Source organism: Aythya fuligula, chromosome 6 (genome assembly GCF_009819795.1).
Source record: "Aythya fuligula isolate bAytFul2 chromosome 6, bAytFul2.pri, whole genome shotgun sequence".
Lineage (NCBI taxonomy): Eukaryota > Metazoa > Chordata > Aves > Anseriformes > Anatidae > Aythya > Aythya fuligula.
This window is the reverse complement of record NC_045564.1, coordinates 19,897,817-20,186,174: the sequence shown is the minus strand read 5'-3', so window position 1 is coordinate 20,186,174 and position 288,358 is coordinate 19,897,817. Positions and strand designations below refer to the sequence as shown.

General features: G+C 37.0%; 1 protein-coding gene across 3 annotated transcripts; it reads left to right on the top strand.

Moving 5' to 3' along the window:
- The first annotated feature begins 70,009 nt into the window (after window positions 1–70,009).
- On the top strand, window positions 70,010–272,660 carry B3GALT1 (beta-1,3-galactosyltransferase 1). 3 transcript variants are annotated; one of them, XR_004253414.1, is made up of 2 exons: window positions 70,010–70,066; window positions 158,090–158,229. XR_004253414.1 is itself a non-coding variant. In XM_032190302.1 (2 exons), exon 2 carries the CDS (start codon window positions 267,880–267,882, stop codon window positions 268,858–268,860), a length of 981 nt encoding a protein of 326 aa, XP_032046193.1. In that variant the 5' UTR covers window positions 70,045–70,066; window positions 267,654–267,879; the 3' UTR covers window positions 268,861–272,660. The 3 variants fall into 3 exon arrangements, 2 of the variants coding, with proteins under 2 accessions (XP_032046193.1, XP_032046192.1); XM_032190302.1 differs by lacking the exon at window positions 158,090–158,229 and adding an exon at window positions 267,654–272,660 and having other exon boundaries at window positions 70,045–70,066; XM_032190301.1 differs by lacking the exons at window positions 70,010–70,066; window positions 158,090–158,229 and adding exons at window positions 266,844–267,028; window positions 267,654–272,660.
- The last annotated feature ends 15,698 nt before the right edge of the window (window positions 272,661–288,358 follow it).

The following is a 288,358-nucleotide window of genomic DNA, read 5'->3' as shown; positions in this document are numbered from 1 at the left end:
ATTTCAAAGGTAGGGGGAAAAAAGTATTTTGTAATTTTGAGTTATTTATTTTGTATATTTTATTGTCTGCATTTCTTTAAAATAAGGTTTTGTCTCATTTTTATGAGTTACAAAACACACAGCACAAGAGCTTCTCTTAATAAAAAATAATTTAAAAAAAAATAACACAACCAAATGCATGTAAATGAAAGTAAACCAAGCACGCCATGCCAGACCTGGTCAAAGACTTCTGCCTGTTAGCTCTATGAGAGAATTTGAAGTTAGTTCGGTAGCAGAGAATAAAAATGAAAAACCAGTGCTCTCTCTTTGAGGGCTTTTATTATCTACTGCAACAGTCCACCCAAGAACTTGTCCGGAAGGACACCACATTCTTTCTGGAAGAGGTAGTGCACCAGTCTTTTGGGGTAAGGAATGCTGGGATGCTGGCTTGGTTGTTTTGGTTTCCGTATGTCCACGGTTGTAGATGGTAACCTGGCAACTGCAGACTGAGCTCTGTGCCCATTATGCAGACAGTCAGGTCAGGCAATAGGTTTATACCACAGCAAATAAAAACAGAATGAAATGGAGAGGAGTATCTTTGAAAAATCTTCGTATGTTTTTTCCTGTATGGATTGTAATGTGTATTTTTGGTCCAGAATTAAACACTTGAAAAGCAATTATGTTGATTATTTAGACAACCAACTGCATTGACATACAATATCATAATTCAGTCTGACACTAAACATACATTATATATATATATTTATTTATTTTTATTTTTTATCTGTTTGACTCATGAGTTATCAGTTGAAATTTTTCTCCAAACATTTTCCAAGTACTTTAGAACAAATTATTTTTTGCCAGAGGGTGCTTTGTTTTCTGCTTAAGAGCACTGAAACAGAAGCTGTTACATCCAGCCTTTGCCACTGCTAAGCAGTGTAATGTGAGTACACACACTACAGCCACAGGTATGGCAGAAAGCACACTTTTCCTCCATGCCTCACTAAATAATACATTGGCAAAACAAACGCATAAGAGATTTGGTGTCTTGCAACTGCTATCAGGCATGTGTCAATCAGGCTTCATGTTTGTTAGTCAAATGAGACCAGTGAATAAGAGAACGTTTAAGTTTGCCTTCCTTTTAACAGGCACACAATGAGTGCAGCAGTGTCACGAGAGGAAAACTTGACTGAGAACAGCCCAGCGGTAAGACAAGCTCCTTACAAATACACAACTTCATGCGTTTTTTTTTTTTTGGAAATAGGTTGTTTGGTGCAAAGCCTGATACTGTTCATATGATAAATGTGCGGGAGGGCGCAAAAGAAAGAAAAAAGAGCATGTATTATTTCATAGAGTCCCACTACTGAATAATACTGTTTTTTTCTAATAAGAGATGACTAGAAACTATGCGGTTTTGTGGGTCAGATGTGCAGAAGGTTAACAGAGAATTAGTAGTCCAGTGTGATTTACCTCAAAATATCGGAACCTTGTAGTGTTTGCTAGAATAAGCATCTCTCCAAACTTACATTTGAGACAAAGTTTTATAATTTAGCTATGAGTATTTGTAGTATTTGTATCAGTATAAAGGTTCGCATGTTAAATGACATCCCAGACTAATTTATTTTCCTCTAAATACAACCAGGATTTTGGAAGTACTTGAAATTTTGTAGTAATTGAGAACTACTCTACCTCTTTTATGCTTGTCTGAGCTACTGTATTATGAAGCGTCTGAAATGTAACTGAAGAAATGCTATAGATACTTGCGGCTCTGCTTACCTGCAGAAGAAACTACAAGCTCTTCAAGTGACAGTGTCAGAAGTGTGCAGCTAGCTCTCACATGTACATTCAGGGAGTATTCAGAGGAGAAGAGATCTTCTAGTGTGGCCAGTAAATATTAGTCACCAGATAGAGGAAAGAACTGGAGCATCTTCTGTTCCTCTCTCTCACATTCCCTGCCTCCCTTCCCAGCATGGCCATAAACTAAGGGCTTGTCTGCTTTTTTTCTGGCCCTTCCGCTGGGTCCTGGTGGTTGGGCTGCAGTCATTTGGAAAACGCATCAGCTTGAATGAGCTACAGCCCCCATGGACAACATGTTGGTCCTTCTCTCATAATGTACATGCTTTGCTCTCCCCTTCATTTAAACAAGCTAGCTTTACAAGTGGCCAGTTTGTTAAGTACAGTCAGCAAAGACGGTAAGAAATACTAAAGGTCATTGAAGCCCAACTCCAAATCTCTTTGGTTTTTCTTATTCTCCCAATTTTATTCTTCACTTTTGTAAAGGTTAAGAAGGCTCTACAAAGCCCAGGAAACAATCCAAATTATTGACAGTTTCAGACGTGCAGTCGTCATCAAGTATTGATGAATGAATTCAAGTACTCATCAAGTATTGAGAATGAATTTCAATCAGCATTCCGTAGTGATTTAAGCAACCATGAACAGGTGGAGAAAGTGTCTTATAGTTAGGTTTAGGCCTAACTTAACAAATTAGTTGCTGACAAGTGCAGATGTCACAATGAAATTTCTCTTTTGCAGGGAGAAACAAAAATCTCCACGTAGTCTCAGTACAATCAACTCACAGTAGTTAATTAATCATGCATACAAAGCAAACATGCCCATTTTTTTCTGTTGTCCTACACCCAGGTCCCAACCTAGACAAGCAGAAAAGTTACCATTCTCAGTTAAATCTAGCCTGAGAGCTGAGGCAGAGCAAGACAAATTTTAGACTACTTTTGAATGACCCCATAACACCTACTCTGGAAACCACTGAAATCAACTAAAGGAGCCAACAGCACCAAAGCATTCTGAAGCATGCTTAAAGCAGAATATAGGAGAAGGGAATATTGCATAAATCTACTCACCTAAATTAAGGAAAGCTTGGTTCCTCATCTAAAGTCAGACACAAGTGCAGTTTAAACCAGGAGCATTTCTAATGTGCAGCTCTGAGTGAGGTTGAACAGTCTCACCTCTGGTGAATTTACCAGTGGTGCTTCATTTTGGGTTAAAATCCATTTAGGGTCTTTGGAACCAAACAGCCTAGACAAACAGACACATGTGGTGGAGTAAGGAAGGGTGTGACCTTCTTGTTTACAGAAAGAGGAGAGCACAGGTGACAGATTGCATCATTCCCAGGGATGGTACTGCCAAAAAGCTGAGGGAGAGATGAGTCTTAGGCAAATTTCTGGTTAGAAGGGAGGGGAAAGCTGTGAGTCAAGGAACTCCTTCCTACTGCGCTCAAAGAAAAGGGATCTTGAATTTCCTTTATAACTACCCTTACAGTGCAGATGTCTAGTGTTCCTCCTGTGTTTCTTCCTTCTAAGTGAAATACTGCAAAGCACTCAAATTCTGGTTAAATATTTATCTCAAAGCAAAGCAAACAAACAAACAAAAAAATAAAATAAATCCAAACAACCCAACAATGCAGACTGAAGCTGAATTAAATGTAAGCATGTTAAAGCACATAACAAAAAGGGAGGTGTTAATGAAGTGAGAGTTTGATGAGCAGTTGAGTTTTAGTACTTGTTAATCTTTATTTCTCCTTATGGTTTTAAATGCATGTTTTCTGTATTCAAACTCATTTTGAATGAGAGATGAAAAATTAGATTATTCACTACAGAGCACTTTATGCCAAAAACCTTGAAATCAAAACTCTTGCGAGCTGATTTCAGCAAACAGCAAACGGGTAGCAGATTTTAGCAGTTGGTGGAAAATGATAGAATGGCAATTTTCTTTTCCAAATGTGCTGCGAGAAAGATGGAATAAGTCTCGGTGAGAACACAGAAGGTCAACTGATCAGAAAGATTTGATATCAGCACTTAGTAATTTACCTGCTAGAAGAGTTACTTTGCAATTGGAGCACTGTACTGGGATGTGTTTTCAGACTGTAGAAGTGCTTAGGTTCTCACAGCTAGTACAGTAGCCCTTCTATCTCATTGCTGTGCATCAAAATGCTGTGCCTTGCTCTACAATACTGACAGCTGCATCAAATCTGAAAGAAACCAGCAGTCACCTGTCACAACACCTTTCAGTGCAGCACACACTGATTACTAGGCACTCATTCATTAGCCCCCACTTTGTTTGAAATTCTTCTTAATTGTGTGCTTGCTGCCTTTTCAATCTTGAAAGACAGCAATTCTGCTGGCAACCTTAAGGATAAAACAACATACTTAATTCACTCTTTAATTAACTTATTCATCCTTTATGAGCACAGTGCCCCTTTTCATTGACTCTTGCTGTAATATCCCTTCATTAATTAAATTTTAATGGATATGATTTTAAAAGTGCAGCTTTTAGACATGAGGGAAACCCAACGGTATTCTAAGATCTCTTTAAAAAAAAAAAAAAAAAAAAAAAAAAAAAAGAGTCATTCTAAAAAGTCATTCTTTTAGCCATTTTGCACAGCAAGTCATTCTTAATAGAATTATAATGGAATATCATAATGCTGAAATAAAGACGTGATATTTTTTTCCATGGAAAAAAAGAAACCAAAATATTGATTGTATCTGCAATAATAATAATGTTTTCTTATAACACCAAAGGCTGCAATAAGTGTGAGTTAAACTATGTTTTAATAAGATGGAAAACTGTTCTGTGTTTGGGAATGGTGGCTGACAAGTCCAAATATTCCACAGGGATGTAGGTATTGATACTGATCCGTACTGTGACTTCCATGTACTCTGATATTGGGCCCAATTTCCAAGACTTTTTAAACCTCTTATAAACATATTATAATAGCTATAGGCTAATTTTTACTATAACTGTATTTCAGAAATGGCCTTTCTGGATAATTTTCTCAGCTGTATGAAAGATCATGCTATATATTAGTTTCAACAGCAACAAAAACCAAGAATACATACTTTGCAGAAGTAAAAAGAGCTGCAATTCTGCATAAATACAAATAATTTCAACATCTTTTATAGGTATTGCTAATAACCAATAAATAAAAAAAATACCCACATACGATTGCCATGATGAAATCTGTTCAGAGACCTTATATTGCCTCAATGGAAGGATCCATATCTGCTGCTGCCAGCTTGGATGGATACAAGAGTAGATGGTATTTTTGCTTTGTCCAGGCCCACACTGTACCCAGAATTACAGCTTATGTCTTAGTCTCTGGGTGGTCCAGAATATACTTCAGACTTGCTGCCTGCCTCAAGATGAATTACAACATAGGAAAAAAAAAAAAAAAAAAGCATAAAACTTCCAGAGTCACGGTCTTCCAAAATAAAATATCAATCTCAGACGTTTTAGAATTTTCCCAAGCTACACACTAACTATGCAGTGGATTCAATCAAGCTTGCCCCACAAAAACAGGACACTGCTTGTCAAATTGATGAAGTTAAAATAAGAAACTCAGTTCATCTCCTTCATTCAGATATTGCTCTCATGACCTGCAATATGCATTTCTTATCCTACAACCCTCCAAATACAGTGCCCTAAATGAGATGCTAGTTCCTTTTCCTCTTAACATGTTTAAACTTATTTTTAACATTTTCTCTTTACTAATTGATAGTATATAGTAACTTTGGTAAAATACATATTCCTTGATTTTTCTTTTTAGCATTTCCAAATTTTGTAAAGTTCATTAAGTAGCTCAAGTTCATTTCATATCAAGTTTAATTCACATCAAGTTATTGCACCCTAGTCTAAAGTTCTAGTAACTGTTTATTAGTATGATATATTTAATTACTGATTATATTTAAGAGAAAAAAAGAATGATTAAACTTAAATAGTCAAACAACAGCAATAGAAATAACCTGTCAGAAATGCACACAGTCATTTCCCCATTTCCTATAAACCTGCAATGTAAACAATAATTGGAATTTATTTTCCAATAATTTTCTGTATCTGACATCTTTTGTCCTCCACTCGGTGCAGCTAAATTTGTAGTATTTGTCAAAATGCAAGGTCACAGTGGCCAGTGCCTCTAAAATTTCTAGCTGTACACAAAGTGGAGAATTAGAGTTTGCTAATATAAATAACTAACAACACATGAATATAGACACCTTCTCAACTGAATCTACTCCAGGTTGATTTACTAGTGCTAGATTATTTCAGCCTGAAATGTGCAGAAAGATGGATAAACAATTAATCAGTCTATGGCTTACTCATTAAAGTACTGAAGATCAGTTCTTTTGCATGAGCTAGCACCACATTACAAATGAATTCAGGCACAAATCTCATATTTTCTGCTCAGGATAAATCCAGATAGTGACAGTATACAGATGGACAAATATGATCATTCCAACAACTCATGTTCTTGTAAGTTGGCAATTCCTGCTATTCCAAGGAAATTTTTCTTCTTAAAAAGCAAACAAACCAACAAAACAGCAAAGAGGAGTTTGCAGTTTCTGCAAAATTCATTTGGCTGGGGAAGGACAATACAAGGGTCTTAAATGTATGTCACTGCACAAATCCTTAACATTGGTAGTTGGACATCCAGCTGTGTACCCAGCAGCTCTCACACCAAGACCATTCCAGCATCTTTCTTACATTTTTTCTTAAAAGTCACGTGCAAGTAAGTCAGCAAGTACATCTCATTTGATATCTGTTTGTCTGGGTGAGTGGAAGTAGGTGTAACGACATCCTGGCACTCATCCGCAGATCCATATTTAGGAATGGGATTCCAGTTAGTGAAAACACACCACAGTGACAAAATTCTGTGCTATTTTGAGCAGATGCTAAATTGTTCCAGAGCAGGAAATCTTGGATCTGCTCCAAACCATGAACCTGAGTAATAACTAGGTTTGGAGTAAAGGTTCCTAATGATGCTTGCTCCAGCTCTAAACCATGACGGGGCTAGTTTTCTTTTTGCTTCCTTCCTTTTTTTTAAAAAAAAAAAAAAATCTATAAAAGCTCTTGTGTGGGTTTGTTGTGCTTGTACAGAAACAGAGTGGAACTGGCATTTGCCTGCCTCTGTTTCCTGGTGGCAAAGATTTCTCTTTCCACTGGGAAGTGGCTTCTGTCCCAGTCTGTAGCTGCCCTGTTCTTTGGCTTGTGCTGTGACCCATGGGGGTCCTAAGCAGCCCTGTGATAGCCTCTACCAGTGCATGACTGCTGTCTCTGACCCCACGTACCTGTTGTACATATATTGGCAGGGTACACTGGAGCTGCCTGACCTGACCCTGCAGAAGGGTTCTGTGAAGCTCCTCAAGGAGAGATGGGAGTCTGCCAGTGCTCTGAGACCCAGCCTGGCGCTTCGACGCCTGCCAGCCCCACGGTCCACGGCACCAGAGAGAAGCAGCCATGGCAGCACCATCGAGAAAGTCCCAGCAGACAGCAGGAGGGTGGATGTGTTCAAGGAGGAGCCCCTGGGTGGCCCTCGCTGGATTGAGCCCTTCCCCATCACTGTGAAGGAACTGCAGAGCCGCTTTGAGACCCTGGGTGGCAGGAAGGTGAGTGCCTGGGCCAGGGCAGATAGCTCAAGGGAATGGAGATGGGCCCTGAGGGTGCAGGGAGGCTTCCTGAGCCTTACATGGCCCCTCTCCTCTGCCCCATTGGGAATGGGCAATGCTGGTGGTGGTGCTGATGGACTGTGGCCCCTGCCACCCTGGAGCAGGCAGTTCAATTTCCTGATGAATGAAAGGAATTGAAGGCTTGGATTTTCTACAACAAAACAAAGTTCTGCAGTTGAAAATGATTCCTGCAATATTACTGAGGATTTTATGATTCTATTGCTTTCAGAAACATGAGAAAAGCACTTGCAACTATGCCAAATAACCTTGTTTTGCAAGTAAAACGGAATGGTTAGTAAAGTTCCCTTCCCATGACGTTTTTGTTTTGTTTTAATATAATGCAGGCTTGTGGCTGCACTATTTTAATTACTTCAGTATTATTAAGAGACACGCCCATCAAAAACAGCCTCAGAAGCATCTTGCTTTTTTGCTGGTACATGTACATTTACTAATAATACATAGCACAGATGCTTGGGATTTGTGTCTGTGAGATAGGCCAGTGGTATCACTATGTTAAATTGTACATCTACCATCTTGTCATAAATAGAGTTCTAATAATTATTGAAGTCTGGATCTGAAGTGGAGTAGTAGCAAGCTTAGTGATAACACCTGAAGACTTTTCAATTTGACTTCCGTGCAACTTTTTCACCAATATGACTAAACTGGATTTGCTCATTACAAGAATTTCCTCTTTTGATACAAACTTTGTGTTTTACCACTTTTTAACTGCTGCAGGATAATGCTGGCAGTCCATATAGTCACTCATTCTGACTTACCCATTTAATTGTAATGCCTAGACTGATTTGAATATGGATTTCTGGTCCAGAAATTGGAGTTCAGAATAATGTATGCTGACCACAGTATAATTCATACTCAAAAATCTTCTATTAAAAAATATTAGAAAGCTTTTTATGTGAACAGTAAAACAGAAATTCATGTGATTCATGAAAAATCTTTTAACTGGCGGTGGTATACATAATACAGTAAGTAGCAGGTCCCAATAAAATACAATTTAAACCTTACTGGGATTATTGAACACCTGTAAAGCTTTAAACATGCGAAACAGTCATAGACTCATTTGAAGTTACATATACAAATGATTTTTAAGGTGGAGGCCATTTTGGTTGATCTGTGTCATTTTTTAATAGCAAAATAAACTTCTGTTTCCTATGAAGAAAGAAATTCAGTATGTAGACATTACCATTCTTGTGGGACCAAACTGTTGTTTTGTTTTGTTGTTTTTTTGTTTTTTTTTTTTTTAATCTTACTCTTTATAACTTCTTACTTAGAAAAGTAACAGAACTTATTCCCAGTCACAGAGCTTTTTGGGGACTGATTTGCTCTGTATTGCACCAATTAAGGATTTTTTTTTTTATTATTTTTGTTTTTGTTTTTGTTTTTTTCAAAATTAGCTGCTACTCCCCCTGTAAATGTTTTGAATTCAAATACAACTTAGAACCTTACCATTATTATTTCATTCATATACTTTATAAAAATTATTTCCAAGTATATAAGAATAAGAACACCTTTTTGGTAGGTGCTTCTTCAAGTGAAGATTTACCCTTTCTAATACAAAAGGGAAGCAAAGGTTCAGTACAAGGAAAATACAAAATACAGATGCTTAAATAATATTCTTACATTTCAATTTGTTTTGTAAAAAAGGAATATCACCTGGGTGTAATGTGTATTATTTCACGGGCTGTTAACAAGAAGTATCTTTTCCCCTAAGGTAAATAAATAAAATAAAATAAAGTTCCATTATATCAAGTTAAAGAACATTTATGTAAATTGTATTCATGCTAGTATGTCTTTAGTACAAAGGACAGCATTACTTCTTTCAACTTATTTTAATACTTCTTTACTTTACCCCATATGTCATTTGTTCTTAAAATAAACCTCTGATGCTGCTACGTAGTTATCTATTTACATTTCCTTTGGTACTTTAATGTGCATCAAGCTGCTTCAAATAGAAATGAGGACATGCAAAAAAACAACAAACAAACAAATGATGAAATGATAGTTAATAAAATACATATTGATATTGAAATAAAATTATTAGCAATCCCCCTAAGTTGTAATATTTTTTTCACACTGAATCAAATCGTTAAATTACAAATAGCCAATTTGTAATAGCCAATCCAGAAACTTTGGATTAAAATTTTTATGTATCTCCAGAGCAGTTTGAATTTTCAGTTATGTTTTTTGTGGTTTGAAAAATATTTACAAAATCACAAGTACATTTCAAAAAAAAAATTAGTTTGCACTAAAGTATCGAGAATTCCAATTAGTATATTTAATTGTGGTGAGATCTGGGGATAAGTCTTTGTCCTTTTATGTATAGTCAATGCAGGGAGAGTTATTAGTTCTGACAGCCCCAACTTACATATATTGATGGAGAGTAGACTGAAAGCTTGATAGGAAAGCAAAGCTATGAAAGCTGTAATTAGTGGAAGCATAATTACAGGCAACTATTAAATAATAAAACCTAACATTATTAATACACTTTAAAAAAAAATCATTTGCAGGTTTGAATATAAGTTTTATGCTATATATATATTTCCCTATATTACTTCTAGTAGTTTAAAATTAAAAATAGTGTTTGTCACATTAACCCAAGGGAATTATTTGCTATCATTTCCCTGCTGTTTGGTAGTATTTATTTTGGGATGTCAGAGATTTTCTTTACTACCTCAAGCAGCTAGAAAGAAGCAAAATAACATACACATAGATAGATACACATATATGTAGATGGTACGTACATGCAGAATGTTATATATGTATATACACAAATATATTTATTAATATTGTAAAGCATTTTTCTTTTATTTTGCCTAAGCTCATTTGAATATGCCAGTGTATGGGAAGAGTAGAGTAATCTTCTTAACACTTACTGTGCATACCATGTGAAGTAAATGAAATTTGTAGAGGCTACTGGTAAAGGCTTCAAAAGTTTAAACTCCAAAGTTGAAAAAATAAAGGGTTAATTAAAACTATTGTTTAACCTTTTTCACCAGTACAGTTGTACAGTCTTAGTGTTTCCCGTAGGGAGCAAAATATTAACATCTGAGTGTTAATAGTGTAGCTGTGAATCAGTTAACTGTGACTTGAAGTTGAAAGCCAAATCTTTTCTGCATCCATTGCCATAAGTCTCAGCAGAATAACATTTATATATTAAATGTTTATATGCTCCATGTGGAGCCTGATCTGCAGCGTGGGTCTGTACTCATAGTATCTGCTCCTGGGGTTATCTCCCATGGGCAAAGTAGATGTACTTTACTCAGCTGAGGCTTCTGGAAGTGTAAAAATGTGGCTCAAAATAAGTAAGTAAAGACCTTTTCATCTGATAATTTTAAAGAAACATGATAGGAAAGGCTTGGCAATCACAGATTCTTCTAAACACTTTTGAACAAGGGACTCTGATTGGCATGCCATGTCACTAATTAAGACTACTTTCTAAGACCAGTATCTATTCTCTGTAGAAAAGAACATACCTGAAAAATAGTTCTGCTAGAGAAGCCAGTAAGGAACATATCTAGTTTTTATACGACAAAGAAGAGTTGAGGACATGCAGCATTGCATTAAAAAGCAGCAAGCTAAAGAGTAAAATATCCACATGATAAGTTTGCACTATTTTATTTGTATCACTAATGGGGCCTATTACAAATAGAATGATCTTATCTAAGCTGATAAACATGAAGCTGCATAAGAAAATACCAGTAAACTGTGGAAAGAGTTTACTTGCATCTCCACCAAAAGTAGTGGAGATACATTTTGAGTATAGTTCTACCAAGTAATCAGTGATATAAGAAAAAACTGATATCATAAAAAGCCATGCACAGGTTGTAGCAAACTGATTGCTTAAGAGTTGATGTATCTAAGCCCTTTCCACGGGCAGAAGGAGTGAGGGACAGGGAATTAGCTGATGTTTTTTCCTTGTGTTTTTGTAGTGACTTCACCCAGAAGCAACAGGGAAGGTTAGAACAGAAAAATGGCTATATATAAAACAAAGTCAAGGCAATAGAAATCACAGTGGATTTTTTAAAATTTAAAGAAAATGTCTTTTAAGGCTCTGTGCCAGCTAAGTTTAATAAAGTTACCTTATGCATAAATGAATGTGCTCATTAGCCTTATGCTCAGAAAAAGACTGCCAACTGTCGTCACCATGTTTAAATTAGACTCTCTCTTAACTAATCAGACTTTCAAGACCGGGACCCATATTACTGCATTTTTCTGAGTTAAAATATATTTTTATTCTAAGAAGGCAAATCTCCCTCATTAAAAATTCTAAAATCTCTCATTCAGGTTTCATTTCCATAGCAGTGCTGTAACTTGTATATGTATAAAATCAATAGAGAAAAATCATGGCAATTAGATAATGTTAAATCATTGAGTGACTTCTACGGTATTAGATCAGCTATAGAAAAAAAAATCTCAGATGGTTCAAAAGAGAAAGATATTATAGGCCAGCTGCAAATGTACTTAGCCTTTTGGCAGATTTGTTCCTGATGGCTACATGTAAATCCTAATTATTTGAGTGGAATTAACACTTCATATTAACATAAGTGAATACATAAAAGAGTAAACAGAATGACAGACTAAGTTTAATAATTTCAAAGCTAAATCATTTGGTCAAGTCAAATTGAATATGATCAACCCTTAGTTTATCCAACTGGAACTTGGATTCGTTTCCTTCTTCTTAGGACTATTAATGAGTTAGTCTGTTACTGGAGCCTTTTAAAGAAAGCATATGGTATCAGGCCTGCCCACATCTTTCCATTATTTAGAAGTAAACTGATGTCCCATTCTGATCAAATGAAAATAATGTTCTCTTTTTCTGTAGAAAAAACCCTGTTTCTTATGAAGTGCTAATATATTAAAGCATCAGTTTACTGTACTGACTTAGCATTCCCATGCAACAACTACTTTACTTCATTAGCACTCAAAAGCATTGGAATGTTAATGCAATTAAGGCTTGTGTTTGCTGAAAAGTAATTATGTATTTTTCTTCTTGAACTATGCTAAGAAAAATCCAAACTAAGAAAGTAATTTCATGTTTACTTTTTAGAGAAACCTATGCAAAGAACTTATTAAAACCATTCATTTAAATAATCTGGTATATGTTCATTAAACTGTGTCCTTTGCAGAAAACATATGAGCTGCTGCCAGAAAGTAAATGAAGGGAACAGATGTCTAATGTAAAAGGTTAGACATTCATTAAAATTGTTTAAACAAGCAGCATCTTCTTTCTTCTATGAAATGTTTATATTAACTTAGCAAAGACATGTAACGTTGAAAATTATGGAAACCCCACTACAAGTGTAGGTCAGTTTTGTACCCTGCTAGCACTACAATAATTTTTATTTTTGTTATGGATGAGTAAAAATGAATAGTAAGGAATGCATGCAATGGCTAAATAATTGCCCTTGATTAAAACCTTGGTCTTGAGGTGAGTGCTGCATGGTCAACCTTATGAATTTGGGTTTAATGTATTTCTTAGCTCATTCTTTTTTATGACATAATGCACTCCTTCCCTTTGTTTTCATAACATTTCATCTACTGCCAAAAGATTCCCCGTCAAACAGAGGAAACACTGTCTAGGGGACTAGAATTGTAGATCATGAAGAATAGGTATTTTCTAAAACTTCACAGTATTTTGGAAATCTTTCTTTCTGTACTTTTACAATTAATGCATTGGCTCTTTACAGGTATCTTAGAGGTCATCTGAAGAAACAATCCTTCCAGCTCTTTGTTCATTCTCAGTTAACTCATCTTTGATCTGGTTTGCCTTTTTACAGTTTGGAAGATGCACTAAATTTTTGCCTTAGACATGTTGACAGAATTCTCACTGATCTCTACAATCTTGTACACCAGGGAAAGCAGCTGTTCTGATGCTGTGAATGAACTAATACAATATTATATGTATATATACTTATTTACTTATATATACACAAAATAAATATAATGTTCTTCTATAAAGTAGTATAAAGTAAAGTTTAATCAGTGAATTTGCAGTGATTAGTATTCCATTGCAATGTATCACCTGCAGTTCTTTAGTTCTGAGCTATTTTCTTCACTGATTTCACTGTTATACTTGTATAACTAATTGTATATACAGACAGAAGTGACTGTTTTCTGGAAAGTGTACCTGCCTTCCTCGAGGTGTTGAGGACTTGAAATCAGCATGAATGATTCACACATGTCACAACTCAACATTTGAGACCTTGTTCTTCATCATGCCCATCTAACTCCAGTATTCCTCATCACTGATTTTAGTTGTCTGAATATCACCTATGCTTAAGCCAGATATATCAATATTTTCCAAATAAAAAGCTTTAATATACTCTTTTAACACACAATAATACTCATTCTTCTGCCCTAAGTACAGCTTTACCATTTTATCTGCTTTAGTTGGAGATGTGTAACAATCTGTAATATGATCTCACCTTAAGAGGGTAGAATCATGTCATCTACTTGTCCTCACAGTGAGATGTTATTGTTTGAGTTACTGCAACATGAAGTTTGCTACCACAAAAAAAAAAAAAAAAAAAAAAAAAAAAAGTAGAAGAAGTAGGACCTATCAGTTGGAAAATTGAAAGTTTTATGTCTGCAGTTCTTTATAACAAATAAAATTTGTTTTTCATTTCATTTACATACAAAATACATTTTTACAAGGAAGAGAACAGGATGAAATATAGTCATATGACCTCAAGGAATATTTCCATTGGAAGTCACCTTTGTCCTATAGGTAATATTTTTTTGTTTTCAAATGTTCTTGTTGTTTACTGCTTATCAGAATCCACTAAGATTCATCAGTGTATCACGTGCATAGGATAGGGCTGGCTTATTTTTGGGATCACTTGTCCTCAACAAATTGCATTGATTCCAGGTATGGGTCTCATTTTTATCTGATTGTTGTGTGGCTGCATTCTATACATTCTTTATGTACTTATATTAGAAAGATATTTTGCCTGCTTATTTGTTAATTGTATTTCTAATTGAAAGAGGCACTTTTATTTTGTTATGATGAGTTGATTCTTTTGTGGAGTACAGTTAGCTAATAGAAAAAGCATTTTCTACAGAGTATCCAATGCTACTTCCTGGGAAGTCTGTTTAAATACCTAAAAGTCATTTTGAACAGGGAAAAATCACATACCAGTTTAAAAGGTATTGTAAAAGTCTAGAAAATGAGAAAAGTGCATAGCCAAAGAAATGTTTTGTAAGGCATGGCTTCTGACAGGTTTTGAAATATTTTCAGGCCTTCTACCTGTTTCATTGCAGCTATGACATTGTTTTGCATTTAGTTCTGTCAGTAAACAACAGTGAAATTCAAGAGAAATACTTTATTTTGTGCTAACTGAAGTTCTCCAGCTGAGTCTGTAATTTGATTATGGAGTAAATGTGGGAGAAACTTACTCACTTCAGGAAAACTGAAAGAACTAAAAGCTTCAGGTTGGGTTTTTCTTTCCAGGTGCTATAAGTGTAATATAAGGCTATTTCTAGTAGTAGAACAGAAATGACAGGATACATGGGATGTCTGTTTCTATAAACAATGTTGAAAATGCCACTTATTAGAATGCCAATGTGTAAGGATAGAATTACTATGTTGTCTCATTTTGCTTGCCTTCCAGTCCTTGTGTTTGGTTGATTGGTTTTAGTTTTCACAGTGCATTGTAGGCTGCAATGGTCACAGGAAAAATGAGATTTTGAAAGAAATTGGCTAACTTGATTTATAAAAAGCTGTTAATTTTACTCTGAACAGATATGACATTTGATGTTATTAATATTTATTTAAGTCTTGATTTAGCAGAATCTACCTTCTTTTAAGTTCAGGGTTACATCAGACTGACTAACCTTTGGGTCAAATCTCCAAAAAGGAAAGAAAATCAGAGAAACCTTGACTTCCATATACTGATACTATTTCTAACATGACTGTGTGCTATTAAGGAAGCACATTCACAGAATAGAAAAATGAGGAAAATGTTCCTTTGGGCTTCCTGGAGAAAATTAAGATAAATAAATAAATAAAATAAAATAAAATCATGAAAGGGCTTTTAACTTAGAAGTTGCATGTGATGTCCATGGAGTTTTGTACAGATTGATCTTGAGGGTAAAGAACTGTGTTTTCTGAGTCATCAGAAAAATCGCCTCTACTCTATGCAGACAAGTAAGCCCGTAAATACCTTGTTTTAGCAGAGGCAGTTTTTGTTGTATCATTTTTGACCCACTAGCCAGCACTGGAGCTTGATAACCTCTGTGGGAAACTGACCATAAAACACTTGGAAAGGCACACCTCCTTTCAAAGAGCAGTGGCTGGAAAATGATGTTTGAAAAAGTATTTTTCATTCATACCATGTTCTTTAACTTCATCTCCACGTTTAGCTTAATGTTAGTTTTCAATATTTTATAGACAACACTTATTATCCTGAGTATATTTTTCTAAAGTACTTGTCAGTTGTGGCAGAAAACAACAAATCTTAAAACATTTCACTGTCATTCTGTTTGCTGGTATTTGGAAAAAATCAGCAGTCTGTGGCACCTTAATCAATTCTTGAAGCATGAAAGTGAAGTGGAAAGATGGGAAGTAAATACATTCATTATTAGCACATCTTGGGAAACAGCACTGGGAGGGAAACATAATGTCTAGGTTAAGTTGATTAGGAAGGAAATAAGCTTGTGACATAAAGTCTAAGAAATCAACAGGTGATGGTATGCAGGGGAAAACAGAGCCATAAATTAAACAGGAATGAAAGACATTACTTGCTGTTGCAGAGTACAATGTCAAATGAACAATTTCAAAGTAACAGTCAAACAAACACCTGCACAAAAGTGTTCTTACACTTATTATTTCAAGAATCCACCAATTATGGAAAATAAAATCCCCAGTGTATCTATTCCTGTTATTTTTCCCTCCAATCTGTATATGAACAAACTGCTAACAATGGTATTATTCTCTGCCATTAACTAGTAGAAAATGAAATGGACTCACCGTGCTATCTGAAGTTGTTGTCAAGAGGTTGAAGTAACTTGGTTCAAAATAACTGCACTCAGGAGTTTCACGGTATTGTTCTAAATCCACATGAAAGTGCAAGACTTTCTGCATTTTCAATAAGAAATACAGAACAAAATAAGTTTGATCTCTGTTATCAAGGTACATGTAGTACCAGTATATGGGTAGATGTCATTGTGAACCATTAGAGTGCAGGAGTGCAGAAGGTACAAATAACCTGCTAAATACACCTTACTACATCAGCTGTCTTAATAGATCCTTTAAGGACTCTTTTCACAAACAAGACCTTTCATCTATGTTTCTTTTTATGCTTTGTTATCTCTGTGTCTGTCTTCTCCATTTTTTGACATTTTCTTTTGCTCTGTTGAGTCTCAAAAAAAAAAAAAAACTGTAAAAAAAAAAAGTTCTGATGGGGTCCTTTTTTTAGATGTTTTCTGTCTAGATTTAAGGTTACTTGGCATGTTACCCTTAAGCTGGGTGTAATCTCTAAGGCATTTAGCAAATGGGGGAGAAAAATGAAAAGAAAATACCACTGCATATTATAGTCCTTTTTCTTTTCTCTCTCTTCTATGTTATGGTATGTTTATTTCAACAGTACGACTCGATGAATAGGAATAGAACAGTACATGTTACTCAGGATTGGGCAGTTCCTGAACTTTGTATACCCAGGATTGTTCAAGGTATGCATTGTCTTTTGCTGAAACTGTATACATGAAGTCTTGTCATAGATAATAAATATAATTGCTGGACTACAGGTATGAAAATGGTCTGGTGATGCTAACTTAGAGAATCTCTCTAGTTATGCCCACTGTCTCAGAGTCTCTCCATCACTGACCATAATTTCTAGCTCATCTTGAATTCTGTGTAGCTACATCTCTTACATAATACCAGCTTTATGATCTCTGCATTAATCTTTTGTTGTAGAATGTTTCATTTTCTCTCTTAGTACTTGTTTTCAAACTTCAACCCAGAACAAAGAAAAGACTTTCTTAAAAATAAGGAATGTTGATAAGATAAAATTATATGTCTACATTTTTCTTTTTGATCTGGACTACAGCAGAGGGATCTGCCTCAGCTGCCTGAACATGTGAAGGAAAAGAAAGTGCTTCTTCTATCCAGCTTCTAAGAGTAGTGTCAGTGGACTTTGGGAAATAGCCTGCTCAGAGTTACAGGAAAATATATAATCTTAGAACCCACCCAGTATTTTGGAAGGAAACAAGATGGAGGGTAAGGGGAGAATATTGGCATATGTGAGACTGTGTAGCTAAAATCGAGTGCCTACTATAAAACAGAAATATTAGTAATCTTGTAAGTCATTTGCTTCCATACTCCCTGCTAGTGCTTTTGTTTCTGCTTTATTATTTTTGCTTTCTGATTCACACCACAGCATATTTTCAATAATTTCTAGCTATTTAAAATAATTACAAAAATCATGGAATAGCAAATGACTGTGGAAAATGACAGCAGAAGGAACGTATATGTCTGCAGGAACACTAGACACAAAATGATCATGTTAGAAAACATCACTGTCATAATCTGTATTTTGTTTTCTTAAAGGCAGAGGCACACAGATATTTTAAGAACTTTTAAAGGTCTAATGCAATATGTTTCTGAATCTAAGAAAATTTCAACAAGAGTGTGTGCACAGAAAAACATATATTCTAGATCTCTCTGTGAACTTAAAACAAACAAAAAAACAAAGCCCACACATGCTTTCATGAAACCCAAAATAAATAACATTTGTTTTGAATTCTGTACCTATAATTAACAGTAGTAGCACTGATATTTGCAGACGGCATAACCAGTAAAATAATGGATCTTCAATTTCCACTCTAAGGATAGAAAACACTGAGAATTATAAAACTACATCATTAAAATAAATATTGTAAAAGGAAAATTATAATAAAGAGCAAAAGTATAACCTTTGAGCTGGCCTGGGAATGTACTATGCAAAAGTGTTCCTTTTGCAATTATATGAAAAGAGATTAGTAAATTTCCTACGGAACACACATCTTTAGAACTTTCTTCTTTCTTGTGCTAAAACAGAGTGGGATTATTTACAATGGTGGGTTTTAAATGTTGTGGTAAAACTGCTTTCCAAATACTTTGGAATTATTATAAAAATAGGAAGTAGAAGTGATCATGTTTGATTGAACTGTTTGATATATATTATATAAACTATATATAGTATAGTATATATAATATACTATATAAATTATGTGTATTATACATAATATAATATATATAAATATATAAATTGTATAAAGTGAATAGAAATGTTAAAAAAAAAAAAAGGAGATGGAAGAGGAAGGCTACTGTGTTTAATTTTTGCTACATTTCAAATCTTATTTTTACTCTCCTGTGTAGTGAGATAGTGTTTTATGCATCTACAGAACAGTTCGGAAAGAATAACTCTGGAGTTATTCTTAGGTACTAATCACTTTCGTTTAGAAAACAGTTTCTACGACCTTTTTTCAAGTCTGAAAACTTTAGTCCATTAATTCTGGTTACAAAGCTACATTTACTGTACTGTCTCCCTTTCTTTGTTATTGCTCTTTCTAGTACATTTCACATTGAACACAGATGTCACAAACCTGGACTTCTCATTCTGCATATTTTGCTGCTAATGTGTTGCCAGTGACATAGGGACATAAAATACCGACTTAATATAAATTCTGTTTGAGTAGTTTGTGATTTTATTTCAGTTTGCCTTAAAAATCCTGTACTAAGACTTACCTCTAAAAAGTTTTTTATTTTATGGTGTCATATATTGTTTGATTGCTTGATTTAGCCCTTTGTAGATATTGGCCTACTTAAATGATTTTATTCAATGAATGTAATATCATGCTTGAAAAAAGCTAATTAAAACATGCTTGGTCACTGTCACATGGCTTAACTGTTGCTTCAGTTTCCTTATGTGCTTCTAAAACATACAACTATTTTGTCCTAAAAAAAAAAAAAAAGGCAAAGCAAAACAAAACAAAAATGAAACAAAACAAAATATAAAGTCAAAGTGGACCACTGCACATTATTCATTTAAGAAGGAAAGTTTCTGCTGCTACTGTATGCCCTAAACTTATTTAGTTAATCCATAGTCCAGATTTAGCACAAGTATTCATTATCATACTGTGAAAATTGCTGTAATGTTGCAAATTAACATTTTATGATGAGCTACATATAACTGATGCTTCTTCCATGGGATAGAATATGAACAGCTCAGCACTTAAATGTAAGCTAAACCCTTTTCTCATGGCATAAAACTGAAAAGAGAAATTAAAATTTCTCTTTTGAGTTCATAGAATTAGGCTGTTAAATCTTAAGGAGTAAGACCAGGGACCTTGTATCAATTTTGCTATGGTGGTAAACAGCAGATCAGTGGGAGTTTTGGTAATTAAGAGTGAAATCTATAAACTACAGAATGAGCCCTTCAATGTTTTGTCTTTGTGTAGAGCCCCATTCTGAGATGGCAATTCCACAATTAGATCTTAGTTTTTCTCAGGGTAACAAGCAGCTTTTTTCAGGGCATCTGTTCTTTGTATACAACAGAGTTATTTTATACCTTTCCTCCAAATGAAAATACCGTCTCATTTCAAAACTGTCTGTAACAGCTCAAACAGCTAAACATCTCTGGAGCTGGTCTAGGGATAAGATGAGTGAGTATGTTCCATGCAGCCATAGAGGTTTTTCTTTAAGCCTCTTGAGAAATTTTGTCTTAGTGAAGTGGTGCATTGCAGAGAATCAACTAAGAATCGTGGCTTTGTCTCAACAGTTTACTTACTGGCTTCATAGAGTTTATGTAGCAGGTGTTATTAGCACTCCTCTGTAATAGTCACTTTAGGGGGTTTGTCATCAATCTTAATAATGCCACCAGCATTTCAGCAGATGGTAGACATGATTCCATGCACTCACTGCTTCTAAATTGCACCAGAATGGATTTCCATCATATTTTTAATTACAAATGAGAAATATATCAGAAACAGACTTGTCTCATGCTGACATTTCCAAAGGCTTTCTTCCAGGCAGGCCATGGCTATGCTGCTTTCTGTTTCATTATTTTTTTTCTATATTTCACAAAGATTGAATGATTCACAGGAGATATTTTCAGCTCGTTCAGCAATAGAATTAACATCAAATTGGTCTTCTGTACTCTTCAGCTAAGTAGTCTCTTGTTTTGAATTGGAAGTTGAGATGCCTGCTTTAGTGGTAAAATTATTGTGGCAGAAAGCTCTCAAAACCACAGAATGTCTTACTCCAGTAAGATCACCTCTTCTCCAGTCCAAATTTGATTGGCCAAAAATATTATCAAGGGTTATGAGAAATAAGGCAGACAGGAAGATAAAAGGAAGTTTTATATTTCTCAGTAGTTGTGTAGGTAGCTTAAATGTGTAGTTACAAAGTCTTCTAACTAGAGTGAGCCCATGAAGAGTTATGTCTGAGAGTAATCACTAGCTTTGGGTATTTTTACACTGAAGAGTAAAAAACTACTTTTATAAATACAATAAATTCATAGAGTAAATACAGGAACTAAGTTCTGTTGATAACAGGACTTCATATTTAGGCACTGGTCTTGTAGGTAACGGCAAATTTTAGGGGCCAGTTCAACAAAGCACTTAGACAAGCACTTTAATTTCTACAGAAAACATTCTTTGAATAGCAACCCTCAAGTATTTAAAGTGACAATCACAATAAAATGCATTGATGGGTCAAGGTTTTATGTAACTATTTTTATAGCAACAGATGAAATTTCTAAATGCTTATCTAACTGCTTCATTTGTTTTCCATGACCCATTTATGGGTTTATTATTTTCCTTTGAACATATGCTTTTATCCTTTGTCCGTGGGCCCATTCCTTCTTAGCCCTGTTAATAATTTCTTAAATATGCATTCTTTTACTGGAGACCATAAATAACCAAAAGTTAGGTGGTAGCTAGCTTTCCTTTATGTAGTGCATGTAACAGAAGTAGTTAAAACATCATCATGTTTTGGATGGGGATGAGAAAGCATTGTACCAGAATTTGGGGTAATATGTATGCATTTTCCAAATACTTTTAAATATGTTTTCTTTTTTAAAAAGATGACATACTTTGTACATTAATAGTAGATTTTAGCAGTCTACTTAGTATACCAACAGCAAATTTCTCTTCCAATCCAAGGTAGTACAATGTATGCAAAACAGGTGGTAGTAATTTAGTAAATAGTTTTCCTCTATTTAAAACTTTATGTGTTCTGGTTTACTGACTTTTAGATTAGTGCAGCACTGGATAGCAAGTGGAAAATCCACTATCTAAATGAAGCATAGTCAATCAGTGGGCCATTGAAATTGGAATCTTTATCTTTGACATCTCTAAGTGTAATGACTGCATATTCTTTGAAATTTGTCACTCCGATGTGACAAATTTCTACTTTTCAGCACGTCTAGAGTATGATATCAGAACATAAAAATAGCTTCTTGTGTCACATTTTTCTGAGGAGCCCATTAATAAATTGAATATAATATCAGTCAGTAAGTAAACTGAAGGAGTTATATGGTAGAAAGTTACTTACATGTAGACACATTTCAGCAGCTTGTGTCCAACAAAAAAAAAAAAAGAGTAAACACTGTTAAACAGGGTGCTCCACAAAACAGTCTGTGCCCCAATTAAATATTTGCTGTCACCAAGACTAGACACATAAACAGTTAAAAAAAGGTTGATGTGACTTCAAGCCTGCAGTAATCAGGAAGAAAAAAATCCTTTAGTTTTCATATGGCAACTTTTGCAGAAGTTGCATATATTAGCCTCTAATTAAGCACCTCTTGGAACTACCTCAGTACTTTTTCAATAAGTGTCATTTTTGTTAATTCTATCCTTATTAAGCAGACATCTTTGCCATTCACTGTCAGTAGATTATCTGGGGAGATATCTCAATAAAGCAGTATGCAAATAAAATTTTTCCCAATTAATAGCATTTAATGGTAATCCTAACACCTTTCAATAATATTTTCACAGCAGGAAATACCATTTTCTTAGAATAAATCTGGGCCCTAGCACTTCAGTGGAAGCAACAGTGCCAGAAAACCATCCTTCAGAAGTCCAAGTAAGACAGGGATGATGTTTGGGAAATGGGACTAAGGCAGCCTGGAGACTGCCATGTGGGGGCCACTGTGGTAGCGAAAAGGAGGGACAAAAAAGAATGTACATTGAATTGGTTTGTTTAAAGCAAAAAGTTCTGTGAAGTGCTAAGCATGCAGTTCCTCTGCCCTAATAGTCATCAATGTATACCATAAAAACACCATCCTCACAAAGACTATTAAATGGATCATTCACCTATCAGGGATTTAAAGAGTATGGATAACTGTGGAACATTGTGATAAACGCTAAAACTACCTAGGAAAATGAGGAGAACTTAATTAGAGCATCTGAAAGAGAATAAGAGAATTAATGTATTTAAAGTGGTAGATCCACTGAAGTGTAATCATTTTTTGGACAAATATATTAAATGTGTCCCCCCCCCCCCCCAAATGTCTGTGTAATTATAGAGCAATAATCAGTTATTCTTTTTTTTTTTTTTCTTCATTACTACAGGCAGGAATACATAGAAATCAAAAGACAAATTAACAAAGTGATTTGGAACAATAAACACAATTTTGAACTACTTAGTATGAAGCTACAGTAAATTACATTCAGTTGCCTATAATAAAATGCTTCATGGAACTAGGATAACAAATTAATATCATGGCATAAAACTGAAAAGAGCTTTCCTAGAACTAGTAATTGAGTCTGTTTACTGAAACCTCTAAATTACAAAAACGCTGAATAAAAAACTCCACTGCCGTCTTGAAAAATGGGAATGAGGTGCACTAGAAATCAAAACCTGAGAGTCAGACAAGCTTGCAGATGGAAAAACTTAACACTAAACACAAGTAATATTTAATGTCTAAACAGCTTGCAGTAGTAGTATCCCAGATATTTCAGTTTTATTTGATAAATATGCTTTTCTAAACTTCCATGAATAGAATAAGCTTGAATGAAAATACCTTCTTGCATGGTGGCCACCATCTTAGAAATCTGTCCATAAAAGTATTTAGGTGGAAATCTCTTAAGACCAATTTGCCTGTAATTGATAATAAAATGGCCAAAAAATATAACAATATATATACATTACACTTCCTATTAAAATTAATGTGAAAAAAAAAAAAAAAAAAAAAAAAAAAAAAAAAAAAAACCTTATGTAAACTTCACAGGTAAAAGAATTTCTAATAAAGAGATGAAAATTTGAAAAAGTTATAGAAATATAATTGAAGTTACCAGAAAATTGCAAATGACATTTATACTGGTCCCCAGCTTGCAAGAATCAGAATGGTATATTCTGAAGGATATTTTAGCTGTTACCAGTAACTATGGACAAATATATTAGGAATACAAAAAGAAGAATTTTTTTTTTTTTTTGGTCTGAAAGATGCCAACTGCAGTTGAAGACACAGTACATTTGGAGCTTTCTATTTTGTTCTAATACTGCAGAAGTTAGAGCATCATTAAAGTGATTCTCTGGTATCCTAATGACTCTTGAAAGCACACACAATGCTGTGGCAATATGATCCTGAGGCTGTTCTCATTTATGCCAGGCACTGGCTGGTTGTGGAACTGGAGAAGCAGGAGACGGCTATGTTCAGGCTGATCTCGCAACATGCACAGCTGCATTTTTTTTTAATTTTTCCTCTGCATAACTATTGCTGCATCACAGATTGCCCACACCAGATTTTAGATGTAATGGTCAGCTCTTCAGCTATTTTAAACAAAAATATCATCATTAATACTGTATTGTAATTGTAACTGATAACCAGCTCTGAAAAAGGGTACATAATGATTAGCAGTTTGAACTGTAGCCCTTCCCACACAAAACACCCTATTCATTTCAACCACCTGCTGTCTCCTGATCCCTTGGCATTGAAGTATCTCATTCCTCTCGGCATACCTATGTGCTGGCCAAACCACCCTCCAGTGCTGAAACTGCCCACTAGCAATGTTGTGTCTGCACTGTAACCCAGCCTGGTCTCAGGGATTATTTTACTGGCAGTGTGCCACTGCATCATTTCTGAGTGGGCTGAACAACCCGTAAGTATGCGACAGACTGCTGAGGAAGGGGTACTAGGAAGTGTCATGCTGTGTAAGATGGCTACATTCTTCACTCCAGAAATCCTTCTCTTGCTGTTTCCCTCCAAAAATACTTTCCATAACAGCCAAGGGAAATACGCTTCTAACTGCAAAAGCAATTAGAGAATAATTTATTTTTAAACCAATTATCTCCTCCTGCAAACCTGCTTTAAAAAAAATAAAAATCTAGGCAGACTTAGGTTTTCCAGTGTGTTGATTATACCTCCTGGTCTATCTGCCAAAATACTCATCCACTGTATTCAAGATTTCCTTTTATGTCCATTTCCATAGTAGCAGCACTGCTCTTTTTGAGGAGAGATGGGGAGGGGAAGACACTGGTGTGACAAGATACGTAATGACTGATGCCCCAGCATTTGGGTTTATGACTATCATTTCATTTCTGAAATAGCCTAATGAGGCTTTCATATTTTCCCAAAAATTTGGCAAATTTAAAAAAAAACATTTTCATTTTGTAGATATGTTAATCTACAACAGAGGGTGTGAGGCTGCATTAACAGATAGCATGACTGATAAATAGGCTACTTTAGATTCTTGCCCCACTCACCATTAACTACCATTTCATTTGTTTCAATTATTTCCTGAGCAACTACATCCCTTGCTTTCTGTGGCCTCTATCAGATGAAGCAATAGCCTAAGGTACACATGCTCTCTTGATCCTCATAGCAAGCTAATTTTGGTTCCATGTTATGCCAGGAAGACAAACTCCTCCAGGACCATATCTTTATCTTCTAATTTTACTGGAATGTCAATTGCTAGCCAACAACTGTGCCCTTTAAGAAAAATGTTGCATCAGCCTAGTTTTCTTTAAACATTTTTAGTAGACTTCCTTTGATTTTCTGTGAAATTGCTTATGTGTATTCCTTCACTGGAGTTACCTGTAGCCTTCTACTCTGATCTTTGCAATTCCTTGTTTAAAACCAAACATTTTGTTCCAAACCCTGGAGGCTGTTTGAAGGCCAGAGGCAGTAGGGCAGAATACTTGGCCATGCTACAATGCTGTGGCATTTTCAGTGGTGTTCTGACTCAGTGACCTTATGAACACTTGTCCTTGACCCAAACTTGGCTCTGTTTCTGATAGTTTGAATCTTTGGCACCATAACCTCCAAGAATCTTAATTACTTCTGGAAACACAGTGAATTTACATGTGCTTCAGCACAGAGTCATGTACAGTTGATTGGCTGGAACATAGCACAAGAGTACTGTGAACTTGCTTCCATATATTGAAGGCATAAATTACAAGTCTTATGTTGTTTAGGTGTGAAACTGCCAAATATTTCCTTCTGAAATTCACAGTTCTTTGGCTGTGGGAATAGCTTCAGACAGCTAACACCCAACAGTATCTCCATAATAAATTACATCCCAGTCACCTGTAATACTGTGGATTTCAGATGGGAATATGAAGTACTTTTTGAGCATGATGGCAGCTGGAACTGCTGATTACAGAATCATACAGAGCACATTTAATGTTGATAAAAGGAAGTAATATTTAAAGAACCTAACTGACTTGTTGAGCTCAATAACTATGTGAGATGTATTTGAAAGACAGAATGGTAGAATGCAATAAAACATCTGATGAGTTTATGTATAATAAAATCAGTCACACTAAAGATTGAATAGAAAGCATACCAAACGAGCTGTTTCAGTTGCTTCTAAATCAGCAAGCACTTACTGAGGTTAGGAAGAAACTATCCCAATAGGAGACTCATTTTCCAACTTTCCACTTTTCTGTGTTGTATGTTGGTCATCTACCAGAGCAGAGCTCTTATGTAATTTAGCAATTTCAAAAAATTGCAGCTGCTTATTCCATCCTTTTCTCAATATGCTTCAAATAAATGATCACCTGTCTTTCAGATAGGGAGGAAAGAGAACTCTTTCTTATGTAATTCTAACACATCACCATTTTCTTATTGTTTCTTTGGAAACAGACATACCTATCCTCACATAAACAAAGGTATAGGACAAAATTATCATTTTAGTGAATTACTAAACTATTGCACACAGATGAATATACATTTTATTAATGTGTGTTGTTTTATTGAGGCCTCCCTCCCCCAGATTAATTCAGTGGTTCAGCTTTCTAACATCTCAACAGTATTTCATGACCGGACTGTTAAACTAGTTTTAGCTGTCATAAATGATCTTTAAAAGTTGTCTTGAACAACAGATACTCAGTGGCTCCATATAGAGGTCCTGAGAGTCATGTCTTCCTTCTAATACTCCTAAGGACTTGACTGTTACCTTATTAACAGGAAAAAATGTGTTTAGAGGAATTTACATCTGTACTCTAAAGAGACAGGCGTCTCTTTAGCCCAGACATGACACCTTTACATTCTGTTAAAGCTATGGCTTCTTAAGTAATACACAGTTTATGGCTGAGCTTTGAAGAGCTCTTTAATTAGTGGTGGCACAGTCATAGTTATTCCTCTCATGACTAATTAAAAATTAGAAGCTCCAACTTTGTCAACAAAACATATGTTTAAATCTCACTGACCAATAGCTAAGTTCTTCTGAAAGTCTTGTGTACAGCTCAATGCAGATGTGGAGGAAATTTTACAGTGAATGTGGAGGTCCATTTTCAAGTGCTTTACGTTGGTGGAGCAATATAAAATTGTGCTAATACAATTCAGTGAGTTCTGGCAGGAGACCAAATCTAACTTGCCAGAAAATCAATGCCAGAACTATAACTGCCATATAGGAGGGTCCCATAAACTGTGAGAAAAAAAATATCTCTTCAATAATTCGACTTCAAATCAGAAACGACCTTACTGGATGCTTCTCAAATTTTGGTTTGAGTAGTTTCTACTTCATTGATATCCAACTCTCTATAAGGATAGCTTGTACAGCTGTAATACTTAAAAAAAAAAAAAAAAAAAAAAAAAAAAAAAAAAAATCCCTATGACTGATTAACTCCATTTCCATCCCCAAAATCTCTTTTTCAAATACTTAAATATTTACACACAAAACACTCACATAGATATAACATTTGTATTTCATTCTGTCATTTTGTCAGTCAAAGTTTTGAAAATGCTTTAAGCCAATACACTATTCAACAAAGAACTTTTAATTAGACTTACTAGTCAAATTAAACACTATTTCATAAAATTGAAACTTCTAAGTAATTTTCTGATACTCTCAAGAAAATCTTTGTCTTGTTTAATATGACAACTATAAAAACAAAAATGTAATGAAGAAAACTTTCATACAGTGTTTGAAAAGCTGTAAACCATTAGATCCCATTCCCACACAGCTCTAGTTGCAGCAACTTTAAGAAAATGTTATGATTGACTTGGTACTCTCTCTCCCTGCAGTACTCTGGAAACATACTCTGTTTATGCGTAGGCTAGCAAAATGCACCCACAGTTTACAGGGGACCTTTCATCTTATTCCCTTGGAAAAAATACATAAATTATATATATATATACACACACACATATATATATACACACACATATAATTTTACTACTCCAGCTTTTTCAACTGTTTACGTAATGTAAGAGCTGGGATTGTGCAACTGTTGTGTCCAACACATTGAACTTCTCCATACTAACTAGTATATATTGCATGGGATGAAGGAGAACATGCCAAAACACCAAGTTTGACACGTAAACATTTTGCTTAGCAATAATTTACTCATTTAGCTTAAAAGGGCTGAGGCCACAATGTGATACTAATGATATTCTATAAACAAGCTGTATGGAACATTGACCTACTATAAACAAAATTCAGTTGATTTATCATAGCAGAATTGAAGATCAAATTTCTTAATACTGAACACGCATGTACATCTGGTCTCCAACCCATCATTTGTTGCTTTTATGTATTCTTGCATTCCAGGTAATGAAATTAACAGAATTCCATCTGGCAACTTTTCTATGTACTAATACTTTTTAAATAAGCAGATGTCATCTTTGACTGTGATCCTTACCACTACCCCTTTTCACTTCTGGAAGAAAGAACATGCAAGATATGGCAAATGAAAACTGCAAGATACTGCCAGGCATGATGGTGTGTTGAACTATAAGCTATGTAGCACACATGAATTTCCACCCTGCACTGCCACAGAAAATTATCCTAGAGCATTTTGGAGAATACTTCTTACAGAGCAGCACCCCTTTCCAATATGCTGCCTCTTCATACACTGACCTCCCCCCGCAAAAAAAAAAAAAACAACACATCTGTGTCCTATCAGTAACTTCTAACTCACATCCCCTCACTGTCTTCGAACAGGAAGGAGAAAGTGGGAGAAACTCACTGTCACCAACATCAGTGAGTCAGCCTGGGAGCCATTCAGACATTTCTCTGATGGAGTCCAGTGTGAAAAGAGGAAGAGCAATCTTTGAGAAGATGTCATCAGAAAATGGGCAGAACAGCAATGCTGAAGGTTAGCCTTACCACTTTGATCTGATTTCTCATTTCAGTTCTCTATGGCAGTGATCTCCAAACTTTTTTGATTACACACACTTTTCAATAAAATATTTTCAAGCATGTACTCCCAATATATGTATATTAATTTATGGATTATATACATCGTACCAATATATTATATATATGATGAAGCATACACAAATGTAAGTAATAAAAAGAGATGAAAGATGAAATAAACACTTTAAAAATGTATACTATTTATAATGGTACAAAAAACACATTCTGCCTACAAATCAATTGATTGTCTTGTGCAGACCCTAGGGTCTGCACCCCATTGGAGACCATTGCTCTAGAGTATCAAAGAATGTATGTACCTGTGTTTTGGTTTAATAGAGAAACAATATTGATGATACACTTTAGTTTTTTAGGCTTTATATAATGATATATAACATACTAATACATGAACATACTTGAAATTTCTTAATTGTATACTTCTGATGGTATTATAAAGTAAATTCATGGTACAGATCAGTGATGTTAGTGCAAAACCAGCTCACTGCATGACTATCTCCTTTTATATCTTCCCCTCCTGATTTTATCTCCTATTCTCTAGAATCTATGCTGGTAATGTCAGATAATACAGTGCATTTAATTCCTTCACACACAAATTAAACAATGCACTTGATCTCTGATGTGACAATGGGCAATCACACTCATATAACCAGTGCAGCCTTCAATAAGAGAATGTGGTGGGCTTATCAACTCAAAACCAGCTTTCCATCTTTCTTTTTGTTTTTTTTTTAGTAATTACATAATTTTTGAACAAAATATGACAGAATAGTGTAGTGTGAATAGTGTGATATGTTTTGAGGATGTATTTTATATGTTTCATTTATAAATGTTTTTAAATGTTATAAGTAGATCAATAATTTAAAACTTACTCTTGTCATAATTTTTGATGAAGACAACCCAAACCTACAAATACATTATCAAAAATATGAACAGCAGTCATCAGTAATGAAAAAACAATAATTTGACTTTATATTTTGGTGAAGATAGTTCAGATTTGGCAATGTGTTGTTTTTATAACAGTACGTTGATCAGCCTCCTGAGCATTATTTTTATTTCATGCCCTTAATATTTTCTTAGTTTGATCATAATGTTTTTTATACTAGCAATCCATAAACTTAACCTGATCCATCCACATGAAATTGGGAATAACTATAGTGAAACAAGTGAAATTGTATTGTTTAGGAACTAAGTAATAGTATCATCCACTCTGCTGTCTTCAAGAGTTTGTAACCCAGATGTAAATATGCCTTCTGGGCTGAAATATGTCAGTAGTTCTGAGACCAAAATTGTATTGTTTCATGTCTAATTTTACAAGTTGTTTGCAAACTTGACCTGCAATAAAATGTAAAGAAATTCAAGCATTCAGGAAGATACTGAAAAGATTATTACCTTAAAGTCCCGTATTTTCTTCCCTTTAGGTTTAAATCTTTCAGATCTATTCAGCAATTCTCTTCTGTAATCTGTGTTTAGGTGTTATCCAAATGTGCTCTATAGTACAGAAAAAAAAAAAAAAAAAAAAAAAAAAAAAAAGTATAAAAAGTATATATGGGCTTTCAAAACATATTCCAGCATCACCATTTTTTAAAATGAGTTGCAAGTTCACCTCTATGTCAAAGCAAGCCTCTTAAATGAATATGTCCAAAAGAAAAAATTACTGCAATACACAAACCAAATCTGAAGAGAACTGAATCTTCTCAGAACTACAAAGTGGGGGTTTATATAATAGTGGTTTTATTACTTCTCACATTATAGTTGCTGGCAGCACATGCTGGAAATTTTGAGTGAACTCTTAAGTTTTCTCTTTCAATGTTTTTTCAAATGTTTCAAATCCTGAAGCAAGGTTTATAGATGTATTGTTAGATTATATTACCCAGATCAATATCTTTTTGGCTAAGTATTTCAAAGCTCAGGGATAAGCAAGAAAAGTTACCTAGGTTAGGAGATAGAAATCCAAGGCTCTATGTATGCTATGACCTAAGAAGTGTAATGTTAGATCCAGTTAAGACAGAACTTAAAATGGCAAACAGATACAGGTATTCTGAAGCTTTCTTGCGTGCAGATTTTTAATTTTAAAATTAGACACTATTAGTGGAAAAGTTAATTATTATCTAACACTTTGCAATATAACCCTAATGTAGTCCTAATATTTCATGGCAGTATTTGTTGAGCTCAGTATCATGCCAGTGGATTGTGGAAAACTGGAAGATCAAATAGAGAGAAGTTAGGCCCATAATATATAGAAAACTGGTGAAAAAATATTTTAAGATTGCAATTTATATTGATGACATGATATAAAGTCAAGATCTGAATAGCTGACAAACTGCCAATATGTAGGTGAGTATGCAAGCTAAAAGTTAGAAGTCTCTGAGGACATAATGAGAAACTATAATAATCTGCTGTTTGTATCTCTATTGGTCCTAACCTCCAGAACCAAACAGTTCTTCAAGAGCTGCATAATCTGGAAACATGATGAAGACTATAAAAATTCAGATCACTCAGATTCTTCCCATGTTATTTTTAATTCCTGAATCAGAATGAAAAGGGATAAAGTCTGATTCAGAATGGCGGGTTGAAAATACTGCATGTTTCTAGTATGCTCCTTTCATCTGAATCTTTACAGTAAAACTAGTTTTTAGACTTTATGTAGGAACTTGTTGTTGGTGCCTTTTAATGAATGTTTGTTCATTTCAAGATGATTACATGAGAGCAGAAATACTTTTATAACATAGGTCTTTTTTAAAATGATATATGCTATTTTTAGAATTAGAACTGTGAACATTTTCAGGGCACGTATTCTTATAAATAGTAAAAAATAGTGCTCATAAAAGCTGTGCCCCTCAGCCATTATTGTTACCAGTTTACTGTTTGGAGAATGAGTTCGTATATTGAACATTAAAATAATTTTCGTTGTAAGGATTTTCTTCAACCCAGGAGAACAAGAGAGCCAATGGAAAAACCTGATGTAAATTAAGGTTGAATTCTGCCCAACTTTTTGTGCTTTTTTATTTCTTTGATAATCAACCACTGGGAAGCAAGCCCTTGCCTGATGTTGTCTATTTATAAATGTTGAAGCATTTCACTCAGTGTCACCTCAACTGCTGTCTTCATTATGGAAAACCAAACACCTTAAATGTCAATATAGATAAAGTTAATTTCAATGCTGTACTGAAGAAGGAAGCTAAAATGATTAAGTATGTTGAAGCTGCAGTAACACATTTCTTCTTTCTCACAGTCAATGCACAAGAAGCATAGACTGTCTGTTAGGTTGACAAAACCTACAGAATAGGCACATCCTGTCCCTCTAGTACAGCTTTTCTCACATCGTGGAAAGGAAAAAGAGATATTCACTGAGGTACAAAATAGAACCCTCTCTCCAAAACCTTTGGAGGAGGTGTTTGCAGCTTCAGGCAGAGATCAGGACATAAATAACAGAGTATCCTTTAAAGATGGGTCACAGGAAAAGTAGTTTCATAAACATGGCTCTGTTGTTTCAAGTAACTAGTGCTTTAATATATCATTATCATTTTCTTTCTTCTCTGGAGATTTCAGTGACTTATTTCAAACATCAATCTCCCTCTTGCCAAATTTTTCAGATTCTAATCCAGTAAAACAAGGATAATAAATCACACTGACATACGTAAGAGGTGGTTAGCTATGTGTTCTTCCAAATACTTGCACCCATTATTAGAGACTTGTAATGCTGTAGCTGAATGCAGTTTTTAAACAAGCAACCAGAATCAGATCAGGAATGAAGAACACTCATAACACAAACATTATATCATTAATACTGCAGGGAGAGAAGAATGGAGATGTCACATAGATTAACTGAAACTCATTGGGCTGGGGCTGTTTTTTCCACTTCAGTGGTAAGATCAATATTTTAGTCAACCTTCCTTAAGCCATACACTATATATATTTTATGACTTGAATAAAAGTTTCATCTTGGTGAAATGAAGTGACATGAGGAAAGGGAATCTGATATTTGTTTGAACCTAGCCCCGGACACACATCAACTTACTGTTACAGTCACTGAGAGGAGGTTCCATAATGGCCTTTGGAGACTGCCTGGAAGCTCAGGCTGGAGGAGATTTACTATTTTGAGAAATATACTGGAAAGGGCTACTCGTTATGTTTACAACAAGGCAAGTCATAAACCTGCATCTTGTAACACCATAAGAGGCTCCTTGGTGAGAGGTTAATATGCAGGCTAAACATTACCTGTTACTTACCCAGTTTGAGATATATTGCAATGTAGACTTTAAGTAAAATTAGAGCATCAGATAATATTAAAGATGAACAGAGAAAGAACACTATTTTTTTCTAATGTCTTAGACTGAGTGGAACATGTATCACATGGCTAACTATAAGTGAACGCTTGTTCATCTTCATTTCAGAAATGTGTCCAAGCATTCTGGTATACAGTACAAACAATTATTTCCTGTCCAAAGCACCACTCCCTGGGAAAAAAAGTAAAATAAAATAAAATAAAAATAAAAAATAAAAAACTAAAAAATAAAAAAGAGTGAGAGGATTCTTCTCAGTTTCCTAAATCACAAGAATCTTTTTTTTTTTTTTCTGGTTTTATTGTCTGTACTAAGTATGGTATTGTTGTTGTTTGTTTTTGTTTTTTTTTTTTAAAAAAAAAAAAACAACAAACAAACAAACAGTTCTCTGTCAACAAACCTTTATTTTTCTTTAATCCTGATCCTGCGACCCTGCATCTAGAACCATCTAGAAATTTTAAAACTACAATAGTATTCATTCTAAAGTCAAAGGATAAAAATGCAGGATAATTGTGGCTAATAGTAAATCTTCAAAGACTCTAGGATCTGACTTTGTGTAAAACATTAGATCACCCAAATAATGACATAAAAAGACTTGTCCACTGTCCAAATGAAATTAATAAACCGTCTATACAGTATCAACCTATTACTGCCTCCACTCCATTTTTGATCAGAAGATGCTTAGCCTGCATGTTTAGCAACTCCAGATTCAAGGAGATCAAAGGGGAAAGTAAATCTCAGCGAGCAAGACCTCTTATAGCTAATGCTGACACTACTTTATTTGTATATTAACTGTGACGCATTCAAATATCTCTGTTGTGATGTTTTAAAGGAGGATTGATAGCTTCTTTGGTAATCAGTATGGATTAGTTATCAGTTAAATCGTTACTGTAAACATGGAGCTATTTTGAAAAAAATATTCTCTACAGATGGTGTTTGAAATTCTCTGTTCATTGGCTTTCAGTGACATAATTTGTCTCCTTTTTTGATCTAGCTATTTTCTTCACATGCTAGGCTTCCAAAATCATCTTTGTTGACAGCCAAGATTATTTTCTGTTGTGGACAGTACTGCCTGTTTTACTAGCCCCTTTTTTTTTACCGCAATAACTTTATTTTATCCACAGAGGCGTAAGTGACAGGAAACCTGTCTAAGTTTTGGTTGATGACAACATAGAGAGAGAACCCAACTTTGTGGATTTAAAAAAACTGAAAAGTCTTTTGTAACAAAAGACAATAGTAGTAGATAAGGTTACATAGCAAAGAGGAAGAATATTCATAAGAAATTTCCTCATTTATAGTTTGTATTCTACAATCCAGACAGGAATTAGTTCGAGGCCAGAGCAAAAATTTACTCTAAGTAGGAAATTACTTTCTACACAGATTTGGCAATACTGGCTTAAATACTCTCTTTCTCTGTCTTTCTCTCTCTCTCTTTTTACCTTGGATCAGTTGTTCACTCAAACCCACTTTTTCAATTTGCAGTGCAGATTCTTAAACCATTGTACCAGCACAAGTGACAGGAACGGTGTACTGCAGCCCAAGGGCAAGAATGAAAATGAATAATGCTTAAGGTACCCCTGCTGTAGAAACCCTGGAGTTGTGAAACAGTCTCCCAATTACCAGAGACATTGAGTTGCAGCTGCAACAAAAGCTGTTAAAATAACACAACTTCGAAATGGCAAAGCTTTGCTAATGGTACTCAGGTCTGTATCTGAGAAGAAACACACACCCCAACAAAGGGACTCTCACCAAAGGACTGACACAACTGAGGAAAACTTAGGGCTGAAACTGTCCTAAATTGCACATGATTTCAATGCAATAGTTCTACCCCTCCATAAACTAAGGATGCTAGTGTTAACATCTTTTATTTATGCATGAATTTAACGCAGGCCTGATGCTGTAGCATGGAGTTTGTTCATAACTAAAATAAGTAATAAGTTTGGGAAGTATGCAAATAGCAGGCAAATAGAAGTATTACTGCAGGCAACCTAGTACTACTAGGTTCTATATGAGGTTTAATTGTTCTGAGTGTTCTCTGCAACAAAAGAGATACCTCTAAGTATGTACTATGAACTGGAAAAGTCTGTTGGGCTTAAGTCAGGTTCTGTCTCCAAAAAAAAAAACAGAAAATTACTGACAATAGCATGTTTTTAAATTGATTGTTTTCAATTGACTGTAAAAATGATTTACAGGAGAAAGTTACTGTAAATGGCAGAGTTTTTGCAGAAGAATTGGAACTGTAGTTTAATTAGATTTCTCATTCTTCTAATACCAGATTCGGTGGAAACATTGTTTTTAGTAAATAGTATGGTCGAGTTGAAACCATCAGCTGAATTAGTCTGTATGATGACAATACACATGCTGTTGTGCATACATATCAACTACCTACAAACTCTAGACAAATATTGGACATGACAAAATGACAGAAGAATCAGAGCTATAGTTGATTTATTTAAATTGCAGCTTGTTACTAAAGTTTTACAAAGCCAATACTAACAGTTTTTTAATAATGCTGTGCTCACAGCAACTATTTTGCACATTTAAATGAAGTATACAGTCTTGCACACCTATTTTGTCCACTGCCCTGTTTAAAAATCTGTCCCAGTACAGCTTATAAAAGAAGATCCTCACTAAAGTCATTTACAACTAGTCTACATTGGTCTCTAGGGCTGCACGGCTTTATAGAAAGTTATTTGCATTTCAAATGACTTGCAATGAACACTGATTCAGACAACTTAAATGATACTAGGAATAATTAATTACTTGAAATAAACCTGTTTAATCATTAACCAATGGGCTGAATCCTGAGTTGAAGAGGCCTGCTTTTACAAAAGAATAATAATGTGTAATAAGAAAGTCACAATCTTGCAAATAACATAAAACGACCCAAAAAAATATGTATGACATACTTTAAAAAAAGATAGGATCAGCTCAGTTCACTCTGTAATAAAAATGTTGTATGATATTCTTGTGAATTAATACAAGTTGATGAATGCAAAGACTTACAAACCTTTGCAGTTAATGGGCCTTACCTCCCATCTCTAAATTGACAATCTTGCAATTACATCAACTTCAGTGGAGTTATCCTTGATTTATGTGGTTGCAGATAAGGAAGATCCAGGTAGAATGTCTCAAGTGTTTTGTTTGTAATCTGGAACAGAGTTCTAAAAAGCATCTAGAGAAATGACACATCGTCATGTAGAGTCCACTTGTTTGTGAAGTAGTCCTTTCTGGCATTTATTTGTACTAGATGTATAACCCCTTTCTACACTAATTTTGTCTGGCCAAATCCGATATGTTTATCACTACAACTTCTGTCTGTCTGCCTCTGGTCTGGTTATTTACCCAGTGCTTCAGACTACTTCTTCAAGCCTTACACTATAAGTGTTTAGACCATGAGCTTCAGACTATTTCCCATCACAAATCTATAGCCATTCTTCATTCTTTTCTGCATCTCTTTCCCAAACTTCCACCTAACAAAGTCAGAAAGGTCCATTATAGCCTCCTTTCATTAAGGACAAATATAATTGCATGGGAATAGGTGACATGACATAAAATTATTTTTCTTTATGAACTGATCCTTATTTCACTTTAAACTAATTCACAGTGGTTCTCTAATATAAAGATAAATAAATTTACTAAATGTTGCCATTCTATGTGTGATAATATTTCTAAGAACTAACTTGTGCAGTATTTTACACTTATACATGAAAAATAGCCTTTCAAAGCAGTAACACTTGCAAATTCTGCAGTAAATGTTGTGAAGTTTCTTTGGAAAGATGGTAATTTTAATCTATAGTGAAATAATATTCAATTTGGATAAGCATCTTTGAGTAGTACTTTTCAGCCACTAGATAGATTCCTTTTGGTTTGTTTGTTGTTTTTTGTTTGTTTTGTTTTGTTTCTAGACAGTCAAAGAGACCTTTAACCTGCTCATTTCTTCTTGGAAGTATGTTTATACACTATGATCATATTACTCCATAACTTTCTTTTCCATCATCTAGACACAGTTGCATTTCTCCATGTGGGAATATTTTCTCTGTTTCTTCTCTACATTTTCTCAAGTTTTTCAGGTATCTGTAAGGAACCTTTTTTCCCCCTCCTTTTAAGTTCTTACAGTTTAAAGATGTTCTTTCTCTGCTCCATTCCATACCCTCTGTCTCTGACTGCAAATTGAGCAAAGTACATTTCAGAAGCATAGTTTGGTCCATCAGGAATAACAAAGCATAAGAACTACATAAAACTGCACACTCAACAATTCATGCCTCTTACAAATGAAGCTTTTTCTAAAAATGTGACAGACCCATAGGGGATAATGTTTTTTTCTGAGCTCCTGTGAGAGCCATAATATCCCATTTTGCATTCAGGCAGTCTTATGAGAAGCAAATTCCCTATAGACTCATTTGAGTATTTGAAAGCACCGGAGAAAACTCTTAAACTTCTAGTGGCACTGAACTTAGGCACTGACATCTGCAACTATGCACTTGAATAAATATTCAGGAACTGAATAATATAGGATAATGTTAATCCATAGATTATTTCTCTCATCACCATGAGTTTTGAGTTCTCAATACCAAATACTTCAATTTCTCAGCAAAAGCAAAACCCTCAAACCACTGAAGTGCTGTGGAACTTTTTATTAAATCTTTCGATTATGCCAAAGCCTTATTTTCCTAGAAGAGTTATCAAAACAACATTTACAGAAAGCTCTATAGCTAAGTACCAACGACTTCTATTGTCCCCGCTGAAAAACAATGAAGGCAATGCTCATACTGCTGTTTAACCTATCGTGAAAACACGAAGCCCATAAGGGATAGCTAATGTATCATTGGATTCAGATGGAGGAAAGCCAGAATTCTCCAGTCCTATTATGCATGGAAGACTTGTCAAGCTCTGTTCACTTAATATAGTTGATATGTTACCATTAATAAAATAATTATATCCTCTGAAGACCCACCTGACAAAGGAAAACAGTTTTCAGCTTTTTCTTGGCATACCTCAAATTGGTAAACATAAGACTCTTCTGACAAAATATTTCATCACAAGCACACATTTATCCTCAAAAGAATCAGAAGATATTACACTTAGGAGTTCTCTTGAATGAGCAAAAGCTTAGAGCAAAATGAATGTACTCAGATTGCTTAAACTCTCACAGCATCAGAAAGAGTTTTGCATTATGTTATAAAACAACTACCTTCTAAGGAGACTTCATTTCCTGTTTTAAAGGTAACAAGAGAATAGTTTCTATTACTTCACTCCCCAGGTGGCTATTAATACGTATCTATTAAAATGTTTTTTAAAACAGTCCATTAAATTCATTGGCCCTTATTCAGCAAGGAATTTAATCACATGTCTAACTTTAAGCATATGAGTATTCCCATCGCACTTGAGGAAACTATTCACATGCTTATGATTAGGCAGAATCTAAGAATCCCTTGCTGAATCAGAACAATACTAAGAAAGGTTTCAAACCTGTAAACATTCTTGAAAATTAAAGCAAAGGCTAATAAATATGCTGGTAGTAATCTTTGTTAACCAATACATTGCACCTTTAAAATGAAAGGATATTGATGGGTTATGGGGGAATATCCCTCTGTTTCTGAAGCATGTGTTGAAGATCTCCACTGTTTTGGTTAGATTTGGTTTAATGTACAGACTTCTCACTTGGAGGACCGCAATTTTCTGTCTATCCTGATTTCGACTTTCTCTGAAAACTATTTTTTTTTTCTTCCAGCTGGCTTTCATTGACTGTAACTGCTGCTATTCTTTCTTAAAGTGTAGCAATTCTTTCGCCTATTATTATTGCTCCCAACATACAAATGCATTGCATGTGATAAGGATAATTAAACAGAAGATTATCCTCATAGATGTTCTGAGTAGGGTCACGTGAAAATATTATGAAACTGAGTAAGTTTACACTGAAAGCCAGTCTTCAATGGGTGTCTACATCTACGTCTGTTTTTTACAGAAGATTTAGGTGACTTTTTTTATATTTGCTTGTGTTGTGGTTTAACCCAACCGGCAGCTAAACACCACACAGCCATTCACTCACCCTCTACCCTCCCTCTCTGGGATGTGGGAGAGAAACGGGAGAGTGAAGCCTAACTGAAACCAGGACAGCTTGCTGTAAGCGGACCTTGAACACTTATGCCAGCTAAACAGTTTTGTAGTAACACAGGCCAGCAGGCTAGATGAGGCCTGGCCTCTGTTTGGTGGGATACCTTTTCCTTGGCACTCTGCTCTATGCCAGGTGAAGGTGAACGGATAACATTTTGGAAAAGCTCTTGTTGCAGTATTTCATAATATTAAAGCTAAGCTGTGGGCACTTCAAAAGGAAAAGGGTTGATTTTTGATCTGTGTCTTTTCTTGTCAGCCACCGCCTTAGTAAAATAATACAATAATGAAAAGTCAGCCAATTTAGGTAAGAAGAAATGTGATTGACTGAACATGTGTTTTTGTCATGCATATGTATGACAATATGTCTTATAGTTGGGCTTCCAGAACAAGGAATTGACTCTGGCAAAAGCTGTGCAGGCTTCAGCCCCTAAAAACATCAGCCAAGTTCCACCTTATACATGTGGGGATAAAACAAAATCAGCTGTCCCCCTCTACTTACTCCAGAAAAGGAGAGGTGTGCACTTTTTTTTTTTTTTTTTTTTTTTAAGAAATTCAAAGAAATATTATCCTTTGATTTTGTAGGGTTTTTTGTTTGTTTGTTTTTGTGCGTGTGTTTTTTGTTTTTTGTTTTTTGTGTGTGTTTGTTTGTTTTGTTTTGTTTTGTTTTTTTCCAGACATTATTTCAGCTCAAACTTGTTTCATTAATCTCATAAAATGCAATTTTTTAAGAAGGAATGCAGGTTGCAACAAATTTATTCCCTCCTATTATGCAAAGGCAAGGATAAATGTAGATGGATTTAGAGAAGATTAGGACGCTCTGATTTGTGCAGTACTAGCACAAGGGCTAAAAAAATAGATACTGGTGGCTCTACTAAAAATACATGTTCTTGAAATCTTACAATTCCCTCTTCACCTAAAAAGGAAAGGAGAGTCCTGTTTACAGAAATTCAGTGTTATTCAACACAATTTTCCATGGATGGTAAAAAAAACCTTGGCAGGTCAAGAGGAATTTCCAGCCTGTGGGATTAGATTAAACCTCTTCTGCTTCTGATTACAGATCGTAGAGATGCTCACAGCATACACTTTTCCCCCTTGTCTGAAACAAGGAGGAAAAACACCTTGATACCAAATTTAAGGCACCTTTCTGGGCATGTGGAATTCTAACAACTACATATGTATGTTAAAACAACAACAAAAGACTAGTGCTATTAAGTCTGTACTGCTCTTTTAGGAGTACTCTGAACTGCTGTCTCCACATCCACTGTTTCTGAATTGCAGGTAGATAAATTGTTACTCCTTGTCACAATGGTAAGAACCTTTGCATGCTAACTTTTTAAAAGACAATTCAGTGTTAATTCTATTATATGGTCATGGCTAAGTATTCTCTTTTTGCACGGTCCTGCATGGTGAAAGCACAGAGAGCACAGAGATACCATCTGATCCTTGTGAAACAGCCAGGAACATCTGATGACCTATAAGATTCTTCCAATTGCAGTTGTAAAATCCCTCTAGAAAATGCTTTATTTCAAATGTTTACTTTAAAATGAAATTACATTTCTATAAATCAAACTCTCTGTAGCTGATATGTTCTAAATTGAAAGTACGACACAGTTGCTAAAAAGTTGGCAATACCGTTCATTTTGCCCACTGCTTTTCTTTCAAGATTTGAAACACATGCAACCCATCTCCCTCTCCCCAGCACTGATGTCTGTTTGTAGTTGCAGTAGGTGGTCGCAAGCCTGTAAGAGGACTACCAGAAGAGAGCCCTCCCAAGACTGGCAACATGCTGCTGGACTTCCAGGAGAATGTCTCCTTGAAGGAAAAAATGGCTCTGTATCAGGCTGCTGTGTCCAAGGCAGAGAGCAGAAACTGCTTTGCCAATGTAAGATATCAAAGTCTCATTACCTTCTTAATTCTGTGTTTGCTTTGTGCAGGGACAAATTACGACCATCTTTATTTCTACAAGCAAGCTATCAGATGGATCACAGGGTGGATCAAAATTTAAATCTGAAATTAGGAAACCTACATAGCAAACATAGTCATCCATAAGTCTCTGTCTCTACCAAATAAGATTTTTCATGCTACATGCCTTTGGTCTTTTTGGACCTTTTGGTCTTTTTGGACCCTTTAATTCATGGAAGTACTCTTCTTTTTAGTCCACTTTTGCCTGAACTTCACTTATGATGACAAAAAGAGGCAGTTTCTTTATCACAACAAATATTGTCTATTGCCAAATAATAAAATCATATTCAGGAGTACAGTGAGTTTAGAGCTCTTGCTGCTCAAACTGAAGAATTTGAAATTAACACATTATAAAATAGCAGCCATTCAAGATAACGTACATGAAGAGGTACATGAAAGAGTCTAACTCAGCTCTAAGCCTAACCAGCCAGCATCTGTCTATATGCAAGAACTGTAGAAGGATTCCAGTCTTACCTTGCACTTTGGTCTTCAGAGGAGTGGTCTGCAGCAGCTGAAGTGACCTGGGGGCTCAGGTAGCCCGGAAGCCACCTAGTGGAAGCAGACACCACCCATGCTCACCTTCTGAGTCCAGGTGTTTTCAAACCACACAATTCCTGCCCACTGGCTTCTAATTTCCTTTGTGTATTCCTAATTGCTTTTGTGTACTCACAGCAGATTCCTGCCATTCTGTGGGCCAAGAAGGTTCAAATTCCCTCCTCCCACAACTGCAAACAATGCTGCCATTAGCTCTCTCCCCAGAAGGAAGAACTATAGGAAGCCTGACCTGTGCTGAGAATATATGAACTGCTTCATTTGCGTTCTATGACACTTTGCCCTTTCTTATATTAAGCATATTAAGTTCCATTAAAGGAAATCAATATGTTTCTTTAAAGGACCATAATTGCATTTACCTACTTTAAATATCTTCAAGTGGCTCACGAGGTGTGCCTAAAATGTTCATTTACTACAGTAATTACTCTTTGCATATCCATATATATATATAGGATTGTGCCATCTTCATCAATTTTTTAGGATCTGTTTACTTATCAGATGTTATGTACTAAATTTACTTTTTTTTTTTTTAATAGCAATTTTTATTACAAGATAATGTTGAATGACTGGATATTTTATTTCCTGCATATTGTTTAACAAGTTCAAATCCTTAAAGCTTTTTTTCTCATACCATCTAAGAAGCAACACACAATGGACAGAACTGAGAGCCTGAGGGCAAGGACACTCTTCTGACCTTTGTCACTATTGTTAGGGAAGAAGGATCATCTCACAAAGGCCTGGTTTAAGCTCTCTCTTTTTAATTCAGCAATAGCTACTGAAAAAATACAAAGAGGGCCAGGTAGCAACAGCAAAGGCAACAGAACTCAGAACAGAAGATGGAAAAGCAGAGGATCACTCTGAAGTGATTGCTACTAGCAATCAAGTACATGGGAACTATTATGTTGGTGTTAAAGGTTTTGGTCAAACATGCTTATTTTTTCAAATGTAGTCCTTTAGTTCTCCAAATCACAACGTATGGCTCTTGTGCAGTAGTCTGTGAACTTGTCAGATATGCTATTTATAACTGTCTGCTGATAAATGTGTAATTCTTGCAAATAAAGAATATTACATGGCTGAAAATACGTGACTGACCCCTAAACTTCAGAGAAAACCACTGAGGCAGCAGTTTAGGCAGAGATGAATATGCAGCTATACCATCAGGATCTATTTCACACAGTAGCATTTACTAATTAGTATTAAATATATTATAGAGTGTAAAATTTCAAAAGGACTTGATAACTTTCAGGTCCTAATTTTGGAACAAAAAATAAAAAGTCCTAGAGTAGGCCAATAAGATTTAACAATTAATCTTAGCAGTATGTATATGATATGTATTTTGACGGTAACTGTAAAATAATTGTGTTACTCCTGTATCTATTTTGAATACTAATGTACATTCATTCATACTGTTGAAATAACTAGAGTTTACAGACTATATCAGTTCAAGTTGTATATAAGAGGGTACAGATAAAACTAAGTGCTTCCAAATTCTCCATTTAAAATTAATAAGAATTATAGTGTACTGCTCTTAAGTAATTAAAAAAAAAAAATCAACTTGTGGAAGTATGTTCTTATTGCAGATGCATAACAATTGGCCTTATTTTATCATTCCAGATTTCAGAGAAAAACAAGTCCTGCACTGTGCCTGGAGGCCTAGCTGCAGTGAGGAAACAGTTTGAGAAAGGGCAGATGACCTCTTCAAAGATCACCTTTGCTCGCTCCCAGCACCAGCACAAATCTGCACAGGTAACGATGGCATTTTTAGTACTAAAAGATATATGCCCTGCTAAAGAGTTGGTGGGAAAAATATGCTTCATTAAAGAATTTTCGTTATAATTAAGACAATGTTTCCATAGTGTTCATATTCTCAGAATTTTCTCTTCGAGGATGTACTACAGTACACATGCAGCAATCTGCATGTCTTAAAGCATATTTATGATATAACCAAACAAACAAAAAGCACAACCACCAGATATCAGAAATGATGCAGTATGCCACGTCTAGGATACACAACAGCATAGTAAAGCAGATTTTATCTGGAGGATGGATGTTGTGCCCCTGTTTCCTAAGCAAAGAATAAATTAACTCAGTCACTGCAAACAAGGACCTATGAAAAGTTTATTTCTCTCTATGACAGTGTTTTAAGCACTGTTTTATGGGTACTGTCTGGATCCTCATCAAGCTGTTTCTCTCCACTTCTCCCTGATTCTGGAGCTAGTGAGGGCAGTCTGGTCCACAGTACAACGGCACTATTTTGCAGTGATAACTTATAGCACACAGTAATGCTGATAGCAGTATTTTTATGGTGGGAAAGAAAATAAATATTACATGAGTCCACCTGAGTTTGTACAAACCCTTATCTATTGCTGGGTGATGTGAACTCCTTCATTACAGGGAACTCCATCATTATAGGGAACTCCATCATTACAGGGAACTCCGTCTTACATAGTAGTAATGTTTTACTGCTTTTCAATTGAAGAGATGAAGGAGTATGGATAAAGATGCACAAGTAAAAAGGAGGAATTTAAAAATACACTATAAGTGTAATTGATTTAAATGCTGAAACAAGACCACAAACTAATCATCACTATAGTGATTATTCTACAAGTAGTTTAGTCTAACAACTGTAAAATCCTTCTATTAAGGGCAAACAAGAAGGTAATGAAAGAAATGCTTGAGTAAGCTAAGAACAGAAGAGAGACAGGAAATTAAGAGACCCATGTTCAAGGTCACAATAAAAAAGAAGAAAGGCAAATTTCAGATTTCAGGAAATATCAATAAAAATTAGCACAAAAGCAAAGACTAACTTTCTTCAAAAAACAGCTCTTCTGACTACCTAGTTTTGGGTAGACACTAATTTATCTAGGTAGTCTTACTAATTACAGTAAAAATTAATCATAAAGAAACAACACAGTGCAAAAAATAATCCTAAATGACTTTTTTTTTTTTTTTTTTTTTTGCCTGGACTTCAGGTATTCTTTTATTAACATAGAGACTATTAACTTTTTTTTTCATTCATACCTTTCCCTCTAACTTTGACTTCTACTTCAAATACATAACTTGTTTGCATGTACTTTTCTGGTGAGGTGTTCCAACCTTTCTGCCATGGAGAAATGCAGAACTGTTACTGGGTGGAGAAATGCAGAACTGTTTACAAAAATGATGTGACTTTTTCTCTTACTTAGAACCAAAGAGTTTAATTCCTGTGATATGAAGATGAATCTTTCCTGGCCTAACAATTAAGTTTAGTTCTCTACGAAGCCACTACGATGGTTTCATTTCTTCAACAAAGCTGTGACCTCTAAGCACATTTAGTAATGTGTGTCTATTTGATAACTTTCTCTCAAATCATCAGCAGAAATGGTCATGTTCACAGGAAATAGAATAAGACTATATAGAATAGTTTTAAAATTTAGATTAAATAACTTACGGCAAGACCATAAAATCCCATTTATATCTAACATAACTGCACTCTCATAGAAAATGGGATTATACACTTAGGTAGCTGAAAGATTATTTGAGGTCACTGAGTCAATCCTAGGGCAAACTACAGAAAATGTGTTGTTTGAACACAGATTTCCAGAGCTGGATAAATCCAAACCAGTAAACAAAGCTTAAATAAGAAAACTTTTTTTTTTTTTTTTAACAGTAATCTAAATTGCTGAAAATTTTACCATACTCAAATATTGCATAACAAGTGCATGGGTTGTCATTCAAAATATGTACATCAAATATGCAAGTACTATTTAATTATTTATCTTTCTGTTTTTCTCAGACCAGTCATCACTCAAAGCTCTCTTCATTACAAGGGAGATTTGTTCCTTGTGAAAGGTGACCAATTATTGGTAGAAAGCACTAAAATCTTGTCCAATATTCTGAACAGTAATGAAAGCTGACCACAGAACTGTGATGTGCTCACAAACTCAACTTGATTGTTTAAAGACCTAGTATTTAACTTGACCACAGATCATGAACATCTTTTGTCCACAGCCACTGAGCTGAGAAGAGGTCATGATCTTCAGTATTACTGTTCTGAAAATGCCAGCCTGGAGTTGTTTGCTAGCTTGCAGTCTGGAGCACAAGATATGTTTGCATATGGTAGAGCTGCTCAACATGCAGCTGAATGACGAACAGGCTGAGATGTTGTGAGAGCAAAATAATTACAAAAAAATTGGCCACAATATTCCGCACATCAAACCCACAGGTTGCTGTTCTTCACTGCCAAAATAATTAGATGAACAGTATAAGCAGAACATTAAATCAGTGATTTAAAACAAAAACAAAAAATACACAACATTCCAAATCAGAAAAGAACTGTTACTAACCACTCTGGAAATGAAAGTAATTCCTTTATCTTGCCACAGAAGCTGTAAAATCACAGTTAGAACAGTTCTGAAGGGCACAACAGCTGCTCAGACAAAATCTCATTATCCAGTGTCAGACACAAGCACTTTCTGGCAAGTGAGCTTAACCTCCTACATAGACAGGATGAGTGAATTATATTGAAAGTATCTGATTTTCACTCAACATAGTACAGTAGTACAGTATGCCAGGAATGACACAGGTATAGCTAAACTGCCTTCATTGAGGGTCGTTCCAGACAAATTTTCTAAGATTTCTAGAGTAGCAATTGCCAATTTTCAGGTGATTGCTGAGGATAAGATTGAATAACATGACAATTTTAGTGAATGGCAAAAACCTAACTTTTTAATGAAAATATTCCATACAGTACCCAAAACAATATAAGTATTTACATAAAACTAAGCAAAGCTGACAAATCATAAAGATGAAGTGTAGAATTACTTATAAGAAATTTCTGTAGGATTCTTACAGCACTGACATGCAGATGATACCATAAGAACATAAATACGTAAAAGGACATAGCTTTGAGGAAGAAATGAAAATACACACCAAGTCACCACTGAGTCCCTCTATTAATAATTTTGCAGATGAAACTTAAGAGTCACAATCTACTTCTGCTGCATAAAGGAAACTGTAAGTTGGTACAAACTGAACATTTAGAACAGTAAGTTCTAAATACGCTAATACATAAATGATATTGTCTTAGCTAACTTCATACAGAGTTAATATATGATTATGCAGTTTAAAATAAACATGCTTCAGATAGGAGTGAGTAAAAGGCTTCCTGTACTTCTGCGAGGTTTTGGACCATTTGATCCCCTTGATCAGTTGTTTTTTCCGTACATACATAAACTTACATACCTGTTTTTATATACACATGTATATAACAGAGTATACATAATTTGATTCTCAAGACAATTTTATTTTTGAAAGGGAAAGTAATTTTTGTCTGTTGTCAGAACAGAGGAAAACTGCGAAAATGTCAATAAAATAAAGAAAACCTTGGTCTAAAAAACATGGTACAGTTAATGAAAAATCAAATCTTGGCATATTTTGCAGTAAGAATTCTATATGAATTATTACAGACACCAAAATTGATGTATGTGCCGCTAAAATATAAACTGCATGTAGTAAATACAGTTCTCTTCAGTAATATAATCTGAATACCTAGATAAAAATGCACCCTTGTAATATAATATATACAGACGTTAATAACATTTAATACTTTAAAAATATATTAAGAATTTTCTAAATCCTAACAGGTAAAAAAGTTTGAATTTTACTTTTACACAAATACATACCCTGTAATATTAAGGAAAAAAAAAAAAAAAAAAAAAAAAAAAAAAACAGAAATTTTGAGCGTTACCTTTTCATGGTAGCTTCCACAATTATAGTGAACTGTTAACTGAATGCACCTGTGTGAATTGTTTTCAACCACAAATTTGTTGCATGGTTTTGTAATGCTGTTCAGTTTAGCCTTGCAGTTAATAAACACTTTACTTGATTTAATAATGGACAAAATTGTATATTCCACAGAAAGAAATGAAGGGATCAAGTTACCATAAGCACAATTGTTAACAAGCATTAAATCTAGATCATGATTTTCAGCCACAGTCCTGTAGTGGAAGCTGGACTTGCGCAACTTAATAAGAGCAACTTTATCCCATGAATACCATCAAATAATTCTTAAGGACATTCTCCAAAATCTATGTGGTATACAAAACTTGCCACACGCTCTAATGCTGTAGACTAAATTAATCCTATCCATATCCTGCAGCTGGCCATTGCAGAAGGAGGGATAAAACCAAGGATCTTCCTACTCTCCACTTGTTTTGGATAAAGAAGCAGCATTTTACCCACTGTCAATGTAATTTCAATTAGCCATTGTGACAGACACAGAAAACATGAGGACCTCCAAGTCCCTCTTCCTCCTTTCATACTCAGAACCAGACCATGTAATTATATTGTCAAAATCTGGCCCATAATGTTTAGGCTGCAGTTTAGACAGCTATAGATATCACATTAAACTATTACAACATTTTGCAATATGGCAGCTACTCCATAAGCAGTACAAAAGTTATAGCAATAAGGCACTACTGATGTTCAGATTAGATCTGCTTCCTGACTGACTACATTAAGCCTCATTATATTCCTTTTTAATACCCCATACCATAGACACATAATGACTATCATGAACATTTCATATGTCTCATGAATGAGCTTTTCCAGTAATAAGAGCTTGACTTACATATCTAAAACATTCATTTTGGAATGGAAAAGTATATATTATGTGACAAAAACCATATATATGCATAAATATATTGAAAAGCATATCCATATAAAATGAAAAAGCATATTATACATATACCCAAACATCCTCATTAAGCTGAGAAGACATGGAAAAAATTGCACCCCGTTTTCTTTTAAACTTGCTAGGGTGTTAACTCTACACCTCCTCATGTTGTGTGGCTCTCTCAGTTGTTACACTGACACAGCTTGCACGTGTATATAATGCTTTGACTTGCCCTCATCAAGCTCCACCTAACTTTTACAGTTCAAACTTCTTGGTATATAGGGTTCCTTGTGGTGCTTGTAACCCGCTATATCATCACAGCACACTGCTGTAAATGAACCATTTGGGGTTACGCCTCTTAAAGTAGAATTGATTTGTGACAGCCCTTCACAGGCAGAAACAAAAATCCCAATTACTGTTAAAGACAAATACAAAGAATTGCATAATTAGGAGACCTCAAGAACCACTCAGCCCCCAGTATCAAGCAGTACCAGGGAAGCTGAATGCAATGGAATGACTTCCAAAGAAAGCCCAGTGGAAGCCTTTCAAACACAAGAGGTAACTTTGTCAATTAAGAATTATATCATTCAGCAGGTATACCGAGATGCTGATCCTTACCTGCTTTGCCTCTTACTCCAGCACTACTTGGTACAGCAAGATCTTCATGTTCTGCCAATAGCTGCCCTCATATGGCAGTGCATAACAATGTCTTTTGATTGGTGTCCTACACAGTGTTGTTTGAATGTGGTAATGAATGGGGTTTCCCATTCATACTTTTCTGTGATGTTTCAAAGACAGTGGCAGAAATGTGGAAAATTCTTACATGTTGCACTAAATCCTGCAGTAAAGTGAAGGTTTTATGCACAGGTTTCTCGCGAGGAGCAAGTTATTCCGGAGACAAATGGGGCTTCTACAGTGATGCAGCACACTGATGAAACAGGTAAGTGGCTTGACAGAAAAGGCTCACAAAGGAGCATACTGAACCAAGTTCTATCTTTACTTCCACAAAAGTGAGACTGCTCTTAGGATACAGATATGGGACATTGCTCCAAGTTGTTCAGTGCCTCCCTCCTCAGCTAAGCATATTCACTGATCTCAATGGGACTTAAGAAAAGGTTTACATTTTGGTACACGGAGAGGAGCTTGGCGTAAGGAGGTAGCTTCAAATATGTGTTGAGCTGCTGGAAAGAACTGGGCATTTTAAGAGTTGCCTGAAAACATATGTAAATGCTTGCCCCTGTATAGACAAAATTGTGGATGATAAAGGCTCAATTTATAGCCAAGTGGAAGAGGTCTGGAGACCATGAGCATGGTGTTGATGTGCAGCTTCTGCAGGTTAGTCCTGGTATTAGATTTCACACGTTAAGTTAATTCAATTGCAATTCAGTTAATTCAATTGCAATTCAGGTATGGCAAAACAGCAGGCAATAATGCGTCCCTCAACAATTCTTCTGTCCTTTTTTGTATGGATTTCTGTTCATGACCAAGCGACTTGCTAGAGTTCTGCAAGAGTAAGTATAATTAGTCTAATGTAATAATGTTTTACAATTCACTGATCAAGTTAATTTCACAAAAGGCAGGGCGAAATCACTTTTTTTTTTTTAATTATTCTTATTCTTTCTATTGCAGTAACCAATGCAGCTATGAATGAGGATGTCCCGAAGATTTCTATGCAGATTTTAAAACAGCAGTTTGAAAGGACAGCTGAGGAAAAGGTTGTTCCCTCTGAAAGAGAGGCTGCAACATCTGCACAAGTTGGACAGGTCTGTAAGAGGAATCTTGATGCTACTTAGAAGTGTGGAAGTTTACATGTTGGTCCATCCCAGTCTGAATTTCTATTTTCATTATGTAGTTGCAATTAAAAATGAAACCTATGAATGTTGTAGGAATGTGTGGAGTTTAGGAATCAAGGGCACATAAAGCAGTAATAAGTACATTTACTAATTCAGCAAATACTTCTACTATTTGACAAACACAACAGAAAGTAGAACTCGGTAAACACTTCTGCTTTTCCTATACTCCTCTGCTGAACATAGTCTCCCCTTTCCTTGTTTGCAGTCTGTAAATGTATATAATTTTTGTCACTAGTTTCTCAGAAACACAGAAAATGTCAGTTTGAAGAAAAGAAAACAAACGTAATCCACACTCTTCAGAATGTGCAGAAGCACTGCACCATACTCTTGAATTCTCTAGAGGACATGTCCGCACAGCCACATGGATGTTTCAAATGCAGTGACAGGAATCTTTCAATAAAACGTACCATGATGAGGAACAAGCATCAGCTGAAACTCACATCAGAGGAATTTCTGCTGGGGCTGTAAAAACCACTAGGCACATGTTAGAAACACAACAGCTGGATAGAGTTTGGCAGCTCTACTCAGTGGACAACGTTAACTTGTTGCAGCAGAAGTCAAAACTCAAAGAGATTAAAGGAAATGTGAAGAGAAGCATGTCTTGAAACTCAGACATCTTATATTGTCAGAGATAAAGACCGAAAAGTATAATTGTTCACAGAGAAGACACTGGAAAAGGGGATGTAAGAACTGCATGCTGGTTGTTGGTAACACAGCCTTTAGATGTGATTAACACAGCCCCAATGGAAATTCAAGTTGCATGTGAAACCTCTTTGGAGGAAAGCATCAAAGTTGTTTGCACACAAGGCAAAATGTTTCTTTTGAAACACAGCCTTTGGAGACTTGTATTGAAGAGGATTCAGAGGAAACAATCACTGCAAAGGAAACGTTCTAAAGGATGAACATTTCCAGAAAATGCTGGATTTTTGAAACTCAGGCTCTTGAAATTCTAGAAGATAACGACAACACACCTCTTCCCTTACCTGAAGAAATAATAGGAGGTGATGTAACAAATAGTAAACATTTATTTTAAAATATTCAAGGTCATGAAGGCAAGGAATTTAAACAAATAATGAAAATTGATATTCAGGCTGAGTATGTTTCAGCTATGAAGAATAAATCTGAAAACTAATCATTAGACTCGGTAAATTTCAGTTCAGTGGAACTTATAAAAAAATATTCAAAAAGAGGATATAAAAAAATAAAATGTTTTACATTGCCATTGGCTTGTAGAAAACCATTGAACTGATGCTATAAAAGAAAACAAAGCTGACAAACCCTCAATCAAACCTATTATAGACATAAAGGTGGGGAACATGAGGAAAAGCTGCTTCTGAGACTTTCTCTGGGCCAGTCTGAAGATGAATCTGAAAATATTAGCACCAAGAAAATCATTAGTGAAGAAGTAGTAATAGAAGTAAGTGGTGCAATGTAGAGAATAATGCTTGAAACCCAGTCACTTCATGCATGCAGTTGCTGGGAACAAATCCAGGCAATTAAAATAGGAGACCAAGGCAACTCAAGTCAGAAGTTTCCACTGTGACCCAATTCATCAGACAAATGAGAGCTTTAAGGATCCAACACTATATAAGCCTCAGGAGTCAAAGGTGAGGGAACCATTGTGGCAGCCAAAAAGTACAATAATTTCTGTTGCTTTCAGAATTAAAATCATAAACCCAATTGTAAAGAATGATACATATTCTTTAAGAATTCATGCAAGTGAGGACCTGGTCTTGCAGTTCAAAACTTCTTTGAACAACAAAATCAGAAGTGTCAAACAGGGGAAGTCTGTGTGGATCAGATGCTCCCTACACCTCAGGAGCCAAAGGTGTGGGAGCCATTATGCCAACACAAAAGTCAAATTGCTTCTGGTGCTTCCAGAATTAAAGTTATCAATGAAATCCACAAGAATCATAAAGATTTTGAAAGACATCTGATTCAGCAAGGAATTTATTTTCTGCCTGAAAATGTGCAATGGTTTGAAAACACTGGAATCAGAAGAAAAGAATAAAGATACAAGCCTTACCATTAAGAAAAAAAAAAAAAAAAAAGGAAAGGATTGCAATGGAGGATCACCAAGATCACAACAATGGGATATGCTAGTGGAAAACCACATCCAAAAGAGGAGGGACATGAGTCAGTATTACTCACAATCCACATGTTGTATAGTAACGCACAACAGGATACAATAAAAGGCTGAAATGATATAAAACTAACAGACTTCTCTTAATTTTTGCTGCCCATCTCTCCTCCTGTCTCACAAATCTTTTACCATCTTTCCTTTTCAAGGGTATCTGGCTTAAGTGATATGTCAAATGCATGCCTAACAAATACTAACAAGTGGAGGTTTCAGGCCCTTTTTGCTAATGTAATCACTATATTTCAAATAGAACCAAAGAATTACCTAAAATTCAAAAGAGCATTACTGTTGCATTTGACAAATAATAATATGCACGGAATGCACCTGATTTCTTATCCTTAGAAATAATGTAACATCCTCTTAACCGAGAATGGAGATCCATGCAGTTATATAAGCAATGAGTTGCTCAGCCCTCACTTGTCTGTTCATATGGCTTTCAAAGTAAGTCATAAATCAAGACAGAAGAGCTGTATGGATGTTCCCAAGCCCAAAAGATTGCCCATTATTTCTTTCTGCCCTTTTTGGTAATAAAATAAACCTTCTAACTGTGCTTTGCATTTTACAGAGAACTAGTTTCCTTTAGAACTAATTACGCTTAATGAAAGAAAGGATTTGATAGAGTTAGCTATGTTATTGTAGCTAACTCAGTCTTGAAAATTCACTCAAGTAAGTAACAGGTCTGAAAAGGAAAACCGTAGAAGTCAGAAATTGTAGGGTCCAAATATGCTACAGACCTCATAAGTGTCCAGATTGCAGCTTACCACAGCAGTGGAGCTCCCTGATGTGCTTTTGGCACAATGAAAGAAAACATCCTCATCAGAATACATATGTTCTACTCAATTCCACTTATGCTGGTAAACCTTTAATTACCCTATCCCAGTTCAAAAAACATTTATTAGACATACCAGGGAAACATCGTGCCTATGTAGTGGATTGAATAGTCTTTCTAAATGTATGGATTTCTGAAAAGGTACAAGGTGCATAGCTTTTCCACTTTCAAAGCATTACAGTTAGTTGAACAAAAATGAAACCCTCAAATTGATATCTATCAGCTCATGGTAAGAAAATGAACACAACTCTTAACAAAAAAAAATTTCCATGGACCTTGTACAGATAAAAATAAGTTGCAATATGTGGCTTAGACCAAACTGTAACTTTCTGATATTTGCATCTAGAAACTGCAGCTTTGGGAAAATGAAATATGCAAGCTCTGTCAACAGAAAGTTTACCCAATGGAACGCCTAGTGGCTGACAAGCAACATTTTCATAAATCATGTTTCCGATGTCACCACTGTAGCAGTCAATTAAGGTAAGAACTAACACTGCATGTTCATTCATAGAACATCTGCACTTGAATAAAAAACACACAACTGGTGAAATTATTTTCAATAGGTGGTGGTTCCCTGCACTAGCAAACTACTTTTGTAACCTCTATATGAAATGCAGTGGTTACTGCTCTAATAGACTGTAAAGGCTAGCAGTTCTGATTTAACACTTCTGAGATTAGCTATACACATTTAGTCTATTTCATCTGGGAGCCGAAACCAAATCTAAGTGAACACAAAAAGGCTAAAGAAAATTGTCGTGGCAATTTCTCCTGTTTTCTAGGAAAATTGAGGCTTTGGTCTTCAATATTATGTGGAAAAAACCCCCAACAACCCCTGAGTGCTACAGAACACCTTGTTTGAAAGCTCATGATGCAGTAACTGAATAAGTTTATGTTCTTTTTTAAAATCACAAGGCATGACTTCTCCTTTCAACAGATTAACTTAGAAATTTTATGGGAATTGGCAATCGAAGAATTTAGATACTAGCTTTTGGGCATTAGAATTGGCTGATCCATTGAATTTGCTCTCTTTTTGCTCATCCTTCCTTTATATTTACTGTCATGTAGGGGTACTTGAATTATCAAGTGAAGTGTAAAATTCATGGTAGATGTAGGCTATATGAAAGTGTAAAACAAATTTTCTTCCATTTGGCAGCTTGGGAAATTATGCATCTCTCCATGGACAAGTATATTGTAAACCTCATTTTAAGCAACTTTTCAAATCCAAAGGAAATTACGATGAAGGTTTTGGACACAAGCAACATAAAGAGTTATGGAATTCTAAAGATCAGTGTAGCTCAGCTGGCAATATTCATGATGAAGAAATAAATCCCATTCACTGTACACCTGTTGATCCTAAAATAATTACAGAAATTGATCAAGACTTGTACTCAGGTACTGAAGGTATCCATCCTGATATTTTGGATAACAATTTAATAATAAAATCTACAGAAAGAGGTAAATTAAAGATGACATGGCCTCCAGCAACAGATGATGCAGCACCTAAGAAAACATTTTCTATTGAAGAAGCAGCTAAAGTAAATAAGCCAAAGTGGCCCCCAGAAGGCTTTGTGCAAGAAAGCTCTAGCTTGCATGCCAATAAACCTCTGGGCAATAAAAAGAATCTGCAGAAAGGAAATGCTCTGAGAGAGCAAAAGGAGAATGATGCTACAAATGCACAACAAAATCAACACTCAGCCTTTAGCTCCCTGTCTGAAAAAGAAGCTAGGGGTACCTGTAAAAATAAGGACAGTAAGGGAAAAGGTGATGAAACTGAGAATGTGCAAGGTAAACTGAATAAAACAGAAGGATCACAGATTAGGGAGGAAAGTGGAAAGGGAAATAATGAGGGTGATAATGTGGTTGGGCATACTGTTGAGAAGGAGCGAGATAAAAAAATTAACGGAACTGGTGATTTCGGAGTTGTACAGGTTACTAACATTGATGAAGAAACAGTCCAAAAGAATCATAAAGAGTTCAACTTCAATAACAACAATAACAATTACACCACGTTTTCACATCCAAGCATTTGTAAGCAAGAAACAGTTTTCTCAGCTCCATCTAACCCAGTGACAGAATTAAGCCATGCAATTTGCACTGCATCGCAGCATGCCCCTGAAAAGCTGGAAAATCAGTCTGGAAATGAAGAAATATTTGAGATAGCTGAATCTTTTGAGAGCTATTCTAGCAATACTGTACCTGTTTCACTGGATGAACAGAATTCAGAAGATAAAGATGCTGTTACCTCTAATAGTGTTGCTCAATTTAATAAAGATGCCACTTGTCAGAAGCCTTGTACTAATAGCATATTAGTTCTAAAGGAGGCAAGGAATACATCAATCCCTGTTGACAGTGACTTGGTATGTATTGGGGAAGAATCAAGAAATGACATAACTGTAAATACTATTTTATCTGACACCATGAAAACATCTTTTCTTAAAGACTACCTCATTTTAGACTTCGGTCCAATAGACTCCATAGACAGAGCTAAAAACACATCCAGCCCATATTCAAAAGAAGACAGGAACTGTGATAGGGAACTGAATGGCTGTCAGGAAGATAAAATAGTCCTGAGTGCCCAAGAGTGACAGAAGCACAAGTTTAGATTTAGTAAGCTCAAGATGTACAGTTTTTCCAGCATCCCAAGAGAGAAAGTCAGGTCCAAGCAGCTCACTGTAGAAGAGCAAATTAAAAGAAATAAATTCTATCATAAAAATTAACAAAACAGCTAAGCAATCAGCTATGTCTATCACTTATTATCAAGTATGTGGTAAATTGAAAAGTCTTCACTTATTTTACAGTACTTCTTAAATAATTTAATATCCAGAGATTATATATGAAAATGTGTATTATATACCATTAATTGTTTAGACTTTATTTACTTAGTTTATATTTAAGGAAATGAAGAGGCAAAAAAAGAGGATTTTTTTCAGTCACCAATTAAAACAATACATATTTCTATGTTCCTGAACACTGCAAATCATGTTTTACTATATGACAGTTTTTCAGAAAGATAATAGATCAGTTTTACTCTTTATCATTTACAAAAATGTTAATAGGTGAAGCACCTGGTGTGCACAAAATAAGGAAAAATATATCCCTAACTATTTTTTGTATGTATTATTATTACTGTAACTGAGCTGTTGCTCCATGACGTATTAAGCACATTCATTGTGTTAACTTATACTACAAGATGTTTTTTTTTTTTTTTTGTAATATCAAACAGCACTTAGTTTGAAACAGACTCTGATTTTTGGCAAATGTACTGTTTTCCTATATTTCTAGAGTTGCTATGGCATTATATTGGATGACGGGAAAAAAAAAAAAAAAAAAAAAAAAAAAAAGTGTGTAAATTTTAAAGCAAATAGGATAAAAACAAACATCATAGGCAGAATTTGAACAGGGTTTGGGAGCACTGGGCAATGAAGATTTGTAATTGTTTCAGTAACGAATCCACAGTCATTTTTACTGAAGCAGCTCTCAATTTTCATATTTAATTCTGTACAAACTTAGGCAGATTTAGCTCTTTTTTTCCTTAAATGGTTTATGGATTAGTATTTACTCTCCTTACACTATTCTGGTTTGTATTAAACAGTAATATAATTTAACTGTTGACAATACGTAATAAAAAATCACTTTTAAAATAAATATTTTGTGAAGGGTTTTTATATATGAACATATGCAGGTGGTTTTCCTTAACATTTTTGAAATTCCTCATGTGATAATTATTTTAACCTAAGCTCTGTGCCAGAATGTGACTCTTCTATACCTGTATAGAAATATCTATAAAATATACACATACACAGAGAGAAAAACTATATACAGTACTTCATGAGAATACTTCAGGAGTGTGAAGCCTCCTCTTTATGCATCTTGATTTACTTCTGTGAAGTATTCTCATGAAATGCAGAAATATAGAAAAGACCCCTTAAAATTAATGTTTCCAGAAGTATGATTAGTCTTCACAGAAGGCACTCAGACACCACTGTATCTGTTAACTTTGTAAAGCAGCATCAGCCTACAGGCTATTGCAATGTGAACCTGCTGACAATGTATGAGCAACGGAACAAGGTAAATCCTTATCTAAAACCCTTTAAGTACAGAAATCGTATTGGCTTTCCACTTACCTTGCTTTGTTTTCATGCTAACTCTAGTAAATGTCAGTTGCTGAAGTCATTAAAAGTTTTTTGAGAAAAGTCTGAACAAACACATGAGAAGACATCCAGACGTTTTAAAATTGTTTTGGTAAGATTTTGTTTGATATCTCTCTCTCTTTCATTTCATTTACCTTAACCAACACAAACTACTTGCGGGGGGAGAGAGGGAAGAAAGGGGAGGGGGTAGAGTGTTTAAAATATAACCGACTTTTCTTCTTTGAGTCACTAATGCAACTAAAAATAAGATCAACAAAAAATTCCTGTTAAGGCAACAAAAATATTCTCAGAAATTAAAGCAGGAGTAATCCCAGACAAAATAAGGTTAGAACTCACTCACATGTGTTTGTCTTGCTCCCTTTTCCACAGAAAGTGAAAGTGATGGGAGATGGTAATATCCCTGAGTTTTCTGAATGTACATTATCACTACAGAAGTCACGCTCTGGAGAGAATACATATAGCAGCTGAAAGTGAGATTGGGATAAAAGTTGTAGTTAGAAAGCAGCAGCTGTACAGACTTAGTTTAAAATAAATGCTAAATGAATAGCAACTTGGCTGCCAAAAAGCCTCATGCATTTTGGGGAAACCATACAGATTTGCTGTAGCCAAGGAGTCGGTCTTTTATGGTTTTGAAGTAATGGCACCCATCAGAGCTGTACATTTTGTGATATAGTCATCACTCTAAGTTTAAAGATCTTGAAGTTAACCTTCAGGCTTTCTAAATTGTAGTATCTGAGTTTAAGTAACTTTGTAAAAGTCCCCACCTGACTCTGTGAGGAGGTGCTCGATGGTTCTTTAGAGGAATCCTGCTACTGAAACCCTCATTTTCTGATGAGCCCTGGGTTTCATCCCTAATCTCATCGACGGGATATTTAGCAGTGCCTAGGAATGGGACCTTACAGCCATGGAAGGCATAGCTGATGCAGGACAGGTGTAGCCAAGCACTACTTAATAGCAAAGGAGCACTGACAAGCAGCAGTGAAACATAATGTCACTGCATCGTTATTTAGTAGAGAAGTCTGGTAGTCTGAGAAGCCTAGGCATTCACTAGGTCTTATCAGCTAGTGAAGACATCCTACTGCTTTTAGAACACAGCAGGGTACATGTATTCTTCTGTACTCAAAAGCACCAATTAGAGAGATTAAAGAGCCTGATTTCATGTCTTATTATGGAGCTTCTGCATTGCTGGACCAGCACTGGACTTTATAGGACTTCTAAATTTGCAGTCCCTTTGCAGTCTCATTAACATAATTGGCACCAAGACTTCCTTTGAGCTACTGAAATTGTTTTTATAGATGCAGCATATCAACTGATCCTTTTGAAGACTTCATAGAGTCAGGGGCACCCTCAAAGCTATAGAGGGACCTAAATAACACTTTTACTACACTGCTGCAATACACTACTAGGTGAAGAACTTCCTGAAAGCAAATGCTTGATTAGTACAAAAGGTATACTTACCGTGTCTGTCTTCTCTTAAGCATTTATCTCCTTCATGCATATTAATAGGCACACCTACACTAGTATCTTAAAGACATAGTGCTCAGCTTGGACATTAAAGCCACACTAAGGATCTGCGTTATTCTAACAGAGAACATTTCTTGCAGTATCCCTCCCACAAATAATTATAGTTCAGGACTTATTTTAAAAGTGCAGGATAATTATCAGAATTATTTATATAAGATTTGGGTCACTTCAGTCAAGTACACCTCCAACTGTTAGGTATAATTGCAAAAACATTAACTACCCTCAGTACACTCGCAACAAACAGGAAAACATCAAGTCAGAAAGAGACAGATTAAAACCTTTGTCTATTTTCATGATTTAGCACATCCATTAAGAGGCATCTAAGTTAAATCATTTGGGTGAACTTTACTGACTTTCACAAGCAGCATTTCACCCTGTATGTGGGTTACATTTGATGATTTTGACATGAAAAGCATTTTTAAATGTTTTAAAGAGAGGAACTGTGTTAAAATGAGATTAGGAAAATAATCAGAGTGACCTTGCTTTGTGGTTTTCTAATACATTAAATGACAATTTAAACAAAAAACGTCCTGATTTTTCAGTATAATCCTCAAACAAAAAATAAGGGAGCTGTGTACTCTTTCAGGGAAACAGGTGAAAAATTCAAAAAGTTACCTCTCAATCGACCTATTTGCTATACTTTCTTCCTTTTCCCTCTCTTAGGATAGAATGTGGGAGAAAGACAGTAAGAAAGAATAAAACCTTCAAATGTGTTACGAATGTGGTTTTTATTAACTGGGTAATTACAATTTTATTAAGAACAGACATGAAAAATCTACTACACATTTGCAGCAGGTGATTTTCAAAATCTCATAATCTGTTTAAATAAAATAAATAAATAAATAAATAAATAATAATAATAATAAAGATTGTCCTAGAAAACCCTCCAAGGGACATCTACGTGATGACAGCTAATTTCAAACACCCTATACTTATTGGCTCTTTACACTATAACCATCACTATCAGTAGCCATCTAAAATTACTTTCAGACCAACATAAGGATGCACGTGACAGATGCTAACACAAAATAATATTCAGTCACTATAGCTACTTATGAATGAACCATTCCTGTCCCTCAGAAACCGCGTATTCCAAACTGAAAATAAAGCTGTTTTTCCAGTCACCCTTATTGCAGAAACATTGACCAAATAATTTATTTCATGATAAAGAAAGTCACCCCATAACAAAAAGAAGATGAGTGTTCACTACAAAAAGGTGAAGAAATAGTTAAAAAGTTATGGGTGAATGGAGGTGTGGATGTACCAATAGGGAAAGGAAACTGCATAGAAAGTAGTTCAACGTATGGTTTGGTAAATTAGATTATGTCCTTAGTTGTAATATGGTTGCACGTATAACAAAATGAATAACTAACCTCAGAAATGTTCTCTTAAAACTTAGAGTATGCTTCCAGTTTCTTTCTGTGATAACAGTTAAAAGATCTACATGATATTAGATAAAAATGAATAAATAGAAGGCTGCATATTCAGCATGTAAAGCTGGACACAGAATTTTTTTATTTTTTTATTTTTCATTTCCAATATCAAGAAGTTTTGTACAGCTTTTCAGAAAGCAATGTTAGGTGTGGAAATACATGTAGCATGTTCAAATTCTCACACACTGTTTGGAATCTTTTATCCTTTATTGCCCCCAGTAAGCTGTTCTAATTTACTGGGATGGTACTCTTGTATTGAAGGCTGCAGATTCAGTCCTGGTGGCTTTGAGAAAACTATTTTGCTGAAGTTTGCGGTGGCTTTTATGTGCCTGGAAAGAAGGTAGCTTTCACAAGCTCTGGCAGCTATCCATAAAACTATCCAGTATGCCATAAAGCAGAAGTAGCATAAATTTGGCTTCTTGGGCCAGAATATGAAACCTAAACCTTCTCCTTAAAAAAAAAAAAGTGTTTGTGTGTGTATATATATATTTATGTATGTGTATGTATATATATATGACATCAATCAAGAATACCCTCATATGCTCTTGGACACACCATGATATGAACATCTGGCAAATAATAGATGGCAAATAATAGATGGCAATATATTTTCAAATATATTTGAAAATACTGTAAAGTAACATAATACAGAGTGCTCCAATACCTTATTATTTTTTCTTCTTTTTGTTGTTAAAGAAGGTATATGCACACTATAGACAGTGGCAAGACAGCAAGATCAGACTAAAAATTAATAAGTATAATTCACTTTATTTGTGAAAACCTGTGTAAGAAAAAAAGCTCTATAAAATTCTGCAAAATGGCTTCCAACAGATATGGTGAGGATGCAATTAGGTCTCCAGACACTTACATTTTGTGATGATATTTCAACATTACTGCAGCACTCCAAGAAGCAAAACATTTTCTTTATCCAGACACAAAATTCGTCAACAACTCCAAGAGACAGAGACAACATAGCAATACAGAGCATTATGTTCCTGTGCTCTGGCTATTTCCATTTGAAAAAGTAGATTATTATGGTCAAGTGTTGTAGAGGGATGGTGAAAGGAGCCATCTGTACTTGCCAGCACTCCACCAGTCCTAGAACTGAAAAGAGACATACATTTCTTTATATTGTCATTCTCAAGTCCTGCACAATGGTTATCCAAAGTAAGGGACATAATCAACACCATCTCCAAAATACCTAAGATAAATATTATGTAAATCAAAACAATTGACTTGAGTATATATGGTAACCTTGATTAAAAGCTATTAATTTCTGTAATAACCACTGTAAAGGCTAAGTTCAGCTACTTTTTGTTTTGCACCTTCTTAAAGAAAATTTGCTTTGATAATATGTCTGTCTAGTAAACTTTCATCATACTAAGGAACAGCTGTTTTGTTGGGCATGTTTGGTCTCATCAACCCATTACTCTATCTTCAGAGGACATTCCGTAACATGGATCCTTGTATGCATTTGTTTGCAGCTGAAGTTCAGGTACTCACATGGTCCCTTTTAAGACACTAACCAGTGTCAGTCTGGAGCTTATTACATCCAGAAACTCAAAAACAGGAGGGCAGAAGATAGAATTAACCATAGGGAACTTCTTTGTTGCCACTGACTAAGAAAGAGTCTTGCACTTCTACTGTACCCTCTGTAGAGAACTGGAATGAAAAGGCTTTCTGAACTGATAAGCTGTATCTGAACAGAAGAAACCTTCACTCAGAAACAGAGGTGAATTAGTATGCTCCTCTTTCATAATTACAAACTACCATTCACTGAGAACTTGTTCGAAGTGTTTTTTTTTTTTTTTTTTTTTTTTCAAATAAACACTTGGCTACACTAGGAAAGTGGATAATGGCTGAAATTCTGCACCTCCTGCACCTTAACTGTGTTTGTTTCACTTTTATTAGTGCTTGTGTTGCTATATTTAGTAATATTTACTGTATTGCTGATTCATTATTATGTGACAATAATTTTTAAAATGAATCACAGTTTACAGCAAAATGAAATAAGGTCAAACGGACAACGTAAATTTTCACATTTGATAGTCTCTGAGTGCTTGATTTCAAAAAATTGATGTTATTTTAATATATTTGCTGAAGACATCCATACATATGTGCCAAATACTGTTACAGTGGTTGAATGCTTGGAAATTCAAAATCTGGATCCACTTGAAATTTCTGAAAACTTTAAAAGTTCAGAACCAAAATCTAATGCTTTATAGACTGCTAGATTTTTAAGTTTTATAAAATTAGGGGTAATTCCTCACAATAGATTTTAAATGTGACTCAAGCCTTGAACGGTCCCAAAATGCTAGAATTTTCAATAATATTCTGGAACGATTTTTCTTTAACACCCATGAAATGTTCTGGTAGGGCAAAAATATCACACCAATAGTTGTCTGGGGTGACTTCTGTAAATGACACACTCCAACTTCAGCAATATTATCCTGCTAAACCTAAATGCTAAAATCTAGGTTCTGTTCTATCTCACAGTCATGTCTTAATTGTAGTAAAAGGCAATACCATTCTAGTAATTCATTTCTATACTTCCCAATTAAAATTGTTGTTTTCATTCACTTAGAATTTTGTCTGATACTATCTATTTGCGTTGAAGCTTTCCACACATAGGAAATGAGAGACAAGCTGATTTCTTTTTATAGCTTTACCAAAAAGACTTCCTCCATATCCAGGAAGAATATCTGGTAAGAGTATAGCAGTTTGCCCATGCTAAAAAGTTTCTTTCAGCTGAATAAACTTAGATTAATCTAGTACCTTGGTTTCTATATGGTTCTATTTTGACTATATTCACAATCTTGTTTTCAATTTCACCATCTCACATTATTTTTTTTATGGTACAGATCATGCTTTGGTGATATATAGCCAGGAGAATGTTTTTATTAGGACTTCTTTCTGAATTGCTGCAGCAGCTGGAAGATGCATAGGAGCCTGTAATCAATAAGACCTGAGGCCATATTTTTAATAATTCAATAAAACAAAATATTGAAGAATTGTGCAAGTAGAAGGATTCATCCCTTCTATGCTATGAATAAGGTAAGCAAGTCCTAAGATCCATGCAATCACAAAATTAAAGACTGTATCAGACAGCTTCTGACTTCAGGCTTTCTGACTTTCAAACTTAATGCTCTTCCAGTGCAATATATGAATATCATATGTATGTATGCATATAAATAGATAGATACTCATGTATACATAAGTAGAACCACAAGCAATCAGCAAATTACTTTAACACCAGTTGTGTATATATAGAAATAGCAATCTCAGTACTGCTGAATTTCTGAATTTGATGGCTTCGTTGTTTTTCCCCTCACTCTTTCTATCCATATATTCTGTTTTTTCTCTTTTATCATTACTCCACTTGCAGCTCATCTCTTTGGAGGGCTGAGACTATGGGGAAATTTTTCTTACAGCTGATAAGCAAAATCAAGTGGTCAAACATTCTTAATATAGTTCTTCTATCCTTACTTTGAATAAATTTTGGCAACAATGTCCTCAGCACCTTGCCAAGCAGACATCCTTGCCTACATGGATGCCACTACAAAAAAAAAAAAAAAAAGTTTATTTTTTCTTAAGATGTTCTTCAATGTAAATGGGGGTGACAGAACCAGGCCTCCATGTCAGTCATAAAATAGTAACAGTGATGGCAATTCCAACCTTTGCAGTGCTTGTCCCTTGTGACAGGAATCCTGACTTCTGATAGATGTATTCTTTGAGCAAGTAGAATTTAATGTGAAGTCTCATCCCTCTACACTTGCTGGTAAGCAAATCAGATGATATCTTCATCAGATGACAAAGAACCAAGACCTCTGGTTTATGCATAGCAAGTGCCAGGTAATTTCACAAGATCTTTAAAAAGAAATACAAAATTATGAAATCAGTAAAAACTTTAATCGTGATTAAACAGAACCGCGCTGATTTTTTCAAGCTGGATTCAGCTGCTGACTATGCTGTGAAGGCTATTCTCTCTTGGTTAGTCTAGCTTTTGTGTTTTTGTTTTTTTGTTGTTGTTGTTGTTTTGTTTTATGATTAAATTCTTAGGTAATTACGTAAATGTTTGTCAAAACAAATAATCCACCTTAAAATAAAATATGGGGTGGGAGACAATAAAATCTCTAATAGATAAAAAAAACAAAGATAAAAATCCTTAAACTGACAGGGCCAGTGTTCATTCTATGTCCTGGTCACTCATGCAAAGAAGAATTGCTTGTATATGAAAGCACACTCCATGATAAATCCCTTCATTAATACAAAAGGACTATCTTATACCACTGTTCAAGGCAGTCACAAATACATATGTATTTATGTATTTATGGAGTCTTAAAATGCTTCTAAGTATATTCATTATGATCTTCATAATGACATTGCTATGAAGGACACTATATAAATGGAAGCTGTGCTTGCAACTGATCACTTATGATAAACAAACATCTTGAAGGACTCACCAAGCACACAGAAGTTGCCTTGCTTTGTTTACAGGGAGATTAGCTCTCTTCAGATAACTTAATATGTGGTAGATAAATCTTAAAAGAATAAAACAAAATTTCTTCAGGCAGTGTGAAATCAGATCACAATGCACTTCTGTCAGAGATCGCGTGAGCAAACTCCTTGGGTCAAGGACCTTGTTTCCTTACTTTTCTATATTGCACCTAGCACAGAGCTGTGAGTGGTATCTTACAACATACATTGACATAATATTAGCAAATGGGTTACCAACTGGGGCTGAATAACACTGGCAAATTATAATGCATTTTAAAATAAATAATCAAACATTCCTCCCACAGATATGTACAAGCAGCGTTCCATCTATATATCAGCCAAATATTCAACTGCTACCAAAAGGGAAGAGGGAAATAATGTTCATCTCTAGAAGGCTGCCTTATAGTTTTATGTCAAAGGTTTGCTCTTACACCATGCCTCTTAGAAGGGCTCACTTATGACAGAGTTTGCCTTCTAACACTGCCTGCCAATACTCAGAGGACAGGACACAGCAAGGCCGGACAAAGTAAAAGATAATTCTAATTTCAGTTGTAATAAGGTGCCAACCTATGAATAATACTATCAGCCTAACCAGGCTTCAGCAGAGGACTGATCTGTCACTCCTCAAAAGAAATAGAAGGTATTTCCTGCTGTGTGAATCACCGTGAAGCCAACTAAGCTGTGGTGGAGTCAGCCGTCCCCCTGGCAGCCCACACAGTGCTATGCTTTGCCTCTGAGGCTTGAGGGCCGGTGAGAGCACACCACCAGCCTTGCGGCCATCACAGCAGTGCTCCCACAGCACCAGGGCTGGCTCTCCAGCCCCCCTCCTCCCTGACCGCAGGTGGGCAGGAGGCTGGAGGGAACTGACCAAAGGACTATTTCACACCCCACAAAGTGGTGCTCAGGAGTAGAAGCTGGGGGAAAGGAGGAGGTGGGGGGACAGTTGTGGTTACAGCATTTATCTTCTGGATTAACCACTGCACATACTGAGGCCCTGCCTCTCAGGAAGTGGCCTGCTGATGGGAAGAAGTGAATAAATTCCCCCTATTTGCTTTGCTTCCATGCACAGCTTTGCTTTTCTCATTAAACTGTCTGTATCTCAACACACCTGAGAGCTTGCCCATCTGTTTTTCTCCCCCTGTTCTGCTGAGGAGGGCATGAGGGAGCGACTGGGTGAAATATCAACCCTCTGTAAAATGATTCCCCTAAAAACAATAAACATCTTCTGTATAAAAAGATAGCAGAGACAAAAAAGTAAAATGCCTGCATGAAATCACAAATGGAAAAAGTGGAAGCTTCTTAATGTTGGAAAGCCCTAACCATCTTCTTTAGCTGGGGAACCTCCAGGGGCCACAAAGAATTTCTAGATGAAGACTGAGTAATTTTTCAAAGCATACAGATTGTTAGTAAGGAGCATAACCTCTCCTAAAATCTGAGGATAAAAGGATAATACAGAAACTCTCCCTCTTTATTTATTTGCTTGCTTATTTTGGAGCTGAATCTCAGCATCATTCCCAGCATCTGCCGAAGTCCCAAATGCCAGAACTTAGGCCACAGCTTGCATCTACCTGTCAGTCCTACAGATAAAATGAAGATTTAACAGGTGTCATTCCTGACTTTCTCTGCACCCCTGGAGGTTCGTTGATCCAGGACAGAATGGACTTGTGTTGACAGAGCTGTATGGGTATATTTCTTACATTGTTTGTGCTGTGAATTAAAGTAGTTCAGCTTATGTACGTCCTGTTAGTACTTTTCAAGTATGTTGTATTTAGAAAGAACCATCAGACTCTCCTTCCTTAGACCTGCCCAACGTCTAAATTAAAGTTTTGTGGACTAAGCCAACCTAAAGAGTTTTAATTGGGATACAAAACAAAAACAAAAAACAAAAACAAAAACAAAAAAAAAACAGTTCAGCAGATATTATGAGCTCTGTTAAATTTTAGAAAATAGTAAGAGTACTATAAAGCACTTTAATGAACAGCCTTATATTTTCACTGTTCCACTTTCTCATTCTCACATCTTTTCTACTTTTAATTATTTGGTGCTTTTAAACCTGTAACAGCAAATCTCCCCCCTGAGAAGTTTTGTCTCACAAACGGGGTATTTAGCTGTTAGATGACATACTGGCTTTCTATTTGGAATAAATTATATTTAATGATCTCCAACACATTTGAAATACTGGTAGCTAAACTGCAAGCTTTTCCTGACAAGCAATGTTTTAGTTACCATACACACTGAGCTGTGTTTGTGTTTGGGAAAAACTGCTGTTGAATGTTAGAGGCTACTCTTTTAACAGGAAAATAGTACTATGACAGGATTTCTGAATTTCTGTTTACATTTTTAGATAAATTTTAAATATTACAAACAATGAAAGTTTATTCAGCTTATTTCATAGCACGTTATACTTGCTATGAAAGGGCTGTACTTGCAGAGATTATTTTCATATTTCCTCCTTCTTTGCAGGAGTAAGTTGTAAGTGTGAAACGCTTTAGTTCTGCAACATTTGTAAAACTGGGCAGTAAAATAAAGTATGGTGTTTTTTTTTTTTTTTCCAAGCTAAAAATATGCCTCTCTGACATCAAATATTAAAAACACCTCCTGCTTCAACAAAAATTAAAAAAAATCGTACTTTTTGATACATATAAAATACTATTTTTGACACATTATTTTCTCATGGCTTGGGGTAGCTCCTGAACTAATAAATAAAAATTGCCAGGAAGAACAACAACAACAACAACAAAAAAAAAAAAAAAAAAAAAAAAAGAGAGAGAGAGAGAGCCCTGAGCATCTAAACCCATAATCATTTAAAACAGTTCTCATTGTTTTCTTCCAAACAAAGGTGAGTGTGTTCACTGCTCACACTGGACACAAATCCAAATGTATCACTGTGACCAAACAAGAGAAAACAGTTGAAGAGTGGAAGGGAAAGAAACCTGCCGCTGTAGTGGATCAGTCTCAACAGAATAAAATTTGTATTAAAAGGTGGTTCTGAAAGGAGAGGGCATGACTTTCAGGTTGCCAAACAGTTGGAGCAGTTGTGAACTCAGCAGATGAAGGTACCAGCATCTGGTACAACTGAGCAAGGAATTCTGCCCATAAATAGTATCCAATACTAACATGAACAATAAATTTCTTCATTAAGTCACAATAAACCCTTGCTTATCAACAGATTAATTAAAGAGATTGTTTCATTTTGGAAACAGATCTGAAATGCACAAGATATGATGGTAAGCCATGAGGAATTGATGAACCTTCACACCTCTGGGTCAGGTTTTATGAATACACCAGCAGATAAACCACATAACTGGGTCAGGGGCTTTTCTTGACAAGCAAATGCTGAAACTGTGGGTAAAAACCAACAATACCAGAAAGAACACAGCAGTGAAACGCAGTCCGGAAATGTTTTCAAATATTTGTTTGAACTATTTCAAATATCACCTGGCTTTTTAGAGAGACCAGAGTAGAGGGAAGTGTTTGTCATTATGCTGAAATCTTTACACTCTAATCATTAATTACGGAAGACAAGTAAAACAGTGCAGTTAAGTTTGTTGCACGCGGTTCCTAGTTTGCAGCCCTGTCCTGGCATTACATTCACCCTTCTACTCATCCCCGGTGGGCAAATTCCTTCTAGGTTGGGGCTGGGTGAGAGGGTGACACCAGCACGTGGCGAGCATTTGGAGTCCTCGGCCAGGAGGAACATCACGTTCACGGTTATGATTTATTCTTCCTCCCCTAGCATCTTCTTCGCTCATTTTTGTTTGCTAACATGCTTTTACACTTTTTCTTCCAGCCCGCAGCTCCGATCGCAAGCCTGTCACAACGCCGCGCCACCCCTGAGATGTGTCGGGTGCTGTTCCTTTGTTACCCCCGAAGGCATTTTTTTTTTACCCAGCCCCAGGACAGCGCTTCCCGAGCCGTTTGCAGCCAGGAGCTCTCCGGGACGCTGCCCGCGGGCTCCTCTCCGCACCGCTCCGCTCGGCGCTGCCACCCGGGCACAGCCGGCACCGGGGGCACCCGCCCCGCCCGCGCCATCGCTGCTGCGGCTATAGCGGGCGGCACGAAGCTGCGGCCAACTTCGGAGGCGGCGAGCGGGGCAGAGCCTCGGCTCCGCGCCCTGCAGCGATGGCAGCGGCGGGCAGCGCGCCTACCGCGGGGGCTGCCCGAGCGCCCCTGCTGCGAGGGCGCCGAGGGAGCCGGGCGGGCTGCGGGGGGACCGGCAGGGTCCGGGGGGCGCTGCCTGCTGCGGGGCGGGGCGGCCGTTGGGGCCGTTACGGCCGTTGGGGAGCGGCCGCGCTGCCCGAGCCCCCAATGCTTGCGGGCGGACCCGGCTCCGGCCCGGATGGGGTCCGCCGGGAGAAATAATACTAAGAATGGGTGCGATGGGAACAACAAATCCAACAAATCCTCTCCCGTTTTTTTTTGTTTTTGTTGTTGTTTTCTTTTTTTCCCCCAACAAGGCGCCCTGCCGTGAGGCTCGGCGCCCCGCGGCCGCACGGGCAGCGAGAGGCGCGGCTCCCCCCGGCAGGGCATCCCCAGCCCCGCAGCCGGGGAAGGGCGAGACCGGCCCCGGCGCACGCGTTCCCGTGGCCAGCAGCCGCCGCCGGGGACAAAGCGCGCCCCAAGGGGGGCCGAGGCCAGGGCCGGGGCCAACCCCGCGGACCCCGTCCCGCACCGCCCGGCCCTGCGGGCTGCGCCCCGCGCTCACAGCCGCCGCGACCCCCGCCTCCCAGCCTCGGCTCCCCCCTCCCGGAAACGGCGCGGCCGGAGGGGCGGCCTCCCATTGGCCCGGCCCACCGCACCCTCCCGCCTCCTCGGCGCCGCGCGGGCGGCGATTGGCCGCCGCCCCTTGTCAGTCGGAGAGGGCGAGTCCCCCCGGCGCTCGGGCTGCGCTCTCCCGGGGCGGGCGCTGCTGCCGGGCGCCGCGGCGGCGGCTGGTGCGGCTGCGGGCGGAGCGGGGATGCCGGCGGCGGGGCGGCGGGCGGCAGCGGCACTCGCGGTCCGGCGCGGAGCGGCGTGCGGCCAGGCGGGCGAGCGCAGCCGGTAAGCTCCGGCCGCGGGGAGGGCGGATGGGTGGATGGATGGATGGAGGGATGGATGGAGGGATGGATGGAGGGATGGATGGAGGGATGGATGCCCGCCCGCCTCCGCTGCGCCCGGCGCCGGGGGGACCGGCGGCGGCACCGGCACGGGCGGGGGGGCTCGGGGCGGGAGGTGGCGGCGTGTCCCGCTGCGGCCCCCCCGCCGCCCTCTGCCGTGCCCTTCGGCGGCGGCGCCTCGTCCCGGTCCCCGGGCGGCAACTTGGGTACCGCGGCGAGGGGGCGATGCTCGCCCGGCAGGCGGCGGGGCGAGCCCCGGGGCGGGCGGAGCGCCCCGCGCAGCAGGGCCCGCACCGCCGGGAGGTGCCCGAGCCCCGCGAGGCGTGGCCGCGGCCGCCCGGTGCCGCGCCTGGAAGTTGCGGAGCGGGGAGCGCGGCGGAAAGTTGGGGAGAGGGCGGCGGGACGGCGGCGGGGGCCGGGGGGTGCCGGGGATGCGGTCCCGCCGAGCCCCGCACGCTCTCGTTCGCCGTGCTGCGACCTCCTCCGCTTCCAGCGGTTGGAGGTGGTACTGGGAGGCTGTGGAGCGTTGTCCAACCTCGCTGATTTGGGAAGGAAAATAGCTTTTTAGGTGCTCTTCGTGGTCGCTAGTGTAAGCGTTCGGAACCTCAGTTCGGTCGCGGCTCGAGGATCGCTAGGGCACTGACGGACTAAGCAGTGGACACGGTCCTTCGGTCAAGGAAGTGGAGTTGTGACATTGACTCGGTGGGAAGCAAGCAGCATCCGAAATTAACAGCTGAAGAGAGAGTGGTCTCTGTTGTGTCTTGGTTACTTTGCATATGGTGACATGGGCATTGCCATCATGAGGAAACTGCCTCATGTCTCTAGAAAACACCAGGAGCATTTCGTTCTAACTTTCAGGATCTTGCGTGGCTGCGAGCTTCCTTCCCTGCTTTCTAGGCGTGCATTGATTTGGTTCTCTCTCTCTCGATATGTAGCATTTCAATTCCTTAATTTAGTTATAAGGAGGCATTTAGCCATGTGATGCACGACATGAGTTCAGAATTGGTAAAAATCATGTGATAGACGACAAGCATGAACACCCAGCATGAACCCGTTGTTACAAACAGCCAGCTGAGTGGGAAGTACTAGTAAAAGGTTAGAGGTGTTGAATTTATAACTGAGACAGGCTAATACTGTTCCCTCCCTGCATACTTACCCAATAAATATCTGTACTGAGAGAACATAAATGGCTAATGACATTTCAGTTTCTTGTATATCACTTATTCTGGATGGATCCAGTAAAATGTCATATTGGCAAACCAGTTTTTCAGAAACATCATTCAGTTACTTGAATCGATGTCTTTGGAGTATGTTAGGTTAATTTAGATGCCTAGGGCAGAGAGTAATTCTGATCCAAGTAGCCATGACGCAATGTCTGAGATGTGCTCAGTTGTGCCAGTCTGCCTCGTACCTCACCTATGTTTTCCTTGCATGGCTTCTTAGGAAAGAAAAAGACAAATTTTATGGTGAGGATGAGTGGATTTTTTTTTTGCAAGACTACAGACTGAAAACACTAACTTTCCTTTCCTATTGTGGATGATATACAGAATCTAAAAATCCAGTTTATGAATGGGTAATCTGTAAAACCTTCAGCACATAAGTAGTCTTAATCTGTGATACGTGCTTCCCAGGTATTGCTTTCAGGAGGATTTACATGCAGGAGAATGTATGCCACCATATTTGCTCTGTAGCCTTTTTCTTAACTGTTTAGGCAAGTTATTTTGATGCAGCTAAGCAAAACAAGTGACGTGTTTTTAGAAATACATATTTACGTTTAGTTGAACTACTGAAGAGTTGCAGAAGATTGTAGAAAAGATGGATGATGCATCATCATCTTCTAGTTGCATTAGATCACACAAACAGTATACAGATCTTTTTCAAAAAGCTAATGTTTTTTCTGAGCTGCAGTTAAAATACTGACTTGTAGCTGTTCATAATGTCTCCAGCAAACATAGTGGCGGTAGACACTGCTGTATGGAAGCTTTGCAGAATTGGAGATAAGCAGAAGTGTAACATGCCTCTGCATCCAAGTGTTCCCTGTGCTGCTTGCTCACAGGCTTCAGATGTTTCCAAATGGTGATAGTATCTGCTGCTGCCTAGCACTGCCATAGGCATATGTGAATGCCCAAGACTGCTCTTCTTTGGTTTCCCTGTCGTCAGTGAGTGCTTCCCAATGAAGTTAACAAAGGAGGCTCTTAAACAAGACGTGGGAATTCAGCTGCTGAGGCTGAAGATGTAGATCTTCAACAGAGTATAACAGAGGGCGAGAGGTGAAGATGGGCAAGTTGTTCTTTGACTGGTGCTCAGTCAGGCAGGAGTGAATTTCAGCAGAGCTGTGCAGACTGCAGATGCGTTGGTGGCTGAGATCAGCTTTCTAGAGCTCATCCAGGAGAAACAAAAGATGTATGGACTCTCTCCAAGCTTTGGGCCTGCTTAGGGATGGTATTAATGCAGAGGTGTGTCAAGGTGTGATGATGAATAAGCCACATTTACAAGCACACCTCTCTTGTATCACTACCTAAAATGTAAAATTGCTAGATATTTTGCATGTATAGTGTGGGGTGGACACTTTTTTTTATTGCCTCTTCATTCAGATTTTTCTAGCTCTCAATTTATCCTACCAAACTATTGGGAACAACCTAAATATCTGCAATAGTTACTCATCAAAACTATACTTTATTATTCCCTTATGAATGAAAATGCGTAATTTAATGCATATATAAATGTATAATTTAATGTGTACCATATGTATTTCACAAATATACATAGTGATAGATTACATGTGTACTCTTTCCTTTTGAATAACAACAAATTACCAAATACTGGAGAGGGAGCTAATGGTAAGGGTGAAGAATACATTATACAACTGAACCCACGTGAGGATTCTGTTGAGCTCTGTTTATTTATTTCTATGGAGTACTGCCAGCATACCTTCTCCCTTTGCATATGGTGTTGTGTATTATCCATAGCCTCAAAATACTTCAGCTATAATGTGCCTCCAATTTCACATATACATACTTCCTGTAAAAGAGAAGAGGGTGGAAAATACCCTATAGATATTGGCTTTCAGCCTCAGTTTTTTAAGGCTGCTGAGTACCATTAAGTTGTAACTCTTACTACCTTCTGAGATTTGCCATAGTAAAAACGTGAACGACTTACGTGCCTAACCTTGCCTCCTTTTGAGCTATTCTGCAGTTCTGCTGTTTGAGGAACTGATGTTTGTTTCTTTTGTCCCTCAGCAGGTGGCTACATTTTCACTAAAATAGCTGGTCCTGCTGTGGAACAACATCTGTGGCTTTGTGGGGGTCACATTGGCTGGAATGATTCAAATATTTCCTCCTGGGTCTGACCCTTCTTTTTGCTTAAAGATATAGTGCTAATTTCATGCTTAGCATAGGATATGATATGTTAGAATGTATACTGAAGGTCTGCTGTTACTCAGGTGTGAGCCATATCCTTCACAGCAGATAAGAAGCAGGGGTGTAGCCTTTTGTGTGTGTGTATGTGCTCTGTAAGAGCTTAAAAGAAGATGCTTTAGAAAACTGAAGCTAAGAATATAAGGACAGAAAGAAAGCTGTATTGAGTCAGACCAGTGGGCTCTGAAACTTGGGGTTCTGTCTCCAGCAGTGGCATTAAGAGATGCTTTTTAGGGGCAATACATAGACCTGGCTACTTCATGTAGTCTGTTCCCTTACACTCTCAGCATATTTAGTTTTTGTATTAGGGATTGTGAGTGTATTGCTGCTTAGTGCTTTTAGAGCCCATTTACGAACTCGCAATCCAAGAATTGTCTAATTTTTCAAACTTGCTGATGCTCACTGCTTTTACAATGCTCTGTGAAGGCAAGTCCCTGCAGTTTACTACTAACTTTGTAAAGAAGCACTCCAATCTCTTTTAAACTAATCTCTTGCTAGTTTCATCAAATATCTCCTAGTTCTTGTATGGGAGGATTTGGCAAGCAGAAGTTTTACATTAGTTTATTCACTCCCCTTGTGGTTTGATCAAATCTTACTTCAGCCTTCTCTCCAACTGAAGAGCCTCTTCAGTCTCTCTTTCTAAGGCAGACACTCAGTCTTTATATAATTTATTTGCCCTTCTCTGACTCCAGTTTGTCCTTCTTAAGATTCAAAGACCAGAACTTCACCCAGTTTTTGAGATGTAGGTGCTGCACCAAGGTTATACAAATGTCCCATCTTGTTCCAAGTGCCTTTCCTGAGGATATCTTAGCCCAACATTTGTTGGGCATATGCTTTATGATTTTTTTTATGGTTACTGTTTAAAATAAAACGGATAATTCAAGGGATCTATAAATCATAATTCCTAGATTTCTTTTGAGTCAGCATGGTGCATGCACGATTTTGATTTTTCATTATATGTATTAGCTTAAATGTATCTACACCAAAACTAATGTATTTTTTTTTGTCTGCTCTTTGAGTTTTATGAGGTACTTCTGCATTAGTTCCAACACAACTTTTTGTCTTTGTCCTAATTTTACAAACAGTATCATTCCTTAAGAGATTTTTCACATGCACACCTGATGGCTAAGAGGGATAAAAGTGACGTGGTAGATCAGTCAAAGTATTTGAAGGTCTAAAACTAGTTTGTCCATAAGTGAAGCTTTGCCTTTTTTTTTTTTTTTTAATATCAAAAAACATGAGCTCAGAAGAGTAACAGGTTAAGACTGTGTCAAGAAACCCACACCAGGTAAAAAGAAAAACTCTGAAAGATGCCATTTGTAGCACTTAATCCAACTACACTGATTGGGGAAATGGGAATGGCGGTATATGGCATTTGATCCACATTGATTGCTGTTAAAATTATGCTTAATTAAAACCAAAGAAGCTTTTAAAAATATTAGAGTGCAAAGTGACGTTTACTCGAATAACTTTAATCCTTTCCAAGCCTCTCTACAGATTCACTACAGAACCGTCTTAACTCCACTATCATCTAATTAATCACCTCCCATTTGTGTGCTGCATTTCACAGTAACATGAAAATTATGAGCAAAGCTTCCCCCTGCCCCCCTTCCCAGTTTCATTAGAGGTCAGGCTGGAAGCCCACCATGTAGAAAGGATCTCTTCATGTTCCTTGTTCAAAAACAGGCTCCTCATTTGATATTCTGAGCATGTCACTTAGAAGAGCGGCTGCATTGCAAACAGCATTGAGAGTGAGGTTTAAAGAAACATTAGAAATGTATTATTAGTGTGCTGCATTATTGCTTGGTGTTACTTAGTAATAAATGTGGTTTCACAGCAGCATAAGTAACTCCAACTGCTGTCTGTGCTGATCGTGTCTTCCCTTTCTCCCATTCACGTGACCCCATCCTTCTGCTGTGCCAGCCCCAACCTTTTGCAGAACCACTTCAGCACATTAATCTGGCAGAAAGAAGACAGCTCCCCCCCACTGGCCCCATGGTTTAAAAAACAAAACAAAACAGCAAACCACTTTCTGCCAGCTTGAATCTGCTTCACAGCAGACCCTATGAGGGGTGATGAAGGGAGGGAATGGAATGATGAAGGTAAATGCAAGGGGAGAGCAAGATGGTTGACAGGCAGCAGTTAAATTGGCTTATGCACTTGTCAAACCACAGCCTGAAGTGCTGTTCTGTTCCTTGATTTATTGTTGTTAAAGTACTTGGCAGAAGCACAGGACTATTTTAGTAGTCTACCTATTGTTTTGTTAATTAAAATATTTAGTTTAAGGAATTATATTTTATGTCCTTTAAAGGCCCCAGCTGTTCTACTATCCAGTGAGGTCATTTGCTGAGTAAATCTGGCTGTCTAAAAGATCACACTACCAGCTGTAGTTATTTGCAGAAATTCTTCTTTCATTTTGTTTTCTACCATAGCGCAGTTCTCCAGACCAGGCTCTTCATATTAGCACGCATTCAAGTGTGTAACAAACATAATATTTCTACTATTGGAATTTAGTAATGTGTGGTCACAAGTCCTGATCTATTTAAAGGGTGCTGTTTGCTAGACTGTCTACCAACCAAGACAATGCTGTGGTTTGCCGCAGAAAAAGGTTTTGCTTGATCGCTTTTGCACAGTATGCTGAAAACTCAGCTCGTGCTACTTCAGGACAGATGGGGTGATCCTGGCCCTGTCTACGATAGCTGCACAGTTATGGTCAGCTTTGTATGAGTTGATACTGCTCAAGATTGGTTTAATGTGGAATAGTGAGTTCATGATAGTCTGCAAGGATGTCAGTGGTGGACATAAATGCTCGTTAGTGCATAGTCATGTGATTTTGAGAGCTTACAGGGTGCATAGTGTTAATTGATGAATCTGTGCTGAATGAGTTTAGAAGCATGCTGATAGAGTAGTGCCACTTAACTGCTTATCTGCTTTAAACAGACTATCAGCATAAAGTGGAGTTTGTCTTCCACTGTTTACTATGACAGTATCTTCTTGTTTTAAGATGTAAGCAGTTGTTCATCTAACATTTTTATAAGATACTTAGGCAAATTTTTGTATGTTCTTCCCTATGAAACATTACTTTCCTGTGGCTAGGGCACACGTGGCTTTCACGGGCATCAGAGTGGTTATGTTAATTGATAAAGTAACCACAAAGTCTAGGAAAGTCATGTATTGCTTAACTGAGGTCACCTGGAAATCATCTCTTTCAGAATTTGAAAACTCTAGGAAAGGATTACTTTTTTTTTTTTCTTTTTTTCTTTTTTTTTTTTTTACTAAAAGTAAGCAACATACAGTGCTAATTGAACCTGTCTTCCCTCGAGTATGTCCCTCTTTTCTATCTAGTCATTCAGCAGAGTTCCTATATGCTTTCATTTCACTATTAGGAGTTTGAGGGGATTATCCTGTAGCAAGACTTCTGATATCAGAAAATAGGTACATTATGTCTGAGGAAGTCCTATAGACTTTGTACGGTTGTCAGTGAAATGAGGACTCAGACCTATTATAACTTCTGTGTAAAAACTTCTGGGCTCAGGTGACTTAAATTTTGGCTACAAACTGCCCTGTATTTTTGATCAAATTTAGAGTATATACTATCCAGAATTATTGTGAATGCAGTTCTTTCTAGCAAGAAAGAGTTTTTCATGGTTTCTCACATTGTTGTAGATCTACCCAAACTTTCAAAAAGTGTCCTTTGCCCACCTTTCAAACTTGATTAATTGTGATATTATTGGACCAGCGTGAATGGGCCAGGTTACTTCTACACAGCAAGCACCTGCTTGAAAGTTATTTTCAGTGACACTTGTAGCAACATGGCTTTAAGCAGCTGTATTATGAATGGTACATGGGTTTAAAGGCGTTCTGTAATTCTCAAAGACATAGCATGTGTTTGTAAATAGAAAGAAGTGCTTATTATCCTGTATGTTGAAACATCATAGAATAGAATCATAGAATCATTTATGATGGAAAAACTTCTAAGATCATCTGGTCTGACCTTTAACCTAGCACTGCCACATCCACCATTAAACCTCATCACTAAGCACCACATCTACAGGATTTCTGAAGACCTTCCCCCCCTGTTCTAGTGCTTCACAACCCTGAATAAAAGATACAGCAATTAGTACCAGAATTAATTTTTTTATTAGTTGTATGACAAATTATTTTAGTAGTTCTTGTTTCTTTATAGTCTTTGAGACTGAGTTATCTGCAAAACAAGTTAAATTTCTGTGTAATGCAGCAGAGACACGCTGTCAGATTTGGCTCCCCGATTCTCTGCTGCTGTGAACATCGGAGCAGATTTGCTTAGGCCAGAGAAGAAAAAGAGCAGTGGCTGGATATAGTAGATCAGTTTCCAAATCACGTTCTGGCCACTGTGTGCTATAACTAATTGGTCCCAACAGCTTGAGAGCAGCCAGGAGAGCCAGCTGAGATCTGCTGGATCTGAAGGAGCTCTCAGACAGGCAGGCGTTGGGTGGTACTTGTACTTGCTTGGATGGGTGAAACTTAAGGGTGCTACAGTTTGGTCCTCTAAGAGCCTGTCAGAGAGCATCACCCGAACCTGCCTTGGTTCAGAAGCCACCACAGGGTCAAGTAGCTGTTAATGGCTTCATTTACAGAGTGGAAGCTTCACACACCTAGGGACCTGGCCTAGCATATCCACAGCGATGATAAAAATGCTGGTCAGAACTTCTGTTTCACATGTGTACTACCTGTGATTCTGTAACTGGTTTGGTTTTGTGCATGTTATGTGCCAGAATTTCATAACTAACTGGATGATTTGCCTGATTTGCCAAGAAGGGCACGGTATTAATTAAAGCGTTTGTTATCTGAAGGGCTGCTTCTGGCGAGGGGTGATTTGTTGGAAGACAGCAGTGTTAAACTTTCATAACTGATGGCTACATCTTTCCTGTGTAAAATGGTACCAATTGTTTTAGCCACTGTGATGGCTAGATAAGAACATACTTACAGTAATAGTTTATCTCATATTGCATATTAAAATTTGTGAGTATTCTTTCTGCCTAGAAAGACAAAAAATTCTAGTCTTTAAATAATTCTGAGGGGTGGTATTATGAAAAATGATTAGAATAACCATGGAAAAGTGCGGGGTTTAGAAAATCAGTAACAAACCCTTGACTGTTCAAATAGAAGACTTACAACTAGAAAAACACATTTTTACAAGTAAAACTTAGGCTAGACGTTTTTCAATGAGATTCAGTGACCCACTTAAAGACAAATAGATTTCCTAACTGTGTAAGTAATATAACAATGTGTTGTAATGAAAATTCAGGAGGTGTTCCCTATGAAGCATAGCACTAATATTTCAATATTCCATATTCCAATATGGAAGTGATTAAATTGCTTTACAAGGAAAAGTTGGTACCACAGTAGCAGAGAATATTACAAGCTAATGCTGCCTCTATCTGAAGATGTATTGTTTTGTGGTAATGAAATATTGTAATAAACTCAACTACCTCTAGAGAAGAACCTCAGCTATAGCTCTCTGGAGTTATTCTTCAAACACGATTATTATTCTGCATAAATAACTTTTATGCAATGAACAGTTACAATAAACAGAACTGTAAGAATGAAATGACCGTATTCAGAGTTAACAAATACATAAAAGGTGGGCTATCTGTCTACATATACAAGTATGTAGATAGAAATAAAGAGGGGGGGGGGGGGAAAAAAGGAAAAGAATAGGTTTAAAGATATTTGATATCCAGGTGAGTTTCACATTAAATCCTAATCCAGAGCCTACTGGACTAACTGAAACAACTGTTAAGACCTCAGTTAATTTCAGTTGGCCTTGAGTTCTCTACCCTCTTCCACAAGAGTGCAAAGCCAAGACTTCCCTGAATTTTAGTGAATTAGGATTTAAGTAGTTCATACATCTTCAGTGCATGTAACAGCTTTCTCTTGAACACAGCCTTGCAAGGACTTACAGTTTCCTTTTCCCCAAACACTCTGATCTGTAGGTTCATCAGGATTCTCTCTGTACTATTTAATATTTGTTTTATCAGGGCTTATGAAGATTTGCTTCTATAGTATTTGTTTACTGTCAGGAACATTTTATTCAGTGTTTGTACTACGTTCTGGAAAAGCTAAGAGAGAGCAATGAGGACTGTTTGAGTTTGGGCTAGAAATGCAAGTTGCCAGTGTGGTTAATACTAAAACTGACACACATTCCAACGTTTTAGAGGAGTTTAAAATTCTCAGAGGAAAAGGAATCTTGTGTTTGTTTTTTAGATCATTCAGTCATCAGGTTTCTCTTTAAATGGCGCCTTCCAAACAAAACAGTCTCTTCTCCATTTAGTGCTCAAGACATTCAGCTTTTTTTGGTATTAATGTGAGTTTTGAATGTGCATATGACACAAGGTGTAATTCAATATTCAAGAGAGTAAAGCAGAGAGATGATGGCAAATATCAGATGAATAATATTTTTCCCAACCTATGTTAATCTTTTTTTTTTTTTTTTTTTATAAGGAGTAAAGCTGTGACACTTAGTAATATCTTTAATTCTAAAACATTTCTTCTTCTCTTTTGCACAGCACCTTGTATACAGTACTTGGCATCTTCAACCAGTTGAACCTTCTTTCTTTACCTACACTCCTTTTCTTTCTTTTATTTAACAAAATGTGTACAAATTATCACTTAAAAAAAAAAAGGGGGGGGGGGTATGCTTGGTTCTAAAAAGGTTGTCTGAGGAGAAAGCATTCCTAGGAAGTGTGTGTGTGCATACATAACATATGATTAATAGCTTGTTGTCTGAGTGTGAAGTATGAAAAACTATTTTTTTCTCTTTTGTCTTCTGATCTAACTGGATTTTCATATGTAGAAAGGCATATTATATGAATATAGTGCTTTCTTCCCTTCAAATAAAAAGCTCTTTCATCATTTGTGGACTACATTTAACCCAGTTATTTCTTGTTAAGAGGAAACAATGAACTCTCCTATGGAGTGTGAAGACAACTGTACAAAAAGGTGTGACCAAGAATTTTGGTACCTGTTACTAGCTTAAAAGGGAAACAGCTTTCCCTCTCTTCTTGCTATGTCATACCTTGTGTATTGGCATGAGAATTGTTCTTTTGATTAGGTCATTAAAATATTTACAGAAGACCTGACCTTGTGTTATTTTTTTGGCTGGGAAAGTGTTAATTTCCTTTGCAGAGGCTCACACAGTGCAGTGTTTTGGATTTTTGATGAAAATGGCAGTGCAAACACACCAATGTTTAGCTGTTGCAGAGCAGTGCTCACACAGAGCCAAGGACTCTCAGCTGCTTGTGCTGCCCTGCCAGCAAAGGGGGCTGGGGGTGCCACAGGAGCTGGGAGGGGACACAGCCAGGACAGGTGGCCCAGACTGGCCAAAGGGATGTCCCACACCCTGTGGCATTGTGCTCAGCAATAACAGCTGGGGTAAGGAAGGAGGAAGGGGGGATGTTTGGAGCGATGGCGTTTGTCTCCCCAAGAAGCTGCTATGTATGAGTGTTGGGCCTGCTGCCCTGGGAGTGGCTGAACGCCTGCCTGCCGATGGGAGGCAGTGAAGTGATTCCCTGTTTTGCTTCGCTTGCTTGCACAGCTTTTTCTTTACCTGGTCAACTGTCTTTACCTCACCCTGTGAGTTCTTGCACTTCTACCTTTCTGATTCTTGCCCCCATCCCACTTGGGGTGAGTAAGCAGCTGGGTGGTGCTCAGCTCCCCACTGGGACTAGCCCACAACACCTTGCAGACCTAAAACACATAAGCTCACAGAAATTTCAGCAGAAACTTTGTTCATGAAAGGAGAATCTCACTGAAATAAAGACTGTGCTACTACTAACAACACTTTGCATCAAGCGTACATTATAATAGCAGGTACACCAGATTCAGCTCTCTCATGGAAGTGCAGTTTGAACTCTTAACACTACCCAATGCAGAAGTTATGAATTACCTGGCTCTAATGGAAATTAATGGAAATGCTTTTTTTTTTCTTCTGTGCTAGGCAGTTACCAAGTGACACTGAAGATGATTACTTTCCTTCAAGAATTTAGCTTGTCATATAGCTAAGACACATTTCAATGGCATTTTATTAAATATGCCAACTTCTGCATAGCTTTTGACTTCTGGTGGCAGCGACATATGTCTTAGAAAACACGTCTGCTTCACAAAGTCAAATGGTCTCCAGGATCATGTTTTAGAGTTAGGTTAAAACTTGGCATGAATTTGTATGTGAATTTTATTTGCATTTATTCAGGGTCAGTTTCCCTAAAGGGTTGCAAGGAGGATGCTTAAAGGGCAGTCGCATGTAACTGATCCTATACTTTTTATCAAAGAGGTTATCAGTCAGCAGAGGGGTTGTTTATTGTCTTTTCCTGATGTACTGAAAGGACAGATTGCACTCCCTCTAGAGTTCCCTAGCAGTTGCAAAGATGGATAGGATTTCCTAAAGGGAAAAGCTAAGTCTGCTCTTCATTTGCTGTTTGAATTGCTGTTGTCTGGGGCTAACAGGTGCTAGTTTCTCCTCTGTCCTGGAATGGTCTGTGACCATCTGCAAGGCTACGTGCCAGTGGAAGATGATGTAGGTCCTAAATTGTTAAGCCTTTATAGGATTTCTCTTCTGAATTGATAAAGCTGCATGCATGTGCTTATTTTTAGATCACTTGTAACTGAAACACACATGTTTCACAGCAGGATAGAAAGGGTACAGGAGAGCTGCTTAGGCACAACTAGCAGTTTTGAAACCACGAGTGTCCTGGGCTGTGCACCTTTTAGAAAGTAATGTTGCATAAGAGGTTTTTTTTGAAGGCTTTCAGTAGGGGCTTTTCAGTTGAATGTGGTAGTGGTGACAACTTTGACATCTGTAAAACATGAGCTCATCCTTTTCTCCACAAAACAAATGCAGCACATGGAGCAGCATCTTAAATAATCTCCTCTATGCCAATGTTTTATTTTTCTTATAACCTAGTGTCAATGCCTGGTACATGAACCTTATGCACATGCTTTATTTTTTGTGTAGTTACTTAGCAATCACATGATGTTTTTTGCACATTATTTTTTTTTTTTTTTAGGGTTGACTTAAAATTGCCAGCAAGAGCGACAGTTGCAGTGCTTTTTATTTTTGATGTGGACAAAATGTGCTGTAAACAACTTAAAATGAACACAACTGCACTGAAACTCTACTCTCTCCATGAGCAAAGATACTCAAATGACCCCTGTACCTGAAGCAACATAATCACAATCACGTGGAGCCCCTTGAATATTAATTGCCCAGCTCAGAAGATACGGCTGTGTAAGAACAGGGTAACAACCGAACTGACTCACTGGCCTCTTCACTGAACCCCGAGTCAGACATAAAAATGACAAGGTCCTTAAAGTCCTATGTTGAAGTAGAATACAACATTTCTGGTAACTTGGCTGCCTGTAAAATCTCAATTAATCAGTGTTTATAGCTTTCATGTGTTAGGTAGAGACAGCAAGAGAGAAAATGAATTAATGGATGTTATTTTGGACAAAACTGTTTCTCTAATGTTCCTTAAAATATTTGCTGTTCAAAAGAAAAAAAGAAAATGGAGCTGTAATTTAATAAAGACTATTTGCCAATATTAATTCTAGTTAGCTTTGGAATATGCTCTTTTGGGAAGAGCTGGAAATTCACCTTAAATATAATTAGAAGATATTAGATATTGTGATTTGGCTGGGTATCTTTCTCTAGAGTCCAGATTAAATTATTTGTTCTAATGTTCACTAATGTCATTCCAGCCCCATAAGTGTGCACACGAAAATCAGTGTTATAGGCACTTGCTTTTCTTTTATACTGTGAATCCACTACTGTGTTTAAAAATAAAAAAACTCATGACAATTAATAGTATACAGCCCTTTACATGTATATAGAATCTTTTAGCCAGTGATTTCTTCATTCTAGAAGAACCTCATATTTCAGAGTTGGAAACTAGTGCTGTAAAATAGTTTTTCAAAAGTTATTCCTTGAACATCTAAAATTTAATAGATTCTGTACTTACTGCTGTATCATGAGCTTGATATAATTCTGTTTGGCAGAAAAATATTTTTTTTTTAAGCTCAAGAGGGTGTCTCAGAAAGCTATTATGTATGTTGTATTTTTTATATCTAGGTATATATTTTACTGTGTTATTATTACACTGTTAAAAAAAGCTGAATTTTAGACCTTACTCAAAACAGACACCAAAACCTGCACATCACTGCAGATGTGCAAGTTTGGCCTAGTTATTATGGTGGGTAAGAGCACTGATGCTGGAAGGTCAGAGGGAAAAGGATGACTTTGCAAACTGTTGCGGAGAGCCTCTCTTCATCACAGGACCTTGGGCTTTGAGATGCTGAGGGACTCATCCACTAGGAAATATACTTTGCATAATGTACGATCAGTGCTTGCTACCGTTGTCTGCAGTTACTACCACTATGTAAAGTACATCAGTCTAATAAACAGAATCCAGGCATGATACCTATTCTAACCCACAGTATGAAATGCCTGAAGTCACTTTGACATTGTATGTTGTGAAGCACAATTAACAGTCTAGGTTCAAACCAACTGGTACCAGAGGACTTAAGAGATGCATCCCTCAGCACATCCCTCATCATTGTTTTGGTTCACCGCTAGGCCCCTGTCCGGCAGTACAATACTAAACTAGCTGTTCACTGAATGTGTTGGCCTCAGCAGCCCGGATAACATCCACCTTTCCATGGGGATGATGCCGTCTGCTGTCACACCTTCCCTCCTGGCAGAGGCCTGAAATTGCCTAGACTTTTGGTGCCATTTGGTGGAAGGTTCTGTTCATTTGTGAGGGGGTAATTAGCTGCTGCTGTTGAGTTATTTCCAGTAAAATACCTTCTGGTGTGTTAAATGACTACAAATTTCACATTGGCCACATCTTCCTATTGCTAAGTGTGATAAAAGTGTGAGGCTAGTGTTTTAAAGCAAGGAGTAGTAATTTCTGGCTTTCCCTGGAAGGTTCATTTAAATAGACTTTTGAGGTAACATAGGAAGCAATAGTCCACTCAAAAGTATGTAGTCCTTTGAAAATATGTGCAATCCCATTCAGTTTGTGAATGAAGTCCAACCAAAAGACAGCCTTCCTGATATTCCACAAAATAAATCATGTCACTCTTACCAGCATACTAGCAGTTTCATTTCCCATATAAAATGTATTCTATGTATTTCTAGTTTATAACAATGTTATAATTCTAGTATAAATGGTTAGTTTTTATTGAGAAGAAATTCCTCATGTTGGGAAAAAAAAAGAGTTCTTGATACTAAAATTATTGAGGTGGGAGTTTTGCAAGAGGCAAAACATCAGTATTGGAACCCAAACAAGGCAAAGGGCTAAAACTGCATCTTAAGGACCATTAGTCGGAATAATTTGAGCTGACAGTAGCCAAGATTATTTTATATATGAAGTTCATAAAATAGCAAGTTGGTTTCTTCAGATAGGAAAAATACCTAAAGGGGGAAATTTTTGCTGCAGTTGCTAGGGAGCAGCTTACGCTAGGTCTGTGGGATATAATGGGAGTCATCTGTGAAATGCGCTATGCTGATAATTTATCGCAAACTGGTTAGAGCTGCGTATTATATTCACAGAGCACATCTCCTTGTACAAAATAAGATGATGAGATGGATGATGTTAGTAATGTTAGGTGACAGAGCCACTATGGTATACAAGGTACAGTACACGTGTCAGTAGGCTGTCAAGAGCATGTCATTCCTTAATGATTCATAGATGGGGGCATGATTAGGTGAGTAGAAAATTAATACGTTGGATAGATGGGAGGAATGAACAGACAACATGAGCAGAAGAAGAACCTGTATTTTGGTCTGTTTGACAGATCTGGGAATGAACAAGGTCCTGTTGTGTATTCCTTTTTAAGACAAGTTCATTGACTGGATGTCTCTGTTGCAAGTAGGATGCTTAATAAAAATGAGGTTGGGAAATGCTGGGGGGACTTGATGCACCCTGCTTTACAGTGGTTACCAATGCCTCTGGGAAAACTGCTTAGTTATGAAATGTTGACATCTTTAGTAGAAAACTTTATAATTACTTGGCTATTGAACTTCATTATTTTCTTTCAAAAACTGTTAGATTTTAAGCTAGTCATACTATGTCATACACTAGTGATAGGACAAGCTGTAAAAGACAGGAGACTTAGATTAGATATTAGGAATAAATTCTTTACTCAAAAGGGTATGGGGCACTGGAACAGGTTGCCCAGAGAAGCTGTGGATGCCCCCTCCCTGGAGGTGTTCAAGGGCAGGTTAGATGGGGCTTTGAGCAACCTGGTCTAGTGCGAGGTGTCCCTGCCCATGGCAGGGGGATGGAACTAAGTGATCTTAAAGGTCCCTTCCCACCCAAACCATTCTGTTACTATATGTTATTTGGGAGATTATCGTGCTGTCATTTGACTTTATTTTTGTTGAAAATAGAGCCTTAACTGTTTGGTATTCTTAAAACTATAAATGAGATAACCATAATATATTTATTATTTTTTTTACAGTATTAAGCATTTTCAAAAAATATCCAAATACTATAAAAAGGTTTACATTTTAATATGTTTAAAATTTCAAAAATATTTTTTCCTTATTGAATCAAGACAGTGATACTGTCTTGAAGCTTAAATTAATTGCTTCACTCCTTTGAGCGGTCATGCACATTTTTCTCACATGCTGTACGTAGAGATCAAGTGTGTTTTCCTCAGCAATTACTGCATTTGTTCAAAGTGAATTAGAAAAATCAAAAATGTTAGGAACTCTCTTTAATGAGATGATTAAAGAACCAGGCAAGCAGTCTGATGTTCAAATGAAAATGAAAGGTATTTCTTAGCATTTTTTGGCCATGCAAGAATTCAGATAGGACACTAGTTGTGCTCTGTGGTTAAACTGCCATAAGGGTTTGCAGTCTCTAGGAATGGTGTTTAGCATACGTTTATAGTTACTCAATCAGTTTTACCTTCCTGGACTCAGCTGCCTTGTTCTGAAGGATACTTTCAATAAGCAACCTTGCTGAAAGCTGTCTGAAAACATGATATTCCTAACAGGAGTTTGAAACCCAGTAGACCTGGCCTTCACAAAACTTTGTGGGCAGATTATTGACTAATACATACTATCAAAACACAATTGAAATTAATGAAGTTGTGATGGTGTACACTAGCTAAAGATCTCCCCCCCCCCCCAAAAAAAAAAAAAAAATTATTTTTTGCAGATTATTAACTTCTCAATTTTTTTCCAAATGTTAGTTTTTTTCTTCTCTACTCAACCTTTAGTTAACTGATTCTTCTTTTAAGACCTCCTTCCAACGGGTCTAACTTCTGTAATTTTTCATCAAGTTTCTTTGTTTGTTTTTATGTTTTTTGTTTGTTTGATTCCCAAAGAGATCTTTGGGTATTGAAGTAAAATCTCTAACTGATTCCAAGGGCTCTGTCCACTGTTTAGACTTTGTGCATTGCCTTCTTTTGAATAGATTTGATCCAGACACATTGTACTGAGAAACATTTCCTTAATTAAAGAAATGCTCCTTATTTGATAAAATGCAGAAACTTTTTTTGGAAAAAAATATCTTTTTCTCTTATTCTATTTTTTCATAATTGATTTCTTTCTGGTTTGTATTATCGTGGTCATTAAGTATTGTCGTGTACATTTACATGAAATTCATTTAATTGTTCGGGTTTGCTCTTATGAATGAAACTTGTAAAATTAGTCACTCCAGAAGGAAAAAGGACTAGATATAGTTGCTGTTGTATATAGTCCTCTACTATCGCACCTTCTTCTGCTTTACTACTGAAATAGCATAATGACGTTTCCAGTATTAGTACATAGAAGAATGTTTCGTAAAGAAACAGTCAAACATCTGGAAATTCTTTTCTTGGTCTGTCTCTTGAAACATAACATATTACTTCTATTCCTCCTAACATCCAATTACATTTAACTCTTTGGACCTAAATAACAAGCATGGGAAAGATAAAGGCAGAGTTAAATGTTTTGCTTTCCTTGGTACAGTGAAAATCTGTCTTTTCCAAAATATTTACTGTTGTAAATCTTCCCAAAGTATATTCTTTCTGTTCAGTTGGCCAGCACTTACAATAAAATTGGGAAACAGTTTATATGAGTATTAGGTTCACTACCGGTAATAAAATAACAACGTTCTTGAGAAGTCTGTATAAAGGCTAGCTAGTACTAAGAGACTCTTTATTATGCATTCTTTCTAAAGTGTTAGAACTATCGGAGCAGTGAGAAAATGATTAATTATAGTTGATTTTGTGGTTTGGCTTTATTAAAGTCTTCTTTCCTGCCCAGAATAATGCCCATCTTATTTAAAAGGGTGGATCAGAAGAGACAAGTTTTGTGTGTCTGCTGTGACCTTTTTGTACTAGACGTAGAATGTGCTCTCCAGCCACTTTAGCTCTCTGCAAACGGCTAACATTTGTTTTATGAGCTTGAATCAGAAGGCTTGATCCAAATATCCAACATCTTGTGTTGCTTTAAACCAAAGCAGTAATAGTGGAATTTTTATTGGAGCGATATGGTTGGACTTTGGCTGTGATTTGCTGGAGCTTCTGTTTTGTCTGTCTCCTACAGATCTTTTTTTGCCCTTTCTCTTACAGCTTGCATAACCAATTCATACCTGTCCCAAACTTGGGTGGAAATGCTGTGGTAAACACTGCAATGAAAACCACCAAATTATGAAATAATCATACTTTTTATGTATTTAATTATGCCAATATTTCATATTATTATGAATATGTTGAAATCAAAAGTTATGAAACAGCTGTGGTATGCACTGTAGGAAAGATTAATATTAAGGGTGCAGTGGCAGCGTAAGGTGACTCACTGGTGTTGAGAATCTCTGGATCACTTCTGTGCTTTAAGGCCATACTTTCTAATGCATGCCCACGCACATACACTACCTGCACTGCAGCACAGGGGCACAGTGCCTTAGGCCACATTCTTGAGTAGCTCCAGAGCTGCCTGCCTGGAACAGCCGCCAGCCTCAGCCCATAGCTCCTCCAAAGAACAGAAGAATCCTCCTTGGGCAGCCACAGTTCAGCCTCTTGCAGACATGCAAAAGCAGCAGTTGCAGTGTTTTCCCTGTGCCACATCTCAAGTTCCTGAGCGTTTCCCTGGGAGGGCTAAGGATTTGCATATGAGTGCCTACACTTTGGGTGACTGCTGCTCTGGAAAGAGAGATTTCACAGATGTTCACTTTGCCTCCTGTAAATATCTGAGATTTCACAGCTCAGTGCCAAAGCCTACTTGATTTTGTTCCCAACAAAATCAACAAGAAGTACAGTGAATGATAAAATTAGATGCTCTACTACTACTATATGCTTTTTCCCTCTGTAAGGCGTGATAATCCCAATCTTGTGAAAAGCGTAATTCTCCACAAATGCTGTACAAATTTCCAGAAAATACAAATTCACTTTATTACTGCATACAGCCATCAGTTTGATAGTTATTGTATAAAACAGGTTACTGCTAATGTGCTTATTCATTGCATTCCTTTTCACTAGTAATGTTTTAGAATATTTTTTCTCAGTCAACCTTCTTGAAGGATATTTAGAAATTGAAAAATGTTGGAAATGCAAATACAGTTTGCAGTCTGTCTTTAAGACATTACTACTCATGTTGAGTTTACAAAGTTTGTAACTGTGATGAAACTGAATTCTCAGTTGACCTAAGATTTTTCAAGGTAGAGAGAAATCAGTGGATTGTGAACAAGCCCATCATATTTGAGGCTAAGGTCTGTGGAAGATACAGCTGACTAGAAAATGCTTTTCTTCCACTAAACATGCTTTTCCTTGACAGCAAAAATTACAAATTCTGAGGCACCCTGTAATTCATATATAATATGGATTGAATCAATAGCATCAAATAAAGTGCCTTGGAAAAGGAGCTGTTGGTTTTAGTTACGTTTACACTGCCTAATGCAAAGGGATCAAAACTACTTATGTGTAACTAAGAACACTAAAGTAATAATACCAAATAACGCTATTATATATAATACCACCAATAGTAATAGAATGCCACTAAAATGAAAAGTGATTCTGATGGATGTTCAATTTTAGTGTTATATGGATATCTCAGAAATTAAACTACATTGCTGTAACAGACTTCTCTGAATATAATCACCAGCAGAGTATCAGTTGACTACAGTCTAGTATACAAGCCCCTCAAGAAGATATATTTACCTAAAAATCCCATCTTTCTGCACAGGCATAAAAAAAAAAAATCATTATAAAAGATGAAGTATGATACCTGGGAACATCTGACAACTTACTTTACATTTGCAGATCGAAAGAGTTACTTTTAAACAAGATGCAAAAATTATTTTAAATAAAATTTCACATAAAAATGCCAAGAAATTAGAGCTGGACTTCAGGAAAAACCAACCAACCAAACAAACAAACAAAACAGATTTTGATTTAAATGGCTAAGAAATGAACTTGGAGGGATTTTAATCATTATAAATACCAATGCCATTTACACATTCAAATCCAGTTCTAGATTTGGTTTTGCTTTTTTTCTTTTCAATTTTTGCTTATTCCTCTCAGCCAACCCAAGATGTTGGATATTTGGATCCAGTATTTTGGCCAGTAAATATTAAATTCTAAAAATCCTTTTTGTCTCATTAAAATCCCTTGCCCCTGGAAGGAGAATTTAAGCTGGACTGTGTTAAAGCTGGATATTATCAGTCTACCCAGGGAGTAACCTCCTTTTGGAACTACAGAAATAAATAAATAAATACACTTCACTGACCATTTTAGTATGTCTAAACAGAGAATGACAAGTGACCATCCTCCTTCAGTTTGTATCGTGGCATCAAGTTTTAAACTGTGGTTGCTTCCAGTTGCTGGTGATAAGGACCATCACAATCAAGCATGAATTAAGAGATGTTGCTGAGTTGTCCCTTATACAGCTCTTTAGATGTAAATAAGTTTGTATTATAACCATTGAGCATGGGAATTGCAATGCAAGTAAGTTTTGTTACGATGGTCTCTTTTGTTAGATGTTCTATGTTCCTCTGGGAATGAAGCTGAGAGCTCTGTTTTTTCTTAACCAATGAAGGTACCTAAATCAGTAACCATTACTGATCTCTTAATTTAACAATTGCTTTTAAAAGAAAAGCAATAAGGCTAATTTGGCAAGCACATTATTGTTACTCCTGCAAATTCTGGAGATGCTGGACAGGTCTGAGCATCATGTCCTCCGTGTGAGCTATGCTTGTTTAGCATAGAGTTGGTTTTGTTGGTTTTTTTAGCTGCGAACTAATTTTAAGGATGCTTGCGATCAGCATATCCTTGATGATAAATGAAGCAGGTAAGCAGCCAAGACAGAGCTCTTTTTCTGCTCTGCTGAAGTATGGGACCAGTCAGATTGATAGCATCCAGAAAACACCACAGTCACTGCACTTTCCTTGTCTCCTGCTGCTGTTTGGTATCATAAGATAGGATGGAATGCCAAAATGAATTATTCCAAGACCTGGATGAAAAAGAGAGGGCTTTTTGTTTACCTGTTTTTTAAAAAATACTGTGATACAGTGCGGGGATCTTTCAGTAGCTTTGAACAGGTTGCATTAGAGAACTGGAAAGGTAAATGATAGAAAGTTCCTGTCTCCCCTTCCAGGACGGAAGATCGGCATGGTATATTGATTAAATGGTGAGAGCTTTTAGTCAAAATAGAGGCCTGTAGAGCCATAAGATTGTCATGTGCATGCAGTATTCTTTCTGTGCATGTGTCTGGCCGATGGACAGCCTGTGAACCACTGAAATAAATTAAGTGCCCTAATTTGTATTATTTTTTTTGCTATACCTGACAGGCAGATAGTAGCCGCTTTAGAATGTGATGTGTCTCAAATGCCACAAGGGATTTCTGTGGTCTAATCTGGTATATTCTGGACACAAAACATAAGAGGTATTTTTACTGAAGGGGAGTACTGTACCAAATACGATAGTCTTCAGGAATCTATTTGCATTCAGAGCCCTCTTCAAATCAATATATATATATAAAATAAAGATACCCTTCTCTGATAGCAGCAGTTTAATTTCACTTTTTTTTTTTTTTTTTCACCAAAACCAGTGATCCTTTAGAAAGTTAATTCTAATTTATGTACTGAATCGCTGTTAGTATCAGTGAAGATCATTGTTCTACCATTCAGTCTTTGTTATACCTAGTGACAGAAAAGACAAACTGTGATTTATGGGTACTGTACAGGATTCCTTGGCCGTGCTGCCAGCTCTTTATCATTTGAAGTGCAAAACTTTTTGCAGTTGGGCTTTTGACCCTTTGTAAAGGGCCTCTCCCTTTGATGGAGAGGTGTTGTGTGTCAATCAAAAGGTGTTTCAAACACAAGTTAAGAAATAGCAGTTGCCTGCAGACTATGGTCAATAAGAAATAAGCTAAGACAAGATGCAAACAAGTAGAAAGGCAAGAAGGAAAAAAATAAACAGATAAGGATGCAGCTGCTATTTGTTTACTAGTAATCTCACCTGGAATTACCTGTTTTGGAAAGAGAGTTGAAGGGATTAATAACTAGATTATTTTGGAAATGTCAAAATAAAAGGGAGGGGGAGGAAATGTGGGGGGGAGAAAAACTTGCAGAAGCCATTGCTTTCTACCTCTGCACTTAACTTGTGAATTATACTAATATAATTCCTTTCATTTATTCCTGAAAACTGTTTGTTTTGTGCACACACATTTCTACAGAGGAAATGAGATTGCAGTAGACACGCAGATAATATCTAAATTATGCTGTATGATTATAAGCATTCAGAGACCATACAGCATGTCCAAACCATTTATTCCTACAGAACGTGAAGAGCCTAGCGGACAGTAACCCTAATGGTGATTGGTACTATAAGAGGTAGAATAATGCAGATGATGAATAAAAATGATCCTGTTCCAGACCAAGAAATGCTTAGCCTGACTAATTCTAAAAAAAAAAAAAAAAAAAAAAAGTTTCTACCATTTTCATAATCTTCCTCATATGTATGAGGAAGCCTATCAATCAACTTTCTTTAACTGAAGCCAGCTGGCAGATAACACTACAGTTTGTCAACCACCAGTAAATAAAATGTTATGTTCCAAAAAAATTCAATTCTCAAAGCCCAGCCCTAAAGATTAATGAAGCTTTTCCTCCAGCTAAAGAATTTTGTACAAACAGTGAGTTTTTATAAACATTTTTCCTCACCTTTCTTAAAAACAGATTTGAACCAATTTTAAAGCTATGGAAGCTATAGGACTAGAAACTATAAATCTGGCTGTATTATAATTGATATATAGATATAGATGTATTATATAAAATCTTCAAAATACATCTAGATGATGTATTATATAAAATCTTCAAAAGGTAAAACCATAGTTCAATTTATTTTCTGTTTTGCATAGTTACAGTAAAACATAATATTCATTTTTCTGAATCTCCTGTTCTAAGGCAAGACATCACAAGACAAGATGCCTGGTTGTATGCTTTTTTCTTACTTCACCTACGGTGCACTAAGTTTCTTCTTTCAGTTAGTTGTGATTTAGTTTGAAATATCAAACTGTAAAGAACTTCCAAAATCCAAGTTAATCTTCATTACTATTTACATCTTTCCCTTTAAATACTTTGATGCAAATTCCTCAAGGAGGTGGCAGGGAAGGAATATGAGCAGTGCAGTCATGGAGGCAAAAGGGTCCATGTGTTTGAAGAATCTGAAGTCCACCTTAGTTGCCAGACAGTGCAAACACTTCTTCCAGTGCCTTCCAGCACATGCTCTTGTTCTTAAATATTTTCTCAGTAGGCTCAGTTTAGTTATCCAAATATTTATCTGGAGCAAATTGAAACCCAACTCTGCTATCTTGCAGCAGAGAAAAAATTAATTGGTCTCTGGACAACCTAAACTTTTGAAGACTTTTTAAATCTTTGTTGGGCTCTGTTTTAAATCATTACATTCTAGCTAACTCTTGTAATGAGCAGCACTTGTTTTTTCGTCCAAGATACTTAACACAAATCACTGTATCAAAGCTGAAGATGTTTTATCAGATTATATAAACCTTCCTGGTGTTGTAGGTTTTGTAAAATTAAGCTTTCTGGATTTTTGTGTGTCATCTTCTTTCTGGCTAATCTACATTGTTTGGAGTCTTGGTCTTAATGCAGCAGTCAGCTTTGTGTTAAATTTTAGGATATTAATCATTTGATGCATACCCCTTCTTTATCTTTTCCAGTGGCCTCTAGAGCTCTCTACCTCAAAGAGCTTTCTACAGCTTGCTGTTGGTGCAAACTGAAGCATTCAGCCATTCATGGGATCAATGGAGTCTGATAATTTTATTGTATAAATATCCTTAAAAAGATTCTGGGACCTTCAATCATGATCGACACTATACAATTATTTGTCCATTTGCTCTGTATCCAGTGTACAGAGTGAACTACGTTACTTTCTAATCCCATCCTCCTCTTCAGAGAAGCCTGTATAAATCTCTGAGGAAATACCTGTGCAGACCCAGATATTCCCACTTTCATTCCCACTTCTGGGTGGTGAACCACCACACTTAAGATGAACCTCAAATGTATTACAAAACTAGAAAAATATCTATATAGATTTCAAAAAAATTGGTATGTTAGAGAGCTTGTTCACTGACTCATGTTTTTGTTCAAAATATTTTGTGTAATATAGGAAGGAAAGATTGTATTTTGTTCATAGTTGTGCAAATAAAAATATACTTAAATTTGTTTTGGTGTTGGTTTGTTTTTTTTTAAACTGGAATTCTTGGGTACTTGTATGTTTCTGCATGGGATTAACACTAATATACCTAATACTTTAAAAGGTCATGGAGCATATTTTCAATAAGAAAGAGTATCACCCTCCTATTTTGAAAAATCACATAGATATGTATACTTTATCAAAAATAAAATATAAAAATATGTCCAAAAGATGAAACTCAAAGTCATCATCAGTTATGACTCAGAAGTAATCTCAGAAAAAAACGCAGTGTTAGAAGTGAACCACTTCACTAAATTTAAAAATTTAGACAAAATATTTGTGTATTTTTGGCACCTGATGTTCAGCTGTAATCTTAGAAAATAAAGGACATTATAGCCTGATATATTTGGTACATCTTATTTAATAACTAGAAATACATTGAAGCTGTATACTTTCTAAGTAGCATTAGCACGGTGATAAACACTCAAAATTCTGCCAACTGTGTAGAACAGGCTATTTGGGGGTTGGCTTTGTGTCAGCTCTCTGTTTATGATTTAGAGGAAAAATAATTTTCACTAAGGGAAATTTAGAAATATAATGAAGAACCTCAGAGTTGAGAGGTTTTTGTGTTTTTTTTTTTTTCCCAGTTGTTTTTGCTTGTTGGGCAATGGGATTTATGTTTCTATACTGAATGTACGCTACACATTATGTCCGGGTGGAAAAGGACAGTGCTTCCTGCCCACCCCACCAAAAGTCCTGCCGAGATTTAGAAATGGAAATGTAGAGCCCAGCATTCAGCTCCATTCCTGCAATGAGGTGTGTGTCTGACCAAAGCCAGCACAAGAAGCAGAAGCATAGTGGGAATTTGTAGTAATAATGATAGAGATGGTATTGACAGTCTGACATGGCAAATCCTTGCTTGCCGGGGGAATGACTTGCAGTTAGCAGATAAGGTCAGACAGAGGATGTTTCTTATCCAAGCATCATCAGCTGCACGAAGTGTTGCTAGTTCACCCCTAGGCAAGTGGCCTTGTCATCTACACCTGCTTCTGCCATTATACCCTGATACAGACCTGACCTTTTTTATCCTTGAAGCTTTTGTGTTACCTATACATGTGTATCTTGGGCTTTGGAGGTAAAGGATGGAAATACGAATTTCCATTATCTAAACAAATATCTACTTACGGAAACAAAGCAAACAGTTCCTTAGTTTGTTCTATAAGGTATTCTGGTGTGTAAATATGCTAAAATACCCTATTCTTAACTGTGTTCATACCCATTTTGCCAAGGAAAGATCTACATTAAGATCTAAAAGACATGCATCACCCTCCAGTATTTATACCTTTGTGGTATTCCTGGTATTACCTTTGTGCTATTCCTGAATCATCCCATCTGTGGTCTTCATGTATGCATGCAAAGATGTACTGAAGGTCTCTGATCCCCAGAGAAAATCAGGCTGCATTATAGTGAGTAGGGAAGATGACTGCTCCTCTTACCTGCTTCCCTAGGATAATCCCTCTGAAAGAAGCCATGTAGAGAAATTTCAAACAGACGTGAAGTTTTGATGCTCCTTTTCTGCTGTGAACTGGCTAGCCAAAGAATCAACGTGCTGTTTGAACTCTTCCTAAAAGTGAAATGATCTACTCCCGCTCTGTAGCTAAATGTTGTAACCTCTTTGGATATGTAGCAGCCAAACTCTGTATTCTATTTACATAAAAGTGGCACTTTTTTAACTTCACTGTTACCAAACCTATCTCCTTATATTCATGAGAAATAAACATTTTTATATCTTTTTATTCCAATTTAACTCTCAAGAGCAAAGCGTGGCAGAAGTTGAATTCAGTGCTTTTTTTTTTCTTCTCTCCCTAAAAACATCAATGAGCATGCAGAGGATACAGGGAGATGGTGCAGTTTCTTACTACACCTTAAATTCACTAAGATAATCTTTTTTTTTGATTAACTATAATATATGTGAAAGTGAGCTTCAATGGACTGATTGCTTCCAGGTGCTCTAACTATACAATGAGAACAATGAAATCAGAGTTTTCAGGGATATGAGTAAGAAAAGAAAGCATTTAACATGTTCTCTTAAAAATAACTTCATTCATCTTATGTGAACTAAACTAACCACGTGCTTCTAGTACATATTCAGTTCCTGCACTAATCTAGGATTTTGAGTTTTTTGTCAAAGCATCCTTGCTGCACCTTTGTCAAGCAGAGTTTGAATAAAATCTCAAGACAAAAAGTAGGAAACTGAGGAAAAAGTCAACTCCTAGTAAAAGAATTCATGTATCATACTATAAGAACTATATGACATATTGCAAAATGAAACAAAAGCAAAGCTCAGTGATCTTTCCACTGCTCTTCTCATCTATGATCATAGCTGTTAACCCTCATCTATGTCATAGCTGTTACAGTACTGAATTAAAGTGCATTCATTTTCTGTTTTCATTGTCTGTCTGCTTTGCTCTCTCTGTTTTTACTTATTTATTGTTATTGAGTTGACTTCCATGAGGCATTGATGCATTCTGGTGGAAAAGACAGCATATATTCAGGTTCTAATGTTTTAAAACAGAGAATAGACTGCTAGAAAGGATGGGGTAAATTGTTTTCAATATGAAATGATATAGCTGGAAATGGAATCTCTAAGCTTATTCTTAGTTATGTGTTATTATAAGTTGAATTTTGTATGACATAAAAACACATATACATAGAAGTACAAAAGGAAAATTAAATTCTTCCACTTTTCTGATTATCTTTAATATATTTTTTTCATTTTTAGCAAAGAACAAGAGCCTTCTCTTTATAGTTATAAATAAAAAGCAATAAAAATGACACTGAGATTGAATGAGGACCTTGGTAAAGGAGGTTGGAGCCAGGCATTGCCAACTCAAGAAAATTAATGTGTGTATACACACACGTGCTCTGAAGGGAGGACAGAGATGAAATAGGAGAGGGTGGCAAGAGATCATTAAAAGATTGATTGAAAACAAATGTCTAGAAAGTAGAATTAATAAGAATAACTCAGCATGGAGGTTGAGAACAAAACTTGGAGAGGCGAGACAGCACTGCTGGCAAGGGGAGGTGCTGGGACATCTTTCTGCAGCAGGCTGCTGCAACTCTGCAGACAAGAGCTGTGTGACTGCAATGAGAAGAAGGGAGCAAGACCGAAGAGGAAACAAAGAAGTGGGCAGTTAGCCTCTGCACACCTCCCAAGGCCTGAAACTAAGACTCCTAGGTCTCATGGCTCCTCTGCTATCAACAAATATGTACATCTGCTGGCATACAACCCATCTTTGTGCAATACCCTAACTTATTTACAAACTCTTTGGTGTTTGCTATCCATAGTTATTTTCAATAGGGTGGTGAGGTGTGGGGAGTGCGTGTGTCCGAGGATTATCATTAACTTTTTACAAATGTCATGCCCCTTCATTGTGCCAAAGTCAATTCTAAAAAGAACAAAAGTCAGATTTGCATGCTAAGTCAGCTTTGTTGCTTACCTAAATACTCCTAAAGCTCTCAGGAACCTGACCATAAGGTTTTACCTGTCTTGTTACGTCAGGACAGTAAGCAGTAACTCAGATTGAAATGTATAGCATGTTTGCCAGAGAAATGACTCCACTCTTTCAATATCTTTCTTTGCAACATAATATAAAAGGCACTTTGTCATTTCGTTGGGCAAACTAAATAACTGCAATTCAATACAAAAAAAGTATAAAATATATGAAGAGCTAAGTCCTGGTGTCTGCCATATCTGCATAGCTGATGGTTCAATATGTTTTTATTGTTATAATTTTCTAACTCTTAATATTTTTGAGAGAAGCCAAAAGGATTCCCATTTATTTATAGATTTTCCCTTTTGCAACAGTATGATGTAGCCTTATGGTTGTTTATGGAGTAATATCACCCTGTGCCTGATATTATCACATACAGATTCCATGTAGTTCTGTAAGTATCAGGAGAACTTGTAGATTGTAATTTATATAATCAGACATTGTGTGACATTTGTAGATGGCTTTTTGTAGGTATTCTCCAAATATAAACAATTTTCTGTGCTGATGATCCTGTTATGAAACTGTTGAGAGTAACTGTGGAAATAAAACTTTCCCCAGGAGTAATACACTTTTGGAATCAGATTTTGAATCCTTTTTGTTATAAAGACGAGAGCCTACTGTTTAAGGAGAGCTGTGCAGTTTCGCATGTTTGCATAATTCTTCCTTCATTTTGCTAGCTCACCCTGGAGAGCGTCATAATGGAAGATGAGAAAATGTGTTAAGAGTGATGGGCGTCTTTTTTCCTGAAAAATCATCGGTAGTCCTCTGCTATTGTTTTAAAATATGTGTTAGGACATACAGAGAAAGTGTTCTTGTAACTTGTCATTTTATTACAATCACGATAACACTTCTCTCATGTTCACATGCAGTTATTACCTTAAGGGAGCACTGAGGTTATGAAAGAAGGAAACACACCCACAGAAAACTTGGGTATCCTAGTAGTAGAGTTTTCCTCTGTTGTTCACTTTATTTTTGGTTCAAATGCAACGTCTGTTGAGAACCTGCATTCTCTGAACAGGAGTTCAGAAGCATTTCAAGTCTTGCTGATTGAAAATTGGTGTTTGGCAATGAAGGTTGTAAAACTGCCTGCTTATTGCAAGGCTACTAAAGCAGTAGAGATGGATGACTGGATCAGTAATAGGCTTTTCATATATTATTATTTTAGTGATGAAGCAGAGCAGTAGGGAAATCATAACTTCTCAGTGCCGACATATGACCAAGTTCTGCAGACATGTAATATTAATTAAAATGATGAACACTTGGCAAAAAAAGATTTGAGAAGTTTGTCTTCAAAAGATTTTAACAAGTTCACTTCTGAGAGCAACCTAACTCTTAAGGCAACCTATTCCCTACTAGGAACCTTATTTAAAGTCTGTTGAAATCATGTAAAAAGATTCCCTTTGACCTACATGATCATTCAATCATTCAGTTAAGTCTTCATCTGCCTTATGGCAGATCCCTCGCAATGTGATGCTGACCTTTGTGAGGCTCTCATTCTGGAGTCAGTGTGGTCTGGCTAGCAGGGAGAAAGACAACAGAAGAGATAACAACAACCAGAAGGTGATTCACAGTAAAGCTTTTGCCTTCGTTTACAATAGCCTACATTGTCTTTTACACTCAAAGCATCTCTTTATGCGCCTGAAAGAGGCTCTTGTTTAGGTAGCAATTCCCATTTTATTGGTGTGCTGGTTTTCCCACTTTCAGAGCTGGAAACAATATGTCCGCATTATTGCAGCACCACGCCTCAGCTAACTGGCAAGGGCTATGTGACCAGCAAAGTTTTAAGAACAGGAGGCAAAAGATCAGTTTTCATAACAATGCTTTCCTGGAATTCTGTTATGCTTTTGTGATGCAAATTGATCCCATAATTCACAGTTCACATGAAATGCTATACCATATAGCCAAGAGCAGCTGATCACTGATGAGTCCTTTTTCTATCAGTATTTTGACAGCAAAACAGTATCACGGAGTGTACTAACATCTTAAACCACAGTGGAAGGCAATCAAGTCAAACTGAGAACTCAAATTTTCCTCATCGGGAACAGCATACAGTACCTACTAGATTAAGATCCCCATTCAAGTAAAGGTCCAGTACCACCAAGAAAGGTGAAAAATCCACTGCATATATTGATGATATTTTACTTAAATTATAAAGAAAGCCCTTTGTCAAAAATGTTTCAGTATTCTATGAAAGGAACTTAAAAGTAATCTGTATTTAGATTATTTCATATATCATTTTAAAAAGCAAAATATTTTTTTTACTGAACTCACTTGGAGAGAATAAATTTGGTGTAAAGATAGTTATTTAAAGACAGATAATATTTTATCCTTGCCAGTAGTTGCAGTATATGTCAGAAAGCCAATCAATTCTGTCATGGACCACGATGGTGCTTAAGAAATGGAAAACATCTCTCCTGGCAGGTTCACTATTCATTTCTGACACCTGGCTGGTACAATATTGAGCACTTAAATTTATGAAAGATGTTAGTCTGAAAATAAAGCATAATGCTTTCATCCACTGAACCTCCTTCTGATTTTCTTCACAGCTGATTTGTACACATTTTTTATTTTTTTAGTAAAGGATTTATTTCAGAAGGTTTTCATATAAACGCTTGGTTATATGTGGACAGCCATTCTTTTGCATGCTTAAGAAAAAGATAATGAAATCTACCTAGAGGTTGGTTGCTGCTTCCTTTTTCCTTTGTGTTTCATGAAGCATTTTTTTTCCTCTTAGATGCTGATTAAGCTTACCATAACTCTGGATGGGTAATTCACTCTGCAAATGGAAACAGTATTTTGCTTGCATACTGTTTGCCACAAAGGCTGAAATTTTACTCACATTTTTGGGGTGTGAAACTTGCTAGTCTACTGGTGGCAAAAAACCCTCCTCCCACCTACTGAAAGAACAATAGAAACCTGTATTTTTGAAATGGCAGTCAACAGATGAAACAAGTAGTCTCCTTCTGCAACCCTACATTTTTCTATATGCAGTTGCCTTCAAAATGCTCCAAACAGGGTATAAAATTGATCACGCAGCCCCTGCTACAAACAAGTTTCCTTGTTTACTATTCCCTTTTTTACTCACTGTATAAACAAACACACACAGTTGCAGAAATCCCAGAACTGTTTATCTGCATGTTCTATAGCCTGTGCCCAGAAATTGTATTTGTTTCACTAGCTGTAGAGAAGACTAACCTGCATGTGTTTGTCTGTAGATTACCAAGCCTACACAGAAAATAAGACTGTTGTACATTAAATGCAGAAATCTGCAGTCACTTTGTGGTATTGGATTTGGTATGCTTTTTGCTTCAGTACAACACACAACACATGCATGAATTGTTGAAGAAAGGAAACTTTGCCCTATGGGTAGTCCTGAGAAGATTTAAATTACAGAGGGTCTAGAATATAATACCATCCTGTGCTGGGGAGGGGCGGGGGTGGAGATAATAAAAGTTATAAGGGTGAAGACATTCAGGGACACATTTTAAATACAAATTTTGAGTAACATTTGACCAGTCAGTTTAGCTTGACCAATGGATTGATTCCCTTTGATTGTATTTTTACTAAATTGAAAAGTTTGCTAAAAGTTTGAAATGCTTTTGTGTGGTAGAAGAGAGTTGTACTCAGTACAAAATGTTTTAATGTCTGGGCAAAATCTGCAGCAATAAAGATGTGATGGGAAGGTGGCCCATGTTTAAAATTGTTAAAGTTAGCAGTGAAGTCCGGATTTCATCCACTCTGTGTTTCAGGTTATTCTTAAAATACGTGCTATTGGAAATGTAACATTAAGTAATTTTAGACAGATATTCTGTTCTACCTGGACTGTGCTCAATTATGTAAAAGTAAAGTAATATATATTTTTATTTACATTTGAAGGCTATAAATTGGGTCTCATCAGTGATGGAGAAACATACTATGTGTATTTCTGTACAGCACTGATCAGCTTGGGAGAAAGTCTTTCAAAGAAACTTACAAGAACTTGTTTGTTGTTTTTTTTTTTTTTTTCGTTTGTTTCTTTGTTTCTTTGTTAATGCCATGCTAATTCTGTCCAATTTTATTTCAAGTAGAGGATAGGACCATTATCATTTAATACAGTGGTCTGGTCAAGACCTAAATTTTCCACCATGGCAGAGAAGAAGGCAAAGCATCTATGGTGAGACAATGGCTTAGCAACCCCTTACAGATGTCTGTAGATGTTTTAGGCTAATTTGTAACAGGGGTTTTGTCTGGATTCCTCTCCTCCTCAGCTTTGCATGCTGTTGCTGACCTAAAGACACAGATGAAATCAGTAAGTCTGGACTTGTCAGAATGATCAGGACAGCTTATAGACATTTCAAACCAGTACAATTCATTCTTCAGAAATACTGAATTCTCTTTGGTGAGAAAGTGTTGAGAAAACTTGTTTGTTCTATAAAAACCCTTGTGTCAGCAATGCACCACAGAGATTTACAATGGGTTTTTCTTCTAGAAGACTTGACATATTGATCTTTGGGCACTGCACAGTACAGTAGCCCATCATCAGTAAAATGCTAAACTGGCATTTCTCTTTTAGAACAAGTTAACAGTTAAATTCAAGCTCATTAGCGTGAGTTTTCCATTGATTTCTGTAGCACCTGGACGTATGATCGTACAAAAAAAGAATTTGCAAGCGAGAATAGCTACATGTTAATTACTTTGTGATTCTTACACATCTGTAAAAACAATGTGTAATTCATGTGATTTCTTTTTCGATAACTGATAACATTTTCTATAGAGGAAAATGAATCAGTAGATAAAAATCTGAATAAATTCAAATAAGTGTACAGGATAATAAATACATGACCGTCATGGTGAAGTTATAAAAGATTTTTTTAAAAACTAGTTGGAAGAATAAGGAAGAAGTTTAAAAAATTTCTTATGTCATCCATGCTGTAACATGTCAAGAGTAAATGATGAAGGAAAGATGAACAACTGAATTTGAATGTAAACTGTGCTTGTGGAATACTTTAAAAAAAAAAAAAAAAAAAGGACTGAATTTTTTTCATAGTACCCATACAGAGCTTTCTGTAACTTGGAATAAACCCCCCATTAAAGGTAAATTGGGTCTTCTCTCAAAATAAAACCAGTGCAATGTAGAAGAAGACTATGAGTCTTTGTCTTTATGTAATACAGATGAGGTAGCTGAATATTTTTTAGACCTAATGTAAGTGGGAATTATTTGTGAAGGAAAAGGAGATGTTAAAAGCTAAGAACATGAGTAACCACTATGCAGTTAAATGTAGTGCAAGCAAATCAGAAGGCTTTTCTAAGTTACACATCTGTCTTATAATAGCAAATGTTCCTGTAAAGCCATTGTCAATCTATAAAAAGAGTAGACCATTTGTCTAAAGTGCTTCTCAGTCACACGGAGACAGACCATAAGTAGTACTGCATCATTTGCACAGATAAACCTATTTACCAGAGATAGTCAAAAATGTCTGCGTTATGAAATTGCCTTTTATGGAAACTTTTGGAAAAGTTCTTAAACTTAATGTTCTCCTTGAATAAGCTTTCTTGTTTTGAAATTTACAAAGCTTGCTTATCCATGTTTGCTAAACATTGTACAATATACTATTATTTATGGAGTTTGCAGTGAGGGGAAAAAAAAGATTCATGAAGCTTTTAAGTCAAGTCAACTCTCCATCGTCTGGGATGAAAACAGACTGGAAGAAGCCATCTTGTGCAGACTGTGAAAGCGTATAATTCCACTGCTCCTGAAGCACAGTGACCAGCTCTCCTGGAACTGCTCAGTATGGATGCTGCACAAACACATGAAGCCTGCTCAGGTGCTACAGCTGGGTCTGCCCAACCCATCAGGATATTTTGGAACCAGAAATGCTGTCAGGGCACAGCGTACGTGCTAAAACTGCCTTCACAAGGAGCACTTCACAAGGAGCATGTAGGAGCTTCATGTTACCACCCAAAACATCTCATATTTGGTTCCTCCAGATGCCACGTTCTGGCTGCACCCCAGCACTGCTATTGCCTCTCCAGACCTGAGCTGGCCCTGTCTGTATCCATTTTTATTATGCCCATAGTATCTACAACCCAGGCACTTACATACCAAACGAGGCCACACGCAATGCACCCACAATTATCTCTTATTTACAGAAGTTTTTAGCGAGTGACTTCAGGGATACTGTCTAGAGTAGGTAGTAAATTCCTCTGAAATAGGGGAATACCTTAGTTCAGAGCTTGCAAAAAGTCCCATTCCACATAAATAGAAATATAAACTACGCCAGGAAGCAACACCTTAGAATAACCAATGGACAACCTTCCTGTGGCTGAGCAGCAGGAATCTTGTATCAAACAAGTCATTTGCTGGCATCACAAGGCACACATAGATAATAGTGTCTGTCTCTCATATGCTAGAATGCTTTTAATTGTGCTGTCACTAAAATTGTGGTAGGAGAAGGAGAATTTGTTTTCAGTTGACCTTGCCTTTTGACCCCTTCAATTTCAGGCAAACCTAGGTCCAGGAGGAGAGCGATGAGAAGCATGAGGGCCAGGTGGGTACAGATCTCACACTTGAGGGAAAGAAGCATTTTGGAAATGGAAAAATTGCAGTTAGGATGCACTGAGTGCAAAGCTGTGGTACAAATTTAACTGTACTGCCAAGGAGTCAACACAAGAGAAAGTGATTACAAATGAAAATCCAGAAAATGGTAGTGCTCTCATAAGTTCCGCAGTTTGCAGAAATGCATTTTTTCCTCTTGTCACTTAAATTCCTTTCAGAGAGCATGTTCTGAATTTACACTTTTTTGTCGGGCATGTCTGCTGCCTGCAGTCACGACAGTGATGGGGACCTAAACTGCTTGTAATGAATCAGCAAATACCCTGTATTAGAGAAAAGAAAGGCGAAGAAAAATCATTTGCCTCATGACAAGCCTGTTAGGTGGTTTTCAACTGGCTACAACATAGTCTAAATTAGCACTTTTTTATTATTTTCCTAAAAAAGATACTGCTTAAATTCATTGATTTTAATTTTGCTGTACTCAGAAACATTAAATGGTCATTTGCCTCAACTTCTGCTGGTATTCTTGGCTATCAGTAGTTTTCTCAGAAGCTCAGAACTGTCCTTGCAAGGCAGTTCAACTTTCTCCTGACTTGAGAAGTATTTTTCATCCAACATCATTATTTTTGGATTTTTTCTTGTAACCTTTTTTACTAGGTCACCATCTGTTACAGCAGCTGCATATTTTGTGTGAAGTAGATAGGACACTCGGTTTGTATTTAGGAGCACGCACCTGCGAGGGCCCTATGTCCCATGCAAGCAATGACCTTGGCAGAGCATGGAGCCAGTGAGAACAGCAGCACCTTCTGAACTGCTGCTGTCATCCCTGCCACACGCAAGGCATCTGCTTGTGCTTCAAACCAAGTGGCATCAATTGTAGGGAGGGCATTAGAAATGTGATAAGCAATAATGTTATGAAATACTTATATAATTTAGGGCTATTCAGCCCAATAGGCATGACAAAATGTTTTGGAAGAATTAAGGTTAACCAAATGAGAGGTTTGACTCTGCAGTTCTTATTGAATAATGACCATAGCCATTTTCTCTTAAAAGCGATCATGGGATTCATCTATAAATGCTTAGAAGAATATAGACACAGACTGATCTGAAAAAGTAAAAGAATGAAATAAATGGCTGATGCCAATATGCATCTTTTAGTAAAAAGCACAGATTTAACCATATCAGTAAACTACAGGTGCTGAAGGAACTTCCAACATTTAACATACTGTGGTAGAATAAATTTGTGCAAAGCCTGCTAGGAAGGTAGCAGTAATGCCGTTGATTTAGGATGTACTGGGCATATTTTTGGAGCAAGTTTCTACAAGGAAAGTTATAACTAATCCATTCTTTGTACAAATAAGGTGAAGGGAAGTGAATTGATTGCTATTTCTTCAGTATATAAAATTATGACTTGTTTGGAAAAATAGTAGTTGCAGGTTTGCTGTACCATTTAAACTATTTTTAACTGAGAAGTAAGAGCTTGTGATGGAGTTGGAAGGATTTTCTTCTTAGAAACATTACAAAATTAAAACCAGCCACAAAAACATCTCTTCCACTACCCCTTATTTTAACTTGAAAGAACAGAAATAAGAGGTGTTTAACAAACTTTACCAGTAGTTTATAGTCTTAACCATTTTCTCAGCTACCTAGATCAATGAGCAGATACAGTTATGGCTCTGTGTGCCAGCAGTACATGTTGAGTATGAGTTACCCTTATGCAGAAGTCTGTTTTGTCTATATATATAAACAATGTGTGTTTATATTTATATATATACACACATATGTATACACACACACATATATATATGAATATATATATTACATATATATATAATATATATATGAAAAATATATTTCCGACTATATATATAAGAAATGAAATATATATGCAATTATATATTTTGCATATACTAGTAGTAATTAATTTTTAAGTAATTTAGGAAATCAACTTGACTCTGGACCACTAAATCTGTTTTGAATAACAGCAAAAATTGCTGATTTCCACTCAAGTATACAAATTGAGAGAACTCCACGGCATCTTAAGGCATTCAAGTGACTGCTATAAGAACCAGTTGCAAGTGTGTCAAACAAATATAATGCAGCAAGTGAACTAGTTCTGCTTCAGGCACCTGTGGATCAAATTCACTGCCAAGTCTGGAACTTTTTGGTAGCTGCAGTTTTGTTATAGAAACTATGTATTCACCTTAATAATTAGTTTCCTTACTGATACTCCTTTTATTAGTAGGAACTCACCAGAAGAAAGCCCCTTTTTGTTTTAGCTGCTTTTTCCAATACTTTCAAATTAGTCCATGACTCCACACAGACTTACTTCCTCTGCAGATGACAAAAGCTTTCTTGATCACATGAATGTAATCTTCTGTTAATGAGAACTCTTGAGATTTCCAACACGAGCAGCAAATTTACAGAAAATTGTTTCTCTTTTTTTTAGGATTCATTTCATGAAATACTACTAAATTAGGTCATACATGAAAGTTTTATGCTCAGATCGCTAAAAAACCCATAACTGTTACCATTCACTAGTGATAAAATATTCTAATAACATTCTACTTAAATCTCCAAGCATCCATTTACTGCTATTTAAAAATACTATAGTATAAATGAAATACTGCTCCCAGGTTTCACACAAAGCAAAAAAGTGAGATGTGACTAAACTAGGCTGGATGTGATTCAAGAAAAGTTTCACTACATATTTTACAGAGCTATTAATAAAATTATAAAATAAATCAATAATGAGATTTATGTTTCTACTTAATATTACTGACTTTTTTTTTAGTGGAAAGACTATATATTTTCCAGTTTCATTACTGAAAATGGCCTTTTTTCTATTTTGGAGTAGCCAATGCTCCAAAAAGAGAAGGAAAATACGATATTTTCCCTTCCCATTTTTAATTTTTGAGTCCTGAAGATTTGATATGGTGCATCTAGTGGTAATTTCCCTCTCATTATTGCACATAACATGCAAAGCTTTTCAACAAACTTATTTTCCTATAAAAAGAAGTAATAAAGTCTCTTATTATCTGCCCATTATCCTATGAAGATTTCAGTGCAAATGAACTGTTTATCACAGCTTTATGATCATAATTAGTGTTCATTCTTAACACAAAAATTATGTTTAAAAAGCCAACCCTTATTTGTAATATGTGATCAGTGTTAGATTGATTTTCCTCTGCTAGGATAATATTTAAAATAGAGTTTACAAGATTTCGGTGACCACTTGGCATTTTCTTTGCAATCCTCAGGGGTTTTTCCTCTGTGTTCTAGTGTAACAGAAGCAATTTTAATTAGTATCTTTATGAGATAATTGTAGAATGGTTCTTAGGATGACTGATAAGAATTCACATGTAAAACTGGTACCATCAGAGCACTCTGCTGGAGTCTGAGCTATTGATTTTCTCCATGGAGAAATAGAGACTACTTAGAATATCAAGGTTTTTCAGCTGGAAAATTATAGGAAATAAAAGGTTTTAAGAGAGAGAGAGAGAAATGCCTTCCTTCAGTACTTTCTGTTTTATAGAAGTCTTTAAACTCTAAATGAATTTAAGCTTATTTCTGGAGGCAGAAGATTGATGATTGGGGAAGACACATGAAAGAGAAACTAAAAACAAAAGGCAAAGGTCAGGCAGAGGGAATCATTAGACTTACAAAGAAAGAATGCTGAGTTCCCTTATGCAGGATGTTCCTCTCAAATGTGTTCTTCATTCAGTTTGACTTTGTGGTGCTGCAGTACAGGTATTACGCTAGACCAGCTATATCAGGAAATCCAGTCCTAACTCTTGAAGGTTACAGAGCTACAGTAACTTACTTAGTAGTATATTGGAGAATATCCCTGTAATCTTTACTATCTAAAATCCTATGTATCAACTCTATTTCTCAGAGTGAAAGCTGCAGCATTATTCAAGGCTAGTATGTAGTACTGGATTTTGTAAAATCTAGCTGTAAAGCCTGAACGTTTAGTGCCAGAGATTCAGGTTCTTTAGGTCTGTCCTTGTACTTATCAAACAAAAAACAGTCTAGCAGGTGTTGATACAAACCAGAAAACCTCCTTCTACATCTTTCAACTCATTAAAGGTTTTCCTAGTTCACTCTGTCTGTTCAATCATCAGTGTAAAGACCCATCATTTGGAGTGGACACAAAATGATGGAGTAAAGACTATAGTGGGGAATCACAGAGGGAGTGATTCATAAGGTAGTTCAGGAGTTGCTACTGAGGCAGTATGGGAATAAAAGCTTTTAGAAATCTATCACGGGGGAAGAAGTACAAGGAGAAAATAGTTATACAAATTAATGAAGACTGTACGAAATTCATCAGTTCTAAAACAGTTGACCTGCAGAATAAACTCATTAAAAACAAACAAAACAAACAACAACAACAAAAAAAACTGTCTTCCAGCACATAGAAAGATCAGAATATAATATCAAACCTGTAAAAAAATATACTGCAATAATACAGATACGGAAATGCTTAAGAAATTTTAGCATACAGTATACTGTCAATCTTTACTCTCATTTTAAGATGCTAAAGTAAGTCTTTAATGAATTTCTTGAATGTTTGAGAGTTGGTTTTCTAAAGACATGAACATATTTCCATGAAATCTTGAGAAATGGAGATAGAGAAGACAGAAGCAGCAGTTTTCTAAAATTTGAAGCTGAACAATTTAGTGTTACCTGCCATTGCCATTCATTTGCACCATCTGGGGGTATTGTTCAGATACACTATGATTCTTACACAAAGCAGACAAGAACTGTGCATGTCAGAGACTGTTACTTCTCTAATAGTTTCCTACGAAGAAACTAGGGAATAGATGGCATAAGTAGTCTGTTAACTCTGTTATGCAAGGGATGTCAACAGAACAAACAGATGATTTTTCTGTGCTGAATCAGAACAGTGTTATTTCCACTAGGGTCTGCTGCTTACAAAAAGGCAGTAAGTGCTGACAAATTCTTGGAACTTTTAAAGTGTGATTTACAAGAAAATTACCTAGATTGTTCAACTGGGAAGTCTTAGACATGTTTGTTCCCCAATCTCCTGCATTCATTATTTGTATTTCTACTCATTCTTCCTTACTAGTTAACTGCAGTTTGTGGACTGTAACAAGCAGTAGCAAGAACATTTGTGATATTGGCTCCTTCTTTTTGTTTTAGTCTTTTTTGTTACTTTCATTCTATAAGGTCTTATCAGAAAATATTTTAAGTCTGTTCAGGTTAAGAACAGAAAAAGAATATCCTTCATTCTAATAGTTTTGGCTGAATGATGAGTAAGTGATGATATACCACGAAGAGATCTGAGGTGGTCTACATTCTATTTCATAATGATTAAAGTAGACATGAAGATTTGTGTTTATTAGTTTTAACTACCTGAATTAAAAGATATCAATTAAACATATTGTAATTTAACTTTAAGAAACTTCTAAGAATTGAAAAAAAAAATCAAAAAGAAATTACTGCAAAAATAGCTCCAGCCATGATTAATGCAAGATTGTGTTTGTGAATGGATAAATAATTCATGAAATAAGAGGTCTGACTAAATATTCATAGATATTCTGTTAAATACAAATTAAGTAAATATAGATTGATCCTTGGGGTAATGTTACCAATATTCCTATATTATATAGTGTCATCTATGTGAGAACATGAATTTGTGAGGAAAAGAGCAAAGTGAGCGAGGTGAAGCTATAGAAAAGGCAGTTAAAACCTGAGGGGGGTTGCCTGAGGGCAAGTGAAATAGAATTTGTCCATTCTCACATTCTAACAAGAAGGGACGTTTTTGTTTACCTTTTTGCTGGCCCTCCTTTAAAAGTCTCAGAGTTGCCTGAAAATTTGATTGGTAGTGGTAGCTAAATCTAACGGTGAGAGTAATGTTATCTTACATCAACACCCCGGCATTTTAGGGTAATATATGAAGAACTTGGATGCCTGGGAGCTGGTTGATTACTGAAATACTGCCTGTTAAAATGTCAGAAAGATGCCACATTATGTAAGTCAAAGAGGAACTTCCATATGTTAGATAACTTCATAGCCATTCTAGTCATTCTGTATAGAGAAACCAAATTTTTTTCTCTTTCATTCCCTAATGCAATTGTATGGATAGGAAGATTATATAGGTACACAGTTTTTAATGTTTGCTTTTCAAGGTCCTATTTTATTTATTTGTTTTTGGAGGGTCTATATACAATGGATAACAAATACCATAAGAGACATTACCAAGGAGGGAACCATTATTTTTGATTTGGTGGAACAATTTTTTCTGTCTTTGTTTGTTTGTTTTATGCTAATAATTTAATCTACAGTGCTCAGTATTTCTCAATTATACAATTTATAAAAACTGTGAAAATCCCAGCTCACTCCACTCCTGGATTACCCAAAGAGGACAGGACACACAAGACATCATATTCCAGATTTTTTTTAGATTAAAGCTTGAGCAGGTTTTAGAGTGAAATGAAGTGTGGCACCTTCTGTGAACTGCATTAAAGATAAAAGGGGTGAGTAAAGCCTCTTGCTTTCTTTAGTATCTACTTTTTATGACATATTTCTCTCTCTATAACAAGCATTTACATTTTGAGAAGCCAGAAGTCAAGTCAATTTTTAAAAAACATACATTGGTAGGGAGGTGTGAACTCCTTTGACATCATTCTGATACTGTTTGAATGTCAGTGGTTAAAAGTTCAGTGCTACCATCCTGAATTCTTTAAGGAAAAATGAAATCAAAGAGTAGAAGCAGAAAGAAAAGTTCAAAGGGGGGAGAATAAGCAAGGAGAATGAGGAAAAGCAATAGAGAACTCTCGAATAAAGCATGGTAAGTGGAAAGACTAAAAGGAATGGTGGTTGTGTGGCAGTGACTGACATTCTCAGTCCTCATGGATACCTTGCTATATAGGTTATCCTTCTATTCTCGTCCACTCATATAGGTCACCTCCTATGCTATATCTCTCCTGTAAATAGGAGAGTTTTTCTCTCTAGAAAGTAACAAAGTTTTCAATTAAAAAGAATCTTTAAATAGTGTATTTTGTATATATTTTCTATTATTGTACATTTGTTTGTATGTTAGAGTATATTATGTATATCTAATACATTTTATATACATGCATGTATACATTTGCATATATATGTATATATATATATACATACACATGCTTATATTCTTACTTTTATTAAAGTTTTAGAATTTAATATTTTTTGCCTGGGACTGTTGTCCTGTTTCAGGGACTATTTTTAAATATGATGTCTAAATAACAATAGGTAGTAACCTAAAATGTTTACATATTAACAGTTTTAGGGTAATGCAGTCAGAGAAAAGTTTGCACTTTGTAAACTTTCTTCTGAAAACAATGCAAATGCAAGTCTAAAACAAATTACTGTAATTCACATGCTAATTACATAATATATTAGGTTATAATTATAGCATATAATTATGAACATAATTATGTCATTATGCTCTTTTTATTTATTTAATGTGATCATTATTTATTTTCTTTGTGATTCATATGGCTTTATGATAGCAATTTCTAATACTATAGAGGTAATATTTTAAAAGCTTGCAATAGACAAGAATTTCTGAAAGCTAATAAAATGTTAATTTAAAAGAAGTAGGCTTATATATGTTATTTAATTTTATAACAAAGACTGGACTCTTATGGTGGGTAGATCACTTTTCTGCATACATTTCCAAGACAATACATAGCTCTGAGAATGCCCACCAAGTGTGATATTACCAGCTCCTGTTTTTCAGAATTCCTCCTTCAGGTAAACAACCAAAGAAGTGAAAAGAATGATTTGCACTGCTATGTATGTCCTTTGCTTTGCAGTAAGTTTAAGAATTCTGTTTACCATGGATTTTGTAACACCACCTAATCAGTAAAACTGAATTCTCAAACAGCTGAAAATCTGGCTGAGATCTTCCATAAAGTAGAGCTCCCTCTAGTCGTTGGATATACTCAACTGTGTTTTAACCTACACTAGAAGCTAACTGGCTAACTGGAAACACAAAAATACATACATCTCATGTGTCAAAAACTTTTAGGCCAAGAAATCATAATGCTCAATGGAGTGGTAAACAGGTGTCAGCATATTAAGATGATTTTATATTTTTGGTAATTCAAAGGGGAGTGTAGTTCTTTGCTTGACTGGAAAGACCAGGTTTCTCAGGCTGAAAAAGTGAGTCTCAGTAAAATAAAGTTGAGAACTTTGTGTGCTTTGAATTGATTGAACACGTGTCTTCTTTCATCTTGAGAAGTTATGGTTTAGAAAGACTAAATATTAACTTAAAATGCCCCCAGTATTATATGAAGGTTAAATCATGTTGAAAACAGCTGATTTACTACTTGAGTGAGTTACAGTAATATTTTTTTCAATGTTTCCCGTAAAGTATGTGAACTGAGCCAGGGCTCTTCTAATTTTGTAATTATTGTAGAGGCTGAGAATAGCATTTTAATTGCATCTCTCATTTACCTAATTTAGCTAATCAAATATTAAAATATTACTTTGAATGATACTACAACAATATGAAAGCACATAGCATCAACGACTGTGTCATTAAAAGCAAGGTTTAGTTTTCCATATTCCTTCTGTGTCTTGTAGTAAGTGGCAAAAATACTAGACAATCAATAATATCTATTGATGCAGGTTTCACATTTTCTTCTACTGTGTGGCAAATGCTACTATATTATCTAATACCAAAAGATGCGGCAAAACAAATATAGTTTCTTCATATTTAGGTTCACCAGTCTGAAATAAGTGAATTTTAGAAAAAGTTATTACAAACAAAAAAAAGTGGCTCAATACAGAAACCTCAAGGTGATATTAGCTAGACTCTATCGGAAGGAAAGGTAATTCTTGCTTTCTTTGCTCACTGTTGGAATTTTGCAGAGCCATTCAATGGCTGCATCTACTGTTACAGCTTATAACACTTTGCCAACTCCAAAATATGTCTTAGTAAACTTTATATCTACACTCAAGAATTTCTAAACCTAGTTGAGTTTGGCCTTGTGAGAAATTGGGCTCTGTAATTGTGTTGTTTTCATGTGAGAGTGATTGTTGTAATGCAAATATTCCCCTCCTGCCTAACATTGTACATGGTCTAAACTCTCTTCAGAGGCCTTTGTGTGGGTTGCTTTGGGGTCTGCCTTTACACTATTGACAATTATTTCTGGATCAGTTATTTACTCTAAAACAGAGCCTAAAAATGAAAGACGCCTGTCTATGTAGAGACTCATCAGGACTCTGATGGTGAAATGGAATGGAATGGAATGGAATGGAATGGAATGGAATGGCATGGCCCAGGGACCAGCAAAGATCACCAATAAACAGCAGTTACTTTCATTTTCCTTACACTAGTACATAAAGTTGACAACAGAAACTCAGAACTGACAGGAAGGTTGGTTACAGTAAGAAGAAACTTGTTTGTAAAATGTTGTTTAAAAAGTAGAGCAATGCATGTAACACTGACAATGAAATAATTATACAAATTCATAACATAATTAACATTTACTCAATTAATGTAGTGATTTGAAATGTCTGTAAAAACTGATGGGGTACAGTAGCTGTGAAGACTTTTTTCCTTCTTCTTAGTGGAGATAGAATGGGCTGGCTGGACATAATACAGTACCACATACATGTATACCAGCTAGGTACAAGATTGTTGCTAACTCTGGAAAATTACTTGTTCTGCAGCAAGAGAGCTATGTAGATAATAAGCTATGTAGAGAATTCTGTTGCTTGAAAAATGAAATCTGGCTTGAGAACCTTGATATACCCATTTGAAGATAACTATGAAGAAAAAAATGTGGTAGTTGCCCAGATGTGTTGACTGGGAATTGATATGGGGATAAAATGTTTTATCCCCCAATCCAGGAGTCATTCCTAACATACTCATTTATGATGTCTCATTGATGAAATTTTCAATTCCATGGAAGAGACCATGACCAGTTGCAGATATACATCCATGGATCCCACTCTGGCTGATTTGGCAGAACTGTTATAGGCATCAATGTGTCACTATTTCACTCAATAAATGTGTAACAGTGTTGTCGACGGAAGGAAGACACAGATGCTCAATATGAGTGAACAGTGAACTTCAACTTTAATGGATAGCTCAGTCGCCTTTTATCTAGTTCGAACATAATCAACTCATACATATTGCAAAAACTAAGCTCAGGATTGGCTAACATTTCCCGCTCTTTTCAGGTAGTTCCTCCTTCTTTTAGCCGCCGTCCCGCCTTAGGGACTTTCCCCATCACTCAAGGGCATCGTGTCCTTGAGCCTGATTGGCTCTCAGCCAGCTGCGTACGTGCCAGACTCATGTGAGTTGAGTACGGTACTTCACTAGCCCATTGCCTCCTAACTGCCCAACATCCACGTGTCCTATTTCACTTAACCATTCCTCCACATAACAGGAACATTACTAGAAAGTGAACTGGAATGCTTTGGAACAGAAAACTTCAATGATGCCATAGAGGGAAGACCTTAGATGGGAGCATTAATACTAGTTGCAAGTAACTTCTTACTGGCCAAACTAAAGTCTGAAATATTTGACCATCTGTCCTGTTCATCTCAGGAGAGATATAGGATATCAATTAATTGTTGTCATTTTGCTAATACTCAAGTATTAGGTAATGCACAGGAAGTTCTAAACAATAAATGCTATTTACTAGGCTGCGGGGGCAGAGGTTTTCTTCACAGAAATAATTCACAAAAATATACAAGGCAAAAATGGGATCAGTTTGAATTCATTTTTGACATTTAAAAAGAGGTTACTCATTTAAATTACATTTTCAAAAAAGCAATCCACAATAAACTGTTACTTAGAACAGTAACATGCCAGTTAAGTATAACTGATTACTGTAATTCTTTGTATTAACCTGGTGATTATGTGTTTTGTAATAAACCTAAGATTTAAAAGTAGTTAGAATGCCAAGAAAAAAAAAATCTTTGCCAGTAAAGTAAACTCATGCTCAGAATCAATAAAACTTTTCTTTAGTTAAGTGGTAATTTTCTGATAATATCCACATTTTCTAGCATGTATATGTCAGAGTGTCCTGATACATCTTAATTTTTCATGTAATTATACCTTATTTCATTTAATACAGGGATGCTTTGTCTGTGGAATGAAAAAGAATGAGCAAATGTCACTATAGAAAACCTGCAATCTCCAGATACACTTGCAGAAATAATGCTGGCAGCTTTGCTACTAGTCTACTTTCAACATCTCTCTCAAAAGAAAAAAAAAAAAAACAACACATGCACACACACAAAAAAAAACAAAAACAAACAAACAAAAACACTACAGTATATTTCCTGTACAGAAATACTTGATGGTGCTACCTGAAAAAACAAGACTAAGATCCTCAAATATCTGTTAAGCTCTGTCCTTGTAACTGCATGCCTTCCTCTTCATTTTTTACTAGTCATTTTTGTCTTTTTAGCTATTAAGAGAAATTATCCAGTCTTCAAATTCTTCCATCCTGAATTAACTGCTACTTTAACCATTGCAGCAGTCCCAAATCTAAACCTAAATTCTGATGATTTTTCAAAAAATCAGAGTTCAGCAGGTTTTTGTGTATAGAGACATTTTCCTGTAGACACCAAAAATGGTACCAATTTAGCCTACAATTTCATGACAGGGTCAGTGCTTGTAAATTGTGTGTCAGGTTTGTTTAAGTACCAGTCATCCAAAGTCACACACTGCTTGAATACACATCACCAGGGGAGTATGACACAAGGTGGCTTTTCAATGTCAGAAGAGGCTATTCAAGAGCAAAGGACAGTAATTTGTTCTGAATGGAGTTGAAGTCCAGTGCACCACATGTTGTGGGTACATATCAGAGCCTCAGCACTGGACTCAGAAAGGTGTTGGGATTCACTAGTATTTCTGCTAGGCTGGCATCTAAAAGGTTTCACTGCCAACTACCTACTAATCAATCCTTAAGTGCTTGAGTATTTTCAGAAGAAAGATGAGAATAATAAATATTCTGAAGCTTGCAGGATTACAGTGGAAACAACCAAATTCCAATTCTAGTTGATACTGAGATATTAAATACAAAGTCTACCATGTTCCACGGGTCCATTTCAGGACACTGACACAACAGTATGCTTGCAAGAATCTGATATTCTGGGAGATGCAAATTACACGTTCCAAGCCTTCTCAAGATTAGGTGGGGAGTTAAAACCTAAATGTGGAACTAGACTTTCTAATACCTACTTAATGGCCCTGATCATTGGATTAATTGATATGAAGCTTTTCAGGCTTTTTGAAAGAGTAAAATTGCTATCTGAGACCCATCTCTGTGAATGCTCACTGCTCTGAATCTTCCATGGAAATAGGTAGCTTTCTTCAGCCCAGAATTAAATATCAGTATGTCTCGGAAAGGTTGAATTTAGGCTTTCATTTCCATCCTGTGAACGTAAGTGGCTACCTACAGGCTGGTTACGGTAGCAATCATTTCTAAGCATCTTGCAGTCCCTGTTGATAACATAGAAAAAACGTGATAACCAGTGTCAGGACTGTGATTACTGCAAGGGATCAGGGGACAAATGAATATAAGCTCCCTGCAATTTAGTCTATGTTTTCTAATACCAGAAAAAATCTTCTATATTTCATTGCTCTGTATTTTTCATAGGTTATATTGCTTGCCAGATTCTCCTCTTGTCCATCACCTTCTAATTTCCATTATGTGAAATTGTAAAGTATAAACCTAGAAATATTACTTGTAGACATTTAGTAGGGCTGAGCAAACACTTCACAGAAGTGAATAATTTATTTAATAGCTTTTAATCTCTGCTCACAGTTGTCAGTGAAGATATTTCTTTTCTCAAAATACATTTTTTATTCATTTTTTCTGTGAAGATATGGCTATGCAGTGTAGTATAATACGTAACTAAATTTTATTGATTATCTATTTGACATTATTCAGTTTGAGTATAACAAAGTTATATTAAAGAAGGTAGTGTTAGGAAGAGTAAACTGGAAACAAATTAGTGGTTGGAGGCAGGAAAATGTTTTGTGATATTCATGATATTAAGAAAATAATGGCTGGTCAGGTAGAAGAAAAATATCAAGAAATGATAAGAAACATTAATTTCAGTGAACATCTACTTAAGGACTGACTGGCCAGAGTGCAGGTACTTGAACTGGCAGAGCGCAAAATAGGAGGTGAAATAGGTTCTCTTCACAAATAGGTGAAGAAAACTATCCAAGTGCTGCAGAGGTTGCATGGTAATGTGGGATTCACACAAATGGAGGGAAAACAAACGTCCTTGAACATCTTACAAGATTTGTTGCTTGAAAGAGCTAGGTAATACTGAAGATCCAGCTCAGGTACATAGGGTGGACAGTACAGTTTATCTTGGCATGTAACAGGAAGGTAAAAAATACTGCTGTGAAACTGGTAGGCAGTAAAAGGAGTTTGCAATAAGTCCCTGTTAGCACAACAGTACAGCAAGGATAGGGTGCTTGAAGAATGACAGATTTCAGCTGGATCACGGATTGTAGATTTTCCTGGAGAAGGAAACTTGAAAGTTAAACAGATCATGAGTGCAGCTTGTCTCAGAACCACAGAAGTTATGTTTAGAACTACAAATAAATCTGATTTTGCCTTTGAATATTGTTTAGGTGACACAGGTGATTAATGAATAGGGGCATGAAGGTGCATCCTCATCTAAGAATTTAATATTGATGGTTTTTAAATCTAGGAATATTTTTCTCTAGTATAAGCAAACAGACTGCCTGTGTCTACTGCCAGTTTACTACAGACAAATATAACTGAGAGGCAATAGACAGTGGGGTTTTAACTCCTACAGGTTGCACTATTTGTTAAACACAACAGGAATGTAAACAATTTTGCATCTAATAAATGCATACTGACTGCAACATTAGAAGAATTTATAGGTCTTGGGAGCTAGAGGAAGAATATGGAGCTTGTAATCACAGCATAATGAATGTAAAGTCATGACATTTTGAGAGTCATTATATATAGATGGGAGTTCAGTATAGATAAGAATACCTATGGATTTTGACCTGTCCTTGAAATATATAAATGGTGCTTAGATGCTAAATTCATTATGGCCTCTAGTGAGACTGAGCTATTCATTTTTAAACTGATTAATTTAAGTAAGTATTGATGAAAGACTTTATAGCAGTAAATATGTAAAGATCATGGGCAAGCACACTGTTTTATAAGCATATTATCGTGTCTGCAGCAAAAAGCAATTACAGGTAGCTATTTTGTCAATTTTTTCTATATACAAAATAACATTTAATTAGAAAATTTAAAAATTGAATTAATTGTGCTATTCCATACATGGAACATAGTTTTAAGTATTTGCAGTGAAATGTGCTGCAGACAGATATGATTAAAGAACCATAATCTTAAAGAACAAATGGACAGCAGCATTCAGGCTCTTCTTCAGGATATGAAAAATGACAAAGCCAATGGTACCTACAGGTTGGCCTACTAAATAATTTCCTGTAAACTATAAAAGATATGAAAATGTAACCATATGTTGGGCTGTCACTCAGTATTACCAGGATTTGCACAGGCAGGAACCCTCACTGGGAGTCTGGAAATTACAGGGAGTGGAACAACCTTTAATCCTAGACATAAGACATGGACATTAGGACATTCGGGGAAAACTGCTCTGCTGCGGGCTATTTTGTGCCTATTTTGTGAATAAATAGAGCAAAATAGTCATCAGAGATAGCAGGTATCATCACAAAGACTGAAAGTCCCTGAAAAAATTAAAGCATAAAGTGAAAATGCTATGTTAAGTCATTCTCTAGGTACCAAGTGTAAATCAAATTGGATGCAGCTCCAGTGAGAAGAGACCCAGTACACTTCTTGTGTTTGTTACATGCTGCTAAATTTGCTGATTAATGAAAAAACAGTCCTTTTCTACGCTAAGATTCAGCTGTAAATCTCAAAGGATTAATGTGCACATCTACTGGACATTATCGCCACCATAACTGACTGCTTATGGCTAATAATAGCTACAGTTCCTTAGTACTATTACCTTTATTAACTGCATTTACTGAACCTCCCTACCAGCTCCCCACCCCCTGCCCCAGTTTACAAATGCTATTCCCAAGAGAGCTTTTTTTTAAAACAAACAAACAAACAAAAAAAAATACCCAAAATAAAATGGCCTATTGGCAGTTCCAGCAGGATGTTTTAAAATGATTTAAAAACAAAATAAAAGGCAGTTTTCTGTGTGTTCTGTATACTGAAGTGATGTATGCAAAATATAATACACATTTTAGCTTATCATTGGTTTACTGTACAGACAAAATTGAAGACTAACAGATAATGTGTTCGTAGTACAAAGTTTAGGATTAACTTCCATGTTTAGAAAAATTATATAAATTATTAACTCTGTAAAATTATTGCTTCATTTACGCTATGTCTTTTGCAGCATCTTGAAGCCAAACAGATGTCTTGAATTAATTTGGGTAGACAGGAGTCATAAACTTTCAAAGCTCTGTTGACCTTCGGGTAACTATCAGAAATTACTGTACCTGAATATCTTATCCCTTCGCTTTTATGGATAATTCTATCTTTGGCTAAAGGTCAAAATTGGTCTGTTCAATAAGCAATTTAAAATTAAAAGCTGTAATAATGGTTCAGCAAAGATCTGTCATTCTGCTGTAAAGTGATTAGATATACATAGTTATTTGATTAAATTTTCCACTTAATGGTCTGCATGTATAAAAAAAAGTCTGAAACTACCTTAAACTGTTGTCAGAATACTGTATGTAAGTGCATTTATTTTACATAGATTTAGTGATGTTTGTAAGCTTTGGGATGTGTTTGTTTTTAAACATCTTTTTTTTTTTTTTTTTTTTTTTTTTTTTTTTTTTTCCCCCATGGGATTTACTTCAGAAGCCTTAACTGTGAAGTAATGCAATACTTGTGATGAAGTAATAAAATATTTTTTTTTAATACAGGTATCACTCTTTCCATGCCCATTAAACTCAGGTTTCTATGTACTTCCAGTAGAATAATCTACCCTACAGTATTTACTCATACTGGTTTATATCATATAACTGTTTAAACACTACTCTTATAAAGCACGGATACAATTGTATTAGCTGAAATAATACTACTAAAGACAAATTGACTCATAATGAAATAAACTACACTGAAATAGCTAAAACAAAATTTAAGAACAAGGAAATTTTGTGCAGTAAGAATTTTTTAGTATAAATAAGAAAATATATTTCATTGCTAGCAATGCTCTGCATATAAATCTTGAAAATAAAATCTAATTTTGGAATGAATAGAATGGAAAAAATCTGTCACATATGTTCAGGTTTACCTTTTGTCAAGGGGAAAGTCCGAAATAGAAGTCAGAAATTACAGCTAGAAATGAATCTACAAATTTGATCTGTCTGCTCAGACTTGTTAGAGGATTGTGTAAAGATTTTACTTGAGCTTTAACTTGCATTTATATAATTTTCAAACAAGTAAAGGTTTTAAATTAGCCCAGGTTTTCCAGGAGAAGTTTAGTTCTTACTGTGGGGGTATCCATGCAGGTAATGACCCATATGTTTACAATCAAACATTATATCTTGGTTACAACGTGCAAACTGCACTGGAGAGATAAGATCAAGAAGATGCCTTTAGCTTGGCAGTGCTTTTACATATTCTGCATTGTCAAGATTTGAATTAACGGAATGGTTCCATTTTCAGTCTGCAATGTGATTTCCTGGGAGAGTAAAACTGGAAGACAAAACTCTATGAACCTGGACAATGTAAATGATCTCTATAAAAAATATATTACTAGAAGCCAAGGGCCAGGAGGCAGAGGAGGGAGGAAGAAAGGCTGAGCTGTTTTACTAAAAAAATATTGCTCAAGGACCACAAATAATCATTATTATTTGAAAAGACCAGTTGAACTGTTTCCTAGAGACAGAGATTTAGAAAGAGTAAATGTCTCCAGAGATTCTTTATCATTACAACTGCTTTTCCTTACTTTTTTTTTTTTTGATACATACAAGAAAACAAACAAACAAAAACCTGAGTTCCCTTTCTTACATCTCATTTTGTGAAAAATAATTTTAAATATTCTACCCAAGAACAGGAATTACAACTCCTGCTGTGCACATAAGATTGCTTCAAGCCCAAAGTGCCTGAACCTCCAGATTTTCATTTTGTTATCCGCTAAATGAATTGCTCAGGTGCATCATCCCAGTACACACTAGTATCAGTTTAAGGTTATGTAAGCTTCAGTACAAGTTGACAAGGTGTTGGTGCTTCAACCTCAAAAGAAATGTTAATTTTGAGCTCACTGGGCCTTTCCACTGGACCTAAATCCCTTAATCTACTCTTACCTGAGGTGCTACAAAGAAGCACAGTAGTGAACTTACTAGAAGGGCTGAGGACACACTGTTTAGGGCATCTGCAGCCTTTGCTGGCCCCAAAATTTTAGGAACAAAACTCAGTGTTCCCTATAGCAGGCTGGAACATGAACAACAGGGACAGCACTACATAAAAGGACCTTTGTACCATTGACAATATACACAGTAAAAGCATTCAAATATGTGATACAGGTTAAAAGAAAGTATTGTACATTGGAAGCTGGGGCAAAGAAACAAACCTATCAGGCCTAAATGATGACTCCTGCCAACTTTTTTCTTGTGTTCATATAGTCACTTCTATTCAGGTTTCTTTATTTGCCTTTTACTGATGGTTGAGTACTTGGCATAAGCCTTGCCAGCACATTCAAACCCCTGAGGAAGCAACACTGAGCCTCTCTGTCAGAAATCCTGCTTCTTCAATGCCCTAGGCAGGTCATGAGCGAGGCCGATAGCTGCCCAAGCAGCGCAGGCAGAGATTAATGATTACCTCGTCTCATTCTGACCATTCTAGCACAGCCCTGGGCAGTTGTTGGATGCCATCCAGTCAGCAGTTTTGCAGTCCAGGAAGCTGAGGGTAGCTGGGAAGGAGCACAAATCATAGCTAGCTATCCTTGGCTTGTGCAATAACAGCCCATGGTCAAAAACCAGTCAAAGATAAAAGAAACCCAGGGATCTGGCAATGTTATTTGCACTGGTGTCTGACATCAGTGCTGTCTGTAAGGCCACTTGGCTAAACCTATGGTACATTTTGAGCATCATTGCATGGTCTCTTTTTCATATTAATGAGCCAAGATTATGCAGTGTGAAGATCTACTGTACCAAAAAATGTAAAACCATATTGTGATGTCTGTTAATTAGTATTATTCCAACTACTAATTTAGTGCCTGTTTCTTTGATATAATCTGCCCAAATTTTTAACTGATGATGTATAACTTTCAATCCATTTGTTAGGACTGATGACATCAGGGGCTTGTTAATAGTAACAAACACCAGCTCTTGGACTTGAACCCTTGTCCTTCTACTTGCATTGTGTGGGAGGTTGTTCAAACTCAAGGTTTCAGTGGCGAAAGGAAAAAAACCTCCCAAAGTAATATGAAGATAGATGCAACTGGTACAGTTCTGCACATTCATTTCTTTTAATCTTCTTTATCACCGTGCTGTCAGAATATATTTAATATCATGTAAATTCTGATCTACTAAGAGAATTTGATTAGTTCCACATCCATTGCATGACTACAGTGTTTTAGAATAGTGAAGCCTTTATAGCATAGAATTAAGTTGCTGGCCCAGCATACTATTAGCTTCAGATTATCAGTGCAAATTTTAGTATATTAGCACTGTGTTTAATATAATGGGGCCTAGCCTGCTACAAAATTCCTGGGACCCTGACAGAGAAAGCTGTCAAACAAAAAGAGCCTAGTAGTCACTGGTAATGGCATATATTTAAGTATATGTGCTCCTACACAGTAAATTAAAGGTTTTCACTTAGCCACTACTGGACTGGGCAAAACTGGCTTTAGAGAGAAGCAAAGTGAAGGTCTGCTGGCCCTACAATGTGTGGCATACATCACGAGCATAGACAAATGGCTTTGTTTAATGAGGCCAGTTGCCTCTGCACTCCCATTAAGTCAAGTGGCAGGACAAAGTCCATAGGTGTAAGGATTTTGTGGAGAAGAGGCTCAAGCTCTTCCATCCATTTTTCTGTTGCTTCTCAGCTGAGAGTCTTTCACTACACTGCTGTGACTCATCTGAAAAACCAGGAAAAGGGCAATCTTGCACAGTAAGTATCAGTAATGCCAACACAATGACAATGCAGCAGAGGACGGGAATAAAATGAGGGTCCATGTTTTAAGTTTTACAGTCTCCTGTATAGCAACCTCTCTCACCTTAATCCTCATTAATTTCTTGCCCACTAAATAGGATAGCTTCAGCTGTGGGTAAGAGATCTTCAGAAGTGGTATAAATGGTAGCTTTGATTTATGCCAAATGCAGCAGTATGGCATAACTTTGGCAGAGATTACTTCTAAATTTGAAAACTATTGGAGAGCTAAAACAATTAAATACAAGATGAAAAGGTTTATAGCTGCTGGATATCAGATTCAAATTTTATATCTGAAACAAGACAGTAAAATATTAGAATATCAGTTGCACAAAAGTGAGTTATCAAAGTATTGTAGCTCAAAACAGTATCATACATGACACACATATGGACATACATTTCTTGAAGCCAAAGTAATTTCTAGGATTGAGAAATATAATATAAACTAGTTATATGATATACCAAGGATCTACAGTTTCCAGAAGACTACTTTTCCTATATCTCTGCTAGCTGAGTTGCTAATTGAGATTAAAATCAGAGATTATCTTGGTTGATTGGCTAAAATCAGAACAGAGTTTAGCAATTACAAACATCAGAAATACAAAAGCTGAGACACATACACATTTTTGATATCCAGAGTACACCTGGATATCAAATAAAATTAACTCCAAAGTCATTCATCAGTCTGGAGATGAAGGTTTTCACGGTTTTCATGAATACAAGGTCAATATATCCTAAGGACATACTCTACCACCAAATGTAATTTGACAGACCCGATAATACATAATCCACAACTTCACTGAATGTTGTCAAATCTTGTTGACAATTAAAACTTTTCCAGTGCTACTCCTTACCAAATGAGCTAGATTAAAAGACAAAGCAAAATATGATAAAACAGTTAGTTTACTCTGACTACCGTAGGTAATGCTTAACAGCTTACATTTGATCCCTACCTATCTTGTAAACAAACAGCTATTTTTGGTACTTATTCAGACTGGGGAAGAGACTCATTTCATATAGATACTCAATTTGACATTATCTTTTCTCAAGTCTGTGTCCAGGTACAGTTACCTCAAATTGTACTTTGCAGTCATCTATATTATTACCTCTGAAGAAATTTTTCTCAGCCAAACATCCACAACCAGGACCCAACAGTGAAAAGAAGGCAGAAAAAGACAGCAGCAGCCTCACATTGTCCCCAGCACTGATAAGTTTGATCCTGGAGATCAATACTACCAGAATGAACCACGCAGAGCACAGACACGGCTCTAACATCATTCCAGCTAATCCTCAAAGGGAAGGACCAAAGACCAAGTCTCCAGAGAAGCAAGGGTCCTAACTTGCTTCAGGAGGCAGGGTGCAGGAACAGCAGAAGCTAGGAAGGAAGGAGCAGCCAGGTATCCCATACCAGGAAAGGAGACTGTTATGTTGCTTCAGGCATTCAACATTCCAAAAGAAGTAAAAAATTCCGTGAATACTGAATTCTTCAGCAACTGAAAAAATCTTCACTCCCCTAAGACTCTATGGTAATACTGCAGTCATTTAAACATGAGCTCTCTAAAACGTGTGATATCTATAGTATGCTCTGCTGAAAGAGGCCTCGTAAGCTTTGTGGTGACTTTGTGTACTCTCTTCCCCTGTGTGACACTGCAGTACTCAGTAAAAGCAGAAGGTTTGATCAGAATATGTGAGGAATCCAGCAGGGGAATATATATATTCTAAACAAATATCCCTGGACCTCAAAATCAGTTTTGATAACATTTTGGAGGGCAGTCCTATAATGAGAGCTTGACAGATGCAGCTAGAATGCACTGTCTGAAGAGGACATAAGCTCCTTGCTAATCAGTTACTTGCAGGAAGACTCAGTAGCACATGGGAAAAGAGGAGATAAAAGAATACTTACTCCATCTGTAATTGTTCTTTGAGCTGTTGTATTTAGAATGGATTCCAGAATCTGCTTCCCAGTTGCTAAGCATGTAAATTGTAAGGGAAACCTGGAGCATTATGAATATTGAGACCTTCATATTGTTACATGGGAGCAGAAACTGGCACAGGTACTTCTGTACGCCTAAGTTGTTGTTCAGGGGTCTCCAAACTTCCAGATGAGGGACCAAGTTCCTGTATGGTAGAAATCATGTTGGCAGTAAGACCTTCAACTACTGTTGCTTTCCTTGTGTAAATGATGATAAAAAAACGTGGAACATGCAGCAGTGCATTTTTAAGAGGAAAATTAGAAATAGAAGTCTTCTGCAACAGCTAAGGCAAACACAACATCTTTTCATTTACCATTAAGAGAAGGCAACGATGCACCTGCAAACTTCATTCTGTATTTGGTCAGTTACTACTGAAGGAACCCAACTATAGAGAAAAATTGTAAGTGGCTTTCAGATTGTATTTTCTTTGCCAGAGATATCCTGCACAGCAAACGCATGATGCAGCAAATATGTTCTGTCATGTGGTGCAAGGACAGATGTAATGATGTTCACATGATGACTTAATATTAAAATAATGGTAAAAACAAAGAACAGCCACATTTAAAACAAACAAACAACAACACACAAAAAAAGCCATGCCAACTGTGTCTAAGTCTGTATTTAGTGCTAAAACATCTAGTTTCTTATAGCTGTCTATGAATACATGAGTTACAAGTTTCAAGAAAAAATGAAAATGTTAAGCTCTCCTAAGGAAATAGCTACCTTCCTTGTATATTGAATTCTTTCTATTTTCTTTTTAAAAGTTAACTTCAAGTGAAAGGATGTGAAAATGACACTTGTAATATTTCTGTGACCAAAAGGACAGCGTGCAAGTATAAAGCAAATTTTATATGAAGTCTGAGCAAATCTGCAGCCAAGGCCACGCAAATCTGCAGCCAAACAGACCTAAAATGGAAAGCTGTAAGGATGTGCTGTGGACAGCAGTAATTCCAGATTATGACTGTCTGCTCAAAGATACAGGAAAGCCTACCAGCATAAGGCGTATGAAAAAAGATCTTGAAAACTCATTCGTGCCTCTGATATTTCAATATGATAAATTCTCTGCTTTCAGTTTCAATTAGGAGATTTTAGAGAAAGGAAGAAAAATGAAAAGGAGGATGATGAGCTCACAGGGGAATATTTTAAATAAACACATTCCAATATTTTTTGATAAGTGTTAAATTTTCACTTAACTACTTTCTTTCTGAATATCTACTGCCTAAGTTTATGCCAATTGCATATGTACTAAAGACTGAGAATGGCAGTATTACTTGCGAAACATTTACAGATGGAACAAGGTGCAGCAAGTTATTGCACTATGTTATGCAAAGGTTTTCATATCTAAATAAGAGTGCACAGACACAGAACACAGGAGGGTTTATAAAACCAAATTACGGTACTATAACAATATACCTTTTCTATTGAGGCTGGATATGTAAATCTCCTATGTTTAGGGTCAATGTAAAGGATTTATTGGGGCTTGGTTCTAGATTCACTGTCTTCCAGAGGTTTTCTTTCTCTTTCTGCTCTTTTTGCTAGACATCTCAAAACATTGGCAGCAGAAAACAGCTCAGTAAATCACCTTTACAGAGCCAATGCAGAAATACCAGATGATGTGAACTTAGGGATAAACTCTACTATTCCTGTTTTCCCAGATATTAGAGAAATGTGTTTTTGTGCCACTTAAAGACAATCTTGTTACTATGCAAGCTACTAGAAACGATTGTAATCATCTTGCCATTGTATAAACTTAGGGAATATTTTTCTCCTTGATGAGTAGGAAGCAACAAAGGTAAAATTGTTTTTTTCAAAGGATATTATTGACAAAGCTGAAGAAAGAACAAGTCTTAGGCAGTGAAAACTAATATTTTAGGTTTGAAAGATGAATGATAAGACAAGGAATCCCAAAGCCTTCACAAAGGAAGAGAGAATATTACCTGCTCTCAAAATATTTTTACACTGTGGATTTCACTGAAAGTTCCTCTTAAATCACTATTAAAATGACCAGAATGCAATACTTCTAGGAAAACTGTGAGAACAATCCTAGACGTGTTATCAAAATATTGAAAAAAGACAAGCAAAAATGAGCTGGATGCAATGTTTTATCCTAAACAACAGAGCAGACAAAAAGAAATGCAGTACTATTTTTTTAAATACAAATATGTGCATAAATGTATCAGCAAACAAGGGAGCTTTATAAACATTAACCGAAGTGTACTCATTTTCTATCACACTGAAATAGCTGTCTACATTTCTATAATCTTCCAGTCAGGTTGTTAAAAAATATCTAATGCTACATACTTGTAATTTGAAAATCTGATCATATCAAACTCTTTCAATAATGGAAGCTGTACCTGCATCAAACCACAGTTACTATCATAAATGGTGCTTAAACGTACTCTGAACAGAAATTTACACTTTGACTATGAAACCTGTGCATAAGCATGCAAGGCAAAAAAAAAAAAAAAAAAAAAAAAAAAAAAAAAAAAAAAAAGCAGTATAGGCCTATGGATGTGTTGGCTTTGGGTTACTTGTGTCCCCATTGATCTTATGGGTGTTTTTTGTTGTTTGTTTGTTTGTTTAAATGTCCATATTTTGGACACATCCTTCACTATTTTTAAATGATGCTGCATTCTGTGATTGTTTGTTGGTTTTGTTATTTGTTTGTTGTGTGTTTTTTTTTCAAATAGCTTAATTTCACTTCTGTGGCAAGTGGAGTTATTCACGTCTGTATGGAGAATCCTAGGTCTGATTCTCATATGATGTTATGTATTTTTCTGGGCAGCTGTAACTGAGCAGATTTTGTAGCCTCTTTTCAGGTTTGAAAAATTGTACCAACCTCAAGGCTGCAAAATTCACCTATGCCCTGGACAGCCATACTAAATAATTAAGATGTTGTGAATTATTACTTCCTTTTAAAGCATTTTCTTTTCACTGCCCTGACCTCTGGTTTGTTTGGGTTCAGCATTATCCTGTTTTCCTTCCTCCTCTATGTAGTTTAGATAGATTATGCAAATTAAGAGAAAGTCTGCCATCTGTGTGTAGCTGCCAGGTCTACACCTCCTTGTGTAGAAGCTTATCAGTACATAACAATTTAGAACATCAGTGCCAGTTTCTACTCTGTGAGGTTTTTTTTGTTCGTTTTTGTTTTTTTTTTTTTTGCATTTGCCTCTTCCTATTTTCAAGGTGGTAAGTTTTCTACTACAAAACTTACTACAATTTCCATACTATCAAGGCTGTTTTCCCCTGTGCCCCACAAAATGACATCACAAAATGACAACACCTGTTGACTTCCATCGCACCAAGAATTCCATGAAAAAGTCCTTGCAGGAATTGTAGGGCATCAAGGATTATGAATCTAGACAAACTGAAGATCATGCCATTTTGAAAAGAGCTACAATGATTAATTGTCTGCTTCAGAAGATTCTGATATTTGGGAGGGCATCAGCCTTCTAATAGATGCAAACTGCGCATACACCAAAGTTAAAGAATTATTTTTTTCTTTCTTTTTTTTTTTTTTTTAAATAATGTGCTAATATTATGTTTAATACGCTAGTATGGGAAATCCTTTAGACACCCCTCTGATCAATATATTGATCTTGTTAATGCATTGTTTCTGTAAATAATTTTGACAACGGGTGGTAAAAAGAATAGAATTACTAATTAATTTCAAAACATGTATGAGCAAATCCTGAACTTTCTTTAACAGTAGAATTTCTAGCATGATTATGGTTATGAATAGCTTATGGATGAATAATATATAAATAGGTAGGAAAAAAAGTTATTTATGGTAGGGTATGTTTATTTAATTTCATCCTTAATTAAAAATTTATGTGATTTTGAACATTTTTTTTTTTTTCCTTAGAACTTGAACTTGTGTAGAATCTTAATTTTTGTTATGTTGAAAAAGAATTTACACTCTATGCAATATCTGATTTATTTTTAAACTGAATATAGTAAGAAAGCAAAATGCAGCTCTGCTTTTATTGGCCCTGTTGCACATGGAATAACTCTATCAAGTAAACTGCATGATTTCAGCATGACAGATAGCAGAATCTGGCACTTATCTTTCTGTGAATGATAACATAAGGAAGCATTTCAATGGACTTGAGAATTTAAAGAATATTATTAAACAAAATATTATCAACAAAAGTTTTAAAGGTTCATGATATGGGGTTGACTTACACTTTTAACTAGAAAATAGTACTATAAAATACATATATTAACTAAAAAGCCCAATTATTTCACAAGGTTAGAAATTTGTCTGTTTCTGTTCCTGCTAATCAGATTGATTCCCAGAAGTATTCCTTAGGATCCTATTCTGAAATCCTTCCCCCAAGAGTAACATTGAGTTATCATTGCTTAAAATTCCTTACTTCTCCTCATCCTTTCCCCCGTTGACCTAGAAAAATAATCTTTTTTCTGACTGCTCACTATCTTTTTGTTGCAAAGAACAGAATTAGTCTGATACTGCTTTTCCAAAGTTGCGCTACTTTACTGGATTTAGTTTTATCTTTTTTTCTTTTTTTTTTTTTTCTTTTTTTTTTTTCCCTCTGAGGGAAGTGCGTAATAGACTGTGCAATCCATAGAAAAAATCTTGTACTATGGAAAATTTAGCATCAGTATTCCAAGAGAGCTAAGACAACATAGAATCTTTGTTGAAAAGTGCCTATATAATAATGTGTTCTACAAGCCAGCAAACATGGATGATGCCAAATATGCTGCATCTTTCAAGGTTTCCATTGACAAAAGGCCATTCTGAACTAGCCAAGTTCAAGTATGCTTCTTTTTACTTCTAAAAACAGAGTTGAAAAAGTTTTGTGCAGCTTTTTTTTGGAAAGCATAGAGATACAAATCATAAAATGTTTTATTTATGATTATTTGATTAAACTAATGCACTGGGTATTCTCATCACTTTCAAACACTCTGGAAAATTTGGACTCTATCAAGGATTATTTATTGTTGGAAAGAAAATAAGTAGACAGAAGCACTGGATATTCTACTCTTGCCTATTTTTTTTAATATGTGCACTTTAAAGACAGACTGTCTAATATCAAAAACAATGCACAGTGTGCTACTCACAGGGCTGGCATGACATATCAAGAGCTCCAGAAACCAATTCATTTAAACCTCCAGCAGTTCATTTCCCCTCCCACTGTTTCAAGAATTCGGAGCCAAATTCTTTCTCCCATATAGTTTTGCTGAAACTATTTGTGTTACTTCAAGCTAAGATGAACTTAGTGCTATGTTTCTCTACTTTCTCTTACATATTACATCCTTCTGGGCAGATTTTCTCTTGATCTTGCATGGTATTTCTCTGTTGACCTGAGCAAGGGGTGCTGATTCCTCTTCTCAAGTGAAGAACATTAGGGTCTTTGCAGTATTACATTGGAAATTGTTTCTTAATTGGTGTAATCCAAATAATTTATGCTTATCAGACATTTCTTGAAGGCATCTTGAGTTAACATGGAGACATCTCAACTTGTGAAAAGGAGAGCCCTTATCCTGTAGTTCAAACAGTCAGCAGGTTTTTTTTTTAACTACCCTTGTCTTCCAGACTGACACTACAACTCCATGGCTGCTTTAATGCAAGATACGTATGGGCACCTGCTGAAAAGGGTGATTGCACCTCCTCTTCCCAGATTTGCATGGCAGTGCAGTAAGTCACTGAGCCAACTGAAAACTAATCTTCTTTTTTGCTATATTAGTTTTCAGCCAGATCAGCCCATGATCTGATTCATTGCCTGGCTGTGCAAATGCTGGTGTGATGATGCAGAATTGGCCAAGGGTAGAAGGAGCGATGGGAATCACACCTTCAGTGACAGGCTGCGCTCAAAGCAGATTAAGGTGATTGTACAACCACAGCTGAATTACAGCTTCTTGTCTTGACAAACAAAAAGAAGGGAGGATGTGATATTATGATGTTAACTGACCATGAAGCTGTGCCACGTTTTCACAAAACATGGGAAATGCGTAATTATTCAACTTCCTACTGGCCTAGGTAGAACTGTACCACTGTACCTGTCCTGTTTCTGATGTGAGAGCAGCTGAATCCATTTGTCATCTGTTGTTCCCTTTTGCCAAAATGTGTGAAGTTTAATTAATGACATTTTTAAAATAAAGGAGCCAGAACAATATTGGATCAGAGTAATGGGATGTACAAAGATAGAAATGTTTACATTCAGAATGAAGAGACAGAGAGCAATTCTTATATTGATATATATATTTTCAGGGGTAGAAAAAGGAAACAGCACAGCATATCTATAAATAACTTCCAAATGAGTTTGCGGTATAGGGATCAGATGAAAACAATTTTACTCATGCAGAGCTCCTAACATATCCTCTAGGCAGTACAAGTACTCTGTTAACAGATACTCAGTATTTCAGGTCAGGATTTCTAGTAAACTGCAGATGATGGAATTCTTTCTTATAATCTGGCTTTCTATAAACTTTCAAGTGCTTGCACACACATACACACACACACAGCATCAAAAGGAGTACAAAAATCTGAAGGGATGATGGAAAAGAACAGCAAACCAAGAAAAAGAAGAATACAGTCAAATATGGGGGAAAAGAGCATAAAAGTAATCACTTGGGGAATAGTACCAAGGTAAATCCATAATACATCTTCTTGTCAGTTAATCTCTGTTGTAAATTACATGGGTAAATCATAGAAAGTAATGCCACTACTAAAAGATAAAAGAACAAATAGAGCACATTAAAAATACTACCGTGGCAGCCATTGAGAAAAAGATATTAACAACATTTGTCAATGTATTTTTTTTACTAATGACTTGGTACTTTCTGCACCCCCATTTATGTTTTAAACGCACCTGATGACTGCTTCATCAATTTCTGTTAAACCAGAGCCTACCTCAAAAAAAGCCTATAAATATTCAGTACATTTAAAAACACTAGAGTAAGTAAATTATAGTTTAGAAGTAAATAACGTAAATCTATTTTGTATATGTATTCTCAGCATTGTTGAAGAAAGAAATAAATGTAGTTACAGCAATTCAAATATTTTGTCTCCCAAGAAAATATATGTTAAATTCAAAATATATACATATATATAGTCCCAGCTGAATAAAGTTACTACCTTAAGCAATGGAATACTTAGATACTATGAAACAACCTTATTAGATTTTATATCTTTTCCAGCACTTATGCTTTAACTATGCTTCTTTCATATGAGATTTAATGCAGGTGTTTTAATGTAATTATGAGTAGCTGATTTCATACATATAGCATATATCCAATCTGATTTTCCAAAGTGCTGAGTTGTTGTCATTCCCTTTTGTACCATTTATCTTTTGTAAGGTAATGTTCCTCAGAACACAGCCCATGTAACTTGATAGAGTACTCCAGTAGAGATCAGCAAAAATGAGACACCAATAAGTCTCTTGGTTTTGTTCCTTTTTTTAAGCAACTCCTGACCCTGGGGCTCTTGTTCCTTGTGATCCAATGTGCTTCTGCAGAAGTCCTGCTGGTGGCCCTTCCCTCTATTGCAGAAAAACACTGGGGTGACTCTCTGCTAATGTAGTCAAACAACATGGGCAAGACTGGCAAGTGATTGAATAACTCAATAAAAACAAAGGAGAGCAATGCTATTAATATTCAGAAAAGTTGCACATTTGGGCTGTAACCAGTTTTCCCATAACCTGAACACTCAGAGATGACAGCCTAAATCTGACACAGTAGCAGAACCTGTTATTTATAGGAGACCATTTGCTGCTTGTGCAGAGCTTATGCCTATTAACTCTCCAATTTCAGTTCAACTTCCTTAAAAGCTTGAGTCTACCTTTTATTATGATGTTGTAGCAGCAAGGATAGGGCAGAAAACACTCTGAATTCCAACGTTACTGAAATGAGAGTTTTCTCAATAAATACCTGGAGGACTGGATGAAACAGAAAACTTGAAGACATGCTGTGCAGAGTTTAAAATACCATGAGCTTGTATTTGGAAAACAATTTTTATCATTTTTTATTATTCTACAATGGGAGGCTGTAGAGGATGCAGCCATTCCCTGAAGAATGGGTTCTCCCTTTCCCAGTAGTCCATATATGAAAATATTCCCACATTTTAAAGGAATAGTAAATTCTAATATGTGGCTCATTCTGTCTTCATATCAAAATAATTTCAAAGTCACTAGTCACAGTATTATGCTGTAATTATTTGGTTCAAAGCAGATCCAAACTATCACTATAAGGATGGAAAATGCCTGAGCAGTTTTACATATCCTTCTGCTGGCATCATTACCATGGAAGAGTTGCATCCCTCCTTAACTGAGCTAAACTCTGTTGAAGGGAATGTCAGCTTTTGAAGAGCTGGCTGAGAATACAGCACACGCTACTGCATTGGCTTGGTGAAGCCATGACCCAGATATATGTAAAGACATATACTCAATTCCTTTACAGAGTTCACAACACTCCTCAATAACTAAGAGTACCATAACATTAGGTTTACGGTGAGTTTTTTTTTCACGGTAAAGTGTTCTGACAAGTATAAATACAGTAGTGAAGTCCTTCTGCCATTTCACTACTTCAAATAAACATCAAAAGTGTACACAGCCCTCACACAATTTATAAGTTGTCCCCAAATTACTCAAACTCTGTCATTTACTCTCATAGTAAAGAGAGGTCTTGTTATTTACAGTGTAAAATTAAAGCAAACATCATAAAAGGACACTGCCAAGTAACAAATTTAAAACTATATATTTTTGTATACAATTCAGAAGCCTTCATTTTCTGTAAATATTATGGATTAAAATGAAAATGTTCTGATGTTTGTTTCCTGGAAAAAAAACAGGAGGAAAACCAACTTCTAACAGGTGATAACCTGACTGCCATCTCTTCTACAGTGTAATTCCAAAAATATTTCTGAAGTTTGTTTTGCAAAGATACCTGCATAGTTTGAATGCTAGAGAAGAGTACATGGGAATACTAAAGAAATTGTTCGTGTCTCAGTAAGGATGTTTTCTGTCCTCTCTATGTAGGCTATGACTGTGAATGCTGGTCTAGCTAAGCTTTGTGTTAAGTAATGTCTTAATTATTTGGCTTCTTAACAGAGCTGGGTAAAGCTTTTCTCAAAATGTTTTTTTGTTTTTGTTTTTGCTTCTGGAAGAAATGATATGCTCATCATCATTATCAGAATCTGACAAACAATGAACATTTGCAATTTATTGTTTATGAAAGCAAACTGATGCTTCTTGAATCTTCAAATTAGGATCTACCTTCTTCAGCTAAGAATATGTCCTAGTCTAGTTTGACATTTAAGAAGATAAAACAAAATACTATTTTTAAACATTTTTGTTTGTTTGTTTGTTTTGAATAAAATTTGTAAATAAAATAAGTAATAAGGAAATTCACAATTCTTTTGACTTTATTAATAGAAAATTAATATTAATATTAATATTAATAGAAAATGCTTTGATTAAACTCAACTGATTTTGGTAGGTGTAAGGATTCATTTCATGAAGAATTTCAGAATGCTTTTCCATTTTGGACCTGAAAAAATGAAATAGGAGAATTTCTAATGAAACAGAAAATCTGCTTCCTCTTTACCTAAAATTTAGCTGAGCATTAAATGTAGTTAAGTTCAAACTAGAATTAATTACTGGGTTTACAAGCTAAATATAATGCATTTGTATTGATACTTGAGACAAGAAGTTAACTGAATATGTATGAAACCCACTGTTTCTGCAATTTGGGGGGAATCAGTAGGAGGACTGAACAAAGAAAGATAGTACAGTCAGTCTTCACATGACAGAACAAAAAGAAATTCATATCTCTAGCAGAATAATGTGTGCAACATAAATCACAAGAGAGAGAATAAATATGAAAGACCAAAGAAAAGAGAGGCAGCACACAGAGATGCATGTACAACTGAAGAAATGAAAAAGAACAGAGAGCCAAGTATCACACCAGCATAATGGCAGAAATCAAATTATGCAGAGTCTGTAGGAATATTCAAAACACTGAAATGTACCAATAGGTTAGACGTTTTCACTACAGAAGCAAAACCTTGGAATTTGTTTATACTGTTTTAAGAAGGTTCAAGCATTCTATAGCACATATTCCGTAGCCAGTTGTAGAACACAGGAATTGCTGTATTTTCTAAACTTAAAAATCTCCCTTAAAAACACCAATGTGTTATTTTTCTCTCTAGTGAATTTCCTGTTCCTTAAAGGCACTAATCTGATAGCACTGTGCTGTTTATACACTGAATGTACCCTCTCATTCTACCAGCGGGCCTAAAAGCTGGAGGAATCAGTTCTAATCTAATGCAAATGAGGGCAGTTTGGTTTCCCTGAATACTGAAGTCCTTGTTGAATCTGCGAGACTGACAACATGGTTGCCATCTGTCCAGCCAGCAATGTGGTGAAGATAAGCATTACAGTCCAAAAAAAACTATTAGCTGCTAGCTGTTCTTCTCTTCTGAATGCATTCGAAGTCTAATTATTATGAGATGAAATACTCTGTAGTTCAGCCAGCAGTTATCTTTAAGAGCTACAATACTGCCTGCATTTTATTTCATATATCAGAATGTATATGAGGAAATTATTTCAGGTGACACTTCCAAAATGTTCAGTATTATGCATGCTCTGCTGCAAACAAAAGTAGCAAGAGGTTGACCACAGATGGTAATGACATCAAGCCAACAGTGCATGCGATACTCCTGCCCCAAACGCACAGTGAGGCATAATCCCTACTTGGGGATGTTGTTACCTTACAGAAAAGTAACAAAAATTCCCAGCTTTCTTCAATGCATTGGACTTCAACACTTGCTGTCACAGCAATGAATATGTCAGCTCTCATCACGTGTTGGATGCAGGCATTTGATTATGGGGTACAGGAATATCTGTGCATCTGCCCAGCCAAAAGAGGAAGAAGGGCTAGCTAGCATCATTAGGAGTGTGCCTTTTATCAGGGATATGTTTGGAGGAGTATCTGGCTGCACAGTTGCCACGGTCTCTTTCAGCCTGGAAGCTGATGTGGCTGATGGATAAAACTGCTAGCTCACTCGGCCATATGGGATCCAAGAGCAGGAGTCAAGCTGTGCTACAAATGCATGGTATTCATAACTTGCTGCAAAAGGTATGGCATGGGAATGGAAGGGAAGAGTCTCATGCTCAGTCTGTGAGGTTTCATGTATGTCTCAAGAAAAGAGCGATACCAGCTATTTTCCTATACTTGATTATCTTTATTCTCTCTCTCCTTTCCCCTCCCCCCCCCCCCCCCCCCCCCCCACCTTCAACCTTTTAATTTTATTTCCCTAGGATTTGTCCACTTCTCTGCTATTGAACTTGCCTACAAGTTACGAAAACAATAGGGGTGGTGAGTCAAAAGGGAAGGATGTAATTAACATCTAGTCATTCTCCTCACTGTCCAATAAAAATAGAATGCAACACAGTTGGAACTCAAAACAATAAAAAGTCTCTTAGCTAAAATGTTAGTATTTAGATTTATTTACTTTAGAGATGGTGGTTGATTATTTATTTATTTTTTTGTAACAGAAAAACATGCTGAGATGCAAGAGATCTTGGAAAAGATAATGCTCTTCCAAGGCCTGTGAAAATAGATTCAGTACATTATAGAAAATTATGTTTTGTTCCCAGAAATAGCTGATTTTCCTTGCTAGGTTTAAAAGATAATGCCTTTTACTTTCACCAGCAGGAAGACATTTAAGAGATTTTTTTTGCCAATTTTTCACTTTGGCAGTGGCTCAAGTTGGTATTCTTATATACCTGCAGCCCTTAAAGTAGTAGTATGAATTAAAATAAAATTTGGTTGAGACAACTAAAGGTCTTACATACTTTTAGGATAATGTAACCACAGAGCAGAGGAGCAAACAGGTAAGGGGAGCCCATAAAAAGAGAACCCCACATATACTGCTACAAATATGCCTGAAGTATAAATTTCAGTACAGGAAATGCAACCACATTACTGTTGATCAGCATAATTTCATCTTGAGAAGACAGTATTGAATTCATAAGAAAGTAAATCAAAACAAAACATAAACAAAAAAAAATGTATTTGCCCATCGGAAGTGTGACAAAAGACAACTTACCTAGCATGACTAAATAGGATTACCTTGCCATATGTTCTGAACCAAAGACATTGACTATTCCTAATATTGCAGGCAAACAGACAAAATCAAAATCTATGTGAAAAAGCACAGTAGGCGTCTAAATCAAATACTTAGGACTGAAGGACTGACAAGTAAAGAAGTAAGTGCCTATCTAACAGGATTACAGTGACCTGTTCATAACCTTTACCATTCTAATGTGATTCACTATAAAGCTAGGCTGCACAGCTACTTCCAGTTTGATTGCTAGTTGCAAGCATTTTGTTTATCTGAAAACAGAGAGTGAAAAAATAAAATAAAATAAAATAAAATAAAATAAAATAAAATAAAATAAAATAAAATAAAATAAAATAAAATAAAATAAAATAAAATAAAATAAAATAAAATAAAATGAGATGGGGATTATAAATACTGTCTATTCATGTTCGATGGAAGTTAAGCCACCACATATGCTGGGGGAGAAGTTGGGGTTAGGGGTTAGTGTCGTTCTTTTCTATGCTATATTATTAGTTTTGTGATCTCCTCTAATAGCTTCCTTATCAGTACTAACTGCATACTGTGCAGTATGTTCCCAAGAGAAAAAATACTGAGATAAGGCTTCAGAAGGGTATTAAACTGTGCTTCCACAGGAATCAGGAAGGCTATGGCGAGATGACTTAGTTACCTGAAATGACTACTGCAGACTCAAATTCCTGCCCAGTTTCATGGCAACCTCTCAGTAGAAAATGTCAGTTCACAGTTTCCCCTTATTTCCTATAGGAACAGCAAACATTATGGCCCTTCTTAAGTCTTGTACTTGATTCATATTAGCAAAACCCTGGTGTTTAGGCAACCCTATCATCCAAATGATTTAGATGGTAGGGTTGCCTAAACAAACCTAATTGTTTGTCCAAATCAGACACCTAAATTAGAAATCTATTTGATGGTGCATGTCATGATGGTGCATGGAATTTAAGTTGTAATTTTGACACACGGATGAAATTCAGGTTTGTAATGTGTTTTAATTGTGTAGCTGTATATCAGGGCCATACCTGTGTGCCTGCCCAGTGCAGTCATTAATGACTAATTGTTCCAGGAGCTCTCCAGGTGGGAATTTAAGATGGTCCTGGAGACTCTTAACATGCTTAACTATGTTGTTTACCTTTCTGGATAGAGAAGCTGCATAAGGTGTCCTCAAAACAATTTTGGCAGAAGAACAACCTAAACTTACATAGATAATTTTAAACATTCAGAAGAAACTCTCTCTGCAGATGCAGGAATGCAATATAAGACAGTCTTTTGTGTGTAACTAAGATATTAGGAGATGGTTTAGACACAGGTTAAGTTGACTGGTAGAAACACATCATGAGTAGGCTGGAATGATCACATAGGACCCTATTAAAAAAAAAATTAATAAATTAGGGGGATTTTGTTAACAATTACACTGTGATTGTGCAATGCTAATATATGTACTGATATGGACAACTCTTAGCCAGCTTTGCTGTTTTTCAGAGACTCTTATTCTTCAAGCTACTCCTTCAGCACATTGTTTTTAATGCTGGGATTCACTGTCAAATGACAAAGCTGAAGATATTCTAATCCAGAATTTATAATATTTGTGAAGTATCATTTTTGTACTATTTACATGGGAAAAAGAGATAAGGTTTTTCTTTTATTTTAAGAGGAAACTCAAAATAGATTTTGTGAGACAAAGAACAGATTAAAAAAGAATGGCTATCAAATTAATTGCCAAGTTTGAGATAGGAGATGAAGTGAATTACTGGAAATATTTTTCCAGCAGTATTGGTGTGCAGACTTCAAGTTCACATTTGGTTTTTGCTTCTCATTTCTCTAATTTCTTATTCCTTTAGCATTAACATGGAATTGATTTCAGTACTGTCCAGCAGCAAAGGAGGTAAAAGATCAGGTATTCCCCCCATTCCTAGCTAGATAAATACATGGTATCTATCATTTTGAGTATTATTTTGATTAATAAATTTAGATAACTTGTTAGCATCCCTAAGAATCAACGCCTAAAACTCAAGCTTTTTTAGTACTTGCCTATATCAGAATTATTACATAAATCACTTAGGCATCAAGCTTGAGAATATTTCAGAAGTCCCTCATATTTTTAATGTTAGAAGTTACCACAGCAATCAGCTACAGATATTCCATAGAGAAAAAATAGCCGGTGGCAGGATGACTTACAGAACAAACTGAAAATATGCTGTGGTTGGAAAATAAAATTGAATTTTAGAAACTGAAGATCTACAGTTTGTATTGTTTGTGCAGGTATTAATGGCATTGAATCATGAGTTCACTAGAACTTTATGATGATTTGTTTGATATATGGTAGATTGAAAAATACTGAAAGACCATATGAAAAAAACAAACAAACAAACAAACAAAAAAAAAAAACTTAAAGACCATAAATAAAATTACTTTCTTTAACAACTTAGCATGAATGATCAGTACAAGATCTTAAATAATATGACTGTCCTTCACAGCTTAATGGCATTGGATAATTTATACTTCAGTGAGTTTCAGGCAGCTGGACAACAACTTCTAATGAAAACACAGGTACAAAGAAGCAACTCTTTATGTATTCTCCTGTTTTCTTCAAGACTTTGGAGAAGTAGCTTGATTTTATTAGTTGCAATGGATCAATTCATGTTTTGGTTACCTTATCACTACAGTCTACTGATGTGGCCAGCAAATCCCAGAACTTAACGCTTCACAATCACTCTCCATGTGGACACCACAGATTTGTACTCTTTAAAAGAAGGGAACACGTAGCTGTTAGTGTAAAGCAGGCTGCCAGAAAAAACATTCTCTGTCTGCTTGGCATAAAACAGTATTGTAAGAGGAAATGACCTTGTAGGCCATGACACACTAAGGATTCAGTGAACAAAGGCAGATGCAGGGCAGAGGGTACAACTGGAACAACATATGGTATCGAAATAGACACTGTGTCCTAAGTATTACAAGCTAATGCTGTGAAACTTTTTAACTGCATTTCTTCCTCAGGTTCAGAAACCTTATTCAGACTTAGAGACAGAATAAACAGAGAAGAAATGCAGGTATACAGGAGGTAAGATATAGTTTAGGGTCTCTGCAAGAATATCCTTGTTTTGGTTCTTGTTCTCCAAAGAAAACCACACAACCTCTGTACCAGTATGTGAAGATGACACAGAGTATGTGTTAATTGACACAAGTGAAATGTCATAAAGTGTTCTTTCCTTTGCAAAATCTCCCCTTGCTGGAGAAACAAGATGATGGGGTCCCTTTTTTGATCTATGTTCCTCCAAGTCATTATGTTTATATTGTTTTAGGATTCTGAATTACGTGAAGATGTTATCTAAATATTAATTTCCTTTTACTGACATGATAAGATGTATTTTGAAACAACATGATCAAAGATAAGGGATGTCTTAAGACAAGCTAAAATACCTTTGAAGATCATACATAGAATTCTGGGAGATAAAACCTACACAGAAATTATGGAGTCAGATTAAGATGCAGAATTTTAGATGGCTCTAATCATTTCTGGTAGAAGGTTAACAAATATAAGGGCAGGGATGAGTAAGAGTTCAGGGATCTATGTTCTGCATAGCTCCTGGAATCAATTCCAATGCAGTGAAGCCAAATTTTTAAGCAACAGCTACTTCAGAATTAAAATGCCTTTATTTATTTTTTTGTTATTTTTTTTTTCCACTTGGACATGAATAGCTTGATAGAACTTGATCTTGAGCCTGACGTTTAGGTATACTGAGTACTCCCTCACTTCATCTTGGGAAAATCATTACACTCTGTTAAGGAATCTGAAGTCTAGTTCTAATGTCTTTTTTTGTATTTCACAGGTTTTTGCTTGCATTTGTCATGTTAAAGCATTTCATGTTATAAATATTTAAAGGATCATTTAAAGGTGATACAGCTACGGTAGATAATGACTGTTGAGATTAGACTCTGACTAAATTGTTAAGTGCGTGCTAAGAGAAAAACCAGGACGCCTCTTATTTCAGGTGAACTGCTGGCAACCTAAGGCAGATACGGAATCATAGACATCTATTTTAGGCATACTCCAATGCAGTTCATCATGGAAAGCAATTTTTATCTGCATGAAAGAAATTCTTTTGACATTGTTTCACCTGCATGTTTTCATCATCTTAATTTTCACAGGAATTTCTTAAAAACTCTTCAACTCTAAACAGAAGTTCCTGTCTTGTATCAGGGAGTTTCTTAGATGGCAACAGACATTACTACCATACACAGATATACTTTAGCTCATGAAATTTCAGTTATTAAGATAAAAAAATTTCAAAACCATTAAGGAAGTAGGTGTTATCAGATAAAATATTACAATTGACTTACCATTTTTAAAATTTTAACACAGCTGCTTATTTTTTGTCCTCTAAATGCTACATGTTTCAATGGAATTCATTTCACATCATGTAATGGAAAACTAATTATGCCTTTGCTCTTAATGTCTTGAAACATTTTAATTTCATTGAGGCTTAGGAGGCAGGAAAACCACTTTTACCTGCCACAGAGGAGAAATAGTTTGGAGAAACAGTTGGAACTGACAAAAGACATCAATGGATCAAAAGCTGGAATTGAGAATCTGAGACTTAACAATCAGTACCTTTTTAAAGGCATCTTCTGCCTGGGCTTTGTGGCTAAAGATAGGGCCTGGTGTCCTTTCCTGCCAACCCCTTACAATGATGCATGTCATTCTTGTGCAGGTTACACATGACTGTTGTCATCATCCACCTTGCTGCCCTGCACTGCAGAAAGGACTTTGCTGCTAGTTTACAATTTTCTAAAAACTCTATATAAACTTAAGCTTTATCACTAAACATCTTTGACAGTTACAAAGTGTACCCTTTAAATGAGTCACAGAGATAGAAACATTCAGCCTGCTTATGAAAGATTCTTGTAGAATCTTAAAACTAGAATTTGAACAGATTTTTTTAACTACAGATTTGGAACACAGTTCCAAATTCCTAGGCAAGAAATTTGCCTTATCATAGTAACTACAAAGTCACAAAAAGCAATTAATACTTTACAAAAAGTGTGGACAAAAGCAATTAATGCTTTACTCTAAATTACTTCATGTTGTAGAATGGAAACCACCTTTACTGTATTATGTGATATCATTTGAAAAAGACCTATATACTCTGCCAACAATTAAGAAACAGTTTTATGTCTGACCAGGAACATCATGAAAACTACAAAAGTAACCCAACTTCTGCTTTACTGTCCAAAATCCTGTCTGGCTTTCTCTAGCAGCAACACATCATGCACTACTACCCAAGTGTTGCCTCTCCAGATTATGCCGGGGAGGTATTTGCAGTGTTAAAGGAAGAATGCTTTAGGCGACAGGAGAAACACAAATCGTTCAAAGTTCCCCATGCACAACTGAAGGGAAAGAAGCTGGAGAAGGGCTAGGAGAATTGGGAGTTGGTGCAGCATTTTGGTTTCTTCCGTAGACACTGTTAAATCTTGCAGCTCACAATGGAAGCCTAAAGAACAATGCGTACCAGAAACAAGATGGCTAGAGACAGTGGATTTGCTTCAGTGAGCAAGCTGCAGCCTTTGTTAGTTGTAACTGCAGTCACAGAACTGTTCTGGTTTCCCTTTCTAAGATTTGTTTTGGTCATTCCACAGCACTCTGCTGTAAAATTTCTGGTTGTTGGCAGTGCACTGGTGCCAGGATTTGATAACTCATTTGGCTGCATACTAGTGGCAGGATTTGATAACTCATTTCAAAGTAGCATGAAATAGTACCATCTGGACATTAGCATTTCCAAGACAAGCCCAGGAAAGGCCACAGGTCACCAATGTGTTCCACTTTTGACAAATCTTCATGGACTGTTTTTCTGAGATTGAGTTTGTACTTTTATTTCCTCCTGTGGAAGCCTACTTATTTTTCATTGATTTCCATTAAAGTAAGAAGAGCGGTGATCCAGAAACAGTTCATGAATTGCATTATCCAGTTTAATTAGAGTGAATGGAAAGTTTTTCCACAGACAGGAGAGTCAGCATTCAGTTTAAAATGCAACTTTGGACAGTAATGGCTGAGGTTAGCAATGAACGTAAGGCACAGCCAGTGCCAATTACTCCTTCCACTCATTATGCATCACATTAAGAATGATTCAACATCATGTTTCCGTTGCTTTACAATTTAGTAGTATATAGTAAATATGTCAGTTTAAATTTCTCAATTCTAAACCACATCAGAATCAGCCCCAAAATGATTTTGTTTGTTCGAGTTGTTTATGGTTTTGCAGTGGTTTAAAAACCAATGGGCGGCTAAGGAACACCAATGCTGCTCTCTCACTTCTCCTTCTCAGAAGGACAGGGGAGAAAAATACAATGACAACAGAAAAGCTCATGTGTTCAGATAAGGAGGAGTTTAATGAAAGGAAAATAAATTAAAAAAAAAAAAAGCCACAGAGAAGCAAAAGGAGGAAAAATTATTTTCTACTTCCCATCAGCAGGTGTTATTAAGCTACTTCTTGTGAAGCAGGGCCTCAAGTCATGTGGTAGTTGCTTGGGAATACAAATGCTTTCATAATGAAAGTCCCCCTTTCTCCTTCTTCCCCCTAGCTTTTATGGCTGAGTGTGCCATCATAGGTACGGATTATCCCTTTGGTCAGCTCTGGTCGACTGCCCTGGCTGTGTCCCCTCCCCACCTCCTGCCCACCCCAGCCTGCTGGCCTTGGGGGGCTTGGAGAAAGCCTTGGTGCTGTGCCAGCGCTGCTCAGCAGCAAACAAAACGTTGGGGTGATGTCGGTGCTATTCTAGCTACGAGTGCAGAGCACAACACTAAGTGGGCTGCTGTGGGGAAAGTTAACTCCCAGCCAGACCCAGCACGATTTTACATCAAATTCTTGTCTTGACTTTTAAAATTCACCTTAAAAGTTCTTTATTATCAAGTCAATTAAATGTTTGCAGTAACAGTTGATAAGCTGTACACATGGTTGTTATCTCACTGCTGCAATACTGTTATGGACAGGATGTGATTTCTTAAAGTTCATTGGTGAACCTGCACTTGGGAGAACATAAGGATTTGCACTGGCTGAGAGCTGTGCCTGGGAGGTTAAGGGAAAAAGTGCTTCAAAATGCTGAAGTTGTGGATTAATATAATCTGAGATGTTTCTTTGAACATGCATTACTACAGTACTATAGAGTTGACTACTACTTTACCAGGGAATATACGTTTAATCCCTATATGATAACGTCATGGTAGCATCTGAGGCACAACAAATTACCATTCAGATTTTCAAATTTGGGGTTCTTTTCTTTTGAAATGTTGACTACTGAGGTCATGTTTGCACAACCATATCTAAGCACAGCATCACTTAGCCCAGGGAGAGGTAAGCAGTACTTTAGTCAAGGCCACACAGAGCACAGTGTGCTCTGTGAACTGACCACCTGTGTTATAGGTTCCCACATAGCTCCAGCATCCAACATTAAGTTCTTTTCTGCAGCAGATGTATAATCAGTGTTTGAGCTGGCAAACACAAAGCTACTCCAGCTGCAATCACAGTACACAGGAGGACAGGAGAGATCATGGGCAGGATAAAAACGGAGTAACTGGTGAGTAGAATGTCTTACATTATTCTGATCATTAAACAGGGAGCATGTAATTTTAAAATAATATTGGCAAAGCTTAAAAACCAAGACTCATATTCAACACAGTGATCTCCTTTGTTCCATAAATTTTACCAGTAAAGTTAGTGATTACAGAGGAATAGCATCCCTCTTCTCTACATAGAGAGAATCCATGGCTGGAAGGTACAAACCTCTCCACAGCTGGCAACACTTTTTCCCATTGAAATGCAATGCTGGTGCCTCTATCCTGTTCCCGCACAATACACTGCGGGCAAAACTAGTTGCCACTGATCTGATCCGCTGCCTCCAGCATGCATGGTTCAGGATCAGGAGAGGAGATGCTCAACAAATACATGATGTGCTAGCACCAGGGCCAAGGTTCATGAAACTGAGTGGGAGGTAGAAGACTGAGTCCATACTAAATGTTTGAGACCTAGCAGTCATGTGAAATCAGATCAAAGGAAGATGAAGTAGAATGGAAGGATTAAAAGAGGGGAAATAGAGGGGAAGTTTTCTTAATACCCAGTCTGTGCAGAAATTAAAAATAATAATAATAATATGATCATAAGATATTTATGTCACGCTGGAAGACTACTCTTAGTTCTTCAAGAATTCACAGCAACTCCTCAAAATTTCTCAACAAAAAAATAATCGTTTTACCTTTGAAATTGAGTTGCTTATATGCATAATATAGAGTATGTATTAACATAGGTTTTTTGATAGTGAGAATTTTTTCTATTACCTTGATAACATTTTCTTAATTTGGAAATAAAGCTAGCTTTAAATCTATTCAAAAAGAAAAACACAGATGATTTACATGATTGCTCTCCGTATGAATCATATAATATACACTGAATCATATAATATACACTGAGAATCTGCTGTGGGGGAAAACTATTCTGTCCTTTCCTTTGTGCACTATAATGTATCTGTTTCTACAGCAATAATTTAAAACTCCTAAATGTTGCTAATGAAATCTTCTATTATTACAGTTCTGGGAAAGAGATATTTAAATATAAAGTTTCTGAAATGTATGGCCTTGGGAAATGCTAAAAACATGGAACTGAATTTTTTTGAATTTGGGGAAGCAGTATTAAGAAAGAATACTATTTATGTATTCTCCATGTGGGAATTTCTTGTTACTAAATGCTCCCAAGACACAGTTCTTATATGTTTCTTGAGCAGAAATCTCCAAAATTAGCCAGCCTTTGCCATCAGAAATACATTCTTGTCTTTGTTATTCAGTTTACATTTCTACTACTTCTAACACTGTATTAACCCCCAAATTCTAGACATCTAAAGGCAGTGCAGATCTGTAAACAGAACAGGTGCCAGATCTACCCATCTGTAGCTTCTAATAAGAAGTTTATGGACTTCTTACTCATTTTAATATTTCTGCTCTTTTTGAATTATGACCAGATTGTCCAAAAGGGAAAGGCACATCCGGCTTCTCAGTAGTAATTTCTGAAGCAAGTTTTCAGTAAGATTTCACAGCTTGAGGAGATATCATTCTAGACTGTGTCAAGCTAGACTATTCTTGTGGATTTTAATAACTGAATATGATTACAATCATACATTCATGTGGTCATATTTTTATCCTAAGCAACAGAACATTTACTGAGTACAGTAAACAGGGCTTTTTGAAGGAGCAAACACAAGTCAGTTTGCAAAAGTCTGATCAGGAGCAAAAGGCACAGTAAAAGAATAAAATATATTTCAGTATATTTTAAATATACTGAATATTCTGTCACATCAGGAGCCAAAAATAATATCAGTGTAGGGTGAATCTCAACATACATTTATCTGGATGACTCTTTAGTGAGAAGTATTCCGTTGCCAAGGTGCACTATATATATTGGCTGAAATAGTGCTTGTAGTGATCTGAACTGTGCTTCACCTTTAGATGCATGGCAGAAATCTGTCTTTCAAGGAAAATAAAATAATAGTAGATCTGACTGTTTCATTCTGGACAGAATATTCAATGATGTCTTCTCCTTACTGGACTGGACTGCTCAATCAGCTGTCTAATGCTTCAGGGAAACATCAGCTGATAAAACAGCTTCTGAGTGGGAAAACGCCTGACTGAATTTTAACAACCTCTTTTCATTATCAGTGAGAAACCCATAGTGTCTCATTCAACAATAATGGACATTGGGCCTTGAGGAAGAGTAAAGATGGGAAAGAATTACTTCATCTGAATCTAGTCAAGGATAGAGATTGAAAGTGTGTTTTGTTTTGTTTTTGTTTTAAATTAATTCTACTGTACGTGTTCCATATGGCAAGTATAATGAAAAACAAAGGAAAAATAAGATTAGTTTGTTCAAGATTGTCTAAGTATGAAAAAAAAAAAAAAAAGGAAAAAAAAAAAAAGATAAAACGTTATTTTACCTAATTGTTAAAGGCACTGTTAAAAGATAATGACTAACCAATACAGTGTGGTGAGAGCAATATGAAGTAGGTTCATCATCTGAAGCTCATGCAAGCCATGTTAGCCTCTAGATAGTCTCTTACCTTAAGTATAAACAGAATTTGAATTTCAAAACAGAGCTTAACATAGTTCTTTCTTTTCTGTACTTGGACCATGAAGAAATCAAATCTACCTTTCTAAACTTTTGTGTAATCATCCAGTAAAAAAAAAAAAAAAAGAAAAAGTGGTATCTATAGACAAACTACTACTTGAACTTTTCTGAAGTCAGTTTAAATACACAATATAGGCAAAAGCTATATAATCCAATGCCATCTGCATAATACCTCGAGGCTGGATCAATGGAACTAAATTTTGTTGCAATCAAAGATGTTTAGTGAATACATTTATTCCTGTTTATGGTGTTTTGTTTTTTTTTCCTTTTATGCCTTTGTCTAGGAGAAGAGGACCCCAATTTATGAAATAGGAGTGGAGCTGATTATTCAGTGAGATAGCGTATTATCTTCCAAGGCTGGGTGTAGGTCAGACAAATGAACATAGCTAAAATTATATTACAGTTATTCAGACAATTGTATCAGTCATTCATTAAAGCATGTAAATAAACTTTCACATTTTAAAACGGATTCTTTAATGAGGGAAACATCCTTTGATAGGTTTCTCTAACCAAGGATAACTAAGGCAGAGCAGGAAAAGAGAAGTTTCTGAATCTGACTAAAGATACAAATGATTAAGATTTCATAATGTATGTAAAATGATTTCATAATGTATGTAAAATGTAAAATGACAGTAAAGCACTGTCATTTATGCTGCCATGGACCCCACATGGTGCTTTGTTATCTCTTGGGAACAGGACATTAAAGAGGGTCAATGCCTTTTAAGGCTGAACACTAAATGACCTAGATCTCCCATTGTTACTTTTATTTAATAGTGTACATGAAATTTATGAACATTGTCTAAAGATGCCCAAATGATTTTTGTTCAAATTCTGTTGCCACAAGAACTTTCGGTTACATTGAGCTTTATGCGTAATTCTTGCAAGCCTTTCCATACATGTTAACCAAAAAAGCCTGAACAATCTTTTGCAGAACACTTAAAGGTATTCTGGACAGGTTCCATGCTTGTATTTGCTGGAATTTGTTAGTGCCTTGAAGTTACAGATAAACATAATAATCATGTTTTCAATAGTCTATATTACTCTGTTAGACATTCATGGCTATTTGTTCCAGCCAAATAAGATGGCAACTGAGACTGTCTTGAGAAAATAATTTGAATCCAGATCTTTTCCTGCCTATCTACAGAATTCTTTTGGTTTCTAAAAGAGAAATGACAGACACTGAACTCCCGTCAATCTGAGCTAGTAGCTTAAAATTGGGTAATATGATTGCTCACCTTTAGCTCCAGAACAATGACAAAAGCCCCACTAAGTTACGAGACCCTTGGTCCAACATACAAAGTAATGTGAAAATCTTCAAAAGTGATTTGAAATTCTCATGCACACAGATAGCCTCTGCTAAATGAGAAAGCTTTTATGCTATGCCATGTTAACTGTATATGCTCCCCATTCCATGGGGATATAAATCTGTACTACATCAGTTAAGTCAATGTAGCTAATTTATATCATCTGGGCATGTGAAACACACACCAAAAAAAAAAAAAAAAAAAAAAAAAAAAAAACAGTTACAAAATGATACCCCAGTGTAATAATATTTATATAGATGAAAAGCCAACCAACAAGGAAAAAATAATAAAAAAATAATAATAATATTCATGATTATGTGTGAAGAAAAGCACCATTTGTCTTCAAAATTTGTCTTTATCACTTCTGGATTTTAAAATATCCATACCTCATTTTTCTTCTCACAATTGTTAGTAAACTGTATTACTTTACAACTGAAGAGCTGAAGTTTAGTGAGGACTAATAAACTACACAAATATCATTGATCTTAGGCAGCTATCTGGGAAATTCATAGCAATGAGAAGAGTGTCTCTTCTTTAAGTGACCTTAAAAAGACTGAGCTTTTATATTATATTTGTAGGATGGGTGAACATTCTCTCTACTTCCCATCCCGAGAACTTTTTTAAAAAAAAAAAAACTCATTTTTGCATTGCTGAGAATACTACATCCTTCATTTAGAAATGAAAAAGAGCCTGTTTATCCAAAGAAATGGTTCATTTCAGTTGTTTGTAAATCCAAGTTGGTTAATTCTGCTTCATTTTCAAGACTTCAAAAATTACTGTTTTAGTAAATTTTATGGATAAATAATATGGATAAATAAAGGTGCTGAACCCACATGAATGATTAGGCTGCTTAAGCCAAAATATTTGTCTTACAACTTCAATTCCTCCAAGTCAAAATTGACAAAAATGAAAAAAGAAAATTGATTAAATTTAATTAAAAGTCCTGCTGATGCTACTATTGAAACAAAATTGTAATATATATATATATATGCTTGCCTATTAGAATTTAATTCATGATAAATATAAACCTCCCCATTTAGAGCTAAATTATTCAAAATATTATCTTCTTTTTATCTTCTATTATATCGTCTTAAATATGTCTTGATTTTATACTTGTGTTTTGGGGAAAAAAAAGAAAGTTGGTGGGCAAGTTCAGAAATTTTTCTAGGTAGATTCACCAAATACTTTTTCTAATAAGTGTTCATATTGACCAACCTAAAATCTTAGCAAAAATTATGAAACCCATTTTCTATTGAGCTTTACTTCTAGTTTTGAAGGAAATTAATGTATAAAGCACTCAGGAGTTCAAAGCCAGTGAGTCAACCACATATTTATGACACACGTAACCTTGGAATTCACAGTATTCTCTATATTAGATTAATATTTGTCTCATTTTCTAGAATGATGCCCGGCTTGTACCGATGTTGCTACATTGATGATTAACCCTGCTTTTTTGTTGAAGCTGGCTTGTTCCATACATTATCTTTAGAAATCAAAAGCACTTATATTTATAAAGCTTATTTAAGACACACGCCTCCACAGCTGATTGTTTTCACACCTATAATTTAGAAAAGATTAATTCTTTTCCTTGTATAAAATAAAATATAACCGTCAAACATCCTCAAGAGCCCAGGCTGATTCTGTGCTTCCTTCAAATTGTATTTTCTTACACAGTGGATGGTGGAAAATTGAGCAAGCTAGTTTGGATTTTATGAATAACCCCCAATAACCCAGATTCTCAGCACACAAATGAAAATGAATTGCTTATACAATACTTCTAAAAGTAATATGGAAAGCTTGTATTTCTTTCTAGAAATGGAGTGACCTCGGAACTGACAAATATCTTCTAAGAATGACACGTTAAGCTAGATTCACCTTTATGTATTGTCACTGAAAATCTTTATAAAGATCACATTGCAAGATGCAAATTTTTGAGTTTTCTGGCTGTTGACCAGAAAATAGGCATGATTTATTTTCTATTTCTTGTTTAAGTACTTAAAAACATTGCAACATGCTCCCTGCAACAGCTGGGAATCACAGAGTCTGGAATGCATTCATGACCATCGCACAAAGAAAGTCTCATGGTGTCCCATTTTATAGATGAGGGAGTAGCCCAGAAGCCATGTGAGGAACCTGAATTTCCTTGAGACCTACTCACTGGCTGAACTCACTGCCTAATGCAGCAACCCCTGTCTGTGTCACTTCAAGACAGCCAACTCATTTTGAAGTACACATATACCTACTTATTCAGTGCTATTAGGTGATAAGAAAACATTATGTTTCTGCTTACTATTTTCACTGGTACTGGTTATTTTCCAAATAAAGTGGAACTTTTTTAATTAACTGTGAAGTGATCTGAATGTGTGTTTTTTTAAATAGTTCTACTAAAAAAAAAAAAAAGGAAAAGAAAAAAAAAAAAAGATATTGATTAGATTAATCTCACAAGTCAATTATGATCACAAGAGTTTCTGGAGACAACAGTCTCTTAATTAAATCAAGTGGATATGACATTAGTTTGAAATTAACTTCCTTGCAACCTTTTAGCCTTCCAGAAGAGAACAGGGTTTGGTGGTCTCTGAAGTGAGCCTGAAGGCTTGGTTTGAGATCTTAGCTCTTCTGCCCATTGCATCCATTTGCTCTTTCCTATAATGCATCGTTATAAAATAATTCTCATCTCACCACAATAAAGATCAGGAGCTTTTTATACATGTTTTACTGCCAGATAAGTGAGTGTTTCTGTCAGGAGGGCTGGATGCAGAAGAGTAGAAGGGAAAGGTTGTAAGACTATTCACACACTGTGGTTCTGATTCTAACAAACCACAGAGAGAAGGCCTTCTGTGCCCTTCTCCTTGTAAACATGGACAACAATCAACTTTCATGATCCTAATTAATTTGTTTTTGAACTTCCTCCTGTGAGTAGGACAGCCAGGCAGAGAGCAGTAACAAAGCACTGCTCTTTCCTTCCTTCACACTCTCCAGCCTCTCTCGGTGCATACTTTTTGTTCTTCTCCTGTAACTTTGACAGAGGCATTCCTCTGTTCTCTCTTTCTGTGGAACACACTTCAAAACATGAATTCCCTAGTGTAACAAGGGAGAGGGGAGATTTTGGATAAGCAGAAAACAGTCAGATAGAGAAACAGCTTGAAAATAAGTTTAGGACATAATGTGGTGTTTGGGAGATGCACCATCGTGTGGGAGATACCAGGACCAAAGGGACTAGGCAGAGAGGAAGATTAAGGTTCAAATTACCATTGCGAAGATCATCCAATTCAAAAAACATATACCACGATGGCAGCACACAGGTAATGCATGCTCAGTAAACTTCTTACAAGCTACTGACTCCTTTTAAATACTTGTTTATATAGCCCAATTGGCCTGCAGCAGCAGAAATTTCTGAAATTTCTAACATGAGGGCTCACAGATGTGTGAATATTTGAGCTATTTATTATTATATCCAAACATGTTCATTCTACTTTAATGACAATATAACTGGCTTTCAAGTTATGATATATGTCTTCAGAAAGCACAATAAGGGGGAAAACAGATAACAAATTAGGCTATATTAATTGAATGCAGAATTAAAAAAAAATAAAATCTCATATAGAACAGTATGTGAGGGAAGTCATAACTATACAGGAAAAACACACACACACACAATTATTTAAGGCATAGAAATTAACTATTTGGAATTCCTACCAGCAAGAAACTAAATAAGTAATAGACAGTGATATTTCTCAAATACACAGTAATAACTATTGCAAGATTTAAGAATCAAGAATTTCTAGAAATAGTATGAACCAAAATGCTGAGCCAAAAATTAAGAAATACACCCCTCCCTCTATCCCCACGTAATTCAACAGCACTTTATAATCTGTTTAAGAAGTGGCAGAAATATCAAACAATACAGAGATAGCTCTGCAACTAACAGTTGATCTGCTGTACATACGAACAATATTCAGCACAAAATAAAATTTAGCCTGTTGCACTACACAGTAATTAGCAGGTTAATTAAACACAGTGAGAACTGTATTAAAGACCAGGCCTGACAAATTTCCCATTTCAAGCTGCCAAATAGTATAATCAGTTTTCACATCAAACTACTGTATTTCTGGAGCACAGATTGGCGTCAGAATGGAGTCAATAATTCAACAATGGTATCAGAGTCAGTCTCCATTTTTATACAAAAGATTGTGAATAGAATTTTTAAAAAATGGTAAACATTTAATTTTTAATCGATTTAAAAGATGCTAAAAATAAAAAAAAAGATTATAAAAGCATTAAAAATAAGGAAGTTCAATTTTTTCAGTTGATAAAGCATCAGATGTTATTCTTTCATCTGGAAACTGGGGACCAGTTGGTCGGACATCAGTTATTGAAAAAATTACTGTGTGAAAGTTAAAATGCCCATTGGAAAAACATAGATCAATTAAGCCTAATCCACACGAATCAGTGAGAGAAGGTCATACTTTACTGACACGCAGGAGTACTGTGAAGATGCTACTGCCAAGACTGATGAGGGGAATGCAGTGGATTTATGATCCCCTGATTTGACAATGCCCTGTGCTCAGAAATTAATGTCTATAGGACAGTGTTAGGACATTGGGGGTAAATGAGCTGCTAGTTAAAAATGTCCTACAAAGAGGAGAAAAAAAATGCTTGTTTTTTTTCAAGTTGCTTTGCAAGGAGAGATGCAGGTCTAAATCTAGCTTCTAGAAGACCCAGATCATCTGGTTTAGATCAAGGATACTGACGTTTTCCTTTTAAATTGTAACTGAATTTCAGGGTGTTCATATTATCTAGATAAACCAGTAGATGACCATCAAGTCTATACAAATGTAAACTCCTATAAAGGATATAGTACACATATACCTTGCATAATAATGCTATTGAGAAATGAGAAAAAGACATGAGAGGGAAAAATCACTGAGTACTGCCCTTCTGTGTATGGCTAAGGGTAAGATCTCATACTAGCTAAACTATGAAACACAGTGCAAACTTGGACTTGTTTCTGATATTTAAAACACCTAATAGGCACCAGTTGCACAATTATTTATCACAAGAAAATAGTATCTCTTTGCCCCATTGCAAAACCTTTATCAGGTTTTAAAATCTGCAAAAATCTTTATCAGGTCTTTGTCTGGACAACCTCAGTTGTAAATTAATTGGTGTACACCTACATTCAGCAGCTTTTGGCATGTCTGCCTGGCAGATAGAGCAGTGAAAAATTATTTTTCATAAATTCTATTTGTGTCTCTTACAGAATAAAAATTTTCCCATACAAATAGTAAGGTACCTGACACAACTCAGAAGAGCAGACCTAGTATAGAATTTTAAGAGCTTTTGGTTCCACAGGGAAGGCGTCATCTTTTACAAAATGCAGCAAGTTTTCAGGGCAATTGCTGAAGAGCTCTATTGGATCCACCTTAGAAATTCTCTTAGGATTTCTCTGTAACTGTAATTTGTGTTATCTCTGAAGTGCTTATGTTACATTAAAAAAAAAAAAAAAAAAAAAGAAAGAAAAAAAAAGATTTTTCCTAGATCAGATTTAAGACAATATAAACCAGTAATCACAGTTATGAAAAATATTGTCACAGTCAAAGTCAAAGTGGGGCAGAGAATCAGAAATTACAAGTGCATAAGAAAAGATTGACAGTAGGATATAGGATAACAAAAAGTTGAATTAAATGCACATATTCACAGTGATAGAACAGTACCAAGAGATTCTTAGCATCAAATAAAATTTTAGTTTGCTTTTCTGAACTTTTATTTCCCCTTGATCTTCATGGAAGGGGATTTTTTTTTTTTTTCTTTGTGAAAAGTGTTTTCTTAGGTGGGGGCCCTTCTGCCTCTTCTGGTTCATTTTTTAATTTTTTTAACATTTTTTTAAAGAGCTTTTTTAAAGCTCTACCTGGAGCTTTCGGCCAGGTAGAATACTGGGTGTAGTATTGTTACTGCACCCAGAGGGACCACCCCCAGTGAACTCAAGAATCCAGCCCCTAACATACTTTACTCTGTACTTCACAGCATGCTGTGTGTCAGTACCCCAAACCCTGTGTGTCTCTGAAAAGTGAGATAGCCAGATGGTAAAGAATCTGATCTGATTTGGTTAGTGAGACGGTGGTGTAGGAGCTAAAGGAACTGGAGCAGACAAAGGGACACCCCAAATTGAATACTGTTGAGTAATGGAAAAGGTGTAGTTCAGGTATGGGCAAGCATTCCAGCATTATCATTTTAACCAAGCCATTTTTATGTAAAGGTTTAAAAACAGGACCAAGTTACCATGGAAACTGATTGAAGCAGAGACTTACTGTAAATTCTTTTCTAGACGAGGATAACAGGACTGACAGGTGGGCTGTAAAAGGAAAATGAATGCAATATAAAGTTAGGCATGATGGTCTGTTTTCTCTTCCTAAAGGTATTTTTTATAGCTCTGCTTTATCTCTACTATTTTCTACAGTGATATATTGACTGTATCTTAAAAGATGCTCACACCCAAATGAACCTTTTATTTTGTCATAATCCTATTTGCAAGGGGATGTACGCACCCTGGAGAAAAGAACTGAAGGGTAGGTCACTCCAGTTATTTTCCCAAATTACTATGTCTTGCCAGAATCATCAGGGAGGCAGAACCATCACTCAGAAAATGCATTTGCATAAAGTGCCCTTTGCTGCCAGTGTTTATGTTTTGCTCCTGAAATATGCTCTAGGTACATTCATACCATAGCAGAGTGCTCTCGTTGTGCAAATATGAGAGGAGGTAACAAGGGATGAATATGTTGATGGTGAAGAAATATCAATTTTCCCTTTCTCAAAAATTTTGGAGAGTATACTTATTTGCTGCAATTGAATTCAAAGCCAAGATGATTTAGCTCGTTAAATACTTTCTTAGTCCTATGGATAATGGTAAGAATAACATAGATTAGAGTACACAGACCCCAGAATTTGGTGCCAGAGTTTTAAGAAGGGAAATTGGCAGAGAATGAACAACAGCAGAGCATATACCCTTTCCACTTGGAATAGTTAGCTGTCAGCACTGGAAAACTGTTCAACATATGAATATGAAATATCTTTTTAAATCTGTGCCGGATATTTCTACCTGCTGTGCTTAATTTAAGAATCTTGTTTTATCATTAGAGAAAAATTGCTCTCTCTTCCAATATAATTTTCTACCAAAAGGAAGGAAGGAGAAGGGTAAAATTCATACTGAACTCATCCTGAAACTTTTTGAGCCTAAAGTTTCTGCTTCTTGGTTCCGGCTCCCACCTGGAAGTATATTTGCACATGCCCCCTGACTTGAACTATAAAGCAATTTTCCTCGGGAGTTTTAAGAGGTTTGCTGTCACAAGTAATCATAGTTGGTCCCACTGCTCTAGAGTCACAATAGATAGCCACCTTCTCCAGCATGTTTAATGTTTACCTTAACACTAGCTAAAAGTAATGGCAAGAGGTGGTTTTATTGTCAAAAGTAAATGTTCTGCTCACCTTCAGTATCTGTCTTCCTCAGTGCTGTGGGGGTGGGGACATGACAGATGGTTCCTGCAAACTAATCACAGAAAACATGGTATTTGGTATATTGCATGCATTTCCAGGCAAATAATGAACAATTTTTATTTAATATCTTCCCTGTGGACACCTTAATAAAATGTGTTGTGCTCTAAGAAAATGCATATTACGTGTTAAAGTTAAGATGTGATTAATCACAGAACTCTGAAATAAATGATGCACAGGCACATTACCTATCCTAAGTGAGTTCTGATGATGGTGTTTATTGCATGTAAAGCTTTTTGGCCATAAGACAAAGGGAATCATGGGGCCAAATTTTGCTCTCTTCAGCCTATGTAAGTTCATCTTTGATGCAGGGTTTTGTCCACCTCATTGTACCTGTGTGTCTCCAAGTCTCAGAAGGCCAGGCTTAGTGCAGGCAGGCTTATTTAGAGGCTTGTGCAGTCTTTCAGATGGAACGCTTAATACATAAAGGGTACAACCATTTTTGTCACTTAAAGGGAGTTATTTTAAGTATTTATATGCTTTTTGTCTTTGTACTTGGATAAACTTTACCTAAAAAGGGCCAACAAATACTTCTGTGGTTTTCAAGAAAACAAATTCACCATAAATATAGAAATTACTTCAAAGATATGATCCTCAATTTAGAAAAGATGTTCTCAATTTAGTTTAAAAGATGTTCTAAGTTTAATTCATGATGCTGCAGTTTAATTCAATTAAAATTCTGTGGCAACACTGTATATTCCCACATTTTACTTTTTATTAAACATCCCAGGAGAGTTAATTATTTCTCATACTTCTATGACAAAAATGTCATTTCAAATAATTGTGATCAAATTCCCCACACAGGTGTTTATAAGTATCTTGGATTTAATTAAGGAAGTCAGAGAATTAGAAATGAGAATAACAAAGTTCATAAAATAGAACAATACGATCTGAATTTACAAATGGAATGATTGTCCAAAAGCAAAGGTGGGGATTAGAGGTACAAAAAAATGGAATTATTGTTAGGAACTGGGGAAAACCTAGGAAATAACTTCTAGAGGGGAAAATAATAATAATAATAATAATAATAATAATAATAATAATAATAATAATAATAATAATAATAATAATAATAATAATAAAGGAAACAAACTACCTAAGGATAGTTCTTGCAAGCCTGAGCAGAATTATATGAAAATCAATGAACCCTGCAGAGGTGCCTTGGATAAGGTACCTTGTAATCTTCCAGACTAGCCCTGAAAGTAAACAGACAAATGCTATGAAGGTGTTGCTTGGACTTACAGAGAACAAACTGCTAGACATTTACAATATATTTATGTATTCTTGTTGCCACATTTTTTCCAAAAAATAAATGATATGAACAGATTCTGCGCATGGATTTAAGTTATTATCAATATAAAGAATACAGTAGTATTCATATGTAAAAACTTGTTATTACATCAGAACTTGTCACAGGTTTCTCATTGCTTTGTCTTTATTTTCGTGGAAGACAGGTGAGTAATAAAATCAAGTCTTTCATTTACCCATCGGTAACTCACGGATGTTTGTCAATGCAGGTTTACCAATATACAGTCTGCACGGGTTTAATACATGACAAAGAGACAAGCAATCTGTGGAGAATGGCAGTGGATGTGATGCAGATCAGCAAGAAAGAGAAATTAAGGATGAAAAGACAGAGAAGTTTCTGAAGAATCAGGTAAGGAACACAGGTGATTCCCTACAATGTGCAAGTTGTACAAAGAACCATTTGAAATAGATTTGCCTATTTTGTCCTTTCTAATATTTTTGAGAATAACTACTGTATGTGCCTATGGATATATGTATAAACATACACATATCCTTCTTACTCCCACCCAGACAATAAATTTTCTTTTTGAACAAAGTTGCCACAACCCACAATGCAAATACTTGCCATCGTAGTATTTTATTTATTTATTTGTTTGTTAAATAAAATCCATGAACTATAATCCATTTTGTTTTGTTAAAAAACAAAACAAAACAAAACACGTTACTATTTGATATAGAAAACCAAATGAGTAATATTTGTACAAAGAAATAAAAGAGAGTTGTGCTTTGTGTTCCTATTCTTTCTCAAGCAGTCAGTTCCAAGTTCTAAAACCTTAAATTACGCTATCCTAATACTGAGCTCTTTGGGCATTACATGTACACACACTGCAGATGAGCAGGTGTGTTATAACCTGCCTCTGCTTTCTGACACTGGTGACACATAAAGAGTTCATTTAGAGCTGGCACATGTTTTTAGTTCCTAAGCCTGAATAAAGGAGAGTAAAAAATATATTTACACAGCAGCAAAGCTGGACGAACAGCGAGCAACAATTCACCCTTTCCTCCTCTGCTCCCTTAATTTAGCAAAAAGTTGTTTTACCACTTGTAGTGACACAGTGGTAGAAGTAAATGTGACAGAGAAAGTACCTTCTCTACAGCCTGAAACAAGCTGGGGAACTAAGGTAACTGCAGGCTGCACAAGGCCTTTCCATTGTTTGTGACAGAAACACTCTCTTCAGTTTTTAGATATAGCTTATTTGGATGAAATTACATTTTCCACAAGTAGGAGTTAAGAAGAAATGCTCACAACTAAACACTACATATCCATCATTTGTCTGTCCATCTTATCTGCGCCTCACCCTTCCACTCGCAAAACTAAAGCTAATGAGAGGCCCGATACACCAACCCATCAGCTGTTAAGAATGGCTCTGTACAGGGCTTCACGTTCCTGAGTAGCACCATCAGCTTATCACGAGTTCAGTATATATGCTCAAAATAGAATTCCTTGTAGTTTGGCCTTGTAGGAGACAAGAAAGAAAGAAAGAAAGAAAAAGGAAGGAAGGAAGGAAGGAAGGAAGGAAGGAAGGAAGGAAGGAAGGAAGGCAGGCAGGCAGGCAGGGAGGGAGGAAGCCCAGTTCCCAGTTAAGCCTCTCAAACTGAAAAAAATATATATTAAAAAATCATTATTATTAGTTACATCATAGCACTTAAATGTAGCACAGTTCATGGTTTTGCAAATATTTTGTTCATGCTAACATGTTGCACTTTTTGCACTTTGGTAAGATTACCACGTATTCTGCCAGTTCCTCTGTATGTTGTTGATTTCTGCAAAATGACAGCTGCTGCATTAATAGAAAAAAAAAATAAAAAGGTTCAGAGTATCAGTAAGGATGCCTCTAATGGGAGAAGCAGCATAATACAGCTGGAGTTTCTAGGAGATGCAATATTCATCAGTTACAAACTTGGGAATGTCATATTGTAAAATGTACAAGATAAAAGACGCTGTGTGGTGTTTCAGCTGGTTCCATTTGCCATATGGCATATTATTATTTTGTATTACCTTGGGGAGTGCAATAAAAGGGAAAGGAGACTAGAGCACACTCGAGGTATATAGAATAATATGCAGAAATTCTATAGTTCTTAATTGTAGCAATAAGGTCTGTAACTGAAATGGAGGTGGAACTAAATACAAGAGCTAAATGTGTGTTATACTGCTCTCCAGCTACTGGAAAGTAATAAACTCTTATCAGGAATATTTACACAGGAAGAATTTGCCAGATACCATATGTAGAAGCCTACAGACAACCCCAAAGAAGGTTGACTCCAAAGTCAGCAAATGCTATGTGTAATGCTATACACATTACCATGATACAGTTTTACAACAGATTTTCTGGGGTAGGCTGAATAAAATACTAGATTGGTAGTCTTTAAGAATGAGATTCCACATGCACAACTATAATAAAATCATCAAATGAATTATTTGAATTATTAGAACACACATTTGCATTGTGTGGGCTGGAGGGTAGTGTTTGGTGAAAACAATTACAGTAAAGGATTCCTACATGAATTGTGGCAGTCTGATATCACGATAAGTGAGCTGTTCATAGGGCCTAAAAAATCCCCAAACAAAATCTCCAGACCCCAGACTTCGAAAGGCAGAACATATTTCAGAAGTTGGAAGCAAATTGTTCTCAACATATTCAGAACTCATGCAAAATTTCAGGCAAGTAGGCGCAATAAAACATTATATTTCAGATTCTGCCTGTAAATTCAATTCTTCCCATGCCAGTAAATAGAGCTTCACCCCTCCTGCCCTCCAGGGCCATCTTTGGAGGTATAGTCTGACTCTGAAGCAAATTCCAACCAAGGTCGTATCATTCACTGCAAGCTATTATTCAGTCATTACTTCAATTTTAAAAGACAAATTTTCTGATACCAAATCACAGAAATTCACAGGCTTGCAGTTTTTTGGAATAGTTTGTCTCCAAATACCATAGACCATTAGATGCAGCATTTCAAGATCTGTTACAGAAGCAGAATACTTTAAAATTATTTATGCTAATTGTGCAATACTTCAGATGGCATCTTCAAAGCTATCATCTATTCAAGTGTTCAGTTTGAGCAGCCAAAAAGTAGAAGAGAGTTCTTTTTAGCCAGATCTTTAACAGTAATAAATCAGAGAAATTCTAGTAACTCTTAATATTTCCTATTATGTATTATGTATTTAGATTTCCTGTTAGCTTTTACCAGCTTTTAGGAAGATAACTTTTTAAATAAGTCATCCAAGTGACTCAATGTCATTTAAAGATACCACAGCCTCCCAGTTCAATGAATAGATGAGGCTGGCAGGTGAGGCTGAGCTGCAATTGCCGTGCAAATTAGTGCATACATTTCCATTTCTCAGCTAATGCTAACACCAACTCAGGACACATTTTCCACTGTGTTACCGAAACCTATGAAGTTTTCACACTTTCAGCCTGAGTGCCACTCATACTTAATCTATACATAATCTTCTGTTTTGGTCAACAAAACAGGTTGATGTAAAAATGACTGACTGATGTCAGTAACTAAGGGCCATTATTAAGCGAGAGATAAGAACAGGAAGGGACAGAAGGAGGGAGGGAGCTAGTTCTCACTATTGGACTCCAAAGCATTCTTTGCTGCTAAGTCAGCAGGAATCCTGAATATGTGTTAACTGACAGTTCAAGTTGGAAGACTCTTATCTTGTAAACATAGTTACTGAATTACCAAACATATCTACCATTATATTCTTTACAGGAGAGCTATGCAGTGTTACAAGAGGAGAATAGTGTTTCTATATTTTTTCCTTATTAGAATGTATTCAATTCCATACTCAGGAAAGATAACTAGTGTTTGACAGAATTAGTGTTTACCTTATCCTAATAAACTGAGAATTTAAAATACTTTTATTTCTGTTATTCTGATAATCTCTGTTACCTTGACAACAAGCATAAATGAATGTGTTATTTCATGATAAATTTTCAGCGTAGGAGTTTTAAGATGGTAATGGAAAAATAACTTTTTTGAAATACTTTGTAATTTCTTCTGAAAAAAATAGAAATATTTAATTAAATATCAGAAATGGAAAGTAAATATGAGTTCTTCAACTTAAAATCTTACCATAAAAGAGCAATTACTACTGCTATTATTTTTTAATAAACCAACTCACTATTAAGTTCCACGTTGAAAACTCGGGAAAACATCAAAAATTAATAACTGGGAGAGTTTTCTTTTCCATTAATAAATGGAAGCATTCAACTCAATAAAAGAATTACATTCCAAAGTTTTCTCATAATATGCAATTTTTTTTTTCTGCTGGTTCAATTCATTTAACCAGTTAAATTTATTTATTTTTTGATTAATTGATCATGACAATGTTACAGTATAATGTTGATTATATTACATGTGTACACTTTCGAAGTCTTCAATTAGTTTAAGAAAATGCAGACAGGCCAAAAATTTGCTATGCTTCAGAGGAAGAATGTTGAATTACATTCAGCAGGGAAACCATACGTATTTTTATCTAACCACAGTTCTTAAAAAAACAAGGGATGAATGGTGAAAAAGTCTTAAGAGAATTTCAGAGAGGACAGAATCTTAAAGACATGACCTGTTTAAGTAGTATATTACACTTTATAAAACTGTGCTGTCAGCTATGCCCCCAGGTGTTGGTGACAATGCAGTATTTAAAAAAAAATGAACGCTGGTTATATAAACTGGAATAATACAATAGTTAGTGTAGTCAACCTCTAAATTTTACTTCCAGGGGCACTCATATAGTGAAATTCATAACTACGCCTTTACTTGAAAACTTGGAAAGACTGCATCTTGCATCTGCCTTGTTTTTAGGAGGTGCCCAAGATCTAGCTAAATACAATCTCTGTATCTATTTTAGGGTTACTTTTGATATGTATTCAACTGTCAAATCCTCATATGCTTCTTCCAAAAAGATGCTCTGCTGGATATTTGCAGTACATTATGAACAGATGTTGTTCCTGCTCTGCTGATTCATGTTAGAGGACTTGTATCTTTGATGGATTGTGAGAAGTGGATGAAACCATAAGTGAACAACACAGTATAATGGACAATTTGTTTAGGATTTCACTGCTCTTTCTAAATGAACTTATTCACAACAGATTCTAGACTGTTGTTTTCAAGCTATTCTAAACTTGAGTCTTTTTATGCCATCAATTGCTAGCTGATAGTCTCTTAAGGTAAATGACTGGCTACATCTCAAATCCTGATCACTCAACATGACCTGGATTTGCTGTGCTCCAGAAAAAAAAAACATAACATCATTTGAGAATAAGGATCATGATATGCCCCTGTGGTCCAACAATACAATTTGTACTATCAGGAATTTTCAGCAGTACAGTTAGCAGATTCCATTTTGCAAACATGGCTTTTTAAGTGTGATGTCTACACTGCACGTTTGGGCCATCAGATCACTATTGAAGGTACTGAAATGTTTTCTATCCTTTTGTTCTCAAAGATGTATATGTATGTTTTAATGTACTGTGGAGGTTCCTAAAAATAAATAATAATAATAAATATATATATTAATATATATATTAATATATATATATATAAATCTTGTCCTGTTGTTTGCTTCAAATAATATATATATATATTAATATATATATATTATAATAATAATATATATATATATTATTTGAAGCAAACAACAGGACAAGATTTAAGGTATAGAATGAGGTGTGCTTTCTGAGTTGAGTTCCTTCTATATGAATGCTCAGGTACCACCATTGAAGGTTCTACCAACCTTATGTACACCTCCATCTCCAAGAACACTTCATCTCCTGCTCAGTCTTGCTCGCTTAAAGTACCATTAAGTACTTTCCTGGAACAGGCTAGTGAACTACATGCTCAGATGATCTTTATAATTTCTAATTTTTAAAGCCATGTGTCTGCAATAACATCGTGCTAGTAACAAATGATATTATAAATTGTACTTAACTGTATAAACCTCCAAGGTATCTAAGGCTCCATCAAAACAGAATAAAGTAGGAGAACATTTTTAAATTGGAAAATATTACAAGACTGAACATTGTTCATAGAATGAAAATAGCACTTTTGTAATTCCTTGCTAGCCCATGAAAGGACCATCTGATTTACATGAAATGAGTTAAAACATGAGATATAAATTCCTTTTTGCTGTTTAGAATATTATTGATTTTTTTTGACATCACAGATGACAGTAAATGTGATTAATTACTGCTGATAATTGGAGCTTCATTCCAGTGGTTATTGCTTGTCAGTAACAATTAATAGCTCCACAAAATCCTCATTCATTTCACAATATTAAAGAATGATGGCTTCTGGGAATTATGCTAAACTAGCACTTTCAATTAGATTTCAAATTTTATAGTATATTGAATAACAGTTTATGGTCTTATAATAGTACCAGTGGTTTATTGTTGTATGGTAATCATTCTAATTACATGTGTGTTTATCTGGAGAATTCGAATTTTTATGGTCATAACAAAAATAGTCACTTGTGAGTTATAATTTCTTTAAAAGTATAGAGATTTTTGGTCTTTACTGGTAAAGACGATTTTGAATGCCAGTTGCATTGCTGTTCTCCCAATTTTTGATGGGCAAGATGCAACAGTTAAGGGATGAAAAGAAGGTTTAATTTCCTCCGTATCAAGCACCAAGCTGGTATGACAGGTAGCACAGACATCCAATTACAAGTCTCCTGCTTACAGCTGGACTGGGCTGCAGATATAACGCAGTAACTGTCTCATCTGAACATCTCCAGAGTTACAGGAAGAGAGGAGGGGAATTCATCAATAAAGAGGAATTAATCAAAATACTGACTTCAGAGAGTCACTGAGAAGTATGTACATCTTCGCCCACTTCCCCAGTAAATAACGTCCAGTAGACAGGAGGAAAATTGATACACATACACACCAACCAACCAACCACAAACAACCACAACAACAGAAAGGGAGAAGGAACCAAGGAGTGACATGGACAAGCAAACAGGGGAGGGAAAAGGGTGGTGTAAAATAAACGATGATAAAGTCTGTTGAAAACATATTATCTGAACAGAATTAGGACAAAATAGTGCATGCAGTTCAATGTTTGAGACTAGAAAGAGTATAGTGGTTTCTGTGACATTAAGCTTACCAGAGCAAATTTTAAGTTAACAGAGATGCCAGGAGGCTCTGAAGTTGACATGCGTATAAGATAAATATTTAAAATATAAATATACTAATAAAAATTCTGGCCCTGGGGAAGTCAGTGCACTTCTATCATTGACGTCTACATTGTCAGGATCTGAGTCATGGATCATATAACACAGTTCAACAAACAGTGGAAAAGGGAACAATGTGGAAGAAGAGCTTTAGAAAGTTAACTTCTCAATTAGCATAGGAGATGCTGATTTCACTTACATAAGTGCTTCTGCTTAGGACTCTCAGTTCAATTCTTTGATGCAAAGAACACAATTTCTATGAGGCTACTCCAAATAAACATTTGTTCTGTTTTGTCTTTTATTTGAATATGCTCTTGAAACTTACTGATAATTTTGAATATTTTTCTAATTTAATTTTACTTACACAAATTACTTGATGAATCTTTCAAATACAGAAAATTCTAGTGATTCGGTCTTGTAATATTCTTCCAGACAATTAAGTTACCCAAGCGTAGAACAAGGTAAGGTAAGAATCTATCCCATGAAGCACTGAATTGTTTTAGCAACTAGGTTAAGGAAAAAGTTAACAATAAAAATGACAGTGAAAATTCCAAGGAAATTTCAAGTCAAAACTGCAGCTGATTGTACAGTCTATTTAATGTATTCATTTTCCATTCAGTAATGATTCTTTCCAAGTCAATGCCAGACTCCAAATGAAGTCAATGAGAACAGGAGCAAGACCCTTCTTATTTCTATTTGATTAGTTCGTGCAAGTTTGCAAAAGCAGAAAATTACTGCTGGTGATAGAAGAACCTCAAAAGATGTGCTTGTTCATGTCACTGGAAAAATCAGATTTCAGAAGTTTGGATGATTATCTAGAAATATATAAACCTTCTTGAATTATTCTAATCAGGGCTTTCAGACCATCTGTTCAAAAATATTTCTTTTTACAGTTTCATAATACTATTATTAGTTATACGTTGTATACTAGCACCTAAAGGCCCTAATTAGCATTTATTCTACTGTGGCAGGTGTTGTATAGACCATGTTGAAACCAAGTGCAGAGTAAGCTGGGACTAAATATAAGAAATAACCAGCTTTGCAATTCCCAAGGTAAATTTGGGCTAAGTGTATATGAGGTGTTATTTTAGAATGATTGTTTTTCTTAAAATTTCTTTTCATTTAAAAATATGTATTTGGAAAATAAACTCAAAAAATGATATTTAATAAATTCACAATTATGACACTAAAAAACATTACTAAAGAGATCAAAGAATAGAGCATGAATGTCAGAAAACTGGTACAAAAGGACAACAGACTTCAACAAATGCAATTCCATTCTCATATTCTTTGATCTAATCTAATAAACCTTTAATCTTTCTATTGTAGGACAAAAATTCAGGCATTTCAATCCTCTAGATCCAATTCTAATCTCTTACTCAGACAAATCAGTTTCACTCCCCAGTAATTCATGGCAACAAAAAATCTTACAATATATTTCCTATCTTCAGAACTAAATTTATTGATCAAGGGCTTCTCATTTTATGATTAGAGAATTTCTTCTACGAGAAAAAAATGAAGATTTTTCTTCTTTATTTTGTGAATGCTTAAATATTGACCTTTTATTCCTTTTCCCCCAAATCCAACATTCTCATTCCTTTTATGATATTCTTGGTAATTTTTTATCAGCTATGGTAAAGTACACTGTGCTGCTCAATGTCTTGAAGCCACAATGGGTCCTGGCTGGGATAGAGTTAATTATCTTCCTAGTAGCTGGTATGGTGCTGTGTTTTGGATTTAGGATGAGAGTAATGTTGGTAACACGCTGATGTTTTAGTTGTTGCAGAACAATGCTCACTCACAGCCAAGGACTGACTCTCAGCTTCCTGTGCTGCCCTGCCAACAAGCAGGCTGGGGGTGCACCAGGAGCTGGGAGGGGACACAACCAGGACAGGTGGCCCAGACTGGCCAAAGGGACATCCCACACCATGTGATGTTGTGCTGAACAATAAAACTGGGGGAGTTGGCTGGGGAGGCTGCTGCTCAGGGTCTGGCTGGGCATCAGTCGGCAGGTGGTGAGCAATTGCATTGTGCTTCACTTGCTTTGTATATTCTTTTATCATTATTGTTATCATTACTACTATTATTATCCCTTCCTTTACTGTCCTATTAAACTGTCTTTATCTCAAGCCACAAGTTCTTACCCCTCCCCCCCCCCCCCTTTTTTTTTTTTCCAGTTGTCTCCCCTATGCCTCTGTGGTGGGGGGAGCGAGAGAACAGCTGTGTGGTGCTTAGCTGCCTGCCAGGATAAGTCACAACACAATGATATTCAGCCTTCCCTGGAAGAGACACCTTTTTACATGCACTCTGTACTCAATTCCATTCAGCTACAATACAGCAAAATTAAACAATAAACCACAAAGTCAATAATAGGTTTCTTTCTCTATGTGTACGTAAAGGTAATGTTACTGTAAGTCAGTAAAAGCAGTGGTTACTCAGCACCTGAGAAGACTAGATATTATTCACATTCAAAGGATCTCAAGCTGGCTTAAATTTAAGTTAAGATCCTAAGAAATGGCAGTATCCTCAGTTTCTGCAGCACAATATTACCATTATGTGTATGAAGCATTTAGATGCTTCTTAAATCAATTCAATTACTTCCACATGGTGACCCTCAGAAATGTATAGCAAGAAAGAGCAACCTCCATTTGCTTTCAGTGTGTGAGAGCACACTAATTGGTAGTCAGTGGTGTGGAAGATACCTTCTCTGTAATCGTGTGGCTTCAGTGGCATCTCTGAAGAGAGAGGAGTTATTACTACACCTTGCAATTTGAAAATTCAGGTTCTTGTGCTTGCTTAGCATCAGTACTTATGGACTGAAGTTCAGACTTCTTATTCTGCCTAGTCGTTAACTGTCGCAATGCTCTGTGTGTAGTATTGTGATGTGAAACTGGGATTATATGTAGTTCTCCATGTTAAATGCGGAGTTTTTCTTGTGACTGCAATAAAGGTATCTGGGGGATTGGACTGTGTGCATATGAGATAGTGGGGGGAATATTTAGGAAGCCTATATTACTGAGTCATCAAAGCCTTAAGTTATTTTTAAGTGATTCTATTGATGGTCAGCAGTCTTTTGATTAGGATTCATTAGACTCAACTCAAACCTGATGGTCTCACAGTTGTTGTGAGTAGAATTTACTTCTTCCTTGCCACCCTTTCCTCATACAGTCTCAAATGCTAGACAGAGACATTTCAAAGACTTAGATTATCTGAGCAAAGGTGCATAGGAACGCTTTCTTAATTAGCTCAGTTATTTTGGGTACAAGTCATCTTTAACAGAGAAGTGTGCCACAAAATCCATGTTGGGAATTCTTCAATTACTGTTTTCAGAATGTAGTATTTAACAAAACACCTAGCAAACTAGACATTTCCTCTAAGAAAACTCCAGGGAATGGGAAGCCATGAAGTCTGGGCAGAAGAGGGAACATCAGAGCCTCATTAGCTGTTGTTCTTTGGCTGTAGATTCCAGCTTCTGCATGCCTTTCTAGTTCACAAGAACACAGCAGTTTTACTATGCCTTGGGTCATAAGATAATTGAAATGTGCATACATTCAATAGTATAAGGTTTATCAGAACATACACATAAGAATTTAGAAGCTGAGACCCAGCTGTTGGCTGCTTTTAAGATTTTTTTTTCTTTATTCCTCTTTACTATGAGTAGCAACTCTTAACTATGGAGAACCAAGCAGAACCAAGCAGAACATAAACTATAAGATGAAAGGAGAAACAGACCGTGTAAACATGCTTTTGTTAGAATGCAACCAAGGTATGTTTTGTAAATTCAGACAAAACACCTGCTGGAACAGCTCTCACCAAAACATTAGATAGGCCATCTCTTCAGGGGATGTTGTGTATTGTGGTGTCTCTGTTCAGGAAACTACTTGTATTGTTACGGAGTGAAGCAGGAATAAATTTCCCCAACATGCTGTACTGTGCTCAAGAAGATTATATTTAATATCAGAGATGAAGATCATCTTTTAGCTTTCCTCACAGCTGACTTTTCAGAGTTTTGGAAAATTCTGCTTATTTAATAATTTTATGTGAATGTTATGTCTGTAGTGCTAGAGACTTTAATCTGATTAATGGAGGAGATAAAAAACTTTCTACTGCTGCTATGTATGCTATTGCACTTTATGATTCATTCCTGAATCTCAGGAGAAGTAGGGTTGTTTTTGGCTACACAGTTTTTGTTAAAAAATCACTCTCTTGTACACCTGCTTTACATACAAGAAAATAAACTCAAAGAAGAGTCTAGCAACAATTTTCCATAGAAGGCTCATCAGTCTTTGCTATTATTTCACAGCAGTAAAGACTTCACAGTTATGCTAAGAAGTTTCCTGGAGGGGTCTATACCAGAGCTTCTGTGTTCACATCATTGCTATGCTTATCAGGTACATGGATTTCAGGCAGTTGCCTTTTCTGCCTCATCCCTCTTACCTTCTATAACTTATGTTTAATAAGAAGGGAAAAGCTCCTCAGAGCTTTAATAGCAGGAGATAATTGTTCTATACTCTGTGCAGTTTCCTCTCCAGCACTATAACATACATCAGTTGGTAATGGTTAATTACTCTCTGCACTTGCAATTCAGTCTCCCGAGGAGTGAAATTAAATTTTGTGCTTTTAGCCTAGGAGAACACAGACTCAAAACACACACACACTTTAAGTTTTCCTGAGAGTTGGTCAGAGCATTTTCTTGACAAGCAGTTGCAGACCTGACTTTTATTGCAGTTGGCACTCTGACTTGATGTTATGGCTAGAACTATTTCTTTGCGCCTAACACTGATGGGTATGTCTCGCAATGAAAGACTACTTATCCATTACTCCATATATGCTTATGCATTACATATAACCAAATGACATAGTAATTCCAGAAATTGCTTATTCTGTTTGATCCTTCATTTTGCTTACATTTGTCTGAAACTAACAGTTTTGGCAAGAAAGGACTAACCAGTCTTGGAGCACTGTCAGTACCAGGAAAGTAAGACTTGAATTCATTCATCCTGGAAACTTAAGGACTGCTTTGTCATCCTTTGCCCAGACTTAACTGGATAGCTAGTATTCAAAAGTTTGGACTGAAGAGAACAGTTGTGTTTTGCCCATTTTTTTTGCCAGAAATATTGCTTATGCCTATGTGCATTATGTAAACTATGCCCAGATATCTTGGAAAACATTATGAACGGAGCTGTTTGGGAATATTCCAGTGCAAAGGTTTTCTCAAGAAGATCTGTTTTCATAAACCTGAAGAATTACCCTGCAGCATTATGGATTTCACTGAGTGCAAGTCAGATTCATAGGATCCCTTGTCTGGTTCTCCCACCAGAAATTCCCCAGACTTTGTAGTTTCTGTGAAATTTAAATAAGATTTTCAGAGATAAATTGATCTTAATTATTTCAAAATATTATTTGTATATTATTTGTATTGTGTATTATATATATTTTATATAAATACAAATATTAATTGTATTGTGTATTATTTTCTATTTTCATATCTCATTCCCAAAGTAACTTAGAGAAAAAGCCAGAGGTGGTACTTCAAATTTGAGAATCTGACGAAGACCACTTAAAACCTTTAAAATAATGCAGAATTTAGTATTAATTTAGCTTATTTCCCTTCCCGGGAAAAGTTCTCAGGCAACTGCAGTTATGTCAACATAAAATAAAACATAATAACAAAACAAAACTAAAGTCCCAAATGCAGAATTAGAGCAACTTTCAATAGGTATTTTTTGTCAGAGCTTTTTGTCTACTTCGGTAAGTCTACTTGATATGCCTAAGCTAGTTATAAATTGTTTCTATAAAGAGTAGACTTTATTAGTAAGACTACCAGTAGTGATAAAAAAAAAACAACAGAATAAAAAGTTTTGTTTTGTTTTGTTTTTCCATGCTAGATAGGGAGCTTTATTAACATTAATTTAATTCTGAGAGCAGCTCTCACTTGGTCTTCCTTATTTCATAAAACAGCTTCTGCTGAGACATTTTGCCACCTTTTCCCTGCCTATGCACAAATGCACCTTGACCTCCTCCCTCACCCTACTTCAGTACAAGCAATTTGTATGAAGTATTCATATTGTTCTGAGCTTAAAAAAATAATATCAACAACGACAAAAACCTTGTTTGTAATTCATTTGGATTTGACTTTGATGAGGGGTCTTCCTCTTGAATTCACAAGGAGACAAGCTGGCCCCAAACTGATTTCCTTTACAAAAGAAGCAAGCAAACAGCAACCCTCAAACAAATTACTAAAAAAAATAAAACAAAACAAAACAAAATAAAATAAAATAAAATAAAATAAAATATATATTTTTTTCAATTAAGGAGATATGTTTGAGAACAGACTAATTCTCAAAGTTTTAAAGAATGTTTTTGACCAACACTAATAGAAGAGCTGATTTTCAATATTTTTTAGTTTATTTGAAGCAAAGTTCTTTATCTTCTTTAAGGCCAGGTTGCAAATACCAGGAGGAGAACTGCACAGTAATTTATTAGTGCCTGGAAACACCCAAGTTTGCCATATGGCTCTGTTGTAGACAATCACAGTTCTGAATTTCAGCTATGCAAAATTTCAGAGTGAACTACTTGCATTACATACAGAGTGATCTACTTATATTACAATGCTATATCTGAGATTTCCCCTCAGCTAGTTTTAGTAGGACTAGGCATCCTAGACACAGAATGTGTAAGCTCTGGGTTACCCTCTGGCAACTCAGTAAGACAGAGTTCCTCTTAAATGTTGCATTTCTCAGGATCACCACCTTTAAATCAGCATAATTTAAGAATAAGTTTGGCAGCACTCAGTTACGTCAGCCTATGAACAACTGAGTTGAGCTTACTACACTGACAGATGGGGAGGCCACGCTGTAGTTCAACAGAATAACACATCACTTTTTGTTGTACAAGTCTCCTAACAATCTGTTCTGCCTAGCATCCCACGTCCTTGGGGGCCTGAACACATTTGAAGTGGTACTATATAAAGAAAAGGTTCAGAAGGAAGTGCTGCCAAACTGGCTGGTGGTCATTGATTGCTTCCTCTTGGAAGCACAAATTAGAAAGGAAGTCCTTTAATATTAACAGTTTATTTTGAAAGAAGAAGTTCTTCATGTGAAACGCATCTCCCACATACTACTAAAAACACCTATATTTTCATATTTTTCTACCATGACTAATTTAAACAGTGCACTATTCTGACATTCTCTGCAACCTATTTCAGCCATTCTGCACAACTGCGACATTGTGTAAACTCAAAGCTTGAATATAGATTAAGGTGATGTGATAAATTATGCAGAACACAATTGTTTGTTTACCATAAGGAAGGAGATAATTAAAAAGTGTTCTTGTAGAACTATATTGATTCTGTCTTAAGCAGACAACTAACCACCGATTCTGTGTAGTTGATTCACAGAATCACAGAAGGGTTGAGGCCGGAAGGGGCCTCTGGAGGCACCTGGTCCAATCCCTGCTCAAGCAAGGCCACCCAGAGCAGGTTGCCCTGATGGCTTCTGAAGATCTCCAAGGAGGAGACCCCACAGCCTTTCCAGGCTAGAGTTCCAGTACTCCATAACCAGCACAGTGTAAAAGCATTATGTTCAGTAGTCAAAGCTCATGACACAGTGTTATTAGGCTAAATGAGAAAGAAATGGCTAAAAAATATATATCTTGAGCAAAAATGCCTGGAAATTGCATAAATTTACACCAATTTCTAACCATTTTCACAACTTTTCCACTGTCCATTATTACTTTGATTTATTATTATAAGCATTCTTTATTTTGTTTATTTGAGAGAGAAGACAGAGCATATACTGCTTGCATGACATTATTTTATTTTATATTTAAAGTTAAAGTCAGTACTCTTAAATTTTAAGACTTCATTTTCCAGAACATTTATAAAGATTTAGCTTCTGAAGTACTTCAAGTTATGGGCTATATAAAATTTCATAAATTCATACCGATGAAGCAAACAATCACATCTCTGAACCTCATTTCATGCAGACTTTGTAGCCGTCTAAAGCACAGCAAAGTGGCACTCATCTTAATTTTTCTGTGAAGGTAGTCTTTTGTCTAGAGGATATAATTTCATTATATATATACATATATTTTTTTTATATTTATGGTTAGAAACATTTCTGACTTTTTAGTGTACAAATTGTAGCATTTCTGTTGGAAAATCACTCTTTGGTAAGAATGCTCCCTGAAAGAAATGACAGCTTCATTTTAAAATAGTGACAAATACAATAACTGTTTTCCATTTGGAAATAAGCTGACAGAAAGTACTAGAGAAACGTGCTATAACCGTTTCCCAACACTTTTCCAACTGAGAAACAGGAAAAAAGAGTAACAGGATTTTATTTTTTCAATTTTCTTTCTAGTTTCTTCTTGGTGGTAAAAACTGTAGAAAATTTGTGTAACAAAAACCAGAATGTCTTCACCTGAAAATGTAGAGGTGGAGCTCTACGCTTGCAGTATATCCTGTGTGTGTGTATTAATAGTCTCATTTACTCATTTTACATCTTCCAGATGGAAAGCAGCTGAAAATTATGTGGGACAAAAAAAAAATAAAAAAAAAAATTAGAATTTCAGTTTAGATACACAGGGATTACTCATTCAGACTTTTGGTCACCTTTCTCATGTGAATAACTTCCACACCAAAAATAGCATAAATATATAACCCTCACCACAACAAAAATTGTATTACTTTTCAAAAGGAAACCATCAGAAACTTAATAATGTCTGCAAAAGCTCTCTACTGCTGTTGTATTTTACTTAATGGAAAAATAACAAAATTTCAAGATACAATGGTGTGTTCAATGTCATATGTTGTTCTTTGAAGGGAGAAAGGCCTTCCTTAGCCACTTGGCTAGTTATATTAAACTAATAACTCTATATGAAATTATTATATCAGTATTTTTTTCTGCTAAATCAAGTCAAGTTACTTGAAGAAAATTCTCAAATGAGGGCTCAGCAATAGGATTTCAAACTAAAACCAGTTCTCACTGCCTGAACGTTATGGTGTTTGGGTGATGGCTGTAGGTTTTTGCTGTTAAAAAAAAAATGAAAAATCTTTAAAGCTATGTGTTTAATGAATACATGCCTAATTCCTTATTGTGCTCCATCCTGCTGTATACTTTAGTTACAAGTTAAATACTCTGTGAAGGAAATCCAAAATTGTTGTTCATGAGCTCTGCAATAAAAAGTAGATTTTTTTTTGTCTGAGCCAACAATTTTCAAGTGAATAGGGCCTTTATAAAACATATTTTAACACTCCTGCAGATTAATAACGTGTTAGCAGAAAAAGACGTGTTGAGCTTAGCTCAATTATCCTTCCATCCCAATTATACTGTGACATTAAATCTTGTGACATTTAATAAGAAAGGCCATTTCATCCATGGCTGCCTCAACTGCTGACAATTTATGCAACAGTGTTCCCTCCTAAGAAACTATTCTAAAAGAAGGCAGCTTTCTCACACACTGCTATGTCTAACTGTCCATGTAAATTAAATAAGGTGCAGCAAAATATATAAAATCTTTCATTTTACAATTACTTGATGCCTTTGACTATAGAAAGATGAATTAACCAGGCTGGTGTGAATACTTTTTATGATTGTAACAGTGCTAATGTACTAATGTAAAAAAGAACCAGACTTCAAAATAACAAGGCATTTGTATGTTGATATCTCTCACTTCTTTATAGTGTTTTACATTTCTGAATGCATATTCACAGGTTTATATTTGTTCTGTGTTATTGAAAAATTGCTGTTCAACAAAACTTTAAGTGATGCCACTGAATAAGCCACTGGAGTAAACTTAGTATTTTCTTCCTCAAGGCAGACCTGAGTGAAAACCTTTAGGATCAGCTCAAGATTCTTTTTGAGAACAACAAGCATATACATCGTTATTGTAGGTTACAAGCAGAGACATCTCAGCTAACTGCTCGTTTGGCTCCAAAACTAGAAGGTGTGTATAGCTTAGACTGTATCTGAAATAAGCAGCCTTGCTGATCGGCAGCTGGCTTCAGGTTTGAGCTAGTCTCCATGCAGCAGCAAAGGACAATATATAAATGCAGCAACCAACTTTATAGACATCTTGAGGATTTTTGCAGCAAGTTCTATTGTGTGGTAGTAAAAATGCTCTAATTGTTTCCATCAACTTCTGCCTCTGTAAGTTACAAGTATATTAAGTCAGGCATATTTAGCTGGTCAATGCCAGTACAGCTACCTACTTCCACTTTAAGACCAACATTGTCCTATTTTCAGATAAATATAAAGTAAATGACTTGGCTCCCCAAATAGCTCTGAGTTCTTACAGCAATTTATTTTACTCTAATATGAAATAGAAGTTTATAGTTGGTTGAAACATCTGGTCTCTTTAGGTAGGACAGGTGTTTCAAATCAAATATCCAAGCACCGAAGAGTGGACTGTGTGTCGTAGGTAAAAAGCTCTGTGAAAAAGTCACAGGATTGCATCCTGCCTGGTTAAGACTGGGTAAATTAACTCAGGTTCATGTTCTTGGTAGATATGCTAGTTTCCATGATTATATTCTGCCAACGATAGCTATTTTGCATTTTTTTCTGTGATTTTACATTAGATAGGGATATGAGGTAGCAGAAAGCAAAATTAAGAGCTTAATCTTGTCCATTTTTTTCAAAAAAAAAAAAAAAAAAAAGAGAAAAAAAAAAGAGAAAAAAACTGTTAGCTTATAACTCCATACTATGAAAATAAATAGGATTTGTGAGCAGAAAAAATAGTGTGTGCCTTCACATATACTGGCAAAAGTTAATCCAGCTGCTCCAAAATCAGGGCATTCCACAAACTGCTGTGCAGGATGGATAAATGAATGAATCATGGAGCCACGATCTTCATCCTTCTTTGACAATCATAGTTATTTTTGGCACCAAGTTATAGAATGTTATATTTATTTATTTATTTATTTATTTTAGAACATGCTTGTGCAGGAATGAGTAATATACATATTCCTGTAAAAATATTATAGAAAGTACAGTGCGTTGACTGAAGAAGCCACTGGCAAGGACTTTATGCTGATATCAAATTTTATGCACCTTTTCATGTAACACCTCTATAAAGCATTCATGTCTAGGACAGAAGACAAAGTGTTTACATTTATGGCAAGAGCAGATAAAATCTTAGGAAACTATAGCCAGCAAAACCCACTAATCGAATAATAAAAATATATATATAAGAATAATAATAAAACAAACAAAAAAAAAATCACTAAGCCAAGGTCTGCCTCTTAATTGCGGTAGTTCAAAGGACAAGAGAGGAATTAAAAATACTCCAAAGCCCAAGCCAGTTTCTGTGTTTTTGTTTCCATTTCTTGGGGATAGAACTATGTTTATATAAAGAGACAGGTTTTCTTGCACATACAGAACCTCAGCTAAATGCCACCAAATTTTTTTTGGCAGGGCTCTAATTTGTTTTAGAAATCAAATACATAGTTAACACTTGTGAGTATTTAAATTAATATATTTGCAAACTTTTCCAAGTGTAAAGAAGCCACAGGGACAGGGCTGTCAGGTTCTGTTGGTACAGGGCAGTCAGCTGCCTTTGTGTGTGCTGGGTGAGATGGACGCTGGCTTTGGACATTCACTCCCTACTTGCACAGAAGAATGGAGCCTGTAGGAAGAGGTCATTCGTGGTATCCTGTCTCCATCTGCTACAGCAGAAAGCTGACTACAGTTCACAGGCTTGTGCTGGATGCTGCCAGGTGAGATGCAGCAGAGAGGAAGGAAGAGGTTCTCAGGAACAGGACAGGCTGCAGCAGGCTGTGTACAGAGAAAGGGAGAAGGGGACACCCTGCCTGACACATACTGACCTCTCCAACCAATTTCCCAAATCTTCCCATTCCTTCCAAGTCTTTCCTTCTCTCCTCACTGCCCTGCTCCGCTAATGTTGCAAAAAGGACCTTTGCCATTCCCAAACAGCCAGTTTTCCTGCAGTGCTGAAGAGCACCAGGTTGGTTTTGGCTGTATTTCTTCATCATTTTCTAACCATATGTGCACATTAGAAAACTATTTTTAGAAATGCATCAGCTACGAATGAAAACCAGCTCACTTTTTTTTTTTTTTTCTTTTCCTCCCTGTGCACTGTTGCTCTTTCAGTAATTACACTAGAAGTCAGAGCAAGAGTAAACAAATCATGTAAACACCCCTTCACATCACAAACCTTTCTCCTACTACACAGAACAGGACAGAAGGATAGCTGCTTGTTGTTTATGTTACAAACAACCTTTGTCTAGTTAAGAGATGCAACAGAAGGTTCACCCCAAAAAGGTATGCTTTTTAACCTTTCCATTCAGAAAACAAGCCGTAGTTTGGAGCATTGGCACAATATACTTGAGTTTCTGCCAGAGAACAGCAACCTTTTTTTGAGAAATATCACCACTCACACTGAAGGGCTTCAGTTTGTGGGCTGTTGTTGCTATGGCCTTTGGTGGATTTTTGTTGTTGTAGTTATTTTATTTCCTCTCTTTTAGGGCAGAAGAATATTTTTATTTTTGAACACATGTTGAGCAAGTACTCAAGTACAGGGAGAATTCCAGATTTGATTCTACCTCTACATAAGCCCTGGGAACTTTCCCTACAATTTTTATGTTTTCAATTATAGCTCTAATTTCTATTTTGGCTTCTGTCTTCTGGTTGATTAATGACATTCTAGAATCACAACAAAACTCTCCAGATTCAACCTTTTGTTAAATTCCACTTTCTTTTCAAAAGTTATTCTTCCACTGTGATCATAAGTACTTTTGGCAGCAACATTCTATAACCATTTGCAAAATTGGAAAATAAAATCTATAATTTTTTTCTGTTCCACATGGAAATTAATGTAACATTTTATAATTCAAAAGAGTACATAAGCACACTGTTGATGAATTAATTCAACTACCAACAAGATTGGGAAACAGTAATAAAACTTTCTTGGTATTTAACTACCAACAGTGCAATTTTTGAAAGGGATAATGTTCACCTGTTGATTAAATAAATAAATAAATAAATAAATCTATCCCTACCATGCAACATGCAACAACCTGCAAATGTAAATTTTTTGTAATTTGTGCTGCAGCTAAAGAATGGTTCCTTCAAGGTGGGTGCTGTAAAAGCCACAATAAAATAAAATAAAATAAAATAAAATAAAATAAAATAAAATAAAATAAAATAAAATAAAATAAAATAAAATAAAATAAAATAAAATAAAATAAAATCACAGGTCTCAATAAGAAAGTACTTATAGTTACTTTGAGTGGCCTTTATTACTCTTCTGCTCAGTAAATCTAATTATTGATAAATAGCTTGAAGTCCATTTTCTCCTCATTGTAGTCAAACTATATTGATGGACATTAAAAGTTTGATTTTTTTTTCTTACAAAGTCTATGGCAGCTTGTCAGTTTCTATTTAAATTCTAATCCCTAGAAAACTTTCCTTCTGATATCTGGCACAGTGACTTTTAATATATCCTTATTATTATCAATCTAATAACATGACATAAGGCAGGCTCAGAGAGTCAAAACACTGCCCTTTGCTGCAAATTAACGTGCACTGCTGGGACTTCCCCTTATCAAACACTGAGTTGTGAGTGACATATGTGTTCCAAGTGAGGCAAAGTTTGTAGGCAGAGAGAATGTATTTTATTAGACCAGCTGACATAGCTGGAAAAGAATCAACAAACCTGGAAAAGTTTCTTTTCACCAAAGCACATCTATTTTGCCCAGCCATATCAGCAGGTGTTGGCAAAATACAGCCTCTGCCTACATCCTGCCTCCCTATATTGCCACAGACAAAACACAACCCGCAAACATCATCAAGTGATGATGAGGCCAGAGCAATGTGTATAAATACAGTATTTTGCATGTACTGAGGCAACATACATCTACTGGGGGGAAGGAGGGGAAATTAAGAAAGAATATTATGCAAGAAAAACAGTTCCTATACATGCACAAATTCCTCTACTAAATTTTACAATTTTGTATTTAAAAATTTTAATTTTAATAATCTCTCATTTAATGCAAAGAAAATAAGATTTTTTTTCACCATACAGGGAAACTGAAATGAAATACATCAAGCACTGCCAACTGCTTACAGAAAACAAACTTTTTCCCACTTTAACACCTCTGCTATAGATGTTGAACATAACATGAGACTTCATTGTGTGAATATGATGTGAAGAATACAAGGAAATGGACAGAAAATGGCTAGACCAGTATAGAGTACTTGCAGTAACAGAGAGGGCATACATCTTGGGCTGCCTTTTTTAATTGGTAGTTTCCTTTTTGTAGCTGTATTTATAGTAAAATAGACTTATTTTCCAAAACTATTGCAGTATAAACTTCCATCAGAATTTGCCAGAGGTTTACTGTTTCTCTAAACATTGATAAATGTTTTCTTGTCACACAAAAAGGAAGATGCAAGTGATTCCTATTCTGCGGCCTTCAGCTGTGCAAGCAAGCAGTTACTTGTCACATGCAGGTGGACCCGCTTGTGTGGAGCAGGCAGGCAGCTGCAAGTGTTTGGAGTCACACTGACTTCATCCTTTGAAAACCTATTTCTTACAGCTTCAAACGAAGTAGCAGTGATAACAGTATCAAATGCTTTGAGATAATGCTAAATGAAGTTTTGAGGCTATGACAATGCAGAAATAATTCACTCTAAACATATATCCCCAATCCTAATGCATGAAGTTGGAAAATATTTGTGGCAAAATATAGCCAGGGTCTGACTCCACTGCCATTAAAATTGATGGGAAATTTACCACTAGCTTCCATGGTAGCAATTCATAAAAATGTAGTTACTGGGGAAGATAGAAGTAATTCATATGTATGAGTGCATGGATGCATATACATATTCATATAGATAATATAGCTCAGTGCTTTCCCTTTTTTCAAAATCAAGGTTCTTTTAAAAGAAAACTCCATCTTTTGTCTAATTTTATGTGCCTAAACTCATATATTTTAGTATCATGTCTTCATGTTTCCCATAAGCTTCTTTTACGTCTAAAAACAAAAAATATACCAGTAATAAAGTCTTCAACTTCTTCTATTTCTGCTATGTGTTAAATTTATATATATATATATACATATTTACACACACATTATGGCCAAGTTTCTGAAGAAAGGAAAGGAAAGGAAAGGAAAGGAAAGGAAAGGAAAGGAAAGGAAAGGAAAGGAAAGGAAAGGAAAGGAAAGGAAAGGAAAGGAAAGGAAAGGAAAGGAAAGGAAAGGAAAGGAAAGGAAAGGAAAGGAAAGGAAAGGAAAGGAAAGGAAAGGAAAGGAAAGGAAAGGAAAGGAAAGGAAAGGAAAGGAAAGGAAAGGAAAGGAAAAGAAAAGAAAAGAAAAGAAAAGAAAAGAAAAGAAAAGAAAAGAAAAGAAAAGAAAAGAAAAGAAAAGAGAAAAAAAAAAAGAAAAGAAACTTATCTTTGAATAGGATTTGAATTTCCTTACTCTATTAAATGCCAGCAGTAATTACAATGCAGGACTTTCTTTCATGCAATTTCTTTGGCTTTTTAAATCCAAAAAGTAGAAGGTTGATAGCAAATTCAAGTGAACATATTACATGGTTTATCTGGAAATACAGAGTTAGATTCAATTAAACACAATTAACCTCAAAAACTGCCACCACTCCTGAGGATGAATCACATCCCTCCTGCAGTGGGACGAGAGATCCAACGAGAGTCTCTCGACAGGCACGTACATCCTTCAGCCCAGAAGGACTGAGGCTGCAGAGCTCCTAAAGGCCCATTCTGTCCTGTTCACATCACTACAGGTAATTTGTGCCAGTGAAACACAAGCACTCCTCCTCTTTACAAGAGTTTATTGTACATAATGGGTAGAGGAATCAAAGGACCAGTGCACAGTAAGTTGTATGGGACTGATAAGCTCTATCTAGGAATGAGGGAGGCAAGAGATGCACACCAGATACGTAGAAATCAGAGGGCAATTCAGTAACTTAGAAGAGGATTCATTTTTGGCCTCTACAAAAACAGTTAACAAAGCCAGTTCCTGAAAGTCCAACTGCTCTGCCAGATGGAAGATTCTGGCAGAATTAGAGGAGACCTAAACCAGTAAGACTCTACAGAAATGTAGCAATATTCCTATAGAAGCTTCATATATCATAAACAAGTCAGTAATTAATGACATCCAGGCCTTCTTTACATGCTTCAGCAGTGTAAGTGACACCTTATGCTGGCTAAGAACCTTAGGATTCCCGTGCATTCTGGGTCCTCCAGAGGAAAGTGTGACAGTGTGACCAGCAGGGCTAGGCAGGTGATCGTCCCCCTGTACTCAGCTCTGGTGAGGCCGCACCTCGAGTACTGTGTTCAGTTTTGGGCCCCTCGCTACAAGAAGGACATGGAGGTGCTTGAGCGGGTGCAGAGAAGGGCGACGAAGCTGGTGAGGGGCCTGGAGAACAAGTCCTACGAGGAGCGGCTGAGGGAGCTGGGCTTGTTCAGCCTGGAGAAGAGGAGGCTCAGGGGCGACCTTATCACTCTTTATAGGTACCTCAAGGGAGGCTGTAGCGAGGTGGGGGTTGGCCTGTTCTCCCAAGTGCCTGGTGACAGGACGAGGGGGAATGGGCTTAAGTTGAGCCAGGGGAGTTTTAGGTTAGATGTTAGGAAGAACTTCTTTACCGAAAGGGTTGTTAGACATGGGAACGAGCTGCCCAGGGAAGTGGTGGAGTCACCATCCCTGGAGGTCTTTAAAAGACGTTTAGATGTAGAGCTTAGGGAAATGGTTTAGTGGGGACTCTTAGCGTTAAGTCAGAGGTTGGACTCGATGACCTTGAGGTCTCTTCCAACCTAGAAAATTCTGTGATTCTGTGAAAGACTGAACAAAGCAGTCCTGCAAAATATCTCAGAAATAAACCTTTCCTAGGATGCAGTTGAAGTGGTATTTTGGCTTTTCTAACTGGACAGCTGGGAATTGGAAACTGGAGGCATAATTTGTCCCCACAGTCATCTCCATTTGCTCATTTCCTGGAATCCTTCATTAAGCTAGCGATGCTTTTAACTTTTTACATCTCACCCTAAATCAGCCTATAGCAGGCACACATTCTTGTTAAGTTACATTCCAAACTTCCAGAGCCAATGGTCCCACAAAGTCCACTCTGTCACTCGTCTGTCTATGCACTGAATAACGAGCCTAGCCTACCTCTGAGTGCCATGCTCAGTTTTCCAGCTTTTATTCTAAAATACATTTCTTCAGATACATAACACTTGCTTTTCTTTAAAATCTGTTTTCCTTTATCTGAAAACCAGTGAAAATATCTAGAAGGATATTTAGCAAAACAAATAAGAAATGGATTTTGGCTACTCCTGTGTTATCTGAAGGAGAAGACAGAGTTAAGAAGCCTTAAACCACCGAAAAATAAATAACAACAAGAAACTGCTTGTGAGCTGCAAGATGAAAAACTGGAATTTGCAGAGTAATATTTTACAGAAAGCATTTAAGTGCCTAAAATGAGATGATCTTTTAGCATGAAGCACCTTCTCAGTGGTAGCTATAGTGTCAGTCCCATGACTGTTTAATCAATAGCACAACATTTGCAGTTACTCTGCAAAGGATTTCTGAAAAGATATAACACACTTGAATCACCATCTAATGTCACTAATCTTCAGATTAATATTATGCTCTAATAAGATTTAATGCTAGTGCTCTTTCAACAAGCAGATTTAGCTAGACAACTGAGGCAGAAGCATATTATTAATATGGGGGGGGGGAATGTTTACATTCAGAAAGGAAAAACATTGCGTATATCTGATGGAGTAGTTGTCAAAAATGTCAAAACATCAGGTCAAGGTAAAGGGGAATATTTTGAAGGGAGCTATACAAACAAGCCGTGAAAAGCGCCAATGTGTTGCCTATTCAGAGATTCACATAGTTCAGTAGTTAGATGCCATCCAAAATGTAGGAAAGGAATATTCATTTCTCTCCATTAACTTACCGACCTCATCTTTCACCCCCAGACATCACCTTAGGCAGAGCACTACTGGCTGTTTTAATGCAGTGCCTCTCTTTTTGTCTGTTAATACTTAGTTCACTTTGAAGGAGCAATTTCATGCCCACTCAGTATTCCAGCTCCTAGATCTGACACTCATCCTCTGTCTCCTGCCCTCTGTGACTGCGCAAGTATTTCACACAAAGTAAAATGCTAAATGAGAGGCTGCAATGATCTCTCCTGCTCCCTCCTTTGCAAAATCTTCTTGTAAGTACTTTTCAATCTGTACTGTCATGTCTACACTTTTCTAATAAATACCCATCTTTATCAGATCAAAAGTTTTGTTTTTCTCTTTTCTTGAGAATAAAAGTATTTAATCTAAACCAGGTTGTTCTCTCCTTCAGAACCCCACTTGCAGCTGTGAAAAAAATAAATTTTCACATAGTCTCAGTTTTCAGATGCTTCACTGCGCACTATTTCATCCATTTGTCATCTGCATTTCAAATGCACTGAATGATGTATAAGTCAATCAGGTAAAGAACCAGAATCATTCTTTGTTTTATATTATCTTCTTTAGAGATGATCTTTCAGTGAAGCAATTGCCAGAGCATGGCATATCCAACATTGGGTGGCAAACACGACATTCTTGAAATCTGTTGCACTAAAAGTGACTGAAATTATGCACAACTTCACCTACAGTAAACATTAACATTTTCATTCCTCCCTTCAAAGGGTGTCAAGAATCACATTGTCACAAAATCTCCCTTTCCATTAACCATTTGAAAATATTAAAAAAAAAAAAAAAAAGAAAGAAAAATGATCAAATAGAAAAGTACTACTGTGAGGTGGCTGAGCCTGCTACTGTAAAAAGTGACTTGTGCTAGAATGACATGAAAATGTTCTTAAGTGGCATTTGAGGAAGGGCAGTGACATTACTGCTTCCACCACAGAGACTAATTTGCACTGTGAAGTGAAATTCTGTTCCAGCATGATAACCTACGATCCCTGCCAAGGTATTAAACAGATGTGGTCACTACCTTAAGCTGAAGGTGCGTAATACACTGAGTACCAAATTGGACTGATTGCTGCATGGAAAGCAGGTGTGTTTATATAGCATAGTGATGTTGCCGAAAGATGGAAGGTAATTCTGAATTAGCTGCCTCACAGATCAGAACATCACAGTTGTAGCAGTGTGGCAATGTATCCAGGACACCCATTAAGAAACTTCCATTTCCCTTTTCTCCCTTCTTCTTAGGCCAATCTGACCTGAATATAAATTTTAAGAGACTGAAAGGTCATTTGAACACATGGATTTATTTGCTGATTTTGTTTTGGTTTGGTTTGGTTTTTGGGGGGAGGTCCTATATTCAGGAACACTTTAAAGGTTGTAGCTGTCATGCGAGCACAGCCCTTATTGGAGTAAATGCAAGCATAACAGGACAAATTAGCCACACTAACACAAGACTTACCCAAGCTGTGCTGCATCACATTGTATAGGGCAGTGCAGGCAACTGGCTCCAGCATCTTTTTGTATTGTATTGGGTATTGCCGCACTGGACTGGGGTGCTATAATGTGTTGTTGTAGCTCATGAAAAACAGATTTTTCTATCCTGATTAATACACTTTATTTATTTCAGATGTCTGTGAGTTATGTTAGCACTTACCATAAAGTACTTTACAATGTATATACAAAGGGAGTGCAAACAGCATACAGCCATATCTAAATTTCCCTTTTGATATATAAAGAGGCATACATATATTGCCTTCTTTTGAGGTCATACTTTTAAAACATGATTTACTTCAGTTGAAAGGAAAATATTTTAATAATATTTAAAAGCATAGCATATAAATTTGAATTCTAAAATGCTGTGGGATAAACAAAGTCTAAAACATTTTATGTTAATAAAATCTTCCTTTTCTGGCAATATGAAGGGTTCCAAAATTGTACACTTAGTGAGGAAAAAGTATTATGCAGTGACTTTTTTGCAAGTGTTTTCTAAGTAAATATTTTAGTAACAAAAGTTGTTTGTAGATTCTGGTGTCATCTAACAAAGTTTAAAAAATGTGGAAGAGACACCCAATGACTAATTTCAGTCAAATGAAATAGAAAAAGAATGAGGCAAAAAAGACCAACATTTGAAAGGGGATAGAGAAAGAACTCACAGAATATTTTTAGGATAAATAGAAAATAAAAAGGAGACAGGAGACAGTGTCTTCAGTTAGGAGACAGGAAATTTAATTCTGACAAGATAGAAGCATTAATGAAGACATCAAAATGAAATAAAATAGGAAAATAGAGGACACAGGAAGGAGAGGATTGACAAGCAGTGAGAAGGGCAGCAGAGGAGAACTAAGGCAAACACTATTCGAGTTTTAAAGACAGATATGATATGGTGAGGGAAGAGGGTTAAGAAAAGGGTTTGGACTTCAAGAAGTCCAAATATGAAGTACAAGACAGAAAAAACAGCAAATAAGTTGCACATTTAAACCAGAGTTTGCTTGCTAACAGGTACAGAGAGGGTTCCCCATTACCAGATGTAATTTGGAAATCAGATTTCTTACAGTTTGTAGCTGCCAAGGACAAACAGACCTGCCTCTCTATTTGCTGCTTTGGACACCACCAGCATAATTGCATGGGGATGAACTGGGTAAACTACAACTACTTTAAAGATATCCCTCCCAGCTAGAAAGACCAAGACGTCCTTGGCCAAGAGGCTCCCTGATCTCCTTCTCGATGGTGCTTATATAGACTTTTCATTTATCAGTTGGTTTAGGAGGAGAAATTACTTTCTATGCTTGCAAAGGTTGCATGCAGGCTTCTGTGCTTCCATAGGAAGCACTAGTACCTCGGGCAAACTCAGCTCCCTGCAGTCCCAGTTGCACACCAGGAGGAGGTGATAGGGCACGAGGGAAAACTCACACCATTCTTAGTTTTCCAGTGGCCTGTCATCTCACCCATCCTCAGGTACTCACTACTGCCTTCTGCCTTGCAGTGTAGCTACAACATTCATCTAAGGAATGAAAAGGAACAGCCTTTCAAAAAGCACCCTAAAAACTTAGAAAGAAAATGCAACATTATCCAGGAAAGATTCAGATGTTGGGCCCCAGAGACACATGAGGCAGATACAGTATTGGCTAGGAAAAAGGAGCAAGAGCAAAGGTATTCTTAGTGATACACAAAATATTAACAAAAAAGAAAAAAAAATGACTTAAGCAAGCATTGAAATTTATTTGCCACTGTTCCTATGACATGCACACTGGATTTAATGTGTAATCAGTGCTAATCCATTCCAAGCCTTGCAATAGCAGAAACGTTTAAGTCAGATCACAACTGGAATTACACAAATAATGAGAACAGCTCAGAGAAAGACTTTAGAAAGTCCTCTAAATATCATTCAGGACAAGAGTGAGATTACAAGAAATTTTGTGACCCCAAAAAACTGCTGGTCTCACTTCATTTCTGTCTTGTTACCCTTCAGGCAGAATTGGGATCTCTGCAGCTGGTTATGGTACCTGTTCCCTTTAACATAATGTCAATATTGGGGAAATGCATGTCAGCACAACTGCTCTAATTCTTTAAATCTTAACCATAAAGATTCTTTAATCCTGCCTACAGTTCAGACCAGGATTTGCATGACTGCAGAAGCCTAAATCAATTGTTCTGCTGGAAAAGAAAACACATAGTTTTAAAGGACTTTTTGACATTTTTTTGGTCCTGTTGCTTCACCTGTTGTTTATAAACAGATATACCAGTATGCTTTTATATCTCTTAGCATTTATACATTATTTAATATGATTATTTGCTTATAATTTAATTGGTGCTTTTCCTCTGAGAAGGCAAAACCGAAGCATCTGCAATCATTCATAACTATCCAGCTTGAAATGACCTACAATTACTCACATGGGTTTATTTAAAAAAAATAAATCTTAAGGACTGTGCAGCACTGATTGAGTAACCAGTTAATAACTTTTAATAGTTTTAAAGAAAAAAAAAAAAAAAAAAAACTATTTCCAAAAGAACACGAAGCCTGAAACTAATTGAAAAATAAATCAAATGAGCTCAACTTGCGAGCATGAAAATTATAATTTCTCCCTTTTCTACATAAACGTATCAAGAAAGTCCAATGAATTTCAGATAAGTAGCAACTCCTGTTAAATTACATGGAAATCTGAATATACAAACTCCTTCATCATCTTTTCCCAAAGTATTATAAAATCCAAATGTATTTTAAAGTTGCACCAGTACAGACCTGCTTGCTTCTCTAAAAGGCCACAAAATGCCACTGAAGTTAAAATGGATGAGTTAACCTTTTGAGAAGTACTCACAGCACCAAAATTGTTCTGACCTTTGACTGTACAATCCTTTAACTTTGCTAGCTATTCATTTAATGCCCATTTGTATTTTTTAAAATTATTATTACATGATTGAAAACATTTATTTGCCAATACATCACTAAGGCAGTGTAGCAGTTTGCTGGAATGAAGTATTTTTCTGTAGGCAGCTTCAATTTTTTAACCAATAATAAGGCAAAGATCTGGAGGTAGGGGAGGCAAAAACAGTGGGAGGTGGAGAAGCCCAAAGAGAATTAGTATGAATTATTTCTAAAATCATATTAATACATAAAGCTGCTTTGATTGATAGATAGGTGTGAGATTTAAAAAAGAAAAGGAAAAAAAAAAAAAAAAAAAGCTGTTGCTGGTTACAGCTCATCCTTTGGCAAGGAGCAAGGAAGGAAAGGTGAAACGTGCATCTCCACAACCTTAGAGCCTTCACTGCAGCTCTGAAAGGAGGGGAATAGGCTGCAGCCTGCATAGTAAGGTAGGACAGGGATTTCCACCTTGTTTCTGGTCATAATAAAATGGTACTTTCCTTGCCTTTGCAGTAAATTCAACGGTCATGTAAAAACAGCTTATCCCCAAACTCTTTTGAGGTCTGGCAGCTGATAAGGTTTACATGTGACAAGTCTCCCCCACAGACAGCTATTAACCTGCTGAACTCAATCAGCAGCCTGCTAGGTGAAGCACCAGCAACAGTGCATTTTGGTCAGCAAAGCGACTCTCAGGCACTTGTGCATATCCAGAATGGTTTTGCTGTATGCCCTGAGTGTAGCTCTAAGTTTGTAACACTATTTCAGTGAGTAAATGGCCAGTCCAGAAGGCTGAGGAAGTCAGAACATAGCTCTGCCCAAATCTCATGTATACATAAACCTCAAACGTACAAGTAATAGGAGAGGAAATAGACTCTAATGCCTAAAGGAGATACAAAAATCAGATGTGAAATTATCATATGCAGCTAGTAGAACAGCAATAGCAAAACAAAACTAGTACTTATATTAAGATCTAAAAGCAATAGGATACCAACCAGAGTGTAACTACCATGCAGGTCTTAGAAGGCCCACCTGTGCATTGGTAACTATAAGGCCAGAATGCAAAAGCACCCAAAATTCAGCAGCTCAGTTGCCCACACTTCTTTGAACACTTCCTTGTCAACTAGAATGTTTTGTTGCCACTTATAATAGAGGTGTGAGTTTGAAAACAATGCGAAACTTAGACAATCTAAGCATAATAATACAAAAAAAAATGCATCATGAGCGAGCTCTTAGATATTGAATAACTCTCTGAAACTACAATGCACTAACAAAGCAAGAACAAACTCAGTTTTAAACCACAAACAGTGCATGTAACTCTGTTTAAGAAAACCCAGTATTCAAAACACACCTTTTGGACAATAATGTTACTTTAACTGTTTTACAGGACTCTTAGAATAGCTCACAATATTATGTTTTTTACAGCATGGTGAAGGATAATTTTGCAGGCTTTTAGTTATTTTGCAGTTACTGTATTATTTACTGCAACTCTCATTTCTCTAACATTCTCAAGATAGAAACCTGGGACTTGACAGGGACTGTTGTTCCAGTATTGATGATTCTCTCAGCACACAAGAACTGTGAAAAGTCAGTCTTGCACTTAAACTTTGAGGAGATTTTAATGAGTAAAGAAGTAGTGGAACTTCCAGGAAGATCACTAGAAACAGGCTAACTTACGCAGGAGGAAAAAAAAATCCTAGAAACAAGAATTTTAATGGGAGGTTAAAAGCCATCACTGAAGTTTCTAAAGAGGTGAGAAAAATGATGTTAGCAGGTTTAAATCACAGAGGAAAGAAATTAAATACCAAAAAAAAAAAAAATGTAGACTGCTTCATTCCCAGTGGAAACACTTTAAATTAAAGCAGAGATGCAACAGTGAAACCTTGCAATTCTAACCTTTTGAGATCACGTCTGCTTTGCAAACTATTCACAAGGAATAACTGAACTCTCATCCTTCTGTCTTGTCCTGTGTACAGGGCTGAGAATTAAAGGCTAGATAGGTATTGAGAGAACCCCTTTTCTGGTTGTTCTCCTAGTATGAAGAGCAGGAATCCGATGCAGCCATTCATGAACATGAAGAACTAGACTGGAAATTTTTTATCTTAGAATAAGATGTTCCATTAGATATGTTATTAAGCTATCAGATTATTTATATAAGGATGTAGATATAGCATTATATATCATATCCTATGAAGTCAAGTCACAGCATTTTCCTTTCAATGAAATCTTGAAAATGTGTTTATTATAAACCCATATCTTATTCATCCCATTGTCTCCTCGGCTAGCTGGCAATTTGATACTTTTTAGTGAGAAACTATAAAGCTGGAAATATCCATTCCCTGTTTCGAACAACTATTAAAAAAAAAAAAATCTTGTTGGGTGTACACTGATGAAAACAAGAACCACTGTGTATTTACTCCTGCATATAGCAGAACCAGTGGGATACAGGACTCCAGAATGCCACAACTGCACTGTCCTGTAAAGTGCATCAAATAAGGCACAAAAAGAGTATCAAAGATTATATCAATATTTATTTTTTCTTTTTACAAAAATTTGTCATTTTTTTTCAAAATCAAGTCATCATGTAGAAAACTTAATGATTTCACTGAAATTGTAGCAGAATTCAATAGTGTATCTCCAGTAGAGGCTAGAAGAACTGGTCTTGCAGAAGGAAGCCTGCCTAGTTTTCTATCAGCACACATATCCACTTACCTGGCAACTTGCTGAAGGCTAAAATGCACCGTCTGAAAGATGCAAGTGCTGCATTTTCAGTTCATCACACAGTTTATCAAGTGTAAACCTAAATAACTTAATTCTCAGAGTATTGTAATTAAAAGTGCCTTATGTATATATAATATTTCCAAAACAAAACATATTCTTTAGATTTCTCACATTGTCCATCAGGATAGATTTAAGCTGAGTTAGCCTCCTGGAAGCCCTTTTCTGAAACGAAAATTGTCATAAATCCTTGTGGTTTTATTGGGTGAATGTCAGTGCCAATCTTGGGAGCGAAATCACCATTTCACTTGGCAACTAACTGCTGCTTAGGTCGCTGGGCCTTATGTAAAGAGACAGTAATGGAAACAGATTATCACCTTTATTCAGAATAAAGAGATCATACAGTTGTCTAAAACTTTACAACCCTATATAACTTAACAATTCCACATAGTTTAGAAATACATAATATATATTATGTATTATAATTATAATTATAATTTATATATTTATATATATAATTATATTATAATTATAATTATATAATAAAATAATATAATACATAATATATATTATGTATTTCTAAATTCAACAATTAAACAATTCCACCTTCTAATTTATTGAGATGCAAGGATGACTTGTTCCAAAGCAAGAATGGAAACAGTTGCCTAACTGCCAACATCAGTGCCAGAAATCAAAGATGTTTTCTCAAGATTTTCTGAACACCACCAAAAGATGTGTATTTAACTTTACATCTAATGTTCTTTTGATGACTGAGGAAAAAAGATGCAAAGTTCAACCACTTTCTCTCTGTTCAGTGCAGGAATGTTATGGTTCCGCAATGAAAAGAAAAGGTCAGCATCCAGGAATTATCAGATAAGAAGTGAAAACTTGTCATGTATCCCAGACATCAGGTTCTGCTACCCAGAGCTGCAGAGCTTTTATCTCATTCTGTGCTGCTGTGAACAGAGGTGATTGCTTCTTCCCATCACTAACATTGCAATGGTTCCAGGAATCAGTTAAAAATACATTTAATTGTTGATTTTTTTTTTTTTCCTGGCCATACATATTTAAAAGAAGAGTTTACAGCTGCCTGTTCATCCATCCTATGCATATTGCAGAACCTGGTCCTGCAATAAGCTGTACATATACTGCATTTCATGCACGAGCTTTTCTATGAGAAGAAAGGAATTTTGATCAATTTCCAATACAACAGGTGAAAAATAATTGAATAGTTTTTCAGGGATAGAGGAATTCTAGCTTGCTAATAAAAACATGTCCTTCCAATTAAACACCAGAATCAACCATCCCTAATGTGGCGTAATAGCAGGAATCAACCACCCCTCAGTGGCATAATAGCAGGAAGAATGTACAATATGACCTCAAGTAATGACCTCAAGTAATGCTGCTGTTCCTTTCTGAAACAGCACAGAGACATGAAACCCTAAGCATTAGACACAGAACACATGCTTCTAGGAATCAAAAGTATTTGTATCTTAAAAGTGGTGAGGTGCACAAATAAAGAGCATAAGAAAAGAAACTTTTCAAAAAAGCCTTTGGAGGACTCGAATTGAATAAATGATCCTGTGAGTTGAGAAATAAATAGTTCTGAAGGATGTGGTAAACTATTGTTTATCACTCTTTCTAAACGTGATATAGATATCTGGTTAATAATGCTCACATTTTGTTCTCAGTAGTGTACAAACTGGCATCTGAAAGTAATTTAGTCATTTGTAAAAACAACATATGTTCTTGTGATATGTGGGAAGGAATATCCTTTGAAAACTGGGTTTTCACTTTATTGGATAAAAAACTGTGAGAAACCCCCAAAAATATGCCAGCTGTTGATGAGCATAGACAAATTTATAGACTCCTGCACAAACTAAGTATTCTGCAAGTTTCCATAGGAGTGCTATTTTACTATTTGTTCATTTTTGTAAAGCTCCAGTTCCTGGATGGTTCATTCCAGTAAGACATTTTGGAAATAATTTCTACTGATAAACAGTGTCATGGAAAAAATGGCATTTTTTTCAGTGGGTTTTCAGAGTGTCATTTATGATCTGGCACTCTGATCAGGGTGCTATGTAAGATGCTGGAAAAATTATAAGCAGGTAGATGGGATTTCTGCCTCAGTGAGTTTACATTCAGTATGTGCAACTCACAGAATGGTATTGTTTTACAGTTCTGCTAAAAAAAAAAAAAAAAAAAAAAAAAAAAAAAAAAAAAAAAAACTCAGAAGGCCTACATTTTCTTTATAACACAAAAGTTCTGATTCCCCTGCAGTGGTCTCCAACCATAAAATAGCACTATGTTTATTCTGTAGCATGCAAGTAGGCTACAGCCAGCATTTCAAGGATCGCTGTTACCAGAGTGGTAATTCAGCAGCAGCAGCATTTACTGGCATGAAAGGCCAACTGCATTTGAAATAAAATAGCATGAGCGGTATGACCATATTGTTAATTCACACCAAAGCAGCTACACACACTAGTATTACAAGACATTCATATATCATCCTACCTGAAAATTTTTACCTGAAAAATAAGCACTGGCCACGCTCTTCACATTCATTACCTGTTGCCAGCCAGACTGACCTCACTGCCTACCTAAGATCTGGCAAACACTTGGAGATGTGCTTACGTTTAGATACATGAATAATCCAGCACAGCCGACTGGGACATCTTATCTGCTTGAATGCAAGCAAGCACATTCATTTGTGTTAGAGAAATGCCTTTACATATGGTTGCATTTAGAAGAGCAATATGATGCTTAGGATTTCTGATTTACTGTGGTTTACTACTCTTGTGAGCAGTACCTGTATTTTGAATGCAGAACCTGTAATGCCAAATAACACGAAACCAGTGAGAAGAAATCACATACCTACCCTGAGCCATTTCAAAGTCAGCAAATGATCTCTCAACAGCATTTGTGGAAATGATTAATAATTTACTTGCCATTCATAATTTAGTTGACAATTTTTGTCTTTTTTACTTACTAATGAAATGCCTGTGAGTAGATCACAATTTTCTCATATTTATTATTCATTGCAACTATTTGCTGAATAATTTCTGCAAACAGTTCCTGTTTTGTAGCTCGCTCCCATTGTGAATGTTTATTATTCAAAATTTAGTCTCTGAAACTAATTACCTAAGTCACATATTAGATTTTGTTCAGTGTTTGCTTGAACATTGTTCCTATAATCAGTGTGTTCTCCTTCAGTATGAACTTACATTGTATTCTTCTGTGAACACTCGTCTGTAAAGTTTATTTGCTAGAATGTTCACAAAAAGCAAGCACCGTGGAGCAATTGAATTTTAAAATCTGTACAAATATTGGTGGATATATTTTCTTCAGAAACAACTAACTCTACCAATAAAAGAGAGCATAGTCTTATTTATTGAGCTGTGTTATGGAAATGACCAAAGCATCTTGGCATCCAGAGAAGAAGACCTCATTCTTCTCAGAGTGAAAACAAGGAACATTGTAGCATCAAAAGTCTTTTCATTTGCACATTTCTTGTAAACTAATTATTCCAGATACTCCACACATTGCTTGAAGCAATGTGGCAGTCATCTAAGTGCTATGTCATTGAACGCCAAAATTGATGGGGTTTTACTGGGAAGGAGAAGGGGGAAAGGCAATACACAAGTACACACTTCACACATCTCTCCTACAACTTTGCGAATTTCACATAACCAGCCCTTAAGTATTTGTAGCACAGATTGCCACCTCCTTATTGGTAGAGATTCCCCTCACGTGCCAAGAACTTAAAACCTTTTGGCTTTGTTTTTCTGGCTTTATTTTATTTCAGATTTTTTGAGGCTTGGCATCCATTTGCTCATGTTTTCAGCCTTCTTTCAGTAACCATCAGGACTCAGCAGTTTTTGGAGACTCAGATTTAGCAGCAGGGACTTCGAGGAAAAGACCAGCTATTGTGGGATATGTAATAAATCCAAGAGACCTGGCATTGTTGAAAGGCACATGCATTGCAGACAGCCTTTTCAAATCTGAGAGGTGAAATGTTTGCCCAGCTTCACACAGCTACCCAGCAACACACATCAAACTACTGCTCAACAGAGTCGCATTAAGATTTAGAACTGAAATAAGATTTAAATGACCCAAAAACTTACAAAGGCCTCCAGCAGAGGAATGGATTCTACTCATTGTTGAGGATTATTAATTTCATTTGAACTCAGACACACTATTAATACCAGCAAAAACTTGACTGAACATTTGATTGTTAGAATTAATAGTTCTACTGGATTCTAATGAATCTAGAATTTGACTCTTCGGGAAACAACTCTAAAAAATGATACAACTGCAAAACAAACTGTAAATAATTTGCTCCATTTCCAGTTGTACTAAGACAACTCAGACATATCTTTCTTTCCAAGAAAGATCTCACATTTTACTCATGAAATTGCTGCTCACATTCTATTACCAGTATACGTTTATCTTTGTGCTGGTGCAGCTTCTGTTTACAAAATGGAAATGGTGCAATGGGAAGAGTGCTTTAAAATGATAAAGCATTTGGAGAACAAGACTGATTCAGAATAGTAAAAAAATACAGTAAACAGGTTATATTTTGATCAAAAAGAAATATGTTGGAAGAAAGGTTGGAATTTATTTATTGACTTGTCAAAAGCTTTTTCTCTATTTGCTACTGAAAGTTTTAGGCCTAATAAGAGCACCGAGAGAAGGGACAATAGCAATATAAAAAGTTTTTGTCAGCTAAGCATTTTTAGCAATGCTTTATTACTGAAATGTTACTAAACACTGTCATCCACTTACAAATTTTTACATGTTCTCTCTCCAATTTATTGCCCCCAATAATATGGATAATTATTTTAGAATCAACACTCCTCACAACTCTACTAACGGTTAACGTTTCTTTCCAGCTGAAAATCTATTTGCTGGTTACACTTCAGATTACCTCATTAGAGGTGTATTGCATGTAGAGGAGAAATGCAGATATTTCTCCTTCCAGATCAGAAGATGAGATTTTCACTTGTATCACACAGTGTCTCAGTGCAGATGAGTCCACAGACAACACCAGATACAGCATTCCCATAGGGAATTGTAATACACTCCATGTCACAGGCTCAGCCACAGTTAAGAAACTGTATGCCGTCAGCTGCATAATAAACTAATCCAAACATTAGTTGTTGCATTTTCTGAAAATTCAACATTATTACTGTGCCATCAAGGATGCTTGCTTGTCTAACGTAGGTGTTTTTAGCTCTACTTTAATGCTAACTTCCAAATTGTAGCAAGGTACCAAAGCTAGAACTGACACAGCAAAGTAGCTCCAGATTCTGCCTTCATCATTTTTATTGTTCATACCACATTTTTTAAGACTGTGTGAATGCTAATAAGCCCTGTAACAAATTTCTGGGCAATATTTATTTAATATAGGTGTGTTACTGTTTCATAATTTAAGCACGAAAATGTTTAGTGGGTGCCTGCATAAGGTTAAGGAATGTTTTTTTTTATTATTATTTTTAAGTACTCTAATGTGATTAACCTTTAAACTAAAAGGAAAAGAAAAAATAATCTAGGACAATATAGATATTTGGTCAATAATAAATAAATAAACAAATCATAGCTTCCATCTTCCTTCCAAAGTAAATGATGTACCTGTACCTGATGGCCTACAAGGCTAGATTTCTTAAGTTGTGTTTGTTGCCTATGTCATATCAACAGGCAGTGGAGATGTTTTAACTAAATAGATACTCTGTGATTCTTCCTTTTCTTTCCCATTTACAGTTCCCTTCAGAAATATAGGCATTAGCTGTGAATACTGACACTAACATCTTTGAAAGAAATTCTACATATCCAGAGAATTGAACATGCTTGAAATGTATTTTTCTCTGTGTTGCCAGGATAGGTTCATCAGGTCAATCTAAACCTGTCAGTAGTCCTTGAAAAATCTTTTGCAAACCTGCAATAACACTGCCTTAGAGAAGTAGAGGAGTGACATTGACTATAGAAGGAGAATTTTACTGATGTTACTTCTAATTGCCAGCAAAGGATACGCTCAGTATGCATATGCATGCTTTGCTGGAAGAAGTAGGAATTACATTTTATTTATTAAGAATTTCAGAGACAATTTGGAATTTTAATCTTATAGGACAGAGCTATTTTTTCTTAGACTGTCAGAATACAGAAAGAAGTTTCCAACCAGTTTCCTCAACACTATAGCAAGCTTCCATGAATTTAACAAAATTTAATAATATCTAACTAGCTGACACTGCTGCAGGTCTATAATTGCGTGTCACCTTGCAGTGCTATGTTGTCTAAATGATTTCTTTTTCCTTTTGGCAATCTACTGAATAACAGTGCTGATGAAGGATTATTTCTACATAAATATTTCTTACTAAAATATCATAAAAAAGTGAAATATCTTATTCAGAGGTAGACATTTGCTGAAAGACACTTAATATTAATTTAGAACCTTCTTACTGACAGCTGCTCAGCAGGACAAAAACTCTTCATTTGATTAGAGTCTTGAGGCAGTCTCATGAAGGTTGCTACTGAGGAAAAAGTCATTAAGGTATTCCCTCTTTTTCACCTCCAGTTATGGGTAAATTTACATGTGCATCCAGGTTTCCTTCTATATATATATACACACATATATTTTTATTAAAAGTATGGTTATACTCATATAAAAGCTCAATAAGGATGAACACAAACAGCAAAGTAAAGTTTTATACAAATAAGAAGGTGCATAAAGTTGAAAAATAGTGGAAATTTTGAATGATGGACTGAAAGACAAAGTTAAATAAAACAGTTGCTTAAGGGTGCAGATTGGTATGATTTTCTGATATATTTCCTATACTCCTGTCTCCATTTAGATGTAATAAGCCATGAATTATAATTCTGTCATTTAAAAAAAAAAAAAAAAAAAAAAAAAAAAAAAAAAGGAGAAAACTGTTTATTCTGCCTAAAACTTTGGGTGTCTCTAATCATTGCTCTGTACTGTTATTTAATGTTTATAACATGCTTTGTATTTATAAAATGTACTTCCTCCCCCTGGTGACCTGAAGATGAATGAATCTGGCCTAGAAGATGGTAGAGGCCATATGAGGTACAAATGAACAAAGCAAATTAGTTGCTCAGACTCTCCAAGAGAATTAATTATTTTTTCCCTAAAATATGTAACTCTGAAGTCTTTCCATCCATCCTCTGTGTCCACACAATAATGAAATAATGTCAATAATGAAATGTCAGATTTTAAGGAGACATGGCTTGTTTTACTCACAGGGAATGGAACTTGCTGTTTCTGACTACGGGTCATGCTTTCTTGTGGTACTGTGGCTCATAATGAAGTAAGTGTAGGATACAGCATTATTCCTGACACATGGAACACTTTCAGGGATGAATTAGACATACATTATGTGAATTTCTGAAAAACAAACCAGTTTGCAAACTTATCTCATGGGTCAAATTTCTATTCAGTTGGATCATAACTGACCCACACATCCATATGTCCCAGTGACAGTGCATAAAGAATTCTTCATTCACAACTGGACACTGGAGTTTAATTTAGATTAATGTAGTATTTTGCGTGTATTGTTTTATGTCCCTAAATGTTCATCTCCTTAATCTAATATATTGTTCAGCTGAAAAAATAAAACCACATTCTGCCTGTATACTTATTCAATGCCTGATCTCCATCCTCTACTACTTTGTATATAGAAGCTGAGCAAGATAGCTTAGTTGTGCTGCCATAAACACAGATCCTGTCTAAATGGATTTGGATTAGACAAAATGTTAATTCTGACCTGAGCTGACAGCATTTATAACTAACCACACAGGTAGACAGGATTTAGGATGTTAATTAGGTGTCATAATGCAACGCTTAACGCATAATTCTGCAATCAATGGACTTCAGTGAAAAGCTGGCTTAAGAAGTTCATGGCTTCATTTCTACCACCACAACTGCTTGTGAAATTCTGCTTTAAACCATGCCACTGAGCTAATTCAGGTTAAAAATAAATTTCCAGAAAATATTATGCTAGCATACTCACCAAGTTAGCATGCCTACACCACAGTGATATGGCTCAAGCAATGTAGTTGGCAGTGCTATCTTCCATTGCATGCGGGTATGACCAGATGGTCAGGGGTGGTTAAACCAGCCACAGCACCAGACCTTTAGCCCCTAGAACAGGGATTTTTGTTTGTTTGTTTGTTTTGGTTTGTCTTTGTTTGTTTTGTTTTAAAAAATAACACCTGCTTGAACATGCATTTCACAGAAGCTCTTGGCTTTGCATTTACAAATTTTCAAAAATGGGCTTTACATTTTTTATTTTTAGTTTTTTTTTTTTTTTTACAGAACAGCTGTATTCACTGCTGCCCAAGCAGTCTATGGAGGTACTTATATCTAAAAACTTCAGATATGATGACATTAAAGAAGATGCCCATTTGAAAATCTAGCCTTAAAAGAATAGCACAAATGCAGTCAACTTATTCAGGAATTCCTAACTTTTTCTTAAAAAACACTTTCTAAGCAGAGATGTGTTTCTTAAAGACTGTAAGATGAAGACACAATCAGAGAAGAATTCTAAAAAGTGTCAGTAATTCAATCCAATGTACCTCACTGTGAACCTGCAATACAGACAAAATTTTAAAATGAACTAAAGGCCTGAACTGCAACTGGGTATATTCATGTAGGTCCCAATCATCAACATTTTGCAAGCATTAGAAGTAAAAATGTCAGCAGAGACTTTAAACTAATTTCTACAGCACAGATTGTGAGAGAGATCTAAATATTACTTTAATAAGGCTTTTTATTTTTCAGGAATAAAAGAGAATATGAAACATAATTCAACATATATCTTGCAAACTCCTACTCATCTGTGAAATATTAAGCATCATCTTTTTTTTTTTTAATAATAATACAAAAATCTTGTCACTTCAGTGCACAGGAAAGATGATGTTCTGAGGATGAAAACCAGCTGTGTATAGAATGACCTTGATGTTTGTAAAACCATTTCCCTTTGTTACAGATCTTGAAATAAAGCAGAGGTCTTATCCTAAAGAAAGCAGAGAAAAGAACTGAGTTTTCCTAGCTCTGACACTGATTCCTGCATGATCTCGGGCAAATTGCCTCAGTCAAAACTTTCACAAGCAGCCACTGTGCATTCTCAGCACTCAGCTTGAGAAACAAAGGATTAGATTTGCAGAAGTTTTAAGAATTCATAGCTTTCAATACAGTCAATTCACTTGGTAGTTTTAATAACTTCAGCTCTGGACAAGTATTCAAGACTGGGTACTTTGAGAAGTAAGGTTCTGATCATTTCATATTAGACACCCAAACTGGTCTGTGCTTTGAGGATATAGTACTGTGCCACAGCACCATGTTGTAAAATTGAGATAACAATATCCACTCGTTTCACAAGAGTATTATAAAATGGAGACATTAATGTTTGTGAACTCTGAGATATTATAGTTTCAATGGAGCCCATCACTCTTATGAGGAAATCAATAGCAACGTATTCAGAGAAAGATTTGAATGTTGCAGCAGGGAAGGGGCCACAAACTGAATGAATCACAATTTTAAATGACATATTGGAAAACTGCCCATTAAATGAGTACTATCCATCTTATGACCTGAATGAGGCAGGCAGGGAATGAGCTGTAGAAGAATAGTGTGCTCTAACATAATTAAAGGCTGTATCATAATGCAAACTCACATTTCAGTCCTTAACTTTAAAAGTTTGGCTAAGCTCTTAGCAACAGAATTAAAATTCTTATAATGAGAAGTTCTGGGAAGCTTAAGTTTAGTCTTGTTTCCTGTGTCACACCTCGCATGTTCTTATTTGCAAAGTCCGCATAAATCCAATGAAACACTTGGCAATCTAACACAGGAACAATTGAAATAGCATTCCAGTGCTGAAAGATCAGATCTTTCAAAAGGTTTTGTTTTATGTTGTAAGAACTTTAAGACAGAATTTCTTCTTCAAAAGAAGAGACTTTTTTTGGTTATTTTTATACAAGACAAGAATTAGTAGTGTGACAAAACCTTATTTGGGTAGGATCTGTTCAAGAATTGAGTCTAGTTATAATCACTCAGATTATGATCTCAGAGTTGGTGCCGTTTAATTAGTATTTAAGTACATGTACTGTAGCTACATTTAATTACAATCCCAGATTCCCATCTATTATCTGACAGATGATTGCTACTATTTGGCATTCAAACAGCTTCCAAAACCTAGGAAGTGAAAAATCTAATATGAATAACAATCAGCAATACAGCATGCTGCGACACAAAACAAGCTTCTAATAAATGCTATATCACATAAGGAAAAAAAAAAAAAAAGTCACCAAATCATTATCAAAATATTAAAGCATAAAAAAAAAAAAAAAAGGCTCAAAACTAAGGCTCTCTCTTCTCTCTCCAGAGGTGTCTTTTCTCTTTGTTTACATTCTGATCTGACATTTCAGACTTATACAGGTGACATGCTTGTGTGGTGGTGCCTATGAGACCCTGATATCACAGATAAACCTGAGGAATCAGAACCCTCGGATATTCATTTCTCAGGACAAACCTGAGCACAGCACATACTGCCATTGTATATTATATACTGCTGTGCACTATACTGCACACTGTCAGGTTTTGTGATACGATAACGTTGTGGGCTCTGCTGGCAATACTGAAGAATGTTGTGAATTTGTCTGGTATCAAAGAAAAGTACAATGATATTGAAAATTAAAAGTATCATTCCAGCTGTGTTATTCTGACCCCCAATTTAATATACATATATTATTTTTTCATATTTCAATGATCTCTCCCCAGTTCCTCCAAATACTGTTTTCTTCACACAGAGACCAGTGGGAAAAAAAATTAAATAATTATGAATAATGCACAGCCCAGCCTGCTAAATATTTTTCATATTTTTAATTGTGCTATATGTTGTTCACTAAATACCCTTAAGAGATATTTTCTTAAGTGAAATAATAACTTGAACCATATTGTAGTAAAGTTAACTAAAATGAAATATCAACATTCCCAGAGATAATGCTGATATATTAGGTAGTGCTCCTGCATCCTGCAGGAATATCATAGAAATATCCTCAAAAGCAACACCCTTAGCTGTCCCTCTGTCTCAAGAGACCCTTCCCATCTTTGCCACTGCAGCATTCAGTATGTGTATTAAAATTACCAGCTAGCTACTAGCAAAAAGAATGTATATACACTGAGTTGCTCTTTTCATTCTCTTAGCAGGAAAAGTGTTTTTGGTCTCTCTCCTAGACTATGCTGATGATTTTCACAAAGCACATGTGGGATCTTTAGGAAGTCCATCATTCTTTCAACTTTGGCTGAAATTACCAGCCAAAAAAATATGGTTAAATGTTTTTAAACAAACAATTTAAAGTTAAAAAGAGAGAATGTGACTACATACATAAGACTCATTTGTTTGCAAAGGTAGACAAAAATTGAAGGCAGAGTTCCGCTGTTGTGCATAAACATTGGGAATGAATTTGAGTAAAAACTCTGGGATCATCTCTGTAAGCACCAACAGTAATTAGGGTAGAGTGAGTGTGGTATGGTAGAGGTTGCCAAATGGGAAAATAACAGTTTGGTAGGGAAGGATGTTATATTTTCAAACTTATTGAAATGTATTATAAACAATCATAATGCACAGAAATAAACTCATTGGCAAGTGTCCTTCCATCAACCAGCACTTGCTAGTTTTTAAAATCACCAGCTGCTAAACCTGGGGTAGTTTCAAAAACCAGTTTAAAAGGTAAGTGCCAAATGCCCATTACTGTGAAAAGCTGTATATTGAAAGTATATATTCCAGACAGATTTCAGCTTTTAATGGGACCAAAGTTACTCCTGCATCTATTGAACAATGTGAAAAACATTTATAGTGGCAGAAGGTAGGAAGATTAAATAAAGGTAGACAAATTAGTTTAGCTCATGGATTTAAACAACCAAAAGCTAAGTTGTTAACATGCAACACTAGTGCTACAATCACTACACAGCTCAGTAATACAAAAACTTTGATTTAGCTTATGTACACAAAGGCCTTTTATTTTCACCTATCTAAACAAGTCCCTTTACTGACAGGATTACAATCCTGTGCATTAGAAGTGAATGCAGGATTAGACTGAGCTGGTTTTCATTTAGGGCATTTCCCTAATCAGTGCTGCACCAGAATTTTGTATTTTAACTTAGTCATCCATTGACTATTTTGCTATTTTACAACCTGAAAATCAGCAAGTACTGCAATTCAATTGCAAGCCTTGCTTCACTGCAGATTTCTTTGAACAGTTCATGACTACTACATACATCAGTGCTATAATAGCTGTAAGAAAAAAATCCACAGGATTCTACCTAACATTTTGGAAAATGAAATTAAAAAAAGAAAAAAAAAAAAAGGATTCAAGGATGAATATGCAAGAAGTGATCCAGTGCTCCTATAGATCTGACTGTTACCACTTGCAGGCATGTTGATTTACCTCACTGTTGGGGATTTGTCTGTTAACTTTTTCTCACACAACACCATCTATTTTTACTGTTGACATATTTACATTTTAAAACAATCGAGAGAGTCAGATTTACCTCTGTGTCTTGCTAAATGGGAATAAAATTCAAACTGAAACGTATCAGCTATTTCTGCTGACACCTAAGGTATCCATTCCCTTCCCTGATGTCTCCATAACTCTACTTGGATTTATAAATCCTGCAGCTTACTTGGTGTAACAGACTATTTTGTCAACAAACTTTGTGATTCTGTTAAAAATCACACAATATTTTATGAAGTGTTTGTCTTAAAATTTTGGGTCCCTCAATCAAAAGTGTTTACAAGGAAATCTTAATCTCTTCTGGTTTAAAATTAAAACTACACTTTTAGGTTTTACAGGGTATAAAGATTATTCTAAAAATAAGCTCCCAAACTATAAAAAATTGCAAAAATAATACACAGTGTGAGTAAAATCAGAAGTGACCTGCTGAGTGTCCTAGAGCAATGAGTGGGACTCGCTCACATGCCAGATGGATAGTCAAGGCTGAGAGACCAGTTACTGGTAGGCCAGCTACGGACACTTGGCTGGCTGCAATTGAGTCATAGGGGAAAAAAAAAATTAACACAAATATCTAGTTGAATTTTATGAACACAGGACAATTGACACACACAAACATAACATGATCATTTAAAATATATTAGCTACTACTAAAGACAGTATGAAATAAGCAAACTGATTAGATCACTGAAAGCTCTGCATTGCCAATGATCTCAGAGCCCACTGTTGGTTGCTTTCTATTTTTTAGCCTCGCCTTCATTTCAGAGCCAGATTTTAATCTGAGATCCATATATAGACACATTGCTTGAAATTAGCAGTACTTTATGTGTAAAAGCAAATGTACATGTCTGTAGATAATTTATTTTATATGCCATATCAGAAAAAGTGTCTGCTTGCAATGCCTGTGTCAAGCCATCAGCACAGAGGCAGATGTAGTGAAGAGAGTAATGGTGTGTTATGCCTCATCTGCAGCTGAGAACACTGTCAATTGCCAGAAAAGGTGAAGAGGGACATGGGAAATAGAGACAGGCAATAGAAATAAAGAGACAGAAGTTTAATAGCAAGTATAACAGAGAGAAGGGTATGAAATACATTTGATACAGGTGAAAGATGTCAGTTTATTGCTTTTTATTTATAGACCCACACAGATGTGTATAGTGCTTTGTCATATAAAAATTAAATTGATGCAGATAGCTCAAGGAGTGGAGACATGAAATCAGAATTGGTATAGAGAGAATACTAGAATGAGCAAAATTACTGTGGAAAGGGAACTGCTTTAATCTCTGGCCACTGCAATAAACACACAATGAATTCTTCTGAAGAAATATTAATTATCTTGCTAATGAGGCCTAAGGGGTCACTGTACACCTTTGGTGAAAAACATGTGAGAGACTACAGAATACATAAGAGAAGTCTCACCAGGCATAAGCATACCCAAAAAAAGATATCAGCTGGCACTACTTTCCCACATTCTGACCCCAAAGTGGAAGTACATTGTAATACTTATGATTACCCATCTGCAAGTGCCATTTGCAGTGCCACCACCTATCAATTTCTTTGTAGAAACAAAGTTCTGTGCATATAAATTAACAGAATCACCAGATTGAATTCCGTAAAGTTAATTATGACACCATTACTTTTTTACTTTTTTTTTTTTTCCCATTAAATACGCACAAGGCTTGTACAAAGATAAGGGATATATGAATTGTACCGTATGTGTAAATTTCCATTCACATAGGATATCTCGCCATAGCAAGGCTTTGAAGTTAATGAACCTTCTCAGTCCATTATAGATAAAAATACCATGTTTCCACCTTTAGTATAGAATAAATGAATCGTCAGTTTTGTAAACAACTTACAAATTTTGGTTTTGATCCTGGTTCTGCAGAAACAGCAACAGTGATTTCTTTTCACAAATTTCAGATGTATCATACTTGGCAATAAACTTTGACTCTTCAAAAACTCCCCAACCAATTTTTTATTACTTTTCTTGATTTTTAAGAATGAAAACATAAGTACTTCCTTTTTCATAACACACTGAAGAGTTTATTTTTATTTCCAGAATCGTGAAAGAGTAATGGTTTATTACTTAGTACTTGGTAGGATGATGAGTGTTGTTTACAACTCTAAATTATTTTGAATTGTGGAAGTCTTTGATTCAGTTCCACAAAGCAGCAAAATGGTTTTTTAGTTTGGACGCATGAGACAATATGAACTTTCTGGAAAAAAGACAACTCAAAAATATTTCTAATGTGAACTGTTTCAGTTGAGAAGAAGAATAAAATGCATTTTTTTAAAGGATAAGGAGTTATTTTAACCTGTCTTTTTTCTTATGTTTTGTGCATTTTCTTCTTCATCTTTTAATGAAAGTGCTACGGCAGAGAATTCGTGTTTTAGTTGAACACCGAACAAGAAGCAATCTAAATTATATACTCAATACAAATCTCATGCAATAATGATGAAATAAGTGTAAAATGACTGTAACCAAAGCAGATGCTTTATGAAGCAAAGTCTCCTCTAAATTCAGTATGTGTAGGCAATATCGAGAAAATGGAAATGCATTAAAAAAAGATGAAATTGTAGACTAGACTGGCCAAAAGTTTAAATAAGGCTGTAAAATATTATGATAAGCCTCTGTTTAAAATATAATTGGCTTTTGTCATTGCAGTAGGAAGCAGATAAAACCTTAGTGAAAGGTGGGGGAACATAACTAGAAGTGAATCTGGAATGGAATTATGGTGCTCAGCAAACAGGAGCCCAGTTCTGAGCCCCTCACCAGCAATGAGAAGTTCTGCTGACTTCAGCACTAGCAAAGAGTAACTCAAATAATTGTGGGCTGCAGGACCAGACCTTGGTCATTATTTAATCTAAACACAATAGAGCTCAGTTTAGTAAGGGTGGCATGAATTTTGCAATGAACTGCAATTTAACAAAGAGGTCAAACATCTGCTGCTGCTGCTACCTAAAGAAGCAACCACTTAATCTCAGGCAGTGTACAGATGCTCTACTGACAACATACAGTGGTCATTAAACAATAAATAGATATTTATAGTCAAGTTTATCCTTATGTTTTTCATACAGACACTCCAAGGAAGATTAGTTTCCTGTATGTCTCTCTTCCATTTAGAACAAAACATAATGTTTTGTTCTAAAAAATTGAAAGTTTTAAGCATACTCAGTGATTTCTGATTCTTAATCAACAGCTTACCAGTGTTTTAAGTACAGGGAGTATAGCAATGACAGGAATTGATTCTGTTTGGTTTGCTTAAAAATATTGGTAGTGAATCTTACTAACTACTCTGGCTTGATTAAATGTATGGCAGAATTTAAGCATTAGAATGCCTATCCTCAGATGCAAGGTCATGCAATGACGTGCGATCCTATACTTTTCCTTTTGGATGGAGTCAAGGGAATAAGGTAGAACAAATGCCTGTGAAAGAGCTGTCGTGAAATAAATCATACATCTTCCTCTGCAGCAATAAATTCTTTAGCAAGCTGAATGCCGGGGGGGAATAAAAGAGGACTGAAGAAAACAAACGTGTCTTAAACAAGGTCTTCACCGTTCTAATAAGTTATTTATTTACATGTGCTCCTCCAATTTCTAAATAGGAGTATATAGCATGATAGCCATTCTGCAGAATACTACCATAAAATCAGATTCCTTATAAAACTTAGCCCTTCTCATTTGTGTACAACTACGCAGTATTCTGTATTTGTATCTGTCCGAGGAAGTTTTCTATGCAAAAAAAAAAAAAAAAGCTTGATATTGCAAGTTTTACTGTAAGTTGCCTTATTAATCACAGCAATTTTTCATATATTAAAGGAGACCACCCCACCCCACCCCTACCAAAACAAACAAACAAACAAACAAAAACAGTAAACTAAAAAAATCAATATGATCAGTTCGAGGGAAAAAAAAAAATGCTTGCCCAGGGACTTTTTATTTATTTTCTTTTTTTAAAAAAAACAAAAACACCTTTGGAATAAGTGACAGAGTTAAGAATCTCAAACATAAGAGCAGAAGTCATGTTAACAAATGCTTTATATTTCTCTTTTTTAATCTACTAAGGCGCAAATCAACAAAGTGGAGTCCAAAGCAAAAATTTATTCAGAACAATTCAGCAGCAGCACTTTTCTGTAAGAACCAGAAAACATTTACAGACTACTCAGTTCATCTGGGGTGGAAAGGAAAGGAGAATAACTTTAAAACAAACAAAAAAAAAAAACACCACAATATCTAATATTCTGTAATTATTTTCTAACTATAAAAGTGTTAGGGCTTTCTGACTCATGGTTAGCATGGTTCTGAAGGGAAGGGTGGCTAAAACGCACACAGCATCCTCTGCGCAACCAGTCACAGCTGGGTGAAAGCAAACAAAGCTGAGGTGGGGATTCTGAACTCCCAGTGTTTGCCCCCCAAAAAAAAACTCTTCCTGGCACATTCTTTTACCAGTTATACAAATTATATTATTGCCTTCGTAATCTGCTCTATAATTTGAAGTAGTTTATAATGATGAGGTGAAAACAGACTGAGGTAACTATTTTTAAAACTTTTCCATTATCTGGAATAATAATAATACCTACAGCTGAAACTTAGTATTCTCTGTTCATATACAGAACAGAGGCTGCCATTTGGTAGATCTTAGCAGCTGAACTAATCCATTAGAATAATTCATACATATTGCATATATATGGAGAACAGAATATATTTTTTTCAACTTGCAGCTAAAATGATGGAGTTCAACTCATTTGCAAATGATCTGTTGGCTGACAAAAACAGAGAAAGAAACAATTTCTTGGCAAGAGTAATTTCCTAAATGGAAACCTTGCTGGATACTCAGCTCCTGACACATGGTCCAAAAGCAGTGAATATACTGGGCATTTATTCCCATTTGTACTTGTAGAGAAGATTGTGACCTTTCTTTTGACATGCATGTCCCACAGCTGTTTCACAATCATCCTATATTACGTTAATAAACTAATATGTATGGACTCAATCTCAGAGCAAAACAATGGAACCAAAAGCACAGGGAGGATAGCTCGAGGAAGCACTGAAACTAACGAGCCATTATTTGTATTGGGTAGAAAGAAGATCAAGCACTTTTGTTTTGACCATGTTAGAGGGATTTGCTATTTCCTGCAACTTGTATTAGCCCTAGAACTCGGGTAACAGTCTTCAGTGCATAATAGCTGAGGACTGGCAGGATATTTTTAACAAAGTCCTCTTCTCTGCTGTGGGTATATGTTCTTTCTCTCACCACATCAGAGCAAAAAGCCCCAAATTTAGTGCTTGTTGAGAGCCTTGTACAAGATTTCTCCCTTTTCTAAAAGCGTTTCTCTGGGGAATTAAAAGTGATCAAGCAGTTTGAGAAAGGGCAATCTCAATCTGGGCTGAATACAAATCAAATGTATAAACCAAGCTGCGTATCACTTAGATTTACTGCTGATACTGACAGCAGTGTGGCCTTTTCCCTTTCCTTGGTCGATCTTCTCATTGAGTCTATCTTATACATTTCAAAATAATAATAAAGATGCTCCTGACGCTATGCTCTACCAGGTTTCAATGGGCCGGAGGGCTTTATATTAGGGCAGTCTTATTAGTGGCCATTACTTACAACCAGGATTTAAAAGCATCTAGTTTGCATGTTGCAAGCTTGTTGTTTTCAAAAGAAATGCAGTAGTAGATACTAAACTGTCGAAGCTTAATTTCCAAAGTAGTTCTATGCTTTCAAAATGATAAATGATTAAAAGGAAAGAATTCCTCCCTTTCGACCTTAAGATTTAAAGCTTTTTCAGACAGATGGCTAAAGAAAACTGTATAGTTGTGTAGTTTATCTCCTACCTGGTTAAAGGAAATTCTATTTCATATTTTTTTATTCTGTACTCAGACTAGAAAAGGGCAAAGCAATTGGTGGGGGAGGAGACGAAGCTCAATGATTACAGAGATAAGACATTTCGTAAGATGTCTCAATAGAAAAAATAATAAGAATAGCAATTGTGTTGACACTTCTGCAACTCAAAAAAATTACCAACAAAGTGAAAACTAGTAAAAGTACTAATATTTGCATCTGCATAAGAAGAGCAGTTCTAAAAGCTGTTTTAGATCACAAATGTTTCCTAATTGAAGAAAACTCTAATGATTTCTCTTTTACTTCAGTTATGAAACCAAGCAAACCATCTTCCTTCCCATTTATTCCATTGTGTCCCCTCTGAACAATTTGCCTGATTTGTAGAAATTTCTTTAGAGGTGGAAGGAGATGCTGAGCTTTGAAAAGGTGTTGTTTATGAGTGAAGACTATAACCCAGCTACTGGCACTCACCTCAATGCTCATCCTGAATGAGATAACACAGGGAACACAATCTACAGTCAGCTAACAAGGTTTAAAAAAATAAATAAAATAAATCGGGTTTTGCCACATTAAGCTCTAAATTGCATTTAACAGATTGAGGGATAAATTCTAAACAATCTTTATTCATATGAAGACAACACACATGATTTATGTTTTATTAAAATAGTAGGGAGCCTAATGCCTAAAATGAATATTTAACTAGAAAATCATTTTGAATATTTTCATAACATTAATATAAAAACCAAAATGAACCAGAATAAAATCTCTGACAGAGAGTCAATTCTAAGACATGAGTTAGACTTCTTCAGACTTTTGCCTGTGCTGCACCAAAATACACTGGCTATTCTTAGACTGCCTTTATGCAAGAAAACATCCTGATATAAATTTAACAAGCATGAGAATAATTATGTATTCTGACCTATATTTCTTCATGTCTCAAATGTTTTGAATACAAGGGTGATTTCTTTTTGTGCTCTACAATTTTAAAAGTCTACTAATTGCAAGACATTCTAAAATAAATGTAAATTGCCTGTATGGGCACAATCCAATTTCTAATGGACAGGTGTTCATATAAAAATTCAACAGTATCAGCAACAAGCTGGCAGTTACTGGTGGGGTGGGTGCAGGGTGTTAAGAAATGATTTGGCTCGCAGCTGAACTTCCTATTTAACCGTGGGGATGATCAAATTAAGTCAAGGTCAAGTACAGGACAGAGCAGCTGTGCCATGCAGCAGATAAGGATTGCTGGTGTGTGTATATATATAGCAGATCTGTTTTGATTTTCTAATCATGTCTTGAAATCCCAGGCTGCTGCAGGAAGAAAAGTGGCCTCTTTGACTCTTAGCTTGTCCCTCCGGGCTCTCCAGGTTCAGCTTCCTTCCAGGCTGCCCAAAGCCCCAATGTTACAGCAGCCTCCTTGCCATTGCAACATCACTCCAGTAAACTGCCTCTACAAGAAAAGCTTTGTAGCTTTCCAATATGTCAGAATAACCAGTGAGTCTTCCCCCCATTGAATAAGAAAGATGTTACTATCTCCCTAACAGAATAAAATGAGTGGACTGAGGAGCGAGAGTCTTGCCTGCAGGAAATTTTACTCACTGATGTAGCCCATCTGGTACTCTTATTAACCACTACAAACATATTCTTTCAGAATTGAGTGGTTTGGGGCTCTATAATGTTTTGGCTTCATAGTCTATGATTCTGCTGTTTCGGTAAATGAAAATAAATTGATTTATTGCACTTAATATACAGGTACCAAAAATGGTGGCTGTAATTTTTTGGTACCCATCTGTCCTCCTCTTACTCCATCTGTTTCTTTCACTCAGCGCACTGGAATCCTGCTTCTCAAAATGGAATCTAAACTCTTTGTGCAGCACTGTGTAAGTTACTTAGTTACCCAGCTGAAAGACGTTTTCAAGATAAATCATTGTCCTTGTACTCTGTAGAAGGCAACAGCCATTGATTTTGTTGTTAATATGTCTGAGCAATCCTTCTTTCAACAAAATACATAACTGTCAGTAAATTTCCTCTAATTTCAGATTGTGCACTTCAAAATAATATCATAAAGACTCATCATTTTAATCAGTTATTGATTATACCTTGGGGACTTTCCACAGACTTCCACTTGATACTGCTTTTAAAATGGTAAATACCTATATAACTGTATGATATTATAAGCTCTTGCAGATTTTTATAGCTAATACAACAGTACGAATGCACAATATTAAATTATTTGATTGAATTTTATAGCTTTTTTTTAAACTGTTGATTGACTTTTAAATTCTTTGATTCAGTTTAAAAGTTCTTTGGCCTGATGATAAAGATTTTGATTTGTCTCTTTAAGCTAAATGTAAGTGTTTAAAAGAAAATGAAAGAAAGCCCCCTAACCCCTTTGCAAACCAACGTGGAAGTTACAATATTAAGGTTGAAATTAATCTTGGGGGAGGGAGGGGGAATTTTGCATAGTGTATTTCACCAATACAAAAGCCAATTTTTACTAAATACTAAATACTAAAACCATTTTTACTATTGGATATTATAAACAAAAGACACTTCCATTTTTATCTCATCATTAAGGTAGCATGGTAAATGAGGTTGTTCAAAGATCAGATCAAGAAAGGATTTTATATATATATATATATATATAAAGCTTGCACTTTAAACATAAGGCTCTTGGTATTCATGGTGTTTTTCTTTTCTTACCTCAGTGCCTTAAGTATTTTGTTTAACGAATTTATATTTTTATTATAATCATCATATTAAAAGGGCAGAGTTAAGTTATATTTGCAATGACAAAAGACTTTTGACTAACACTGAATTTATAGAGAGCACAAAAATACTAGCATACAGAATACAGTTCAAAGGAACATGCATATAAACACTACTTTGTGGCCAGGGTAATATTAATTCATCTCATCACTTTTTTTTTTTTTTTAATCCCATATGGTTTACCAAAATTTCAGTAGCTTAACTGCCTATAAGGATTTTATTGAATCAAAAGCAGTTAAGTCACCTAACCTCTTGAGGCACAGAAGAAGCCTTTTAAAAAATAAGGTAATTTAAAAATATGAAGTGAGAACTTAAGTTGGAAATTAAATGTTTTTCCAAGATGAAAAATGGAAACAAGTGCTGGTAATGGCATTTTGTAAAGTAGAAATTTCATGTTAGAGATCCATTATAGTGATGTAGGTGACTAAAAAAAAAGAGAGGATTGCAATTCTTCTAATCATTATGTGTACACTTAAATATATATAGCCCATTTCTCCTTTCTATGGAGAGAGTTTAAAGTACTTACAAATGAAAGCAGAAAAAATGAATGTCCGGTATTAATCATACAGAAAAAATCAAGCCTCTGTGCATCCTGTGGTCTTTTAAAAAGCATTAATAATATACTCTTTGTATAAAAAGTTAAAGCAAGAAAACATGAGAAATGTATGTGAGAAAACATGCATCTTTTTGACACCTGCAAGCTACTTCTCTTGTTCTGCTCTATAAATAGAAATTAATTACGGAGAGACTAAAAACGCAATAATACCCTAGAAAATAAGAGAGGCTGTCTTTTTCAAATATACTGAAAAGAGTGAGAGTAAATCTGCATTACACAGATACACGACCATTAAATGCATTTGAACAGCAATTCTTTTTGCGTCTAGTCTTCCTCCTCTTTTAAGCAGCGTTAAGCTTCCACTAACTTCACTGAAAGCAGAATCAGGCCCTGATGAATCCTTTCTCTAGTAGTATTTGCTGGCCCACAGAGCAAAAATATTAACTGCAAATGTCAAAAACTGTACTGGCTCTAGTGGAAAAAAAGAAAAAAAAAGAAAAAAAAAAAAGTATTCAGTCTTCTAAATAAATGCCTGAGCTCTGACTTTCAAATGAAAACAGAGATCAAGTCAGCTCTCATTCATGATGCTTTCTTACTCAATCAGAAACCAGTGACATGGGAAGTGCTTAGTAAAATAATCCATTCCTTCCTAGGAATTTGATGCAAGTTTTCTTTTAAAATAACTTTATTCTGTTCCCCTGGTTTCAAATATGGCTTCAGAAACAAGCATGATCCAAGGCTAAATTCCAAACCCCAAAGTTGACACAATATAGGGGTCAGCAGTGAGGTTGAAATTTTGAGTTCCTACGCTGAATCAGTCCTGTCAAGGTGGGTGTTACGGCTTCTTGGTATCACAAAGTATCTCAGCAGCCACGACCCAGTGGACAGCCTTTGGACAGCCTTTGTTCCCAGCCTCACCGCAGAAGTGCATATCATGTTGTTTCTCAGAGCAAAGAGCAGCCTGTTTATATGGTGGTGAAAAGAAGCTTGAAAATGCGAAACAGAAGGTAGTTTGGCCACTCGGAGCTGGAGAGTGCTATTAGAGGGACTGCAATGGAACCAAGAGTGGAAAGTTATCTTCCTGGGGAGCAAGGGAAGGAGGTAGCTGGATGGAGCCTCAGAGCTCAGAGGAGTTAAAAAGCTGCATCCTCGATTTCAGGGAACTGAATACAATTGTGGCCTTTACTTTCAGACATCTGCTCTAAGAGAAGAGAGATTAAGAAGCCAGAAATTATTACCCTTCACAGGCAGAGTCACCCAGGAATCCGATCTGTATGATTGCAACTACTTGCAAACATTGATCCACCAGGACACAGCACTGAGCTGCAATTCACATAGTTTTAGCACCACCACCACAACCCAGCAGTAGAAAATCTGTCCCACTAGAACAGTGTACAATCTGACAATCTGCTATGCTACTTTACAAAATCATCACGGGAGGAAATATCTTTACATTTGTCTTAACCTACCATCTGTTCACACAAAAAGTCAAAATGTATGAATTTACATACAATGTTTTGCAGCCCAACTGCAGCCATTAACATTATTCCTTTCCCCCGCCCTTTACCTTAAGAGAGACTATTCACTTCAGTAATAGCATATACATTTTCTGTGGGAAAATAAATAAATAAATAAATAAACCAAAGCAACTGAGTATGTATCAGCATTAAAAAAAAAAAAAAAAGAAAAAAAAAAGGAAAAAAGGAAAAAAAAACATACTCTGGGATGAAATATACAACCCAGTGCTTTCTATTTGCTATTTACTGGTACCTTGAAATAAGTGCAGAATATTTGCACAAATACAGGGAGCACTCAGTGGCAGCTGGAGGAAGCACTTGTAGTCTAGACTAGTCCAAGTCTGTGCCTTCACAAACATATTTCAGATCAAATAGACATCAGCCTAATTAGCATGTACACAAATTCAAATAAATTTCACGTTCTTAGTCCTAACTTCCTGCTTCAGTGCAACATTGTGATCTATCCTAAAGTGAGGACAGAATGAATCATGTAAGCCTAAGTGGATGCATTGGCAGGCTAAATAAGGAATAGGCATAATTGTTTACAGCAAATGTAATTAGATCACAAGTAATGTGTTTAAACACAGCAGCAATTGTTTAATTCCCAGCTACTTGAGACTATGAGACCATTACCTGAAAATTCAGTCAATGACTTTTGGTTTACACACAGCCAGACTGCAGGATTTTAGCTTTCCATGGTTAACTGATCAGGACATGTTTTTCTTTCGCTCTTGTTTTTAGATTTTATGGTTAATGCCAAAAATCTGCATAATACTGAAAGCTGAAAATGCAGTGTGAGATAAATGGGATTTAATAATGAAAAAACAGGGCCTATTGCACTTTTTGGTCATTTTTCATATTTAATTAACTGCAAACTTCCACTTCTGAATTTTAATTCACTGACAAATAACTTAGTTAACAAAAAATTATGATTGCCTGTGGTATTCCGTGTCCTTTCAGAAGGCCAACTTCAAAAACCTACAGACTTTGGGGGGAGAAGGTGGCAAGAGGCAAATGCACAAAGCAACTGTAGCTTGCTTCCCTCAAAGCAAAATTCACCATACAAATTCAAATTGAATGTGATCTTGGATGTGAGAAAGGAACAGGGATTACATGAAGCAAGTTGTGGGAACAATGGCTGGATGAAATACAGAGCAACCATCTACACAGATTTAAAGAAAAGAAGGAAAATATTGACAGCGTATTCATATATAGCCTTTTCAAAGAGATGGAAATATTTTGGAAGGATGAAATAGGATTTATCAATCAGCTGTAGGAATATACCTCTTTTCTTGCCTCTCCCCTTATGCATTATCAGTAGAACACTTTTATCCTTCTCAAATAAAGTTATGAGCAACAGTACTGATGCCATGATCATGGCAAAAGCTGCTCAGCTATGCGTGGTTCTCTCTGTTACTGAATAATCTACTGTATCAACGTAGTGGAAGATTTCACATTTTGGTGATGTAACTTAAGATCTACAACAAATTCTCTTTTAAATTTAGTTCAGTGTAATTCCTGTAACCTCAAAACTGGATGATGGCAAGAATAAACCCACTGACAATTGTGACAATAGAGCATTCATGATGGCTACGTGAGGAGCTATAGTAAAATTACGGTTACAGGACTGCTGATCACGCCAAAGGATATTCCATATCTTATGACTTCAGGCTCAGCAAAAGCTCAGGGAAAGGAGGATGGGAAGGACCTTTGGAGTCATGGTGTTTGTCTTTGCAAGTAAACAGTAAGCATTATGATAATCTTTCCTGGAAATGGCTAAACATCTGCCTGCAACCAATACTTAAAATACCCCATTATTTTGATTAGCTGCAAAAATAGTAACATATATATTTGTCCTCTTTGCACCTTTTATTTTTCCTTCAGTTATTATCAGAGAGCTGAATGCATTTACTAAGAGCTAGTATAAAAAGAACACAAATGTCAGGCTTTTACAAGGTCACAATGTACTTGTGTCTACCTCTGGCAATTCAGTACACAGAAAAAGTACCATGAATAGAAGGGGTCTGGACTGCATCAGCTGCCTAATTTTATTAATATTTCATTCACAATTCTGCTTCTATTTTATTCCTACAAACCACCTCATCTTTGTTTTTTGTTTTACAAGGTGATTGAAGTACAGTTATGTAGCCAGGAGTATTTATTTTATCTGTGACTAACAAAACAAAAGGTGTTCACAGGAGCAGATGACTCTTACTTTAAATCCCATGCTAAAAGACATAAGCTAATCCACTACATTGATAAAATAGTTTCATATATACAATAAAAATCCTCTAAAATAATGTTTTGTATGGAGACCAAAGACAAATAATAATAGTAATAATAATAATTCCTTTCATAGCTCAATACAGAAATACAATGGTTAAAATTGCATATGCCTAACTAAGTCAAAACTCCCACTGACTTCCATTTGAAAATATGCATCTGTATGAAATGAAATAGCATGAAAAACATTTATCTATTCCCTAACTCTATTTTGCTGTTTAAAAGACTGTTTTAGAATATCAGGAAAACGCCAGAAGAAAAAAAAAAAAAAAAAAAAAAAAGTATCTTCTGTTCTTGAACTTATTCCATTAACAATAACTGCCACATTAGTGAATAACTAACATTCAGGTAGTTTGAAAAACACTTTTCTGTTAGAAGTGCATTAAAGACATAAACTTGCATCTCGCTAATCATCAAAGGTAAGCTCAGGGAAAGTACAACATGTTATAGTTTGCAAAATAAATAAAAAATAGGTAACAGCCATTTATACTATTGGAATTTTCATTAAGCCAATGTAAGTTCTCTGGAATGTGCCTCTGTAAATCACCTAACTCTTTTCTATAATGGCCTAATTTTGCAGAGAAGAATCGTTTGACAAATGATTAAAATACTGAAGTGCAAAGAGGTTGAGAAAGAAGTAGCAGTTGTATACTTTTTTCAATTTATTGTTTCTCCAGAAGTAAAAATAAGTTCTTTGCAAAAAGAATTTCAAACTTTGAAGACTGAAATGTGCTACTAAAAATAATCTCCCTTATGTTCAATGTAAAATAATAATATTTAGAGGCAAAGCAGACAACCTGTCTAAAAAACACATCTTGCACAATATCAATATAGATATCAAGGAGAAAACAAGGGGTGGGGGGGAGGTGGGGGGCAAGAATAAAGGGAAGATACATTTTGAAATTATTTTACTGTCATGGGAAAAAAGATATAGATTTTCACCTGATACTACTGCCTCTCGAAGAACACTAATCCCATTTATCAACCAAAAATAACATTTTCCCCTTCTTCAGAAGCAATCTAGGAAATAAATCTATATGCTATTTACATATACACTATACTACACACAGCCTACACATAACTTTTTCTTAGTTAGTCTCCAAGTGGTCCTCTTTTAAAAGCTATATGGACATTCCTACCCAGATACCACTATGAACCAAATGACCATATTCTCACATTCCTCTTCCTCTGTTCTAGGAAACCCCAGGGCCCTGTCATCAGACATACGAAAACACAGTTTCTCTTTCAGCAGGCTCTTAAGTATTCTCCTGCACTGAAAGCACTAATGGGTTCTGTAACATGAATTAATTTAGTATTGACACTATGAAGCATGGCTGCACACTCAAAGTGCCACTTTCCCTAATCACATGGTAACAGCTAGAAGATTTGTAAACATCAGAACAAATATGAGTATTTTTAATGCAGGGATGTATCATACCAGTGATCTTTCTCTCGCTACCATATTTTTTTTGCTGCTAATATAAACTCACAACCTCACCAGTTGCTTTAACATAATGTTCTAAACTTTACTTTGTTCATATACCAATAAATCCTTCCAAATTTGCTTAACCTTTATTTACCTCATTAGTACCTCACTTATCAATTAATATTAACTTCTAAAAATTTTCAGCCACCAAAAAAACATTATCTTAACTTGTAATTTTTATTCGTAAGCATAACCTTTCTTTCACCAAGTACTTCAAAAAGCAGCAGCCAATAACTGAAATGTTAAACTCTCACTTCCATATCAAGCTGATTATCACAGTGAATAAAATGAGTCTTTTCAATGATTTTAATGGGTCTAATCTTTTATCTAATTAATATATTCTTCTTAACAAGAGAAATGTTGGTAAACTTCCAGACTTTAAATCTCTACTTGAAAGTTCCAGTTTCTTCATCAGAGACTTCTCTAAAAAATACTTTTGACTTAAAACCAGCCAAGTGGAACAGGGTGTTGCAGGACATGGCTTGCATAGCATTATACTAATCATCCAGAAACAGAACAGATTGTTTTGCAATCTTACCCTTAATGATATTTAAGCATAGATGCCAGAGGCTGCAGACTAAATCCCAACACCCTGAATCTCACATCTTCAAAAGCATCTGTTTTCCTACCTTCTCCATTTGGATAACTCTACTGAAGAACAACGATTGCACTGGTCATAGTTTCAGAAATAGTAAGATAAAACATACAAATACATTTGTCACAACTAGAAGACACTCACACACAAAAACAAACAAACAAACAAACAAAAAAACATACAGATAGTCCTTTGTAGACTTCTAATCTGAACAGAGGCCTAAACAAACTTACATAATCAAAGCCCAAGGACTTTGATGAGTTTTCAAAAAGGCAAGCATATAATATTGAGGTCCCAACTCCAGCTTTAAGCAATACAGAAGAACTTAGATTCTAGTACCTAGAGCTGGCAAAGCCTAAAGGAAATCTCAGAAGTAACAATATTATAAATTTCCATTTCCACCTTGAATACAGTTCTAGTGTAATCATGCAGATGAAATCAAATCACTTGCCGAGGCAGTCGGCTCCGGGGCAGACATGCTCTGCAGTGGAGCAGGGGATCGGACAAGCAGGGCTAATTTTTCCAGCACCGACCCCACTCAAGGGAGCCACCAGGACCCGGCAGCCCTCGCGAGGGAGGTGAACGAGGCGAGAAGGAGGCGTAGGCGGAGCCAGCAGCGAAGGCCGAGCCAACAGCGCCCCCCCCGGCCGTTCATAAGCTGCCGCCAGGGAGCGCAAGCAACCAGGAAGAGCGGTAAACAGGATGGGCAGTTAGGGCATGGCGCGCCAGAAGGGTGAGGCGTGGCAGGTAGGGCGTGGCAGGTAGGGCATGGCAGGGCAGTTAGGGCGTGGCAGGGCAGTTAGGGCGGCAGTTCGCACAGGCAGGGCAAGCAGAGAAGGCAGAGCATTCTCCCCCGCCCATACAAACACCTCCTCTAATGGCGGTCTACCGCTAGCTCAGCTGCAACGGTGTACACCAGGCACAGTGCGCTCTCCAGGAAGTCTGTACACACCCAGACTGACTGCCTGCTGAAAACTGCAGCAGTTCAGGTCTCCGGGTGCAGGGAGTGCCTGAGCCTGTTGCTACCACCTGCGAGGAGCAGAGAGACTGTGTGCGTGAGGTGCGAGCAGGTGGATGACCTGGTCCGCCTCGTGGCAGAACTCAAGGAGGAGGTCGAGAGGTTGAGGGATATCAGGGAGTGTGAGTGGGAGATAGACTTGTGGAGCGACTCCCTGTGCGGTCTGAAGGACAGGCACCGGGGTGAGACACCCCAAATGGGGGTGGACCCCCTGCCCCTGTCAGGCAGAGGCAGGAGACCTAGGAGTTGAGGAGGAATGGAAACAGGTCCCTGCTTGACATTGCAGGCAATGCCCCCCCCTACCGGCCCCACCTTCCCAGGTGCCCTTACACAACAGGTTTGAGGCCCTGGAGCTTGAGAGACCGGTAGCTGAGGAAGAGGTAGAAAGTCTACCCAGGAGGATGCCTAGGGCGAGGAAGTCGACTCCATGCCTCAGGACTGCCTCCACCAGGACAGAAAGAAGGGTGATTGTTGTGGGCTGGGAATGATAAGGTTGAGTCCCTATGGGTTAGGGTCAGCGGGAAGGCCAACAAGGGAAGCATCCTGGTGGGGGTCTGTTATAGACCGCTGAACCAGGATGAGGAGACTGATGAGGAGTTCTACAGGCAGCTGACAAAAGCTGCGAAATCGTCAGTGCTTTTTCTCGTGGGAGACTTCAACTTCCCAGACATATCCTGGAAGCACAACACAGCCCAGAGAAAGAAGTCTAGGTTTCTGGAGAGCGTGGAAGATAGCTTCCTGACGCAGCTGGTTAGTGAGCCTACCAGGGGAGGTGCCCTGCTAGACCTTCTCTTCACAAACAGAGAAGGACTGGTGGGAGATGTGGTGGTTGGAAACTGTCTTGGGCAGAGTGACCATGAAATGGTAGAGTTCTCCATTCTTGGAGAAGCCAGGATGGGGACCAGTAAAACCACTGTATTGGACTTCCAGAGGGCTGACTTTGAACTGTTCAGGACACTGGTTGGTAGAGTCCCTTGGGACGTGGTTCTGAAGGGCAGAGGAGTCCAGAAAGGCTGGGCGCTCTTCAAGAAGGAAATCTTAATGGCTCAGGAGCGGTCTGTCCTCACGTGCCCAAAGACGAGCCGGTGGGGAAGAAGACCGGCCTGGCTGAACAGAGAATTGTGGCTTGAGCTTAGCAGGAAAAAGAGAGTTTACAATCTTTGGAAAAGAGGGCGGGCCACTCAGGAGGACTATAAGGATGTTGCGAGGCAGTGCAGGGACAAAATTAGAAAGGCCAAAGCTCATCTGGAGCTCAATCTGGCTACTACCGTCAAAGAGAACAAAAAATGTCTTTACAAATACATTAATGCAAAACGGAGGACTAAGGAGAATCTCCAGCCTTTGCTGGATGTGGGGGGGAACTTAGCTAAAAAAGATGAGGAAAAGGCGAAGGTGCTTAATGCCTTCTTTGCCTCAGTCTTTAGTGGCAAAACCAGTTGCTCTCTGGATACCCAGTACCCTGAACTGGTGGAAGGGGATGGGGAGCAGAATGTGGCCCTCACTATCCACGAGGAAATGGTTTGCGACGTGCTACAGCACTTGGATGTACACAAGTTGATGGGGACAGATGGGATCCACCCAAAGATATTGAGAGAACTGGCGGAGGAGCTGGCCAAGCCGCTTTCCATCATTTATCAACAGTTCTGGCTATTGGGGGAGGTCCCAGTCGACTGGCAGCTAGCAAACATGATGCCCTTCTACAAGAAGGGCTGGAGGGCAGACCCGGGAAACTGTAGGCCTGTCAGTTTGACCTCAGTGCCAGGGAAACTCATGGAGCAGATTATCTTGAGTGTCATCACCTGGCACTTACAGGGCAACCAGGTGATCAGGCCCAGTCAGCATGGGTTTATGAAAGGCAAGTCCTGCTTGACGAACCTGATCTCCTTCTATGACAAAGTGACGCGCTTGGTGGATGAGGGAAAGGCTGTGGTTGTGGTCTACCTTGACTTCAACAAGGCTTTTGACACCGTTTCCCACAGTGTTCTCCTCAAGAAACTGTCTGCTTGTGGCTTGGACTGGCGTACGCTTCGTTGGGTTAAAAACTGGCTGGACCTAAGAGCAGTGGTGAATGGAGTCAAATCCAGCTGGAGGCCGGTCACTAGTGGTGTTCCCCAGGGCTCAGTACTGGGGCTGGTCCTCTTTATTATCTTTATCGATGATCTGGATGAGGGGATCAAGTGCACCCTCAGTGAGTTCACAGATGACACCAAGTTAGGTGTGTGTGTCGATCTGGTAGGAGGATCTGGATAGGCTGGACGGATGGGCTGAGGTCAACTGCATGAAGTTCAACAAGGCCAAGTGCCGGGTCCTGCACCTGGGGTGCAATAACCCCAAGTAGAGCTACAGGCTAGGGGATGAGTGGTTGGAAAGCTGCAAGGCAGAGAAGGACCTGGGAGCATTGGTGGATAGTCAGCTGAATATGAGCCAGCAGTGTGCTCAGGTGGCCAAGAAGGCCAACGGCATCCTGGCTTGCATAAGAAGCAGTGTGGCCAGCAGGTCTAGGGAAGTGATTGTCCCCCTGTATTTGGCTCTGGTGAGGCCGCACCTCGAGTACTGTTATCAGTTTTGGGCCCCTCGCTACAAGAAGGACATGGAGGTGCTCAAGCAAGTCCAGAGAAGGGCAATGAAGCTGGTGAGGGGCCTGGAGAACAAGTCCTACGAGGAGCGGCTGAAGGAGCTGGGTTTGTTCAGCCTGGAGAAAAGGAGGCTCAGGGGCGACCTTATCGCTCTTTATAAGTACATTAAAGGAGGCTGTAGAGAGGTGAGGGTTGGTCTATTCTCCCATGTGCCTGGTGACAGGATGAGGGGGAATGGGCTAAAGTTGCGCCAGGAGTGTTTTATGTTGGATATTAGGAAGAACTTCTTTACTGAGAGGGTTGTGAGGCATTGGAATGGGCTGCCCAGGGAAGTGGTGGAGTCACCATCCCTGGAGGTCTTTAAAAGATGTTTAGATGTTGAACTTAGCAATATGGTTTAGTGGAGGACTTGTTAGTGTTAGGTCAGAGGTTGGACTCAACGATCTTGAGGTCTCTTCCAACCTAGACAATTCTGTGAAATTTACTAAATTTCTGCATAGAAAAAAAAAAAGTCTGTTTACAGAAATGAAAATTGTATGACACAAATGTTTGAAGCAAACCTCTTTCCTCCAGTATAATAAAAAATGGATGAAAATGAATTTAAACACTTTCACTAGCCAGAACATCATGAACCAGGGATAGTTTTTGCAGTTTTAATTAACTTCTATTTCAGTTAATACCTATTTACTTTGCACTTTATAATACAATAATTTGTCTATTTGTTTTTGAAATTACAAGTGAGTGAATTTTTTATTTTTTTTAAGAAAGAAAACTTTAATTCTTTTATCCAAAATGACTTGCCCAAACAGAACTGAGAGACAATAAATCAGCAGCATGACATTACTCACTTTCACTCTTTTGCTAGAATGCCCCTAGGTATAGAAACAATGCTTACCAGTGATAAATGCAGTTTAAAATTAAGGGCCATGAAGAGATATATGATTCAAGTTAGAATGTTCTTGCATATATGTGGATTATCTCAAAAATCAATTCCCCCCCCCCAAAAAAAGGGGGTGGGGAGGGGGGGAGGGTTGGGACCTAGAGGGTACATTTAAAAAGCTTTATATAGGAGGTATATTCATTAATCCTATTAATGAATAATAGGATTAATACACACACCACTGATATGTGGCTTTCAAAAAGTTCCACATTTAAATCAAGTTTAAGGAAGCAGATGAAATTAATATATATATATGTCTCACAACCTAGCAATATGTCAACCATGACTATTCCTTTCTATTCATGTATAAGCTGCTCAACAGTACTGTTACATCTTTGTTCGAATTACTGCTACTCAAAAGCAGTAATTCTAAGGCAGATTTTATTGTTTTGGCTGCTAACATAAGAAATGTTCCTGTCCTGCTGAATCTTCTGTTTTTCCTTCTCACATTGTAAAAATAGGCACCCTGATAACTCTGTAGAAGATAGTACGCAGCATAACTGTGTCCTCTACATTAAAGAGGACACACGGGTTAATGAAATGCAGGATCAGCACTTCTCTGACAGTGTCTGCACATCTGGTTGTCTAGCTACAAAATACAACCCAAGCTTTTGGGAATTTCATATATAAAAACAGCTTTTGGGGAAAGTGTCCAAACAAACATTTGTAGTGAGGGTTTTTCATTTGCTCACAGAACAGACACTGCATCATGAGGATCAGGCTTATCCACTTCATCTTTCACAGGCAATCTAAAAAATTCCATGTTTAGTTTCCTGAGGATTTCCCTATCTCGTCTCAACAAAAGGACCATAGAAAACATCAGGTAAAGTCAGTTTTCACAGTTACTATGCTAGTCCATACTAATAGGAAACAAATCACAATCACAAGCTCACTTCACACAAGCTGCAAAACAATTTCCATAGAAAAGTGATTCTGGCCAGAGTAAAGTGACATAAAAGAATGATTTTGGTCAAAAATTATGATCAGCTATGCATCATATGAAATTCCTTCCAGGTGCCTTGCATATCTGTCTTACTCTGCAGAACATTTTCAGACTGGAGTATGTTGAACTATTAGCTGTTTGCACTTGGAAGAATATACATCATACATCTGATAAAAGCCTTTGAAGGAAAGCATTTGAAGTGAAAAGTTGGACACGACTAGTTTTCTTTATCTTGGACAAAGTACTATGGTAAAACAAATAGCATAGGATTACTTCTGCTATTAATTTTGAGTAAAGCATGAACATTTCTACCACTACCATTCAATATTTTTGCATCCAAACACCAAGACCTTACATGACAACAAGCTCTACTTCCCAATATACAAAAATAATAAAAAAAATAAAAATAAAAAGAGAAAATTGAATCCAATTGAAAATTGGCAGGCATAGGCACACTTTAGGTGCAGTAATAAGTGCATGCCCTTCAAGCTTTTCCCCTTTATAGATAAGAGTACAAATTAATGTTTTAATTCTATGCAGATAGTTATTTTTAGGTCTGTAAAGCTAGCACAAAAATGGTCTAAGCTATGAAGAAGTACTATATTCTAGTTTATTCTATAATTTTCTATGCATTGTAAAGGGGTGACACCATTTCTTAAGAATTCTAGTGAAAGGTGTCAAATTAACCTTAATCACAGTGTTCTGAGTACTTCCTACTATGTAAATTCAGAGCCTGACAGTCTGAAACCTAAGTATTTTGGACAGATCAAGACGGTGATCCGCAAACACAAAAATAAACTGAGCTTGGTTTAATACCTGCCCAATCACACAACATGCAGTCTTTTTGAAATGCTACCAAAAGGTATCCCCTCCACCAGAATACCATCAAACACTCTGGGAAATGAAAAGTAGCTCATAAAATAAAAGTGTTTAGCAATTCAGTTTTTCTACTCTGTGCATCTGGTGTGGTTCTGAATGCACGACCTATATATAGCATCTCTGGATGAAATAACCAAAGGGCAGAACAATGACAAACTCACTGACTCACCCAAGCAGAATCCTGTTTCATACTCCCACCCAGGCAGCAAGTTGATAGATACAGTGGCCAAGGATGAGCACTACCTTTCACCAATTATACCTACAGTTTCAAGCAACCTCAACTCAATAATGAAATTTAATTTGAGTATCATTCAAGACAGAAAGCTTGCCTACTCCCAGTCTGCTATCAGTTAGTATCATGCTGTTTCAATCCCTATTCAAAGCCCTGAAGCTGCCAGCAGCTATGTTGGACCACATGAGCCTCTCTTGCCACAATATTAGAAAGGTTTAAGCTCATATTCCAATTCTGATTATTTCTGAAGAAGAAGTCAGCATCTGACATAAAAAGGGAGAGACAACAAAATTAAAAAATAAAACATTAAATTAAATTTAAAAAATCATCATGGCATGCCAGGCACGCAAGGGAAACATTTCCTAGCGCAGTGGCAGAACATGCTGAGGGTGCTGCTGAGACACTGACCTTTGTGAGGAGGGAGATTAGGGGCAGGAGGCATTACATGTCTCTTATCTTTCTTCCCCAGTACCAGCCAGTCACTGCAAGGAGTACACTGTACTTATGATAGCGGGTTGTTAAAGGTGCCATTATTTCTGTGGGGATTTTTTAAATTTTGTTTTATGAGATTTATTGTATTTTGTTCACACGTGTCAGTCCAGATGTAAGCCTAGAGCAGTATGGGTTTTCATACAGAAAAAGCTATAGCTGTGCTACAGGAGATGAGGGGAGCTCAGAGGCAGGGGGGAAAGACTGGGAATAAATGCATATTAATCTGATACTTTAACAAGTAGTGGTTATGGGTTGCCTAATTTCCTCATTTTATATATATATATATCTTTGGTGGTGGTGGTGGTGGTTGGTTTAAACTTGCAGTGCTATTTCTTGTCTCTACAAAGCCAATATTCCTGTTTTGTACGTAGTATTTTTCAGAAAGATATTTGAACCTTATACCTACACATGCTCCTTGACCCAAAAGGTTGAGTTAGTGGTACACTTGTCACTAAGGAAAAGTGACTCAGAATAAAAGTATTGATTAAAAATAGCTTGATACCATTGTGATTAAACATAATTTAGGAGTCCTACCTAAAGGCAAGTAATTTGTGCCATATGCTTGGTCATGTTTGTTGGGAAAATGGTGATTTTTTTTTTTTATATTTAGATATGTTTAGGTTTTACATACAGACTAAAAAAAGAAATGAGGGAAAAAGCTTTGTAAATCTGAAAGAACATAAACCAACTAGCATTATATATTTAGAGCAACGTAATCCCTAAGTTACTTAAATGCACACTTGCCAATCCTTCTGGTGAAAATTATTTCTTCATTTACTTCAGAGCTACGTCAATATTAGGTTTCAATTTTACTGCATAAATATACAATTTAAAATAACAAAATATCCATGAAAGTCTTTGTAAATGCTATTAGAGAAAAGGCCTTTCTTTTCATTCCACATGTAGTATCAAGATATTAATGTGAAAGTTCTGTTTATTTAAAAAGCCCACCCCAAGCTCTGTATTATATTTTCATCACTTAGCCCATTCATTCTATCTTTACCTACACATCTGTACAAAAGTAGCTCATGCAAATCAGGTGGATGATTCCAAGGATCACACTTTGCCCATCGCATGTCAGGAGTATTTTCAATCAGGGTGCTAAGAACCAGCCATTATATATATATATTTTATTAAAGTACAAACTTCACAGAAATTCAAGGTTACACAGACATATCTTATAGATCAGCATTCAAAAGAGTTAAAAAATCACGTAAGAGGCATTCACATGCAAGAGATTGAATGTTTAGGTTACTCAATCTGCCTGTATTTTACAGCATTTTCTACTCTTTTGCTCTTGTCTAAATACATACAGGTTAGGAAATTTGGTACTCTAAAATCTGCCCTAACACACCACATGGTCATTTGCTCCCCTTACAAAGAATGCCGAAAGTTTTTGACAAAAACTATTTGAGTAGACTTAGCAAATATGGTAAAAGTGTAGTGAGGTTACATAATAGCTAGGCAAAACTGTCTACCTGCATGTAACAGGATGGATCAAGATGCAAACTAACAGTCTGTTCTAACCTCCTTAAACAAGAAGTCCATGGAAAGGAATTCATACAAACTTCAGCGGATTTCAGTTTGGGCCACATTCTTCCCGGAATTTTATAGCATTTTAAAGTCCACTGTAAGATGTTTATTTAATTAAAACGATGTTCAAAAGGGTAATAAAAGCATTTTATTGGTCTTTATGACACCACTCTTAAGATACCAAAGTGTTGTTATTGCTATCATTAGAAACACAATAGTTTACTTACTTTGAATTTAAAAAATGAAAACCATTCTCTCCTATTCTCAATGTATGGCTAACCTTTCCTCTGATACTTGCAAAATAGTACACATACACTACAATTTTCACAGACTAAGGTGATATTTTTTAATAACATACAAGGAATAAAATGGCTTCTTTAGAATTGTGCTTTTCCATCTGTAAAGATTTTTCTCAATGGCCTGAAGAGCATGCTGTGAAGAATTATGAATGCCAATATAAGAGGTGCCTTGGATGTTTATACAAATATCCATTCTGAAACTGATAAACCTGCAGTTTTATGGACATCACTCCTATGTAATTGAACTGGCAGATTTTGCAGAAGCAACTCAGATACTGATAAATAGAAAGCTCTATTGGATACTGGATAAGTTCCAGGTTAACGGTTGCCTTACAATTTGTGTAAATATGAGCCTATTTTTAATCACAGCACTCAAAAGCAAATACTCATTTAATCTTGCTCACAATAGGAAAACTCTGGTAAAAGGTGTGGAAATATACTTTTACTCCCAACAGAAAACTCCTTACCCCACAGCATCTCAAACCTCACGACCATATAACAATAATCTGAAATAACAACTGTACTATTAAAAAAGAACTGTGAGTTTTTGTCATGTGACTACTGTATATATGTGACAACTTTATACACATAGAAGAGTGGAAAGAAAAGACAGCTCATATCAGGCAAACTTGCATAAACTGTGCATAAAGTAGAATTTAACAAGCAGATATTTCTTCAACCAAAACTAGAATCACAGAATCATGGAAGCATAGAATAAATACCCTGAGTTGGAAGGGACCCATAAGGATCATCAAGTCCAACTCCAAGTACAGAGTCATTACATGCTTAAACATAAGCAGTACTAAGGCTTAACCTAAAGCAAATGCATCTTTCACTTCACTTCAAGTTGTAGAAAAAGAAGAGGTAAAGAACATCTGTTGGGATCACTGAACCAGAAAAATTGTCCTCTGCAACATCCCAGTCTTAGTGTAACTCAAGAATTCATTGCATGATTAAACCAAGATTTTAAAAGACCACTTATGTTAATAAATAGCAAAACTGAGGTTCTAATTTTTAGATGCCTAGAACACCATTCAATCATGATGTTCTACAATTAGGCTGCTCTGAAGTTTTTCATATTATTCACTAAGAAATTAGGCTATTCAAAAGTCAGGCTTGAATTTCTAGAAATCTCCTTCAATTAATGGTTGTGTGTAGCTGGGAGCAGCTCAGTATGAAATAGAGCCTGTGTAGAGTGAGGCTGGAAATTATTGATTATTTCGGGGAAATTGAAAATATTGTCCAAAATAAAAATAAAACTAGAATATTTCTACCAACCTAAAAAAAAAATAATAATAAATAAATAAAAGTCAAAATTCAAGGTATTCAACATTTTTAGTGTGAGGAATTATTCTTTTCATGCTGAGGAATGAATTTTAAACATCAAGAAAAAGCTCATTTTCTACTGAAAAACTCTTATTTTGAACATGGAAACTGTGTATCGACTCAAAAAACAGTTCATTCTAAGAAAAATATGTGTTGCATATACAAATAAAATGGAAATTCTTAATGAAAGGTTTATCCAAAAAAAAACAAAAAAAAACAAAAAAAAAAAGGAAAAAAAAACCACAGTATTTCAGATTAAAATATTTTCAATGAGATACAAATGATTAAATTTCTGGTTGCTACCCCTTCCTTTCTGAATAAAAGGAAGAAAAGATAGTACTGCATGGCAACAGGTCGATGATATATATATGTGATATATACCCATTATTAAAACACCCTTGTGTATCCCTAGTCTTAATGAATACAAAATACTCATAAACAGTCTGGTGTTTTCTTTGCTCAACTATTTCTGCACTGATTCGGCACTCCCCAGATTTGTCACATCTGTTGTTTTCTATAGGACAACTGACAGATGGGATCTTCAAAATCTTAGGAAAACTGTCACTAACAGAGTGCTAGCATTCATAAGTTCTTGCTATTTTATACTCTCAGTCAGGTATATAACTGCTGATTCTTTGATTGTAATGAAATCACCGAAAAACATATCTTTTTACAGGTTATCAGAAAATTACTCATTCTTATTAAGACATTTGCCACATATACAGACTTTGTATTTAGTAATGCTTAGCCTAAAAATAATCAACAAAATATTAAGCCATGACTTAAAGTCATGTAGAATGTCAGAGAAGCCTTTGAACAGCAAAAGCACAGTCTACCTTATGTACCTGAAATCCCAGGCAGAGTTGAAAAAACACAACACAAGAGTATATTTTTCACCTTCCTGTGCAGGTGCCAGGATGCTTAAAACCATCACTCATAACAGTAAATCAAAACCTATTGGTATTGCTTGTTGAAACTGGCTTTCAAGACAGAGAGGGAAAAAAAAAAAAAAAAAGGCCTTTTAAAATAAGTTTAAGGGAACATATAAATTGTCTGAACACCGCCACGGACAATCAGTTTTAATAGCATATGTCCAACAGGCTAGTATGGTTACATGCTGTTCTGGGAACTTGCCAAAGTAAAAGACCCATCCACAGATTGGGGGAGAAGGGGGGGGAGGAGGGGGGGGGAAGTGATTTGCAATAACCCTGAACTTATATACTTCTTTATCTATTCTAAAGCCTTTCATTCATCATCCATCATCATAAAATCAGTGTTCTTGACACAGCATGGATTAACTCTTCACTTTAATAGAGAAATATATATTTTTTTAAAGCCTGAAATTCTCTATCTATTGACAAACTGTACAGTAATGCATCCTACCGTGTAACTTCCAGCAGAGCATCTGGTATTAATTAATGACATAAACATCACTGAACCATGGCATGATACAAGGCTGCCTAAGCGTTGTAGATAGAGAACAGCTAAACAGTGAAGGCCATAGACCAAATCAGCAAGAATAGACCTTAAAAATGCTCCTGTTTTAACTTCTGGGAAAAGTTTCTCTGGGAGGAGAGTATTTATTTAAACAGCATCTACCTCCCTTTTTCCAAATAATTTAAACAAACCTTACTTCTGACAGACACTAGCAACTCTTGTTGCCAAGAGATCATTTTACCATTTAACACAGAGCTTTGGTGAGACCAGCTTGAGCAGTACCTATCTGGACTCTTTATAAATATAGCTGCATCTGCCCTGAGAAAGCACAGCAAGGGTCTCTGCTAATGAGCACGGTTCTGTTGCAGCCATTAAGAGAAAGCTTTCAATAGCTAATAACAGGCCATGATGGCATTTCAAACGCTGAGCCCAGAACGCAAGAATTCAGCATGCAGTTGGCAGACAGCTCAAAGAGCATTGCTCTTTAATGGGCTATGAAAATAAGGAACTCACGAGTTGCTCTCTTCTCTTCCTATGCCCGACAACCCCATTGCTCCTGAGACTACTTCTCTCTCTCTCCTTTTGGTGTGTGATTCAGTATAGCAAGGATCAAATGAATGTCTTAAGTTGGAAGGGCTCAAACTTTGAAAACATAAAAGATTTGCAGCCTTCCTTCTGTGCACTGTCTCTTATTTTCCCAGCTTGCACAGGCTCCCATCCACCCCTGTGAAGCACTGAATTCAGCGCATGTGCCTGAAGGTGATGGCAATTTGGGGTGCCACACTACCCAGCAATGAACGGTGATCTTCATTTGTAGCTATCTCCACACCTTTACAGAATCTACGTGTTAGCCTGAGTTAGGATTGCAGCTCAAGCTAAGACTGAAGAAGACATAATGCTTCATATAAAAGCAAAATTTATCAAGGAAATTTAACATATATTTATGAAGTAGTCCATGACACAAAAATAAACTTGCCTCTCAAAGGAGCTAAATATTTAGGACTCTTTCTTGGATTTTTTTTTTTTTTCTGGAGTTCTGATCTTTTTTGTCTTTGCAATTTGTCTATAGAGCAACACTATTAGCAAAAAGAGCATTAGAAATTTTAAGCTTATATTTTCTTATATGTGACACTTCTAATATGCTAACCTGTGCTGTTTTTCACTATTGTTGAACATTTTAACTTCTTTTATGCATCTGTTTCACATTTTCCAGTAGTCTGTGGCTATGGTCATCTAAACAATGCATTCTGAATATCTGCAGCAGTAGGAAAGGCACTATTGGCATGTGTTGTTAGGCAAAAAACATACAGGAATACTGAAGCATCACTTCAAAATACCATTAGTTTCTGGACAGATGTGAAAGAGCTTACTGTCATATTAGTCCTTGTAAGCCTAAATAATCTCCTAACAATCTGGGATCTAAAATACATTCTTTGTGCATCATTGCATATTCATTTGACAACAAATTTGATAATGTTTTGGTTTGCTATGGATGACTGAAAATTTGAGGAAACTGTGTAACCCAGCAAGCTCGCAAAAAAATTACAACTTATGGTGAGTATTCTGTCTGACAGGGGATATCACCACAGTGGATGTGAGTGGCAAAATGTCTGTTGGTCTTAATAAGTTAAACAAACAAGGGGTGTTTTGCATCTCCAACCTTTATTGAGTACTGGACACTGTCATTTCATGGTATTCATAGAATCATAGAATCACTGAGGTTGGAAAAGACCTCTAAGATCATCATGTCCAACCGTTAACCTAGCACTGCCAAGCCTACCACTAAACTATGTCCCTAAACACCACATTTACACATCTCTTAAATACCTCCAGGGCTAGTGACCGGCTTGTTCCAATGCTTCACAGCCCTTTCAGTGAAGACATTTTTCCTAATATCCAATCTAAACTTCCCCTAGTGGAACTTTAAGTCATTTTATTCTGTGTATTTTCAGATGTAAAGCCCCATGAAATAAAACATGTATATGTTAGTTTTCAGAAACGATGTAAAACAACTCCAGCTACTCAAATCTACATTAATTCAGCTCTGTTTTTATGTAGCAGACTGTTGGATGGGACTAACCTCAGTCAGCCTGATGTCTCCCCTCAAACCAAAACTTCATTTATAACTGTCCAATATCACATCCTTTAGATGTCAAGCAGACTAAGAAGAGAGCAAGCTTTTCCTGCAGGACAGAAAAGTGGTAGAACATCTCAATAAATGAAAGAAATTACTGTGAACTTCCAGGAAACAGCAGTTCAAACTACTCATGCTGGGATTTATAGAAATTACTTCAAGAGGTTAAAGACTTTTCAAAGCTGATATGGTCTGGTAGAAGGATGCACACTTTACACAGAGCTTGGAGTTTGGCCCTACAGTTACAATGGAGCTGGAACTAGTTGGAATTTCCCAGTTAGTATTGCAAACCATCATTGTTCTGTAAAATGTTTTTAAAAAATAATAATAATATCAGCTTAGCTTCTATAAACAACCTTGAAAAGCAAATTCTTCTAGTAAAATCATAGCTATCTCTAAGCTACTTTTTCAGCTCTTATTTTTCCTGCCTAGCATAAATAATTCTAAATTTGAAATACCTGGCTGAATGCAGCAATATTTCCTTTCCATTATTACTGCCCAGTGTTAAAGCTGAATATAAAGCATTTCATTACTTTTACACTCACTTTAGGTTTCAAAAGCCAGAGCATTTAAAATAAAGATTTGCTGAAAGCTTTATTCCATGTTTCACTTGTAAAAGTCTATTATGATAACATACATAAGATCTAGAGGTTCAGTACAAAGATGGGCGTATCTTTTATATCCACAGCAGGGAGATAGCTATTTCCTCACCCGTCAGGAAGATTTATTCAATAAAAAAAAAAAAAAAAGAGAGAGAGAGAGAGGGTATAAATTTTAAAATTCACCAATCTTTTCCTGCATCTCAAGAAATAGCAAAGATCTTAGGAAATTAAGAAAATAGACTACAACATAGATATTACAACACTAGACAGTCTGGAAGTCTGGAATACCTAACTGAACCTTTGGGGGAAAAAAAAAAATATATATATATATATTCAAAATATATATAAATATATATAATATAATTATATTATATATAATATTATATTATATTAATTATTATATTTATAATATAATATAATATTTATATTATATATATTATATATATTATATATATATATATATACACACACACATATTGCAAAGATTTTTATACTTTGGTAAAATCCAGAAAGTCTGTTCTCTGTGTCCCCTATGATTTTATGCTTCCTCCCCAATATCTTTTCATTTGTCTCCCTCTTAAGTGGGAGTTTAGAAAATTTTCTGCATAGACATGTATCCATGTACCTTATATACAAAGAAAAACTGCTTTTTTTTTTTTTTTTTTTAACAGAGGAAATTATTTAGAGGGAATTTCGAAAACTGTAGTTGCAGTTTAGGCAGGAGGTTTTTGAAAATATGAAGTCCCAGAGATAAAGAAGCAAAGGAAAAACAGGGTTAAAAAAGAACCAGGTAATTCTCTGTATTATGCTTTTTTCATAAGCCGTAGTGAATACTGCAAGTAGTACCCACAACAGAAAAGGGGCCATCTATAAGGTCAAGACTGTTCAGTGTGCAAATTGTTGTATTTTTGTAATTGTTCCCCCCTGAAACTCACTTTCTCAATCTCTTCCCTTGAGTAGAATTCCTAAATTATAACAGGAAGAGTTAAAGCAGTGTAAAAACTTACCACTAAATCTGAAACTTTCACTGCAAAGTTTTGGCTTTTTAATTGGTTTGTTTTAGGTAGGAAGTTACAGGAGAGAAAGACATGGAGCTTGCTCTCTGCCAGCTTTATAGAATGAGCAGTACTGTGGTGACTAGTACTGATGCTATGAATACTTCCAGTAGGCTCTTGTTCACTGAAAAATGTTGCCATAGTACTGGAAAATAGCAAACAGTGTCAGGAGAGGTTATAATAACCACATGATCTATAATGAAGTTTTGTTTCATGCTATAAAAACAAGGAGTCTAGCAAAGCAGAACTCAAAAATGACTATGATCACTAATGCTCTCTTTCATCTCTCTTTCATGTTTGCATCTTCTGAATTGGCTCTTTTTTTTTTTTTTTTTTTTTTTTTTTTTTAAAAAAAAAAAAAAGAGACTTTTCCCCCCAGAATAATAGCCTTTGGCAGCATCTGGAAGAATGACATTGCAGTGAAATCCATAACAAAGACTGCAAGCAGATGCCATGACAAGATGAGAACAGCATCTTGCAATGAAGGAAAGTGACCACACAGTGATAGGTTGTGGGGAGGAAGCAAGCACTGCTAAGAACAAAGAACAATGAAACCATGCAATTATGCTATTTCCTCATCCAAATTTCTCAACAGTTTCATTCAAAGTCCCCTTTTATAAGCTGATAATTAGGAACACTTAATTATATGACTGTAAGATCAAGGCAACAATGACAAAAAGAAATCACAAGGCCAAGGTTAGTTGACATAGAGTCTGCTTAATATGGAATATGTTTACTTGCTCCTTTAGACAGAGTTCTTTTCACAATACCTCAAACGAATATGGTTTGAAAATCTCTGTAGTCACATTTAGCAAGGTATTTAATCACATTTAACGTCTGCTGTTCAAAGTAATAAGAACAGCTATTCAGTGGGGCTCACTACGCATACTGGGCTTTTGTGTCCCAACTGGTTGATGTCAGTACTTTGGTGTCCAGGTCAACTTAACGTAAGTACATATAAATGCACGCTCCCTACACTATTTGAAAGACTAGCATCTATCCTCAATCATCCCCTCTCTTTCAACATATGTGTATCACATAATATACATCTCATGTTTCTACTAAGATGGATAGATGGGTGAATCCATGATACTCCATCAGCTCTGTTTCTTCATGGTCATCCAAAAATGGGTTTGTAGTCTCCACAACTAACAGCACAGTCCTCTTTTTCCATTCTCATGCATTATTATATGCAGACAGCGGACACATGTTTAGAATCTGACCTGCCCAGCTTGGCTATGATCCTATGGAGTCATAAACACTTTCTGGGGAGTCACCAAACGGAAATCGAAAAGGTGCATTATTCCATAAAGTGAGAAAAATAATAAAACTGTACACATAAAGTCATATTAAAGAAATTAATACATTTCCCCAAACTCCTTTTGTAAAATCCCAATTATCCAAATAAATGAACTGTGAAATAAACCTCTCTCTAAATTACTCCATAGCCTTCAAGTTTTTTTCCCCTAAATGAAGAACGTACTATTTGTCCTTTATTTGGCTTAATTCTGGGAGACAGACCACAGTAATATCCAAAGAATTGGTGCACTACCACGAACTGGTTACCATTGCAAAATGCAGCAGTCTCATACTGCAAACATCTGCATAAGAAAAGGCTCTTCCTCCTGTGTATTCTTTATACAGATTGAATTTTCTACTCTGTGTCTTCTTTTACTGTGTAGCTACTGAGTCAGAGTATCCCCAAACCTATCAGAAATTATGAAACTGCAGTATTCATAATATCGTACATCACTAGAGGCCTTGATATGTATTTTTCAGTGTGGAAAACAACAGAAAGTGATAGAACAAGCACCACTTCTGTACTGCATTTCTCATGAGCCATTTCTTTATAACACAATATACTGTTATTCCAGATACATATTTAATTACTCACAATAAATCTTTCTGTAATTTACATGTAAGAGAACCCCACTATGCTAGAATTCATAACATAAATAGCAGCATTTTAGTTTTGTACCACAGACATAAATCATCTTGCTAATTGGATTCTCACATTTGGACATCAGCCTTTAATCTCATGCTTCATTGACCAGGAAACAGTTGCATTTGTTTCTGGGCTTCCTAATTGTGATATACCTCTCTGGTAGTATAATAGTCAATCAAACCCACCTGATGTTTAAAATTTTCTGATATGAAGTGGCATCTGAGGAAATCAAAGGTATCCCCACTGTGAATTATCCTTCCCTCACTGTGTCCTTTAGATGAGGTTTGTAGAAAAAGTAGGAAGTTAATGGCCATTGTGTCCCACTGTTGGCCCATATTATACCTGAGCGAATGATGTAAAATAAAATATTAGCTTCCTTGAATATCTGCATTTCAGATATTTACCTAATTAAATATTTATGCAGAAGCCTCAGTAAATTCTGAAATGGCTAGAAGAGTTTTGGTTTTAAAAGATAGGGTAAAATTCTACAAGTAAAGCCATTTGAAGGTCTACCCATAAATCACTGCAGTGTAAACGTACACTGCAGTGATTTCAGTATAGTTCCAGATCAAAAACATCCCAGCAGATTCATTTTTGAGCTGTTGTCAAGATTCATTGATGTCAAGATCCACTGTAAAGTGGACCTTAGGGAAATATATATATATACACATATATGTATATATAGTCATCTGTAATAACAGATATTGCAGGGTCTGGGTTATAAAAGCCTTTTTTTTTTTTTTTTTTTTTTCCCTATAACCTCTAACTTAGTTTAAGATTCCTAACTTAAAAAAAAAAAAAAAAAAAAAAAAAAAAGTCATTGGACTTCTGCAACTGTTAAATATATTATTATTGGTACCATATTATAAAGTTGTTCAGGTTTGTTAGGGTTGTTTCAGAGACCCAGCTGCTAAATCACACAATAAATTACAGAAGCAGAGAATAATACAAAGAAATCCTCTCCTAAGAAGAAGGAAAATAACAGAAGGGTGAGAGAGCAGTAGAGTCACACTTGTACTCAACAGAGAATTTATCATCTTCTCCACAATGTATTCAGAATTCTCTGTATAATTCAGAAGGCTTACAGTAACTCATTTTTTTCAGTCAACATTTTCTTTATTATATCTTCAGTACTTCTTCAATTTTAATACTTGTTAGGAAATGACTGAATAAATGCCCAGTCCACTGTGTTAAGTTTATTGCCATTTTTCTTCTTAATTTCTCAAAGTACCACCAATGTTTTGTTTTAGGTTTTAAAATCACCTACTTGACTTTCTCTGGACACTTTAGCATTTCTTTAGAATATTCAAGTATTTGAGTTTTGTTAGCATAAATAGAAGATAAATTTGAAAATAATGTATGAGTATTCACAGAAATAGAATGGCAAATTCATATACACAGACCTGTTTTGGAAACAATTGCAATTTTATCCAATTAATAAAGCACTATGATTTTGCTTATATGACCAAGCACAGCTAAGTAGCACAGCTTAATTTTTGAAAATTTGCAGTTCTTCTTTGAGATAAAAGCTCAAAAGACATTTTATTAAATAAACATGAAAACTGTTAAGAAAATACAATCTAATTATTGATGATGCACAAACAGAAAGAGACTAAACTAATCATATAAATTATTCATTCCACAAGCTGTAGGCACAACTAAGATGATATATATTGATGAATTCCCCATTTAGTTACTTTTTAGGCAAACTATAATGTCAATTTTCATTATTTATATGCAATTCCATTTAATGCTACAATTCATGCCTCTTAAAGCATTACAAACACAGTCACCACTACTAAAAATGTGCATTTGCTAAAAGTTATCACTTGGAAATTAAAAATGGAAAAAAAAATATTAATTTAGCAAATATATTGCTAAATTTCATCTTTTACATGGTATCCATCTTACTTATACAAGGGACATAGAATGAAAAGGTGCCCCACCTTATTTGTAAAATTCCTCTAGTGAAAGAGTCTTAGACAGTGCATAAAAAGGTTTACTTTTGATCTAAAAATGTTCATTTGCTTCATGTATATCCATCCGTCTGCAGGATCACAAATGAAACAAAGATCCATTTCAAACAACAGGACACAGCAATACTAACATTTCAACAAGTTGAAGGGTTGTCATGGACATCTGGAGGCCCTGGACAAGTGCATACCATGTGCACTTATGCATTAAGTCCAACATATCATTATTACACATGTGAGACAACAACAGGCTTTCAACACCTCTCAAGCAAATCTCCTTGCATGCAGCCATGTGTGGGGTGGCATACCTCTTGTGCTCTCCCTCCATCTGACATACCCAGAAATAGACTTGCTGTTCTGGGGGATGAAAATAAATTCATATAAATTCATGGTTTGAAAATCTTGCACTATGCCTTCTATATAATGTAAGTTTTCATTGCCTTAAAATGGCACTGTAGTCTCACCTGCTCTCAAGTAGTGGCGTTGTATGGAGCCTGTCTTCAGCACTGGGCATTATACCAGACAGCTGAAGAGGTTGTGGGGAAGACAGCAGCATAACCTAACATGCATTTATGGTTAACCCATGACAACAGATTTCCATTCAGAGAAGATTTTTGCACCTAGGAATGCAATTTGAAAATGTAAAACCTCAGACTTGCACTGTGACTACAATAGGGCAACAAAAACTTTTCATCACCTGAAATCTTGCCCTGTGTAAATCCTACAGGATTTATAGAATTAAATTCCTAGTGGCTTTCTAAAGTCTCACTGCTGTATAATTCTTTACTTTTGAGCTTCTTTTTCACCTTCTTTCAACCACAAAAGCTTCCTCAAACCCATGCAAATCTATCTTGAAATGCGGATTAGTTCTCTCATGTTTAATGAAAGTCTACTTAAATTATTTTTCAGCTTTATTATCACCAAATATTGTGAAGTCTTCCAACGAATAGAACGTGTCTCTATTCTGTTCAAGCAAATCCACTTGAATGTTAACATTTTAAGGGCTTATTTAGAATATAACTAATACACATATAGAACATTAAGACTTTGTTCCACAGAAGCAAACGAAACAGGAACCATTGAGATATTCCCTGTTGTATTGAAAATCAGAAATGTACTTTAGTTCCTTCATTGTACTTTGCATAATATTATCCATGAGACTTTCCCTGTTTACTTTTCATGATTACACAGTCAGGCTTTACTCAAATCTAGGATCAATTTGTCTCACAGGACATCAGTTTCTCTGGCTCAGGAAAGGGCTGAATAACTCAAAGGACCCCAATTCTCATTCTTAAACTTGCATCACAAATCTGGAAACAATTTCACACATGAATACCTTTATAAACCTCTATAATTTGATTAAACCTGCCTAGATGGCACTAGCTCTGCTGGTGACCAAACAACGCCCCAACTGCCCCAGAGCACCTCAACCCCTAAAATGGCCGCCACCCCTCAGGGTGCACTTTCCTCCCCCCTGGGCGGGGGCTCACGCACACACCCCAAGGGCCGATGGCTGTGCTCGGACAGGCCAGCGGGCACACAGCTCCCAGCGGGTTGGGTGGCAAGGCCTCAGCCCCGGGTGGTCCCTGTGTGGGGGCAGAGGCCACCCTCAGGAGCCGTGCCAGAGGGGGGGGGCAGCACTGCCTGAGGTCAAGGCAATGCCACTGAGACAAAAATATCCCTTTGTGTCCCCCCCCCCACCCCCTGCTTTTTTTTTTTCAATCTTTGCATGCATGCTCTGCTATCAGCCTTTTCAGATCATCCCTAAATTTAGTTCCAGATTTACTTTTTTTGACAGCAATGCCACTCGTATTTTGCATTTTGTCAGCAGAGAAGCACAGCATTAAACTATTTCTAGTTAATGTCACATCCCAGTTCAGGTTTTATTTCCAGCTCTATCGGAGAGATCTTAAATTCTAACCAATCGGCTTTGATCGGATTTTATTTTAAATACAGAATCATATTCCTATTCGGGCTGATTTTATTTTAAATTCAGAAACATGTTCCTATTCGGGTTTATAAACATCTTCCACATTTTTCTGCCTACGGGGTCCATATTGAGAGCCTTAAATACTTGATAGCATCCTATTAAAACAAACAAACAAAATCTATAATCATTTAGAGAACAGTTCAAGAAAAAAAAAAAAATAATCCTCACAGTCCTGAAGTGCTAAAACCTCTGCACAGCTATGCAACTTCTCTCTGTCTTTCAAAAATTGATTTTCAGGGCTTTGGCATGAGCCTTTGCAGTGCTTAAGACAAATGGATTATATTATTGAATCCAGCCTTCAGCAAGCTCATTTTGAAATAAATGAAAACCAGAACTATTCTTTCCTGCAGGCCCACTAAAAACCTGGAGAGTAAGAGAATTAACACCTTCACAAAAATAAAGCATAAATTTTCTGTGATGAGAGCAACATATGAAGCTCTATTAGCTTGTTTATAACACTTAAATGGAAAATGCAGATAACGGAAAAACACAAATAACCTGAAGGTACGCATATAGTCATAGCCAATTAGGCAAAATTTATTGAAAAATTATTCTGCAAACTTGTCACTTAACATGTAGCTGTGAAGTGCTTCAGTTTTATTTTGTCCACAGTCTGGAAAATAAGGTCAAGATTGGTTTCTGGAGATTTGTTATGATAAAACTGTTGTAGTAATCTCACACTATCCTGAAACACGGCATTTTCTGCTTGCTCAACAAAATCCTGGTTAGAAAACAATAATCAACTTCAAAATTCAAGGTAAAGTGTAACATTCAAACACAACTAATCATATTTATATATGCTTATATAGTTCTCCCTATATGCACATTCATAAACATTCACACACAAATGTGTTACACAGTTAGCCATAGGTTCAGTGAATTGTGTTGCTTTCCCACCCACATGTGAGTAACTAACAGGCACAGGCTAATCCTTTACTCTCTCTCACACCTGCAGAGTTTACAAGCTGGGATGGTTCTGCTAGTTCTCCCATCTCTTGCATTACTAATTTACTACTGTGCAAAGCAGCTAACATTTAGATGAAAGCTGAGGCTGCTGACACCTTGGGAACTGACATCACTGAGGTTTCCCTCCAGCTATACCACTGTTTGGTGGGCACTGACTTTCTACTCTGTGTCTTGAACTCATTAAAGCTATTTGCTCTAATTTGTTCCAGATGGCTGTGGTTCTCCCAAGAGGTCATAAATGGGGAGTATAACTCACCATTCACACAGCTCCCCTGCCAGTGTCCTGTGACCAATACTACCTGTTTACCAGCAACTGCAAGACGCAGCTGCATTGATTTCTGCCTGCCAGGAGAATCCTACTGGGGGCTTGAATCTGAGCACTTGTACAAAATCATAAAAACATTAGTACGGGGAGGAGGGACATAAAGGCCATACTTGGCATTACAGGCATGGTAATATTACAGGCAGTTTCAGATTTTTCCTTACAGCATCAGCAGAACTCTGGCTTATTCTTAGTGTGTCAAGAACATATTATTCAGCTACATTTGCAGATGCAGCTGAAAGAATGTAAGAGGTTTCCCTGAAAATTGCAACTTTAAGACATGATTTCCTGCATTTCTAATGTTTAGAAGGATGAGGTTGTTTTTATTGTTGTTGCTTCACATGTTCTTGCAAATTCACACACTTTTCAAGTAATGATGGCCAACAGATAGTCCAGGAGCCTGATGTGACTTGAGTCTGGCGGGTGGGTGTAGGTGCCAGCTAAGAAAGCCAGCCAGAGAAACACAGAACTTGGTTGCATCAAGCAGGTTTCACAGGTAAATGTAGTGGTCTGGCTTATCTACCTGGCTGGGAATGAAGGTGGCCCTTAGCACACAAAGGTTGGCCTTCCACAGCTTCAGCTATCCACACTTGACTCTAACCTTAGTTTTAACTCGCATTTCTTAAGCTCCTGAGTTGTTTTAGCAGTGTTAGATCAGATTTCCTGTATCTTTTGTGAATGTTGTACTGTTTTCATCTAAGCAGGTGTCCCTGAGCTCCTCTTGACCCAATCAATTATAGATCTTGTTTTTCTTGTGGCCAAGCTCCGTTTTTCTTTTGATCCATTTAACCAGACTACATTTGCTCTCTGTGAGGTGAGAAGCAGAGAAGTAGCTGGGGGCATTTGGTTGCTCTGTAACTGTCTGGAAGAAAGGAAGTTGCCAGAATGAAAGTGTGTATCTAGCATGCATTCAGAAAGGCCCATGCAGCTTCTGTGTATGGTAGAAAGTGATCAGAGCCAAGGGGTTCTGTTCCATTTTTTGTGTATGCAAAACTTGGGGCAATGCAATGCACCTACTCACTGACAGATCCATCAGTGTGATATGAGCCATAGCTGCTCATGGAAGGGTAACTCAGTGCAGATTCTCTGTCCAAAGGTTTTCTATGCATAATATCCACTTCTGCAGAAATATACTGATACCTAAAATCAGATTATTGTGGGGTTTTTACTACATAGAGCTGAACACATGGAGATAATCATGCCTTTCTATTCAAAATCAATATTTATACCAGTGACTTTCCACACAACATCAATCCATCTTCCTCTCAGTTTGTTTTAACCTAAATTATGTCTTAGACCAAATCCTCTGTGTTTCTGAGATCTGCACAAAATCATCTCACCACGTCTCCCACTTGCTATAACCCACGTGTCCCAGAGCATTGCCTGTCTCTTAGAGGCTGCACACCTCCGTACTACTGTCAAGCACCACTTCTTAGAGACTGGATGCTTCACTTTATCATAAAGATGTTGTTCCACTATCTTGGTGAAGGATGCAGCACTTGCCCAGTTAAATTAAAAATTCAGTGATATTTTGGGATCCAGCTGTGGCCCAGGACAGACAGGTCCATTGATGCTAAGAAACTAGTCACTTCTTCTAAGTACCAGATAAACCACAACTGCTGCTGGCACTATATAATAAATAAATAAATACATAAATAAATACACCCAAGTCCTATATGTTCATCTAAGGCAGCTGGCTTGTACGTGACATACTAACTTTTGTAAATAAGAATCATCTTCATTCAGAGTTAAGATAGTGGTGGTAATGATGATAATGTCATTGTTCTAGTATTTTATTATGAGATGTTAGTTTTGCTTAAAAAAAAAAAAAAAAAAAAAAAAAAAAGCATTACAAAAATAATTTTCCTCTTCAACTTTTTTTCATTTTTTAAAAAATTCTCTCTGGTAAAAATGAGACCAACACACTTTACTTTGTTCATCTGGCCAACAAAATGTTTTCCTGTTGTGTGAGAAGTAGGATCAGATCTCAAGTTCTGTAATGAGCTGTAATGAGGTGGTGAAGATGCAACGAAGAAACAGGCCCAAAATTTCAACACTAGTAGTTGCAATTTTCTGTAAAACTCCTGAGAGCTCAGTTTCCTATTTCAGGTCAATGCATAAATTATAATTTAATTTTATTGTGACTTTCACTGTGTTCCCAAAAGCAATCAGAGCTATAATTTGCCATTTTAGTCTAAATGAAAAGAGTACATTTTGCTCTCACTTAACCATGTAACCTCATTGACTTCAGTGAAACAAGGCAGCACAAGAACAAGACAAGTCTAACTGCAGTTACGGTATATATATAGAATATTATATTCACTATTTATGATACAATGACAACATTTTGAAGTGAGAGGTCAAGGCTGATCCTATTGTATTAGAGCATAAAGATAAATTTGTTCAAAGGAGCAGTAAAAGTACATTGCATATAACTGCATTCTGCTTTACTGTATCTCATTTGTAAACATTTCCATTTGGTACTCCAAACTATCAAGTTAATGAAATATAATAATAAATTACCATACTGCTGTGCTTTAGGTTACAGGATGGTTACAGCATGTCGTGGTTCTGCTGTTTAATTTAAATCAAGTAATGTAAAGGGAAATTTAAGGGCCTTTTTTGGAAACATTTCTTATGGAGAGAGAACATACAGAGCCATGCTATATAACCTACCCACAAAGCAGTGTTTCAAAGCAAATGCTAGGACACTAAATAATGACTGAAAATAAGGCTTGCTCCAGCTCCAGTGAAAGCTTCAGGCTCTGCAGGGAATCTTTAGAGCTTGAATTTTCACATCCTCACTCCGCTTCCCTTCCCACAGCTTCGGCAGCCCCGGGAGTGAGAATCACATTCAAAGGCAGTTACCCCCTCTGTCTGTTTGCAGGAGGAAATAAAGATCATTTTAAAACTGCTTCACTCAAGCATGCAGACAAGGCCACCATGGCTGGGGTCTCTGCCAGTGCAACAAATGGCTGCTGCGTGCCAAACCACCTCAGTCAGCTGCTTGCTGCTGCAGCTGGTAGGCCTGCCGTCGACTTTCAGACCCTACTGGTAGCAAGGCCCCAGCCCACGCCGTGAGGACATGCCTGTGCCTGCATCCACTTCACCCCTTCCTCACCCAACCCTGAGCAAGCACTATGCTGTCCTGATGGCACGTCAGCCCTGAGACTGGGCATCCGCAGCTTTGGGGGATTTGTCTTTTGCCCATACTACATACTGATGCAAAGCCACACAGAGATTTAGATTACATTGTTCTCTTCCCTATGCTTTCTATTAAACCATGTTTGTAGAGGATTATAAAGAGCTGATAAGTAAGGCTCCAATAATAATGGGAAACAATCATTCAAAATGCTTTAGATAATACTGGAAGAATTTAGGCCCATTTTCCTCACACAGAATCAGAGGAATAAAGTGGGTCACAGTAAGGGTGAGTCAACTGGCAGGCACAGCCTCAGCTGGTGAAGGCAAAAGAGCATTTTTCTGGCAGACATAAGCTTTCCCTGTACACACTGTGCATTAGAGCCTTGTGGCTGTGGCTGGCCATGAGGAGGAATCAGAGGAAGCCCAGGTCTGTTTGAGGAACATACCCTCAAAAAATACAAAACATTCCCTAAAGCTTCCATAACTCTCCAAGGATTGCAACCTTCACCTCCCAATGCTCCCCCTCTCACTATCACCATCCCTCAAAAAAAAACATATGTATGTTTTCTGACAAGCAACGACACTTTCTTACTAACAAGCTCTAAAGTAAATACAATTAACAACATACCCATAGCCTCCTTTCTCCCCACCCTTCAAAAGTGCCTGCCCCTCAACTGGAGGACAGTAGCTGCTGTCAGAGAGTGCAGTCATCACTGGCGTGCTTGGGAGAAGAGCGCAGAACTGCCTGGCATCTCTCTTTCCAAGTTTGTGGCTAAATGGTAAAAGTGACCCAAAAGACTGTAGAAGGAGGGAAAGCCTGTCAGCTCACTTAGTACAGCTGACTGCAAATGCATGATAAATTACAATTCCCAATGCTTTTCCAGGCTAGCTTTAAAATCCTCAAGTGATTGGATGTAATCTATTATTGGAATAACAACATGAGCATCATTAGAGAAGTATATTTCATGAAACTGAAAGGTTTAAAAAGCACAGCTACTGCACAGAATTTGTACTGCTTTATTTGGCAGTCTATGTTGTACAGCTGTCCCTAATAGGGTCATTTCTATAGCAAGTGTATGGTGGTTTGTACTTGAGGATGATACAAAGTTTGCAATAGCACTCCAAAAACATTCTGCATTATAAAATCACTCAGCAGAGTGATTTGCTTGCTATGTGAGGCGATTGGATAGTCTGTTCTGAAAAGCTCAATTTCACTTCTATTGAAATGCCTTGGCTTTCAAAGTGCTTAATCTTATTTTTTTCTATGAAAGACGTGTCATCTGGTCTGTCATTAATGTTCTGGTGAAGGGTAAAACTTTTTTTCTCTTTCATCATCTTCGTAAAGTTCACACAATCGTTTGTATCAAACTACCACAGATCTGGGATTCTAAGCTTAAGCTTGACAACAGAAATGTCAGTTCTCTGTGCAGACATGGCTAGGACATCTGCAAGCTAGGGAACGTTAAACAAATGTCCTATTACTTCTGTCCTACATGAAGGTTCATCAAATTAGTAGCCAGCAGCAACTAAAAACGATCAGTCTGGCTTTTAGCTGGTGATGTATCTCTCCTTGACCCACTGGCAGCAGCAAAACATTCAGTGCTTCACTTCGCAGGCTGAATAAGTGTCTAACATGGAGAGAAATTTTAGATCAACATGAGAAATTTGAAATAAAATGCTCTAAATAACCAGTCAAGATATATTTGCACTAATAAGCATTCATGGACAATTATTTCTGTTGTTTATACCCTGTCAGTACTGCGTAAAATATGATTCTATTAAATCAGGTTATATCCCTGAACTGGAAAGCTTAGACTAATGAAAACAAGCAAACAAAACCAACCTGCAATGCACAGCAAAGCAAGTTACATAAAACTAGAAATGGAGATAAAAATATGTAAGGTAGGAAGGATAATGAGATCTAATTAATGAATTTTCTAAGTAAGCTTCTGTTTGTAGGGAGAAGTAACACATTTTTGAGACGGTATTAAATAGCAGACAATAGGAACAGACATGGTTTTACGTATGCAACACCAGCAAGGCCTGAAAAAGAAACCACAGACTTCAGGCTAAGGACAGCTTGCAAACAAATCTCTATCTTCAAATTAATTATGGTAATCACTTAAAATTTTTTGAAAGAAATAAGCACCTTTGGAGAAGAAGGGAATGTCAGCAAAAAGGAAGATGATTAGCTCCTGTGGGATAAGCTCAACAGATAAGCAATTATTATCTTTGCAACACTGAAGGTGTCTTATGGAGAAAACTGCAACGTGCCTTAATTTTTTTTTTTTTTTTAATGTATCTATTGAATACATGATTTGTATCTAAGAATGATGAGAAATTGGTTTTCTAGGCTCATCTTCCACGTAAGGATGAGGTTAGAGATTAATCTGTATTCTAATAACTATTCAGTCTTGTCTTTTCTCACATAATTGAACGAATTAACTCAGTGAAAAGGGTTGTTTCATTTTCTCTAAAGAGTTGTCCCAGGGATCTCTAATGTACTGGATGAAGTGTGTTTCACCATGGAAATCATATGTATGTGAGCCAGGGATTCTTTGTGGCAGTAAGCACTTTTTGTAGTGGTTTTGCATCTATTCCATGGCTAATGTCTGGTTAATTTGGTAAACTGTGCTCTGTAAGAAGTTTCTGATGATGACAGTGGCAAGAAACAGTGGGCTGGTAGGTGGCAGGGAGACAGAGCTCTGGAAAAATGATTTCGCTGTATGATCTACTGTGAGGAGAAATTATAATTTGAATAGACTCAGCATCTAGTTAACTTCCCTGCTGTCTTATACCAACGTAAATATCAAACGAATTACATTCTTGTTAACAGACTTGCCTGAAACAGATTGGGTCAAAATGCAGAGATTTGTACACCACAAGCCACCCAAAAGATATTTCCAGTTTTATTTTATTGCAGTTTTCTTCAAGGAACTTTTTAAAGGAAGTCTTCCCTGAGTCACAAATGTTCACTTCCTTTGATACAGAGATTTTTCCCCCCTCTAGTTTTGTTCTCTTAAAAAGAACAAATAGATTTTTGGAACAAAAGAAAGCTGGGCAGTAGGTCTGCCACAATAAAGAAGGAGTGGAATGGAAGATAGAGCAAAGCATAAGAAATGGAACAATGAGCTTCCTGGAAATCAGCATCTCTTTCAAACCCCCACTAGTCACAGAAGCAGAGTTCAGAATGATTCCAATGGGAGTTGTGTCTGCATAAGGATAATGAGACCAGAAATGTCTTTGAATAAGAAATAGCCCAACTTTAGGATAATTACCTGACACCAGAACTTTTAAGAGTAAAATGAGACATTTTCTTTTGAAGTTTTAAAAGAATTCTAAATCTAAATCTATCAACTTCAGCAATGTTCTGCTTATTTTATTTTGAACCTTTGATATCACCAAACAAAAAACACTTCTGGTCAGAGTTGCTCAACAACTGAATTTGACTTAACATTTTTAAACATAGATATTTGAAGTCTACATTCAAATTTCCAAGTTTAATTGAGATGCATTTTAGAAGACTGGAGGAAAAATGATTCCCTGAAAGACAACTTGTCCTACAGAAACCTGAAGCAAGAAAGGTGATGAGGAGACCTTCATTCTCATTCCAGTGACCCCGATCCTCCTTGTCTGAGAATGCTGCCTGAGCAACAAACAATGGCAAGGGGCCCGTATCACAGTCCTGCGTTGTAAGTGCTTGGAGATAGCATAAAAAAATCTGTATTCCTCCATTCAGTTTGGAAAAATATTCACAGCAATCTAAAGCAATCTAACATATTACATAAAACACAAATGATTCTTTGGCCATAACAACAGAGGCTGAAGGAGACGACATGCCCTGGTGTTGCAGCTTTTGGGAGGCTGGAGAATGCTGGAAAAGTGGTGCAAAGGACTTTGCATCCTACATGCACATGCATACACAAGTATAAATGCACTGACTAACCCACAGCAGAGGTCAGCTTCTGCTTGTACTGAGTCCATGATTTTACAAACCTGGTACCCACACTCACATAGGAAGCGAGCACTGATATTTCCAAGTAACTGCCTGTGATTTATGTTCTTCCATTAGGCTTCAACGTGTATGTGTGGTTTTGAGAACATTGTCCAGAACAGCTTTGATAAAATATAAGACTTCATTATTTTCAATATTTAACAAGGTTATAAACTGAAAACAAACAAGGAAAATAAAATATCTTTTATAGGCTGTTGTTTTTTGTTTTGCTTTTTTTTCTTCAAGTGATTGGAAGCAACTGTTCATTCCAAGTTCAGAAAAGACAGTCCCTCCAACAGTGCTAGAGAAATTTGGAGAGGGAACTTTTTGTATAAAATGGAAGGGCAGGAACCCTGGCGATGTGACTGACAATATGATCAGACCTTCAGCTTTACACAGTGTGTGCCTGCATCATCAGTGTTAGATCACCGACGCGGGTGATTTTCTGATAGACAAATAGCATTGTCATGAGAGCGTGCATTAGACTACTGCTGGGTACATTTCTTTTGATAACTTCAGCTGTAACCTTATCTCAGATCTTAATTTTAAAATCTGGAGCTGTCATTTGTCTGAGAGGTGTTTAGGCTTGCTTTAAAATCATTACACTTTTAATGCTAACCTGCTGGCACTAAGAAGCATTTGCAGTGAATGTTTTATTCAACAAGACTTAAGAGAGAGTTTTGTCAGATGTGCTTCCTGTCATCCTTTATTACATTAGATCTTTTGATATTTGAGCAGAAGACTTAGAAATAAAGATGAAGGTCAGTGAAATGGGAGGAATATAAAATTTCTTTCATTATTCCTGTTTTCATATTGTCCATCAAAACCACAGTTTGAAAATGTCAGATAACAAGGGTTTCATTTTTAATTGCTTAACTGTATCATACTACAATAACTTAATGACTATACGGAATATTTATCATGAGAAACAGGGATTACAGTCAGACAGTTCTCCTAGATTACTGTTCATTATACAGGCAACTCAGGTCTAGTTATGCAGCTTGTGTGATTTGGTATTTTCAAAGGAGTGTTCCCATATATTAGAAAACAAAAGCAAATATTTAAAGGTTTAGAGTTCAGATGAGCATCTGAATTTTTGAGACTGCAAGTGAGCTGTAAATCTCAAGTGAACAGGCACTTTTTCCTCCAGATATTCAGTGCTTACATTCCTAGTCATGCACAGAAATCAAAAATAAGATATATTTAAGTATTTTGAACCTTTAAAATGTAATTAAAAAAAAACAAAAACAAAAACAAACAAACAAAAAACCCCTTTCACATCTAAATATATTCAGATCTGAATTTATATGGCTGTTGGAGTTCCATCCCTATCTAGATTCCAATAATTAATTTTCCCATCACTTTAAACAATATCCTTATTAAATCAGATGCAGATTTTTAGATAAAGCCCCCCCCCCCAAAAAAAAAAAAAAAAGAAAAAGAAAATTGCACTGAACAACAGCTATTGCAACTATCTAATGAGTTCTACTTTTACATCTGCCTCAACATCTCCATTACTAACACCATCCATCTTAAAGAGTCATTTCATCAGAAACAGACTTTTCCTTCCCAGTGCAGACTAGATGTAGCAGTTGATACGAAGGAGCTGTATGTGCAGTGGCTGCTCTAGCTTAATTGTCATTTGGGAGAATTTGAGTGTGACTTTATTCTGACTACTTTCTCTCATTTTTGTGCTGCAAGCAAATCACGACAGAGAGCAAAGCACAAAACAGGGTGGACTTTTATACAGGAGCATCAGAAGTCCACCATCAGGATTTTTACAATTTTGTTTGTGGTTTGAGGTCTGCTTATTTTTGGCATTGTTCTAATGCAGAGTAAGAGTAAAGCCCTTATTTACTTTGAGAATAATGGTGTTCATATAAAAATGTTTGAGGACATGAAAATCTTGACCCAGGTACAGCCCAGTTCCTTGCTACCATTTGCTGTAAAGTTTAGCTGCTACCATAGTCCCAACAAATTAAGAAGACAGCATCTTGTCTAAAAAAATATTTTATAGCAGTGACAGGTAGACATGCTGGATGTGGTGATGGAACGGAGGTGACAATGAAAATTTTAGAAGTAGCAATGGAGAAGAATGAATAATCATTGGTGAGTTGAAAAGTGCAGGTCCTCTTTGACTTAGCCACTGCTTATTTTAATATTTACAGGATACGATACCATATACAAGGAATATAAAATTCCCATCTGGTATTTGAAATCCCAGAAGCCTGAATGGCTCTTTAAATGGATCATATGTTAAAATTGGAATAGCCAGATGCTACATTCACAAAGTCAGTGTTCTCCGTCTTCTTAAAATCCAAGAGCTGCCACTGCTAAATCTGGTCTGTCAGTATCGAACCATTTATCAGCTAAACAGCATAACCTTTACCAGAGAAATAAAGCATTGTGTGATGTGAGATATAAACAGGCATGCACTGCCCAGGCCAATTATAGGCACAGGAGGCAGAAAACCAGGCATCAACAGGATTTTCAAAGGACTTTGGTAAATTAGCCTTTCCAGAGAAGACAGGCTGCACTTCTCACATTTGGAGTCTGTGGCCTCGCAGTCACTGCTGGTAGGGAGCTGCATGTTTCCAGTAGTTAACTGGCCTTCCATCAGGTAACACCAGGGCCATACTAAAAAGCTGCATTTCTTAGGACTATACCTAACATACCAGTCCAGGCTCTATTCAAAGCACATGCTGACAAAAATAACTAATATCATAATAGGCCTGAAAACGTACTAGAAACTTACAGTGGAGACAATTCAGAAGTATTTAATACCATTCTGTGTGCCTTTAAGGAGAACACTAAGTAACCCAGAGCTTGCTTAGCTATAGCTAATATCCAAAGGCTCATCCCAGTAGAGAGGAAACAGAGCTGATAGCATGCCAGCAGCACAAGAAGTTTGAGACGCAACTCATTTATAGCTTTAAATGTCAAGGCTGTATCTTGGAACTGTATCCATATGTGCACATGATCTTAGAGCTGAGAGAAGAACCAGCAGCAGAAAGGAAGAATCTCTCCTCAGCTAACCTCTGACAACATTGGTTGCGTAAATGCTATTTACGCAGCGAGGTCCAGACAGACTGCAATCAAAAAAAAAAAAAAAAAACAACTCACAAAATCAAGAAGAAAGACAGCCACGGTCCTGGCCAAAAACCCTTTCATTAGCCTCCGAGCAAGCACTGCACTCTACGCCGCATGCAAGCTCCGGGTCCATCTAGCGGATCTCAGCAATGAGATACCTGGGCTAGTTTTGTTCCCTGAAGGTCTTTTCCTACGCACTAAGATACAAACAGCTGCACTGTTTGGGCAAAGTCTTTGCTGTAACACTCAATTCAAGGTACATCTGTTAAGGGCAGATGAACAAAACTCCAGGTGATATTACCAGGCATCTATTGTAAACCTAAGAACTCCTCCCAGATGTGATGCCTGTAATTAAATATCCCATTTAGACAGAATGCAGAGCAGCAAATAAGCTGCATACTCAGTTTTAGCTGGCTGAGAGTACTTCTGCAATCACCTTGCTCTTGCTCATCAAGTCATTAAATTACTTAATATCCACCGGACATCAAGAAAAAGCATTGATCAGGCAGGAGCGCAGAAAGTGTATTATTAGGCTGCATGCAGTCACGATTAATATAAACACCTCATTGAGCACCTCTTGTACCATTCATTGCCCTTGAAAGTTTAGGATTTTCCCAGGCTGTGAAACCCCCTGCAAAAAAGTTTAGCTGCATGTCTGTGTGCTCTATCACTTCTAAAATTGAGACACAGGAAGGGAACATCTGGTTTCATGGAAGCATGCCAAAACATGACGCTACCTGTGTTCACGTTGCTGCTACCCCAAATCTGTAGCAGCTAAAGTCATTGTTGACTTCTGCAATCTGGTCACGATAGTTGTTCTAAAACTGCTACACTGACTGGCCATTGAATTAAAGATGGAGAGGAACTCCACACGGTCATCCTTAACGCGCTTACCCTCTTCTCCCCTGCATTGCACTTTGGGGCCAAGCTGGGCAGCGTGGTGGCACCAGCATTCACCACTGCTTCTGTGAAATGGGTGTCCTGCTTTGTAGCTTGTTGGATGAGAGGGGATATGCAAGCACTGCAATGGGAAACGAGGCACTGCCAAGCAGTCACGCTCCCATTAAATTCAGTTGCATTTAGATGGCCAAATTTTGTACAAAACTTGTAATAAAGGGATAGTAGATGTGCTAATCAAAAGTATTTTTCCTAGGAAGAAAGAAATGATTGAAATAACAAACTACAGCAGGTTGTTACAGTCTTGTGGTCTTGACAAAGTTGTATTGAAACACAAAGTCATAGTGCTAATTTTTTTTCTTTCATTCCCTGGCATTTAATCTCAAATGTCAATAGTAAAGCTATAACAAAATGAATTTAATAGGCTGTGCAGGCACTCGAGATCAACTGCCAAATGGAAAAGAAAGGCAGAATTGAAATGCCCTGCTATATTACTTTTCTGCATGTATCAGAAAAAGTTACAGCTAAACAACTTCTGAAAACTACTGCAAAAGTAACTTCACATCTGTACACAGGTTTTCAGAGACTTAAAGATTGGTGCTCAGCACTCTGAACATCCCCTCATCCACACCTCCATTTCCCCCTGGGTGCAGTGGGATTTCTTGGGTGGGAAGGACTAGCAGAGACCCCATCCCCCCGTCACTTTATTCTTGTGGCACTGGCACATTTTGGCTTGGTGAGATACAGCCTGTGGGAGGGAGATGGGAGGAGGGGAGCACAGAGATGACTTTGCTACATCCAGGTCTCATCTCTGACCTCATGCTGCAGCTGCACGCAGCCAGCCCTGCTGTAAGAAGTCTGCCTGGGGGTGTCCTCACCAGCAAACCTCACCCAGGGAGCAGAGGAAGCACCGTCCTCCCCTCCCACCAAAGCTGCATCATCATTTGGCAAAGAATGAAAGGTTCGGGATGAGAGAGAACGTGTTTGATAGTTTTACCCAGTGGTGATGACACCAGCAGAGATGATTTAATTGTTCTAGTACCTATTTTTCGGAGTGGTTTCCTATGAGGACTGTAAAATGCATAATCCATCCTATGGAAGATTGCCCATTCCCTCTGAAGGGCAGTTATTAAGCAGCAGATGCCTGGGGGCACTGTTCTGTGATAGGGGCCTGCTTTATGAATGGTATTTGAGGCTACAGATGTCAGCTGTATAAAGACAACTCTCTGCAGTCTCTCTCTCCCTCCAGAACTTGAACTGCTGGAGTGTGCTGAAATTTTAAGACTTTCTTTGGTGTCTCCAGAGGTGTACAGGGAGAGGGTAGATGTCTTAGAATACAAAATCTTGTGCTGCAGTCTCTGGCTTTGTGATCCAAAGCAAACTTTTTTGTCTTCCTTTTTATTTTATCTACAGGGGTGGCTGACAAATGACCTACCTCTCAATTCAATATATCCGCTTTTAGAAACTTGCAGTTTTGTTCCTGTCACCGCTGGTTTCATCATTCCTCAAATTAAAAGATGATATGTCTAAACTTTTAGTTACTTGACCAAGGCAACTGAGAAATCATTTTTCACATATGATACAATCTGATGGCTTTCCTTCCATATGTGTCAGATAGAGCCATAATTTACAGGTTGTTTCCTGCCAGCAAAGATAATAATTCGGTGTTGTCTGAGGCAGAAAATCCTTTTGGTGGTCCTAAAACAGCATATAGGGAACCTAAAAAATGTTTGTATATTTTGTCTGTTCTCATATCACTAAGATGTTGGAAAGCTCATCTCTGCTCCTTCCAGACATCCTAAATTAGTAAGCCTACTGTCATTTAGATTGTTAGACACTCCAAAAAACAGTTCTTGTTGTTTTGGAGAATGTTTGCCATTTTTTTGCTCATGGCAAAGTAATATTCTTACATGTGTTTTCCGTACAAGCTGTCATTTTGAAATATCTAAAAAATATTATATGATATTGAACATCCTGCTCTGTCCTTCTACATGGCAAGGACATTTGTAGTAGTCTATTAAAAAGACACTATCACCATACTAAAATTGCTTTTATTGTCATAAATTCAGTACACTAATTTCAAGTCACCAGCATTGTGTCTGGCTAGTCCCTGCAACAAAATGTGTTTATGTTGAACAAGCTAAAGCTGGAAGATGAGTGAGATGATTGACCTGAGCCAACATTATTATTATTATTATTATTATTATTATTATTATTATTATTATTATTACCTCTGAACCTCTTCATACTGGAAGCTTTTTAGATAACAGTGAATACATTGGGTATACATGCCACTTCCAGGGCATAACTTTTTTCCATAGATGTGTTTAATCATTCTCCAAAACCTGAGAATGAGAAGGTGAATCATTCTGCCATTTTGTTACAAGAGAAGGAGCAGTATATACCAAGTTTAGTTTGAAGACAAGTGTCAACAGGAAGAAGACTCAAATAAGAATCCAGTGAAAAATTACTCACTCTCTAATTAGAAAATCTGGTGAACTATCCTACCTCACTTTTATCACTATTTATTATATACCTTCATTTAGATGCAATAAGTTATTTTTTAGTTTCCTGGGAAATCTCAAAGCCAAAATGGTTTTTCAAAAGGTAATAAATGACTTAATTGCAACCACGGAAGTAAATTGTACACTTGAGAAAAATCATAGGCAAATCCAAAGCTAAACAAAAGCCGACCTGAGGAATGTAGTGACAGCTTTGAGGTACAGAACTAAAAAGGATCAGCTGCATATTGGCTCTTACCATCCTAATGGTGGACACTTTAACCAATATTTAGAGTGAAAACATACCAAATTTCATCACTCTCAAAACATTTGGATGGAGCTTGTTAATACGGTTGGCCTGATGACAGAGGCTTGACCCTACGAGCGAGAAGTGCAAGGACCTGATGAGAGTGATTGATATGCTATCTTCAAAACTGTGCCTTGGGATTTCATTTTGCCACAATATTATATAACCCTTGGCAAGTGACGAGCAGTCTATCCCTCGTTACACCATCTGGAGGAAAAAACAACGGCAAAAAAGCCCTGACATACACATTCTGTTTTGGCAAAGGCACGTGTGGGAGAATTGCCTACCTGAGCCAAGAGCTGTCTTCTGCTTCTAAAAAGAATCTGGCTGATTCAGAAGCTTGTGACAGCCCCTCACCATGTTTTCATTTTACAACAAAATCAGAATATCACATCGATCTTTCAAGTAGCGGCACATTCTCAAACACTGTACTATTCATGCCCTTTAAAACTGCTATATGCACGAACAGGTTTCCTTTTAAAATCCAATTATGTTTAAGTTCTGAAGTGATCTCAGGAGAGTCAAGGGATATAAGGAATCAGATATTGTGAAAACAAATTTAAAAAAAAAAAATCAAAAAAGGATGTGTTTTTGTTTGCTGTTGTTTGTTTTTTGTTTTTTAAACCTCAAATACTTGAATTGATTTCCAAAACATCCCAGCCATCTCTGAAAGTTAAACCTAAATATTTAAAAGGCAAGCAAAGGCTTTTTGTTTCATTATTTGTTTCCAACTGATGCAAGAACAGAGGAGCTATTTGTATGGTCTTATTCTGGTGGAAAGAAACCTTGGGGACACTGCTATAGTCTCACATACAAAAAGGGGATCGCTCAGCCCTCTCATAATCATTTAAGGCAGGAGTGAGGCCATGAAAAGGGATCTGCCCTGCTTTGCCCCGTCCTCTTGCTTCAGTCCCTTAGCTGTGTTGATCCAGGCTTTTGCACAGCTGGGAGGCAAATCTGACTGGGGAATAGATCTGATTAAAATAATCATTGACTGTTAACGCGGACATTTCTGTGGCAGTGATGGCTTACACACACAAACTGTGGCTCTAGTTTCCCAGGTGCACAAGACACAAAGAACCATGTCCCAGCTTGCTCTAATGCAGTACTCAGCCACTGAAGCACCCTTCTCCAAAGAGAGGAGGTTTCTCTCTTCACTTACAGCTGAGAAGAAGCAAAGCGATCCTGCCCCTCACCGCCCCTGCCCACATGTGAGGACTGTCACTTCCCCCAGTCACCAAGAGGTGCCCGTTCCCTGAAGGGCTGTGGCCAGGCTGCCAAAAGGCCTTGGCCTGGCTGCTGCAGGGTTGTGGCCTGCCCACAGGAGGGCCATGACCTGGCCGTCAGAGGGCCATTGCCCAGCTGCTAGAGGGCCACGGCCTGGCCATTGGAGTGCCATGGCTTGGCTGCCAGAGGGCTGTGGCCCAGCCGAGGTGCAGGATGGCCCCATGGGCAGTGTGGGCTACCCCACGACCTGAGGGTGGACAGCCTGGCCCTGCCATGCAACCCACAACACCCTCTGACCCCTTGCAGCTGCTCCACAACTCTTCCATCGGCAAATTTGTGCAGCCAAGCTTTAACCTGGACAAAAATAATAAGGAGGGTATAAACTTTAGGCAGCACTCTTGTAAATATCTATGTTGTCATATGTGAATGAACAAATTAAACCCTTTTTCTGCAGGAGGTAGGTGTGGCAAGGGGTAGAGAGAGAGGGAAGATAATCAGGAATAGGGGTTAAGAAAAGTTAAAGAAAAAAAAAATAAAAAAAGCAGATCATCTTGGAAAGCTATTTGACCTTTATTTGATCCAGCCAGTGCATAGAGGGAAGAGTGGGAATGGAATTATTTTCCCAAATTAATGTGTATTTTTCACAGAATGAATTAATGCCTCATTGAAAAGGTGATTTGCAGTTGGCATTTAAGGCAGCCTTGCTGCCTGGCTTTGGAATTATTCCCATTGTTGTTCACACAAAGGGAAAATAAACTCAACCACTTGGCTTCCTTTTCCCTGAAATGTATGTCTAAGATCACAGCTTAGAAAAGAAACTAAATGGCAGATGGCAACATCTCTGCAAAGTATGTGCACACTGAGCTATACAGGCTGGCAAATTAATTTGTTCAAAGAAAATGACAGAGAAAGAGAGAGCTTTTCTTAGAGTGTGAAGGAATGATAAAAAAAATTGAAGCTCTCTTTAGAAAGTCTTGGGCAGCTCTTTGACTATGTGTGTTGTTACCACATAGTCAAAAAAAAAAATATCAAGAAATTATTTACTTTTGCTGTAGGGCATTACTCTTCATTGCAATGGTAGCAAGAAATGCTTCTAGAGAATCATGTGAAGTTGTGTGTACTGAGGTTGTCTGCCTTTCCCTCACCTTGAGCCACACTGCATGGGGCGCTTCACAGCATGCACCCAGGCATGGGTCGGGCAGATATCCCCTGCCCTTACCCATCTCTGAGGGAGAGCACCAGGAAACCAGTTCTTTCCTCCCTCACAGCAGGGCAAAGGGGTACTGAGGTTTGCATCACTCCTCGTGATCCCTGGCTTTTTCAGTACGAGCAGCGTGCATCAGTGTGCACCTTCCCGCTTGCTAGACAGAAATAAAGCACCAGAGGATCACTGGCTGTGTCTTCTGATAGACTCCCCATGAAGCGTTTGGTCACACAGCAAAGCTACATCTCTCCCATGGCCCAAGTGATCCCACAGCAGTTGGCCCGACAGCTGCTTTATTGCATTTCATATCATTTTTGCTTCATGCTGCCTTTGGTATCAGAATAGCTAGAAAATAAATCAAACCACAGATTACAGAGTGCTTTTAAATCTCTTTTGTTCAAGAGATATCTCAGATTAAAATAATGCTGAGAGGAGACTGCCAAAAGCAAAGGAAGCATCTGAGACATTGAGGGAGACCTGCACGGGGTTCAAACATGCTCAGGAGAATCCCTGTTGTTTCTAGTGATGATACAAAACAAACACCTATCTCCAGAGAAGGTCTGAGGTCATGTTGTTTATATAGCAATCTCTTCTGATTCCACTCAAAGACCCAAACCCCCAAAGTTTGGAAAATGAACAAAAGGAAGGTTTAATCTTATGCTGCTTCTATAAGAAAGAGTGTCCCAGCAGAACGTCTCTCTGTGAAACAGCTCTATTTTCGTACAACCCTGAGGTGTATATCAAGATTTTGGACCCTAAACTTGCTTGGCGGATTTTATTACTGTGTTACCTGCCTCCTTGGGGTATACAGCTTCTCGGTGAGCTTGTGTTTGTAAAGCTCTAGAAGGTTCATAGATGGAGAACTAAGAGAAGCAATCTTTATCTTTACACTGTGTCCATGTACCTTCTTTCTCCTTAAGGCCTGGCCTTCAATACGCCGGTAACTAAGGTATGATATGGTTCCCCTTGGGCACAGTGACAGAACATATTTCCTATTTATTGCTTCACCGAGTTGATTTCTATCAGTAGTGCAATACATTTGTACTGAAGCAGAAGCCAACACATCCCAAAGAAAAACACACCGTAGAAAGAGAATTGAGTCTGTTGAGCTGCATGGGCATGAAGGCAGGCACCCATCCCCTGGGCCAGGGACACCGCTGGTGCAACACACCACAGCAGCGCAGCAGGGCCCTGAGCAATGCTGCACACACGCTGCTGTGGGATCTCTGGGGCAGCACCGTAACCACAGGCTTTACCCACATCACAGTGGAGTCTAGGTAAGCATCAAGCTGTGAGGAAGAAGACTGCTTTCCCTGCTTTTCAATTCTGAATGTGCTTGAGGCACTTCATATAAGGCTGCTTTGCATATGATTTGAGAAATCCTTCAATATAGACAATGAGTCTCCATTTACACCTATATCAGCCCACTAGGGACCACGTGGTTACAGGTGGAGAAGCCAACTGGAGAGTCTCCAATTATCCTGAGTCGCAATTGCAATGGTTACACTTCCATAGTCACAAGACGAAAAAAAATAAGGCAAGGTGTGCTGGCAGCATAATGAGCCCCCAGAAATGGGCCCTGCTACACTTAGGGAAAGAAAGACAAATACACATGCACTCCCATTAGGAAAAACTGCTCGGCTATTTTCCTAGTTACCAGTCCTGGCAAATACCCCTAATTAGGAAGACTCACAGACAGAAGATGTAAGAAACCAGAGCTAGTATTGCTGACTACTCATGCTGGTCTTCGGGATTTGAAATTTATGCTCCCCGGTGAAAACTTTGACAGTATATATGAATAACATCTCTAATGACATAAGTGATAAAAGTGAGTTGAAATAGGGTTTCAGATGTACTCTTTACCAGAATACAGGTCTTCCAGCAGCCTTATTAGACACCCCAGATGATCAGCCACATTCCATCCAGCCGGGAGGCAGAGTTATTAACTGAGAAATTCTCACAAAATGTTCCCCAATAACAGTTTGTGAGAAAACTTCCTCAATTTTTGCCTACAACAACTCTCACAGGCCTCAGGTTAAACTCTGATCTGATCACAAACAGAAGAGCTGTTGACTGGCTGCTTTCTCCAGAGACACCTGAGTTTCTTTCACTGAGACTAATGGACAGTGTTTGCAACTTTCACAGCGGGAATGAAATGGAAGAAAAAAAGACAGTCTTTGGGGGAAGAGGATGACTATGTGAGCATCTATGTAAGCTATAAGCATCACTGATACCCCAGGATGGATTTGCAGTTTAGCTGAGGAGGCAGCAACTCACTTATGATCCCCAGCAAACTCCTTGCTGGGAGTTTGATTGTCAAACTCCTCTCACTTGGAGACACAATTTCTTGATCTTTTGAAACATCCTGGGCAAGTGAGGACAAGTTTACTCTTTTGGATTCACAAGGATATGTATTTACCCATTTACTTCAGCATCAACTCCTTCATTTGATTTACCCAAAAATCTTCAGTTGCTAAGAGCCCATTTTTAAATCCTTGCCACAAGAGAGACAGCCTCTTGTGCGGAGTGAATGTTCTGTAAATGTGCAAGTATAAAGTCATATAATGGTCCTTTCAGCAGTAAGCTTTTGGAACCTAAATACTGACAAATTGACTGGGGTCACATCTGTTAAATGCTCCATATGTGCTGGTTGAAAGAGCCTGACACTACCTTCCTCTCAAATGTTAGTAGTTTGGCGAAAACACTCTTTTGCAGCTCAGTTCAATTCCCAGTAAAAGCAGTTTTTCATTTATTGCATTTATTTTTTAAGTTTGACCAAACCCCATCTGCCATTTAGTTATGACTGAAAAGAAACATACTTCCAGTCTCCTTCTACATGCAGGCAGATACAGGCAGCAGCGGTGGGTGCTGGCCTCAGCTGGACTGAGCTGCCCCAGGCAGGCTGGAGAGCTCCTGCCCCAGTGGTGGGTGCACAGCAAAACACCCCTCCACGCACTCATGGCCAAGCCAGTAAAATGACATCATTCCCCCAATGGAAAGAGGAGGCAAACCCCACTTTTCCCTGTGCCTTCTCTGCCAAGTAATTTGCATCTGTCCAGCAGGCACAGCCAGCCCTGCCAGCCCTCAGCACTGCAGGTGGGAACGGAGCAGGGCAGTGCCCTGGGGACAGAAAGCTGTGCCTGGGAAAGTGCTCCAAGAACTGGGGAATCTCAGCCATCACTAACCAATCACCACACCCCCAAAAAGTGTATGTCAAGGAAATATTTTTCATGTATTGGAGAATTAGTCATCTAGCTGAAGTATGCCCCATCTTTTCCAGGTCAGTGACATAACTCCTTAGTTTATATATTTACTGTTTATGTTACAGCTCTGTGAGAGACTGGCAGGTGGGATTTTGAAAGAAAGATCTTGCCTTAAATGGGTCACAGCTACTTCACCAAGGGAATTAGAAGCTTCAATCATACAGTCATAGAATCTCCCAAGTTGGAAGGGACCCACAAGGACCAGCGAGTCCAACTCCTGGCTCCGCACAGTCAAGCCTGATGTATAAAATCTCATAGCGAAAGGTGCTCCACAGCACTGTTTCACATTAAACACTGTAATGCAAACTTGAATAAACTTGAACTGCAACCTGTTCCTGGGTGGACAGAGCTAGGCTCTGGGACCTTCTTGACACAACAAGTATTTCTAGAGAAAAGAAAATAAGTGCCCCCATGGCCACAGCCACAATGTCACCACATCCAACAGTGTCCTTGGACATCTTATACAATAAAAAGCTGTAGCTAGCTATTTTGCAATCACCCAAACTGACTTTTTGCAAAAAGTTTCTATCTCATTGTTGTGGAAAAAATGAGAAATTAAGTGAATTTAAGCCATTTTTTTAGCCTTTAAAAATACCTCTGATTTTGAGCAACCATATTTTTGGGTTTAGGAATACACTTTGCTCCCTTTCTGGGACAAGAAAACAACCATCTCATAGACTGCACCAATCCCAAGATGATGAAACAGCTATAAGGCATCTTTCTTGAAGAAGAACATATGATTTTTGAATCTACCACTTGCAGAGTTTGTCCACTAAGGCTTTGCACTGAGGACTAGACATGCCCATTGAAACTCTGGCTTCAGTACAAATGGAACATGCCCCCTATGTATCACTTGGAAGAGACATGCTTACATGCATGCTATACCTTTTAATATCTTTAAAAGAAATACTGAAATAATGTTTGTAGTCTCCAGAAATCAATGTCCTCCTAAAAAATAAGTCCAGGAATAGCTTCAGATTACAAGATTTGTCTCTCTTCTGAATTTGTTACAACAAATATAGTCATTGTACATATACAACTGAAATAGGGAAGAATCCCTTCAGTAAATGTCAATCAATAATAGCTACACTCTGAGATTATAAATACGGATTTATATATAGCAATAACCAATGTTTGGAGCCTGAGCTGTTCCCAGTTTTGATTAGGTTAAAAAGCAAAGTTCCCATGCATCACAGCAGATACCTGAATGAGCAGGTTCAAAACCCTTTTAGAACTTTCCCCTGTAAATCCAAAAGTTGTAATTTGTATTTTTCCTCCAATACTCTCCGGATAGGACAAGAGCTATGAGAAGCAGATTCATTATCCAGTTCAATGAGTTACCATCACCACAGACCTTGTAAGTGCGATTTCAGGTGTTCCAGTTTTCACCTAATTGTTACTCCTCCTGTTTGTGACAGAGATTAATTAAGAATGGCTGTACTGCTGGGGTAGGCACCTATATAATCACACCCATTGTCATCTGTTCTTAGTGTCATAATGCAGACCACCACATCACAGACATCACTGTGAAAATGAAATAGTGAAATTTAAGAAGGTTAAGACATGAACAGCAATATATTTGATTTCAAACACATTACCTGAATGTAATTTAACCTATTGACTTTGGTAATGAATTATGTAAAATTGTTTCATGACTAATAGATATTTTGTTCTCTAAAGGCTTTCCCCTTCAGAGGGGGGAAGAAAAGGAAAAAAAATTCAAAGTCCTATTTTTCATCCTAAACTTCCATTAGATGAAAAATATTGTAACTGATTTGGTGGTGACATGAGCTAAGGAACCTTGCTGTGAGATTTCACAATAGAGCACAGCACAATAGCTAAAGAAAATGATGGTTGTGGCTATGGTAACCCAAAATGAAATATGTTATTTGCATCGGTTTATAACCATACTGGGATGCAATTTACACGTTACTGCTGTAACAGGACATGATTGATGTAATCACAAATGACCTATCACAACATGAAGTCACAAAGTGTTTTTCAAAATTGTTTCTGAAAAGCATTCATGGGAAAAAAAGTGCATGACACTTGACATCTCCTGGGCAACTTAAAAAAAAAAAAAAAAAAAAAAAAAAAAGAAGCAAAACAGAAGAAAGACTGTAAAATCATTCTGCTATTTCCGTTCAAGTTATTTATTTCTTTTCTCTCCCTTTAGCTAGTGATAAGAATTTGCCTAAAATGCCTACTAATTGGTACATTCCCATTTCTAATATTATTTTAAATTCAGTAAAATCTAGGTGTTAAGCATCTACATTAATATCTGACCAAGCATAGCCAAGTTTGCTAAAATTCAGAAACCCACCCACCCTACCACTGGTCCCCAGGGTGGGGCCTGCCCTTTCACCTCCTAGCACGAGGTCAGCTGTGTGAGACCACAGCTGGAGACGTGGGGGCCTACGCTGTCACAAACACACGATGACTGTGGTTAAGAGAGATGTTTAACAAAAAATAAGAACCATGAAACAGCAACAGGGTTACTGAAAATATAATGTTGAGACACGTCAAACAAGATTAAAAAAATACTTGCATTTCCTACAACACTTTTAAGAAATGATAATTTTCTTTTGTTTAGCAAACTGACTGTGAACATTTTGCTCACATGAAATACCCAAGCCCAGACAGTCTGTGTCTGAATCTCGCTCTCTGAGTGAGCCTGAATCTCTATCTATCACTACTTCCTCCTCCACCACCAGCACTGGGGGTTCTCCAAGGCCGGTTTTATCCAGTCAGGTTTATCAGCAAGAAATTGCAGGTACAGAACCCCTCACAACCACACCTGGTGCAGGTCTTTCTCATCACCCTGAGAGAGGACAGCCGCTCCCAAGTCATGCTGAGGCTGATTACCATCACCTAACTCTCAGAGGAGCTCTCTCTGCCTATTATCAAAGTCACCAAAAGGTCTGGGAATGACCTAGTAGCTCTCAAGCCTCTCCCTGCTTAAAGCTGCAAAACTTGGATGGGATGGTATAGCTTCAAATCTCCTGAGGTACCATCCAAGCCAGAGCAAAAGGCTGCTCAAATCAACACCGACTTTCCACCTAAGGACATCACCAACCAAGAAATCATCTCTTATGCCAAGCTCAGGTTTCCTAACCAATAACTTGTCCCAGTCCCCTCAGTCATGACAAGTCTGATGTTGGTGTGGATCCAAATATTCCTAAATATTTCTTCCAACAGTTTGATCTTCTGTGATTCAAAACTACATTCATAGCTTAGTCGTGGTGGAAACGGTTAAGTTTCTAACTTGTAAGTTATTCGATTTTGAAAAAATAGGTGGATAATTCTTTCTTAAGAACGAGAAATGCAAAGCAAAGCAAATATAGTTTAATTGTCTTACGTAAGCTGTCTCAGCAGTTCTTAGGAAAAAAAAAAAAAAGAAAAAAATCTTATTTTTATAGACATTTTCACATTTTCCCTGAAAACATATAAAGTTGAAAATACAGAGTAGTCACCCATAAGCGGACTCATTTTCAGTTTGAATAACCTACAACTGGTAAAAGACAGCAATAGCTCTTCAAAGTTTGGGGAAGTTTCAGTAGCATGGGAACATTTGCTGCAAATTTTAACCAGAACTTGCATTTTTCTATCTAAGATTTAGAACCTTTTCATAAAGTTCCCTAATCCCCAGTCATTCTTACTTTTCACTGGTATTAAGAATACTTAGTAAATGTTGAAAAATAATTTATAAATCCCAAACTTATTTCCAGAGATCAATTCTTCCTCTCAGTGTTGGAACACAGCATAAAACTTTTGCAAATCAGCATTCATGCAAAGAGAACTGTTAGCATGAAAGGATCACTCGTGCAAATACTTGCTCTTACATTCAGTTTCTGCCCTGGGCAAAGTCCATCATCAATGTTTCTGTGAGCAAAGAACAATTCTCCATGTACAAATGGCATATCTTAAAACACGGCCTGATTTTCAGAAAATGCTTGAAGGCACAGAAGGGAAGTGAGCCTTCTTTTAGCATATGACAGCTGGGACCTCCCAAAGTGGAAGCATTGATTTTCCTAAAAAACGTGGACCTGAAATGAACGCTTGTACTTTCCTTCCCCAGGCAGAGACTTTGGCTTCTACTTTTATTACAGTCCCTTTCCACATATATTCTAGAAAGGTCTTCCTTTGCAGCTTTGATTTAGTTTCAGGCCCATTTCACTAGGGCACAGCAAAAGGATTTGGAGTATTTGAGAAACCTTCAAATGAAGTTGCTAGAGAAGAGCTCGCAATCTCCTGCTAAATCACCTATGCCATCTGTCCAGAATTTCCTCAAGAAATTACTACGAAAACATACAGCCAAGATCATAACGGTGTCCCGAGATTCCTTTGTAGATGTGTTCTTAATGTTCAGGGTAATTATCTTCTCAACAAGACTCAACAATAATCACAGACTTTTCCTTAGGTAATTTAAGGATTTCATAAATGGTGAAGACATTTCAATGTCTTGGTCTATATACAGATGAAAGCCATGATTATAGAAAACTTACAAAAATCTCTCTTCAGGGAAAATGAGGAGAGTTTGCTACATTTACTAAATAATTTAGCGGCTGCATTCCCTCCTTTTTTTCAGGGAAAGTAATAGGTCCATTTTGGCAGAGACGCGCAGTGTTAATTTGACTCGGTCGTGCTCTGCCTGGCAGGCTCGCAGGTGCCAGGACGAGCAGCTGCCGCCTCCCTGGGCTTTGCACCCGGGATCTGCCCACAGCTCAGCATCCTGACTGCCTCCCTCAGCACCTATCTTCTGCCTCAGTAGCAGCTCGCGATATGGTATGGATCACAGCTACAGCAACATGCCAGGCCTCAAGAGCTGTGGTTTCTGTCATACTCCGCCACGATCTGGTTATGTTAATCCAGTCATGCTTACATACAATGACTGGCCTGGGCATTCTTGAAAGAAAAAAGACCGGCAACCTCTGAGCAGAAATGGCCGTGTGACACATGGGCAGTCCTGCAGCTGGTGAGTGGCATTTGCTGAACTCGTTTTACGTCTGCCTGAAAATTACCCGTGAACAGTTAGCAAGATTCTCAAATGTGCTCATTAGCTAGAGGATTATTCTCCATGTGCAGTCAGCTTGTAAAAGGTTTGCTGTGAATAGTTGCAGTCTCTATCAGGACAATTACTTACAGAAGTTACACAGTGCTGCTTCTAGGCTGCAGCCGGATGACTCCTCTGGCTTGCGCAGCAAGAGCTGTGAATAGCAAAATTAAGCACACAACTTCAAGTCACAGGATGGAAACATGATGCTAAACATTTGCTTTTCACAACCATTTACCATAGCAAAGCTTGAGACTTTTCTCACTAATAGCATGGCAATCAGATTTGTTTCAAGAGACAGAAGTCCAAGGACCAGTATAAGAAATGTTCATTCTGGACAACGGGTATCTGTAGATCTCATAATTGACCAAGAACTTTCCCTAGAATAGCTTGAAATCTTTATTTGAAATGTTCTAAGACTTTTGTTACCTCTAATCTTTTCACAGCACAGATTGGACATCACAGCCATGACATTACACGACTAAAAAGTTATTTTATGTAATTTTGCAGTGTGTAAGATGCACTGGCTACAGTCTCCATTTCCCTCAGTTACCTGCGCAGTACTCATGGTAATGAATACACCTGCCTTTATTAGAGAAGAGATTCTGAAAAATATACACATTTAGAGAATGCAATATATGGTTTCCTAAAATAACGTACCATATGCAGAATATTAGCAGCATTAAGGTTTCACAAATACTTGAGTCCTTTAAATGCACTGACCCACAAAGCCCACGCTCCACGTCTCAAATCCATGGTGGCTGAATTTCTTAATTAACACAGCCTTCTAGATATTAAACTAATTGCTCTCTTTTTGTTATGTTGTGGCATTTCACACTTGGTCGTTTTCCCCAGTGAGGTTTCCAGCGTGGATGGTTGTCAGAGATTCACAATGAAGCCAGAAAAAAAGCTGCAGATCAAGGGTGTGCTTTGCCTTTCTCAGAACTGTGTCCCAGTGCATCCAGTGGGTTGCTACAACGGGACACAGTTGCTCTCCAAGCATTAAAGTGGCATTTGTGTATATATTTGTCATGGCTATGTTTATTTACGAGGGCATATGTGGGCGCTGAGGTCATTGTGTTCCACAGCCTAACGGGACAGTTAAAAGCCTCACTTAAAAATACTGCTCCCAAATGTTTAACACTACTGATTAATGGGAAAAGATCACAAATCCCAAGTTCTGCGGCAAGTAGCAAAGGAGATGACAGATAATGTCTGCCTCATTAAATTGCCTGGGTTATAGGGCAAAACCTACTGACACTGAAAAACCTCCGCAACAAGCCACAAATTCATTTTCCTATTTTGAGGAAAGGGGAGAGGGCCATGTGGGTTCCGGTCATTTAACAGCTGACCTTGGATCTAATGAGGAGCAGGGCTGGCAGGACAGTGCCAGCTGTAAGGATCTATGAGATTATATGTATATATTTCTCAAATGTTAGATTGTTTCTCTCATTTTCACACCTCAGTGTGGATAGTGGCAGGGGATGACAGCCTGAAAGCCTGCCCAGCTGGGGCTGTCAGTCTGAAAGCCAAGTGACCCATTGCCTGGCAGGGGACCCTGCTCCAGGCACCTCCAGGCCATGCTCTCATCTGCTTTTATTTAGGAGAAAGAGACCATAAATACCTAATACATGGGAGGCGTGGGCTTCCTAACAGCATTTTGGTTTAATTCAAACAGGCTGCAGTAGCATGGAACCAGAAAGGACATTTCTAAGAGAGGGCTTCTATCATTTTACCTGAATCCCTGTATGCATTGTACTATCCAAAGTAAATGTTTAGTATTTCAAAGACTTCTGTAAAACTCATCTGTTGCAAATTTCCACTATCCTGCAGCTCTGAAGCTACATAACAGTAAAATCTAGGAATCGTGACCTACCCCGTACAGCATGCCAGCAATGTCTTCCTAGGAAGAGTGAAGTCTGGTTTGCATGGAAGGGATAAAGAGGGATAACTTCCAACAGGACTAACTGAATCGTGTTAATATACTTCTAGAGTTTTATGGAGTCTACTGGGGTGCTGATTTTTACATGGGTAAGACAGCACACATATCCTCCTTTCTCCTCCATCGTCTGCTGTGTGTTTGCCCATCAGTACAATTCTCTCTCCTTGCCAAAGTAGGCTGTCGTTAGCTGGGCAGACGTTACCAACATTTAGTCTAAATAGGATTTGTAGATATTCACGTGCATCGTTGCCACTGATACTATTAATCCTAAGATAAAGTACATTATTTTTCATTCTTCAAGTAATTTCAAAATGTTTGGTGGCATATTTTGGGGGGAAAAAAAAAAAAAAAAAAAAAAATAAAAAAAAAGTAGGAAACCAGAACAAAATCCACAAAAATGCTAGAAACCAGAAAATGATTTTCATATACTTTTAATCATGCATAGCATGTTGGCTTTTCAAGTAATTTTAATCTTTATATATGTATATATAATATGAGATATATCATATATATATGAGAAATTATTCTTTAAAGCATTATTTCACTTATACTGCTTTATTCTAGTACACTATCTTGCACTGTGGTACCTCATGAGAAATAAAAAGGACATCCAAGAAATGCATTAAGGGACTTGGCTTATTAATGGCCAGCTCACTTTTATTGCCATAGGCTTTTATGATGTAGCAATGGAAAATTTTTCTTCATCTTTTTCAGAAATAACAGAGAATTCCAAGAAATGGAAGCTGCTGGTAGTAAAAGAAAAGCTGCGTATCATCAGGGTTAATAGCTGCTACCCAAGATCCATGAATGATTACAGAGTTACTCTTCTATATCGAACTTTCCAGTTCCATTGGTAATATGCTGCCAGTCTGGGACATCGGTGCACTGATGGTGAGAAGGCTGTTTATTCATTACACCAAATAGAAGAGCTACAGGAACAATGGCTTCAAAGGTCTCGTGCTTGTATGTTTTGACAGTAGTTTGTTGGGCAAGCGCTCTTTGGTACTTAAGTATAACTCGTCCTACTTCTTCCTACACTGGCCACAGACAGCTCAATAGCATATCAATAGCCAGGAAAAACGTTTCCTTTGGCAACATAAGAACTCGACCTATAAATCCTCATTCCTTTGACTTTCTTATCAATGAACCTAATAAATGCGAGAAGAGCGTCCCTTTCTTGGTCATTCTCATCAGCACAACTCACAAAGAATTTGATGCAAGGCAAGCAATTCGAGAAACATGGGGAGACGAAAACAACTTTAAAGGAATTAAAATTGCCACGCTATTTCTTCTTGGAAAAAATGCAGATCCCGTGTTAAATCAAATGGTAGAGCAAGAAAGCCAAATTTTTCATGACATTATTGTAGAGGATTTTATCGACTCTTATCATAACCTCACTCTGAAAACATTAATGGGGATGAGGTGGGTAGCAACATTTTGTTCAAAAGCTAAGTACGTTATGAAGACAGACAGTGATATTTTTGTAAATATGGATAATCTTATTTATAAGCTGCTCAAACCCAACACCAAGCCGAGAAGAAGGTACTTCACTGGTTACGTTATAAACGGAGGACCAATACGAGATGTGCGCAGCAAGTGGTACATGCCCAGAGATTTGTACCCTGACAGCAATTACCCACCCTTCTGTTCAGGCACTGGCTACATTTTTTCAGCTGATGTAGCAGAACTGATTTACAAAACCTCCCTTCATACCAGACTCCTCCATCTTGAAGATGTGTATGTCGGACTCTGTCTTCGGAAGCTGGGCATTCACCCCTTCCAAAACAGTGGCTTCAACCACTGGAAAATGGCCTACAGCTTGTGCAGGTACCGCAGGGTGATCACAGTGCACCAGATAACACCAGAAGAAATGCACAGAATTTGGAATGACATGTCAAGCAAGAAGCATCTTAGATGTTAAGATTTTTACAGATGTAAATACCTTTTTTAAATATTGCTTTAGCCTGGTTATTTTTTGACAAAGTGATGTACCGATTTACAGGTTAAACTGTGGGATATTACTGTGAGAAGATTTTTAATGACTGATTTTTCATTCTCGTTTTGACTACTGGTTTACAGACTTCAGGCTCTTTTCATAAGGACATTACACCAATCAAAAGGATCTAGAGTCAAATCTCAGATTTTGTATATTATCCTCTGTCACACATATCAGCTCCTTCATCTGTACGTAAACGGACAGTAATAAACTATCATGAGCTGCTTAACAGTTCATGCCCCAGCCTCTGAGGTAAGACTCAGGCCCAAGAAATGAAGAATTACAAATATACTTTTATCCCTTTTTGACACCCTACAATCATCCCTACTCAGAGCTTTGTTAATAAAATGAACTGTATATATTTGCACTGATCTTACACACCTACCTTAGCATCTGTGTCTTACAGTACAATGTGTGCAATCTCCAAACAGCTTACAGATGGCGCAGTAGCAGAATTTAGACAGGTAAGAACAAAGTCTCATAGGCCTTAGAAACAAACCTAGACACACAAGAATATTTTTATTCCCCCAAATCACATCCCTTCAAATCATTTCAGAAAATGCCCCACTTCTTTCTAATGCCAAAAGTAGCCCCTAAAATATCAACTCAAATTTTAAAATAGTATAGGATCTGTAGATAAAATATAAAACAGCAGAGATGTATGAAAATACATCTTAAATATCTGTGATAAGAGTATGAATACCTTAATTTTAAAGCAAATGCAACATTTCTCATTAGTATGGGTGCATGTGGATCTCTTCTTACTTAGGAATACTTCAATAGGTCCAATAACACTATCACAGACTTTTTTTCTTTTTTTTTTCCTTTTGTTTTGTTTTTTAAAATGATTATCTTATATAGCAATATATAATTGTTGATACGCATCGTATTCCTTCAACATTAGTTCGTACACTATGTACCTGAAAAAAATAAAATAAACAAAAGTAAAGACAAAAGAACATTTCTTAAGGGTAAACTACTTTTTGCTATAGTGCATATATGAATGAGATTATACCATACTTGTAGTGGTTTAGACAAGCAGAATTTTATCCCACACATTTTCTGTTGGCTGAAGAACTTACAGAGTACGTAATAGTTACGTACAATTTTTATAGCAAAATAGAGGGCCTTTAAGAATAACTTATTAAAAAACAAACAAACAACCTTCAAGCCTTTGTTACAAATCTGTAGCTCTCCATTAGAGCCAATACTCAGAGGCCAAGCTCGAAAAAGAACCAGAACTCAAGAGATCCCCAGAGCATATGGTAGAAATTAAATACACAAGATTTTAGTCAAGTTTTATAACGTCCTCATATGTTTTGAATATGAACATTGATGAAATGTGATGAAAATTATTTTCTGGAAAATTCTTTGATAGGTTCGAGCCATCCCTACTCAGTATCACCTTCCAACAAAGAACGAATATGTGACGTTGCTTAATGAAGAATTCACAGGCAAGTCACAGGTATAAAACTCACCAAATGTATTATTAGCTGTAGAGTACTCACACCATCCACAGCATGTACAAATATCTCATACATTTCAGCTGGAGATATGCATAATGTGAAAACTGGTAAGACTGTACATTATTCAGGATGTCTATAGAGTTGTCAGAAATTAATGGAACAAGGATTTAAAGGAAAATTCTGAACTGATTTTCCCATAGGTGTACATAGTACTTTGTAATGATAACAAATGAATGAAGATGCTACCCCAAAAGTTTTGCAGTTTTATGACAAAGTGTTAGTCCCATTCACACATGCAGCACTGTTTTGAAAGGAACTACTTGTAAATAAGGTGAAGTGCACCTGGCCCTTGAGCCACAAGCATTAGATGTCTCAGAGATGTACTTCAAATCTAAAGGCGAAGATGCGCAATACATAGCCCAGGAGTTACTGCTAATCAACAGGAGCTTGTGCATCCTTCGTATGTGAAAATCAGTAGTTTTATAAAAAGAAATACTGAATCTCCTGCAGCATATTAAGATTTATCCTTCCCTAGTTGACCTACTCCTTGTTAAAGTTGCTCTTGCTTCCTGTCAAACTCAGAACTCCAGCAAAACAAGGTCCATCTAATTGCACATATGAATATATGTATATAATACACAGAGAATGAAATTCAGCTTTTCTTATCAAGGCCCCAGAATATGCAGTTTAGGAAGGGAAACTAGGGTGGAATTCATCCCCAGCCCTCGTTTAAGCCACAGAGCACGGGCGCAGCCCGACCAGGGCATGCTTTGTAAGAATTCCAGCCAACAGGCTGCCATCACTTCCCCGTCTGTCTGTGCTGTGCTGTAATCTGGGGTTTCTGAATCCACAGCCAAATGGACTTGGTGGCCTTTCTTCTCCCACTGACACTTTTGTGGCCTTTGGTTAGTAACCCAGAGGACAGCAGGGCTCCCAAGTCCTGGTACCTCAGGGCTCAAGTAGCACAGCAGCCTTGAATTTCTCCCCTGGTAATAAATAGACTGCATTAATGATTAGAGGATACACCTTGAAAATAGTATCTGAAAAATGTATTTCCTGCCATTTATAAATAGATAGATCTTCAACAGAAATGTAAATGTTCATCTTGGAACTTATGTACATATTTCTAAGACATTTTCTTCTGTATTCAGCTGTATATATGCATAGAGTCTGCTTGCTGCGTAGTATTCTGTTGTGCATGGAGCTGAGTTAGGCATTATATTTGTCCAGTGTTTCAAGAGCCTTAAGCATGTGTGCCCTAACTTTTGAATGTACAAGATTTTTTTTTCTTTTATTGTTAAGTGAATTAAAAAGAAAAGAAGAGCCTAATTTTCTACTTCTATTAATTTTCTGATATTAGACTTCACTAGATTGTTAAATATGTATGAACAGATTTATTTTCCCTTTGCTCATAAACTGCAGTATTGCAACCTAGAGCTAGAAAGGGAGCAATAGAGCTACTCACAGCAGTATGGGAGTTACTGTCCCTTCCACTCAGAAGTATTTGTGGCACCTTGGGTACTGTTAAATAAAATGTTTTGTGTTGGGCTTCCTTTAATCAAAAGTATTTAGTACTTAAAGGCCATTTTGTTTCACTGGGCATGGGGCAGATGAAAATTTGGTTAAGATGTTCCAGCTTCTAGTCACTCCAAAAGTGTGAGTATAATCTTATTTTGATTTCAAAACGTACATTAACAGAGCATATTGAGCTAAGAATCTATTCCTCACTTTTGGAGGAATTTTCCACTTTCTTGGCTAAATCTCTGACAGTATTTAGACAGAAGTCTCAAGATTCATTTTCCATCTTTTCTAATAATAATGTTGAGTATCAATTTTGATTCATTGTAGGGATTTTTTTTTTTTTGTCTTTATAACATAGGTGGCAATGGCAATTTGTAAATGAAGAATGTAATTAACTAGAAAAGCTTGTCAACAGTAACCGAACTTTAAGTGTATCATTATATATGACTGGCTGTACTTATGTATTTATTTGTCTAAATTGTATATATTGTTTTATCTCTAGTGTCTGTAGGAGTGCATTCTTTTAGATTAAAGTATTATTTACAGTTTTGTGGGATTGCCAGCAAAGCTGCTAATCAAGATACTATTTTTTTGTATCAATGTCAAATAATAAAAAAAATTAAGAACAGAGTCAAAAGAAAGATTAGAAGTGTCATGTACAGTTTTCTTCTTCATTCCTCTCTAGAAACATAAATGGTATTATCCAAAAGCATGATACAAATAAATAGGTTCATTTGTCATGAGAAAGAATATTGTTCTGTAAAAGCAGATTAAAAAAAATAATCATTGGAAAAACAACAAAAATATTAGTTTTATTCATTATTTGTGCAAAATCTTAATCAGGCAGATGTCCACACTGATAAGGTGTACTACTTTGTTTGGCTCCAAAGAGTTAAGACAGCAATAGTAACATCTAGCAAAATTAGCAGTAAGTTCATCATCTGCTCAGCATGCCCAGCTCATCAAAGTGAAGTTTGGCAGCCCGGAGGTGGAGGAGCTGTTTGACTCCACTGGCCCTGCAGCTGCTGTACCTCTTGGTACCTTAATACCTAGGCTTGAAGCCACGCATGAATGGGGGCAGGGAAGCACAACTGTCCCAAACCCTTGTATTGTTAAACCACAATAAACTCATTCCGAAGTTGCTGTATGACCCCCAGAAGGACACCTGCACAAAGGGAATGGGTCCTCCCTGGCCTCTCCCAGCGACACACCAACACGGTCACAGCCTTCTGCTTCCACAAGCCCCAGAAAAGCAGCAGGGAAATTAATGAGAAAGCACAACCTGAACACAAACAGATTATGGAGTTAGTCTAGTGTGGTGAGTCAGGCTAGGCTCCCGACGCAAATATATTAACATGCCATTTTTCCAGTAGGAAGGCCTGGGTAACCTTAGGGTCTCTATCAAAGAGAACAAAACCATAATAAGAAGACAGAGACCCTTTTGTTTCAAGAACTAGCTGGAATAACTCCTTTCCCTCTGCCCTCCCCTTTGCGGTTTCCTGCCTGGGACTCAGTACCTGACCATCTTGAGCTCTGGTTTCAGAGCTCAGTAACCCAACCTCACCCATGGAGCTGAGGAGCAAATCCACCCACCTAAGATGCAGAACAAGCCTTTTGCAAACCAAAGTGTATTTTTCTCCTTGGGTTACCTTTTTCAGAAGCAGCTCAAGCCCGTGACAGACTTGTCAGGCATCCTAGAAGTGTCTGCGGCAACACCATCACCTTACAAATTATAACAAGCTGCTTTAAAACAACTTTGCATGCATTAAAAACCCTCCAATCATTTTCAGATTTCTCTCAATTTCACCATAGCCACCCAAGTCTAATTGCAACACTTACATGGTGTTTAATTAATATACAGCTTGGAGATATACAGATATTAGCTCTAGTAGGGTGGATTTCGTGTAGCTTGATTATCTTAATTACAAGCATTCTATTTTCTCATTTACTTAATTGATTGTCATAGATTTCCAAAGAAATTTTCACTGCCTTAAGTGAAAACAATATATTAAATAAAACCATCTTAAACCTGCTGAAGGTTTCCAACTGAAACAGCAACATGCCACAGAAGAAGACCCATATGACACAAAATGTTGTAGTGAATAACACCTGCTTATTTTTCTCTTGTTAAAAATGGGAATTTATGAAACGGAAGAAAAAGTCGTAAGAAAAAGGATGAATATGCATTATTGACTCAACTGCACCTGTAATAGAGTTGTCTCCAGCCTCTCCTCTGGTGACATGCCTAATGCAGAAAAAAAAAAGGTCCATTTTTCTGGCTAGGTCTGCATGTTAGCTCTCTCTACATTATGTCTCTGCCTCATCTGAAAGAGCTAAGGAGAGCAAGAGGTGATTCATTCTTCATGCAAGATTTATCTTTGAACATTTATTCTGCAAAGGCAGTGTTAATGTCAAGCTGTGCAGAATTATGTGAAATGGCTTTGTAATGCAGACAACATTTATTTGAGGCAAGCTAATAGCCCAAATTTGAGGTTTTCTAGGTAATACCTACTAACATCTGCAGTTAAATCAAGACTACCATGGATAATTCCAATTCCAACATCCCCTTTTCCTTTAGGGGTTCCCTTACTCCAGCCTATTTCCTAGTGTGATCCCTTACTTAGAGACTGTGGGAGAGAGCAACAACTCAGAAGCCTTAGTATGCCAACAAAGTGGGGAAGCAGAGAGCTTCCTACAGCGCCATTAGGGACGTGCTAGGAAGCCCAGAGTACAGAACTATTTAACGTGACATCCATCCTTCTTTGGCGATGAGGATAGCAGCCATTTAAGTGAGAGAAACCACAGCCAGCACCTCGACTCTTCCAGCCTGATGGAGTCTGTTGGGCTCCGAGGGCAACGTGCTCATATGGTAAGAGCTGATGCGTGATAAGACATTTATGGGAACATCTTAAAGAGAAAAGCAGTTGCAAAGTGTAGCAAGAGAAAGGGATAAGACATTTTGAAACGTTCTAAAACTTTTTATTATTTATTCAACTTCATTAAAAATCCCTCCTCAAAAAGAATCTTGAATTGTGAGACATTCCAACAGTTATCCATTATCCATCAGAGCTCACTTCATACATATTCAGAGACAATGAAGTAAAACACCGGGCTCCATTAGCTGCTGTACCGCACATTACATTTGGATTGAGCTGTGTGAAACAAATCAGATTTGACTCAAGTCACAATGCAAATCAGTTTCAAAGGGATTTGTGCCTTTTTTTTTTTTTTAAAAAAAAAAAAAAAAAAAAAAAAAAGGGCTGGGTTTGATTCTCTTTATCCAATTGAGGTCTCACTCCAATTCAAAGTGAAGTCAACTGGGATATCACCCAGGTTTCTGGGGAAGATTTCTGGGGAAGAACACCATATTCCAGACGGTGCTTTACTCACCAGAAACTTCATCTCTCATCAAATGCAAGCAAGAAGACAAAGCAAGCAGTAACCTCTCCAATTTCGCATTAAACCCACTCCTTATGAAGACAAAGTAGAACAAAGACCTATGGGTTTGTAAGCTGTGCAATGACAGGAGGTGCGTAACACTTAACTCCTGACAGGAGAGAGCTCTCCGCTGAGTTATCTGCATCACCTGGCTCTCTGCCACTTCACTAACATGTTATATTCTGCTCATAAAAAGCCTGCTTGGCAGCACTAAAAAATGCACACTACTAGTAAGAATAGGAGCCCCACAGGGCCCTATCTGCTCCTTGCTATCTCTCCTTTTCCATTCCCTAAACTGTTTTTATTTTTGCAGTCATTGCATTGGAGAGAAAATGGAGGCACAAAGATAACTTTGCTAAACTTCTTTCACCTGGAAGAATCCCAACCATCTCTGGCTTAATTTTATTGCCCCTTGATTTTTATATTTTTTTTTTTCTGTTCAGAAAAGGAAATAACGAGTCAAGTAGATTTTTTTTTCAAGCTGGCACCAGGCCTTGCTGGTGACCCCGTAGTACCATTAGTGCCCCTCTGGGCTCTCACGCAAGCCCATAAAGCAGTGCTAAACCTCCTCCCTTTTCTCTGCATACTACCAGCCTCTAGCACAGCATAGCTCCCGCACCAAAGATCTCCCCTCCCACACCCACATGCCCCCTGGCCAGGCCAGGCCAGCCGCCCTGCCCACCCAAATCCCAGCCACCCACGGTGGTGGCTCAGCCCGCAACATGTTCTTCTTCCCCTCTGGCCCCTGTCTGCCAGCCAGCCCTGGAAAGCTGCCACACAAGGTTTGCTATTCCCCACTTAAACCCTCTTCTGTAAGAGAGGACAGAGACCTTGGCTTTCCTCCTCCTCTTGCTCAATTTGCACAGATCTCACTTCAACCTCACCCCACTCTTCTGCGCTTCTAACCTGCTTCACTTCTCTCGTTTCCTTCACTCCTCGCACCTTCCCATAGCACAGCATCCCCTCACCAAACTGATGTACCCATCCAAAACAGGCACAAGGAACAGAATGCAAGGTTGTGAAGAGATGGTCCCTACCTGAAGGGTTTACAGCCCTACCTTGTCCAAATCCAGGCAAAGTAAAATCAGTGAGTTTCAGAGGACAAGCTGTCCTACATAATGTGCAGAGGACAAAACTGCTCTTTCAAGAAAAGAAATATCTTCTTTGGTGTTGTCTCAACCAGGTTTGGTGTTGTCTCAACCACTGCACAGCCTGTGTGAGATCGCACAGGTCTCGGTATCACACACTTGCCTCATATGAGTTTTTTCCATATATATATATATATATATATATATACACACACTTTTTTTTTTTCAATCTTTTCTCATGTTAGCCTTAAGCAGCTTGTAATTCAAAACACTTTTTTTTTTTTTTCCCCCCACCACAGTTTAACTTCCACTTAATCAAGTGCACTTTCATCCACCATTTCAATGCCCTAATCTTTATATCTGCTCCTGCTCCCCGCATTGCCTCCCCTTTCCTCACTGCTTTCTAATATTCAGGCTTCCAGCACTGAATGTGTTACAGGTGCATCTGCATGAAGGCTGAGCACAGCAGTACTTTGCTCTCTATCCCTACTTTTGAGGTATCAGCGACTTGGTTATTGGATTCGTTTCAACAGACAGGATGATTTGTCTTATATGATCACACTTTAAAAAAATTACTTTTGCTATCATCTGGAGCAGATAGCAAGTCTACTGGGCTAGAGTAACTACAGACGGTAGGCATCAACATACCCACGTTGCCTTTGAAGTACCTAGTTAATGAACTTGACAAATATTCCTCCTTCAAAGGCCACAGAAAAGTCCTGATCATCCAGGACGAAGTCATCAAGGTGCACCAAGGCTTTGTATTAAGCTCGCCCTCACTTTGGAAACACCTATTTAGCTTCCAGTTTTATTAAATTTCAGTTGCTGGTTGGCTTACGAAATGAAGTGCTGCTGTCTCCGGAGAGTGCTATTATGTACAAACGAGAGTGGCTTGGTACTTCCCGGGAACTGTTTTATTCTAACAATTACAGTATATCTGTACTTTGAATTACAAACTCGGCTGATGGCAAGGTTGATGATAGGCTGCTTTAATTGGTCATTAAAAGCCAGGATTATTTACTGCCTTGTTCCTTGGATTCAGCATCTCTACACATGGGGATAAAACTAATGGGCCAGAATAAAGAATATATACAGCATGTAATTAAAATTACATTTTTTAATAGAGGAACATACATGCACACACTGCAAGTGCTGGCATATACTTGGAAGTACAGGTTATGGAAGTATACATTTTAATTTGTATTATGCTGCAATTTAGCCATTACTTCAAACAGATGGGTGAGTCGTGCAACATTTTAAAACTGATTTAATTACTTGTAAAAGTATTGGCTCGTGTTAATTAGGGGCCATAAATTACACAATGGTTCAAGGATTCCTTTAAAGGGGATTTTGAACGTAAAATGCAGTGAGTTTTTTTCACAGTATCAATAGGAAAACAAACTGAGCATTGCAAGCCAGTACTCGACAAAACAGTTATTGGCTATTTGTTTTATCGCTACAGAAACAAGATCAAAACATTCCACCACTCTCACAAGCCAAGAATGCACCTAACATGAGATTTATTGCTGTGCATTTGCACCTCAGAGGTAGGCGAGTGTCAAGAATAACATGTAGACGACATATCCATCCCTATGCGTAGAAGAGGGATCAGACTGAGGAAAAGCAAGCCGATAACCCTCACAGTCCCCCCACCACACACCGCTGCGTGCACAGTTGAGGTACCTGGAGCAGGAATACCACCGCTGTCCTTGTTGAGGGCAAAGTCATTTGCTGAACTGTGAGTTGCAAGGAAGCAGGTCCTTAGGTAATCTAAACGCATACTAGTCTGGGAAATATTCCCTATTCGCTTTAACACTTAAAATCCAGATGTTGCTTCTTATCTTGAACTCCTGGGATGCCTCATAACAGTAACCTTCATGCCCAAGCACCCAATCTATGAAAATAAACTACAAACAAAAATAGATGCATCCAGTAAGTCTAAACTAAGTAGAAAAACGTACAACCCCATCAGTACCATAAAGGAGTACACTCCAAGTAGATAACCAGACAAAAACCATATGGAAATAATGCTTATGAATCTCCCTTGTTGCAATATTAGCACAGCAGAGGTTAGCAAGGAGGGGCCTTTCTGACTGATGATGCCGGCTGCTCCTTCCCATCGCTAAGAGTACTGGCTACCCTCATACCACGTGTAGTGGGATACGCTAGTGTATCCTACAGATCCTACAACCTGAAGGCTCACATCAGCCTCTGGTTTGAGCATTTTCTAGTATAACTGGGCAGAAACCTGGTAGGATCCTTGGTTACAACTTAGTGCAAAGCTTTCACTGGGGAGCCACACATTTTACCTCGAAGAGTAAATCATTGTGCTCCCAAACATTACATTTTATCACTCCTAGGCTGTAAGGAGAGCAAACCCTGCGCAGATTAAGTTGTCTCATTTGTGACAGATGATTATTTCCCAGACATTTCACATGATGAAATGCCTTTTTTTTACGGTTTGGAAATTGCTGTGCTGGAAATGTCATAGAAAACAAGCTTCCACTTTTACCTTCTGCTAAGCCCAAGAGAAATACCAAATCAGAGGAGTATACCGCATTTCATTTGAATGCTGGGCTTGCCACATCAGTAGTAAACTAGAAGCTGCTTGTTGGTGTTAATGCTACCAGCGCCTCGTGTTCTCCCTTTCCAGCTCAGACACTGATCATCAATCACATTTCATTCTCTTCATTTCCATGCCCTTCCTTTTGAAAGAACCTAACAGCCTATTTTCTTATCCATCACAATTTCAGTAAGGCTGCCACTTGTTTAAGGAAAAAATGCTTAATGTAGTGCAAACGTTTGTAAAGAGAATGGAAACAATTGCACCTGAAAAGTTTCGTTTGTACGTACACACTGGCTGGCAAATTGCACGTGAAACACAGAAGCGAGATGAGAAAGATTTCCCTGTTCCTTGACATTTACTGACAGGAGGTGACAGCTCATGAGGAAAGATTACAGCAGACAGGGAATTGTATGCATTGGAAAAGATCTCTCAAATCTTCAAGTCCAACTGGGACTTCCCAGGCTTTACTTTTACCAATGGTGCTGTTGTTGAAGAGGGAGAAAAAGGAAATGTCCCAACCAAGCTGTACGTGTACTGACTGAACACAAAAACTTAGGGTAGTTTACAAAAGTACATTTTGAAACTAGGCTGCAGAACTTTTATAGGAAGAGACACACTAAGGATACAACTATTTGTATCTTTGAAGCCTACGTCAGATAACAACACGGCTTTAGAAAAGCATACGTGTTCGGAAATTTCACACACGCTGCTGTCTCTGATCCATCTTTATTCTCAGTTCTCTGCAATGCCAAGACGTGTGTTTGCTTTGAACAGTAATTCACGATGGGTTAGGCAACTTCATCTGTGGGATTTGCAGTTGCCTGGAATACATCAGACAACTGGCAACAGATTTATTTTAACAGTTTTTAAAGTACTATAAAAAGTGCAGTTTCGCAAATATGTCAGTACCCACAGGATGATGAAATGCAGCGTTTTCAAGAGCAGTGTGCACTCTGTCATCTTCCCACAACTCATCCTAGCACGCTTTCCAATAAATTCAGCTCTAATAGTGCATTTACAGCAAAAATATATTTGCTATCAAATTTAAATTCCAACATACTTAATTTAGCCATAAACCACGTGCTCCATTTCCTCAAGGTAATACGTCAGTAGTTCTAATTAATGGTGAAGTTCACTTCAATTAAAAAATTGTTGTTTTTATTTTTCTGACAAAGTATCTTCTGTGCTAGATTGAAGAATATCTAAACGAGAGATATGTTGTTAATAAAAACTAAAATGGCACACATCACGAACCGACTTAGCTTCACATGCCTGAATGTTAAAGTGGAATTTATTTAGGCGCCATTTTGCATCTTGCAAAGTAAGGGCATTTACATCCTTGTGCCTAATTTTGCCAGTGTCTGGTATCATAAGACATTACACACATAATCCCTCTTTGTTTTAACTTACCATAAATCCAGACAGTATCACAGCTCAGTTCTACAGGAACAGATAAGCTTTGAAATCCCCTCCAGAAGGCAATACTTTTGCCTTTAATTATAAAAATTATTTTCACTGATAGAGATTTCTTTTGTGACTAATACAAGGATTATGATCTTTGTTAGATAAGCAGCAGAAGCCCCTATTTCCCCTGTTTGTCATGTACTTGTGTTAGCTAGTGTCAACATGTGCATGTGTTTGTCTCCAACTGAACCCTTCAAAGGGTTCTCACTGAGATCTGAACACACAGAGTTGAAGTGTTGTTTTGCCTTTTTTCCAACCCCAAATGCCTTTAAAAGTAGCAACAAATTGTTTAAGTGCAGATCTAAGTTAAGATTTATTTCATCGAGCATTAGTAACACTCCATTAGTTTAATGTGTTGACATACAAACAGAGCCCAGGACTAATTGGAAAAACTCGAGTTCACAGGTGCAAACAAAAGAAAAACAGTCTGCACAGACCCAGGGCTGAATGAGGTAAGAAAGCCCCAATTACATACACCTGAAGCAGCAGCTACCAGGCAGGTGGGGAATTTTTCCCTATACCCCAAATAACTGCGTAGGCATCGAAGCCGTGGCTTGGTTTTGTCCTTAGCTATAGTAGCAGATCTTAAAAGCCACACGTGACTGCTGAGATAAAGCAAACCTGGGGCAGTTTGTGTTACAGACCATTCAGACATCGCTCAGCAGTCAGTGTGGCTGCAGCACAGGCAGCAAGGGGCAGAGCTGGGAGCTTTCAGCACAGCCAGCTTCCTGCAAGGGGCTCTGCCACACACCAGCAGCTGGGGCTGCCAAAGCAGTCCGCGGGGACAGCGCGCACCGGTGCGGCAGCAAGGGCAGGCAGGGCACGCAGCGCAGCGCTGAGAGGACCCCAAAGGCTTCCTAGTAGTAAATCACCCACAGAAAGGGAGAGCTGCAGGGCAAGTGGCCAGGGTCAGGGGCTCAGCTTGAAATCTCTCATTTCTCCCCTGCAGGGTTAAGTGCTGCAGTGCTGGAGCCCACCCGAAGAGATAAATCCTGATGTAAAATAACATTTCAGAATGAAGGAAAATTATTTATCTTGTGGACTGCAAGGAGCCCGACCATTTCATGTAAATATTTATCTACATACAAATCAGGAGTTAAAAATAAAACTACTTTGGAGAGCCGAACACTTATTGACATGGTTTTGAAAAAATCAAATGTCACTGTAAAATTAAATTGGTAAGTCAAGTAGGAGCTTTTGGCTTGTTTGTTTTAATTGCTCCCACGTCCCCACTAGACAGGAACCAAGCCACAAATAAATAAAGAGGAACAGCCCAAAAGCGTGTGCACCCCCAGAGAAGATTACACGGTTATCAGGAGCTCAGTCCCCACACCAGCTCTTTGCTGCCATGCAGCAGGGTGAGCTGCGTGCGGCTCCTCCATGAGTGTGGGGACGGCAGCACTGTGCCCAGCTCCATCTCTACAGGAGCTTCTGCAAAGCCACGCTGACTGCTAGCAGCATCTGGAGCCCAGGCATTTGCCAGGAAAATCTCACCAGAACAAGCTGATGGAAGCTAATGTGGTTAATACAGGTTTACTTCCACATGAACATGAATGACGATAGTTCAGTGTAGGAAGAAAAAAAAAAAAAAACACCATGAAAAGATGTAGAGGGCCATACAGAGTTACAAAATACTACTTCTGTGTGTAACCTTGGCAGTCATTAGCATCAATACATAATATGGCGTATCTGTAACACAAGCGTACCTGGAACATGCAACAAAGCAGAACTTTTACAATTAATAAACAGACAAAATTTTATCTGAGGCTAAATAACATCTTATGCCTCAACTACCTTGAGCATTTATCACCTGCTTGTTCCAGTATCTGGAAGTAATTATTAAAAGCCCTTATTAAAACAAGACAGCACCAAACATTATCAGGATGACAATTTTACAGCAAGAAAAATGTCATCAGTGTTCTGTAACACCAAAACTCTACATCTAACAAACTCTATTTTGTTTGTAAATTAGAAAACAAATCAGTTTACTTTCCTGGACCAAAACTGATTTTTTAATTCAGTTTGTTGTCATTTTTTGCACCCAACAGCTGCCCATAATTTACACCTGCATAAATCTGATTTGCTACAAGGTCACTGAATACTCTTCCAAAGGTATTTTTAGGCCTTTGCCTTATGCCATACACAAGGAAGAACATCCAGTTGAGTGAATATTCTGTCAACTCTTCACATAAGCTCTTACCTTGCCTAGATCAATTTGTAGGGCATAAGCAAATGTAACAACAGTCTCAGTTGTCTTTGGACTGGAACAAACACATGCAGACTTGCTACAGAACATCTGCAATTACTTTGTTAAAAATGAAAATCTTTGCCTATGAAAAAGGCTGCTTGACGACGTTGACAACTGCGCATCATGACAAAAAATGGGGAATAAGTACAGCTCACTGGCACAAACACAGCCCTGCTTTGATTTCCATGGGCCTCTCCAAGCCACGCTACCTTCAAACAACCAACCTCAGATTCAAACGTTTCTCAGCCTCATAAATCCAACAAGGAAACACCGCTGTACAGTACACAAATGTGTGACCACAAAGTGCCCTTAAGTACCTTTAGTAATTTATTTAAAGCCAAGTTGAAGCTCAATAATTTCCACCCAAGATCAGAATCCATCTGGAGAAAAAAAAAAGGGTACCAGGCAACATGCAAGTGCAAAAGTTTCCTCACCCTTTCAATCTTTCACGAAGCATCAGGTTTATGGATGACTAGGCCGTGCCCCGTCTGACAGACAGATTTACAAGGTTAGCATTGAACCTAATCAGAAACAATCAGAAAACTCTTTCTCTCTGGTGTCATTTTCTGCTTGGATGGCTGCACTATGCTATTATAAATAGGAAAAGCTTGCAGCACAAGCAGGGTGGAAGACTTCAGGGAGATTTTAGTAATCACCTTCCATTCAAATCATACCTACTCTCTAATCACGATCGGATCCTTTTTCATTTTATAGCCCCAGGAGTAAACTGAGCAGCTCATAATCAACACAGATAGGGAGTGAAATTCTAGTCCCGCTGAAGCTATTGTAAAATCTTATTAATTCATGGGGCCAAGATTTCAATAACGGTCCTTCCCTCTGGATTATCTGTTCTAATTTAAGGTGTTTTTCTCCACCCTCTTCCTGTTTCTTCTAATATAGAGTAACTGCTCCAGCAGAGTCAAAGTTTGTTTTAATCAGAGATGTTATAACAAGAAAAAAAAAAACAATATTGAATTCAACAGGATCCGTAGCCGGTTCTCTGAGCTGCTGGGAATTGTTCCAGGTTTAACAATCCTAACCATATACCTGTTGCGCTTTTCCTCAATGTGAACGCTTCACAGAAAGCACAACCAAAAAATAAAAAGCCAGGGGGGGAACACTCTCCAAGCTTCCTTCTTTAACGCGGCATTTTCTTCTCTGCTGGTTAGTAACAGAGCACAAGTGCGACAGAGGGCATTATCAAAAGACACTCATTTGCCAGAACAAAACAAAACCAGCTGTCCCCAACCTTAATATTACAAATACCAACAGGTTAAGGTTACAAATAACGCTGGTGTGCTCAGGTCTCTCAAAGGTCTTTGATGTATTGGAGAAAATAGCAACTGTTAGAGACCTGAGGAGCTTTTCTCGGTACAGTCTTCAAAAACTTTTCTTGCCCTTTACATGATGAAACAGCACAGGTACAGGTTCTAACATCAAAGTACGTCAGCTCCAGCTCTCCCTTTATTACTTTTTTCCATGCTAGAATGCTTCAGAAATGCAGTTCCCCAGGTTCAAAAACACAGAGACAGGTAGAAATGCAGACCTCTACCTTAAAGATGCATTCCGATTTAGCACTGCAGCCTTTTTTTTTGAGAACACCAAAAAGCTTTGCAACTGGGAAATATAATCTTTTTGCTGTTTTTGTGTTTCTGTATGACCTGAGTAGCACAGAGTTCAGCTCTTCAAAGTCACTGTACACACGCTGGTCCTTCTGGCTCATTACTTATAATTGCCTTTTGATGAGAGCTACATGTGCTACCTGTAAGCAAAGAGGCAGCTGTGTTACAAAACAAACTGAAATTCCCTTACACTGAAATGCCATGTCAATTATCCTCTAAGAGCAAAGCCAGATTTACAGGATCTGCAGATGCACAAGTAAACACGATGAAACTAGAAAAGCCTCTTGTTCAAAGTAAATATTAAGAACCCCAGCACTCCTATGCATTAGCAGCACCTTCCCCTAATGAACCTCATTATTACATGGATGAAAGAGAACCAAATAACCATCTAGGTTCTTTTCAGACATTAAAAAACAAACAAACAAACAAACAAACAAAAAGATTTATATTGGAAAAATAGCTGTTTCTCATTAATTCATAAAATTTGTACCTAAGGGGGGAAACAGGAAAGAATTGTATTTTCCATCTATTCCAATTCAATTTTTCATAGCCATTCCTCTACAAAAACAGCTCCAGTTGCATTAGTGATTTTCTACACCCTACTGAGACAATAAACAAGCATAGCTTTCACATTTGAAGATTAGATAGCAAAATATTCATGTCCTGAAAGGGACAAGATTGCATCCCTATTGGTTTATGCAGTGAAAATTAAGTATTTCTCCTTCTTACCATACATTCTAAGTCCCTGTAATTGCTCATTGATCCATCATCGCCCATATTCTGGACATCATTAGAAGCAAGCAACTTCACATCTACCGGGTTTGGGTCAACATCTCAGATTACAATGACTATGCAAGCAGCTTGACAAACAATAACCTAACAATCATAAAGCAGCTATAAAATCACATTTTTATGTGCGTTGTAATGTTGGGCTTATTCATAGTGAGAAAATGGATAAACAAAATGTCATGATGCTCGACTAATGCGCCTGGATATTTAATCAGTTGGACCATTGTGTAATAAAACACAAGTAAATCAGACTTTGTTGGAGGTTTTTGTTTGGTTTGAGTAAGTCCAGTTGCTCCACCAGCTCATTAATACAGCACATGAACAGCAAACTTGAAGATGGAGGCTCCTGCTGCTTTTCTAACTTCTCATTTGAAAGTAATTAGCATTCTTAGTGCATGCACATGCATGAGTACATGGCAAGAGGGTGGAAAGGCTGCCCACTTGATGCAGTGAACAAACACGCAGCAATTGATTAAATAAAGTTATATTGCAATCAATTTAGATAAAAAATATATCAACTTTTATTGGCTATAAGCAAGGTCTCATATTTTATGCTGCTCTGAAAAACACTGGGTGGGGGTAGCATTCTCTGCTCCCAGCTAAATAAAATCAGCATTTTCCATGTACTCAATTAGCTGTGTTTTAGGTCTGTGTCAGATTCCTCATCATAGTTAATTGATTTCAGGCACAGGCCAATCTCACCATCCGACATCATTATGCAGAGGTAGGTGGTGAAAAGGAAAATAAATCTCTGATTAAGAAAAGCATGAGGGGGAGGCACATCATTTACAAGCTTCAAACAGCATTCACTCTCATAGGAAAAGAGTGGAGGTTGAAAACATTCTGAAGGGATGCCCCGTGATCAAATTTTACAGGGCTGCGCTGGAAGCCTCCAAGTTAGAGAGCTTAAGTTAGACTAAGCCATCTGAAATACATTCATCTTCATCTCAGAAGAGGATGTGGGAAGAAATTCAGTGGTGTTTCCTGGCTTATTTACCTCTTTCCACCTCTAATCTCAACCATAAAGCAGAAGTATGCTCTGGGGCAGGGAGGTCTGTAGAGGAAATAACGGTAACACATTTGTAATACTTTTAGAAAGCCAGAATTACTATCACAGCTTGCTAGCTGCTTTACAGTTTGCATACAACTCTCTGTATGTGTGGTGAGAGTATCTAAGGTCAGCACTTACCAGAGGAAAAAAACGATGTGTTCCTGTTTTCTTTGCCTGAGAAGTGCACATTGCCAGGAGTGGGAGGTAGCTTTCCTGGCCCAAAGCCCATACTGGAATCCCAGGAGAGAAAAGGCTGGAAATGTCCCTCCTCCCCCAAGCCTTTATGCAAGCACAAACCAGTTATTCCCCAAACACATCTTTGTGCTAAGTTGTATGTTTATATTCTTCTTTTTTAACGCTTTGAAAATAAAACTACAGAACGTTATTTCCCCTCATCTATTGACTTCCAGCTCAGTCCACAACACACTGCTATTTTCATCGTGCTAAAGCAGAGCACTGGCAGGCCTGGGTCCATGGACAGATATCAGCCCACAGAGCCTGCAAGCTGCAAGCAGTGGCTTGTAACCATCCCTATAGAAATTTTCAAAACATTTCATTGAGCCCAATTTTCCTGGCCTCAGAGACAGCTGAATGGTAACTCATCTGTTCCAGCTTCATCTCATTTAGAATTAGAGACCTCTTCCTCTAAACACAGGCAGGTGCTGCAGGCAGCAGCAGGCCCAAGGTTTGTCCAGCAACACCTTCGTAAGATGTGCACCACAACTGCTTTGGAGCAGTACGTGTCATGTCACAAATGAGAACTGTATCCATTCTCCTTCATGTAAACATGGAACAAGTGAATAGTTTCTGTTTTTCTCTTTTCCCTTGATATTCAGACTATCTGGATGTGGTATTCAGGAAGCTAATTCCTATTAGATTTGGTGTCTATTTCTGTCATCACTTCTACACTACTTTCTATTGCAACTTACTGTTTATTTTCACCTTTTTCATCTGTATACATTTGGGGGCAGAAACTAATTCATGAACGTCATTTTAACAGGCTTTAAAGCTTAAACTGCCTTTTCCCTCAGGCCAGTTTTCTTCCAAACTCATTTTGCTTATGCTGTATTTCTTAACAATACTTTAGTAGCCGCAAAAAAAAAAAACATTTAACAAACAGCCCCAACACAGCTGTGATAAAAAGCACTGCTGCACAAGCTTGCCGCATGAATTTGCTGTCTCACTGAGCCAAGGAAGCTCAGTGAAGTATTTCCATGTTTCTGCTTCAGACTGCAAGTGCGTAACAACTGCAGTTTTATCTTGTTACAATGCTGCTGAATGCTTCAATTAAAGTATTTACATTCCTTTTTATTTAGATACCTCCTGCAGTCCCAACCAGCACGGCATGTAAGCACTTCTGACAGTTGCTACTCATACTCCAACACTCTTTTCCCGATTTTAGGGGAGGCGGCCAGTGAGTGGCACAAGATTCTCATCATTTAACATATTCTGACTTCTTTTATAGACCTGTGAAAACGACAAGGTACCCTGAACAATCATTTGTTTGCCTGAAAAAGAAAGCTAACTGCTTTGAAGATGGATTAGTCAATGCTGGCACAACATTTTGAAAAGCAGGCGTTAATATATGTAACAAAAAATAGTCGAACAGTAATGCCCTGAACATAACTCCTTCTGGTTCTGCACAGCCACCAATTGTTCTCATTGGAGTAGGAAATTAACTCTTTTCCCTGGAAGACACACATTTAAGGTACTTTCTGATTTACTCTCATTTCAATACAAAGGTTGATCATGACTAATTAGCTGTGCTAAATTGCAGCCTTCCCTCAGCTCAGAGGCACGCTGCCCTCAGTCCTCGCCCACCACAACCATGGCAGAGGCACCAGGCCCTGTTCTGGCATCTGCCCCACAGCATGGCCTTTGTCCCCGCTGCCACTGGTGGCAGCCACAAGTCCCCTGTCCCAGCTTCTCCAGCAGCTGGGCTCGGGGCAGCCAGCAGCAAAGCGTGCAGGGGCCAACCCAGGGAAAGCATCAGCCAAAGGTTGGCAAGGATCAACAGCCTGGAAGAGTGTGCTGAGATGAGGTACTGCTGATACGTAAGCGATACTGAGCAGATCATCAATAATGTCACACTAGCTCCTACACAGTACCTCAAAGCGAAGGAAAGACGCACAGTTTTTGTCACCGAGGGGCACACTTACCATTTTTGTTG

Bases quoted from the DNA above. Each gene is read 5' to 3' on its own strand.
- B3GALT1 (XM_032190302.1), top strand. From the start codon at position 267,880: ATGGCTTCAAAGGTCTCGTGCTTGTATGTTTTGACAGTAGTTTGTTGG.